We start from the raw sequence: 288,358 nt of genomic DNA, 5'->3' as shown, positions 1-288,358 counted from the left end.
CATTCTTTTGATTTCCGCTAGTATATTGGTTCCCTTAGTTACTCTTGGAGTCAGAGTTGCTCATTTGCTTTTGTTACTTTGTATGTATGATTTTAGCTACTTTATGTTCTTTGTTGTGTATTTCTGTTTTCCATGTCTGGTCTTTGTCCCTGGATTACCGCTATAACATTGGTTCCCTTGGTTACTCTTTCAACGTTTAATTTTGCAAAATATGGGTGGTGTTTTAAAGGAAATATTGTATGGAAAAACTTGACTGAAAAATGGTTAATTAAATGAAGCATGCACTATTCGTTTCTATCATAACATATACGGAGTTGGATAAAAATAAAGAAACAATTGTTATGGAAGATTTTTTATGAATGTAAGTTGAAAGGTATGCTTTTTTGTAAGTTTAAACATGAAGGTGTGCTTTTACGCAAGTTTGACTTATCTCTCAGTCTACAGAAGACATTGTAAATAATAGGACGGATACACATTAATTTGACCTACTGAAAGAAGTGTCATCATTTGACTTGTCATCTTTGTCTTCATTTTCCTTATTTCCGATAATATTTATATTTATACCATCACCACAAGTTTCTTCTGTACAGTCAAGTTTAATTTGTCGGGCTTGGAAATCTACAACAAAATTTACACTTACTTGTAAACAGAAAGGAGATTTAAAGCGTAATGATAATGTTCAAATGTGATTATGGCTTCATGTCTACTACATGTATCTACATTGTTCGAAAAAAGGAGTACCAGTGTGCCCCCTATTGTTGTTCAATGTGTAGATGTGTAGATTAATGGCTGTCGAAAAAGTCGTGCGCCACGATTTAGCATAACATCTAATGTTGATGCTTTTTGGTGTTTGTCAAATCTATGTTTAATTATCTGTAGTTTACATTGTGAAATGCGTATAAACAACCTGAGCCAAAGCACATATACTTAACGTGGTTATTGTTGACATCAAATGAGTTATTCATCGGGAGGGGGGATTTAGATTTCATCCTCTCATTTTATTGCTGGTTTAAAATTGTTTGTTTGTTTGTTTGTTGGGGTTTAACGTCCGAGCAGCAATATTTCAGCTATATTCAGACGATGAACATGAAATAGATGATAAAATGAACATGAAATGATGATTGAATGAAAAAGGGATGGGACACAAGGACAATGGGGTCGACAAATTTTGATTGCCACTGGAAATAGGGAGAGTAGGGTAGGGTCGGGCAATTTAGCCTCCTGTGGCGGAGCCTATGGTTCCTTCTCCGGGAGAATACCACAGTAGGGTTCTTTAACATGCGAGGATTGTGGCATCTTTCCCAACACGGTGCACCACTATGGATTGCGGTCAGGTTTTCCGTACTATAGCCTGACAACCCCAGCATGTAACACGCCAGGGGTACCCCATTCAACCACCTGGGACACACATCCCAGTTGCTTTGTGGGCAAAGCGCCCTAGCCACCGGCTAGGGTTCTGAGCACTATTTAGTCGCCTTTTACGACAAGCTTAGCGCTGCTGCAGACCTATTCTTTTAACACCCGGACCTGCACGGGGCCTGGTTTAAAATAAGTTCAATTATATTTGTTTCGCCTTTGCGTTGTACATAATGTTAAATTCATAGGCTAACGCAGCGATAGCAATGTTGTCTTTTATTCTTCAATTCGCCAAAAAAGTGTATTTATGAAAAATGTTATGATTTATACATATATAAATACACGCGCTAGCAAAATACTTTTACCTGAAGAAGTCTGGACACCGCTTTTAATCTTAGAATTGCGTCAAATAAAAATCGTTATTTTTGACAAGCCTACCACTTGCTGGGGGGTTCTGTGAAGATCCTCTCAAGTAACTAATATCAGTAGAGATTAAATTTCCCTTAAATATTCAATTAAGCCTCTTAATAATCAACGTCATGGGAATCTTAACAAAAATGAAATAATTTCGAAGGAAAACCTATAGATAAAACATTACTTCCATAAAGGTGAAAATAATGTTAAAAAAAGTATTTATAATCAATGTAAAGCTTTTATAGTGAAAGTAAGTATGCACTTACATGACCTTTAACTATTTATTTCAACTTACGGTAAATCACATCTTGAGAATATTCAGGTGGTGGCTTTTCCACTACAAGCTGTATACTTTCTTCGTGCATGTCTTTTCTTAATGACCCCGTTATGTTGGTGAACATTCTGACCAAAAGGTGGAATTCAAACCCATCAGGGCATATTGACAAACCTTCGGTTATCATATTTTGCCTGCATGTAGACTTGTATGTCATATAAGGCTAAATAGCGAAAGAGATGCCTCGTTATTATACAGTAACATATTCATTTCAATGAATTTAATCATGTATCACTTAAAAACTGGGGGACCCCAATCTGTTGATCAAAATCAGATTCTTCCGATCAAGTTACCGATCTGACCAGACGACGGTAATGTTGTTTACATAAATAAAATTCGGACTTTCTACTTTCCACTCCTGTATATTATGTCTTTTTCATGTCTTTATTTGATTATTACACCAGGGAATTTGAATCAGATGTCAACTACCCGCCATTATTGTTGGCGAACCATACGTCCTGCACAGAGATTAAACAAGTATGAAGAACCATATCGGATACAATACTATTCCATTAAATAAATAGATAAATGCTAGTATTTTATCAATTGATGAAAATATAGTTTAAGACAAAAATGATTTTAAAGAATCTATTTTAGTCTAAAAGATAAGTGCTTATATGTAGGCATTTTAAACATTTTGTTTATTTAAAGGCAAGTTATTTCAAAATGATGTTTATCTTATTTCAATTCCTATTCAAGTAATCATTTGATTGAAATTGATTAAAAACTGAAATCATTTAGAATTTTTAGATCACTTTAAATTGATATGCTATAGGGCAATATCCATCATTAGATTATTGAAACTTGCTAACTTTTTTTTATTGATAATTATTCAATTATTCTTATAAAAGTATTTTTTTTTGTGCAACTTATTTTTCTATTGAATTAATTCTAACATAGAAAATTAAATCGTTTATGTATTTGAACAACTTTAATAAAATAAAATTTGAACAACTTTAATAAAATAAAAAACAAAAACTTAAACAAAAATATCCATTCTGTACTCCATTCAAGGTAGATTTCAAAGCATCGGGGTGATACTGTTTTTTCTTCAGTTTTTTGTCTGTAAATAATAAAATATCCTGAACTAGGTCTTGTTCATTGTAAACTTTTTCTGAAGTTAAATACTGCATATCTATTCATTTTCATTGATTTTTTCTTTGTAAAATGTTTTTAAGATGAGGAAAAATATGTTTGATATTTTAATTTGTAACATCTTCAGAAAATGTTCATTTGTTTTGTTAATCTGGCTTCCTATAGTTTTTTTCTTGTGACACATGACGTATTTAGGTCATGTGATTGTTGTTTGATGGTAGACGATAAATCAATACCGATTGATTGGTTTCATGTGTATTTTCTACATTTCTAAAAGGGATTAAATAATATGGCATACGAGGTTGTGGAAAAGTTGGAAATATTCTATGTTGAGCCTTAAACTTGAAAATTACCTGTTTTCATGAAACAGGCCGGTTTCAGTGTCGACAACCTCTGACCCGAGCACGTGCAATCAGTTCCGTACAAAAAGAGATATTTATAATACACCGGAACAGTATAGTTATAAATCGGAAATATGTTACGTCAGTATACTCCGGCGTCAATTATTTATTTCTGATAATCTTAAGCAGAGGTTTCGAAATACAGTGATTCTTACATGTAGACAAACCAGTGACGCATGCCCGAACTCAGTTATAACTATGATTTTGTTGTCGGCATATTGTATGTGGAAAGTTGGTCAAATGTTGTAATTGCTTCCACGGCTAACGTTGGTAGAACGATGGTTTCCTAGAGGGTTTTAACAGAGGTGTATTATTGTTTGTTATAATGCTGCTATTAATACTCATCAGAGATCAGTCTGTTTTTATTGCAGTATAAATTCCTATAATTTTGAATGTATTAATGATAAACCTATGAAAGTAAGAGTAATCAAGGGAACCATAGTTATAATGGTAATCAAAAGAATGTAATCCAGGGGCAAAGACCCGACATGAAAAACAGACATACACAACAAAGAACATAAAGTAACTAAAACCATACATACAAAGTAAGTTAATGTATACTAAAGAAATATGGAAATCATATTCTAAAATCTTTTATGTAAGTGACATAAAATCAAATAGCCTTTTGGAAAACAGACATACACAACAAAGAACATAAAGTAACTAAAATCATACATACAAACTGAGTATACTAAATTTGTATTTCAAATTTGTTTTGTTGAATTTGGGTATCAAAAAAGTTTAAGGAGAACCAGATAACCTTGTCATTTTTTTTGGTGATGGTATAAACAATTAATTGTCAAACTTAACATTAACAAATATAACTTCTGAAAAGAGGAAACATATGTCTTTTTTATTTTAATAATCAAACTGGTTATTGTATGAAGCAATTAACATGCATAAGGAAATTCCTGTGATTTATATTTGTGAAAAATGTGCATTGTAATACAATTGTTATAAAGTACCAAGATAAACATTCAACTATACAATCCAACGCACCACATATGAGAATCATATGGTTTGCAACATATCACTGTAATTTCGAGGATTCATATTTTAATTAAGTAGCACTTCAGCTAAGGATCATGCAAAATGTGATTTATGGGTAAAAAGCCTACATATTTTTCTTTTTGATATTTTGTTTGAAATGTCATAGTGAAAAGAAATGAACATGTGGTTTTTCATATAACCCGTGCTCTTAGGAGATAAAAATTATATAGAATGCACTGTAGATTTAAAAATTAAGGGAGATAACACTCTGAAAATGGCACGAAAATACAATAGAATCTACTGGATTTCAATGTGGATTATCTCCTAAGAGCAGGCAGATTAGAATGAATAATTACACATTTCATTGTATAGACCCATAAAACAACTTAATTACAAAAATAAAAATATGTAGCCTTTTTTTGGGGTGTATCGCATTTTTCAGATTTTGCATGATTCTTACAAAGACAGCTACTTAAATGTTTTCAAGCCTTAATCATCTTATGATAATCATATGCCAATCGTATGACACAATCGGTTTTGTACTCTCAATGATGTAGCGGTGAAATGTAAGTTAATAATAAACATGAAATCCACATAATTATCATGGTATCAACCTATTTTAAATTCCGGAAATATATTTGAGTTGCTTTGTCACATACAAAAAATTGGAATGATAATTTTACATTTAAAAATATATTAAAAGCATTGCATTGCTATAATTTCTTGGGCCAACGTTTGCCAACTGTAGTCTTTCTAACGCAAACGAAATGTCAAATAGTCGAAAATGAGTCACCGTTGCCCAAACAACGACAGATTAAGGAATATAAGACAATTCGCTACCAACAAACAGTCAGGTAAGATATAAGCAATACCATTTCAATAGACTAATAAAGTAAGGGGACCTAAGACGGAACACTGGGGATCACTCTATGGCTCCTTCCACGACATATTAAGACTGATAACGGTACAGAAATAAGCTAACTTTGTGACCCCCCCCCCATTGTTTACACCCTAGAAACAACGGGAAACAAATTACGAGTTTCTCAATGGCATCATGTGATGAATAATGTGAGAAATTTCATTGAATACAAGTAAGCGGATTTAGAGGAGTTCTATACTAGAAGTTGCCCCATGTGGATAAATAACAAATTTCTTCCGTTGCATCAGAAAACTCCATAAGTCAATTATCATGTCATAAAAAATGTTTGAAAGTATGATAAAATTCCATTCACTAGCTTGAGAGGAGTTGAGGTAAAGAACTGGGTATGGACGAACGGATAGCATGCTCACTATATACATCCCACTTTTTAAGCGAGGGAATAACGAACACTTTTTGTTTGAATTGATTTAAAATTTCCTTGTAACCTAATGTTTGACATCTTTATTTAAAGAAAACCCAACGGAGATTTATTACGACTAAGGTGCGTATTATATAAGAACATAACTATATATAATGAACAAGACCTACCATTGTAGCGTTTCTATATACACCAGTGGCGTTAATGGCTACAGGCCAAACTTCTACCTCGATATAGCTGTTACCACATGGTATGTGTATATGTTTAACACGAAAACATACATCCTTGTAGGTTTCATTTATGAATTCACCTCCCAATAATCCAATTGAACACGGTGGATCAACTACATGCCCTCTTGTTGTCACATTAAGGATTGTGTTAATTTCCACAAGGTAGTAAATGTCACATGAACTAGGGGTTGAGAGATTTCGACCGACAAGTACTACAATAGATACGCACGTTACTACAAAAATACACATAAGAATAAGAAAATTTAAAATTTTAGGAAAAAAGATCGACAAGTTAATTACAATCTACTGGTGATTAAATTGTATCACAAAACCTCTGCTCTCTTATATTCGAATTTTGTTAAAGAGTAATCAAGGGAACCAAGGTTATATCGGTAATTAAAACAATATAATCCAGAGACAAAGATCAGACATGGAAAACAGACATACGCAACAAAGAACATAAAGTAACTAAAATCATACATACAAGGTAACAAAAGCAAATGAGCAACTCGGACTCCACTGGGAGCATGGACCAGTTGCACCGGTAGGGTAAGCGTCCTCTGCTTTTCTAGACACACCCGCCGAGTTGCTCATAAAAGGTCAAGTCCGGCATAGACAAACGAGGAAAGGAAAAATATGAACCGTTGAAAAAAATCAGTTTTCATGGTGTAGATAGATACACCATAACGAACCACGAGTTCATGATGACGACCATAAAACTCTGTAGTGATGACTTCAATCTTGTAGCAACATAACCTTGTTCCAGAAGCGTACTTGTTAAGACTTCTAGCGATATATAAAAAATCTGCGTAGTTTCGGCAGGCTCTGGCATAACGTATGAGTTGTGATATGAACGCTCCATACGCAGGTGCTGAAGGGATGTTGCCACGGATGAAAGGAAAGTTGACAATTATGAATGGAAAGTCATCATGTTTGTCGTAAAGTTTGGTCAATAGTTTTCCTTTACCATCGATTTCTATGTGTAGGTCGAGATATGAGGCTGACTTCACTGTGTCTGTAGTATCCTTTATCTCAAATTCTTTGGGGGTAGATGCGATGTATCAAATCCCCGAAATTAGGATTGTTTAAAGATAAAACGTCATCTACATAGCGGAAACTGAGATTAAAGGATCCAACCAAACGATATTCTTTCCTTCCAATCCGATCAGCTATAAAGTCAGCATCATAAAAGTGAAGGAATAGGTCAGCAAGTAAAGGAGCACAATTTGGTCCCATTGGAATGCCGACCTTTGTTGAAAAACACGTCCACCACACTGGACAAATATGTTGTCGATTAAAAATTTCAGCATTTTGTAAACATCTTCCTCAATATATTTGGAAGATGATTTGGAATTATTTCTTATAAAGTATGAAAAATCTCTACCAAGAACTATATATTTTATATAGGTGTACCATCTTAATGTTTTTAAGTCTGGATTTGAACTGAGTATGGGGAATAGAAGTATACAGTGTTGAAAAATCATAGGTTTTAATGGTTTTATATTCAGATAATAGTCTTCAACCTATTGTCTCCAAAAGATCTTTCGAATTTTTCAGGATCCACATTGAATTAATACCACTACGGGAGTAACAAGTGTTGTGGTAGGACTGCAGACTCTCTTTGGCAGTTGTGAGTATAGAAGTTAAAGGTTTTGAAAGAGGTTTGGTGGTACATTTTGCAGATCCAACTATGAAACGTTGTTTGTATGGATTCTTGTGGAGTTTAGGGATCCAGTACATAGACGGTAAATCACAATCATCGTCCTTGGTAGAGAGACCAAAAGAGAATAGCACAGATTTATGGTTGTCCACAATCTCTTCTTTGGAGAGTGTAGTAGAAGTATAGGTCTTATCACTGCTAATATTTTCTACGTCTACCTCTGATAATAAACATTGGATGTAAAACGTTTTGCCGACAAAATCAATGTTGATTTGGGCTTTGTCTGCTGGTACGACAACATATTTGTCATGTATAATAGACAATGTCTTTGCTATATCGGGGTCTTCGAAAATCGATGTAGCCTTGGCACTCATTGACCTACTTGAAACTTTCATTCGTTTCAAAATTAAAGACCTCACGGCCTTCAACCACTCTGACAGAGAATCAATGTCTTCTTGTTCTCGTTTTATCCATTTTCTTGCATAGTCCTCGACGGCATCCATAAGAACTTTAAAGTTATAATTCCAATTTACGGAGCGTGGTTAACGGTAATTGGGACCTTTAGAAAGGATGTTACTCAGAGATTCGTTTTCGATGATGGTTAAATCTCCCGTATGGACGTGACCAGAAGGACCATATTTGAATGGAGAGTTTTTGCAAGAACAGTCAGATGGTTTAGCCTTGAAATCCTCAATCTCAAGGTGTTGCAATAGCCTTTTATAATTGAAAATTTTGGATGCGATGGTTGAAGTATAGGAATATGAAATAATTGGTATGTATTTGTCTTTGAAATATGGGGGAATTTTGTTGGTAACGTTTTTGTGATGGAGGATGTTAGGCAGATTAATTGCATCTATACCTTTGTTTACAAACGGTAGTGGAAGAAATGATTCTTCATCTTGACTTTTCACACAAAGAGTCTTTGGAAACCAATATCCAAAATGATGGCAACAAGTCTGTATAATGATGAGGTGGGGTTAGAAACAGGAGTGTCAAGACTTGTTTTGTAAAGGGAGTGTAGTAGAGTGAAAGGTATAGAATAAAGTTTGGTTCTAATGTGATGAAGTCCAAGAGGTTTTTGTATGAAAGGAAGGAGACCAGCTATGGAGACATCATGTAACTTAGGTCACGTATAGTGGCGATGGCCACATTTATGCTATTGTTATATTGGCTTGAAAGGTTTCCTATACTTTTGATGTTGTCATAGCGTCCGTAAGGTACCTAGTCTGCGTATCCAGTACGATAGTTTTTTTACTTAGAACGGGACTGTTCGTAGGATGGTATTTTTTTTCTAAAATTCGAACTTTCTTAGAACGGATTAAATGATCTTGTTGATTAAAGTGTTGATAAACTGTCGGGAATTTGGTGGTGTTAATTCCTGAACGATGACTACACATTCTTTTGTTGTAATTTAGCATTCCATTTTATACATTTAATTATTCAAGACTATTGAACCAAAGCGATATTCAGTTATTAGTAATGTGATTAAAACCTACTTAGCCGCCTAAGATCGAGAGGTACAGATTATTGTTAATTTTTGAATTCGCAGAAAATTACCTATTTGCCATCAGATAGCTGTCTTAAGGCGTGACAAATTCCATTAACTTAAGTTACTGAATTGTAAGTACCGACGTTAGTGTATCTGAGCAAATAACAAAAAAGTCAACCTTGACTTGAGATTAGTTGAAAATATCAATTCAAACATTAGACTGTAATGAAGTTGAGTATAGAAGAAACAAAACCATTTAATAAAAAGTAAATACAGGAAAATGAACAGCCGACTAAAACACCGCGAAAACTCAGGTGCTTGAAGAAGTAAGGCATGTTCTGATCATTGAAGGTCAAGGTTACAAACGAAAAAAAAAACTCACAGTATTAAACAATTATGTTTATAAAGAGAAAAGAAGTTCGTCGTATATATTAAAGCAATTGAAATGAAGCTATATGACAAATTTTACGTACCGACAAATTTGACAATGAAATAATAGACATTTATCACATTCATTGTGTCATTAAATGGTTATTGTTTGAAGTTTATTTGATGAAATGGAAATTTGACTTTTTAAAATCAACGAGATAACGTTACATTTTATTTTATGAAGAGCGACATATGTATCTGATAGTATATTAGGTATTTAATGTAGATATAAGTGTCAGTCTCTGTAAGAATCAGGCATTGAGTGAAACATGAAATGAATAAAACCCAACCATTTTGAAAGTTTAATTCGACTATCTGCAAACATTTCAAGGGCAGATTACTTTGTCAAAAACCTCAATCTTCTAATATTCCATTGAAAAAGATTAACGCAAATTGAGTGATGCAGAGATAAAATAAAAGTCTTTTTCAAAAAAAGAAAGCATCATTGAGTGATATATTCACATCGGTGGGTTTTTGGCATGCATGTTTCTGATTTTTCCCATGATGCCCGATTCTTACAAAAACTTACACTTAATTATTCATGTAAACTTATACTTATATTAGTCACCCTATACTAAAATGTACGATATATAAAAAGTTCACCATACCCTCGTACTCATGATTAGTCACGTTGTGTGTCACACACATTGTTACTAGAAGACAGGTTACCTGAAATAAAAAAATAACAAAAAGAACGGTTATCGCTTTTCTTCTAATTTAACAAACGTCTCCGTTTCTGGTCTACAAGCCTCTTACAAATACAGGCTGTTATTTTCGAAAATGCTTTATTTTTGTATATAAGTTTATAGGATGGTTAATATTTTGACTACAAGTACTCACAGAACTTTTTTGTATGGATCATCTTATTTCGGAAACTGACAGAAAACCGATTTATTTTCGCAAGTTAGATATAAGATTCCACCCCATTTTGTGTCTACGACTCTGTCAAATAAGTATTCTGTCGTGAAAAGACTTATTTGCATCGATTTATTTTCGCAATATCGTTTTGTTTATCGCCCACAAAATCATGTTGTTAACAGTATTCAAGACTTCCAATTAATTATAATTTTTTATTTTTTTTACTCGTTCGTAGGTATTTCAGGTAAGAAGCTTGAGTTTTTTTAATGACTTGAGAAACTCCAAGAACTTATGTGACTGTCGCCAAAGAAACAAACGTCACAGGATAAAGTAACTTTAACATTGTTTTTAAAACGACAAAAGGAAAATAAACTGTTTTAAGTTAATTTCAAATATAATTACACACGGAACATTCAGTTGATATCTTTGTGATGATTCCTCATTTTACGATTTAGCCCCTTTTTTCGCCAAAAATAATAGTTTTTTCCTCTACGTATTATAAACATCTTATTGCAACGTATATAATGTAGTTGCAATGAGCAAACAGAATTTCGAATTAAAAAAAATGTTCATGTACATGTATGTGTCTATGTGACATATACATGTAGTTAAATATTCTTTCCTTAACCAGTCGCATTCGATTATCATTTTTTTTCTATAAGATTTAGAAATATAACAGAAAAATTATACTTACCAACAAATCGTAAGACATTGTCCTCCACGACACAGTTGAGAAAGTATCATTTTAACCAGATTATAAAAATAAAACGGAACTTGATACTTTACCTTAACAACCAATTTTTTCATTTAGATGTAACTTTAGTACCTTGACAGTGATACACTTCTCATAACAAAACACTTCAGTTAAGATCAGGTAATAATTCATGTACACACCAGAGACTGTACAGAAAAAATTGAAACAACGACTTGTAAACATTCAATATCACCAAAAAAAAGAATTAGATTTCATTGGTGTAATTTAAATAGATATCACACATTTTGCTCAATTTGAGTTCTTCATGTATAGAATAAATCAAGTATAATTTCAGTTTACAAGATAACGTGTCTTTGTTTTATATAAATGTTTTTAGGGTCAGTACATTTTTCAAATATGAGTAGAACATTCATAAGTCCACCATTTCACTTAAAAGACTGCTTCTTTGTCAAAAGCATTTCTTAAATGAAATTTTAGTTTAATAAGTATTATGATAAGAACAACAGACCTCTTATAAGTTCAATTTTCTTAAGACTATTATTGCAAGAAAAACGGTTACTCGTAAAATCGAAATGCTCCTCCAAAAAATACAACTCCATAAGATCGAAGACAGTTCCTAGGGAAAATTACATACTACAAATGGTTACGTAAAAGTATATATATATATAAATAGAAGGGTCTGAAAAATTCCCAACGATGTTAGAACTGCCAAGTTTGCGATGCAAATTTTTGGTCGTTCCCTCCGCGGGACTCGAACTCGTACCGCTTTGACATCTATGGCAACACGCCTGCACAAAGTCCAGCGCCCTAGACCACTCGGCCAGCTTGGCAAATTTGACAGTTCTAACATCATTGGGAATTTTTCAGATGAAAATTCGGGGTTTGGGAATGCTCCATTTTCAATTACTCTTCCTTATGGGCAACTTTACTAGTAGATTGTGATTTGCTAAGAATTCACATTTATAAGGTCTTTGTTTTTACATTAGTCCTGGTTAAAAAGTTCCCTAAGAAATGAGAATAAAATTGCATAATGGAAACAATTTCCCACTTAGAGCCATGTACTTAGCAGATAACATTCGATTTCTTATGAAACAAAATTACAATACCGGTATATGAAGGACTTTAAAGTGAGCAAAAAGTCCAAACAGGAATACCTCTCCTACAATCTGGTGAGGAAGTAAAAAAAATAACCGAGGGCTAGGGGTTCGAAATTTCCCAATCCAAATTACTGGATTGGGAAATTTTTTTTTGGTCACTTGAGACTTTGATCTGGAGGATTTTGGAATAAGCGCGGGAAGCGAGGCGTAGCCGAGCGAGGCGCGCGTTGGAAGAATCCTCCCTATGGCGCATGCGTAGTAAGGTCTTCACTAAAAGTGGTGGTGGTGGAAGGTTTTCGCAGCTGCTGCATTTCGTCGTAGTAGAAGCCAAGACATTTCACAATCCCTGCAAATTCAGATTCATCGATATCATCATCATCCTCCAGCGCTTTGCTCACTGCATCTTCGATCTTGGATTGGTAGGATCTGGCGATACGCACGGTATCTTCATGCTTTTTACGCGTTTTGCGGATACGCTTGACTATCACCGTCAACACCATCATCGCGATGGAATTCACGACGGCTAGTGAGCTCAACGGAATGCATGCCACGGCGCCTATCCCTGTGGCGGCGGTGCTGAGTGTGCCGGTAGTGCAAATGACGTTGAGTACGGCGCACGCACCTAGAGGAAAAGATACCGCTTTATCCACTCGACAGTCGGGCATATTTATGCTTTTCGGATTCAAGCTCCCTCTCAGTCGACTCGATCCTAGGTTTTTGGAAGGATTGCCTCTCAAAGTCTGCGTTGTCCATTTATCTATATCTAGAGGAGCATGCCCAGCAGGGGAATGCTTTTGAAGGGGCTATTAGGACCAAGGATCAATCCGCTACCGTCGTACACCTGACGCCCGCTCTTCAAGTACAACCCATAGACGTAGGTATTGGGCAAATTGCCCGGGTTGAGTTAAAAGCCACGACCCTGAGGTTTCACGCAACACACTTTTCCACCCTTCTTCAGGTACAATCCAGATCCCACGGCCTTTTGGATGGCTGCACTACCCAAACCGCTCAATGCACCCACCCCCAATGCAGGCAGCACGGTTTTGGCCAGCACTGGTAGCGCAGCAGAGGCAAGACCTGCGAGCATTGGGAGGAATCCACCTTCTTTCTGCACGTTATGCCTCACCTGCTTCGGACTCATCTCCAAGACCATACCACCCTTCCCACTCTGCAAAAGCTTGGTGATGCGCTGGATCTGGCGCACTTTATGCTCACCCGATAGGTTTGCGTGCAGCAATCGGACGCTCACGGGGCAACCCTTCTTTGCTGCACACTGGATCTTCTCTGCCTGACCCTTTGTCAAGTTGAGACTGTACTCTTGATAATCCATTTATTTATACCTCACGCAGATGGAAGCGGATGGTGAGATGCTCTCCTGGCAGATCGATGGGGCGACCGTCTTGATCGGTCAGATACGTCTGCAAGCGGTCAATGGTTCTCAGGGTCACGGGTAAGTAGACTAGATTCTTGGGGGTCTGGATGATCTTCATGCCAGGATCGACCGCGAGAAAGAAGCTATATATGGTGGACTGCTGGGTGCCGTTGACGTAGTTTCCGTGGATGATATCAATATTCACCAGGATGCTATTGACGATATTCTCACCCTCTGCATAACCATTAGTGCTACGGTCGTAGGCATACGTCCGGCGCTCGAATCCAAGCACCGTATTTAGGCTATTAGACACGTCGAAATCCACTTGATAATTTCTGGCGAGAGTGAAGGTTGCTCTCAGAGTCGCGCGGTTGGCATTGAGAAGGACCTTAGCCTTGTGCTTATGGAGCCGCAGTTGCGGTTGGATCTCATCGTTGATATCGTCGATGCCGTAGGAGCCGGTATTCAGCTCGACGGGAAACCAGTTAGCTCCATCATCGGGAGAGTAGCGGAAGAAATTATTACCTGCATGAATATTGGAGACGGAGTAGTAGGTCTCCAGATTCACGAGGGCCATCTCGTAAGATTTCTCCTCGCGCAGTTGGAGGGGTGGGTTGAAGCGAGTCAAGATCTGACAATCGTTCCCAGAGACGATGAAGGAGAACCCATGCTTGGGTTCGGTATTGGTAGCGATTTTCCGCAAAAGTGAAGCGTCCATTTATCTAACCCTCCTCAGAAGACGACGCTCATCTTCTGGCCATCGGATTCGAATTGGAGGATTCGATCGGAGATGACCAGGGCGAAGGCTTGGGTATTGGCAGGGACGTTGCGCTCTAAGTCGGCTCGGATCTGGATATCCACCTTCGACTCTTTCATCCCCTCGGACTGATGGCTCACGTCGATGACGAATAGGGGATAGAGATCGATGAAGTCGGAGGGATTGATGCCGCCATTGCTCAGCAGACTTTCCATGCTATAGAATTTCTTGCGGAATTCGGCAGCTTCCTTGTAGAACCTAGCGACCCTGCATTGGGTGAAGCCGGCATTGAAGTCAACGGCGGGATAGCGCTCCACACTGAGGGTCACGTGGATATTTCGCAATCGGTAGTGGTCGAAGACAGCGGCATTATGCAGCTGATAATTATCCCTTTCGGTCTGAAAGGAGACGATGATCCATCGCGGTTTTTCTCGCCCGCTTTTAGCGGCTAGACGCCAGTGAAATTGCGAAGTCTGGGGCACGGCGATTGAGTCGCACTGCCTCATGCAAAATCCGCAGTCGATCTTGGTCTTGATCTGGATAGTCTTGTAGAGACGCAGCTTCTTTTCGTCGGAGGAGATGACTTGGGGGACGTACCAGGAAACCTTGCGTAATACTACTTTGGCCACGTCGTTGACGGCGGCGGCTCGGATGATGGCATTTGCATCCGAATCACGAACCAGGGAGAGCTCGTGCTTGAATCCGTAGACGATCTTATCGTAGTCCTCGGCAAAGCAAAGACGTGCTTGAGCGGGATGGAGAAGGAAAAGGATCCCTTATTGGTTGGCTTGGTGATCATATACCTGTGACGTGCTGCGAATCCAACGTTTACTGCCTCGGCATTGGTCGTGGAGTCTTGGAACCATAGTTGGTTGAAGCCTTGCGATTTGGAGAAATCGTCGGGGTACGTCAGAATTCCTAGCATGGTGGTGGCGATGCTGGGGTCGTTGAGGTGCTCGATCTGCTGGCCGGAGAGTCGGTAGCTGGTGCTACGAAAGAGATACATAGCACCGTTATGGACGAGCGATACCAGATCGCCGTCGCCATACGCAGAGCCATCATTCTTCTGAAGTCGGCCTTCAATCAAGAGATAGCTTTCGGGGGAGGGGTGGAGGAAGAGATTTCGATATTGATGCGTATCTGCGCCGGCATTATTCAGTTGCGCCCCGGCTTGAGGTTTGTATTCGTGAACCTGATACTCCTGGAGACTTTCATCGAAAGTCAGTCCTTCGGTGATAGTGAGCATATCGGCCATTATATATTTGATTTATAGCGCCGGACAAAGTCGTGGATGTTGGCGATGCAGGGATGATTTTATTGAGACGGGCCTGCTGCTGCGAGGTGCTCTTGGTCTTGTGGGGAGGATTTTTCTTGCGAGCCACTCGATGGACGACGTGGTCCACGGCCTTGGCCGCACCTTTTTCCACGCCTTTCATGGCTGCATTGGAAGCAGCGTTCACGGCCTTACTATCCAACGTCTTGGCGGCGGAAGAGGTAAGCACGCGTCCTGCTAGATTGGTGATGGCATCGAATAGTCCTCGCCCATCGACAGCATACCTTCGGCGATAACCGTTATTCACTACTAAAGGCATCGTTAATTTATCTAGAGGAGCCTTCGATGCAGCTTCTCGTACTCCTCCCTCCTGATATGACCGGACTTCCTTATGGCGTCGAGGATGTCCACGATTTTGTTGCCCACCCCATTATTTCCAGCCTGGTATGCGGCAGCGCAAAGATCGAGACGATCCAGCAGCTGGTCGAAGCACGTGGGGAGGGAGACGGTCGGCACCCCGCTGCCATACTTATCTTGCTTATAAAGGTAGGATACAATCTTTCGGCGCCGCATCCACTGCAGCTATATCCTCGGATTTCGCCATGAATAAGCACACGCTCCCACTGGTGCTTGCATTCAGGGGGTGGTCGTGGGGGCTTGGAGACATTCTCCCGAACCAAGTCCCGCTGATTCTCAAGGAAAAATTCCTTGAAGTGATCCATTCTTTATCTTAGACTCCATAGAACTCATCTATATTGCATCGGTATTTCTCTGCCGTCTTGGGGCTCGTGAGATCGATGGTCAGGAATCCGTGAAGCTTGGACCAGCAGTGGTCGCATAGGGCATTGAATTGAGCCGGGGTGAGATCGCCGCAATAGTCCCGGGGGATATGATCGCAATTCTTGGCATCCTGCTCGAAGAGGCAGATGAAGTTGGCATTCTCCTGGATCGATTGCGGGAACTTGAAGTAGTTTCGGCAGAGGTAGAAGCAGTCCACGTTATTATGGCGGCCGCGCACGTAGTAGTCTTCGCACTTGCTCTGCTTGCTCAGCATCAAGTCGTCGAAGACCATGAGATTTTTGCGGGTGGGATTGAGCTCTCGAGGATCGGGTACGTCGCTCGCCTGCTCAAAGAAAAAAGGTTCGATACAGCTAGGCTTGGACGGTGGCTTCATCATCTCCACTACGTCGACCAAGGAGTGGGGATAGCGATCCTTGATGAAGAGAAGATCGCAGATATCGTCTTTCGAAAACCCCTTCCCCAACACCCGTCGCAGTAGCTGGTAGATGGGCTGGTGCAGCGATTTTCCGAAGACGTAGAGTCGATCGTAATCGAGCCATCCATCGCGCAGGAGGAGGTTATTCAGCAGCGTCGTCTTGTCGCAGTCCGATTTCCCGATGATCAGACCTTGGATGGATCGCTGCGGGAGGAGAAAGTGGTTATGCCGACGACTCGCGGTGGACTCATCGTAGGTAAGGTCTTCAACGTCCATTTATCTATATAAAATGGCAATGTACTGCTTGAAATGCAAGAGGAAGACGGAGACGAATAGTCGCGCCGTGATCACGAGCAATAACGGACGACGGCGGAAGGTGGGGACCTCATCTAGAAGGAGGAGGGCGCCGGACTCATGAATAAGCTGATCAATCGGATGCCCGTGGAAATGCATCTGCCTGGGCATAATTTCACCGGTCCAGGGACCAGACTCAGCCAGCGACTCGATGCCGACGGCACCCCAAACCTTGGCCGAGGCCCATCAATCGAGTCGATGAGGCCGCCTATCGCCACGGTCTTTGCTATGCCAAGCACAAGGATACGGCCGGACGCAATTCGATCTGCGATCAGACGATGCTAGCCTCCTTCCATGCCATCCCCAATCCCATCGCACGCAAGCGCTTCGAGCGTGGCATCGTCAAACCCATCATCGGCACTAAAGCGCGATTTGGGCTGGGTTTTGGGAAAAAGTATGGTCGGATGAGCTAGCTGAAGAGCTGCATAAGCCAGTCCAACGTAAATTTCATGAGCGTCGCGTGGTGGTAGGTGGGGTGGACGAGATCTGGGCTGCCGATCTCATAGATATGAGCCCCTTCTCCCGCGATAACCGAGGCTTCAAGTATCTCTTGAGCATCATCGACGTCTTCTCCAAGCACGGCTGGCTGGTGCCGCTCAAGGATAAGAGAGGCGCCACGGTGCGAGATGCCTTCCGGACCGTCTTTAAGGATCGCACGCCAGAGAAGCTATGGACCGATAAGGGGACGGAATTTAATAATCGCGAGATGAAGGATCTGCTCCAGAAGCACGGCGTCGAGATCTACTCCACCGAGAACGAAGAGAAATGAAGCGTTGTGGAGCGCTGGAATCGTACCATGAAAGAGAAGATGTTCAAATACTTCTCGGCCAATTCCACGCGTACCTACCTTCCCGTCTTGGACCATCTCGTCCACCAGTATAATACCACCAAGCATCAATCCATCAAGATGTCTCCCACCGCCGCCAGCCAGAAAGAGCACGAGACCAAGGTCTTCTGGAATCTTTACGGAGACCTCCAACCCATGCAGCGGCGGCGATTCGACGTGGACGAAGGTTCGAATCACCAAGAAGAAGGGCACCTCCGAGAAGGGATATACTCCACGGAGGAGGATACAGTGCACGTATTTATCTAGGTATGAGCATATTCGCCAAGTGTGGAATGGGCATCCGCACCCGTCAGAGCCTGCTAAGTGGAAAGGGGTGGTGGGGGACCTCAGTTGCGAGCGATTCGATAGTGTCCGTGGGCGAGGGTGCTGATGCCGTCCGGGAGGATGTGGCGCTTTTCATCTTTGGCGGAAATAGCGATCGTATTGATCTCCGTGATGGAGATGGCTCCGGATGATATTCATCTGCTGCAGGGTGTCGAGGCATCGCTTGTAGTCCTCGAAGGCGATGCTGCGCTTGATGACGCTCTTGGTGACTCCCTTCGCCTTCTTGGTGATCTCCTCATCCCCTACCTTGAAGGCGTATAGCTTCGCCTGTAGCCCCACTAATTCGGTCATGGTCTTGCCGCCGCACTCGTCCGTGAACATCCCGATAATCTTCTTATTCACGGCGGTGGGGAAGCCAGAGGGATGCTCGCTGGGGTAGTTGGACGTATCAAATTTTTCCTGGACGTGTGGCGCGATGTCTTTGTAGAAGTCGGCGGTCTGGATTTCGTAGGCCAAGCCGTCTGTGTCGGTAAAGAGCAGCCAGGCCTTATCGCCGTAGGTCTTCCTCACGAATACGTAGTGGAAGTCGTACATCAGGAGCTTCGAGATATCCAAGATGGACGCTCCTAGACGGGCTTATCGAACTTGGTCTTTTTCATATGGATGACTGCCAAATTCTCGGTGAAGACGACGCGGCGATCGAAGTTGGATTTGGCCACGAGCTTCAGGGCCTGCTTCGCGGTGGTGACTAGTCTGACGTCGACACGCTTCCTGATGATTTGCCGAAGACCGAGTTATTCATGAGCTTGAAAAATTCCTTCTCGGAGTCGGTCTTGGCTGCGGCTCGAAGCTTCGTATTCAGCTCGATATACGACTTGAGCCAGGGGAATTGCCTGAACCCTAAAATGCGATGGACTTTGACGAGCTTCATGTCCATCGATAAGTAGAGCTTGAGATTTCGATAGTGGAGAGCATATTTTTCGCGCTTGCCTAGATGAGGCACGAGCTTGCGCATCTTGTCAATTTCCACGTTTTCCGGCGCGAGAGGGTAATCGTTGTGGGCGTCGTGAAGATCTTGTGGATATTCCAAATCGCATTCCACCATGGCTCCGTACTCGTGATCGTCGGGATACTCGAAGACCTTCTCGATCTCCTCCAGCTCCATCCACTCGAAGTCTCCCGTGGGAAAGGGCTGTGCCATCGCCCAACCGTAGAGGTTATTGGCGTCGAGGTATGTGAGATATTTGGTGGGTTGGGAGTGATCGTAGTCGACCATGTAGGGATTGTTGGCCTTGGCGTGGCGGTGGGAGATCATGGCGACGCCCCTTCTGGTTGCCCTCTCGATCATCAGCAGCATGTCCGGATCGGAGAGCAGCTCCAATCTGATCCCAGTGGTTTTGAGGGCTGCCTCATAGGCTAGCCCGGGGGACGTGAAGTAGTGGGCAGGATCGAGCCCATAATTTCCCATACAGATGTCCCTGAAGTCTTCAGTACGGCTACGTCGGATTGTGATAGTCCCGCAGCGTCTTGCAGTCGAAGGCCCCCAGACTCCCTGAGTGTGTGCATAGTCCTCGTCGCTGATGTGCTCACCGGTGAGCGTGCTGAAGAAGGCCTCTTTGGGTGGGAGCTGAATCTCCTCCAGCTTGGCAGGCCGATCGGTGTAATCGTAGGGATAGACCCCTTCCTAATCATTAGCTCGTACTTATCGCCAAAGCATCTCCAAACCGCCTTGAATTTATCGGGCGTGAGATTCTTCGCCAGATTTTCGAGGGAGCTGAGTTTTGAATCTGCACGAATCGATGAATCTCCTCTCCAGGCCATCGTCTAGCTGCTTCGTGAAGCTGATATATTTCTCATCCGTATTCGGGATGCAGGTGATCTCCCCCCCCCCGTCGAATTCCTTCACGAAAACATGGGCATCGTACCCACTCAGGTTGTGGAGTATGATGGGCACATGCTTCGGAAACTGAAAATCTAGGTTGCACTGGTTGTGTGCCGCGCCCCGATGCTTACCGGTGAGGTGGTCGTGGTCCCGGACCTTATCCCCATTCAATGCGCCGCCGCAGATGTCGCATTGCGTGCTTGCTTCAAATCCCTCCTTATCCTCTTCGCTCTTCTCCATCGGCTTCTTCTCCTTGCATATCTTGCTGATCGCCTGTACTTCCTCTTCGATGCACTGCACAAATTTCTTGGCCGCATCCTCCCTGCAGTAGACGACCGATTCCTTGTAGTCGCCGTGGGCATACTTCACGCGATAGCAGAAACCTGACGGCCGGTGCTGCTGACACTGCTTCGTGTACGACTTGGTCGGGTCGGGCCGGCAGATATCGATCTCCGTGAAGCATTCAAAGTCCGCATAGATCACGAATGGGACTCTCATCAGCTTCTTGTGATTGTGGAATGCTATGGTAGATCCTTCTTCCGGCATCTCGATCCTGATCGCATCCTTCTGGCTGCAATATTCCATATGGTCGTCGAGAGGGTCTTGTCTGGAGAAGTGGGAAAGGCATCTGCGGCAGAAGAAGAGCTCATGACCATGCTCTGAGATTTGTGAACTCAAAAGGCGTGATAAGCTCCTGATCCAGCAGTAATGCTGCTTGCCTTCGCGGGTCAGGAAAAGGAGATCTACGTGGGTGGGGCCCGTATTCTTTGATATCCTGAGGGGGTAAACCTGGAGATCCTCTTCCTCATCTTCACCCTTCTTTACGCCATCGAAGCCAAAAACGTTGACGTTGATGTTGGGGTTCTGCCTTTCGAATTTATCGATCGCCTTGAGGGAAACCGGAAAGTCGATGCCTTCGAATTTTAGCTCATCCTCCCATCTCTTGTACTGAGCTATGCGGTTTGCTGACTTCTGGTCAACCTCATCGTAGTGTAGGGCTGCCAGCATCGCCCACTGGAAGCAGCGATCATCCTCATTTTTCACATTGACGATTGCCTTCTTTTTCGCGAGTGCCGATGGGATTGGTATGAAGGAATCCCCCTTGTGTGGCTTGAATTGGTTGAGATGGATTTCTAGCTTATCGATGCTGCTGAATGTCCACCCGCTCCCTTCCCATATGTATCTTGCCATACTTTCCTTGACCTTCTCCATCATGAAGACGATCTCCAATTCGAGGTCGTCAGATTCCGTGATCATTGTCGTGCGTGATCGGAAGTAGGGGGTGATGTAGGTATTCTTCCCAATCGCGGGGTTGGTTTTCACCATCTCTGCAAAGAGCACTAAGTGAACTTTCAATCCCTTCTTTTGAGCGAGCGCGTTCGAGATGGCGGTGGTGATGGTGATCCGACTTACTTTGAGATATGTGGTCACGTCGTGCGGCTTCGCGGGTTCAATGACGACCGTACCAAATACACCATTCAGAGCTTCCCGCCTATCAGTGACCTTGATCTCATCCCCGACTGGGGCGCTTTTGATGTCCTCTTCCACCAAATGGAGTAGATCGTCTCTCTTGAGCTGGGAGTATTTGGTGAGGCCACGATTCTTTGCTAGCGCTTTGAACTGCTTCTTGCTGAAGACTTCCTGGCGAGCAAATTTACGGGTGGTTTTCTCCTCGATGAGCTTCACCAAGGCCTCCTTGTTCTTCCTACTGACCCCCTTCAAACTCCCATCCTTAGCTATTTGACGGAGGGTCTTCATGGTCTCTTTTACCATCATCTTACCCTCGACTGGGATGACCTCCTCCTCCTCCTCCTCCTGGCTTGGTTGCCTGCTATGCCTCCCGGGCGTACTCTTGCAGAACTACCCCTTCTTTCTTTTGAGTTGGACGCCGCAAGTGGTCTTCTGCTCCCCTGGTTGATGCTCAAATCGCGGCTTGGTTGGATGTGCACCACAGTTTTGACACATCTGGGTATGCTCATCCGTCTGCGTCACGTTGGGGTTATCACAGCACTGCCGCTGCCTTTAGGGGTTTGGGGTTGGAGTGGTATCCTCCAAATCTTCTTCATTCTCCAGAAAGAAATACTGGTAGCGATTCATATTATCACTATTGGATGTCATCCCTTTATTCATTCCAATCTGTGACACACCTTTCTTTAAGGTGTCCTTATCCATATCCCCACTATCCTCGGCTGGGGCAATCTGACTTATGCTCTGTACGAAAGATTTAATTTATGTATTTACGCTATACTCAATAGGGATGCCGTCCGTTTGCATTTGGCCGTCGGGTTGGAGTTTTATGCAGGATTTTCTGCATATGCGGTAGAATCGGCCTTTTGACACTACTCTTTAAGGCTAAATCCATCGATACTGGTTTACATTTAACACTTCAAAATCAATATTTCAAATAATCAACTTCTAAATAATTACATACATTTGTAGCCTGAAAAATGTTTCCTTGGACAAAAACTGTACACTATAGTACTTGTTATGCAGCTGTATAAAATATATCAAAAGGCACTGTCAGTATCGTTTGGTTTCAGAACCAACGTAACGTGTATGTACATTCAGTATTTCAAAACACTGTCATTGACTTTTCTTTAGAATCTCTATTTCATTACATCCTGTAAATCTTCACAATTAGATTAAACTTAGTTACTTTTTACGTGTGTAGTATAAATGTCTTGATACTAAACAAAACCCTCATCCTTTTAACAGAAAAGCAATTCATCCATATTTGTCTATTGTAAATATAAGATAAAGAGTTGACATTCAATTTTAATACTTTATAAAAATAATAAAAACATGTTGTTTTTTTAACATACATGTCATTGCATATCAATGCCTGCATTTGTTGATTGAGTATATGGTGTTACTCTACACCTATAATACTATACAGCAAATCTAACTGTAATTCAAAATAAATGTCAATTGAATATTCTAAAGAAAAGATCATCTGACATCACTATGGCTGTAAAACATTTTTTAAAGAACACTCCATGTGCAATGTATTTTATCTTGCATGCACATATGTGAACAATATCATAATAAAATGAGCTTAAAAAGGAGATTATCATTACAACCTCATTTCAATCCCCTAAACTATGTCTCCACTTATTATGCTAAAGTTCAAATGTTGAAAACCAAATTTTACCATTCTCAATGGAGAAATAATACTGAGGGAGAATCTTGATTGACCAAATGCAGACTTGACGGACCCGTCGTACTTGTGTGGTTCATAATTTATTTACACACAATAACATGTAAATAAAGTCATAATGTAACGGTTTTCTATAAATCGAAAATTTAACAAAAAATTATCAAGTTAACTTTGAGTATTAAAAGATTTTATGTGGTAAACATCTTTAAATAAGAGTAATATTTACACGTACACTGTTTAGTATGATGTACAAACTTTACTTTATTTGCACGAAGTCATAAAAAAAAAAAATGGATAATTAAAATCATATTAAGATTTGTCAGTACATGCATTCTGACATATACATATACAGCAAAACTAAAAATCATTTGAGCTAGCGCCTCAGGTATGTACTTACATGTACACAGTACTTGTCTTTCAGAAAAAGAAGAAAATAAAGCCAAAATGTTTTTATTTCTATCCTAAATGGAGAAACAAAGAGTTAAAAATACTGGTTATTTATATTTATGATCGATTGTAAATACACATGACATGAATGTGCTCTTGGTCGTGGATAATCCCTTCAGGAATTCGGCACTTGAGATATTTCTTGTTTTGACCACCGCCATCAAACCAAAAACTATCTCAAGCACCGAATCCCAAAAGAGATTTGGCTATGGACTATGTCTTTGCATAATTGGTTTTCATTGAATTCTGAGTTTGGTGTAACTATAATGACTTATTTCATTTCAAAAGTTTTAAATAAAAATAAATCCGTACCTACTGACTATACAAAATTTCAGAATGGTCATCGGAAACATAACTTTATTTTTTTCGGTCTTGATTTCTCATCAATTGACTGGCACCGTTAAGTTGACTTACTTATCTGTCTTGCATGCCCTTGAAAGTGTTGATTTTATCCCGATAAGTATTCTGTTGGCTCAAAGATTCAGCAAATGCTGTATGCTGTACAATATAAGCGTGCAGATCACAAATTGGATCACTAGGTCACGGATCGTGATTTAATAACCTGGTAATGCATTTAATGAATGAATGAATGAACGTAGTCACATGACGACTATAACGTCCCCGAATACACCATGACCCATATTCACAGATATGACTATACCCTTGGATTGTGTAAACGCTTCTATGCTTTACACCGTCCGTGCGAGACCCCAAATGATAGCCAAGGGTGTTAAGAAACCCATCAGCCCGTCATGAATTAAAAATACCACATATGAGTGCAAACTGGGTCTAACAGTATTGAGTATATATGTTAGCATGATTGATTGATTGTTGGGGTTTAACGCCCGAGTAGCAAAAATTCAGCTATATTCAGGCGATGAGCATGAAGTGGATGATAAAATGATTGTTTGTTTGTTTGTTTGTTGGGGTTTAACGTCCGAGCAGCAATAGTTCAGTTATATTCAGACGATGAACATGAAATTGATGATAAAATGAACATGAAATGATGATAAAATGAAAAATGGGATGGGACACAAGGATAATGGGGTCGACAAATTTTGATTGCCTCTGGAAATAGGGAGAGGTGGGTAGGGTCGTGCAATTTAGCCTACTGTGGCGCAGCCCTATGGTTCCTACTCCGGGAGAATACCACAGCAGGGTTCTTTAACGTGCCAGGAACGTGGCATCTTTCCCAACACGGTGAACCACTAATATTTCAGCTATATTCAGGCGATGAAAGGGATGATGAAATGAACATGAATGATATGTTCATTTCATCATCCCTTTCATGTTCATCGCTTGAATATAGCTGAAATATTGCTGCTCGGTCGTTAAACCCTAACAATCAATCAATCAATCTTTCCCAACTTGCCAAATTAATAAAACTCGGAAGTGGGCTCCAATTAAGGCAAAGAAATACTTCGCGATTTTTTTTCTTCAAAAATTGGTGGCAGCATCTTAAAGGTCTTGTGCAAAGTGTGAATGTCGGACTAACGCCAGTATTCCGTAGAATGTCCCGTCTTGAAAAAAACAAAAAGTGTATTTCAGTTTTATTTAGTTGTACAAAACTGAAGCATCAGGCAAAGACTATTAAACCTTACTCAAGTGTTTTGTGTTATTTTGAACATTTGGCCATTCAATTCTCCTGGTTGATGTCGTATTTATTGAATTTTTGACATTTGTTCCTTTGAAATAGTCCATGGAGGTCGAACTAGCCTCTCGTGTTGATGTCGGAAATCCTCCGGCAACAAATACTCGGACCTATCAAATACAGAAGTGATTATTGTAAAGATACGTTCCGATCATCTAGGTTGCAACACACAATTCGTAACTGCATTGTACATGTTATGCATGTAGCGAGAACGAAATTCACACTTTAAGATAAAATAGTTTTTTCACATTAATATTCTCATTTTCAAAGAAAAAAAACTATCACCGAGTTCAATTCATTCTGATATAGACTTCATTGATTTTTTTTTTCAATAACACAAGTTTCATTTAATGACACGGTACTGCTTATTATACTAATCGCATTCAAAATCTTCTTTTTGCAACTTGCAGTTACCTTTGCCTGGGACACAGCGGAGCAACAGCAGCTAACCGAAGATGACGCTATAGCAATTCCTATCTCCATTAAGGCAAAGAAAGATGTCAACAGAGGGACCATCCAGTTATAGTTCTCATTAAACAACTTCTCGCGCTAAAATATAGAGCATTAAAATTAAAAAGAGTCTGAAACAAATGGATAAATTCTGGTTTATGTTTTGTTTAGTCGTATTTACTCGGTGACCTATTCTTCAACTCTATGAGGCTAACTTAAAAGTTGATCTAATCAAAAAGAAGGAATATCGTATAGCCAGATCCTTTGATCTCAGTTTCCATTATCGATGCAGACCTCCTTATGCTTCGCCCGTGCAGGTCTGTGTGTCAAAAGAGTAGGTTTGCTGCAGCGCTAAGCTTGCCGTAAAAGGCGACTCAATAGTGCTCAGACCTCTAGTCGGGGGCTAGGACGCTCTGCCCAGATAGTAACTGGGTAGTGTGCCCCAGGTGGTGGAATGGGGTACCCCTGGCGTGTTACATGCTTGGATTGTCCGGCAATAATGTGGAAAACCTGACCACAAACCATAGTGGTGCACCGTGTTGGGAAAGATGCCACATTCCTCTGCTGTGGTATTCGATAGTAGGAACCTTTGCGCTCCGCCACAGGAGGTTAAATTGCCCGACCCTACCCATCCTTTCCTTTTTCTAGTGGTAATCAAAATTTGTCGACCCTGTTATCCTTGTGTCCCATCCCAGTTTTCATTTCAACATTTCATGTTCATCTCCTGAATATAGCTGAAAAACTGCGGCTCGGGCGTTAAACCCCAATAATCAATCAATCTGTATACTACTTTAAGACAAACCGCACTTTAAGTCGTGCTTTGAGCCGTTATTTTTTTTTAACTGTGTGTCATTTTAAGAAACTACGCTGAAAACAATCCAAGTTACGGGCGCTACGTATATCGTATCTACCACATAGAACTTTTAGGACACTAAGAAACTGTGAAGTCAGCCTCATATCTTTACCTACACGTAAGAGATTGATGGAAAGGGACAAGCGCGATGACTTCTCATTCCATATTGTCATATTTCCTTTTATTTATGGCAACATTTCTTCAGCACCTGCTGTTGGATTTTCGTAATGCCAGTACATGCCAAAATTACGCCGAATTTTTGTATCGTGTAATACTTTATAGCCCTATAACTGGGCTTCTGCATCAGGATTATGTCGCTACATGATTAAAGTCTTTCTATTCGTTATCATGTATCTATCAATACTATGCAACCAATTTATTCACAGTGTCATAGATTGTCTTTCCTCTTTCGTCTACCACGGAAGTGGACATTTTTATGAGCAACTCGGTGAGTGCCTCTAAAACAGCGAAGTACGCTTACTAGTCCGAAATTGCTCTGACGTTGAACGGTTCATTTTCCAGACAAGCTGGCGCCGTGGAGACTAGACCCTTACAAGCTGCATCTGGCCCATTCTTCCCTTTTAAGTAGAGTCCGGGTTACTCATTTACTTTTGTTTCTCTGTAGGTGTTCTTATGTTTATTTCATGTTGTTTGTTTCCCTCCCTAGCCGGTATCCCTGGAATATGTCATTTTGTTTTCTGCGCAATCTTGGTTCAATTGATTACTCTTTCACCTGTCTTAAAATATTTATGTTATCGCTCTTGCTGTTTTAACTTTCTTCAGAGCTTTTTGGTGAATGTTCGGTTATTCGCAAGAGTCATAATTTAAAAAAAGATGTAAGATACTCATTGTAACATACATGAATATGTTACTAAACTCCTCAAGTTATTATTTTTCAACTAGGGGCCTTTTTTAAATCATTATCCATCAAATGATAATTTTGAAATTCGTTATTTCATTTATATCCATTATTAATATTTAAATTATCTACGCTGATAGTCAAATTTTATTAACATACTTACGATCAATGCAGCGTACGTGTTAATTCCAAGGCAAATAGGTCCGAACAATGAGGCACAAAGAATACTCAGAATCATGAAGCTGATTTTCTGTAAATATGATTCTTTTCCTCAGATGATTAGGAATGATTTAAAGTAACAGTAATATTTTCATTTTAATTGTAATTTTTAGTTTTATTCGATGCCGTTTGTTTAAATCTCCAAATTATGTCAGTATAACTATATTTTTGGGTAATTGTTTCATTTTTTGCAGCCTTACACCGAAGCATGGCGACTTGTTACTTGATACAATATTAACGATTACGTACATACATGTATAAACACATTCAGTGTTTGAATTTTATCAAATTTAATTGAAATATTAGCCTTCCATGTACCGGTAATTTTAAGGTTGTTCAAGAGAACTTATTAAAACTTTTCGCCTTTAGAATTTGCAACCGCCACATGGTAAACCATTTTTAGAATATAAATAATCACTTACGTAACAAAATATATTCGGTTTCTTTTTTTCCGTTATATTAATTGCCATCACTCCGCACAAGATAAACTGAAAACGAGAAGTATGTACAATATGTGCATGCGAAAAACAGAGTTGAAGGAGTGACTTCATAATATAAGGTCGCTATAATCATTTACAAGTTAATTTTATTCTAATGCTGCTGATGGTAGGACACTCCTTGAAACACGTGAATAGCATATCGAAATATGCAATATATATGGTTGGTATTTTTTAAAATTTTATATCCACTGGGTCGATGTCACTGCAGGTGAACCAAAGGCCCTGAGGATTTTCATCAACCCAGTAGTCAACACTTGTCTGACTCCGAATTATATCAGATAACTAAAATCCAGCAAAAACAAAAAAAACAAACAAACAAAAAACAACCAAAAAACAACCATCCCCCCCCAAAAAAAAACCAAACAAACAAAAAACAACAAAAAAAAGCCTTCTGATATCATACCCATAGTCCGCACCATAATCCAGTAGAAGATATTGCTAATTGTTTAGCAGTCTTCTGTAAAGCTTGTAGTTTAGCAGTTTCATCATCGTCTCCACCTGTTAATACTTTAGATTCGCCAATCATAACGTGCATAACAATATCAACAGCTCCTAAAAACATACAAGCTACCCCCATTCCAATATGTGCTCCTCCTAAAACTCTTATCCCAGAGAAAGGAAATCGTTCTAATTTCTTCACATCGACTCCTTCCACTTCTCGCATTCCATTCATCTTCTTTAAAAAATTAGTCTTCTAAAAAAAAGACGTCTGATTATCGTACGATTTTACAACGAATTAGTTTGAATAGATAGTTCAGGAATTTAGAAACTTATTTAGTAGATTTCCATATCAAGCAAATGAGATATCAGAAAAATGCTTCGAGACCAAAATAACACGGACGAATACAATTTTCTGCATTATTTGGCATGCAAATTGATATTTTTAGCACTAACAAGAAGAACTGAATGCTCTTATTTACTAATGGAAGAAGTCCATCTTGACATATCATTTCGTAATGAACGCAAAAAAAGAGTAGCCGTACCAACATATTCGATATTTCGTTTATTTTTTTTTTTTTAAAGCGGATACACAAACTAGAACTGGTAGTGACAACATTTGGCGAGTTATTTTTTTGTTTCTTTTGTTTTTATATTTAACAATCTAAGACTCGAAAATGTATGAAATTCGAAAGGGAGCTTGCAATTACATTGCTAAGGAATTGTAGACAAGCTTATTTTTATTACTACATTTATAATAATTATGTTTCACCTATCTTGCTTTTTCACTTTCGGGAATTTAGACATATTTCAATTTTGATTTGTTCTCAATATAAGTCTATGTTGTTCTAGGCTTCATTTGATTTTGCATTTTAATAACCCATTTCGAATTCTAACCACTCAATTGACAGCAATTAAGATATTTTGACTTTTATTTCATTATGTGAAATTAACAACATTCCACATTCAGTGCCATTTGATTGAAGCCTTCTTTCCACTTAGTAGGGAAACTAATGCAATCGTTTTTGGTCGTAGTACGAGAGACAGCGTTACATCATAACATATACCGTCTGAAATGACGGTTATAAAAAAGGAATCTTAAACTAAGAAATAAATTTCATATCTATCCGATGAACTGTGTTACGACAACTGATGCATAAAAAATAAAAAAAATTTCTGACAAGCTAGAGATAAAAAAAGAAAAAATGGAGATAGATGGGAGACTTTCAAAACATAAAACAAATGATGCATTTCCATTTTGAATCATTCCCTTGTTGGACACTTTCTGCTTTTTTTTATTTAATTACTATAATTAGGTTTTAATTGTTTACTTCTTTTCTTCTTATTTCCTTTCTATTTTTATGAATTCCCCCCTTTTTTTATTTTCCATAAATTTTCATGAAACTTTCGGTAGTTGGTCATGACTACTGAGGTAAGTTTCCTTTCAATTTAAAGATAAACACGTGTTCTAGTTATTGTTCTGGATTTAAAAAGGTGGGGTTCCCATTTCTGCACAAAAGCAAAAACAACATTTCACCAATTTAAACGAAACTTTAGGAAATTAAAACTGCTACTGATAAAAGATCCCTATTAAATTTACACGAATTTCTGATTTTTATATATATTGTCGAGGAATTTTTATCACACACAAAGCGGAAGTTACTGCTGTTGAATAATAGGCCTACCTTAGAATTCAAAATCTCTTCTCATAGCGATGCAAACAAGTTTATGTACAGACTTCAATATAAAATCATTCTATATAGATAGGAATGTTATTTATTTATTCCTTGAGCCTTCTTCCGTAAGATAAACATGACTTTGATCCATGGAGTTAGGTACCATCTCTTTGTACAGCGACGCCCCATGATCTTTCATTGATTTATTGGAATCATTAGATAGGTCATGAATTGTACTGATCTTCTCTGTTTGGATATGGATTAAATATTTTAAGATAAAGAAAATGAAAACCGATGGACATAGCTTTAACCGGTGTAAATTAAATCTCGGTAAGCAATTTATTATTTATCCTGATTTATAATTTAATATCATAACTCCGTCGTATCAAAGATAGATGCGAAAGTACTATTAGTGTTTTGGGAAACAACTTTAAAAAAAAGTTAAAATAATGTAAACTTTCACCGTTAGTCTAAATTGTCATTATTGATTAATTAGATAACTTGTTTTACAAATGATGAAAAAGTTGTATAGTTTCATATTTCGAAAAAGATAGTGTGGAAAGAAGATTGTCTAAAGATATTTAGGAGTCAAATTGCCAGTGTTAATAACTACAGTGTAGAAACATTTTTACTGTTTTATTTAAGCTTCGGATTTCTATTTCTTTTGATATGGTACAAAATATAACAGACGTGAAAGTAGATCGCAGTAGTTTCACTATCGATCCAAGCGATTTTAGATACATGGAGTTTGAATGTTCAAATCATTGTGTTGTTTTAATTAGAAGTATTTAATGGTGATACCTGTATTTATTCATTATATTCATCAGTTGTCAAATGATTGCTGAGCAGTAAATAGTGATATATTCGATTCTATTGTAAAAAAAAATTGACTGAGTTGAAGCGTTTGGGATCACCATTGAATAGGTTAAATACTATTGGGACTGCATATTTGATAGTGAGAGCAAGCCCCTGTGGCCCCTGTTGTATAGTCGAATCTGATGGTGCTACTCCTACAACGTAAGATGGAATTCCGTTCCTCCATACCCCAACCTCTAATTTCCGAGTGCCCTATTGCACACGCCCCGTGCAGGTCCGGGTGTTAAAAGAATAGGCCTGCAGCAGCGCTAAGCTTGTCGTAAAAGGCGACTAAATAGTGCTCAGAACCGTAGCCGGGGGCTAGGGCGCTCTGCCCACAGAGCAACTGGGATGTGTGCTCCAGGTGGTGGTGTTACATGCTGGGGTTGTCAGGCTATAATACGGAAAACCTGACCGCAAATCATAGTGGTGCACCGTGTTGAGAAAGATGCCACGTTCCTCGCACGTTAAAGAAACCTACTGTGGTATTCTCCTGGAGTAGGAACCATAGGGCTCCGCCACAGTAGGCTTAATTGCCCAACCCTACCCACCTCTCCCTATTTCCAGTGGCAATCAAAATTTGTCGACCCCATTGTCCTTGTGTCCCATCCCTTTTTCATTTCATCATCATTTCATGTTCATTTTATCATCAATTTCATGTTCATCGTCTGAATATAGCTGAAATACGGCTGCTCGGACGTTAAACCCAAACAAACAAACAAAACAAACACTTTTGCATAAAGCACAAACGACATATTATGGGCAGCGGATTTTTGTAAATAGTCAATAGTATCATTAAATATATCAAGACATAAACATTTTATTTTAGGTTTGCAGATACAGAAATAACAATAGATATAATAAATGTTACAATAAAATAACTGTTATTTTCTGTAATATAACATAGTGTGTTACATAATAAAATAAAATAATTACTGTTAGAAAAATAGGTTTTTTTACATCATGACAAAGCTTTGATGCATTAAGTCTAGATTGATTGATTGGTTGTTGGAGTTTAACGTCCGAGCAGCAATATTTCAGCTATATTCAAACAATGAACATGAAATGATAGTGGTGCAACGTGTTGAGAAAGATGCCACGTTCCTCGCACGTGAAAGAACCCTTCTGTAGTATTCTTCCGAAGTAGGAACTATTGCGCTCCGCCACAGGGGGCTAAATTGCCGGATCTTACCCGCCTCTCCCAATTTCCAGTGGCAATCAAAATTTATCGATCCCATTCTCCATGTGTCCCATCCCATTTTCATTTCATGTTCATTGCCTGAATAGAAATGAAATATTGCAGCTCTAGTTTACAACGTGGGATCCCTGGATTCTTCCCTGTGTTATACGATCAAAATTGTTTCCGTGGTATATTATTGTGTGAACAATAAAGCAAGTGACTGCTTTCGTGAGCATCCATACCTATACACCAAACATAGCACTTTTCGAAGGTATGCAATAAAGCATGAATGTCGGTCTGCGAATGCCGATTAAACTTTCGTCGATAGAAAGATGTTGGTCTGGTGTATAATGGTGTTTTAATTGTCGATTGAATAAAAATAACAAAGCATTGAAATTTAGCCGTAGGGTTGTATTGTGGGTGGTTGCGGTCATGAATCTCTGCATTATTAACTACATGGAAGAACATCATAAATGATTGAAACCTTTTTTCCAATTGAATATCTTTTTAAACCTTGTTCTAATTCTGAAACATGCTGTTCCAATATTCTGCAATTAAGGCTTTGTAATCAATCCGCTAATCAGCATCATGGCAATAAAACTTTTTATTTCCTTTGTTGTTTCTCGAACAGCAACTAAGAAAAACACCGAATCCTCTCATAACTAACAATGAATTCTCTAGCATATATATACCTGGAACAAAATGCACATGTCCTTACTGGTTAGCAGCTAACTTCTGAACCGATCATATTTACAACTTTTCATGGCGAGCATTAATCCGAGATTGCTCTGAAAGCATATGCAAGATATTGTAAGTTTTAAGAGCCAAAAAGTAGAAAATTTCAGTCTCGAAGCGCACACAGAAGTTGGTGCGCAATTTCCCCCCCTTTTTTTTGGGGGGGGGGGAGGGGGGTATATATAAGTATATGGGACGACCGCTGACATCCCCAGCTTGTTTGGCAAATCAGGACTCAATCTAAGACTAGACCAGCATTATCATATATGTCTCTATATATAAACAGTGATTGGGATAAAATTCTGAGAATGGGCAATTTTAATTGATCTTCAGAAATCCAATGGGCCATTCTTTTACATTTCCTGTGAAAATTTCTGTTTGAAATGGATTTGTGATAAAAAGCACATACCCCCTCTAATCCCAATTACCGTATATATATATATTATTTTTTAAGCACTTGCGTTCCGTGTACAACTATTAGGCGCCTCAAAAATTTCAACCAATGCATGTGGTTTCACTCTATAGATAGGCCACGGCAGATAATTATATGACATTTTATGGAAATAAAGCTGTATTGAGACAAATCCAATATCTTTTTCCCGTTAAGAGTATATAAAGTTCGTGCATAATTTCGCATTTAAAAAAAAACAGTCAACTAGTACAGAGGCGATGACTTGCTGCGTCAAATACCTTGATATTTCTGGATAGCTTAAAACATGAATTTTGCCCTTCTTTACCGTCACAAATATTTCATCTATTGATGTATGAATGCTCTACTACTCATATTCAATATTTCCACTAAATGCCGGGTCAATTCGAGTACGAAACAGTGCATATCAATCGCATCTGTAAAGTGATTGATTAATTGATTGCTGGTGTTAAACGCCCATGCAGCAATATGTCAGCCATATCCGGGCGATAAACATGAAATAATGAAATGAAATTAAGATGGAACACAAGGATAATAGGCTCGACACATTTTGAGGGGGTATGGTGGGGCAAAAGAGTAATCAAGGGAACCAAGGTTATAGCGGTAGTCAAAAGAATGTAATCCAGGGACAAAGACCAGACATGGAAAACAGACATACATAACAAAGAACATAAAGTAACTAAAATCATACATACAAAGTAACAAAAGCAAATGAGCAACTCGGACTCCACTAAAAACTGGGAGCATGGACCAGGTGCACCGGTAGGGTAAGCTTACTCTGCATTTCTAGAAACACCCGCCGAGTTGCTCATAAAAAGTCAAGTCCGGGGTAGACAAACGAGTGAAGGAAAACTATGACCCGTTGAATAAATCAGTTTTCATGGTGCTGATGGATACACCATAACGATCCACGAGTTCATGATGACGACCATAAAATTTCTGTAGTGATGACTTCAATCTTGTAGCAACATAACCCTGTTCCAGAAGCCTATTTGTTAGAGTTCTAGCGCGATACAAAAAGTCTGCGTAGTTTCGGCAAGCTCTGGCATAACGTATGAGTTGTGATATGAACACTCCATACGCAGGAGCCGAAGGGATGTTGCCACAGATGAAAGGAAAGTTGACAATTCTGAATGAAAAGTCATCACGCTTGTCGTAAAGTTTGGTCAATAATTTTCCTTTACCATCGATTTCTAAGTGTAGGTCAAGATATGAGACCGACTTCACAGTGTCCGTCGTATCCTTTATCTTAAGTTCTTTTGGGTAGATGCGATATATCAAATCCACGAAATTAGCATTGTTTAAAGATAATACGTCATCTATATAGCGGAAACTGAGATTGAAGGATCTAGCCAAACGATATTCTTTCTTTCTGATCAGATCAGCTATAAAGTAAGCCTCATAAGAGTAAAGGAATAGGTCAGCAAGTAAAGGAGCACAATTTGTTCCCATTGGAATGCCGACCGTTTGTTGAAAAACACGTCCACCACACTGGACAAATATGTTGTCGATTAAAAATTCCAGCATTTTGTAAACATCTTCCTCTGTATATTTGGCAGATGATTTGCCTCATATGGCGGAGGGCAGATTCCCACTCATATCAAATACCACAGCAGGGTTCTTTAACGTGCGAGGAACGTTGCAACTTACCCAAACACGTTGCACCACTATGGTTTCCGGTCAGGTATTCCGTATTATGTCCCGACGACCCCATTCCACCACCTGGGGCACACATCCAAGTTGCTCTGAGGAAGGAGCGCCCTAGCCTCCGGCCAGGGTTATTAGCACTATAAAGTCACCTTTCATAAGCTTAGCGCTGCTGCGGGCTTATTGTTTTGACACCCGGGCCCGCACGGGGCTTTTTTTTATTGAAAGTAATCAAAAATTGGCATTGAATGACAAACTAAGATAAGTGACTCTGTTACTTCAGTTAGTACTGACCAACCATTCAATCAACTTCTTAACCCGAATATTGAACTTTTGTCTGTAATAGTCGAATCTATGGGATTGCGGAAATGTGTTCCATATCCGTCAATGATTAATGATGATTGTTGGGGTTTAACGCCCGAGCAGCAATATTTCAGCTATATTCAGTCGATGACCATGCAAGTGATGATAAATGAACAAATTTTGATTCCCACAAGAAAAAGGGAGGGGTGGGCAGGGCCGGGCAAACCAACCCTGTGGTGGAGCGCAAAGGTTCCTTCTCCTATCGAATACCACAGCAGGGTTTTTTAACGTGCGAGGAACGTGGCATCTTTCCCAACACGGTGCACCAATATGGTTTGCAGTCAGGTTTTCCGTATTATAGCCTGACAACCCCAGCATGTAACATACCAGGGGTACCCCATTCCACCACCGGGGGCACACAACCCAGTTGCTCTGCGGGCAGAGGGCCTAGCCCCCAGCTAAGGTTTTGAGCACTATTTAGTCGCCTTTTACGACAAGCTTAGCGCTGCTGCAGGCCTATTCTTTTGACCTCCGGACCTGCACGGGGCGCTATAATACGGAAAACCTGACCGCAAACCATAGTGGTGCACCGTGTTGGGAAACATGCCACGTTCCTCGCACGTTTAAAAACCCTACTGTGGTATTCTCCTGGAGTAGAAACCATAGGGCTTCGCCACAGGAGGCTAAATTGCCTGACCCTTCGCACCTCTCCCTATTTCCAGTGGCAATCAAAATTTCTCGACCCTAATGTCCTTGTGTCCCATCCCTTTTTCATTTCATCATCATTTTATGTTCATTTTATCATCAATTTCATGTTCATCGTCTGAATATAGCTGAAATATTGCTGCTCGGACGTTAAACCCCAACAAACAAACAAACAAATCTTATTATGAAGAGTTACAGATTAAGTTCTAGTTTGGTTACGGTTGAATGATTTTACGGAAGGTATGGTTGGAAATTCGAAAACTAAAATGAATTTACAGTTTTTCCCACTCATTTGTGTAATGCTTTTATATTTTGTATATAGTCTAACTATGAACAATTGCAGATTAACTTCGACTTTGGTTAGGTTGAATGATTTTTACAGAAGTTATGGCCCTTGGACTTATCCGCACTCATTTTTTGTAATGCTTTTACCAATTATTTTTTTTCGCAGGGGACATTGATACGCTGTTCTTTTGTTATGTCTTAATTTAACCTTATTACGTACCTTTTGATGTATAAACCCCCGTGCCGGTCCGGGTGTTAAAAAATAGGAAATAGGAATATAATTAGGAAAACCTGACCGCAAACCATAGTGGTGCACCGTGTTAGGAAAGATGTCACGTTCCTCGCACGTTAAAGAACACTGCTGTGGTATTCGAAAGAAGTAGGAACCTTTACGTTCCGCCACAGGAGGCTAAATTGCACGACCTTACCCATCCCTTCCTCTAGTAGCAATCAAAGTTTGTCGACCCTATTATCCTTGTGTCCCATCCTTTTTTTTTTCATTTGTTCATTTTTTCATCCATTTCATGTTCATCGTCTGAATATAGCTGAAATATTGCTGTTCGGACGTTAAACCCCAACAATCAATGAATTGATATGTAAATAACATTTTGTTTTAATTTCATTATTTCATGAATAGACTTTGATCTTGTTTTTAATGTTTTCAGATTGTTAATTGCTCTTGTCGTGATATAGCCCTTGTCGCCGAAACTGCATTAAAAAAACAACAACTAATCAATCAATCAATTCGAGCGTTGAACGCAATCAAAAGAAGTTTCTGAACTTAACTAATGTTTTCTTTCACTCCAAATGCGTCTTGCTAAATTTAGTTCTATATTGCGATAAAGTTCCATCAATTGTCGAAAAGTTGAAATCGTTTTTATGTTTAGCAGGATATTATCGTCGCTAGATTAAAAAATTAGTAAGATTGCTGCAGCTTTAAATCAGTTAACTCAAAAGTTTACACCGCATCCACGAAAATTGTAAGGTAATAGCTGGAATAGTGATTGTCAAAATGCGTTCCTTACTTTGAATCGCCCTGATACTGATTTGTGCTAACTTAAACAAACCGTTTGTATTAGAATCTGATGCTAGTACGCAAACATTAGGTGCTGTGTTGTCACAGTATGTTGGTGGCCATTTTCGTGTTGTTAGTATTGCAAATCGTGCTCTTCATCCTAACGAGCGAAACACGAACAATTGTAGTTCGAGGAAGTTGGTAACAATAACTTGAGCAATTACCGAAAAGTTTAGAGGCTATTTGCGCGGAATCAAAATTTACAGCCCCGTGCAGGTCCGGGTGTCAAAAGAATAGGCATGCAGCAGCGCTAAGCTTGTCGTGAAATGCTACTAAATAGTGCTTAGAAACCTAGGCAGGTGCCGGGCGCTCTGCCTACAGAGCAGCTGGGTTGTGTGCCCTAGGTGGTGAAATGGGGTACCCCTGGCATGTTACATGCTGGGGTTGTCAGGCTATAATACAGAAAACCTGACCGCAAACCATAATGGTGCACCGTGTTGGGAAAGATATCACGTTCCTCGCACGTTAAAAAACCCTACTGTGGTATTCTCCCGGAGTAGGAACCGTAGGGCTCCGCCACAGGAGGCTAAATTGCCCAACCCTACCCATCCCATTTTTCATCTCATAATTTCATGTTCATTTTATCATCCACTTCATGTTCATCGCCTGATTATAGCTGAAATATTGCTGCTCGGGCGTTAAACCCCAACAAACAAACAAACAAACCGGTTGGGGGTGGGGGGGGGGGCTCATCACATCTGACCGTTGAACACAGAAAAAATATGTATCCCCCTCTGAAGCTGATTAAGAACAAAAAAACAAAATAAGACCCCAAATCTTTACATGAAATATACTCTTCTTGATGAAGTAAAAAAATCGTTGCAACACGTATTAAGTTAACGTTTGCTTCCCACTACGTGTTGTCACAACAATGTCACTTGCCGAGTTTTTTTCTCCTGACATGTTTGGACAAGATCACATTTTAAGCTGAATATTCATGTAAGATGGGAGATATTTCCGCAAATACAGATCAATCTCCTACTTTGACATGGACATGAATTCGTGTGGTTGTTGAAATTTTAATGAAATACTGGGAGTTTGCCAAAAACTAGAGACTTAACACCTTTGCATCAATAGTAAATATCCTGATCTGCTAGAAATATACTAGAAACACCCGCCGAGTTGCTCATAAAAAATCAAGTCCGGGGTAGACAAACGAGGGAAGGAAAACTATGACCCGTTGAATAAATCAGTTTTCATAGTGCTGATGGATACACCATAACGATCCACGGGTTCATGATAACGACCATAAAACTTCTGTAGTGATGACTTCAATCTTGTAGCAACATAACCCTGTTCCAGAATGTAAATTTCTTCATGACAAATGATCTCCTTTTTATGCATTTTCTATATGAAAAATTATCACCCTTAATAGCTTCATGAATTGAGTGATTCCCTCACACCTGAACTGTTTTAAAATCAGGCTTCATGTTTTATGGTGTCACTCTCTTCAGTATTAAAATAAATAGTTTAGCCAATCAATCAATCAACCAAGTTTTGAAGGACAATATTGACGTTTCCCTTTCTGATCTGCTACAGGGGACAAAATATGAGTAATATTAAAAGGCAGTTACAACTGAGTTACAAGCCTCAAAAGAATTGAAAAATGGGATTTAGAGAATGGGTTCAAGTTTTTTTACATCTAAAACTGTTGGTATGCACTTTTATCGAAAGCGAAAGCTGCATTCAGACCCAGGTCTCTTTCTGTATGGTGCTAAAATCAAAATTGTAGAAAAAACGAAATTTCTTGGTTTACTCTTTGACAGTAAACTTTCTTTTCTTCTCCATATCAAATTACTTGAATTTAGGTGTCTGACGGCACTAGATATTTTTAAAATGGTGTCCAGTACCTATTGGGGTACTGATACCTCAATTTTGTTAAACTTGTATAGATCTTTAGTGAGGTCTAAACTTGAATATGGATCTATTGTGTTTGGTTCCGCCAAAAAATATTACCTTAAAATTTTAGACGCTGTTCACCACCAGGATTTGCGACTTTGCCTTGGTGCCTTCAGAACATAACCTATTGAGAGCCCTTATGCCGAGGCAAATGAACCATCCCTTGGAGACAGACGTTTAAAATTAGGTATTCAATATGTTAGTAACCTTATGGCCTACCCTGATAGCTCTGTCTATGACTGTCATTAATCCTATTTATGACATTTATCGAAAACATGAAAGCAAACTCCACCTTTCGGAATTCAAATAAAAACTCACTTGGAAGGAATTCATCTTGAGACCAATCCTATTGTTACTTCGAAATGTCCTTCATAGGAGCTTCCACACCCTTCTTTCATTTTTTATCTGCCTGAATATAAGAAGTCTGAAACACCAATACATTATTTTTACGACAAAAATTTTCTGAAATTAAAGCTAATTATCCTCATTTTTCGACGGTGTATACTGATGGCTCAAAAGATGGCGACAGCGTTGCTTGTGTTGCTGTCCATGGTGACAGAACTGCAACTGAACGATTGCCATCAAACGCTTCCATATTCACAGCTGAAGCTCGAGCCATTTTGTTAGCACTTAAATTGATTACTCAGTCTAATCTTTCACAGTTTATTTTTTTGTTCTGACTCTTTAAGCTGTCTTTTGGCAATTCAAAGTCACAAACTAAAAAAACACTCTTATCTTACAAATTCTATATTTTATTCATCGACTTAAGGAATTTGATAAAGAAATTGGCTTCCTCTGGGTACCCAGTCATGTTGGTTTTCAGAGGAATTCAGTTGTAGACAGGGTTGCCAAAAAGGCATTTAATGAAATAATAAAGGACGTTAGTTTATCATACACTGATTTTAAACATTTCATAAGGAAGTATATTTTGAAGATTTGGCAGCACCGATGGGATGGTCTTGAACACAACAAGCTCCATTCCATAAAACCATCGCAAAGAGCAAGTGGTCATGACTAGATGTCATTGGACATTCTAGATCTACGTATGGCCAATTGCTTGTTGGTGATCTTCGACTTAAGTGTATCCCATGCTATTGCACTTTCTCTAGCAAACATGTTTGTTCTAGATTGTGTGGATTTTGCCAACACCAGGCAAAATTATTTTGACTGCGACAGTATGTTTAATTTGTTCAAGACCGTTTCATAAAAAAAACCTCAAAAAAACATTATCGATTTCTTATGGAACATCGGTTTATATAATAAAATCTAATTTTTGGTACTTTTTAAAAAATTTTCATTATTTCAATGTTTTATCGAAGTAATGTTTCTATATGTATTTTATGTCTTAAATTTACCTTGCACGTACCTTTTTATATGTAATTAGCTTTTTGTTCTAATTTTATTTTTTTTATGAAGAGACTTTGATCTTGCTTTTAATATTTTCATTTTGTTGAATGTTATTGCCATGATATGGGCCTGATCGCCGAAATGGCATTAAAACACAACAATCAGTCAATCATGTTTTATGGACTTAGCCGAGATGGCGTTTACTGAATCATTCAATCAATGCAATGTACCGGACTCCAAATGGTACTGAACATACATAAATATATACAAATCTCTTTAAAATCAGATATCTCACTTCGCATAGCGTACCTGATTATAATGAGATTTAAATCTGTACTATCCTCTTTTGGTCTCTCTACCAAAGACGATGATTGTGATATACCGTCTAAGTATTGGATTCCTAAACTCCACAAAGATCCGTACAAACAAGGCTACATGGCTGGATCTGCAAAATGTAACACCAAACCTCTTTCAAAACTGTTAATTTCTATACTCACAACCAAAGGCCATGTGAGCTATTGTCATCACTTGACGTCCGTCGTCGTCGTCGTGGTCGTTAACAATTATACAAAACTTTTCTCCTCTGAAACTGCTTCACTAATAAGAACCAAACTTGATATGAATGTTCCTTGGGGTTTCCTGCATATAACGTATGTAAGGATTTTTGATTCGTTGAAAAACATGGCCGCTATTACCAAAAATAGAACATAGGGGCCAGACAGTAGTTTTAAGCATATATCTAGTAAACCGTTAAGGTTAAGCTAAATTCTGACAGACTAAAAATTTTCAGCATGACGAGATCTATCACTGGTGAAATATTCGTTTTAATCGGTTTAGCCACATTGGAGTTCTTGCACTTTGTTGGTGTACTTTGCTATTTTTAATGTTATTTCTTTCAAAAATCTTCTCCTCTGACAATATTTAATTAATTGGAACCAAACTTGGTAAGAATGTTCCTTAGTGTATCCTGCATAGAACTGATGTGGGGATTTTTGATCAGTCAAAAACATGGCTGCTGTTACTTAAAATAGAACATAGGGATCAGACATTAGTTTTTCGCATATATCTCCAAAATCGTTAGGTTAAGCTAAATTCTTTCAACAGCTGAAATGATCCTTGTTAGTATGACTACAATAGTCTTCAGGGTTAAAATTTGCAAACCATAGTGGTGCACCGTGTTTGGAAAGATGCCACGTTCCTCTGACGTTAAAGAACCCCGCTGTGGTATTCGATAGGAGTAGGAACCTTTGCGGTCCCCCACAGGAGGCTAAATTGCCCGATCCTACCCATCCTTCCCTTTTTCTAGTGGCAATCAAAATTATTCATCATTTCATGTTCATTTTATCATCCATTTCATGTTCATCGCCCGAATATACTGAAATATTGCTGTTCGGGGGTTACACCCCGGTAATCAATCAATAAATTTATAACTGATCTTATCCAAAAAGAAGGAATATCGGTTAGCTAAATCCTTTAATCACAATTTCGGCTACATAGACGTCGTATTATCGTTAAGCAATCCTAGTTTCGGGGTTCGGGGATTTTATACATTGTATGTACATCGCATTTCCCCCAAAGAACTTGAGAAAAAGGAAACTACAGACACTGTGAAGTCAGCCTCACGTTTTTACCTACACTTAGAGATCGATGGTAAAGGAAAACTATTGACCAAACTATGCGACAAACGCGATGACTTCATTCCTTAAGGTCAACTTTCCTTTCATCTGCGGAAACATCCCATCAGCAACTGCGTGTGGAGTTTGCATATCAAAACTCATACGTTATGCCAAAGTTTGCTGTAACTACGCAGATTTTTTTGGTATCGCGCTAGACTTCTTACAATTAGGCTTCTGGAACAGGGATATGTTGCTACAAGATTGAAGTCATCACTACAGAAGTTTTATGTTCGTCATCATGAACTCGTGGATCGTTGCGGTGTATCCTTCCGCACCATGGAAACTGATTTGTTCAACGTGTCATAGTTTTCCTTTCCTCTTTTGTCTACTCTGGGCTTGACTTTTTTATGAGCAACTCGGCGGGTGTTTCTAGAAAAGCAGAGGGCGCTTTGCACCTGGTCCATGATCCCAGTTTTTTGTTGAGTCGACCGAGTTGCTCATTTACTTTTGTTACTTTGTATGTATTATTTTGATTATTTTATGTTCTTTGTTGTGTGAGTATGTTTCCATGTCTGGTCTTTGTCCCTGGGTTACATTCTTTTGATTTTAGCGAGAACCTTGGTTTCTATACGCCCATCATAGACGGGACGTATTATGGTATACCGTTGTCCGTCCGTCCGTCCGTCGTCAACACTTCGGACAATAACTCAAAAACACTTTCACCAACTTTCATGAAACTTTGGTGAATTGTTCATATCTATTCACGTAAGCTCCCTTTCGATTTTTACAAATTTCAGATTTTTCGTTTCCGTGTTATGATTTTTTTTAACTTATTTATTTAGTTAAAAAAGGGGGTTTCAAGTTTTCATACAATAACTCGAAAACACTTTCATCATATCTATTGACGTAATTTCCCCTTTCGATTTTTATAAATTTAAGATTTATCGTTTCTTTGTTATGAATTTTTAGACTTAAAATGAGGCGAAATTTTACGGCCAAGGACATTTATTCGTCGAATCGTTGAAAACGGACCATTTGTTATAATGATCGACTAATAAATACTAAAGGTACTTAGTAACTTTGTCAGAAAAGTGTGTTTTGAACACTATAGAAGTGTATGGGTGAAAAATCAAGACAACAAACTTAGTTAAACTTGATGCAGCCTTGATAGTGCCAAGTTTTTTGCATTTTTATTAACTTTTTTGGGGGATTATTTGACATGTACAAATGTAGTAGACGTGAAGAGATGAACACTTCATGGCAGTTTCTATTTACTTTATTTATAAATTATCTCCCCTGGGTTGAACCTTAGAACAACCAACTCTTTGGAAGGCTATTGCATGTGTTTTGTTGCTATGATTCTGTGTGGTCAGTTTAAAAACACACATTTAATCGAAGTGTCAATGTCCTTAATATTCTATTATTCAACTGGGAACATTCTTTAAATTTAGAATCACGGTGAACGAGATCTGAAGTGATGAACAGGTTTAAAAGTGCATGCATGTTTAGTGTCTTCTTTTAACGTAGATTTATGATAAACGTAGAAATACGAATTTTGGAATGAGCAACCAGTGCAAGCATGTATAATTTCCATCAATCAGTCATTGATTTTTAGAAATCGAAATAATGTCATTGTACATACATATTCTGTCAGCTGTTGTAAGTTTATTTGACAGTATGGGGAAACATTAAATACCCTATCAAGAAATTTGTACTGAATTTAGGCAACAAGGAGATAAATGTTTAAAGATTGATTGAATATACCATATTAGGAAAAAAGAACTGAAAAGTAATCTGACAAACTTCTAAAGGCAACATAGTCTAGATTTCCCCTTCAGGAAATGATATCATATGGAATAGAATATATTTTGTTCCAATGGAAAGGTCCTTTACATAGCATAAATGACACTTACTCTGTACATTACAATGATAATAAACATATTTAAACAGAGAGAAAAAGGTGTATATTCAATATACAAATGTATGTACATGTACATGTAAGACTCGAAAGTGTTAATTGGACACTGACATGTGATGGGTATGGTCTAAAATGTGTAACCCGTACCCATACCAACTTTTCCCCATACCCAAATACTATTTTGTCAATTATTTCATTATTACATAATATTTCCAACTGAAAGTTGGTACATAATTACAAAATGATATGTTTGTTAGGCTAGATTTTGTTATTTTTAAAATTTTTGTAAAAAAAAAAGATTTTTTTTCAATTTCCCTTTTCAAGAGGTCAAAAATGTGAAACCCAAAGTGCGCTATTTTTATTATATATACAATTTCGATATTGTCAAAATTTTCATTGATGATCAATTAAAATGGCATTAGACACTGTTCATGAGACTTTATTTTTCATTCTGGATAAGATCGTATCCATTCTTCACTGGTATGGGGATTGATTGATTGATTGATTTTCAGGGTTTAATGTCCGAGCAGCAATATTTCAGCTATATTCAGACGATGAACATGAAATACGGGGATTGACGCTAGATATGCTACGGAATTCATACTGAATCACTTCTTTTTTAAAACAATACCAAATCTTTCAAAACTTTATCCAAAGTCTTAAAGTAAAGTTTAAACCCCTTAATGATTTTAGGAAACCATAAAATTTGGATAGGAAAGTGAGAAATAGTCAATAATTAGTTTGGTACGGTAACTTCCGGTTACACATTTTAGACCTATTGACTTCAGAAAACCGATCAAACAAGAAATATTAGAAAAATATACATCATTTTCTTGATTAGAAATGAATTGAAATGGATTTTTCCACATCTCATGCAATTTTCAGTCCTTAACATACCGTAAGAATGAATATTTTAGCAAAATATTATTTGGGTATGGGGAAAAGTTGGTACGGATACGGGTTACACATTTTAGACCCTACCGATGTGATGGTCAACATTGAAGTATATTGGATGTGTAAAGCTAATGCATAGAAGTATGTTGGTCTACAAAGTAGTGCATTGATTGATATTTAGCAAAGATGCAGAAGTGCTTTGATATTTGTTCAACATTGCCGTGAAAAAATTTAATTTTACTTGCATAAGCAGGAACTGATGTTACTTGGATCAACTTTTCTTCTGCATCACAAGTATTTCTCCTTACATTACAGTCAGTATATTGTTGCCTTTATAAACAAATGGAACATATAAATTAACCAGTTTTGATTGTTAAGTACTCATATTAATGAAGTATCATATCTAAAATAGTTACTTAATGGTACTCATTTTAATCTGATACCATTAATTGCTGTTATGGGTAACTAAAGATACATGTACATTGTACATGTACTTACTACTATTTGATATAGGGTTTTCAGGCTTAGATACATGTATAGCTAACTTCTTAAATTCTTTGGAAAAAAACCCATTATACCATGATAATACAATGTATTTCTATACAGTGTTCTAGGATTCCTATTTCCCATTACCTGGGGCAAGTGAAATTTGGGTCAGGGAAAGTTAGGTACTTACATGTAGTTACACTTTCCAGTGGCAAGTTGAAAACTTCATATGCTGTAAGGATTTGTTTTGTTAGGAAAGCAGTCATTGACTGAGGGAAAGTTGATTTTATATGGATTTTTCCCTAGGAAACCTCAATTTCTGAAAAATCCTAGAACACTGCTATAATTTGTATCAACATTTACTTCTTGGAAGTATATTTGAATATTTCAATTTTATTAGAATTACATCAAATACTTACATGAAGAGTAACCAGAAATCATAGTATATGTATTTTACATGCTTATACAAAAAAATCTATACACAGCCAATCTGTAGAGTTACATACATTTTAGCTAGCTAGTGTAGTCAAGAGCTATTTCCATGTAAAAGGGTCTACTCATCCTTCTAATAGTGACTGACAGTTTCAAACAGTTTGCCACTACACTTGTATGTATAGAAACAAATGGAAGTAAAATTATTTTTTTGGTTTTGTATAATTTCCTAAATAATTTTAAGTATGAAAGGAATGAAAATGAATTTCTTTCTGATTGCATGCAGGCTAGTATCATACCTGTGGAATCATATTGTTAAATTAAAGAATTTCAAGATTTTTGTTAACAGAAAGAGTCTACATGAAAATCCAAACATTTCAGCAAAGTGCAAAAAATGGAACACTAGTACTTTGCTTTTGGCAGTCAGTCATTTTTTACCAATGCACTTTAGCTTATGACCATCGTACTTCCACGTGACCCATCAAACCTCTGCATCCCAACACGGTTCCGAGTATTATATATATATAATCTAATTTGATTTTTAGCAAGCGTTCTGATTAGTTGGTTCTCTTTGAGCAAACCAGATTATTTTATGTTATCTGACCTTTTACTATGACATCATGCATTAGCCTTGATTGCTCCACACACTGTGATGCAAATCAGGTTTTGACATGTGTTAAATATGCAGGGGCCCACTTGTCAATGGTCCCTAAAATTTATACTGTGATTGCTATTGTTCTGGCATGCAATTCTGGAATAATTTCTTCTTTCTACATTCCTGGTCATTTTTTTAGTTTATTAAAATGGATAGTACATGTAGTTCTGCTTTGTTGAAAAAATGATGGTCAAATCAATAATGGACTAGAAATGATGTCAAGTGTGGTCATCAAAACATTTGTTTTCAGTTTTGTCTATATCAGACTTGTATTATGTTTATTAAAATTTTGAAGTTGAAATTCAACTACTGTCCTCATATACAATGTTGCACAGTTTTAACTTAGAAGTATTCATACAATACATTTTGACCAATCAGAATCCTCATGAACGAGCAGTCTCAGAATGCCATACAATTTCTGTGTCAATGCATTTGTACAATTTATTTTTTATTTGAGAGAAATCTTTAAAGATTTCAACATCTACATGTAAATGCAGTAGATGTGGAACTTTCATATGGAAGGATCTTTTTGACCCAGTTTAAAGGAGAAAAGAGGTTGTTGTAGGTGGATTAATACAAATATACATTGTTCAAATGTACATTGTGTATGATAGTGGTTGGTATAATTTTGAAATTATTCAATATAATGTTTCAGAAAAATAAACCAGAAGTCTGAACCATTTAACTGTGGACCATTGGAACACTTATAGTTATGAGCATCTTCTACATTAGACCATGGTAGATAAATACGATGAGGATCTTTATGAAAATCCATTTTTCATAGCTTTACAAACAAATTTTAAGTCTTTGAATGAAACTGCAACTCTTAATTGCTGGACAGTAAGTATGTATGATAAAATGAGGTAGGTGTAACCTGTAAGGAGGACAAGGTTGAATTTATTGATACATGTATTTTTAAAAATGATAAGGAAAAAAATGAAAGTATGGTGTACAGTATTTTTCTTTGTAATTTAACAATGAGACGTGAGCTATATATTAACAGATAAAAATTTTGTTAAAGATACGAAACTAGTAAAGATCCTTATTCTGTTTTGCAAGTTGACTTCCTCATGTTCCTGTCAGACTGAAATCAGGCTCTCAGCGCACCTAAGGTCAAAGGCTAAATTTGTTGTTTCGATTACTGTAGGATTTTGTCCCCTATAATTTACATTTGCTGATAAAGGAAGTCATTCCAAAGCCTTTGGACCTAAGGTCAGATACCACAAGTAGAAATATTCTGGCCTAAAAAAAAAAAACAAACAAAAAACAAAAAAAACCAAAAAAAAAAAACAGCATGCTAAACCAGTAGTTTTGTTGTTAGTCTTTTTTTCTTTCTTGATTTGTGTCTAGCACATTCTGGCACTTTAGAATTAATGTTCTTGCAATTGTATCATTTTTATACACTAAACATTTTGGTTTATTTAATATGAAATTTACTGGTAGTTTGAATGTATTAATTCGTACTTAACTTACAATGTACACTGTACATGACATAAATAATGTACTTGAACATCAGACACTAAAATTCTTTTAAAGTGTTTTTTTTAAGACACACTTTTTTAACACCTTAAACGAAATAGAGATATGTGGATGAAAAATGGTTTGATACAGTTATAATAAAATAATAATGATAATGACAGGAAATGGGAAAATGGAATTGGTCTCAGTAAGAATCAGGCAGTATGAAAATTATATGAAACTATTCGCTATTTGTCATTGTAACTTGGACTTTTTATACCATCAGTATGAATAAAATTGTAAAATGGATTATAATTTCATTGAAATGCACTGCAAATGAACATTGCAAAGCAAAAGGCAGATAGCTCTATCAAGAACCTCAATTTATTAATACCATAATGAAAGTATTCAAAACATATCCAGTGATGATGAGGTCAAATGGTTGATATTTCTAGTAGAAAACTTATTTTGTAAGATTGGTGGTTTTTTATGCATGTTTTTGATTTTTATTACATGTATTTTGCCTAATTCTTACAAAGAAATGTACTTGAAAAAATATTTACCTTGACACAATTACATGACTATATCAGAATTAAAAACTGAACAATATTTTTCTTATTTTTCCCATTTGAGATCATCAGTTATTTCTCTTTTTAAGTTTAGTACTACTTAGCTGTAGATTTCACAGATGTACATTTTATCTTTGTTAAATTATCTTAAGCTGAATCAACTTCTCAAGATTACATGTAGACTTTTGTTATTTGTAGTTGTGTATTCCATGCTATTCTACCATAGAAGGAGGAAACTTCACCGAGTCTGATGTCAAAGATCACGTTATTCTCCCTCCTAAATCTGACAGTGAACTTTATACCACATGGACAGGAAAGGTAATGCATAAATCTTTTGTCCAATATAAATCTTTTGTCCAATATAAATCTTTTGTCCAATATCTTTTATTTACTAAAAAAAGATTAAAGAATTTTTCATACAAAAATTTGAATTTAGTTCAGTGATAACAATTAATTTCATGAATTTTTAAAAATGCTAAAATTGTATGGTAATTGTATATACATGTACATGTATGTGGATAATTTATTGCATTCTATTAGTATTCTAGGCTTCATGTAAATGTTCAGTGTCCATGGGAAAATGTATACTACTAATACATTTTTTCCTCAACAGATTAGTTTGTAACATGTAATTAACTTTTGAGTTAAAATGAATCACTTCTTATAAAGAGACATTTAGGGCTATTCCAGTAAAATTTCCCTGGAGGAAGTGGAAGGCCACTTAAATATTTAAACCTTGGTTGGGAGTATTTTTGATATTTTACACAATTTAATGCATTTAATTGCCCTTATTACTATGGTTTTATTATACCGTAGTCCTTGTAATATTTTTATTTGCTCTGGGTGACAGGGAAAAAAGGAGTCCTCGTATATTGTCAATGGTAAATAATGATTTTTTTTTTCAGAAAGTTTTGATCAGTGATGGGAAGATACAGATCAAGGTAGAGAATTCTGATAATGTTGTAAGTCTCACATTTGTATCTTTATAAGTATTTATGGGGGAAAGATATTTCTGTCATCAGGTTTTTTGCTTGGTCCAACCTTAAAGTTAAAGAAAATTCATGTACCAGAAATAAAATTCATGTGCCAGAAATAGGAAACCCTGCCATCCTGCAGATTTTTTTGGGACCCATAGTATATCAGACCCTTAATTTTCATTTTAACATTTTTGGACTCATTTCAAGTGCATATTACTGTATTGGTCCCTACCTATTCTGGTCAGTGACCAATCATTTGATTTTGAGGTAAGCCAATTGTGACCAATCCTGTGCTACCTACAGGCATATTATTCTCAATTACTAGGTGCCCATATTGTTTGAGGAGACATTTTACAACAATAATGAGGAAAGTTACAAGGTGTTGTGTGTGGAATGGCCACTCAATAAGATTCTCAAGGGTAATGTATCAGAAAATCATTTGAATACTTTTCAATTATTTTTGTGTGTGAAGGTTACTAAACAGTATTATTGACTTTTGGAAAACAGGATATTTACTGAGTGCTCATGTAAAGCTAGGTGAATATTCTCTTTTCAAAATTCACTGATTTCCAAAGCAATCAACAATAATTGTTTTATTTTAATAACCTAATTGAAAGTCAAAGACATCATTAATGTCTCAAGTCAATAACAAAATTAAGTCAATAGCCTCTGAAATTGCAGATCTGTAGCTTCATTTGTGTTTTTTTTCATAGGTACATGTATAGATGTGTATTGTTCATTAGAAATGTTTATCTATTTGAAAAAAGTAGTTTTATTTCCAAGATTTCTCTGTTTGTTTGTTTTTTTTTGTTAAGGCAACTTGTCTTTAAAAGCTTTAATGTGACATGCCTTCTACTTGTATATTACCAATAAAACTATATCCAAACTTTTGTAGTTATGGCAAACTTATACATTGTATTTAATTTTTGTGGATTCCACCTGTATTGATAATATGTTTTGGGTACTGTGATAGTACTTTTATTCATGACTACTAATTTTTGTGGTTCAGTCAGATCTTAGATTCTTTATTTGGTTGATTTGACAATATTAATTCTATCATACAAATAAATGGCACATTTCTTTTTCAAAAGGAAACGACCGTGCGGGTCCGGGTGTCATAAGGATAGGCCTGCAGCAGCGCTAAGCTTGTCGTAAAAGGCAACTAAATAGTGCTCAGAACCCTGCCCGTGAGCTAGGGCGCTCTGCCCACAGAGCATTTGGGTTGTGTGCCCCAGGTGGTGGAATGGGGTACCCCTGGTGTGTTACATGCTGGGGTTGTCAGTTTATAATACGGAAAACCTGACCGCAAACCATAGTGGTGCACCGTGTTGGGAAAGATGCCATGTTCCACACACGTTAAAAAACCCTACTGTGGTATTCTCCCGTAGTAGGAACCATAGGGCTCCGCCACAGTAGGCTAAATTGCCCGACCCCACCCACCTCTCCTTCGATTTCCAGTGGCAATCAAAATTTGTCGACCCCATTATCCTTGTGTCCCATCCCATTTTTCATTTTATCATCCCTTTCATGTTCATCGCCTGAATATAGCTGAAATATTGCTGCTCGGGCGTTAAAATCCCAACAAACAAACAAACATCAGAAGAAAACATATTTCATGATTTGATTAATCCACAAAAATGATGAAAATTGGTACTCCAGAAATATGAGAACTTTTACAATATTTCTTATAAACCAGTGTTCTATCTATTTTTTTTTCAGAAAATGTTAAGAATGAACCTTTGAAAAATGTTGCAAGACCAGCAAGTTACGATGAGTGTTGTAAACTTCTGTTTGGTCACCATGGTAAAGTATATTATCCTCATTTGCACAGTGAAACTGTTTAAACAAAATGAATAAACTTGAAACTTGTCTGAACTGAACAGTTTCATAAGTCCCTTAATTTTGAACATCAATTGAACAAAATGGTCTTTGAAATTTTTAGTAAAAACAGATTTCACAGTACATTGTCATGAATTTGTATTTTGTTTTTTAATTAGGATCTTTGGTCTCTGGTGTCTTAGATCGGTTGATTTCTTGAAACTGAAATCTAATTATGACCTAGTAATTTTTTCCATAAGATCTTATATGAGTGACCATCAAAGGGAAAAACTACAATATAGATAATTTTTATTAAATTGTCTACAGTGTCTAAAACTGGTAAATCACTTCTTCAACCAAACATACTGGTACATATAAATGTAACAGAAAATGAAAATTGAATACCAGTACTTTGTAATTCTTATATCACAAAATTGTCATGTTTTTTTTAAGGTGGAAAAAGAAGTCAAGATGTTCTGGATAAGTTACTGGACTCATTTGCAAAGTCTTACCAGATTTCCGGGGAAAAGTTTATTGATATTGTGGTAAGAAATGTATTCAACTTATATTGAATGACATGGAGAAAAAGGGAATGTTTTGAAAATAAAATGTTTACCATATTCTGTTGAAAAAGTATCAACTAATCAGCAAGAAAGAAAAGGCTTCTACGAATTTCAAGTTTCTCATAACAAAATGCATAAGATTTGAAATCGTTATGCAAATGTAATACACCTTAATTTTATTTTTTATTTTGTACATTTGAATATGTCTTTGTACATGTTGTAAATGCTAATATATAGGGTATGAATTGAAATTTTATGTAGGACATTGCCTCTACCCAGTATACTAGAGTCATGCAGTCTATTTTGAAAGACTCAGTGGTGGTAAGTTTTATGCGTGTAGATATTACACTCCTCCTTATTGCATCTCCCGATTTATTATATAGATAGCAGTGTTTTATTGAATGTTCCCAGTGAAATAAATTTTGATAATTCACACTGTGAAATAAATTCGGTAATTTCACTTTCGGACTTCCTCCTGCCAAAATGTCACAACTTTGAAATCAATCTGCTGTTCACAAAATTTGAAATTTTTGTTGGAAATAGCAACAAATAATCAAGGAAATCTATATAATAGATAGGATATTCAATTGGTTATCATGAATAACCAAAATATGATCACTCATGCCAAGAACGCAGTAAGATTTAACTCGTGCACGGAATAAGTTCTGCACATTCGTTAAATCTATGCGTTCTTCGGCACTCATGATCATATTTTGGTTATTCACTCTTTCCAATGAATTATCCTATTATTCTTCATTTAATGTGAGGGATACTTTTCCACTTATTCTAACATTCTTGCCATTTGTTCAAAATGAATGGTTAATATTTACATTGTCCTGGTTCAAAAAATTTCTTAAAACTTCTTAAAATTTTTTTTTTTATATTTGCATAAATATATTCTTCAATAGTACTGCAAAAATTATTTTCTTGTAAAACAAGAAATTCAATAGTATAACCAATGTGTTATTAGAGAAGTGATTTCGAAAAAAAAAAGTTGCTTAACAATTTTATACATTGTATTTACACCATGAAAGATCAGATTCCTTCTCAACTGTGCCTGTGTATTAAATTATTACATGTAGGTCAAAAGGAAGATATATGTTAATCATGGTGTCTGTTCCTCTGTCCATAACTTTGTTGTTATAGTTTTCTCCGTAACTACTTATCACAGCCACCTGTTATTTTGTCATAAGCTTTACATAGGTGTGCCATATTATTGGATTCAATTTCAGACTGAAGCAAAAGCACCTTCCTATTTGACGATTTTTGTTAACATTTTACCATATAGTTACTGGAGAGTGGGGGTATTCTTTAGTGATCTTTTATATTTTGACCATATGGATGCTGGGATAGGGATTCCAGGATATGCTTAAGTGACCCTTGCTCAGAATTTCTAGTTACTGTGTAAAATACTATTGTTTGCGAGGTACCAATTTCCTTGGTTTTCATGGGTGAGCCAGACTCGAAATTTGGTTCCCAGGGAAAAGCAGATTCCCATTGATGTGTATACTGAAAACCTCAAAACCACAAATTCAAGAATCCACAAACTTGTGTATTTTCCCTTATCCATGAAAATGCGTATCCATGAATAAAGTACTTTCACAGTATCTTTTATATACATGTACAAAATGTATTACAGAGAAGACAGGCTCAGGCAAGCCAAGGAAACATGGACAACTTAAAGTTTGCTGTTGAGGTAGGTCAAATTTTCCAACGTTCATGGTACCAGATCCATATTTTGTTCATTCACAAATATTATTTAACAATTATTTATAAATATTAATATAAAAATGAATATCAATTTCAAGAAAATATCAGAAATTTAAAACTAGGTATAAATTTCTTATACTGATAATGATGTAGTAAAAGTCATGTACTTCACTATAGGAAAGTTGTGTCATTCTGGTCACATAAAGAGTAATCTGAAAATCCAAAAGTATTGTTTCACTTGGTAAGTATTCTAATGGGGATGGAGCATCAAATATGTCCTACATATGTAGATTCTCTGCCAAAACATGAATGGTTTAAAATCTATCTGTCAGAAATGATTTCAGCCATTAGGAAGTCATTGTCTGAAATTTAAATGCAGACATGCAGCATTCGTTATGGGAGGTCCCACAGATTTCTGTTGGCCGAGACATCAGTGATATTATAACATAGTGGTGAATTATCAATGAAGTCAAATGGTAATTAAGTAGTTAAACTGTTGACAAATATATAGCTCCATCCCTCAAAGGAACACCTAACTTCATATTACTGGTAAAATTACACTTGAAAAATGAAAAAAAAACATTAATCTACATGTATATAATAACAATGAATTGTGATGTCTATTTTTTAGGCTTATATGATGCAGTTAATCCATAAAGAATTGTTCCAGGTCATTGTTACCAATGTTTCTAGTCAGGACACTGAAATCAATAAGATGAGAAGAAACCTAATGGATATCACTCATAATAATTTAGGTGTCAACTCAGAATTTGTCCAGAATATAGTTCCTGCCAGGAAAGAATTAGTCCGGTTAAATACTTACTCCACCCCATTTGGAAGGATGAGATGTCTCAAAAAAGTTGTTTCAGCATTATGTAAACCTCCCAAACAACAAAATTTAGGTAGGTTTGTGTGGGGTTAGGAGTAGTATGTTAGTTTTCTAGTCCCATCTTTCAGTAACTTCGATTTTTTTTGCAGTAACTTGAGGATAATGAACAATATGTTCAATTTCATGTCTCTACATATACTGTGAAAGTATTATTGTTTGTGGGGTTCCAATTTTCTTTGCTTTTGTGGGTAGGCCAAACCACGAAATTTGGTTCTATACAAAAAGGAGATTTCCATTGAAGTGTATACTGAAAACCTCAAAACCACGAATTCAAGAATCCACGAACTTGCTTTTCTTCCCTATTCCATGAAAATTGGTATCCATGAATTAAAGTACTTTCACAGTAGGTTAATACTGTAAAAAAATGGTTTTTTTTTAATTTATCATTTTTCTTCTAGTGGTGAAACTGGTTGGTTTATGTTGATATAAAGCAGTGGATGCCATTTGACTGCATTTTCAATCATTTTGGAAGGTGTAAATGTTCTCAACTTATGGAAAATTTGAACATTTACAAATGTAGTTTGACTCATGCATTAAGATTAAAATACATTGTACATGTACTTCCCCATTGTTAACTTTTTCATCAATCTATCAACTAACTGCTAATTCTAGTAGAGACAAAATTAGATTTTCCTGAGGTTTTAAGTTACAAGGTTATCCATTTAAGAATTTTTAGGATATGTTATTAAGAAATTTAAAAAAAATCATAACATGTTCACCATTTTTCATTGTAATTTCTGTGGTCTGTGTGGAATACTTTTCCAAAATAACATGCTAATATGTATATGCAGGAAAACTTACCCAAAGCTTTGTGAGCCAATGCAAAATTCTACTTATCTTTGCTGAAATTTAATCTTTAACTACATGTATCTTTATACTTGTTTAAGTATAATTCCTACTTGTTAAACTGGGCTCAGATCACACATAAAATTAATTTCAACTACATCTAAATGATCACCTTGTGCATATATTTTTTTTATAGAAGAGTCTGTAGTTATGACAACAGATGACTTTCTGCCAATGTTGATATTCCTTATTATCAAATCTGACATCCCTAACTGGTGAGTTGCTTGAAGGTGTTATCAAATGTATAATGCATATTGTGTAATGTCCCGGCTCTGTCTATTACACCTTTATATAAGGAGTTTTCTGTACAACTTTCTATCACAGCCATTTCAAATTTTAATACAAGATGATATAGGTCTGTCATATTGTGGGATTTGATTTCAGGTTTTGGTGAAACCAATTTTCTTTGTTATGACTTGATTTATATTTTGACCATATATTTAAGTTTGGGTGTGGGTGTATTACTAACTATATAGTGGATCCTGGGTTACAGACATTCTTGTTTCTAATGCAGCAGTTTATGCAGGGTTTCTGTTCGGCCCTAAGTAGACTAGATATATATTGATACTTCAGGAAATCTCATGTCACGGTCTGGATACCAAAAAATGACCAATCAAAGCATAAATCATAAAGGTTCATTTTTTTATTGTAGGATGGCAAACTTAATGTACATGAAGCACTTTCATTTCTCAAAAACAACTGATGATGATGAATACTTGTAAGTATTTACATGTTGTTAATGATAAATGAAAGCATTTTCACATTGACACATCTGGTGTATAGAATCGTTACAGGTTTTTTGAAAAATAAAATGTAAGTTCATCTAGCCACATGTAGCCATTTCAACTTGATTTTAAGGATTGAATATTTCTTTTTTTCACGTTTCATTGGCGTGTAAAAGCGCTGACCATAGCATATTTTAAATGAATGGTGCTAATACTTCATGTTCAAAATGTACAACTGTTTAATGCTTTTACATGCCCATGTAACATTCAATTATTATAATGACTTTTCATATGTTTCTTATTTTATTTCCTTGATATTTTAGATTTCCTTAGAAAATATGCAATACACAGTGATCAATAAAAGTAGTGGGCATGACCTATATAAATAGTTACAAAATGTGTTTCATTGACTCATGAAACATTTCGTGATAAGCCAATTATCCAATGAGATTAGCATATTTTAATGATATAAACAATAAATGTAATTATTCTAAAATAAAATTGTCTGCAATTCCCCCTTCAGCACTAGCTGGATTTTCATGATTTCCACTTTAAATCAATGTAAGTATTTTAAAATACATTTAGTTAAAAAACCTTGCTAGTTGCTTTTTGTTTGTACTTTCAAGACATTGAATCACAATTTTACTACGACTTTTCTTCACCAAGAATTTTTTCATTTGACCAGATATTATCTTACAACAGTAGAGGCTGGGTTGGAGCACATAAAGAGTGGGCAACTGTTAGAGGAGACAAATAAATCTAATATTGTGGTATGATAATATAAGATAGGAAAGTCATGGAATGAATATTCTATAGACTGCAATAGACATTGCAATAGCCATCCTTGTTGCAATTTTTTTGGGGTTACACTGCCATCAATAAAAAAGAGTTGGAATTTATAATAATATTCATGTTCTTCATTGTCTGTCACACTGTTTATTAATTGTTCTGGTAGTACAGTAGTACATATGAACTATTTATCCAATTTTTAATCTAATTTGGATCATTAAATATGTCTAGTTTCATAACCCTGTATTTAGCATTTATAACTCTAGCATTATGACCTTTATTCTGGTAGAAAATCGGGTGTCTCCTGTTATTAATTTTTTTTTACAAAATTTGGACTTCAAGGATAACTGTGTTTATCAGATCATCCTCTATTGTACCACACTATATTTCAATCTTGTCCATCAGTCTGTCTGTTGGAATTTTCTGTAACAGATTTCTAAACGTCAGTTGGAGGGAATGCCAAGATATTTGGTATTTGTTTTTGCACGATGAATTGTACCGTGTCTCCCCTTTCCAGGTTTTACAAAAATGGTTGAGTACCTCATATTGTTCAACATCTTGCTAGCTATACTAATAGCCAGTCAGTATATTAGAAACAAGAATGAAAGATATTATCACACTTCAGTAAATTGAAAACTGAAACTTCTTCCATTCTGGTTTAATTTGTTCAGTTCTTTAAGACCTTTGATTAATTCAGTTTCAGAATGCATTGAAACTGAAATGGCAGTTATATTTTACTATATGAGTTCAGAGGGCCTTTAATTTATTATGTCATTGAAGGGTTTCCTACCAATGTCAACATGCTTAATATCTTGGAAGTTTAACTGCTGATAATGCTTAGGTATATAGTTGTTTTAAATGAAGGGTGGACATAAAGTAATATATTGTGACAAGAATAAAATGTATATTGTATAGCTATTAAAGCAAAAACATTGAAGTCTTTGTTAGAATCATACACATTTTATATGTGATACACCTCTAAAAAGGCTACACATTTTAATTTTTGTTATTAATTTGCTTAAAAGGTCAATATGATGAAATATATAATTATTCTTTCCAATCTGTGTGCTCTTTGGAGATAATCCACATTAAAAACCCAACAGTTTCTTTTGTATTTTAGTGTCATTTACAGAGTTATCTCTCTTAATTTTGAATTCTACGGAACATTCTACGTAAGAAAAACCACATATTAATTCCTGTATAATATAACATTTTAAACAAAATATCAAAAATAAAAATGTGTAGGCTTTCCAACCATTTATCACATTTTGCATGATTCTTATCTGGAGTGCTACTTAATTTAATTGGGAATGCAGCCACCTTCAAAAATATGTTATCAGTGAAAGGAGGACTATGTACAGATATATTTATATGTACATAGAAAATTTAACGTCCCTTTCCAAAGACAAACAGAAATGTACTTTTTGATAATCCTGTATATAATTAATTTTCTACATTTGTTTAAAAAAAATTGTAGGTATTTCACAAACCAGACAAGAATGAAGTCAGTAGACAGAATTCTAGCAACGTTGTGGAAAGATTTTTTCAGGTGAGATAAATTTTTTAATCTCTCAGCGTTTTATTAATATTAATTTCAGTGTACTAATATTATAGCTAGTATAGTGATCAATGATTGTGTAATTTTTGAAACATAATGATGACATATTTCTTTTGCTTTAGTATGTACAATGTGGTGATGAATCAGCTGTGATAACTTTACTCAGGAAATCCAAGTCAGGACATGAAGACATTAGTCCCTTGATGTGTCACCCTTTGTGTGAATGTGACAAGTGTGCCCGTCTTCAGTCACAAGTCAAAACAGATGAGAATTTAGTCACTGCCTATACCAGAGATGATAAAGGATATACTGGTTAGTATGGAGTGTTTTGTATAGGCTTGTTGCATTATTCTTACATGTACATAGCTTCTTACTTTGTTATATAAATGGATTATCAGATATCTCCAATCCTGATAGTTTTGACATTAGCTTAAATTTACAAATTGGAAAAAATTGAAATATCTGTGAGTTAACTTGTAAGGTGTTTTTTTCTCTAGTTTCTTTATTCAACTATACTTATAATTAAAGTTTTGAAGTTCAACTTCACACCTTTGGTTGAGGAATGGTTTAATTCTTAGGGTTTTAGAGGAGAGAACTTCCACCTTTCTTTATTCTACGCTGTAAATGGTTGGTTAGACCATTTGTGATCACTATACTGTATGTACTTTCGTTTTTTTGGTAAGATTTCCTTTAGACTTCAAATGTTTGCTGATAAATCACTTCTCAATTCATAAGACATAAACTGCCCTGAAAAACTTTCACACCTTCTTTATCATGTGGTACCATTGTGTACCTCTTATTTTGTTTTTCCATCTGAATAACTTTTGGTGTTTCCATTATATTTTCTTGGGAGTAGAGCAAGGGTATCACCCAATGAATGTAGCTCACAGTTTTTTAGTTTGTTTAACTATTGTGTTATATATATATTATATTCTGTTATTTTCCAGCTTTGCACATAGCTGCCTTAAATGGGCAGGCTCATCTAATAGATGTGATAATACAACATGGAGCCATTGTCAATGCCAGTGACTACCTAGGTCTCACTTCTCTTCATCTAGCCTGTCAAAAAGGCTACCAAAATATCATTGTAAGTGCAGCTTTTTTTGTTAAAATGATCTGTAGTGCCAAATTTATCCCATCACAAATCATACTTTTGTACACACCTTCATTCTTCATGCTAGGAAAACATGAGTCAGATCTCCTGTGAAACCCTTGAATTTGATTAGTTAAATCAGTATCACACCAATAATTTTGAATTGATGAATTCAAAATATTACAGTACAGTCTGAGTGCAATGCTCCTTTTCATGTTATTTTCTCATAATGCAGCTGAATAAAATGTATAAAAAAACTGTTTTGTGAACTACCATATTTTCCGTACTATAAGTCGATATTTTTTTTCAGCAAAGTGTCAGCCTTGACTTATCGTCCGCTTCGACTTATTTAAGGATTTTTCAAGAAAAATGTTCATTAACAATTCACTTCATTAGATTTGTTTAGTTCACTTTTGATTGTTTTAATTCAAAATTTTTTGCCTACTGCAATCAACAAAAGCCGTCACTCAAACAGTCAAACCGGCAATTGAATTCGAATATTATTGATCATTGCTGCTATCCTTTATGAATACGATGATGTTAATAACAACTCTGAAACTTTGAAACCGTTGAAATATATAAATAAACTCTAGAAGTTACGTTAACAAAACTCTTTTTTTAACTTGGAAAACATTATCAAGTATTTTGGAGTTATCGGTCCTGTAATATGCAAATTTATACCCATTTATGGTATGTCGTAACACATTCGCACATGATTCAAATTATAAGTAGTTAAGTTGTTATCCAAATGGCTAATTGCAACCAAATTTGCAGGTAACAATTATTTTTTATTGTATTTCGTAATACCAGGTAATATTGTTTACTAATTACTGCTCATAATTATGACCAATTCATCAAACGACTTTCCTGCTTATTTCACACATGGCTGCCCATATTTGACATGTTTATGATTTCGTACTGCTGATGATCTATGGCTTCAGAGAGCCATTGACATGCCATTCAATAAAATGATTGAACTTGCGTACAAAGTACACTTTAACAAAAACACAGATATAATTTAATTCAGAAATCTTATATTTAGTAACATGGCTGGTATAATATGCTGTTAAAAATAAACCGCTCAACTCGGATCTCCACTGACATGTATGATAAAAATGCACACGTCTGACCCTCGACTTGTCTGCTGAATTCGACTTGTCTTTGTTTTTTTCGGTAAACACACCAGTGTACAGTGTATGCCTTGGTAATACTAACTGAGGGACTTGTATTTGATTAGTAAGGGTATGCCAAAATTCGATATGCTCATGTCTATCCAAACTATTATGTGGAAAATATGCCAATTCAATGTTTCTGACCTCACACTGCTGATCAGAGCATATATAAAATCATTACTACAATATTTACCGATATTTTTATATGTATAGTTTTCTAATTTTTCCATGGTAATGATATTAAACACCACTTGTAGCACTTTATGTAATAAAGATAATAGAAAAGATTTTTTGAATAAGTCAGCATACATGATGTATTTTCTTTTTTCTTTATAGTTGTTATTACTACATTTTAAAGCTGATGTGATGTTAACTGATGGAATGGGGAGTACACCTCTTCATTTATGTGTAGATAATGGTCATGAAGATGTGAGTAGGTTTAGTGGTGATTTCAACAATTTTACATTCATTTCTTTTTGATTCATCGTTATTTTTTTTTTTTTTTATCAGCTGACTGTACACTTCAACAAACCTTATCATTGATTTCTGGTGGTACTTTTATGACATACACACCCAAATGTGCCACACACAATTATCATATTCTGTTCAATTTGTATGATTATTAACATATTGTAATCATATAATTATTTACCACTCCTATATATAAATATACATGTATGGATAATCATGCTTAAATGTAAACTGAAACATATTCCAATACATTGATATTATTTCTTGTGGTACTTTTTGCTTTTAACTGTGAACGACACATTATATGACCCAAAAAATCAGATCCGCATCAGTATTGTAGGTCTTGCCAGAAAGTATATCCAGTGTTCCAATTTGCTGATTGGCATTTTTTGTGGTACAGTCGAACCTCGTTAAGTTGAAGTCGAAGGGACCATGCAAAAATGTTCGAGTTATCCGAGGTTCGAGTAATCCGAGGTTAAGGATAAACCGGATATACTAGTAGTTTGGTCCATGATTGTTTCTGTAGTTACATCATTTGTTGTGCTTGTACATGTACATGTACTTCACTTTACACGGTACTTCGTAATGTCAAGCGTTTCATATCGGAAGATATTTTTTTGTATGTTGTATATCATGTTTGAAATACTGAATGGCACTGAGTGTTTTAGTGAAATTTCCTTTTTATTTTTTCTATATCAAAAACGTCATAGTTCATAACATGCTGCTTTGTTTGATTCACAATCAGGAGTATCGTCAAACCATGTGCTTTACAATATTACAATAAAATTTCAAATTCACTAGGGAAACGAATGTAGTCGTTGAAATACCCTAACTATCGTCTGTTAGATAGTCAGATACCATTACAATTCATCTATATTTTATATTAAATTTGTCAAAATATCAAAATATCCGATATCACTGTTAGTGTAAATTCCCAAGTGTTATTAATAAAATTCGTTTCTTTTAACAACACGAACAATTTCTGTTGCAGAATCTATTAATCTCTATTTTATTTATTCATCAAAATAACATATAGATACAAATGGTGTAGTTATAATTGAATATTTATTTGTTTTCAGTGTGTGAAAGGATTGATATTTTCAGATGCCTGTAGAGGGACCTTAGACATAAATGCTAAAAATGAGAGAGGTGATACTCCACTACATTTAGCAGCTAAATGGGGATATGGTAAGTTAATGTTATAATATTGAGAAATATTGAACACATGAAAAGGGGTAGATTTTATCCTCTCATCAGTGAAGTTATGATTGGAACTTTACTGTGTATCCTTTTGTAACAATTTATTCAGTGCTCTTTAACTAAAGCTTGCACATGATTTGTCCTTAAAATGAAAATCTAGAAGCTTAGTATATTTTCTTAGATAAAAGTAAAAAATCAAGTTCATATTGATGAAAATTGCCTTGTGTATTCTTTGGAACCAAGATCCATCAAAAATTTGAAGTTAAGACCAATCTTTTTACATGAATGTCAAGGAAATGTCACACAGTGTTACCTTTGTTGATTTTCTATTAGCACCATGTTGAAAATATGGTACTAATCATAGTGCACTTTGCAGTGTAGCATTCTGTCAATTCCTCACAAGTTCAAACAACTGTAAAGTAGAATATTTTGGATCTACCTAAGATTAACATGATTGTTGGAATTGCGAATTTTAAAAGACTTACTACTTATAGTAGCACTCTTTTTCATCCCTTTTAGAGGGTTGTTATCAACATAATTGTACATGTTCTTGTAAATTTTCAGTGTGACGTATAATTTCATTTGGCTGATGTATGATTAGTCGTTGTTTTTATGCCAACGAAAATTACATGTACATACTTGTGTTTTTCAAGAGGTTTTGTAGTGTTGACGCAATACATGAATGTCATATTTTAAATTTAATGTTTGTTTACAGAATCAATAGTTAATATATTACTGGAAAACGGGTCAGATCCTTCCATTAGAAACAGGAAGAAGCAGACAGCACTGAGTCTTGCTCAAAATAAAAATGTAGTGCAAATCTTCCATGACTACGAAACCCTTCCCAGAATGGACATGACTAGGTCTCATTCTCAGGTAGGAGGTAGTATAAAAATTTTTGGTGTATTAAGATTATAAGCATTTTTATAAAAGGTATGTGTGATTTATATAAATTTCTGCCCTGAAAATAAACTTTGTCAAAGTAATATGAATATTGCATAATGTTTTGTAAAATGAGTGCAGACTTGGCTCATCTTAAAATGATAACTAATTACTACAAAGAATTAGGATCTTTGCTTGTCATGTTCAGCCATTTTTGTCAGATTTTCAGACTTCTCTGGTTTTATCCATTTTATACAGTCCCTGAACCAATCCGTGCAGCCACTTGACAGACCTATGACCGACTGTATGATCACTGACAGATTGATGACCAATTACTGATGTGATCACAGTTTTGTTATGTTAAATGAAGGATGATTGGTTCACATAAACTTAAAAATTTCCATTTAAATGAATCAAATTAAATACCATATTAAATTTATCATGAATTCTAGAGATTAAATTCACATATCGTATTTTGTTACAAATTAAACAACTGTAGAATAAAAGTAATTGATTGATATTTAAATTCATGGCATTTAGTAAATATGTGTAAAAATGGACCAACAAAATTATGGATTCTGTGAAAGTATATACCGCTCATTGGTCACGTGATACAATCATCGATTTGATGCACGGTGACTGATAGGAAACAGATCATGATCGATGACTGATTACAATTATAGTTGCTCAGATGGGTTCAGGCACTGTAGCATTAATATTTTTTTGCCAAGTACTTCTCTTTTCATAATTTCACTAAACACACCTTGAAATGTTTTTTTTTTGAAGTTTTTATGAAATCCTTGATATTCAGTGTTTTTAATGGAAAAAAGTCTACTAATACAAAACCTTTGGAAAATCTAGTGAAATCTCTTACCTGCCAAAATTTCAAATGCTTATATCTCAAAAATGAGCACACTTACCCATCTGACTTTATATTGGTATAGCATGAATGATTTTAAAATATTTTACACCCATTGAAATTCTTGTAATATTCTTAAATACAGCATCAAACATCTATAAGTGGACCAATATGAGGCAAAAATACTAACTAAAACAAACCAGTATAGAACACTACTGTGTCAAGATATTTTTTCTTGAAGTTTATTGCAATTACCTTTTCTGACTGTCTGCCTGTTACACTTTTTTGTAACAGATTTCTCGATGTCTTTCGGAAGGAATGATTGAATGGGGGTATTCTTTGCAACATTTTGTTTTGATTGAAACTGCTGCATCATAGTTCGCTACCCCTTGTTATATTTCAGCCAGACATGGATTACAGTTTTGTGAAGATCGTAAAACCAAACTTACGAACTAAATCTCGGACAGAATCAATGTCAGCTCCTACTACCCCTGTAGTGGAATCCCTGGACAATATGGAAGAGAAACAGATTAGTAAATTATACAAAGCAATAGAAGACTCTGATGTACCACTGGTATGCAAAATTAAGCTGAAAATTTTGCAAATCATTCCTTATTTAGCCTCTTCTACATATTTATAGAAGTATATATGTGGTATATTGTTAGTACCCTCAATCTGTTATCAACATTACATTTATTGTTTATTTTTGGTCTGATATAGAATTTTTTTATTACTAACAGTAGAGCATTTTTTATGTACTAAGATGTCTATGAGTGGCTTTTTGCTTTGTTAAAACAAAAACTTCATCCAGAATTGATTTCATTAGAGTTGATTGTTTTCATTCATAATACTGGTGTAAACTGCAGTCACTTGTCTTAGGAAAACAAGAGCCATCAACTTATCTGACATATTTGACTTATCTATGTGTTTTTTGTCAATATTAGTAAAAATTTGATGATTTGACATATACTCCACATCGACTTATAGGTAGAAAAATACGATGTTTGATATTTTGGTACACTTTTTTCATAAAAAAAATAAAGTTCTTGTAAGCTTTTTCTGTGTGCCCTAATTTATTGTTTCAAAGTAATGGAACATTAAACATTGGAAAAAAGGAGATGATAAATGTATCATGTGAATCTGTTTATTTTTAGGTTCAGTATTACATGGGATGGACAAGTCTAGACACAGAAGAGTCTGAGCCTGTATCTTCAACTTCCCTTGATATGTGTCATCCATTATGTCAATGTGAGAAATGTGTCAAAGTTCAAAAGGTCAGTTTGGATAAACTATGACATCTACATAGTAGGAGTACTTTTATGAGAAAAATTGTACCATATTTTCAGTTATATGAAAAAAAAAAATCAAATACTGAAACACAAATTTGTATATGTTTCTTTAAATCAAGATATAGCAGCAATTATTTTTGATGTTTTAATCAAAAATGGAATGGTTGGTTGAGCAATGCAAAAATAAAAACAAAATCAAGGATATCACACTGTTAGATTTTGTAAAACAAAACCTGTTTTTCTAATACAGTTATACATCTTTATTCAAACTTCAATCTCAACTTTGTTAAACCATAAAGCATGGAGTGTTTTGGTAAAAAAATACATGTATTAATGGACAATTCTGTTTTCTAGATCTCAGGTACTGGAAAGAACGGTCTTCATGTTAGAATTAAAGATAAGAAAGGGTATACTCCTCTTCATAAAGCTGTTCTCTCCAGTAGTCTTTCTCTAGTCCACTTGTTTGTAACCAAAGGTGCTAAAGTCAATGATACAACAGAAAAAGCCATTACTCCATTACACTTAGCCTGTTATCTGGGACATAGTGATGTAAGTTGTTTAAAGGAATGATTGCAATGTATTATCGGTGTAAGAAATAACCTCAGTCATGTGGATATACTAAATAACTTGTGAAGCAAATCTTTTCCTGTGTGGACCACATGCATTGAGGTTATTTCAGTAAGGTAAAAAAAGTATGAACAATCATTCAATATAAGCATATTTTTAATTCAAAATTTAACAATTCAGCACACCACATCATACAACTTGACAATCACAGGCGCATAGCTGAGGCCAAATTGAAGTGTAGGCAAAATTACGGCAGGGGGTCCAGGGGGGCAAAGCCCCCCCCCCCACGAAGCTCTGCGGAGATAGCATTTTAGAGCATCATTTATGCCTCTCCTGGATGTATTTAAAAAAAAAAAAAAAATTGGCAAAATTAAGTGCAGGCAAAAGCTTTTTTGCCTAACGGCAGCTACGTGTCTGAATCACATAGTAAAATAACGTCTAGGAAGTGATAAATGAAAAAAAAAACATTAATTGGCTATCAGAAGAGACGTTAAATTAAAACTAAATGTATATACTATCAAAGGGGCACAATGTAAAGTGATTAGTATGTTTAGTCTGTCTGTATGTCTGTTGTTAGTTTGTTTTGTTAGAACATAACCTTGTATGAATTACTCCTGAAAAAGTTTTCAATGAAATGTAGTGGGAATATTTAATGTTAAAAGAATCACATGAAATGTACTTGATGTTGGGGATGTATGTTGGAGTATTCATTTGGTTACTTTGCATTTTATTGTGAGTGAGTGAGGGGGGTTTTTAACGACCTTGACTACCCTGTCCGGTCTCACAGGGACAGATATAATTTTCTTGTATTTTTGTTTCATTTTTTATCTTGGATATAGTATTAATAGTTGTTTTAATATATTAATTCAGTTTGTGAATGGTATTGTTCTTTACATTTATTGGTAATTTGAGCAAAATTCCTTTGATGTGTACTTGCTATAAATGCTTGGTTTGGTAAACTGACTTGAAATAAGAAATTATTTATATGCATGCCCCAATCACCTGCATAGATATTCAAATTTTAGGGAGGCCAATGAATTCATGTTTTATTATGATGTTGAATGACTGGCAAATTTGTACTTGCAACTGTTACTGTAAACAAAACTGTAAATAAATATGAAAGAAATACGATACATGAACAACAATATCACAAATCTTTTTAACATTTATCCTGAAATGGTATAATACATCAATATGCTATAGTTTTTTTCTAATTTGCTGCATTCTTATTTGTACATTTAAATCATCTGCTCTCAGCTGAATGAAGATAATTTGGAAAAAACCATGATGCTCTTACCAGTGATGTAGCTGATGTCTATCTTATCTTGTAAACTAGTTACTATAGTTACTGTAAAGTACTTATTTTTAAAATGAAATATATCACATGGTAACTAGATTCAAGGGCGCGACCTTATTTTCAGGAGAACTGACAAAATTGTAACTCACTATTGATAAATTTATGTAATCCTTAAAATAATCCTGATAATAATGCACAACAGATATTAACAAATAAATTTTGTGGTATGCCAACCTTCTCCTGTTACATCACTTCGCCAATTTACTCACATGCTAAATTTTGACTGGATCATATCACAAATCATGACGATCAATGGTCATCCGATAAAATAGTCCCTATTTAAGTAATGCTTATGATTAATATCCATAACATATTACAGATAATGAGCATTATTTTCTTTCATAAATGGCAAATTACCGATATAAGGAATTAATGGGATTTTTTATTTAGATAGTGACTTTATCATGGTTGATATCAGAGCTCACCCTAGCAGGCTCACCTGATATGAAACATGATAAAGTCACTATCAAAAACAAAATGCCATTTACTCCCTTAGTATTGTTTTTTTTTTTAAACAACTTTGAACTTCTTTAATCAGCATTTAATCCTTAAATTGGGTTTCATATTGAAATTCTAAATTTCTTTTTAGATTGCCAATTATTTGGTAGGAAATGGTGCTACGGTCAATGTTAGAGATAGTATGTTAGACACTCCTCTACATTTATGCTCTTATAAAGGTTATGTAAACATACTGGATATGTTAATACAGGTAATACAGTTATCTAAGGATATATGGTGATTTTAAGATCTGAGTCCATCTTTCAATCCCTCATCTATGATACACTTTACTTTAATTCTCAATCATAATTTACAGTGTTCATTTTGCCTCAGTTTTTGTCTGAAAAGAATTTTTGCAACATTTTTATAATTTTTTCAACAAAGGAATAAGTTCAGAAAATATCAAAGTTAGCACATAAAACTAAAGTGATTAAATTAATTGCATAATTCACCAGTTGAGTATGTTCCTTTGTTAAAAACAAAGTTTAATTGCTGTTAAAAATGCATGTGTTGCACTAAAATTGTAGATAAGAATAAAGCAAAATTAGAAAATTTAGCTGAATTGTTAAAATAACTTATTTCATGAGACATTTTTATGTAGAAAATATAGAGTGCATTTGTCGAACTCTTTCACAATTTTACAAAAATAGCTTTTTGTACCATCACAACTCCTGACAAAAGATTTTGTTGTTTATAGCATGCGCTTAATATTTTTGGATAAAAAAATAGCCTTTATCCTCTCATTTTTATGAAAATTCTTTGAAAACTCTGTAGAAGCAGAGTTTTCGTGCCCTTGTGTCCTTGTAACTCATTTGTGAAACAACAGCTTATATTTTATTTATACAATGTATTGGTATTCAGAAAGTATTTTCGGTTTGAAATAGGCAAATAGAAAATTTCAAATAGTAAATTGAAACTTCATCAAAATTGTAAGCCTGAAACTAGTGTTAGTGAGTTTACCCCTTTTTGCACAAATCTGTGCTTTATTCTATAGAAAATGGAAGAATTATAGCCTGGCAAAAAAAAAAGAAGCTTAAATCGATTGCAATTTTGACTACTTACATATACATTACATTTTGGTGTATTCTGTCGAGTAAATGTTATATATAAAAGATATATTAATAGATATGACCACCGTAGCCCACATTTAAGGTGAAAAATATACAGTGTATGCTGGTGTTAATTATTGAAAGATAAATACGGTACTGGTACATGTATGCCTAACTTAAATTCAAGTAGTTGAGGTCCTTTTGATAGACCACTATATGGGTCAGTTTATTATCATGCTACTATTCTCAATTAATTATGATTTTACTCTTACAGAATCATGCCATGGTAAACCCATTTAATAAACAAGATGATACACCATTACATATTGCTGTAAAAAGTCAGATTTTACAAGCTGTGAGGAAACTATTGAAAGCAGGTGCTAACCCGTCCCTCCGCAATAAAGAGTGTGATTTACCTATTTTCTATGCAAAAGTAAGTTAGTGTTTGTTGTATTGTTTATTATGTTGTATATAATGCATGAAAAATATACTTGTAAGATTTGTATTTGTTTGCTTCTTTAGATATATGTGCAGGTCCATATAATGCTATGGATAGCTAGGAAATTATTTGGATCCCCTCGCTTTCAAATCAAGAATGTGACATCATAAATTAAAACAAATATGCATGTTTTTTTTTCTTTTCATCTAGACGAATACTCCATTGTAAACTACATTTGTAAAATTTAAAATAGCAAATAGTTCATGACACTTCGGGTAATGGGTCCAGAAACAATCAAAAATGCCGGTCATTGACCAACATATTTTGCAATTGTCTGACAACCATTTTCCAATATCGGACATAAAAAATTGTCAACCCTTATAAATTTCAGTCAGTGTGGTTTTATTAGTGTATAAACATCCTGTCTACCTGTCTCCTAATTGTTTAATGGAAATTAATTGACAGGTGCGTGTCAATTTTAGCCGATGTGCAGCCACTTGTGACCCTGATTTACCTGTAACTGATTAGTTGATTGCATAATTGAATTAACGGTACACATGCAGCCCCATTGCATAAATGAATTAATTGAAGTGGCTTGGACAATTTTCATACATTTATTAGTTGATTTATTAAGAAAAGGATTGAGTTGTCAATCGATCATTTCCCCACCGAAGGTAACGAAAGCACATGTGGCATAATCGGCAAAGTAATAATTGCAAACTACGACTGATTTGTAATTAGTAATTATTATTTTACCGATTGAATCTTTTTAACGCAGTAGTCAACAGCCCATTTAAATCAATATACAGAATGCATTTGAGATTTTCTTTTGTAATTTTCATCACTCGGAAGTTTTCGGCTGTTTGCGGATGTGATGAAAAAAGCCTGAGAGATATATACGATGTTTTGTTTACATGTTGGAACATCCACAATGTGGTTGAGACTGAACTCGTTCACTTGTTTAGATATTTTATAAAAGACAGAGTATGTGATGTAATAACACAAATTCCTATAGTTGTCTTAAAATAACTACATGTACATGAACAAGTTTTTTAGCTCACCTGGCCAAAGGCCATGTTAGCTATTGCCATCACTTGGCATCCGTCGTCATTGTAATCTGTCATCATCGTTAACAATTATACAAAACTCTTCTCCCCTGAAACTACTTGATTGATTAGAACCAAACTTGGTATAAATGTTCCTTGGGGTATTCTGCAGAGAACAGATGTGGGGATTTTTGATTCGTCGAAAAACATGGCAGCTGTTACTAAAAATAGAACATAGGGATCAGACAGTAGTTTTTCACATATATCTCCAAATCCGTTAGGTTTAACTATATTCTGTCATGGGTAAAAGTATTCAGCATTATAAGATCTATCTCTGGTCAAATTTTGTTTTTAATCTGTTAAGCCATGTTGGAGTTATTGCCCTTTTTCAACGATTTTTTTCTATTTTTAATGTTATTTCTTTGAAAAATCTTCTCCTCTGACACTACTTGACCAATTGAAACCAAACTTAGTATGAATGTTCCTTGGGGTGTCCTGTGTAGAAGTGGTTTGGGGATTGTTGATTCGTCAAAAACATGGCCGCTGTTACTGAAAATAGAACATAGGTGTCAGACAGTAGTTTTCACATATATCTCCAAAGTTGTTAGGTTTAACTAAATTCTGACTGGGTAAAAGTGTTCAGCATGATAAGATCTATCTCTGGTCAAATTTTGGTTTTAATCCATTAAGCCTTGTGTAGTTATTGCCCTTTTTCAACGATTTTTCTCTTTTTTTAATGTTATTTCTTTCGAAAAACTTCTCTGGCATTATTTGATCAATTGGAAGCAAACTTGGTATGAATGTTCCTTGGTGTATCCTGCATAGAATTGATGTAGGGATTATTGATCCGTCAAAAAACATGGCAGCCGTTACTAAAAATAGAACATACAGTGTATGGGTCAGACAGTAGTTTTTCGCATATAACTCCAAAACCGTTAGGTTTAGCCAAATTCTTTCAATAGCTGAAATGATCCTTATTATTAGGACTACAAAAGTCTTTAGGGATAAAAGTTGTCAGATGAGGTCTCACTAACCACTTCTAAAGTTTCCATTACTTTACATGTTAAACAAGTAATTTTCAATGTTTCACTGTGAATTCCCAGGACAAATGACACCTAGAAGTTGCGTACCATTGCGAAGCTTGGTAAATAAGGTTTTCAAAATCATTATTCTAATGGTACGATGACCGTAGAAATTCTTCACAAAATTTACTCGAATAGAAAATACTGAAAATCAACATTTTTACCTTTTCTGCTAAATGACAGCATGGAGGCATATTACTCACACATGTAAACAATATTCAAACACTTTTGTAGTAAATTACAAATATGGTTTTAAAGTACACATTCTCAGCTTTATTTTAACTACTTTTGATCAGAATACACACAAATAATGTACTTACAATGCATATTTCTAGGTTCAGTGTGTTTTTGGTACTACATAGAGGGTGGCCATCTGACCTGGAAGTGGTTAGTGAAACCTGACTCCTTGTAAGAGTTATTGGTCTTGAAGGGAAAAATGACTTTTTTTTTTTTTTTTTTTGAAGTTTTCAGTCAATATCTTGAAAACAGTGATAGATTAAAAGAAGCCCTACCAAAGACTTCTTGAGTCAAAATTGTTGGACAACTTCTTTGAAAGGCAAAATTCAACCTGGTGGGCGATTCAGGCTCCTGGGAGCTTCTTGTTTTTCGATCTGAGCAAGACTCACACTAACGTCTGCTGAAGTTTGATAAAATGACCGGCATGGGCTGTCAAAATTTCCGGACCCTTGCTTTGGGTCAAGTTGCGATATCTAGAACAGATGGTTGCCCCAAAAAATTTCATGGACCTCAGCTTTGGACCAGATATGCTTTTGGGGTGAACACAGCTGGTCCATATATTACCATTTCACCCTTATCATCACAGAGGTTGATCCAGAGACTCTTAAAAGAGGTCCCCCCCCTGGCTGGCCTAAGAGATGGCCTGGCTTTGCCATGACTCAGTAATTCCTTTATAATCAAATAAATATGTCAGACCTAAGCCCCCACCCACACCAACTAGATTAGCCTGTGAACCATTTGCTTTAAAGTATGTTTTTTTATGATCAGTATGTCTGCTTATTGAACCCATTTGTGTCCACAACTCCTTGGAAGCTTCTCTCAGCAATTTTAGAGGATAATTTGTGGTATATGTATTGCTATTGTGTAATTTTTAAATGTAAATACATGTACTATTAATAGGAAGAATTTTAGGTCTTTTATTCAAATGTCAGGGTTAAATTGAATTATTTGAAAATAAATGTGAATGAAAGTTTGCAGAGGAAATCTTATTCTTAGCTATGCTCATAGTTTTCTTGGTTTAGTATGAAGAACACTTAGTACAGAAGCTGTGATCGATTTTAGCAATCAAAAAATCTTTCAGGAGAAACACAAGAGATACCTGTATGTTTTGTACATGCCATAATGTTTATGCAATAATGATTTCCTTGTTATGTTTAGCTTCATAGCTGACTTTAAATTTATGGGTACTTTTCAAATACTGTAAATGCATTTATTTTTTATAGATTCTGTCGAGGGAACATATTTAATGGTATCAATTTTCAAGGTTTTAAAAAGTGATAAGCATTATATAGTGTTAATAATTTATTTTGTGACTACTATATTTTACACTTTTCTGTACACTGCGAAAATAGCAAAAATATGTACACTGTGAAAATTAATATATTTATTATAAGCTCAGAAAGCATTGAGATGCACTGAGCGTTAGTGACATCCTGAGTCAAAGGCATATTCTAAAATCATATTATATTCAATAAGGTTTGCCAATATTTGTGTGAATGTCAAAACACAAGTGCAAATAGTTTCTCTCTTTTTAGCACTGATATGCTATTGATTCTTTTAAAAGTTAAACAGAGGTCATTTTAGTGCTTTGGTTGTGTCTCTTGATTTTTAATTTCCTTCTTCAATACTTCATGCCTAATAAGGCTTAACTTTGGAACTGTTTTGTTCCCATTACTGCCTTTTAAGGAAAACCCCAAGTGAATAGAAATCTTTTAAAAAGTCTGTTAAAAGATTTATTCAAGATGATCAACTATAATTGTTTTTGTAAAACCTGAACACTTAAGTACCTATCCTTATAATATACAAGTACTCAGAATAGGTCATTATTACTGGTCCATGGTGGGCAGTGTTTTAGTACTGCCACTTTTTCTTTTTTTAACTTTTTTTTAGTTTAAACAAGCATGTGCATGCCATCTGACTTGTAAAAACAATTTTCCTGACATGTACATTCTGTTCCTTGTGTAAAGGGGTCATTTCAAGGCTTTGCTTGTCATGTGCCTACTTCCACCATAGGTAGTGGAAAAAACAAATTCCATCTAGACTGTGGTGTATTTTTGAAAGAATTAGGGATGCACATGCAAATTCATTTGAAATTCTTATGATTTTTATGTGACAATTATTTCACATGAAAGGACAATTCTTATACTGTAATTTTCTTGTAATTAGACTTCACAATATATGTTTCACTGTTTACTCCATTTGGTAAAAGTCATATGAACATATTTTTCTGTGTACTGGTAAATTATTCCCCCCATACTTTGATGGGGGGAGGGACATGTTATTTTTCCTCTGTTTGTCTCCATCTTTTTGTCAATCTAACTGTCCATCACTCTTTTGTAAGGGCAACTTCTCAGAAACTATTGCACTAAATTTTTTGAAACTTTGTAGTCAGATAATACATCTGTTTGTGCATTTTAGGTCGGAGAAAAAGACTTGTCTGCTTAAGCTTGCCTTACCTACCCGAGCACGGTTTATGACATGCTGCTAAAGTGTCATTTTTTAAGCACTATTAAGTCATTAATAAATAAATGTTTACATAAGTATACATATAAAATAGTTTTTAGAAAATAAAATAAAATTTCTACCTACCTACCTACCTACCTACCTACCTACCTACCTATTTTTTATCCAATATTAACTTAAATATATATATATTTTTCTTGGCCGTACCACAAATTGATGATTCACTGAATATTTTGAGAGTTCTACTCCTTTAAACTTGGGATGATTTGGAGAGATTTATATTTTTGTAACTAGTTGATGGTAGGGTCACCAGTCAATAATCTTTATGTCATCTGTTTTTGAATTTAATAATTTTGATTTTAGAGTATGACTTTACAAATAATATCAGTTAAAACTAAATAAATTTACAATTTTTTAGAACTTTGAAGTTGATTGATTTAGAAATCTTGTTTGAGCTGTCCTGTCACGTTTTGTTTAGACATTAATGATATTCCTCATCTGACAAACTAGATTTTTGGGCTGTGTTGGGGTTATTTTTATTGGAGTGAATCTGACAGGTTGTGACTAAATTCTGAAATGAAGAAACTAGAACAAATAAGATCAAATAAGATGTACTTAGAAAGATTGACAAGTGTAAAAACTAAGATAGACAGTGTAGAAGGTTGAGTATTGAAACTTAAAGGAAAACAGATAATTTTTTATACTCCCATTGCTGATTATATAATTTCATAGGATAACTTGTAAATTCAGTGATAGTATCATTTTTTTTTTTAATTTACATATATTTTTTGTGATTGTAGTTTAAATTGCTTGCTTATTTATATTTCTTTTGGAAGGGTTTATTAGGTCCCCACCATGAAAAGAATTTTTTAACAATAGAAGAAATTGTATTTTTATTATACCTTGTACCCAACGAGTGGTTGGTATATTGGAACCACTTTATCCGTCCATCTGCCATTCCCTTTAGGTTACAGACCACCAATTCAACCAATGAGCATTTGGAACGTACGCAAAAATAGTCCTACGCAGAAATTACCCCTGTTCCTCATAGTGCTGTGAAAAAATTTCTCATCTCATTTAAAAAATTTAAACAGTTTCTGAAAGAAAAAACATTTCTGTACATTTTATAGGTGCATTTCGCTTCTTGTGATGTGAAGCTTAATCTCCATAATGATTTCTAAATATACCCCTATCTTGTGAAAACACTGGGATTTCCCATGCTATTTATAGACACTTCAATTCCGGTGACCAGTACTGCACTGCAAGTCTGCCAACCCCACATGCCATTCTGAGGATTGTGAGCTGACATATGTAGAATCATGCTGATATATAGTCCTCTGCAGGTTAAAGTTAAGGTAAAGTCCAGAGAAGCCATTGAATATTGTGAAATTAGCATAGAAGCCTATGGGAAGTGGAATTACTGGTTTTTAGCCTTAAGCTTAGGCCATGGCAAAATGAAAAGTTTCTTGGAATAGCTTTAAACTACTTGAAGATCTTGTAAACTTTGCTATGAGAGGAATACACTACAAAAATCCTTCAAAATATGCATTTTTTTAAGTTATAGGTCCAAATCATGGAAAATTGGTCTTTTTGGCTGAATTTTATGTCCTATCTTGTGAAAAGTGTAGAAAATTTAGTAAAAATATCAAATATTTAACTTTGAGGGCTATATTTACCTTAATATGGTGGTAATCAGCACTTGAAATCAAGTTTTGTGTAAATTTGAGCAAAAATTTGATAAGAAATGAGGAAAAACTCACTTTCATTACTTCGGTTAAAGACATATAAGCATTTCCCTATGACAACATGGAAAATCCATTTTTGAGTACTTTTTTTGCTTTAGGTGCCCTTTACTTGTCATGTTTTATTGTGAAAACACTGTATTTACAAATTTAAAGCCAAAGATATCACCTTTTGCGAAAATTTAAAGATTTAGGGTTTTTGACATGTGATCAAGAAAAAGGGGGAGGCATGTCTGACATAAATTTTTAAAAATAGACCAATTTTTCAGAAATGACTACTTTTAAAGGCTATCTCTTTATTAATATTGTTAAAAAACAAGTTGTGATTGATTTTTTTTATTTGAAAAGTCAGAAAAAGTTCTTTGCAAATATTTAATGCATTTAAGTATGGTAGAATATTGTCACTTTTTTGCTCGCGCAACTTGGTTACCCTATATTTAAAAATCAAATATTTAAAAAAGTGCTTGTCACATTTCACTGAAACTTTGCAAATGCATTCAGTATGTGTATAGGAAGATATTTGTATAGTTATTAATTTTTTCTAAGACAGAAAGTGACCCTTTAGGTTACAGACCACCAATTCAACCAATGAGCATATGGAACGTACGCAAAAAATAGTCCTACCCAGAAATTACCCCTGTTCCTCATAGTGCTGTGAAAAAATTTCTCATCTCATTTAAAAAATTTAAACAGTTTCTGAAAGGAAAAACATTTCTGTACATTTTATAGGTGCATTTTGCTTCTTGTGATGTGAAGCCTAATCTCCATAATGATTTCTAAATATACCCCTATCTTGTGAAAACACTGGGATTTCCCATGCTATTTATAGACACTTCACTTCCGGTGACCAGTACTGCACTGCAAGTCTGCTAACCCCACATGCCATTCTGAGGATTGTGAGCTGACATATGTAGAATCATGCTGATATATAGTCCTCTGCAGGTTAAAGTTAAGGTAAAGTCCAGAGAAGCCATTGAATATTGTGAAATAAGCATAGAAGCCTATGGGAAGTGGAATTAGTGGTTTTTAGCCTTAATCTGAATTTTTGTCACAATTATCTATACTCCCAGTGGAAGGATTGATTTCAGATTTGGTGTGTGTGTGGCTTAATATAGATGGGGCATATACTATAAGCAATTTTGGTTGCTGTCCAAGATCATCTTCCTGTTTTGTGGTACTTTGCCATTTTTCACTATATGGAATGATAGAGAAACTTTTCCACACAAAAATCTTGGCTCCAAATTGATTAATTGATTTCAAATTAGGTGTGTGACTTTACATAGGTGGGCATATGTTGTAAGCAATTTTTTCTCTCTCCAATATCAACTTTCTGTAAGAGTTGGGGTATGCATAGCACGACAACATGTGCAAATTCCTGTTTGTGACATAAGTTCATATTGATACAAAATTCTACTACATACATGTACATATATTTGTTAACTGAAACTACACATCTGTACTTGATGAATGCAAACTTGAGAGTATTTATATAATTTAAAATGTGTCCTTACTAGAAATGATCCAATTCACAAAATAATATCTCTAAAACTCTCTGATAATAGATTACATGGCAGTCAATACTTTAATTTTGTTTTATTTGTTCTAACCCATAATGGACCACCATACTTTCAGCAATGTTAGAAAATTAAATTACATTAAAGAATATTAAATGTGTTGCTATAAAGAGTATCAGATGGAATATATCAATCTTGAAAGGCAAGTTTTTAAGGACTATATTAATGCCCTGTTTTTGTCACAATTATTATGTAATATGCATTCTTCTGACAGTTTGATTTTCCTAGACAGAATTGGATGTGACGAGCTTCACTGAATTGTCATATAGATAGCTGTAAAAGGGAGATAACTCGGAAAATATTATCTGTATCTCATGCTTAGATACACCATAAATGTAGAATATGTTATATTTTTGATCAGGTTTCTAATACCTTATGACACATGCAGCTTTTATGATAGGAAAATCCTTTTTACAAACTCATGAAAAGTAGAAAAAACTTAAAGTGATACTTTTGAACAACAACTTGTCAATACTTTAAATTTTAATGCTGTTAGTTGAAGAACCTTAATTTCATTATTGAGAAATGTAATGACTGGAGCAGAAGAAGCAAACACTTGTTCTAATGTAAGGGAATAATAAAATTTTGCCTTGATAGTTTTTTTTTTTTGCTTGGCTTGAAAATAACAGTAATCAAAATAGATTACAATGTGTTGATAAAGCCTCTGGCATAGATACTCAGATTGAAGGTCATTGACCTCAAGCAGCAACTTTATTAGGAAGAATTCGTTTTTTTCTTCTATCCTATCTCCTTTAGTAGGCTATATTAATAACTTCTCTGTCTAAAAATGCTTGGACATAACTGGGACCATATGCCCCTTTAAAAAGTAGAATGAAAAATATAAGGTTTGACAAAAGTATTTCAGTAACATAATCCTTGTACTTAGGTGATACTAAGGTATTGCTTTTTTGGCATCAGTGTCAGCATTCGTATTAAGTTTTCTGATTAGGTTAGTTTAACATGCATCACTACGCCTGAGTTTCATATCTTTTTCATGCATATGCCCCCACTGTCACAGTCTATTGATATTTTTTTTTAAGGTTTTAATGTTAAATTTTCTAATTAGGTCAGTTTAACATGAACAGCTCTATTGCCAAATTTTGAGTAACAGCAACCGTGTGTGACAGGCAACATATCTCATTGATAACAGTGTTAGTTTATACTTGATTGACACATGTACATGATATATGTTCAAACATATTTTACACTTTTATTCATTGATTGGTTGATTCTTGTTTTACTTCCCATGGCAGATATTCCGTGCATTTCTGAATGAGAACATTTGATGTATGATACACAGCCTGCTTTATACTAGTCTAACACACTGAACCAGATATTTTTGTTTTCATACTTTACAGAAGCGAAAGTTCACATCTATGCAATGTTTCTTATCTATAGAGACCTTTGTTCTTGGTGGATGGTTTGTATGGCATAAAGTTTGGGAGAATTTGAACTTCAATTTTGTATTTCTTTGTTTTAAGAAATCAGAGAAAGTGGGTCTTATATTAAAACTCATGGATTATCAGATGCTTTTTTTATCTCTTAGTTAAATGATGATATATAAAGCACTGACTTAAGCTCGTGCTAGAAAAAAGAGCTGTGATTGAACCAACTTGATTGAAGAAATCTGATATTCTTTTTATAATAATGCACGAAGCTATGTTATATAGATGTTATGTATTCCTAGCTAAAGGGATTATAATTGATATTGCCTTGGTTATTGTTATTAATATCAAGGGTATTATTTCTGAAAGCATATTTTTAGGTTTTTTTTCTGGAAGCTTTCTGAACTTAGATATTGACCAATCAGAATTGTAGGAATTGTGGATTTGATATAGAAAAAGTATCTGAGTAGGTAATTTTATGAATCCTAATTTGAAATATTTTACTGGTATTTAATGGTCTGTTCTTTGATTTAAGGTTCATACAGTTTTGTTACTAAGTTTGGGGTATAAAGGCTTTATCCAGTCTTTTGTTCTGTCTGACCTTTTCTTAAATGCTTAATGAATTTTGAAGAAACTTTGTACCTGTAGTAAGGTTGTTTATCATATAAATAGGTATGTGTGCTTGGGGGAAGGTAATTATTGTTTTATTATTTTACAGAGATTAATTCCATAAAAAAGCTTTTTAGCTCACCTGGCCATAGGCCATGTGGGCTATTGCTACACTTGACATCTGTCGTTGTCATTAACAGTTCTTCAAACATCTACTCTGATCAGTGAGAAAACATGACACAGACAGCCATTACTAAAAATAGAACACAGAGGTCAAACTGCAGTTTTAGCTTAAAGGCTATACAATTAACTCCATTCTTATTCCCTTTGAGAGCTTATTTACAGTATTTCTAGTTATATGTTCAGAGTTAAATTAGAGTGGAGGTATCTTTTCTGTGAGCTTATTACTCACAGTATTTCTCAATCTCCTCTACAGACCTATGTCTGCTTCCTGATTCACTGCATATCATTCCACACTAACTTATAGACCCTGTATACAGGATGTGAAAAAAATCACAGGGCATGAGCACTACTCATTACAAATCAGCTAAGTTGTTTCTGTTGTATTGTAATAGTTTGCATATAGAGGCAGGGTTAAGCACTAGGTATTGCAGAGGTGTAACGCTTTGAAGTAGCAAATATACCCTCCTCTTAGTAGGATAGTGAGTATTTCTAAACACCTTGGTGGTATCAGGATAACATGCTTACCTCAGTGCAAGAGAACATAGGTTAAAGTCCAGGTGGAGTCATACCTTAGACTTGAATGCTCACTTCAGTGCAAGAGAACATAGGTTAAAGTCCTGATGGAATCATACCTTAGACTTTAATGCTTACCTCAGTGCAAGAGAACATATGTAAAAGTCCTGGTGGAGTTATACCTTAGACTTCAAAATTGGTTATCACTGCTTCTCCACCATGCACAAGGCATATAGTCAATAGAGCTTGGAGTCAATATAATATGTCAGAGTGACAAGCAGACCTGTTTACTAATTGGGCTATTGTTTAGAAAGTGTGCATAGTTGTTGCTAGAAATGTAAGTCCAGTAAATATGTCACTGTGTTACTTAGCTGGCATAAAAATGGCTAAATTGCCACTCAAAATTGTTATGAAAATGCAAATGATAATCACTTTTGTGGTAAATTGTTTCATTCAATCTCACCAATGGCTGGTTTGCATGAAACACTAGCAGTCTACTTAATTAATTTTCTCTGCAAAAGTCTACATGAGTAGATGGACAGTTAAATTTCTTAGAAGTAAATTTAGATTTAATTGAGTAGTAACACGTTAGTCCAGATGAGCTCCTTGGAACCTCCTTATTCCTTTGACATAAGTTGCCCTTTAACCAATCTGGTTTGATCTATGTATAGGAACTTTTTTAGTGGAAGACCTATGGAATGGACTACTTGTAAATTATCGTCATCACCTTAAATGGTTTGTAGGCGATACCTCTTATATAAAGCAATATATTGCCTAGTTTGAAACTAATGAAGGACAATTTCTATTAGCTTTTGACAATATAATAGTATTTCCTTGACGAGAATTTATTAGCATAGGACTGATTCCTATATGTTTAAGGTGAAATGTCAGTGATTTCCTTGTTATATGATCTGTAAAATTGGAAAAACCTCATATCTCTGTGTTTTACTTTGATATTTGTAGCTATTTTGATTTCATGGGATTTCAAAATGTCATAGATTTTTTTAACTGATTTTAATTCTACATTTTTCAAGCTGCATAGATTTAAAACCAGTTAGAATTGAATGTCAATTTTTATTTTCATTGTGGTAAAAGGAATTGCATCTAGCTGTTGAATCTTTGGATCATGGGTGCCTCTAACTATTCACAATTTTTCAACTTGTCTCTATGGTTTACATGTAAATCTGAATGCTCTTTTTGAAATGTCTTTTATTTTTCTTTTATATTGAACATTGGAAGTCTTACTGGTATACTGAAATACTGCAATATAATATCACATGCTTTAAATTAGGCTTTTTTATCATTCTTAATGCTTTTTATGTTATTTGATTTTTTTCTAAAAAAAAATAGTTGTAGAGAAAATTATTTTTACAATGTATTATTATTAAAAGTGAAGCAACTTTTGATAACTAGAATATTATTATATACCATTCCTAGAAAAATACAGCTTTTATCATCTTGAGTGTCACAATAAATATGCCATTTTTCAGCATTTACCAGGTATAATCACATATCTGGTCAGGTGATCACTTTAACCCAAAATAATGTATGCAGCCAAGCTAATGGCATGCCAATGGTGATATACTTTTACAGAATTAAGAGAATTAAGTAGCTTGTCTAGATTTCAGTTCAAATTAGCTATCATCCAGACCACAAGGAAGTGCTAATTGTGTTATATATTTAAACACAGATGTTTGCCACAGGAAATAGTCTCAATTTCAATCAAAAATCAATTGCTAGGCCTGTACAATTTTGTTGACTTAATCACTTACAGAGTTAGGGCTATTTGGAATTCATTACCAAAACCTGAGAAATTTTCACTAGTTTCTGTGTAAGACTTTGACTTGAAAAAAGCTGTTATTTTTTTTTTTTTCAAAGAAAATTTCATTTACATGTATAATGCAACAATTGATTGCAAATTTATAAAGACTGTGTGAAAGTAGGATGAATATCTTTGATTAAAGACAGCATGAAAGGTTCTCAGCTTACAGGATTTTAGACATATGATTTTCTCAAAATGAAAATTTTAGGTACATGTACATAAACATTATTTTATGTCTCAAAATCCTTTCTTAAATAAATTTGTTTTAATTATTTTAACAATGCTGGTATTTTTAAGTTGTTGCATATTTGGGTTTTTATGCAATCTAAGATATAGTTCTCTACATTTGGGTGCCCTTACCATAGCTTTGAAGAAGTTAGATTTGATGTAATAGCCCCCGGAACAATTGGGTTAGATTTGGTAACACATGGCTCGTCACATTTCTGTCCAAATTCTGTTACAATTATCTCTATCACCGATGTTTGGATTTTGTCCAAATTTGACATGAGAGTTTCAGATGGGGCATAAGTTGTAAGCAAGTTTTGTTGCTGTCATCAACCTTCTGTTATATGGGACTTGTACAACTGGAAGTATACCTTGTATGACAACGCATGCATTATCATCTTTTATTTGAATGAATTTGGAATTTCTATTATTAGAATGTAAACTCTGTATCCTGTGATGCGGAAAGAAATTTTACTCCAGTTTCGCTTTTTGTACAATTACAAACAATAAACTGAAAATATTTGTACCATTGTTTTTCTGACGCAGTTTGTATAGTTTCGCTTTTTACCCTTTGACCTTTAGGATGCTCTTCTATGGAAATGCAAGTCACCTGATTGCAATCCTGTTTCCAGATTTGCCAAATACTGATAACTGAGTGTCATTTGAAAAAACTGTATTGAAACCATGTGCTAATTTTCTTGAATGAAATTGGGAAATTTATAAGTAAAAGAACAAAATACTACTGTGTCGGCTATCTTTTTTTTAAAAGATAGTACTCGTTTTTTATTCTCCTAGTTATTTTATTTACCAGCTTTTAACCTTGTTACCTTTCTACTGCACTTGTCAAAATACTTCTTTCATTACATCTAAAAGACTAATTTATTGCTTCATCAAGTGTCCTTCTCTGAGCAGAGACAAATCATCCGAGAATAAAACTAATTATATTTATTGTTGATAATTGCGCTTGTTATTGGGCAAAACAAAATTAGACAATGGATAATATGAACCTTGTACAAGGAAACAGCTTCTTGCGGAAGATACTAACAATAATGAAGACCGGTCAATGAAGATCTAGAAACAAACTATTGGCATATTGCTATTTACAAAGTTCATATCAAGGTCGATGGTGGATACTCTCGAATTATAAAAACAAAATCGTAAATTGACCAATTTTATATGAAATCGAAAGCTTTTATATACACTGATAAGGTAAGGTTGACGACTGACTTCTACAAAATCGACAAAGATTCGAACCAAAGGAGGTAAATTGAATGCTTTTGTCATATGATAAAGTAATTTTTGTCCCCTACATAATCCAATAGGATTTTATTATTTGTTTTATTTGCTATATTGTGTTATATATAGCCTGCCTAGCCACGGAAGTATCACTGTCCTTCTGATTTAGTAGGAAAAATAAGAATGCTTTGTTCAATGATTCCGGGGTTTGAATAAGGTCAGTTGTAATTGTCCAGTAAATAAACTGATATCTTGTTGTCTTGTATATCTTAAATGATATTGTCAATGGTATAAACAATATTATACTGTAGTGGTCAATTCAGTGTGTAGGCATATTAATTTGAATTGATTTTTACTGCTAAAAGTAAATTTTAAAATGTTGGCAATGTTTACTTAATCCTTGAAGATGATAATTTTAAAATTTGATTAATTATTGTGCTTTTAGCCCAGTCATGTATTTTTGCAGAATGGAGCATTGCAATAAATTCAGTATTTACAATATTTGTTTTGTCAATCACGATTTTTGCATGGGTTTAATCACATTTTTGGTTTCTTAATTTCAGGTTCAGCATTATTTATTCAGTTAAGAGGAAGATCTAGGTTTTATGAGGATTATTTCATTGACCAATAGGAAATCTTTTTTTCTGAACTTTTTTTCAGTTTAAGGAGGCAGGCCTAGGGTAAGGGGCACAACTCTTTAAAATCATTGGAACGTTTGTATTCAGCATTTTACATCAATGTCATGTAAGCATCAAAGTAACTTAGATTGATTTCATTCTGTGTCAAATGAAAGCTGGATAGGCTTTGGTGAAATTGAATATGATGCAAACCTATCACTGACTTCATGAGTTATGTCCCTTATCCTAGGTCTACCTCCTTAAGATACGTTTTAGGTTTCCATTAATTAGCAAAGAATCAAGGGAACCAAAATTCTAGTGGAAATCAAAGGAATGTTATCCAGGGACAATGACCAAACATGGAAAACATTTAATAACCAAAATGATACCACATAGTAGCAGCAAGATTGCTTTTGGAAATCAATTTCTGAGGGAGACACCTGTAGAATGAGTAATCAAGGGAACCAAGGTTATAGCGGTAATCAAAAGAATATAATCCAGGGACAAAGACCAGACATGGAAGATTAATCAAGGGAACCAAGGTTATAGTGGTAATCAAAAGAATGTAATCCAGGGACAAAGACGAGACATGGAAAACAGACATACACAACAAAGAACATAAAGTAACCAAAATCATTCATACAAAGTAACAAAAGTAAATGAGCAACTCGGAAAACAGACACACACAACAAAGAACATAAAGTAACTAAAATCATATATACAAAATAACAAAAGTAAATGAGCAACTCGGACTCCACTAAAAACTGGGAGCATGGACCAGGTGCACCGGTAGAGTAAGCGTCCTCTGCTTTTCTAGAAACACCAGCCGAGTTGCTCATAAAAAGTCAAGTCTGGGGTAGACAAATGAGGAAAGGTAAACTATGACCCATTGAATAAATCAGTTTTCATGAATGAGATCCGATTTGCTTAAATATTTGTAAAAGTAGGTCTTCTGTCAGTTTGTTTCAGTCTATTTGTCATCAATACGGTTTATGTACTGTAATAAAAATTCTGGTCAGCGACTCCAGTAGTGTTGATCTGATATCATTCGAACTTTTCATATTTCTGTTTTAATATAACATTTAAAAATAGGTTTTTAGTTATATGTGGCAAAGCAAACTTTTGATTTGGATATTATTTTTTTTTACAACTACAGTTAAAATCTTGACAAGGTAAAATTTGAGGTCACTACTTTTATTCTTAGGAATGTTACAAATGCTATTTCAACAATGAAAACAAAGTAAATTTTTCTGTATGATTCCTTCTAAAAGTCATGAAAAAGATGATACTTCATTTGATATACAACTGAAAATAAGATCTGTATCACTTTTACACATATATATGTGGCACATTTGGCTGTGTATATGATTGATCTTTATAAATACATTTAAATTGGAATGCTGTTTTGTTAGTGATTTTTTTTTCTGCTAACGCAGTCAATAATTTTTTCTGGCCTTTCATAGTAGACTACAGTTTAGGCATAAATGTTGCCTATTGAAAGGGAATTCTAATGTGAGCATTGGATTTGGGCCAAAATAGTCATGTAGAGAGTTTCTGTTTTCTTTGTATCTGCATAATTTTTAGTTGGAGTAGTACTTTAATGGAATGCAGTTCCAATATATTTCTACTTGTTCTTTTCCACATGTTTAACCCTTCTGCCTATTGTCAGGTAAGTTGAATGTTCTTAAAATTTATCTTGTTATTCCAACAATGATTTTGCAGTTTATTCCAAGAGTTTAAATGTTAAACCATTTAAAAATAGTTACTTCAAATTAAATGTGCCTGGCAGCTAGTGTTCTTTAGTATAAAATTTTTGTGATCACTAATTTATATTTTCTTCATGCAGGGTCACAGAAGCATATTTTTAAGTCCTTTCAATTCTTTATATTATTTGTCATTGTTTACAGCAACACATTGATTCTAGTGCTAATTTTTCTTATAGAATGGTGCTGTGTTGGGTTTAAAGTTAAGCTACCATTACAAGAAAACAATTTTGATTTGTGAATTGTATACTTTTCCACCTAACAACACTAAGCTACCTCTTGCAGTGAAGCACTAGATATATATCAATCAGTAAATAGGAAAGATATCGGTGCTTAGATTAGAAAAATAATATCAAGCGGAGAAATCAGTATTTGTATAATTGTTTGCTTAGCTTGATAAGCGTAGCTGTCATTTTACGTCTAGGTCGTGTGGTCCATTCTAATGTGATCATTGCACATTTATTTAATCTCTACGGAAGCAAGGTGCATGCTTGGTTTGATCTGTTTACCAGGTCTTGTTTTAATATTTTCCAAATGTTATGCAAAAGAGATCAGATCATTTGGTGTAAATTATTTGTTGGAATTGTCTAAGTTTTCCAATACTACAAGAACTCAATGTTCAGTCTAAGATCACTGTAATCCAATATTACAGCTAGTTAATGTTGGAAGCTTATGTATGTACCTAAGTCAGTACAAAGACTTTTATACAATCTACTTGTTTTCCTGACCATCCATTAAATGAGTCATTCTCATTCAGTAACAAAGGTCACAGACAGACAGTTGGGATATTTGGTATCAAGTTTAGCGCAGGGGATGTATTACCATAGTCATTGAGTACTACAGAAAAGACTTGTTATGATATCTTCTATTAACTTACAGCTGAGTGAAACTTGATTAGAAGTATGTCACATTCAGCACAGGGATGTATTACCATGGTCACTGAGTACATCAGCTCTAACAATCTTTTTATACAATCGAGATGTTGTTTGAGCTAAAGTTGAGTAGACCTTAGTTGAAGTGTGCCGTGTTGCTCTGGGGAGCATTGCCATAGTCACTGAGTTCTTCAGGTGGAGCAAACTTTGACATGGTGGTGATGTCCTCTGAGCTACATCTGAGTGAAACTCAGTTTAAATGTGTCCTGTAGCTCAGAGTTGCACTGCCTTAGACAGAACTAACTCTGATACACTTGTGATGACTTTCTTTTATTAGCTTACAACTGAATGAAATTTTAAAGGAAGTGTGTCATGTTATGCATAGGGATGTTAACCATAATGACATATTACTTTAGTCAGAATGAACTAAGAAAATCAACTATGCAATGAAACAAAAAGTCTCTTCTGATTGGCTATCATGAAATGAAGGAGGTAGACCTAGGGTAAGGGACATAACTCATGAAGTCATTGATATGTTTGTATCATATTCAATTTCACTAAAGGCTATCAAGCTTTCATTTAACACAGAATGAAATTAATCTAAGTTACTTTGATGCTTACATGACATTGATTTAAAATGCTGAATACAAACGTTTTAGTGATTTTTAAGAGTTGTGTCCTTTACCCTAGGTCTACCTCCGTAAGTTCTGTTTTCTGTAAGAATCAGGGAGTATGTGAATCATGGTAGAAAAAAAACACAAGTTTTTCCATGAAATCCTTTTCAGAATATTTTCTCTATCTTTCTATTGTAACTTTAAACTCACTTTTCTGCATCCTCTGGCATTTCTGTTCACCAGAAAGCCATATAATCTGAAAACCTACAACATTTGGTCAAAGAAATAATTGACAACCTACTCTTAATTGGTCATTGGGTTAAACTGACAGTTCTGCACCAAAGAGTCTTGCAATTAACTTGACAATTTACAATAATTGACAGTGTTATGATGGTCTTGCATTGGAAAGTTCAGGGACCATTTTCAAAGATTTTCCTCGAAGTCTTCCTCAACTCAAATTCCAACTAATCAAATCGCTTTAAATTGTAGATTTGAGAAAAATCTCAGTTTAAGATTTTTAAGAGACCTATATATGCCAAGTGTTCTAAAGAAATTTGCTTCGTCTGTCTGTCCATCTGTCAACAAGTTTGTGAGTAAAATATCTCCAAAACTTTATCAAGTGCTGAACTGAATTTTTTTAATTGAATTTATTTATTACTTGATAAAGTTGTGCATAAAAAGTTTGTGAACACACAATGTCAACTACCATTCAAAGTCATGATCAGAAATTTTGTTCATTATAAATTAACATAGAAATGTTTTTGCAAAAACTATCATGTTTTTTTTAATTTCAGACTGAGCTTTCATTTGAAAAAAACCACATAATTTCATCACAGGTTGTACAGATAATAAAACATACATTTTACTTCTTTAATCAACTTGTTGGGGACATATTATGGTATACTGTTGTCCATTCGTCCATCCATCCATTGTCCACACTTCTGACAATAACTCAAGAACACTTTCACCATCTTTTATGAAACTTTGAATCGTTCATATCTACTGACGTAAGCTCCCTTTCAAATTTATAAATTTTAAGATTTTTCGTTTCTGTGTAATCAATTTTTATACTTAAAAAGAGAGGATTTTCAAGTTTTCAGACAATAATTCAAAAACACTTTCACTAACTTTTATTAAATTTTGGTGAATTGTTCATATCTATTGAGGTAAGCTCCCTTTCAATTTTTATAAATTGTACTTGAACTGACAATTTCACATGAATTCTTGCATTTAAACTGACAATCTATGATGAGTGACCATTGTTTCAACTAACAACATACCCTGTACTTCTTTAACTGAAATTTCAAAAGTTGGCAACTGACTATCTTCAATAATTAAGGTCTTTCCCATTTCAATCATGATTTCACGACTTACAGTTCGGTTGGTCACTTAACTTTTAAACTGTAAGTCGTACAGACTTGGGACCTTCACTGTTGATCTTAGATGATATGTTGTGTATTTAAAAATGTCAAGGTCAAAGGTCACTTTAAAATTTGACCTTGGCCTCGTTATGGAGTGGACTTGAAAATGGTATCAGATAGAAGAAAATGATGGACACATGTGTATCTAAATAAGATCTTTATTTGTTATATAGAACACTAAGCATTTTAATGTAGCGTTTTGATGTTATTCCCTACTTGTGGAGCTCGGGATGAAGCCATATTTTATCCTCTTTTTGCAGAGTTACCTCCTGTATGAGCAGGTATAATTTCAAAGTCTCTCTAATCAATGTTCGGATTCGGGTGCAGAAAAAAGAGGTAACTCGAATGAAAATGGAATCCTCAGCAGACAAACACAATGGTGTTTCTAAAATTTACAGGGTGATTCATTTTGTTGGTAGGTTACATAAGGATGATTTTCATTTGTATCCCCTGTAAAGAAACTTTATGGCAGGGTCAGTAGAACGAGAAATTCCCTTTTGACTTTCGATATTTTCTAAAGTATCGCCGATATCGGATGGAAAACCTTACATGTTCTGAATAGATACCTGCTCCAAATGGAGATAAATGTTGATAAAATGTTGGTCTGCAAGTCGGGAATAGCCCAAAAATGGGTATTTTTAGTGATTTTTACAGTTTTTTGCTTATAAGTCACAAACCGTTGCAGATAGAGGTGTACTGTAAATGACAAATATGTTCAGAATAACAAGCTCTACAAGAAAAGTATAGATATTTATTCAGCATTTTCAAAATTGTAAGAGTTATGGCCAAAAAATTGATTTTTACTTGGAAGTCACTTCAGTGGCTTCGAGTATTGTAAGTATAAGAATGACAAAAGGGCTTTTGGCAGATAACTTATAGGACGGAAATGCTTTCTTCAAATTAATGCGTAATTCTCTTTTAAACTTTAAATATTTCACTGATATACAAATGAATGATATTTTAAACATTTTAAGTGTTAATTTTCAGCTAAATATTGTCAAACTGGTAAATCGAGACGCCAAACTATTTTTTGCACTTGGCCGCGTAGTAATTTCAAAGAAGATAGTTAAAAGGCAATATAATTTAATTTTAGTTAACTCTCTTTGGGTGGTGTTGGATTTTAACTATGTCCCGTGAATGGTATTATAATCAAAATCAAGAAGCGTCACAATCAACATCATCAGCTGCCTTTTTTCAAGTTTAAGGTCTCAAGAATGTAAACAAATGCAATAACCATTTTCACAATATTTGTGTACATCTTTGTTTTGTTTTGCTGCAGGTTGCAAGGGAAATATGGGTTCAATACCAAAACATTCTCAAACCATAGTCCATGTCATGACCGGCACTCTAGCACATTGCTTAAAAAATAAACATTGGGAACTTGTCTTGCCAAGCGACTTCATACTTTCAGCACCTTCTGTGCTTTGATTTAATGCTATTTTGATAGGATCAGTCATTTGTTTTCATTTATTTCAAATAAAAATACCAATGAACCATGTATATTCTAGATCAGGAGCATACATGCTACCTAAAAATACAAAGGTCAAAGGTCATCTGTTTTAATGGTCAATAACTGCATCCAGAAATGGTTTTTTGTCATTTTTGCCAATATGGTTCAAGAAAGACAGCTCAAACTACTCCCAATCAGTTTAGAAGACCCTCTTGCATTTCTTCTGATTATTCTTTCTGCCGCCCAATTTCCCCGCTTCTGATAAAATTTTATCGCGACAAGATTTTGACCATCTTTTGCAATCTGAGATAAGACTTTAGAATTCACCCTATGAGACGTAATCATTTGTCGTTCCAGAGTTATCTGCCCCGTAGCGGAAAAAATAATTTTGTGAAAATCACTTAAACCGTTTTAGATACACACAAACCAAAAGCTCCATACTGTTCAGAAACAGAAGGCAGTACTATTGAACAATGTTTCATAAAAATTTGAGGTTTCCCTTGTTATGCAATTTCACGACTTACAATTCAGTTTGTCACTTTAAAAACTTTAAAACCATAAGTTATACTTTTACAGTACTTGAACCGATCCATGCAACAAAAATTGTAATCGGTCATCGATCACCGATCAGTTTCCGGTCAGTCATTGATCCATCAAACCTATCCATTATACCGGTGATCGCATCACGTGACCACAGAGCGGTCAGGGTATTTTACGTTTGTTGTTGTTGTTTTTTTTTGTCAATTTTACACATATTTACATAATTTAATAGATTTAAAAATCAATTTATACTTTTATTTTACATTTCTTTTATTTCAAACAGATCTTACATCATTTTACATAACAAAACTGCAATCAGATTGCTCACCGGTCATCGATTTGTCAAATCATTGCGCGGATTGGTTCAAGGACTGTATACTGAAAAGCCACATTGTTCCAATATGGTTGTGTCAACTGACATGAAAGAGGCAAATTACTCACACATGTTAACACTGTTCATAAACTTTAATTAATTACAAATATGATTTAAATGTGCACATCCTGTGATTTATTTTGACTTCTTTTGAACGTCACATACACAGATTATCCATTTCCAATGTATAGGTCTACTTTCAGGGTGTTTTTTTAGTACTACATGGAAGGATGGCCATTTGACCTGGATGTGATAATTGAGACCTTTTCTTTGGATACTTTATAATTACCTCCCATTCATTTCTTCGATTTTAATGAAAATAGTCATTTGATATTATTAATGAAAGCTTTCGTTAAATAAACAGAGAAAAAAAATAACATTTCTAATGTTACTACTAAATTACTGTTTCTTATTAGTTTGAAAATTATTTTGTATATTTAATAATTGTCATAAACCTTACCATTTATAATATATGCATGAAATAAGTCATCTCATCTCATATATTTCCTCTCGTCTCATCCTTTTATAGTTACCTATTGGCAACTAATCAACAATTGGCCATGTGATTAAATTGACCATCTTCAACAATTGGCCATGTGATTAAATTGACCATCTTCAACAGTTGACCAAGTAATTTAATTGACCATCTTCAACAGTTGACCAAGTAATTTAATTGACCATCTTCAACAATTGGCCAAGTCATTAAATTGACCATCTTCAACAATTGGCCATGTGATTAAATTGACCATCTTCAACAGTTGACCAAGTAATTTAATTGACCATCTTCAACAGTTGACCAAGTAATTTAATTGACCATCTTCAACAATTGGCCAAGTCATTAAATTGACCATCTTCAACAATTGGCCATGTGATTAAATTGACCATCTTCAACAGTTGACCAAGTAATTTAATTGACCATCTTCAACAATTGGCCAAGTAATTTAATTGACCATCGTCAACAATTGGCCAAGTAATTTAATTGACCATCTTCAACAATTGGCCAAGTCATTAAATTGACCATCTTCAACAATTGGCCATGTGATTAAATTGACCATCTTCAACAGTTGACCAAGTAATTAAATTGACTATCTTCAACAATTGGCCAAGTAATTTAATTGACCATCTTCAACAGTTGGCCAAGTAATTTAATTGACCATCTTCAACAATTGGCCAAGTAATTTAATTGATCATCTTCAACAATTGGCCAAATAATTAAATTGACCATCTTCAACAATTGACCATGTGATTAAATTGACCATCTTCAACAATTGGCCAAGTAATTTAATTGACCATCTTCAACAATTGGCCAAGTAATTAAATTGACCATCTTCAACAATTGGCCATGTGATTAAATTGACCATCTTCAACAATTGGCCATGTGATTAAATTGACCATCTTCAATAGTTGACAAAGTAATTAAATTGACCATCTTCAACAGTTGACCATGTAGTTAAACTGACCACCTTCAACAATAGGCCTGCATAGAGGTGTTATTATCATATAGTCTTTTGAGACAGGTTATTGCTGAATACATGTGGTCGTATACACAGGTTTAACTGTATAACAGGTGACCATGCACTTAAACTGACAAGACTGCAACTTACCATGGACTTACTCTGGCAGACAATTTAGGCTGACTTGCAGGCATAGCAAAAATTAAGTTAAGAAATATATAGTTTGATAATATACTTCTTCCTTGTTTCATGATGGATGTTTTCTTATTGATCATATGCCAGCAACCGAAATAACAAACTTTTTTTGATAAATACTTTTTTATATTCACTGCAAATTATGTAGAAATATTTATTGTTAAATGGGGTATGAAATTATTTCCTTTTGAATAGTCTGGGATGTATCTAGGATAAATTGTGAATCATTATGAATCATGACAGTTTCATGCTTGTTTGAGTTTCATTATATAACTAAATGTGAAAGGAAGGGAATATCATTTTATTAAACCTAACTCTAGTAAGGCTACATACTTATATTTTGTTCAATCTTGATCTTTTCAGTTAAAACATTTTCTGATTAGAAATTATTGGTTCTCATGTGGAGTTTGCTTCCATATTTGTTTTCTTCTTAGATGTCTATATGTAATTGGAAAATGGATGAACAAGTGTTACCAGTTGCACATCGAAATAGACTTTTAAGAAATTGTGGACCGTAAATATGCATTTTCCTGATGTCTATTCCCAAACATGATTGTTAGGGATTGAAAATCTTTGAAATTGTATTACAAGGTGCTAACTACCAAAAGGAAGACTGGGATTGATTTTGGGGAGTCAAAAGGGACCTAAAAAAGCATTTGGTTCTATTTTATGGAGGATAACTCGATTGAAAGGAAATGGATGTCATATAAGTTTTACTACCAGGTATCATACCACAAAAAGAAAACTTGGATTGATTTTAGTGGTTGTGATTTGAGCCATGTAAGAATAAGGGACAAGAAATGTTTTTTTTTTTTAATTCTGATTTCTGGACGATAACTTGAGTGAGAGGGAAGGGATCACTTTGAAATTATATCACAAAGTGTCATAACCCCACAGGATGTTTGGTAATGATTTTGCAGGTTTTTTACCATTCAGTAAACAGGAGCAAAAGAAAGACCACTTCGGTTCTTGTCAATATTTATTATGTGTCAAATATCTAATTGTAATCAAAATTCCAAGCTCTGTAAAGTTTGAATGCAGTCTAATTAAAATTAGACCTTGCGTTTTTTTTTATTTTTGATGTACGCTCCGGCAAAACAAATGAAAATCGGAGGGGCTAATTTTAATTAGACTGGTTTGAATGGTTTGTCCTTACTGGCTCTTACTATTCAGGGTTCGACCTTTGCGGCTGTATCAAGGTGTGACCTGCAAAGCATTTTATTCTCTTCTTGTATCAGTTAACTCTTTATACTAGAGATGAATTTTTATCTGGAATAATCATCTATTACATATACTTGTATTTATGGAATAAATTTACCAACTTCATGAAAACTCTTGTATTCTATAGGGGTGATTGTTCTCATAATCTGATTCCATTCTTTATGATTACTTCTTAAATGCTTTTTTTGTTTAAAATAGAATGCTATAAGTCTTATCACAGAGCCGTAGACTGATTAAAGATTGTTCATTTTTCTTTGGTTGTATTTTGCTGTCTTGATATTTCTTCCTTATCTGGAGGGTAAAGACCAACTAAGTCGTGAAAATGAAGAATTTATTACATCAAGATTGAAGAAAAATATTGTTTTGCCTTTAGTATCAAACATCACATGACTTTTGATGTATGAGATAATTCTAACTAACATATGTGAGACATGGTGAAAACAATACATGTACAATGTTGTAAACTTTAATTTGATTGAATAAAGTGTTTACCAAAGTTCTGATTTTTTTGACAAAAGAGCACTATAGTTTGTGTGTTAATAATGTGGAGGAAAGTATATATAAATATCTAGTTGAACTGGAGGGATTTGTGAATCCCAAATGCCTGCGTAAAGATATCATTTGTTCAGTGCCAGATAGATCTGAGGTATGGATTGAATATTTACCCTTTGGAGTGAATTTTGTTACCTTTCTACCAGTGATACATGCATTTTTAGTTTTTGTTTCTTGTACACCCATCTTTTGATTGACATTCTTAGGTTTTTTTTATGCAAAGTTTCATATTGGTATACTTAATCGTAGAATCTGTTTTCTTGTATGACATCTCGGTTTGCCGAAAATGAATTTCTAATTTTTCTTTTACAGTGTAATATACAAAATTTTCTTCACATTTTTCTCGGCTACTGTAAATAACTTGTTCATGATATAATGCACTAAGCTTCCAATAAAAATGCTGTATCGTCAGATGCGCTCTCATACTTATATGACATCAACTTCCTGTTTGCTGAAAAAGTTTTTCCTTATGTCATGATGGAAAGCAAGGGTATCTCTATTGTGTTTATTTTTTCGTGGATGAAGTCTCCCTTTATATTTTTTTGGATTCTTCATTTCTGAGAAATGGCATTTCATATCTTTAGTACTTCTGTTTACACTCATTTCCCAATATTTTGATATCTTCAGGCTGTCACTAATTCATTATAATTGTGTATGTACCTTTCTATTTCAGTCTGTCCCCTTCAGTTATTCATGAATCCTTGTTTTTCTAGACATGATGCATTTGTTTTATCTCCTTTTTTTTCCAGAATCCTGACATAGTCGATCTCCTTAAAGCATATACACCTAATCCTATTCATCAAGAAAACGACCAAATTACTCTGCCAGCGTCAGAAAAAACAAATGGTAATAGTTTTTATATAGTATTTGTATCAACATAATGTGTATTTCATAGACTGAACTTGAGTAATGTAGGTAATTCTAATCCATCAAGCACCAGCTAATAAAATAAACAATAACTATCCAATGTTATTCACACAATCTATGTCTAAGTTACGAGAGGTTTGAATGAATCATATCCACAATTTGTTAACATTATCTTGTTAATGTTAGTGATGTATCGAATACTGTAAACTGATATATTGACGTCTTATAATATTTTTAACATTTCATGTCATATGTCAGTATTCCATGTGCATGTTAGCATTTGGTTCATTAATTCGGGTCTTACAAAGACACTGATTTATGTAATTTTTTCATGTTCATATATTGATGAAAATCCCAAGCTAGGAAATGTCCAGTTTATCTTGATACTTGCTAGGGTCAAACCCACAGAGATCATGAGAGGTGTCAGCTAGACTCTTTGATTTTGAGGCCAGTGCTTTCCTCATTCAGTCATTGCTTCCCCTACAAGTCATTACCATTATACCCCTACTGAAGGAGTGGGTGATATATTGGAATCGCTTTGTTCATCTTTTTGTCTGAATTAAGGAGCAGATCTTAGGTTAACTCTTGCAAATCACTGGAACATTTGTATTCAGCATTTTATATCAATCTCACGTAAGCATCAAAGTAACTTTGATTGGTTTCATTCTGTTTCAAGTGAAAGCTAGATAGGCTTTGGTAAACTTGAATATGATACAAATATATCACTGATTTCAAGAGTTATATCCGTTACCCTAGGTCTACCTTCTGAAGTCACAATTAGTTGGACTCCCAATGGATATAGATTAAAAAAAAAGGTAGTATGTAGCTTTATATAGACAATTGAAAGATTATTGAAAAGTACGCTATATGAGTGAGGGTTACTACTAGCATGGAAATGTTTGAAACTTCATATTACTTTATCTTATTAGAAGAATTCTTTCTGTAATCAAACCAACGTTTGAATTATGCTTTTAAAGCTAGGTACATTATTGCTCTGGCAAAGTTTGTTTTTAAGTATATCCATTGATTTTTTGCTCAAATGGCCAATGGGCTGAGTGAGCTATTGCCATTACTTGGGGCCAATTTTTTGCCTTAATTTGCTGTCATTAACAATTTTTAAAAAATCGTCACCTCTGAAACCCCTGGACCAAATGAAATCAAACTTGGCATTTATGTTTCTTATGGTAACCTGCCCAGAATTGATGTGAAGATTTTTTAATTTTGGATTAACATGACTGTTGTTACTAAAATAGACTGAAGAGGTCAAACAGCAGTTATATATACTATCTTTAAAAGTCTCTCTTTACACCATTTTCAAAAAAAAAGGTTGTTTGTATGATTTTTTCAAATTCACAACTTTGGATGTGTATATGATGGTGGAGGTTTATATACCCATAAGGAATTACTTAAAAAAGATTGTGCTAAAAAAATCAGTTGTCTTTAGTAAGCATTTTTTTGTGACTGTGATTGTATGAAGATATGAAGTTTTGCCTATAGAGAGAAAATGTGCTACTTTTTATTGTACACATATGACAACTCCCTCATTTGTCTACCCCGGACTTGACTTTGTATGAGCAACTCGGCGGGTGTTTCTAGAAAAGCAGAGGACGCTTACCCTACCGGTGCACCTGGTCCATGCTCCCAGTTTTTAGTGGAGTCCGAGTTGCTCATTTACTTTTGTTACTTTGTATGTATGATTTTAGTTACTTTATGTTCTTTGTTGTGTATGTCTGTTTTCCATGTCTGGTCTTTGTCCCTGGATTATATTCTTTTGATTACCGCTATAACCTTGGTTTCCTTGATTACTCTTTCAAAATGTGGATATTGATTGAAAATAATGTAATTTTGCTTTAAACTTGCTATTACAAAAAACTTAGATATGCCATAAAAACTAAAAATCAGTAACTTTTACTTTGGCATGAAGCATTTAGTTTTAACATGATTTTTTTTTCCTTTTTTTCTTAGAAATTCAACAGGGAAAAGTTCATCACATAGTCAAAGCTACAGAAGAAAGAGATTTGCAAGCATTGCATGAACTTTGCAAATCAATAAGAACATTTAACCGTAATTCTAGTCTACGGCATACTTCTACCAAGGACAATAGTTCAGCACAATTAATGGCTTTACAGAGACAGTTTTCAATCACTTCTTTTGATCTTTCCTCCTTAAGACACGTAAAATCAGTTGACAAAAGTGAACCTTTACATATATATAAGCTTGTACAGAAAGAACGAGAAAACCAGGACAGTTTCTTCGATAGTGATGAAAATGGAGGAAGAAGTGATCCCGGTGAAGAAGATGATGTCTTCAGCAATGAAAGGGGTGACTTTAAAGAGATTGAAGAGAAACAATCAGTGATGTCTGGTGCAGATTCTTCCAAAAAAGAATTGCAATGATTAAAGTGGCATCACTCAGTGTGTTATGTATATTTATTGTAAGCATGATATTGAAAATTCAGAGCTTATTCTGAAGTTTTTACTGTTGCAAAGTGCAACTGACTGAAGTTTACATAAATTAAAAAACTCACATGGAATTTCAATATGATAACTTGGGCAGTGTTGTTCCCAAAATCATTGACAAAATTTGAATAATTTTTGAAGCGAACTACTTAATTTACAGTATCATGGTTTTCTGTTTTAGCTATAGGCCATAGAAAGAAATCTGTTGAAATGTGTAAAAATATGATTTTGTTGCAGTAAAAATAACATATTCTTTTTGAAAAAAGGATATTTAGTACCGATGTATTATTCATTTAACAGAATGGATAATTTACAGTGCTATGAAAATGGAAAATAATGTGTACAATTGCCACTACAAATATTTGACTTTTGTGAAATTTTTTCTTATTGATGATCTCAAATCTTCGTGAGTTAGGATCACTAATAAAATTATTAGTGTATTATTTTCTCATGATAGTGTTTTATTGGTTTACATTGTTACACTACTCTCTAAATCTGGGTGATAATAGCCTTTATTTTAGATTTGATGGTGTTGATCATCGAAAAATTTTATCGAAATCAAACTGAAAACACTGTGTTATGATGTATACGTCAAAGAGTAACCAAAATATTTTGTCAGTGCTAGGTTTAAACATGTTTCATTGAAAACAATGGGAACATATTAAAGATTAACTACAAGAAATTTAGTCCTGACTTCCTGTCGTGGGTAATCCAGTTTGGTAATATTTTTAAAAATAATTTTGCTTGAATATTTGTAAAATTGTTGCACACACGCACGTAGACTATAGAAATATTCATTTTTTCATACCAAATCCTGAATTCACTCCTGATTAATTTGAAATCAGGAATAAATTGATTAATCCTTACTTTTATTATTTGACCTTAAGGTACAAAGTATTCAGAGTAATATATTAAAGGTTGAGGTGATTAAAGTATTTACGTGATCTGTTAATTAATGTGTTGAGCTATCCTTTGTATGTATGTGAGAATTGTGTAACGTAATTGTTTATAATTGATATAAATTGATTGAATATTTGTTTTCTATGTTTACTATGTTATTTTAAAATTGAGTCAAGTGAATTACAATGTTAACCTATATTTTAAAGTAAATTATTTCTTATCAGAATTTTTTCATTGTACTAGCAAGTAGCCAGTTGATTTTTGTTATTCTGTCATTTTTTACTAGTCATGATATTGCCTGGTATGATGTGATATTGCCCATTTGTGATCTGGTGTGAATTTGACTTCTTGTTGCTATCATGCTGCACAAAGAGATGACTCATTCATGGTAAGAAAAAAATTTTTCTTTATACCCCTGGCAAACAAAGATTGGAAGGGTATATAGGAATCACAGTGGCCTGTGTTTTTGTGTTCTGTGTCCATTCCTCAGTCAAAAAAGCACAACTCACGAGTAACTTTGTTGAAGTTTTAAAGAGTAATCGAGGGAACTAAGGTTATAGTGGTAATCAAAAGAATGTAATCCAGGGACAAAGACCAGACATGGAAAACAGACACACACAACAAAGAACACAAAGTAACTAAAATCATACATACTAAGTAACAAAAGCAAATGAGCAACTCGGACTCCACTAAAAACTGGGAGCATGGACCAGGTGCACAGGTAGGGTAAGTGTCCTCTGCTTTTCTAGAAAAATTCGCCGTTGCTCATAAAAAGTCAAGTCTGGGGTAGACAAACGAGAAAAAGAAAACTATGACTCATTGAATAAATCAGTTTTCATGGTGTAGATGGCTACACCATAACCATCCACGAGTTTATGATGACGACCATAAAATTTCTGTAGTGATGACTTCAATCTTGTAGCAACATAACCCCGTTCTAGAAGCCTATTTGTTAGAGTTCTAGTGCAATACAAAAAGTCTGTGTAGTTTCGGCAAACTCTGGCATAACGTGTGAGTTGTGATATGAACGCTCCATACGCAGGTGCTGAAGGGATGTTGCCACGGATGAAAGGAAAGTTGACAATTTTGAATGAAAAGTCATCATGTTAGTCGTAAAGTTTGGTCAGTAGTTTTCCTTTACCATCGATTTCTAAATGTAGGTCAAGATATGAGGCTGTTTTTACAGTGTCTGTAGTATCCTTTATCTCAAGTTCTTTGGGGTAGATGCGATGTATCAAATCCCCGAAATTAGGATTGTTTACAGATAAAATGTTATCTATATATCTCGGAAACTGAGATTAAAGAATCTAGCCAAACGATATTCTTTCTATTCGATCAGATCAGCTATAAAGTCGGCCTCATAAGAGTGAAGGAATATGTCAGCAAGTAAAGGAGCACAATTTGTTCCCATTGGAATGCCGACCGTTTGTTGAAAAACACGTCCACAACACTGGGCAAATATGTTGTCGATCAAAAATTCCAGCATTTTGTAAACATGTTCTATATATTTGGAAGATGATTTGGAAGTATTTCTTACAAAGTATGAGTAATCTCTACCAAGAACTATATATTTGTATCTAGGTGTACCATCTTTTTTGGAAAAACAACGATGTATATATTCCACTATCGTTTGTCCTCCATCACAAAAACGTTACCAACAAAATCCCCCATATTTCAAAGATAAATCCATACCAATTATTTCATATTCCTATACTTCACCAATTGCATACAAAATTTTCACCAAAATAAACCACCTGAATGTTCTTGCAAAAGCTCTCCATTCAAATATGGTCCTTCTGGTCACGTCGTTACGGGAGATTTAACCATCATCGAAAACGAATCTCTGCGTAACATCCTTTCTAAAGGTCCCAAGAACCGCGAACTTCGCTCGTAAAATTGGAATTATAACTTTAACGTTCTTATGGATGCCGTCGAGAACTATGCTAGAAAATGGATAAATCGAGAACAAGAAGACATTGATTCTCTGTCAGTGTGGTTAAAGGTCGCGAGGTCTTTAAACTTGAAACGAATGAAAGTTTTAAGTAGGTCAATGAGTGCCAAGGCTACATCAGTTTTCAAAGACCCCGATGTAGCAAAAACATTGTCTACTATACATGAAAAGTATGTTGTACCAGCAAACAAAGCCCAAAACAACATTTTTTTGTCTGTAAAACGTTTTACATCCAATGTTTATTATGAGAGGTAGACGTAGAAAGTAATAGCAGTGATAATACCTATACTGCTGCCACTCTCTCCATAGAAGAGATTGTGTAAAACCATAAATCTGCGCTATTCTCTTTTGGTCTCTCTACCAAGGACGATGATTGTGTTTTACCGTCTATGTACTGGATTCGTAACTCCACAAGAATCCATACAAACAACGTTTCATAGCTGGATCTGCAAAATGTACTACCAAACCTCTTTCAAAACTTTTAACTTTTATACTCATAACTGTCAAAGAGGGCCTGCAGTCCTACCACAAGACTTGTTACTCCCGTAGTGGTATTAATTCAATATGGATCTCGAAAAATTCGAGACTATTATAACTGTATACTTCTATTCCCCATACTCAATTAAAATCCCGACTTAAAAACATTATACATCGTTGTTTTTCCAAAAAAGATGGTACACCTAGATACAAATACATAGTTCGTGGTAGAGATTCCTCATACTTTGTAAGAAATAATTACAAATCATCCAAATATACAGAGGAAGATGTTTACAAAATGCTGAATTTTTGATCGACAACATATTTGTCCAGTGTGGTGGACATGTTTTTCAACAAACGGTTGGCATTCCAATGGGAACAAATTGTGCTCCTTTACTTGCTGACATATTCCTTCACTCTTATGAGGCTGACTTTATAGCTGATCTGATCGAAAAGAAAGAATATCGTTTGGCTAGATCCTTTGATCTCAGTTTCCGCTATATAGATAACGTATTATCTGTAAACAATCCTAATTTCGGGGATTTGATACATCGCTTCTACCCCACATAATTTGAGATAAAGGATACTACAGACACTGTAAAGTCAGCCTCATATCTTGACCTACACTTAGAAATCGATGGTAAAGGAAAACTACTGACCAAACTTTACGACAAACATGATGACTTTTCATTCAGAATTGTCAACTTTTCTTTCATCTGTGGCAACATCCCTTCAGCACCTGCGTATGGAGCGTTCATATCACAACTCATACGTTATGCCAGAGCTTGCCGAAACTACACAGACTTTTTGTATCGCGCTAGAACTCTAACAAATAGGCTTCTGGAACAGGGTTATGTTGCTTCAAGATTGAAGTCATCACTACAGAAGTTTTATGGTCGTCATCATGAATTCGTGGATGGTTATGGTGTAGCCATCTGCACCATGAAAACTGATTTATTCAACGGGTCATAGATTTCCTTTCCTCGTTTGTCTACCACGGACTTGACTTTTTATGAGCAACTCTGCGGGTGTTTCTATGAAAACAGAGGACGCTTTCCCTACCTGTGCACCTGGTCCATGCTCCCAGTTTTAGTGGAGTCCGAGTTGCTCATTTGCTTCTGTTACTTTGTATGTATGATTTTAGTTACTTTATGTTCTTTGTTGTGTGTGTCTGTTTTCCATGTCTGGTCTTTGTCCCTGGATTACATTCGTTTGATTACCGCTATAATCTTGGTTCCCTCGATTACTCTTACATATATGTTGGTTCTTAAATGACTTCTGTAATAAGTAGATTAGGGTAAATTCTCTGTTCCCCTTAAATATATTCTTGTTTTTTAGGTTAATGTCTAAAGACTTTTAGAGAACACTTATAGCAGGGGAAAATAAGGAAGTCTTAATGACAAGCTAAAGCAATAATTCCTAATAGATCTCATAATGTACAGTAAAATTTACAAGCATACACCAAATGGACTTCGGACTTTATGATTTGTTCGATTTAGATGGGTGTTCAATTCACAGAGATCCAAAAGATATTTTCAATTATATTATAAAGGGGCATTAAAAAGTATTAGGCTTAGACAGGTTATTGGATTATTCAGGGTTTGGTTTAAATGGATTTCACTGTTCTACTTTACTTTTGTTTGAGTATGAGTTTTAGATATGGAAAAAACAATCATGATATTTATTTTACTTCTGAGAATGAACAATGATGGGAAGTAGTTATTTTTTACTATTGATTTTATATTTTGTTGGACCAAATATTGCATGATGAGGTCCATTTGAATATAATTCCGTCTAAAATGTATGCATGATTCATTAATTATCTAATATTCAAGCTTATGTAGCATGGGAGTAGATTTAATGACAATTTCAATGATCATTGCAGTGTGTGTATCTTTAGGAATGCAGTATATATGAGATAATTTTTGACTGGTATTTCTGTAAAATGGTGCTAAAAGTTTTCCTATACTTTTTCTGAAATTTAGCTTTCAAACACAGTAACATTGACAATTTCATTTTTTGAGTTTTTTTATTTATCAAAATACCTTATTTTATCAGGTCATGCCTGGAACTTCCCTACTGTTTCTGCATACTACACAAAAATATAGTCCAGATGTAATTCCTTTTATTTCATTCTGCACATTTTTTATAACATTTAAATATGTTTGTTACAATTATTCAGCTCAATAATATTCTGTTATTTCTGCAAATGAATTTAAGACCTAATCTTCAAATGAACTGAAGATTTGAGGGACTCCTTTTTGGATGTTTAGTAATAAATTAGCATTACGGGAATATAGTTCTTGCAGTAATGTGTCAAGAAGCATTAAATGTGCTAAGCAGACATATAAAACAGATAATCACAACAAAGGGCATAAAATAAACAAAATATTACATACAATATATTAAAAGTAAATGGACAACTCTGACTCCACTAAAAACTGGGAGCATGGACCAGGTGCACCGGTAGAGTAAGCACATTGTCTGTAGTATATTTTATCTCAAATTCTTTGGGGTATATGCGATGTATCAAATCCCCAAAACTAGGATTGTTTAACGATAATACGCCATCTAAACAGAAATTGAGATTAATGGATCTAGATAAACGATGCTCCTTCTTTTTGGATCAGATCAGCAATAAAGTAAGCCTCGTATGAGTGAAGAAATAAAGGAGCACAATTTGTTCCAATTGGAAAGCTGTATAAAGAGTTGAAACAATCATAGGTTTAAATGCTATTGTATTCTGATAATAATCTTGAATTGAAGGTTTCCAGTAGATCTTTTGAATTTTTCAGGATCCACATTGAATTAATACCACTATGTCGTGGTAGGACTGGAAATCCTTATTGACAGCTTTGGATATAGAAATTTAAAGTTTTGAAAGAGGTTTGGTGTATTCAATTCACACGAACATTTTCACATATGATTTCTTATGTAAGAAAAGACTTATTGTCTTTAAACATAGTTTAAACCTAATATTCACCCACATTTTTCTATGCATAATTGACCTGGGTAACTTTAACTTAGCTAAGACAGAAAAAAAAGCGTTACAAGTATGCAATAAAGGAGTGTTTAAAATGTGCATGTAAAGGTTAAAATAACGACAGTTAGTACTTACATTGTATAACGTTAAGGATATTGAGTTATTGTTATTCTGGTTCTATTTTAATTATGCCGTTGTTATATGAAAGTTGATGGTATTGAAATAAGTATTTTGTTTATGTAAACACTTTTTGCTTCCACCAACAGCAGTTTTTATCAACAAGAAAAAAAACACAAGACGTGAGTGAATTGATCATATCCATTGATGGAAGTAAGCTCCCTTTTGGTTTTTGTAACTTTCCATTTTGGCCATGGAAACGTTTTCGAATTATAGGATTGAAATTCATAAAAGACTGATTTTTCAAACAGGTAGGCGCAATAACAGCCACTATCGGCTCAAAATGTCCATAAAATTCTTTATTTGTGTTTTATCAAAAATTGTGGATTATTATAAAGAATAAGTGGTGTTACAACACTTTTGCAAAATTAATTTTTTTTAAACCTGACGCTATGATGTAATTATGACGTCATTATAAGGGGTGTTTTGTAGGAAATGATGACGAATCTTCGAAAGTCCCTACATTTACATTGGTTTTTAGACAAAAATAGTAACTTTCTTCCACCAACAAGTCGTTTTCACATAATAAATATATATCAAAAGGTCTTGTTCGTGGATGGGTGTGGAGTCATAAAATTTTAACAATAAAAGATAAAAAAAAACCAAAAAAAAACGTTTTTTTTTTTAATAAAGTGATTCAAAATACCAATATTCATGTTCCCGTTTCACAATTTTATTTTTGTAATATCAATATCAACAAGGATTGGCTATTAGAAGTACAAAAGCACACGAATTCAGGACTGTCTCAGAAGAGAGTGTAGAGAGTAATTTTATTTTTGGACTATTTTGAGCATTTACAGCCCTAACCTCTTCTGAGAGAAAACAAATAAGAAATGCTTTCCCCAGCAATTTCCATGAAAAAAATCATTAAGAAATAGTTTTGTTGGCGTACGTTCCCTTTCGAATTTTTCTATATCGCCGAATTCACTTGTCAAAATTTGATACTTAATTCTGAAATAAAAGTGGACGATTTTTTGGGCAACTACTCTAGGTAATTTTCTAGCAATATTCATTAAACCTTAGTGTATTCTTTCTTTTCTTTTAAAGTGAGCATTTTCCGATTTGTGTAGTTTCAGGTCATATGAGAAAGTTGTAAGGGCATATCATGCGCCGATAGTGCAGCTTTATATTAACACATCCCCATCATACCGGCATGTAATAACGCGAAATCCTTGACCGTACTGAGCTCGGAGCTACTTGTCAATATTCTTTGAATTACAAGAATTTGAAATTAATAAATGAATTCAAATTATAAAGTCAAGTAAACAATCTTATTTATATGACCAAAAGTGATTGACGACCGTCTCAACACCAATCCTTATGTGAGGATGCGCTGAGGTAGTGAACTCATGTTTCGACATTATTTACTTAGATAGTTTGAAAGCAGTGAAAGAAAATAGGCAGTAATTTTTCTAATGTTTGATTGATGAGTTTATATTTCTTAACACGACTTTTTCTCTTCGGAATCAAGAAAATGTAGACATTTAGGACAACTAATACGAGAAAGGCCATAGAGGATTCCGAACGGCATTTGACCGGAAATGAAATATTTGTCCACTGCGGTGACCTTTTCCTTGATTAAATTTCTCATATTGTTTAAGTACGAATTTTGATCTTCACTTTACATGTTTGAATTGAAGATTATAAGGAAAGAAACATGACTGCTTGTCATGTTGTTAAAGAGATAAACTTGTACCTTGACATGTTTGGTCAATAAAGCAATTAATTTGTAAGATGTCTTAATAGCCATCCTACATCTCATAGATTCTGCACCAGGAATAGATGATAAAAATCAAATGGTTTCTTCATAAGAACGAGTCTTGATTTTTTGTCATAATCAACATGTAAATAACGATGTCGAAGGAATCAAATAGCTAGCAATTAGACAATCGAATACATTAAAAAGAAATAAACATTCTTGAGACCGTAAAGCACGAATGACAGAGTTCTCGTTACTTATAAATAAAATAGTTATTTAACGTAAAATTTTAGTTACTAAGACATTTTGAAATAACTAATTATACCAATCATATTACATATAAAGAAAAAATATTGTCACTAACAAGTCTGTAATAGTCTTTAGTTATTTCTTTAAATAGCTGGCGATTAATCGTTAGTGGGTAGTCTAAACCAAACTTTTACACCCAGGCTTTTTTACTTGTGTTATTTTTTTGTGCTTAATTAAAACATAATTCACCACAAGAAAACTACATATTTTTTACTTGAATGAGCTGTATGCCACCCTCAGTTACCTTCAATGTTTCCTTGATAATATTCCTGGGACTGAATTATGTGAAGAAAATCTGAGTCTGGGCTCCGATAAAGAGCGGACTCTGACCAAAGTCATCCATAAATTCCTTTCAATTTCGAGTCAGATTTTGTGCACTCACTACATAGAAGAACACCAATCCAATCCAGTTATGGGAACTATAAAATACAAAAAAAAAGTATATAAATAAAATAATTAAAACACCAACAACTGCATGGAAACTATCAAAACAAAAGGGTAAAATGTGCAAAAATGACGACTCTGAAATTCGCTATTTACCTTTTTTTGTGAAAATATGCGTTAGATACTGTAACCACCATAACCTTTTTAGATACTTTAAACCATCATCTTTACTCTAATTCACCCATTTGGGAAGGATACTGTCCTTTCACTTTCAATTTAACTGATTTTCTTGGCGCATTTTTAATGTGTCGTAATTTTAGGTTATAGATATGATATTTTATGCTTTAATTGTAATTCTTTTCTTACTTTAATAGCATATTTTGTCACGTGTTAGATATTGTGTCATCCACAATACTGGTATATAGTGCTGAGCATTATTTTAATTTTTGATTTCTTATTCTTTTTTTTTTACTTAAAAAGGCGTTTTTCAACAGTACTCAATCATATACTTTTTACAGCCGTTTACTATATATCAGTATTCTTATTTCTATGAATTTCTGAATAGTCCAGCGCGATCGAGCAACATTGTCCATTTCGTATAACTTAAATTGAAAGTCTAGCTACAACCCCCTGACTATGGAACTACTTCGATGGTATCACCATACATTAAAAACGTGCATGTACATGTGAATTACAAATGGCTCTATTGATTGATCACGTTAACAGTTTTGATCTGCTTTAAAAAATCTTGTTTTGTTTTTGTTGTCTAGTGTTTTTGGGTTAAAATATAAGATTATTGAATATAAACGACTTTGGACCGGTTTATTCATCGTGAACCGACCCAAAGTCTTTCATATCCTATAATTTAACCGACAATTGAAAACAAACACAGGGATGCATATCATAAAGCCAGAGTTATTATGGGAATCAAGATTCAAGTGGAAATCAAAAGAATGTAATCCAGAGACAAAGACTACACACGGAAAACAGACGCACAAGAAAGTAACATCAAATCACCAAAATATTACATACCAAATAATGAAAGTAAATGAGAAACTTGGACTCCGCTAAGAACTTGATGCATTGACCAAGTGCACCTGTAGGTTAAGCGTCCTCATCTTTTCTAGAAGTCCAAGGTAGACGAAAGAGGAAGGGAAATTATGTCACGTTGAACAAATAGGTTTTTTTCATGATAAAGATGAATACACCGTAACGATGCACGAGTTCATGATGATGACAATAAGAGTGAAAGAATAAGCCAGTGTGTATAGAGGCGCACAATATGTTCTCATTCGAATGCCCACCATTTGTTAAAAAACGCGTCCACTACAGTGAACAAAAATGTTGTAGATAAAAAAAAAATGCCAGCATTCTGAAAACGTCTTTTTCGTTATAATTGGATGATAATTTGAAATCGTTTTTCACGAAGTATGAGGAGTCTCTGCCAAATACTACGTATCGGTATATGTGTGTATACCGTCTTTTCTTGAGTAACAACATTGTGTAATGTTTTTGATTCTGGATTTTTACTGAGTATACGGATTTAATGCTATTGTATTCTGATAGACAATGTTTTGGCTACACCTGGGTCTTTGAAAATTGATGTAGCATTGACCCTCATTGACCTATTAAAAATTTCATACGTTTCAAAATTAAAGACCTCACAGCTTCTTGTCCTGATTTCATCCATCTTTTGCATAGAAATCCACAGAATACATAAGCAACTTTCAAGTTATAATTTCAATTTATGGAGCGTGATTCACGGTGCTTGCTACCTTTAGAAAGGACCTTACGGAGAGATTCATTTTCTATGTTTAAATCTCCCGTAATGTCATAACTGGAAGAATCATATTTGAATGGGAAGTTTTTGTAATAACAATCAGGCAGTATAACCTTGACCCCCCCATTATCAAGGTCTTGTAATAGCTTTTCTTTATAATTGAAAAAAAATTGGATGCAAAAGGTGAAGTAGAGGAATATGAAAAAATCGGTATTGATTTGTTTTTAAACTACACGGCGGTATATCGTTCGTTACGTTTTTGTGATGTAGGATATTAACCAAATTAATTGCATCTATACCTTTGTTGACGAATGGTATTGGAGGACGTGTTTGTTTTTCTCCATCTTGTCCTTTAAAGAAATGATTGCCACAGACATGTCTGTGTAATGATGAGATAGGTTTAGAAACTGGAGTTTCAAGACTTGTTTTATAAAGGGAGTGTAGTAAAGTGAGAGGTATAGAATAGAGTTAAGCTCGAATGTAATGAAAACCGATGTTTTTTTTTATGAAAGGGAGAAGACCATCTATGGAGACAGTATTCATCTTAGGTGATGTGTAGTGGTGGTGGCCATGAAGGCTTATCTATCTTGGATTCTTGTAATAAAAAAATCTTAACAATACCGTTATTGTTATATAGTCTTCAAAGGTTACCTACACTTTTGATGTTGTCATTGCACCCGTAAGATATTGCAGTATCTATTCTGCGTGTCCAGTATTCCTCTCTTTCCCTACGATCGCTTTCACAGGCCTGTTCGTATACTTTCAAAAATAGAGGATTTAATGATCCTGTTGATTCAAATGTTTATAAACGTCGGGACTTTGTTGATTGACTGCACATTCGTTTGTTTAATCGTTCTTGTGTTTAACCGACATATACTAGACGGCATAAGTCACATTAGAACCCGTAGATTAAGTTGGTCGATTAGCAACTTATGTCATCATGATTTCTTGTGTGAAAGGTTTCATTCGTAAGGATTCTAGTGAAGAAAGAGAATTGGAATTAGAATGTTGCAAATTTTGCAATTTTTAATTCCACATTTGATGTAGTACAGTGTTGTTCGTCATCGTTGTAGTCAAATATAGTCATTTAAAGTGATAGAAGAATAGAGGAACGTGGTTTGATTAGCATGAAATAGAATATTAAATAGAATATTTGTACTGGAATGGTCATGCATAGCTAAAACATGATAGTCATTATGCGTTAGCACGAACATATACTTTGAAACAAAGCATACAAAAAAAAAAAAAACAAAACAAAAAAAACAAAACAAAAAAAACAAAACAAAACAAAGAAACGACTAGCCATTACTCTTAATTTTGCATGTAGTACTAAAAATTATCTGCCGCATCAGCTGTTTATATTGCCTATAAACGAAAGATGGCAGCTTTTAACTGATTAATTATAATAAATTACGCTATGATTATCTCCCTTAAAAATTCCCAATATCTCGATACCTTTGATTTCTCGACTTCTTGTTGAGCTTTAAGCCAAAATATCTTAAATAAAGGAAGTCATTTGTAGAGTACAAATATCAATACTAAAAGATTCTGTAGCAGTGAAAATATAAAAGTAAGTTAGAACAATTACTAAACTTGCGATGTCCTCATGCTGGGTTAGGTGTAATTCTAGGTGATAGCAATGGAGAAAACATTTTTAAGAAGCTCAACTACCTCGATGTTACGCCAGATGCTTCGATCTCAAGCTCTTGAACCTGGAGCGGAGTCATTTGCAAAACTTGTGTTCATCTAGCAATTAACAATTAAAAAAAAACATATATATTTCTGATTAAACTGCACATAAAATTCTGACCACTTCAGTGAATAGTGCTTCTGTACATTTAGTTTTTAACCCAAAATTATTTGTTGAAATCAAGCAACCCTTACGGTATTAATATCTATATAAATGAGGCGTAAAACGAAAACAATTGAATTAAAACTCGATACATCCCATAAACGTAACTTTTATTTAAAACAAAAATCACGCAGTCCTTATTTCGACTCGTTTTTTTTTAATCTTTAGTCCGTTCTATATATAACTTCGTCTCGGTTTTGTCACAACCTTAGACCGGCTGGATAACCGTAACCAGAGTGACGTATATTGCCATACACAATAGCACAAAATAAGGTATTAGGATAGATATGTTCTAATGTGTGTGCATCGACTCCGCTGAAATTCACCACTGCAATTTTGTATTGCTGACCTTTCAGTGCTATTTTGTTCTCGGCAATTGTATTTAACGGCTTCTTGTTTAACAAAAGACCATCGAAATAGGCTTCCTGAATAGCAACTGCTATGTAGTGACGGCTATCATACTGTGTTGAGAAGGCAGGAATTGAAATTATGTAGTTATTTGAATACTGAGTGACAGCCGGAACAACTACCATATACGGATTTATAGAGTAATTATATTTATCTGTTATAACCGTTGCCAAAATTGGACGTTCTGCGGTCACCACGTAAGGTTGAACGCTTAAATATAAGGACGATGGAAATGATGTTACCGTTGTCGAATAGCCATTCTTCCCTGCAATATTGACACTATTGACTGTAGTTGAAGACAGAATCTTTAACGTCAGTTTATAACCTTGTATCAAAGGAATTATGACATTTCTCCCCCATCTTTCAATTGGAGGCATGTTCGCCACAATTGCATCCTGGTCATGAGGAGACTTCAACTTCATTGTTCCAGAGAAAGCAGCTACATTTCTGTCAGCAGATATCCTCACACCTGACAGATCAAGCGATGATCCTACATAAAAGTAGTACTGTAACTTGTCTAAAGTGAAGTTTACATTTCTTGATGGAGAGACCGTCTGTCCCATTAAATTGAATGAGGCTGAATCAGACGAAACCGTTACGAATGTTTTATCATGAGTGGCAAGAACCGAAAATGAAGAGTCGTGACCTATGTTAGTTGTAGCTATCGAGTACTCTCGACTCATAAATTTTACAGGAATAACATTTAACCCATTTGCTACACAACAGATAAAAAGGGTGACTACAGCTACTGATATTGGTCTATCAGATGAGATGTAAATTCCTCTGCAGTATTTGCCAGATGAGCTTATATTGTCAATAGCTGGTGGTAGTCTAACATGTCCTACACTATTAGTGACTAGAACAGTTCTGTTAACCCCTGGATATGGACTTTCAATCTTGACGTTTGATGTGTCCTCTGTGGTGATGATCAGTTCTACGCTATCTGCTCCAGAATAGTCCTTGAATGTCATGAGATAAAACTCATTTCCCATATGATCTGGAACCAAAATTTAAGCATTATTATGAAACAAATAAAGATATGTTCCTTTATAACATCCAATACGATTTAACCCTTGGAAAAGCTGATTGTATTGTGCCATAAAGGTGATGCATTGTATTTTTCAAGAATTACAAAAGGATATAAAATAAATGTTAAATTTGATACATATATGATTTGTTCTACAATAGATAATGAACATAACTCACTCTAAATGTTATAATATATGTATAAGTCGTAAGTTATGACGTCTTCAAGAAAATAAGTGTAGTAACGTCATAACAACTTTGTTTGATTTTTAGTATACACGTTTGATATTTTAAAAATTACGGAAACACCATTTACCACGGACTGGACTTTGCTCGGGGAAAACAATGCGACATTAATGGCGGGTCCGTGGTAAAACAATGATTAAATGAAGTTTCCGTGATTTATTTCGATTCTAATATGACTAGTTTTTTTTCATTTTGTTGGTCATGTAATTGCTATCCTCTTTTGGTCTCTCCACCAAAGACGATCATTGTGATTGACCGTCAATGAACTGGTTTCCTAAACTCCACAAGAATCCATACAAACAAAGTTACATATCTGGATCTGCAAAATGTATCACCAAGCCTCTTTCAAAACCTAACTTCTATACTCACAGATATAAAAGAAGGTATGCAGTCCTACCACAACACTTGTTACTCTTAAAGTGGTATTAAATCAATGTGGATTTTGAAAAACTCGAAAGATCTTCTGGAGACAAACCCTTTAGCACCTGCGTATGAAGTGTTCATATTACAACTTATACATTATGCCAGAGCTTGTCGAAACTACGCAGACTATTTGTATCTTTGTATTTGTAACTTCTGAAACAGGGTTATGTTGCTAAAAGATTTAAGTCATCACTGCAGAAGTTTTATGGTCGTCATCCTGAACTCGTGGATGGTTACGGTGTATCCATCTGCACCATGAAAACTGACTTGTTCAACGTGTCATAGTTTTCCTTTCTCTTTCGTCTACCCCGGACTTGAATTTTTATGAGCAGCTCGGCGGGTGTTTCTAGAAAAGCAGAGGACGCTTACCGTACTGGTGCACCAGGATCATGCTCCCAGTTTTTAGTGGAGTGCGAGTTGCACATTTGCTTTTGTTACTTTATATGTATTATTTTAGTTACTTTATGTTTTTGTTGTACATGTCTGTTTTCCATGTCTGGTCTTTGTCCCTGTCCTGGAGTACATTCTTGTGATTACCGCTAGAACTTTGGTTCCCTTGATTACTCTTTTATACGTTTTAACTTTGACTGTGGTTTAAAGAGCTTTGAATAATAATAAAACATGTTTTAACTAACCTGAAACACAATTTTAGACTTCCGATTTTTTTATGAAATTGACAACAGTTGATTACATAATGACTACATTTGTTTGATGTATATAGCAACGTACTATGCATTTCTATTCAAAGCATTTCATTACAGTGTTAACGATTGTTCATAGCTTTTTGGACAGGTCCATTCTAAAAATAAGTCATGATTCATCATCAAAGGTGAACCAAAACTGCTGAAAATGTACGAATGGCAGCCTCAATGTTTAACTATCTGTTTGAACTAAAGATATTTTGCCGTTTTAATTTTGAACTGATCATTTAGAAAATATAGTGTTAATTAAACGTCATTTACATGATTACTCAAAAATAGAAACGATGGGTTGATAAATCGTTGAAAAAATGTGTGTGCGTGTTTTTGATTTTTTACATAATACACATTGTACATGTAAGTCCTCGATCAGTAATAATCGCCTTTGAAGACTTCAATAGTCCTAAGCGTGTTTCGGAGTATAAAGATCTTTCTTCCACCATTATTACTTACTTTAGCCATATAAATGTTCAGTCATGGAAAATACCTATTTTAAATAACTTGTTTTACTAATTGTTGTAAGATATGCGTAAATATGTCAAAGGGTTTTATTCAGAAAAATCTCGTTCAAGCTATATGAGTATTGTGCACAGGACCACGAGCGAGAGATCAGTTAGGTTCTTTTTGTTATTTAAGTCAACATTTTTGTAAACGTTTGTATTGAACACTGTCAGTATGGTTTAAAAAAGACCAAGAAAGAGCCTCTTTTTAAATTATTATATGAAATGAATTAAAACATGATATTTGTTCTTGAATTTCTCATGTTTTTGTTATAAAAGGTATTGATCTGGTTATATGCCTGTGTTAACTTCATTTTAATTTAATAAACAATACATATCAACGGGTCAAGCTAACCAATCAAACTGCAGGATCACCTGGCACATTTCACTTAAAATATAAAAAAAATACACTACATGTTCAAGAGTACTTTAGTCTTATTCCCTGCTGTTGTATGATAGGTCATGGATAATCCACGTGCGTTTTGACCAGATTTTGCCAGAAACGCCACGAGAAATTCAGTTATGATATATGCAAGCGAAATAATGATAATAATGTAACCCCATTGGGAATTGGTGTTGTCATTAATACAGTTGTTGTTTGCGCACTCGTTGTTGTTGCAGTAGCTGTTGATCTTATTTGTCTTGTAGTAGTACTATCAGTAGTCGGACCTAGAGTAGTTAGTACGTATAGATAGAAAGGTGGACCGGTAAATATTCAATTAATAGAGAAATGAACAAATCCTACTTATAACCCAACCGTAGATGGCATACGCTCAAACAATAATTCACATTGTCAAGAGCATGCGGTTGATAGAAACACTTTATTTTCATGCAGCTATTTTGCTCCAAATATAAATATAAAAAATAAAATAAAAATAGATAAATTCATGTAATATGATAGGACAAAATAACTTTTTGATTAAATACGGTTAATCAATTTCTTTATAGACAGAATAACAGAAGTTATTTCACCTTTCATGTTATACTTTAGGAAGGTGTCAGGTTGTATATGTGTATTTTATCGATATAAACAGTTCATACATTTGTCCATTTGGATCCGCTCTTTAATTTGTTCACCGCACTTTGGTGTCAATACCACCAACGCTCATGAACCCAACTTCCACATTATCTGCACACGATATACTGTAGGTCATGTTCGAATAGGGGGTGCATTGAAGTTAATGCCTACTACCGTAACATAACACATTTGTCAAGTTTATTTCTTTATTGTTGAAGTTTTTGCTTAGGAAAATCTCAAGAACAACAATAATTCTTGTTATACCCAATGAAAAATTATAATTATCCATCAAATACAAAATAAATATTCCACATTGTAAGTTTTAATGTTTTAATGATACCTAACACCTTAAATTGACCACAGATAATATATTAAAATAACATAACATAATTTGAAAAAAAACCGGCAAATTGGTATTTATGTGCTGATGTAAATAGATAAATACTTAAACGTAACTTACATTCACTGTTGCATAGGTTACCATCGCAACATGCAGCACACGTGACTTGACTTGATCTTTCGACGGCAGACCGTCTGCCAAATATATCCGTCGGCGATAAGAAGTGCCGGCATTGCTAATAAATATTTATGAGGAATTCAAAATGAACAAGGTATAAATGTTGACACTGCTAAATGCAACTATCTGACTCTTGTGAAAATTAAATGCTGATACAACGCTGGCAGACGTTAACGTTGAAAATTATGACAAATCTGCTTCATTTGTCGATATTGTTTTATTGTTTTCTTCCTAACTATTCCTTAAACAAATTCTGATTTTCGAATTATTACGTAAATTGAAACTAAGAAAATGTCGGTAAATTCAAAATAATTAAGTTAATGACACAACAATACCGCATTAGGATATACAAAATATAAAGAAACTTACATGTTCAGACATGCAAGCAATGCTGTAAAAATGCAGTCCAAACTGGTTTTTCTCTTCAATATGACATTTCTTGCAAAGATAACAATTTTTAGATAAGTATATAATATCACTATGTTAAGTGACTTGTTGGATGAATACACGACCTTCGTATTAAGTGGCAGTCCGCCTAAAAATCATGCAATTTTCACTGAAAGAGATTTATTGATGTCAGATAGCATATCTTTGTTTTTTGCTCATTTGGACCTTAAATCATCCCCATAAAGACTTTTCTTCTTCTTAACGCTTTTCATACAAACTTTGTCCAAACCATAACTTTTTTGTCTTTTGACCTAGACTTCTAATACTTGGTATGTTGGTATATCCTCTCGGGGAAGAGTGTCACGCACCAGAGTGGGTGACCTTTGACCTTGACCTTTAACCTCAAGGTCAAATAACATATAAATTTTGGCAAAATATGACACACAACTTTGTCTGTGCCATTACTTTTTGTTTTTTTACTTAGATATCTGATCTGTTTGACATTTAATTAAATCACATCAAGTTAGAGTGTAATGTTCTAGATTTGGTGACTTTTGACCTTGGTCATTGACACCAAGGTCAAATGACATACACAATTTTGGCCGAATATCATACAAAATTTTGTCCGGGCTATAATTTTCTTTTGTCTTTTTACTTAGACATCTGATATTTGTATGGGGTTATGTTTTCTCAAGGCGAGGCGCCTCGTACTAGCTTGGTTGACATTTGAACTTGACCTTTGACTTCATGGTCAAATAACATATCAACTTTTGACTTGATGATTGTTAATGAGGACAGATGTCATATGACTGATACTAAATTGTTTTTATTAATTTCTGTATTTTGAGAGAATTCAATCAGACCCAAGAATAATAGTTCTTGATTTTGTTGATCAACTCTTGACATTATATCCTATTTCCATTTTTAACTCCTGTTTTACTGACATGCACATCTTCTTATCAAAATGTACTAGGATTACATTCTTTCGATTTCCGCTAGAATCTTAGTTCCCATGATTTTCTTGTAAGCATGAACATGTAGGTTCTTGTTTTCAGAATATTTCAAAATGTTTTATAATTTTGTTGTTTTAACATAATGTCACAATACTGTGACATACTCACCATGGAATTTTGTGCCAGAAATTTAGATAAGAACAAATGGAAAATCAACATAAAATTTTGTAATATATTATAGAAACATTATAAATGGTTAACTAGAGGCTAAGAGAGCCTGAATCGTTCACCTGGTTTACCATCTGCTTATTAGAAAACAATTGCAATGAGACAGGCTAAGTTAAAATTAACTGAATAGTCAAATGCAGGGAATGCTTTAAATAGCATTTTTATGACCTGAACCAGAATTTTGATGAAGGCAACAGTTTTTGAATTATTTGTAAAGAAACTCTTCTGACCCCTATGTTCCATTTTTAGTATAGGCAGCCATATACATTTTTAATGGATTAAAAAACACAAGTCATTTCGGGCACAATACAATAAAAAATTAATATGCTTTATTCCCGTTAACTGATCTTAAATGGTTTAAGAGAAGATTTTCAAAATTGCACATGTACATGTGGAACAATTAAGAATTGTTTCAGGAGCCATAACTCCTACATTAGTAGACGAATCGTTTCGAAAATGTCGGTATTGGTCAATCTTACGATGCTGAACTATATAACCCTCCAAAAAAGGGCAACAACCTTTGAGTTGTTTGCAAAAAATTGCCTTCTGACCCCTATGTTCTATTTTTAGTAACAGGGGTTATGTTTTTGTTATGGATCAAGAATCCCAACATTTATTTTGTGTGAATAACCATACAGAACAATTGTTTTTGAGGAGAATATTTTCAAAGTTGCACATACGAGGACTGGCAAAAGAACTTTTATAGGGGTCATAACTCCTACATCAGTTGTAAATATCGTTTGCAGAATTTCGGCATATGTCTCCTCTTAATCCTGTACAATATTATCTCCTGCCAGAATTACGCTAAAGGCAACGGTTTTTAGAGTTATTTCTAAAAGAATGCCTTTAGACACCTATGTTCTATTTCTAGTAACGGCGACTATGTTTTACTCACGGATCATAAATCCCAACAGTCATTTTGAACAAAATTATCTAGATGAGGAGAATTTCAAAATTTGTCGATGAGGAGGGACGCCAAGTGATGGCATAAGCTTACTTGGCCTTTGGCAAGGAAAGCTAAAAATAACAAATGTTTGTTTACTGGCCTGTTACCCTACATCTATTACCTGTAGCTGTCTAGAAACTATGTGAGAACTAAACATGGGTAACCTAAAATTATACATTTCACCTTGTCGTGGCATTTAAGAATAAATTGCATAATTGTAAAATGCAAACTACTTTAATTCATAGTCAACAAGCTTACATGACTTTTCTACTTATTATTGTCCATACATGAGATCAGAAGTAAACTTTAATACAGTCAATGAAATGTAAAATATAGGTTGCAGACTTCGTTTGAATGCTGATTCAATATCCTAATGTATCCGTATATGACTTCAGTTATATAATTCTGCCTTTTATATTTCATGAGGTATGATACCAAAAGTATTAAATCATGATGTTTTTACAAAAACAAATAAGTGTTTTGTCTTCTTTAGCATATTCCTTTATATGTTTTTTCCCTATATTCAACTATGCTGGAACACAGACATAAACATGTAGGTCGATTTATAAGAGAAATACATTTAGAAGGACCTAGATAAAAAAGGAATTAGAGCGTAAAATCAGGTAAAGAAAAGATTGCAACAAAAATGAAATTTAAAAAAGATTTTTGAAAATAATTTTTATAGGCATTAGAAAAGATTGCAACAAAATAAAAATTTTAAAACAGATTTTTGAAAAAGTCAACTATGACAACAGACAACTACAACGAACACAAAGTGATGTCAATAGCTCACACTGACCTTCGTCCCAGATGAGCTTAAATATATGACGAGAAAACCAACCTCTTTTAACTAAATTCTGTTACTCAGAATGTTAGTTTAAAACGTCAATCTAAATTAAATATCATCTATTGGAACAAAATGTAAACTTGACCTGTAACATATTATTGTGAACTTATCATGTCATTATCTGCAAGCATTTAGGAAGTCCTTAAAACGATAATTTCTGTAAATTTTGCAAAGTTCAAGGCCCGTAATTTCGGTAAACTCATCGGAGTGAAACCAAACACGAACTTGTATTGTAACTTATCACGGTTAATTTATAATAAAAATCATGTCAATATCTGCAAATATTCAGAAAAAAATGTCAGGAAAACGGTTATTTCTGTAAATTTTGATAATTAAAAAGCCTGTAAATTCGGTAAAACTATCGAAAAGTAATCTTGACCTTTAACTTATCATGGTGAACTTATTAACCAAAAAAATATGTCAATACCTGCAAGTGTTTAATAAAAGTCCGGAAAACTTAAGATGGACTGACGGTCAGACGGACGGGAAAAACACATTATACCCTGCGCAGCTGCATTGCGTGGGGTATAATTATTTAAGCTCAGAGTTCTTCTCCTTTGAAACTAAGAGAACACATACTCCATAACAGATGTAAAAGATTAGTACTGCTACTGGAGTTACGCACAATCAGGTGATAAAGGGCAAGTGATTCTTTACCACATACTGTGAGGTGAAAGAGTAATCAAGGAACCAAGGTTAAAGCGATAATCAAAAGTATGTAATCCAGGGACAAAGACCAGACATGGAAAACAGACATACACAACAAACAACATAAAGTAACTAAAAAAATACATACAAAGTAACAAAAGTAAATGAGCACCTGTAGGGTGCTTTTTAGAAACATCCGCCGAGTTTCTCATAAAAAGTCAAGTCCGGGGTAGACAAACGAGGGAAGGAAAACTATGACCCGTTGAATAAATCAGTTTCCATGGTGCTGATGGATACATCATAACGATCCACGAGTTCATGATAACGACCATAAAACTGTAGTGATGACTTCAATCTTGTAGCAACATAACCCTGTTCCAGAAGCCTATTTGTTAGAGTTCTAGCGCGATACAAAAAGTCTGCGTAGTTTCGGCAAGCTCTGGCATAACGTATGAGTTGTGATATGAACACTCAATACGCAGGAGCCGAAGGGATGTTGCCACAGATGAAAGGAAAGTTGTCAATTCTGAATGAAAAGTCATCATGTTTGTCGTAAAATGTGGTCAATAGTTTTCCTTTATCATCGATTTCTAAGGGTAGGTCAAGATATGAGGCTGACTTCACAGTGTCTGTAGTATCCTTTATCTCAAGTTCTTTTGGGTAGATGCGATGTATCAAATCCCCGAAATTAGGATTGTTTAAAGATAATACGTCATCTATATAGCGGAAACTGAGATTGAAGGATCTAGCCAAACGTTATTCTTTTTTTCTGATCAGATCAGCTATAAAGTCAGCCTCATAAGAGTGACGGAATAGGTCAGCAAGTAAAGGAGCACAATTTGTTCCCACCACACTGGACAAGTATGTTGTCAATTAAAATTTCCTGCATTTTGTAAACATCTTCCTCTGTATATTCGGAAGATGATTTGGAATTGTTTCTTACTAAGTATGAGGAATCTCTACCAAGAACTATATATTTGTATCTAGGTGTACCATCTTTTTTGGAAAAACAACGATGTATAATGTTTTTAAGTCGGGATTTTAACTGAGTGTTGGGAATAAAAGTATACAGTGTTGGAAAATCATAGGTTTTAATGCTATCATATTCAGATGACAGTCTTGAACTGATTGTCTCCAAAAGATCTTTCGAATTTTTCAGGATCCATATTGAATTAATACCACTACGGGAGTAACAAGTGTTGTGGTAGGACTGTTGACCCTCTTTGACAGTTGTGAGTATAGAAGTTAAAAGTTTTGAAAGAGGTTTGGTGGTACATTTTGCAGATCCAGCTATGAAACGTTGTTTGTATGCATTCTTGTGAAGTTTAGGAATGCTGTACATAGACGGTAAATCACAATCATCGTCCTTGGTAGAGAGACCAAAAGAGGATTGCACAGATTTAAGGTTTTCCACAATCTCTTCTTTGGAGAGAGTGGTAGCAGTGTATGTCTTATCACTGCTATTTTTTTCTACGTCTACCTCTGATTATAAACATTGGATATAAAACGTTTTGCAGACAAAAAACAATGTTGTTTTGGGCTTTGCCTGCTTGTACGACAACATATTTGTCATGTTTAGTAGACAATGTGTTTGCTACATCGGGGTCTTTGAAAACTGATGTAGCCTTGGCACTCATTGACCTACTTAAAACGTCCATTCGTTTCAATATTAAAGACCTCACTATTGCATGAAATCAGTCATTAACTTAAGCAAAAAATGTGTATGTCATTTGACCGTAAGATCAAAGGTCACGTTCAAAAGTCACACCCCTTGGTACATGACAAACAACCATGCCGTGAAATACCCACATACCAAATTTCGGATATCTTAGTTAAAAGGCAAAAAAGTTATGGCACAGGCAAAACTTCGGGTGGTATTTTGCCAAAATGTGTACCTTATTTGACCATGAGGTTGACAGGTTAAATTCAGATACAATTTCATCTATTCTGGTACACAACACTCCACCTTGAGAGGATATACCAACATATACCAACTAAATATTAGAAGTCTAGGTCAAAAGACGAAAAGCATTATGGTATGGATAAATTTTGTATGAATGGCGTTAAACTTTGGTATGTTATTTGATCATGAGGTCTAAAGTCAATTTCAAATGTCAACCACCCAAGTATGTGATGCCTGCCCTTCAGGTTTTATAATCCCATACCAAATATCAGATGTCTAAGTGCAAAGACAAAACAACTTTAGCCCAGACAAAATTTTGTATCGTATTTTGCCAAATTTTATATGTTATTTGACCTTTAGGTTAAAGGTCAAGATCAAAAAGTCTCCCACTTTGGTATGTAACAATTTACCCTGAGAGGATATACCAACATACCAAATATTAGAAGTCTAGGTCTTAAGACAAAAAAGTTATGGTCTGGACAAAGTTTGTATGAAAAATGTTTAGAAGAAGAAAAGTCCTTACAAGGAGGTGATTTTGGGTCCAGATGAGCAAAAAACAAAGATATGCTACATATTTTTATTTTTGATATGTTTCATAGGAGAGCACCTACTACACATCCATGCATACATTTAATTAATATCTTCTTGCTCTTGTTAGCAAAACGGGTCTGAACATAACCAATTTCGTACATTTCAAATTGTCAAAAAATAAGAATTTTGGTTGCTATGGTAACCAGATCTAAACCAGTCAGATTGCTTTGTACTTTATTGTAAATTGTTTTTCCTAAGACATACTTCATTAATATAATTATGTAGTTTGACAAATTTCCACCATTAGATATAAAAATACATTCAAATTGTGATGTTTTTTTTGTGTTTTTTAGGCCCAAAAGTGGTGGTGGCTAAGGAATGATCGTTGCTATGGTTACGATGAAAACATTTTTCATTTTTTATATTAATTCGTGTTTTTCCATTAAATCCTACATATTGCAAGTCAATTTGGTTCAAATGTCTGACATCGATAAGTCACCCACTGCATGATTCTTAGGTGGACTGCTACTTAAAAGTGTGTACTACTTAGTGTAATTCTCATAAGAAATGTTTCTTATTTTAACCAGATTATTTTGTAAACTATTAATCATAAATCAATACATTATGACCTTATGCCAAATTATGAATTGTTTTTTTTTTATTCAGAACGTTTTTTTTTTTAAATTTGGAATAATTTGAATCCTAGACGGCGGACGAGGTAACTTCAAAAGTGTAAAGAACCAAACCATTCACTTCTATTATTTATATATCACATCCAATTAGAAATTGTTAAAATAAGAACCAACCAATGAGAAAGCTTATTACAAATCAAACTGTTTCTTAAAGTTATTCGTTACTTTATCAAAAGTAAATATACGTTATTCCTTTTTCTATATACGGAGAGGCGTTACTATGCAAATCACGGATTGCATTTAAGTCTTGTTTAAATGCTTTATTCTAGAAGAAAGTATCTTTGAGTCGGCATCAGGAATTCCTTACGTCTTTTGATTAAGTAAATACAGCAAACCTATGACAAATTATTTATTTTGCACTGCCCTTGAATGATATATTGAACATTGAAATCATCAAAATGTATATGCTATACCTCTCCTTGATCACAAATTTGAATCGTATCACATTTAGTTGGGTCTCTTATTTGGTTACAACTCAAACACACAGGCCCTTGGCCATTGGCTCGTCCTGAAACATCAACAATAACTGCATTTCAGGGTGTTTGCAAAAAAAGATTAACAACTCGAACAGTGTATTGGGATTTAAAGTAAATATAAGCTGTGTTCTCAATATAGGCTGAATCAAGACTTACTAGAGACAGAAAAGAGATTTGGGTTGTATAATTGAACTTACACCTTTCGATGTTTTTTTAAGCAATTATAACTATGTTAAACTTAAAATAAAAATTACCGAAAAAGGAGAAGATAATTGTCATTTAAGTATTGGTAGGAATTCTTACCTGTTTCACCACAACCTCTATAGTTACACAAGTCTGAAGAACAACAACCTGTACAAATGTCTACACCTCCTTGATTGTTGCATTTCTGTTGAAAATAAATATTTCTAAATTCTTCAATTTTGTTTACATAAATAAGGGAAAGCGTTTTGTCTACTTTCTAAACTAAAAAAAACTAAAAAATCAAAATTACTCTGTGCTTCCAGAGCAGATATGTAGATCAGAGGCAAAGATAGAGAAAACCCTGAAAAAGAGCCTTAAATTGTTACAGATAAGAGAAAGGTATGACTGAGTTATTATATCTGTCGTAACTGCTTCATTCACAAAGAACTACATATATCATTACTTATATTGCCGTCATATGTTCATAGATTCATAGGTAATATGGCGAATTTCAACATAAATACCATGAAGATACCTTGATTAGTTTATACCTAACATAGGATTTTGTTTTATATATTTTACTTTCAAACCGTGCATACAGTCAGTTAATTTTAAAACAAATAACTCACCGAATTCAATCTACAACCAAGATTAAACACAACTTCTTCATCGTTTCCTTTGAATTTATCTATAAAACACGCCTAAAATATAGAAATAAATACAAGGAAAAGATCGACGTACTTATGATGCAGTTTATTATGCTTATATTTTTTTTAAAGTTTCGAATTGCATATGTGTATACTGATGAAAAAACAATCAAAGTATGCACTTTTTACTTTTGAAATAATAGATAGAATTTTCAACATATTTTTTATATTAAGAACTGCTGTCAATCATTTATTTATTGCAGTTGATAGTAGATGTAACTTGTGATTTAAGTACTGACAATTGTACGACATCTTGATAAAGGGGCACTTTTATAATGTAAGACGATTGTACAGTTATTTGGTAAAGTTCTTCCGATTTTTTTTATTGTTACACAAATTGGTGAGTACGCGGAAAAAAATCCTTAATATTCATGCTATAATATAAATGAATGCTTACACCTTTGAGCTTATAATGCCGTTTATCGATGACGTCATGAATTTGACGCTTTATTTCATGAGTGCAATATAGGATTTCACGCTATTCTTATTAACAAAATGATTTTGTTTTTATCGAAAGGGATATAACCGATCCACTATACAAATAACGAAGACTACTGTATAATTACATACTTCATTGATGTCACATGTCACTTTACCAGAACATAGTAGTGGCGATATCACATTTTCACACTTTAGACATTGCAAGCTCTCTGCCAAGCCTAAAGTAAGTAATGGTATATGTAAATATAGGGTATATACAATAGCCCCTCCCCCAAAAAATAAATAAATAAGTAAATAATTAAATAGACAAAGCCGTGGAAGAGACTTTGTCAAATTCATATAATAATATAACATTTCTGATTAAATTATACCAGATGTAGTATTGTACAAAATACGATATTTGAAGTTTGTTAAGATCTTCGAAAACATGGTATTCATGAATTAGTAATATATATATTTTGATTCTTCAGAAATATATGAAATGTATGATGTTTGTGACGTACAATGAAGACAATCCCCAATAAGTCCGGTATAATTAAAAAAAACATACAAACCATGTATAAGCAAAAATTGTCAAACGTCAATTGGTCCTCCCGTAATTGTCTAAATACACATGTATCTTTTTCACTAAAACAGAACTCAAGTGGGATAAAATATTAGTCAACAGTTTGTCTTTGAAAACTATATGGAACTGAAACACGATGAAAATATGGGTTAAAACATTGATGTAATTATTGAAGCAATCAAGTTTCTTTTCAATGAAAACTGAAACTTAGACAAAAATTATCATACCTATAGTCATCACACATATTGCGACTGATATCCATTCCATGACCCGAGTCATAAGCACTCCGTGAAGGTTCTAGAATTAAAATATAAGCGATTTGTAAATACTTGAATGAAAATTGATCCTAGTAATACAATGTTAAAATATACCTGAACGATGTGTCTATGAACTGTATTCACAATGGTGTGCAAATAAATCAAAAGTAATTTTTTTAAACTTATACACATTGCCAACTAATATCCTTACATTTCGTAATCCCTTGAACTCTAGAACTTTATCTTTCGTAATGCGTACAAGTATCAGGTCTGTGATAAAGGAATATATGTGTATGCCTACGAACGTTTAAAGTTAAAAAAGCCGGTAAAATACTTTTCATGTATGTTTTGTATTTGCGGAATTGAACTTTGAAATCGACTAAATTGAAATAAGCTGGATCGGAACACTAGATTTATCGATACAAACAAAGTTACTTTAAACTGCAAATCTGTAAATAACCTTATAAGATATCAAAGTAATAGAAGTCCGTTTACCATTTTATTTTTCAACATTACTATATCAAATTGTTTATTTGATTATATCAGACACATTGATTGGCAATGTAATCAAACGAACCAATATTCTAGCGGAAATCAAAAGAATGTTACCTAGAGACAAAGACCAAACATGGAAAACAGACAAACACAACAAAGAACATAAAGTAGCTAAAATAATACATACAAAGTTATAGAAGTAAATGAGCAATTCGGACTCTACAAAAAACTGGGAGCATGGACCAGGTGCATCGGTAGGTTTAAGTGGCTTAAGCCAATAGTATAACTGAAAAACATGTATCATTACTGTTAGCAGTAGGTTAAAGAAAAAAGCCAAAAAGCCAAACAAAAAAAACCCCAAAAAAACCAAAAAAAAACACCACAATTTTCAGTAGTTTTTAGTCATATCATATATCATTGCAGTTGTAAATGTAAGAATAATCAAGCAAACCAAGGTTATAGCGGTATTTTCAGATATGGAAAACAGACATACACAAAGAACATTAAGTAACTAAAATCATACAAAGTAACAAAAGCAAATGAGCAACTCGGACTCCACTAAAAACTTGGAGCATGGACCAGGTTTTAGAAATTCATAATACAATAATTTCAAGCCTTGATGATTGCACGGATGTTCGTTTTATTTTATTATATTTCTGCAGGGGTACCCCAAAGACCTGTCTTGGGGCCTTTTAGTTTCTGATTTACATTAATAGTAATGTAAATGATATAAGTAACAGTATTCGCCTTTTTGCTAATGATACATCATTATTTGCTGTGATAGATACTTATGTTGAAAATGTTTCTAAATCTTTGACAAATGACCTAGGTTATATTGATATATGGGCTAAAAATTGGGCTGGAATTTTAACCAATCTAAAACTGAGGGTATGACATTCACCAGAAAGAATATATAATTTCCTGTTTTTTATTTTGGAGAAGAAAGGTGAAGAAATTAAGCAAGTGGAGAATTACTGCCATTTAGGCTTAAATTTTCAAAACAATGCATCCTGTAACTTTCATATTGATAAAATATATGAAAACGCTTGCTCCATATTCAGTTTACTTGGTTCTATCCTATTATCTTGGTTTTTTCCCTTTCGCCTAAGATCTTGTTAATGCATTTTTGTTATGCTTCCACTGTCCTCCTCCAAGTGATCTTCGGTCTTCCCTGCTTTCTATTTTGCCTTTCCTGTTTTTTCTGTTTTCTGATGAGTAAAACATCAATTGTTTCTCTTTATGACATATTATTGATTATTGATTTTTAGTAACGTCCGCCATGTTTCTTCACACAAAAATCCCAACAGTCATTTTGTGAAGGAAACTCAAACGAACAATCATGCAAACTTCCGGTTAACTTCATTCGGTAGTTTCAAAGAAGATTACTTTTAAAGTATAGCATAGAAGATAGCAAAAAGAAAACAAATAAATTTAAAAAAAGGAAAAAAAGACAATAACTAGGGTTCTCAATAACAATTCAAATACTTCTTAGATTTAAAACAAATTAAATAGGTTAAACGAGTAGGATTATATTTTAAAGAAAGGATTTTTTGTTTGACCAAATTATTGTAATATAGATATATTTATCAAGTTCTTGCACTGGCATGACATATAATTATACGAAATCGGTCAGAACCGGTAAAAAAGCGCGACATAGTCTCGCATTTTCCCACGGTTCTAAGCCTTATTTTTACCGGTTCCGGCCGATTTCGTATAACTTGCTGTCATGTCAGTGCACTCTTATTGTCTTTACAGTGTAACATAATTTTTAAATAAAAGGTGAATATACGGTCAACGCATTTTGATAGTCCAAATGTCCAAGTAGAACGGTTGCAGTATTAATATATATATATATACGTATTTTGAAGAGATAAAATAATGGCATTTCTATAATGTTCAAAAAGTGAGATCGCAGCATACTTTCTAAGTTAGTCAATTTTTTTACTAGAACAAACCCGCGAAATCGCAGGCATTTATGGCGTGGTCGAACGTATGTAAACGTATGTAAACCGTTGTAGAACGATTTTTGGTAAAAGATTTTATGATTGGACAACTCAGGAAAGGTATCAAAAGTATCTTCAACATGAGCTGAATAACAGATGTCAATATACCGTTTTGAATTTTAACCTATAGCCCTAGGTTTTTGTTATGAACTTCATCACGTTAAAAGTGCAGGGCTATCTGGGGAATTAACAATATGTTTTATTAAAAAATAATGTGATAATGGAAATAGTAGGAAATCTGCGGAAATTATTCGTTGATCGATGAAGACGACAGTCCTATAGCCGAAAATTGTGACTACATTTACAATGAAATCCATGTTTGTTTTTTGCGGAATGTGTTAACGAAGCAAACCTTTACGGAACTGTGTACGAAGTGAATTTATTTTGCGGAAAACGAAGTCATTTAATAGGCATTACAAACGATATTTCAATCTTCATCATTTTCAGTCATGTATGAAAGAGGTAAAATTGCTTCATTCTGTGTAGAACAGCATCGTAAAACATTGTGGTCATTATACTACAAAAAAGAATATAACAAATCAATTTTAGTCATACCAGTGTTGTCATTACAATAAAATTTGACAGAAATGGTAAATTCATATTATTAAGTAACACTCTAGTAGTGTAATACCCCTATATTACAGAAATGAGCATACCATGATATTTGGAAAAATAAAACTTCCACGTACCACATCCGGTTTTAGGGACCGGTAGAAATTGTATGCTTTCAATATCTGTATCAATTTGAAAAAAATAAGTGGTAGTACGGACACCATCATTAATCCATGAATGTCTGGTTAAAGGTCATTTTCAAAGACAGGTGTGCAGACCTGCAGACATGTTAACAGAACAAAAACTTCCTACGTTACACAATGTACCGCTTCAAGAGGTAAAAAATGAACGTTACTGTATTTTTTAGGGGGAATCTGCATTCACCTTGCGGAAGTTCTTATTGTGCATGGTAAAAGAAAATAAGAAAACGCTTATTGTATTTTTTTGTATTTATTCTGACTTGGTATTCGGACTTGGTTTTTAAAATTAGTAACATGCAAAGCAAGTATTATTTTCTTTGGTAAATGTATGACTTCCTGGAGTGAAAGAAAATGGTATGTACCAGTTATTGGTACCAGTAGAAATAGTATGCTACCAATTCCTGTTTCAATGTTGACAAATCAGGTTGTATGGTAGCAATTTTGAAGGTTATTTCTATAACTTGTATTTTGGTTTTTTCTTGTACATGTAGGCAAGTTAAAATGACATCATACAAATAAAGAGTCAAAAACGTTATGCTTTAAGATGAGCATTTAGCCAAAACTTATTAAGATCACTACAGATGTTGTAGGTATGGTACGATATGTGGACGATCAAATATCGACAAAAAACCCAAAGCGTCAGGGATGATTCAAAAAGGTCAATATAAAAAAGCATGGCCTAAACATGAACACATGAAACAGAGACATCTACATACACAATGTAGTGAAACGAACAAAAAAAAGATAACGCATAAAAACAGAAGATTAGTGAAACAAGATGTCACACTAAATAACTAAAGCACTAGCACTATGAACGTCCACAAGAAAACGGAAGTGACATCAGATGCTCTGGAAGGGTATGCATATCCTGCTCCGCCAGAGGGACCCGCTATATTGCAAGTGAATATAATCCAGTAATAATCTAGAAAAAATAAAACAGTTCCTCGATACGTGTCAAACACAACACTACTGTCATAAGGGAATAATCATTCATTTTTAACTTATTATCATGTTATAAACTTTGTAATAGATAACTTGGAAATAGTGGATAAACATCCGAAATGGACAACATAAGACAATGGTAACGAATAGTCACTACAATAAATACATCATTAAATTAAAAATGAAGGGCAGTGCTTAGCTATAGTACTTCCGCATGAGCCGGATGTATAATAATATTGAGTATGGCTCATGCATGCCTCGGGAAGCGGTTTTTCTAGTGCTGTCTAATCAACATTAATGATGATTATGGTGGCCTGAAACGCCTTTATTGTTTCAAAGTGGACGATGTAAAGAGGGTTTGAACGTTCCAACAGTTTTTGTAGATATTTTATAAGCTATGTAGGTAATGAATAGTCAAAGATCTAAAGTTGTCAATTAATTTGATTTCATCGGATTAAACTCTTTGAACGAGCAACTGTATAATTATATTCGTTCTCAAGTACTTCATACTACAACGTTTTCGGAGAAATATGGCATGCCTTATATATACGTCTTGACAAACCATAAACTGTAAAGCCTATGCTGCCCTAGTATACCGGAAGTTGCACTATATGTATATATACCTACGGTAAGGTTATAATAGGTAAGAGATCACAATTATTTGCCTTTAGCTTTTCGTTGTATATGAATATAGTTCTTATTTTTCTTATTTTAATAAAGTATTTTTTTTAAATATTAAGACAACCTTATCTGTAGAATTTATTTTTTTTGATTCAATTGAAAGAAGAATAATTGAAATAATTTAATAGATGTGTTGAATTAAAAAAAAATTCATATAAGTTGTGATTTGGTGAGGTCAGAAAAGGTCAACATTTTGGCTTTTGGAAGACGTTTTGGGTCAAATTTGAGGGGGGGTTCTGTGTTGAGGTAGCTAAAATTGAAAAATGATGGTGAAAATTTCTATTTTTTTCATGGAAGTTTGAGGTAAGATGGTTTATTCAGCTCCCAAAATTTCATTTGATTTGATGCGGTAGATTTTTTTAAAATTTGAACAAATGCTATAATAAACTGTGTGTGAAAATCAATTGTGTTCTCGTACCAGTAGCAATAGTCGATCGCATGAGTGTAAATCCCGCGTGATCGATTGTTCTTGCCATCTCTTGTTCTCATACATCGACAGGTTATAAATATATGCAAAGGGCTTGCAAAAATTACCTTTCCGTAAACAATAATCATAAGCATGGCAAGATCAGCTTAATTAAAATGAATTTCTTACTGATTCATTAGCTGATCAAGACTTTTTTAATTAATAAAAATAAAAATATCGTTTGGCTAGAGAAAAATGATTTGATTATTTGAATAAATCCATAACTACGTTACAAAATTTTGAGTAATGTTAAATATATACACCAATGACACCAAATGCAATATTTCATTTTAATCAAATATAGACTGGCATTTCAATTTCGTCTAAAACAAATTTAAGGGTTTCAGATGGTTCAAACAAAATAATACACCATTAGACAATTTAGTTTCTCTAATGATCAGAGCAAAATGATATACAATTTGGTTATACATTTGTAAGTACACTAATTTACATAAATAACAATTGTCAAGTTTTGATTGGCTAAATGTCTATGAATTTAGTTTCATCGGCGAATGGAGATGAATTTGAATCAATAGAGCAAGATTGGAGAAAATCCAGTATATACTAACTAGCTGGTCTTAAAACACGTTCAAAATTGCATTCATATTATATCGTCAATATTTGGATTAACCGGAATAAGGAATTATTTTTTTTTATGGAATTGATTGGTAAGTACAAAACGATTATGTATTTTGATTTGAAATGATTAGTTTACACATTTTGAATAGTAATGGACACTGACCACTATTGGTCGGATGCTAGTACGCTTTATTGCAATATATGCTCTAAGTTTTCATACAACTGATCGATTGGTTAAATTTAGGGGTAAAATTATACTAAAACGTTTTTCAGTAGTGTATTTTTATTATCGTTAAAACATAGTTGCTTTGATACATATGAGTTGTCTGAAAGTGTTTTTTTACTTATAAAATAACAAAATCGCATTGGTCGATATTTCAATCATTTTACTTGAAGATCCTTTGATATGGGTGTCACACAGTAAATTTGATCCCATCATATTTTTCAAACTCATTATGATGTTAAAAGAACAGGAATTTTTTCTGTGTCGCAAGTGGATGACCAAGAATATATGTTCGAAGTTCCCGATAAATCAACTAACTATAGGAGAGATGAAATGAGTTATTACCATTTATTTTAAAGTTTCCTGTACTTTCTTTATAAATTATTTCCATCGTCCCAATTCAGTTATTTCTTAGAAAACATGAGTTCGTGATCTGTATATTTTATATATAAGATATCCTTTTATATTATAATACACGATTGTGTAATATATATTCACCAACTCCATATACTGCATCATTGATTTCTCAATCGGTTACAAAATGCAATTGTCAATTACTTTGAATTCTACCCGACAAGCTGCATAGAATGCCACATTCTATCACATTGGTACATGACCATGGGGTTGACAATAGTAAAATTCCGATTATTAAGGTTAATTTGTCATCGAGAAACAAATTCTAATTTACATAAAATTTGATCATTCATGCTGGAGGAATATGTTGTCCCTATATTTTTATTGATTTGATAAGATCATATTAGAACCATCGATTCATTTCATTCCATCTCTGTTATTTCCGAAAGATTTTATCAAAAGGATTAATTCATCATACAATTAAGTACACGAAAGTCAAAACTGGCAAATATTTTCTTTACGGTAAAGAAATTTTATTCATTGGTATTAATTCACTATATATATATATATAGAAAGAACCATAAAACCAATATAGTAGATACCTCGAAAAGAAAAAGTGGTACCCAAAACCTAAGAAAAACTGAAAACAGTGAAATATAACAAGACAAAATCAGAATAAGAATTGCCAAGGGAACCAATTTTCGAGCGGAAATCAAACAAATGCAATCCAGGGATAAAAATTAGATAATAAAAATAACAGATTTAGAAAAGTACTTATTCATGAATACCAATTTTTGGAACTCAATGATATTTTTTTTCATAAATGTATGTAATTTTAGTAAACAGTTACTTAGATGGGATAAAATACTATTTTACATCATATTTCTTTAACGTGTTGCTTGCCTTAAAATGTAAACAGGAAATCTTTCTTTAGTTTGTAAGTAAAATGTATTATGACATTTCATTAACAGAAACATTGCTTGTGTTAAAGGTGGTTTACTGATTTTGCTTACTTGAATGATCGTTACTTTTATTTAAGCCATGACTTATTGATACATGTGTATGTCTCATAGAAGTTATCATTTATTTGTTTCTTTAAACGGAAATTTGTAGTCATATCCGAGAACTAATAACGAGAAAGGATATGGTGAATATGTCAAAGAGACAACAAGTCCCATCCGGATAAAAAAAAATCATCACCAGGCCACCCAATGGTCGTCAATGATCGACGGGAAAACCTTCATACCACAGGGCAGGCTGCAGCTGTCCCCAAATCAACATTATACACAGGTACAGCGAAATACTTGCTCATATATACTTTAACAACACAAAAGTAAACTAAAAGTAAAAACGAAACAAGACATAAATGTACAGTGATCATAAATTCCGCGCATTAGGACCGGCGCAAAAATGCGGCAGAGTTAAAGTATTTTGGCTTGATCACAACCTTCCTATTTTAAATCTAGCCACTGAAAAAAATATTACACAATTAAACATGGTTTCTCACGAAAAGTTAAGCAACAAAGTTTTTCCAGTGTTCAATAAAATGCAATACATATTACTTTATTTATTTAAAGTTTCTTTAACCTTGTTGAACTCAATATGAAATATAACAGAGATCATTAAATAAGATGACCTATCATATCCAAACAGAGATTTCAATTACAAAGTGTATATAGATTACCCAATCTGGCCATTAAAATGTTAATTCAAAATTCAATTTCGATTACAATACTTTTTGTTGTCGAGGCCGTAATGTTAAATCTCATTATACGTCAGGGGAATATCTTTCTTATCCTATTCGCGCCTGGAGGGGCATTAAACTGAAATCATTCAGGGATCTCTAAGCGTCCCCGTCTTTGGCGATTTTCTCAATTTAAACCCTCGTCTTTCCCATACTACTTTATTCGTTTGTCATTGGTTCAAATATAAAAATATATTTCTGACATATCATAAACAAGTATCATGTCATATTGATATAACCTAATAAAAAAACTTATCCTGAACACAATGCTGTCAACATTTGGCTCATGATTCACCGACTGCTAAATCAATTTGCCCAATTAACATTTACTGTTGTTAATAAAAATAAGTATAAAACAATTTATACTGATAGAAGTTACCACAATCAATTAGCCTGTAATTTTTAGTGATGATCTATGTTCGGATGAACAACGTTCCATGGATGGATACATCTATTTCTGAGATTTTTTCAGGGATCAAGAAATAACGGATTCAAATAAGTATATCATTCTGAATGAAACTAATCGCTATCTCCCTCCGAGTTTTCATTTCCCTTTAATTTAGACGATATTTCAAAACCTGTTAATCTATTTACGATGGTCTTCTCTTTGATACAGATGTTTTTATCAAGCATTTTCATAGTTAAATTTTCAGTACTGTACTGTTACAATATAAGGCAGACTTCGCCCAGGGTTTTAATTGTTAGGTTCTTTCAATCACAATGCAGATTTGTTTACTAGCGTCCTTTTAATTATTAAACGACTTTCCCTCTGGAATTCAAACAACCAAACGAATATTCATGGTTATATTTCATACGTTATAAAATTTGACAGTATTTGTGTCATTCCGGGTTCAATCACGAGATTTTATTTGTAGTAATTGCATAACATACGATAATTTGATAACCCTGTTCTATGGAGACAAAGCACATATACATATGAAAAGCTATAAGTTCATTGCTGAACGGGATAAAGTATTGTAGCATAAAAAGCAATAAACAAGTCGGCAACCACTTGCAAGTGTGCAAAACCAAAATGATCACCACCTATTTATCAAGTTTATAACTCTTCGCATGACGTTTTTAGTCTAGGCAAGCGAACTACACCGAGAAACATTGTACAAATAGCTTATAATAGATCACTAAGACTTTGTCACTTAAGTACACTGAATTATTTACGATATATCTGTTTAATTTGTATGTGATAAAATATAACAGCATAAATGGCATAACAACCATGAATCGCTTCATTTATTTATAATTATTTATAATGTAAAGTTTGCGTTATGATATTGTAGATTTCAAGGCCCATTCTAAAAAAATATTTAGTCATGTTTTCCTACATATTAGTACTTTTCTTTTTTGTAAAACAGATACATAATTTATTTATGCACTCAAACAGGCACAGCTATACATGTTTTTTTGATTTTTTTAAATAATGGTGATCAATGCATAATTGTAAATAAGACGTTTAGGTAGTGGTAGATAATAATCTGTTTTTAAGTCTTGATAATGAATGCATTGGAAGTGGTCACCGAATTTCACACTTCGTAGATTTATCTCTTACAATACTTAGAAGACACAGATATGGAAATGTTCCAAGTACTTTTATACAAGATATGTAGCCATCGTATGATAAGCACTCCTTAAATCTTCTCGCATAAAAATACAGAGTATTATGCCGTTGTACCTAGTCGAGCTAAAAAGGCTAAAATGCTTTTTCTGGGTTAAAGGGGAAATGAATCCTGATGCAATATGTCCATGAGCTGTAACGCAGTTAGAGTGACAGACAGACTACACAATACACCGTTTATTTTGTTTTGATTTAATGAGAATTTTAAACATAATTTTTCGATATTAGTTCTATTCGCTATGAAACAGTATTTTGACTGTAAATATAGAAGTACAGTATCTGAAAAGGTTACATGTTTTTGTAATCCGAACATCACCCTTTTGATAATTACAGACCGGTACTTTACAGCGTTGAGCCTGCAGAAACTACATTCTGTGTTCCATCTATATATCCCTTTATATCCTAGTGATCAATATTCAATTAAATATTGTCCTCTTTATCCCGAACAATTTAGATTCCTGCTTTAGATAGACATACTTTTAGAAATTGTAAATCTCTCAGCATGAACCTTATACTGTGTTCATTCAGCTGATAATATGCTGGGCTCTTTTATGAACTCACTGTAAAGATTTTTAATTGATATTGGAGAACCCAGCCGATGAAACCAAGTAATCTTGTCTTTTTTGCTAATATGGTGTGTAATAATTAGTTTCACATAATGAAACTCAATCCGACTATATTTGAAAATTTAGCAAGGAAATAAGAACAAAACTCAAATATAAAAAAGGGAAAAGAAAAGTTGACCAGGGTTCGATTTCCCTTAGTACATGAATTATCTCAGTAATACTTTCAGAGGTGGTGCACTCTGACCTACCCTCAACTAACTTCAAATTTTTTAATTTAAATTCATCATTACTTTTCACGATATTCTCACAATGCAAGAAAAAGGGCTACCAAAGTCGGTTAATTGACAATTTCACATGTACAAATCGGGATCATCATCGGGCTTACTTTTGCATTACTTTGTTGAAAGGAGTTCGCCTTTTTGTCATTGCTTAAATTTTGGCGATTGCCATGGAGGTCTGATACGTATTTATTTCAGTGTCAATCTGTTTTTTCAAATATATTATGAGTTCTTATTGACACACATGACTACACCTATGCATGTTTTCTCAACGTGCATTGTACCTCGTTACAAAAATGTGGGCTCCACAATGAAAACAGATAATTATCAACTAGGCTGCAGTCGTTTATCTAATGAAGTTTTTGGTAAGTTTTTTTTAATAGGTCGAAACAACGAATTTGAAATTGCAATGAATAGAAAGCACATTTTCAATTTGAGACTTAGTTTTATTAATGTGACAAGGAAGTTTGCCTTAAGACGACAAGATGCTATATTGCAAAGAATATCTAATAAATCAAGAATGAATACTTCACCGTAGGTGAATAGCAACTACAGTATCAGTGTGCATATTCACAAATTTGCATTTCATTTGAATGGCTCTCTCGTGTCAATGACAATCAAGAATTAATGTACTTTGATGATGCAATCACGATTCTCTGAAGGGCTTTTTAAGGCTTACGATGTAATTATTTAGTAATCTTTCTATCTAGTTGATTCGAACCTTATTACTCTTGCATAAGAGTTGTTTCTTTTATAATGTAGATTCATTCATGTTTGCTTCTACTAGCTAGTAGAACTGTTTTAACCTTCTAAGGTTGATAAGTAGGATAACCACATTTCAAACAAGCATTCAGAAATGTTAAATTTCACAACAAAATAATACTCTTTTAAAGGTTGTAGTGTCCCATCCGTTTATCTCATATTTATATACTGCTTTAACGTTTAATTGACCAATAAATCTATAGTTGAAAGGTGGTTTTGTACAACTGTGCCTAAACTTTAAAAGCGGTAGATTTGAGATAACCGAAAAGTGAAAGTCAAATATGATTCTGCGATTTTTTTTTCTATTTTCTGGTCGGAAATTAATCACTCCTTTTCTGCTTCTGATTTGCCTGGTGCTTCATTTAAAGGCAAATCACTGATAAAACTCGAATCTTTCGTTCAACTGGAACGAATTGCATAATCGAAATGAATTGTTGGACGATGTACACATGCCATCTATTATTATTGCATTTTGTATATGACTTCTTGGGTGGTTGGATTTCTCATGAACATTTCTAATATTTGTTTCACAATATATGTTTTGTTGTTAATTACTTCAATACTGCAGGTTTTTTTCCGTTTGCTAAACATTAGTAGATACTGTAAAGTTCATACATCTCCACCATGTCAATGGTGTTGCTATAGTCGGATGCAATTTTTCTCGTCTTCTGGCAAAAATGAACATTTGTTCAAAAGTTTTTCATTCAAACATTAAACTAATTGTATAATGCGGGAATTCTAGCCAAACCATTGTAGAGGACATTGTCATCATACCGATTTTACTTAAGACTTTATAACTGCTTAAGTTAAAATTTCAGCCTGACAGGAAGTAATACACCGAGCAAATATCAATAGGGTCTTCTCAGCATTCCGAGAGTAGTTCCGATTGTGCAAATTCGTAAGTTAAAAAAATATAGGATAATTTGACCAACAAAGAAGTCGTCCTTGTCTATTATTAAATGTACATAGGGATGCACTAAACCAACTTAGGACAATTTACATATCGATAAGGCCTCTTTTGTTTATAATCTCGTCATCATACAAGTAATATCTGCCTTATATTACTGTACACGGCATTTGTGTTCATTTTTTTCAATTAGTCGCATAGAGAATGATAAAAAGAAAATAGATATAGAAGGGATAAAAGGAATTAGTTACATTACTCTTAAGTCTTCAACGGGGTTCATCTACTATACATCAGAAAATTGTTCAATCTGTCACAATTATAGCTAAGACAAAACTGCTTTTACGGAAATGAAACTTAATTAATATCATTATTGTTTAGATCAAAAACAATGTAGATGTCAACATGGAATAGTTATATAATGGATAAAATGTTCCCGTAATAAGATTTCATGACAATTAGTAGTGATGACCAGCCACCGGAGGTGGAAAAGTTGAGGTCCACATATATATTAAAACAATGATATCATTAATATCAGGAGCAAGCTTGTCAATTTAAACGGCAAAATTGACAGTTTCAATGACGCATTTAGTAACTAATGTTGCATCAATACGTCATATACCATCTAACCGTTGAAATGCAGTTTCTTTAAACCGCTAATGTTGATTTATATTGTGTTTTTAATTTGTCGATAGTTTTGTTTAATAGTTAAATAATTGCAGTTTTTAAAGATTTTTTTAAAGAATAACATGATTTTTTCTAAAAGTCTTTTCTTAAAGGTTAACATTACCTAATCTTGCAGCATTCATAGTATGAAGCTATCGTTTTGCAATCATGTTTGCTAATGCAGACCTATTTTTTCACCAGGATGTGTGGGTATGGAAAAACCAAAATCCAATAAACGAAAATTGATTAAACTCAGTAGGTGTAAGATCCCGGGAAACAAAGGACCATGCTGTGCTCGAGTCAATAGTTGTGTTTTATTGGTATTAAAACTCCCCGACTAAGTGTCCGAACCATTGGATCATCTTTACCTCATAAAATAAAATAACATTTTTTTTCAATCTTGATTTTACTCGTGAAAAAAAAAAGAATTGCTTTTGAAATATTCTACGGCGATTTAAAGTAAATACTGTTGATATCATCAAATTGAAGAATTTAAAGACACCACCAAAGCAATGAAGGAATATCCCCTTTAGCTTTAAGACGACACATTAATTTACCATAGGGTACATTTTGTTCCAATATGAATGCTATTTGCTATTGAAAAAGATGTCCACCACATTGGGCAAATATGTTGCTAATTTAAATATCAAGCATAGTATAACTTCGTTTATTTAAAACAAATTGCACCAGGAATAAAGTAAGAAAACTATGGTTTTGTTTACAATTATATATGTTTAGCTCTTCAGTAGTAAGTCTTTTGCTATTCATTACTTAGGGTCAGTGACCTTCTGTACCCATTCCGATTGTAGTCTGGATATTAGTTTTACATCTTCCATGCTAAAAATAGCACCAAAAGAGTCAGACAATTCATTACTTACTGCTTCCATTCAGAATATAATTTCAATAAGTGTAAGAATATGTGACTATTATACAAATTGATACCGCACAAACCTCTTCTTTACTCTAGATGGCCTATTAGATAGTTTATTAGTAGTCAATACCGTTCAAATATTAGTTTGTTCTAGCAAAGAGGGCTGCAATGTAGTGATATCGTCGTAGTAACTCCACCATCGTTTTATTGATGAGGAAAGGAATCTTTTGATGGCCGACACGGACGTAAACCGATTACATCTAGCATGATAAATGAAAAGCCGGGATTAGAATGTGTACCGGCTTGAAAGCGATATATTTCATCTGGATACTTTCATTCGGAATATGGTCTGTTTGTACAACATTATACGAACAACCTATTGCCAGAAAGCCTAGAAAAAATGTTTTGAGGAAAATCGAAGATTCAGAAACATTTTAATGGACCAAGGATCAAAAATTGATGTAGCCTATACATTCGTTGAGTATCATTGGGTACTTTATTGGCACTCTTTTTCCACCTGTATCTAATGCATTATTACTGCCTGGAAATCTGAGTTATAAACAGTGACGCTTTAGATACTTTAATACTTTTATGCGACTTATTTCATAAGAAGACGGTCAAACCCTGTAGCTAAAAAATCTATACCAATTGTCTGGACGATGCATCTGCTGCCTTTTTAGGACGCATGCGTTACTTTAAAAAAGTTCTTTTGAAAAGTTGAGAACGACATTACTTGAAAAAGATCATGTCCAAATTTTGAACACTGAAGTTACAGTGGCTATTTTGTTCCATTCCAAAATTGAATACAAGCTGTTTTCCTTCCATAGATTCAAACACGTATTCTTCTCAAGGAGAGAAACTTACAATATTTGCACAAATCTACAAAATACATCTACGTCAGTTGCAATGATTTGAATTTCATTCTGACCTTCAGATTTTGCATGTTTCTATTCATTCGATACCAATGTAATAAAATAGTAAATAATACTAAGGATTTGGAGTTTTAATGTAGTAATAACTTCTTGGATTTAAACAATTGCGTAATTTCCTTGCATACACGTACAGATTTGTTGTAGTTTTCATCACGATCCTTGGTCTCCAATTATTAAACTTTCGTTCCGACCTTCAGATATTGCGTGTTTCAATTCATTCGATACTAATACAATAAAAAAGTAAATAATAATAAGATTTGGAATTTTATTTTAGTAATTAATTTTTGGATTTAAACATTTGCGTGATTCCTTTAGTGCATTGCAAGAATCTATCAAATCAGGAAATTATTGCTATCAGGTCTTCAATCCAGAGCTAAATCTGAATAGGTCCTTCATTAACGGCCTTCGAACATACCATAATTCTTTTTAAGGTTATTCCAGCAATATCCGTCTACATGCAATGGCAAAGAGTACATGAAATCTATTAGATTTGATTGTCACCTTTTCTGACTCTAGAGTAATTGAAAAAAAAGATCAATACTTGTCAAAGAAATATATTCTACAGTTTGTGCAATACGATAACATGTTTTATTAGAACAATTCATACCATCTGATTGTTTATGTACATTTTACGATCTAGCATAGTTTGGAAGCTTGGACATGCAGAAGAAAATACACCGAGTTATGATGGTTTGTGCTCTAAATATATTTTTATCCATCTGTATATAGTGGTTGAATCTGAAGGTTTACCAGTGACAAATTTGAAGAGCTTCCATTATCGGTAGCCTACGAAATTTGGTTTGTTTGTACCCCAAAATTTACATGACCCCTAACCATGGTAATAGGACAGCGTGTAATTTACAGTGCCAACGGTAGAGGTGATTCATCGTGCAGAAAAAAGCCACCATGGTCTTCATATGCTATATTTTCACATAACGATAGTTCTTCCTGTAATGATATCTGTATTTTTGAGAAAAGCCTTCATTTATCTCCCAATAAAATGATCAAATGAAACGAAATCCGGAATATTAACATATTTCGTGCACAATTTATATAACGTTTATCTCGTAAGTGTATCTACCAACTGACACATTCAGACTGATTATGTGGTCTGCAACTGTTTCTGAATTAGAAATATAAGTGAATTGGTGCTATGCATAAATCGAGTCCTGTCTGATTTTTAAAGAGTACTACTTTCTTAATGTTTAATGTTTGTCAAAACGATAAGTCAACTATGGTAGGGTGTTTGTGGAAATAATACTAATTCCTGATCAAAGTTATCAACTCAGTTTTGTCATACATTTCAATAATGCGACATCTGCTATTAGACCATCATTTTGTCTGCACAAACTTTTAAAAACTAAACTTGCATAAGCCATTTATGAAGAAAAGTCCCTGTATACAAACTGATAGACAGTCCGAGAACGGTCCAGTGTCGAATGATTTTCATCGTTAATGAAATATAAGATTGCTAAAGATATCTGACGAAAAGGGGTTAGGGATTTTACCAGTTTCCAAGGTTATTAAGAGTATCCAAGGGAGCCACGATTCTATCGAAAATCAAAAGAATGTAATCTAAGGACATAGATCAGACAGGGGAAAAAACACACACAACAAATAACATAAAAAAACAAAATAATACGTACAAATAAACTAAAGTAAATAAGCAACTCATACGCCACTAAAATCAGAGACCATGGACCATGTGCACTGGTAGAGTAAGCGTCCTTAACTTTTTTGGAACGACCATCGAGTTGCTCATAAAAAGTATATTTCGGAGTATCAGCCCTAAATATTTCAATCGTCTTGCGATAAAAATTATGCGTTTTAGTACTTAGGTTGATTTGAATTTGGTTGTTAATTATTGGTGCATGTGTAAAGAAAATAAAGTAATGAACAAGGCAAGATGTTTTAACAATTGAATCGTTGGGAAAATGTATTCAATAATAGGAATAATTCAATGATAAAGTGAATCGTGTTAAAGAGAAAAGAAATAACTGATAGGATAACCAGTAACTACCATGTATACATTATCTATTTAAGTCATAATAAAGTACTTTAATATGAAATTCATCATGTACGTATTTGAAATTGTACGTGTACTACAATACATTGATAACTCAAATATCTCAATGACTTAATTTTCACATTTTTATTACTATTTTATTAAAGGGCAATAAATTCTTAGAACATTGAAAAAAATTTAGCCCACGACTGCAGAGTATTGTTGACAGCTGTTGTTGATTTAAGATATCAGAGTTTGACTGATTGGATCTTTATCCAACGATGCAATTTTCGATATATATACAAACACCCTGGGAATGAGTATTTGATCAAGCAGATTTTGATCAAAGAAGGAAATCAACTCATCATTCATGTAAAGATACTGCTGGAAGATAATTAATCTGGGCTATTTAGACATAATTGGAATCCATTATGGCATTTGAATGCCGTATATTAAAAGATAAATATGCATTGTTACCGTAATAAATAGCACTAAAATGCCACCGGAGGTTAATAAAAACATCTATTGCAAATAGTGGGCCCGTCGTCGCTCGATTATTGCCGATACTAATTGTCTAGACAACGAACAAGCTCTCCAAACCTTTGACCATGCATTTATTCACTTTTATAATGCTACTCGTTACGGCAAATAAGTCCTATAAAGCTCAAGATTTCGCTCTTATAAGACTGAAGTCATCATTTATGGAAAATTTCAATTACTTTTTACTACGTATTGCGTTGTCTGTTTGGTTCGTAGTTGTATCAAAACATAGTGAAACAAGCATGAAATTGAAATTTTGTCAACCTCTGTAATATAATATGAGGCTAAAAAGCTCTAGTGTATCATAGAAATTCCCAGATGGAGATTCTGGGTGATTTTAAAAGTGAATAACCCATTTCATTCTCTTTATCTGTAATCTAAGTCAGATTGTTTTCTTAGCAATTTTTGACTTAAGTTCTTAAGCATTGTTTTAGTTACTTCCTTGTTCAATACTTTGCTTTAGTAATTTGAGCTATTTTTTTCAGGTTTTATGTACAAATGACGTCAAAGATAACTTTACTCGACAGGCGACTCTTAAAAAAAACCATTAAAAACTTGTTTACATCAAAAACTAACAATTTCAATGCATTTAGCATTTAAATGACAAGGAAAGGAGTTTCAGGAAATTCGCTTTATCGAATTGTATGTTGACGCTTACGATATAAAATAATTTTCAAATATTAATTTTAAATAATCTAAACTTATCGGTTTATGTACGTTTAAAGAAATTTTGATGTTTGACCAGGGCTTAAATAATGGATGCATTGTCCGATTTAACTATAAATGCAAATTAACTGAGAAGGATTTATTTGTTTCCCTTTCCTTTAATTGAGCTGAATTGGACGTTTCTTTGTAGGTGGCCATAACGATGTAAGTTGTTTACTTTTGGGTACAATATACATTGAACAGATTTTTTGTCACTTCTCACTATTTGACAGGTTTGTTGTCTGTGCGTTAATTCCCTATTTCCATTTCTTTTTCGCCGTATTTTAGTTCTTTGCCATTAACTTATTATTATGACAAAAATGGATGAGGTAAATATGTCAAAAGGAACAATATCACCGAGATGACAAATTTCAAAACTTTTAACCAAGGCATTGTTAATTAAAAAAAGAGAAAAATGCTTTTTTAAGAGAAATCAATGGAACAAAGATTCTAGCATAGACCAGACATGACAAACAGACATACACAACAAAGAACATAAAGTAACTAAAATCATACATACAAAGTAACAAAAGTAAATGAGCAACTCGGATTCCACTAAAAACTGGGAGCATGGACCATGTGCACCGGTAGGGTAAGCATCCTCTGCTTTTATAGAAACACCGCCGAAGTTACACATAAAAAGTCAAATCCACTGTAAAGGAAAGAGGAAAGGAAAACTATGACACGTTGAACTAATCAGTTTTCATGGTGCAGATGGATACACCGTAAATTCCACGAGTTCATGATGACGACCATGAAAAGTATGGCATTACGTTTGTATTATATGAAAATTCCATACGCAGGTGCTGAAGGGATGTTACCACAGATGAAAAGAGGGTGGACAACACGAAATGAAAAGTCATCGCGTTTGCCGTATAGTTTGGTCAATAGTTTTCCTCTAACATCGATCTCTAAGTGTAGGTCAAGATATGAGGCTGATTTCACAGTGTCTGCGGTATCCTTTATCTTAAGTTCTTTTTGGGTAGATGGGATGTACCAAAATCGCAAAAAACTAGGATTGTTTAACGATAATACATCATCTATATAGCGGAAACTGAGATTAATGGATCTAGCTAAATAATGTTCCTTCTTTTGGATCGGATGAGCTATAAAGTCAGCCTCATAAAATGAGGGAAAAGATCAGCAAGTCGAGGAGCACAATACGTACCCAATGGAATACCAAACATTTGTTGAAAAATTATAGCCTTTTGAAAACTTCTTCTTTGGTATACTTGAAAGGGGACGTAATATTATGTTTTTGTTTACAAAATATAAGGAATCTCTACCAAGAACTACATAATTGTATCTAGATGTACCGTTTTTTCATATTTTTAGTAACAACGATGGGTTATGTTTTTGAGTGGGAAATTTAATTGTGTATGGGGAATAGAAGTATAAAGAGTAAAAATTTAAAGGTTTAAATGCTATAATGAATTCTTATAATAATCTTGAATTGATTACATTAAAAGATCAAGTTTTAACAATATGCAATTGTGACTCATTTATATTGATAATGACAGTGAACAAATATGGACACAATTAAAGGTCATATGTGTTCCTCTTTTTTACACAATTCATATATCTGATAGTTTGTATGGTCCTATCTAACTTAATAAAATCAACCAATAATTAGCAAATGTTTTCAAAACGCCCGATTTTGTCGGAATATTAACCAATTTTTCGTTCCAATATTGCAAGAAAGAACAAAAAAGACATTGACCGAGTCTGTCTAAAATATCACATCAAAACAGCATCAATCAGGTTTAACAAGAGTATTGACTGAATTCAGAAAACTGTCGTCGGCTGAATAAATACATGATTTAACAATTTACTGCTTCCCTCTATAGAATGCAGATATACTGAGAAAAACTAATTTGAAGGCTTTAACTGGATATTTTGTAACACGAACATGCCTATCTTATAAGGTAAGAGTGTGATATTTTATTGTAACACTTTATACTTAAACATACCATGCATTATGAAGAAAGATTGAGTTAGAAAATGTATGTTATGATTGTGCACTTTGGTGGAGAATGACGGTTATTCAGTTGCTTCATTCCCAGAGACGATCTATTAACTTACTTATTAAATGCTTCGTCGATAGGCTTGGTTAATTCATTGAAATGCAGTAACCGTTTCACTACAAGTTATCAAACAACGAAACTTTAATTAATATTCTAGATTGAAATCTGGTAAGTTTAACACTGGAATTGATGAATTGGAGAAAAACTCTTGTATGCTGAAATCAAGAGTTTATCAAGGAGCTTAATAATGAGTATAGGAAAACTGTTACAAACAATGTGGTTTGCTCGTGGGCTTTAATTCAATTAAACATTTCAAGTTACTCAGTTAAATTAGCAAATGTGGTTAGAAATTTCTCCTTCTTGTTAAACTTTCAAAAGGAACACTGAGCAATTTGGAAATAACCAACTTTCTTGTAAAAAATAAAAATAAATAAAAGTCTTTGTGAAGTATTCTGATTCTCATTACAATTCACTGTAGGTAAATAGTTTATTATATAATTGGATCAGTCAATATTTACACAAGAACAATTTTACAAGATATCAGTACACGTGCACTTATATAAAAAGGATGGAATTGTTTTAAAAAATATACATGCACTATTACAATTTTAAAGTATGTTATATATTGTGCATCAAAATGTTTATCATGATAGGTACAATACATAATCAAAAGTGATTTGTTTTCATTTGTGGAAGCGCAGTAAAATTCTTCGTTGCATGTATTTACCCCTTCCATTTCATGGTTTCATCATGCAGACTTTTATACGTACAATATAGGTTTTTTTTTACCTCCTTGCGTGATTTCTTTCTTGTAAAGTAAAGTTTTTCAAACTGATATTCTGCTTAGGTATGAATAAAACCATGTTCCGTGAGTACCAAGTCCAAAAGGTTTATAAGTACACCTTACTCAATTAGGAACCTCACAATTATCATTAGTAATAGAATGCACTAGATGTACTTTCCCCGAGGTATGTAATATTGAAGTATTAAGAGAAACATGTTCAGTGTATCGACAAACATGTCCTAGTTTTGGATCAGTTTTGGCTGCTCATTGACTTCATAAACTGACTGCTTATTTCTTTAAGAATCTGGAATAAATTTCACAAAAGGTCGTAAGTAATGACGTCATAACAGCAAATATCATTGTTACGTCATAAATTACGATCAATTTTACACTTACGACTTTTTGTGAAACTGACGCCTGCTATTTTGTTTCTTTTTCTTATCATTTCTAATGTCCAAAACAAGACGATCAGTGTCGAACTTAAGATTAAAATACCCATTATTTGTTTGATTTGGTAACTTATTGAAGCCATCCAAGTTTGTACAAAGTGTTGTAAACCTGTGTTCAGAGTTTTACTCACTTTCAAGTAATCAATACATTTCAAACATAAAAAAAGCGTTATAGTTTAGCAGATGGTGCGGCACTGACGCTCTAGACATTTTGATGCCCCGAGAAATAAATGGCTGAAAGTCGTTTATTTCTTTTGAAAGCGACGTGTTTCGGAAATGACATACGCAGCTAGGAAGTGACTGTTTGAACGCAGTGTATATGTAATAGCAAGTTTCGAATGTCCCTGTTGCTTGATACATCAGCGATAAAACCAGATAGCAGTTCATTATCATTATTAAATGATATTTGAGTAAAATAAGTTCATCATCGGCAAAGACTCAGTTCATATTATCATATTATATTTTATCGACACTACGCGAAATTGTGATTGTGAATTATAATGAACGAAATATCTTTGTGCTTTGGTATAAAATGCATAACAATTCTTGAATTTTGATAATGTTATCAAAGAATCAGTTTTCAAACGAAATTAATTTTAAGCAAATGCGTGAAAAAATGCCTTTTTTCTCTGAAATATGTGTTAATTTTGACTGATTCAAAAGTTGTGACAGTTATTATCAACAGTCGTTTCTTGCTTTCTTCCTTGTCATACTTACATCATGCAAATTAAAAAATCTTATATTCCTAAGTTAAGTATAAAGCATTTTCTAATTGCAAATGATTAAATAAAATCAGGCATTTTGGCTTTGGGTTAAATTGACATTTAGGATAAAGTAATTGAATTGTCTCCGCCATTCATTTCAGTTTCTTCCCAATTAAAAAAGTTTCGTTCGGAAAATGGGAAATCTAAGTTCTTTTCACGATTGTAATTTTCTTCTAGTAAAGCTGTTACGTAAATTCAGAAAATCAAATTCTACAAATTTTGACATTAGAAAATTTGCATGCATCAAACAGCAATAAAACCACCGCAAATGGATGATGAGATTAAACGCCATCAGGAAATAACACGAACAATTTTCTCTTGTCATAAGTTGAATTATTTTGACATTCTAAAGATAAAACGATATTCAGACTAAATTCTTACTATGTGTTGCTGACTATTTGCATGGCTTACTTTATATTTTTGTGCTTAAAGCTTTATCAAAGTTGTATAAAGTGATAACAAACATGTCAGGAACAGACATAGAATCGGTCATGCCTTTGCTGTTTTTACATTCAAGTCAAAACTTCTTTACAGAAGTGTTTGATGGTCATTTTTGAACCAGAGAGACACATTTGTACTTGAAGAAATATTATATCTAATAGGTGAAACTAGTTCAGTTTGTTTATTTCGTCTCCTAACAAGAAATATTAGACAAGAAATTGATAAAAAAAAACTTCCTATATAAATACCCTTTTTAAAAGACACACTTCTGAAATACTAAAATTATGATAATTCTAATCTTGTCGGTTCAAATTGGTACTTCTGTCTTTTATCAAGATGTGCAGCTATACAATAAATTCGATATATCAAACATAATTTCTTTCTTTCAGTAAGACCGGTTGTCTGAAATCAGATTGTTTTGTTAACTAAATTTGCAATTCAAATTAGCAATAGAAGTATTCAGAACTGTTTAGAAGTTGCCATATGAGTGCACAATCACAATGAAGAGATACAAAACATTCAATCAATTTGATTGATGATCCGTATTTTTCTGTGAAGTTAAACTCGCAGCGCTGTCGAGTAGGGCTCGTGTTAAGTCGCTATGCGATAAACCTTTGTAAGGTTATTGACTTTTTATTAGATCAATTATCAGTTTTTGAAATTTATGTAGAAAAATAGTTGGATTCAATTCAGGAAAAGGGGAGAGTCTGATGTAGCTATTGACAAACGTACTGTCATGTAATTATTATTAATTTGTTATAATTGTAACGTTTCATGGAATCTGTTCTAAGAGTGTATCTAAACAGCAAACATTTGTTAAAATACCTTTTAGATATTGATAGAAGTATCTCTCCATTTAAACATTTTTTCATTTTCTTTGCTTATAAAATATCAAAATATAAACAAAATTAAATAACAATCAAATAATTTGATAAGTTAATGTCTTCGTCCCTTTACGTCTTAATAAAATGCATAAAAACATAGGCCTAGAAACGATATATTAATAGACAGATATATATATATATATATAAAAAAACAATAACACAAAGATACAAACACATTACCACCACCACCACCATCGCAGCCATAACAACAAACACAACAGTAAAACAAAATTGAAATAAGGGACAATTAATGATTCTGACAACTTCATACAGAATAGTTTTGTATATTACCATCAATACCGTTTTCGAAACCTGATCGCTCGACGAACGGTTTTTTGCATAATGATGTTAAATCGATAAAGGACATCGTTTGACTTATTTTGAGACGTTTTCATTATTGTAACAATTACAGAATGTCTTTACGAGCTCTTTATGAAAATATTAACAGCAATTTCTCGTTCCAATAGTATGAATTAAAGATTCATCTTACGTCTGTTTGTTTGTTCTCTACCATACCAGGTGGTTATTTCATGAAAAAATCTAATGCATATTGTACAACTATGCCGACATGTCGATCTTTTTATGAACCATTCTCCAGCTAGACCAATGACCCTGATGCGTATTTATTATATATTATGTGATTAATGACTTCCATGTAGATTAACATCAAACCAAATAAATATTAATACATTTTTGTTAAAATCTGATTATCTTCTCCTTAATAAGTTTGTTTGTTAAACAATGTGTTTATATCACTTGTAAATGTATGGATTTGATGCATTTGATACCGGTTGACTTGATGTCATTGGAATACAGATAAACTATTATATATTATGAATAATACGGAATATAAAGCATCGATATCTCGTGAGTAAGTCCAAGCTATTGAGGCACATTCTCTCTCTTTTTTATGGTGACTTATTGGATATGCTTTTTTGCTTATTGTTTTTTTTTACACTCATAGCAATTAGGATATGTTCAATACTTACTCCAAAAAGGACGTATTTGGCACAGTCATTTAATACTAAATAATTCTATATATCTGATCGTACCCAAAATATTAAATAGTTCATACACCCTGAAGTCTGCGATTTATCTTAATTTTCATCCTAAAACTAACAAAAAGAAAACATTTATGCGCTCTGTACCTTTTTACAAATGCTTTTCCTGGTATTGTTATGTGGTGGAATTATGCATTTATAGATAGTTTGTTTTTATTAACGTTGTCATTAACCGTGTTCTACATTTGTTGTATTTCATGAAAACAAAAACAAACTAAAGAGGGAGAATAAAGTTTAAGAAATATACTTAAATGCATCTGAATATTTCGAACACTTTTTTTTTTAATCGACTTACCTATTTAGATGTTTTGCAATGTCAAGTCTGTTTCTCTTGATTTTCTTGATTTGACTTGCTTTTGTTTGACTTCTTAAATCTGATGTGTTGATTGTCTCGTAATTCAATTTCGACATAAAATAATACACAGGGACATTACACCTCTTGAAAATCTCTTGGAATTGACATTAGTTTATGTTAAGCTATATGTTTGAGAGTTAACGATTGATTATCAAAAAATATGTATTCACATCGATCTAACTCCAAAAGGCATGAATCTCATCAAATCATTCAGACAAACTTTCAAAAAAAACCAAAAATGATAATAATGATCTTTAGCTAGATGGTTGATTTACATGTCGTTTTGTATCATCCCAATATTGTTAAAGGAAAGAGTTATCTAGTTTTATAAGTTAAAATCTAGGGAATATACCCGATAGGAAACAGAATAGACCATATTTGTTATTAAACAAAAGAATAAAATATTGATCTTAATTGTCGAGATTAAAGTATTTTCGGACACCATTTACGAAAATGGAAATGTCATATGAGAATATACTATCTCCTTCAAAACTGATCTGTCAGAATTTTAGATAATAAAGTAGTGACAGAGTTCTACTGTTGACAATTAGAAAAGTCCTTTTTGGACTTGTTATTCTGTTTAGCCCTTAGAAATAAAAAAAAATATGATATTTTGAAAAATTGTAGTTGTTCACCCGTATTTAAATGACAATTCAATACCGATTATTTTAGACTCCTATGCTTCACCCATTGCATCTTACATTTTAGTTATAAACGTTATTGAAGACACCAAGGCTAAACCAACTGACTGTTCTTCCAAAGAGTAATCAAAGGAACCAAGAATCTAGTGGTAATAATAAAAATGTAATCCAGGAACAAAGTCTAGACATGGAAAACAGACACACAACAATGAACATAGAAGAACCAAAATAATGCATACAAAGAAACATAAGTAAATGAGCAACTCGGACTACCCCTAAAAAATGGGAGCATGGCTCAGGTTCACTGTAGGGTAAGCGTCTTCTGCTTTTTTTGCAACACCCGCCATATTGCATATAAAACGTCATGTACAGGGTAGAAAAGACAGGAAAGCAAAACGATGACAAGTTGAACAGATCAGTTTTCATGGTGCAGATGGGTACGCTGAAACGATCCACGAGTTCATGATGACAACCGTTTAACTTTTTGTGGTGATGACTTCAATCTTGTGGCAATATAACCCTGCAAAAACTCTCTGTTAAATATTGGCTGTTCAGGTAAGGTCATTACGGGAGATCCAATATGTATTGTCAAAGGTTGACTTTGAAAATAATAGAAGTAATAAGACCTATACTTCTACTAAAGTCTCCAAAGAAGAGATAGTGGAAAAAACATAAATCTGTGGTGTCCTCTTTTGGTCTCTCTACATGTACAAAAGACGATAATTGTGATCTACCTTCTATGTACTGGATTCCACACAAGAATCCATACAAACATAGTTGGATCTGCAAAACATACCATCATACTTCTTTCAAAACTTTTTACTTCTATACTCACAGCTTTCAAAGAGGGTCTACAGTCCTACCAAGACACTTGTTACTCCCGTAGTAGTATCAAGTATCAGTCCATATTTTATTCAGACACTAACAATATTAAAGTGAATCATGGTGAAGAAAAAAACCACCGAACAAACAATGCTTTTTCAATCTACATATGCTATATTTTTATGTAACAGTTGTCTTTTCCATATTCAAATCTGTAATTTTGAGAAAATCATACATTTACCTTCCACCTATAACCGACCAAATCAAATAAAACCAACGATAACTCTTGTAAAGTGTTAATTTCATGTACAATCTATATTAATTTTATCTCAAAAGCGCAACACCCAACACTAAATATCGTTTTCACTCGTTAAAAAAAAAAACAAAACAAAAAACACCTAGATACAAATATATAGTTCTTGGTATAGATTCTTCATACTTTGTTAAAACTATTCCAAATCATCTTCCAAATAAACTGAAAGGAGATGTTTTCGAAATGCTGGAATTTTTTTATCGACAGCATATTTGTTCTCTGTGGAAGATGCGTTTTTCTCCCAGTTTTTACTGGGTCCGAGTTGCTTATTCGCTTTTCTTACATTGTATGTATGATTTTAGTTACTTTATGTTCTTTATTGTGTATGTCTTGTTTTCCATGTCTGGTCTTTGTCCCTGGATTCCATTCTATTGATTACCGCTATAACTTTGGTTCCCTTGATTACTCTTTCAACAAACGGTCGGCATTCCAATGGATTCGAATTGTACTCCTCTAATTGCTGACCTATTCCTTCATTCGTATGAGGCTGACTTTATACCTGATCTGATATAAAGAAGGAACATCGTTTAGCTAGATCCTTTAATCTCAATTTCCGATATATAGATGACGTATTATCGTTAAACAATCATAGTTATTGGTATTTGATACATCGCATCCTACCCAAAAGACTTGAGATAACGGATAATACAGACACTGTGAAGTCAGCCTAGTATCTTCATCTACACTTTGAGATCGATGATAAATGAAAACTATCGAAGAAACAATACGACAAACGCGATGACTTTTCACTCAACTTTCTTTTCATCTCTTGCAACATCCCTTCAAGACCTGCGTATGGAGTTTTCATATCACAGCTCCTACATTATGCCAGGATTTGTTGAAACTACGCAGACTTTTTATGTCCCGCTAGACTTCTTACAATTAGGCTTCCGGAATAAGGTTATGTTGCTTCAAGATTGATGTCAGCAATACAGAAGTTTTAAGTTTTTTTGTATTTTATGTTCTTTGTTGTGTGTGTCTGTTTTCCATGTCTAATTATTGTCCCTGGATTACATTCTTTTGATTTCCGTTAGAAACTTTGTTCCCTTAATTACACTGTGTTTCTTTTAACAATATTTATTTTCCAAAATGCATTGCTTGCGATGAGTACAAATGCACAACTGTCGCCTTGACTGTAGACTTATAATATATTCTGATATGACGTGCTTCAAAGTGGTTTAGACCACAACCATGGCAAAAAAGTGACAAACACATGACAAACATTTTGTGCAACTATAAGGCTGTATCTATTAAAAATATGAAAAAATATATTTACCAATTAGAATCAAAATTAATCACGGAAACTCCATTTGTCATTGTTTTACAAGGGGCTGGCCATTTATGTTATTATTTAACCCCTTGCTATCGCTCGGGGTAAAGCAATTTGATATAAATGGCTACCATCTGATAAAACAATGATAAAATGGAGTTTCCGTGATTTATGTCTTGAATATACCACTATTGGATGACCATTGGTCATTATATCCATAACGACAATGTGTAATTGTAATACATATAATTGTACTAACACCTGCAAAATCATTTGTTACTCAGAATACAACATGGTACCCTGAATGCGAATGCAGAACACAACTCGTTTAGATTCTTTTTCAGTTTTATATATTAGATAACGTCCGCTTACGATAATCATTTTCCAACAACAGAGACACTGAAATAACTTCACATCAAATTATAGATAGTTATAAATGATATTCTAATGCAACTTTTCTTGTTTTACGTCTGCCAAGCATCACATGGAATATGAGTTTTAAGCGTTTGATCGGTGAATATTAAAAGCAATTAAAGTGATTATTTGCAAAATGAGACGAAAATTGAGTTGGAATGACTGATAAACGATAAAGCATTTTAAATGTAATCCGGTGACATTAGAATTAGTTGCAATAAATTGATAATAACAATTGTTTTTGAGATATAATCAACCTATAAAATTACCAATCGACTATTTTGAAAAAAAATGCGTATAGGTACCCCCAATCAGCGAAACAGAGGTTGGTAGCTCCTTCGTTCCTGTACTGTGTTTGTTTGACGTAGGAGATACAAGGACCTCTGTTTCGGAGATTGAGGTACCTCTGGCTTTATTGTCATTCATCATGGACGTAGTTGCTATGTTTTATCCAATAAGTACTAATTATTACATCAATGTTTCCGTACTGCTAATTAGTGACGTGAACATAATGGCTTTTTTTGTCGTCCCATTGTCACATCTAATCTAGCCTAATGAGAAATTAATAGAGAAACCAAATCGCAAACCTTATTTTTGTTCATAATACGATTGTAACTTAACATAACAAGTGATGTTGAAGGTCAAAAGAGAAATGCATCCAATGTCATCAATCAATTTGAAACTAGAATCAGATGACATATGATATTGACGCACAGTTCTTTTTAACTAGCCTAAAGTTCTGAAATTCCCTTTTTATATTACAAATAACATCTTTTAGAAAAGCATAGATTGAAGCTAGTTAGTACTTTTAGAGTGGCATCTTTTTAAATGCAGAAAAAATGTCACGGAAGATAATACAAAGGTTATGATGATAATTGTAAAAGATGAACACATTGTTATTCAACAACAGGAGGTCTAATTGATAAGCATTTTTAAAAATTGTTCATTTTTTGACGTATAAACCAAATTATATTTAATATTATCACAGAAACACAATTGATTGAGAGATGAAGAAATCAAACTCGCTCTTCCGCCCAAATCTTCGTCATATTTACAGAGTTCCTACGACGAGACAAGTTATAAAATTGTGAAAAAAATCTTGTATGGTTGTTCAGCATTACATATCCTTGATCATAACTCAATGCTTTTTTTAGACCATTTTTTTGCATGATTTGTTGGACAGATGTGTTGGGGGACATCTGGCTTTATGTAAATTCTAATGTATACATACATTTTTAACATTACAATTCGAGTACTGGCTTTCTCTTAAACGTGATGACTTTTCATTCAGAATTGTCATCTTTCCTTTTATCTGTGGCAACATCCCTTCAGCACCTGCGTATGGAGTGTTCATATCACAGCTCATACGTTATGCCAGAGCTTGCCGAAACTACGCAGACTTTTTGTATCGCGCTAGAATTCTAACAAATTGGCTTCTGAAACAGGGTTATGTTGCTACAAATTTGAAGTCATCACTACAGAAGTTTTATGGTTGTCATCATGAACTCGTGGATCGTTACAATGTATCCATCTGCACAATGAAAACTGATTTGTTCAGCGTGTCATAGTTTTTCTTTTCTCTTACGTCTACCACGGACTTGACTTTTTATGGGCAACTCGGTGGGTGTTTCTAGAAAAGCAGAGGACGCTTACCCTACCGGTGTACCTGGTTCATGCTCCCAGTTTCTAGTGGAGTTCGAGTTGCTCATTTGCTTTTGTTGCTTTGTATCTATGTTTTAAGTTACTTTATGTTCTTTGTTGTGTATGTATGTTTTCCATGCCTGGTCTTTGTCCCTGGATTACATTCTTTTGATTATTGCCATAACCTTGGTTCCCTTGATTACTCTGAATATGCATTCCGTACCCCCCCCCCTAAAAAAAATTGTAGCTGTAGAGTCTGTTACAATTTACGGGTTCTTCGCTTTTCTAGCATTTCATGTTGTTCATAGAGACATCATCAATGACAACAGGAGCGTAAAAAAACGTTCTATACTAAATAATAAAAAAATATACATTTAAAAAAGAGCATTACAAATCCCACAAACAATTGAAATCTACACAGGAAAAGTTGTGACGTATGAATCATATGTTTCAAAACATATGGAAATATAAGTTAAGGACTAGGGACATATAAATCTTTTTTTGCAAAAATCTAAGTGACAATATTTCCGTTTATTTGTTGAAAACATCTGGAAAACATTTTTTCCTATTATGTTTAAATGAAAGAATAACATATATCTATATTTTTGTTGAAAGCATGTGTTTTTCATTTGTTTTTCGTACTGGTTTCAAACATGCGAAAAACACATGGTAACATATGTTGCATCAAGACATCAGCCGTGATAAGTTTCCCTTTGGTTTATATTCATAATAAATGAATGAACTATACATATTTAAACAAATCAATGTGTGATCAGTTCAAATGTGTATATAAATCATCGGTTTAATCGGTTATAGGGCAGTCGTTCACGTAGGCAATTGTGTCATTTTGGCATTCAAGTCAAGGCAAATAGAAAATAAAATAGGTAAATCATTCATGTCGATTTAGCATAATCATGTAATATTTCATTCCTAACGACTAAAATAGTTTTATAGTGTAACAGTAGTTTGATCATGCTAAGTACCCACCGTGTTCTTCGTTCAAATACAAACCTAATGATATTGTTAGTACAGATTAATCTTGTTGAAAAATATCTAATACCCTTTTCAACTTCTTTCGTGTACACTGAACCGTACATTGTCGATGTGCTTTACATCCCATATTGTATCATTAATGCTGAAGTTAAGGAACAATACAATTGTGCAAATTGTGACATGATTATTTATTGCAAATAGCATTAGAAGTCAAAACGTAATATAGATTACGACAACCGTAGTAATAAGACTCTTCAAAATTGAAAATCGTGCTGAAGTATAAGCATTTGTAAGAATCAGGCAAAATGGGAAATATCAGAAACATGCCATACCATGTTGCACTTACTACCTAATTCTTACAGGGACTGACACTTCAGTATCATTTAAACATAAATATTTATTATTTCATGAAATTCACTGAAGATGTACGGATATATCAATATAAAGTGTATAAGTAATGAAACCATAAAATGGTCACGTATCTAATGTTTTTCGTGTTTGAATGAGGCATTGACCCTGCTATTAATTTACCAAATACTAATAAATTGTCTATAGGTGATGAAACCATAAACATATTTAAGTGCTCATGTTTTCCGTGTTTGAATGGGGCATTGATTATATTCCACAGATCTTTATTTAATGAATTCATTAAGTAATATAATTTTATATTTTAAAAATCTCACACCGATTTTTATGTCCAGTCACGTATTCGTGGTAATTTTTTTGCCATTAATTGTTGCAGTTTAAAATTCTTTTATAATAACTGTTTAACATTTATCGCAAAATAAATAACAACCGGTATAAAGCTTGTAAGTCTCCTTACATGACCCTCTGAATTTACGAGATTGGATTCCCTACTTCCATTCAATATAAAGGATGTTGTTATTTAGATAAGAGAAACTCCTTTCTTCTTATTTGTTAAAATATGACTGTGATCTATTTCTCCACTGTGATAAGTATTTTTAGTAACACAAAAAGGACATTCTGATACTCGATGTTTCTTAAAGTAGTAGTAAACTAAATACAAATCAGTTTTCGGTTTTAAATGCTTCTACCAGTATAAATTTCGGATAAAAATTAATCGAAAATGAAACTTTCACAAATCCTGTGAAGCTTTATAGGGATTCATTTGAAATGTAAACTGTAGAATTACTATTTTATTTTTTCCATAATAGCTTACACTTGTATGATTTTATATGTTTTGGCGTATAATGCGTTCTTAAATTTTATTTCAAAATCTTATCTCCTGCTGTTTCAACACTAGACCCCTATATTGCCCCTAGGACCATTGCCCGACCGGATATATATGTTAAGGTTCCATACGGCATGCTTATACAGATTTTCACATGTTATGTTCATTAGATCATATATTTCAACTATATCTCATATTTTTCCGGAGAGATATAGGCTATGTGACGTAACCTTAGGGTGTGATAAAGGGGATGCAGTATAGACTAAGGGGTTAGATAAAAGGTATAAGATATAGGGTATGCGATGTAACCTTAGAGTGTGATAAAGGGGATGCAGTATAGACTAAGGGGTTAGATAAAAGGTATGTGATATAGGCTATGTGACGTAACCTTAGGGTGTGATAAAGGGAATGCAGTATAGACTAAGGGGTTAGATAAAAGGTATGTGATATAGGGTATGCGATGTAACCTTAGGGTGTGATAAAGGGGATGCAGTATAGACTAAGGGGTTAGATAAAAGGTATGTGATATAGGGTATGCGATGTAACCTTAGGGTGTGATAAAGGGGATGCAGTATAGACTAAGGGGTTAGATAAAAGGTATGTGATATAGGGTATGCGATGTAACCTTAGGGTGTGATAAAGGGGATGCAGTATAGACTAAGGGGTTAGATAAAAGGTATGTGATATAGGGTATGCGATATAACCTTAGGGTGTGATAAAGGGGATGCAATATAGACTAAGAGGTTAGATAAAAGGTATGTGATATAGGGTATGCGATGTAACCTTAGGGTGTGATTAGGGGATGCAGTATAGACTAAGGGGTTAGATAAAAGGTATGTGATATAGGGTATCGGACGTAACCTTAGGGTGTGATAAAGGGGATGCAGTATAAACTAAAGGGTTAGATAAAATGTATGTGATTCAGGGTATGCGATGTAACCTTAGGGTGTGATAAAGGGGATGCAGTATAGACTAAGGGGTTAGATAAAAGGTATGTGATATAGGGTATGCGATGTTACCTTAGGGTGTGATAAAGGGGATGCAGTATAGACTAAGGGGTTAGTTAAAAGGTATGTGATATAGGCATAATATGTGATATAGCGTATGCGATATAAGCTTAGGTTGTGATATAGGGTATACGGTATAGACTTAGGGGTGAGATAAAGTGTATGTGATATAGTCATAGGGTGTGATATAGTGTATGCGATATAAACGTAGAGTGTGATATAGTCATAGGGTGTGACATAGTGTATGTGATATAGGCATAGGGTGTGATATAGAGTATGCGATATAACTAACGCTGTGAAATAGTGTATGCGATATGGGCTAAGGGTTGTGTTACAGGATATGCGATATAGGCCTAGGCGAGTGAACAATCACTCATAATACATATACATAAAACATTTTTTTTGGTTACATGTATCTAAATAAACTATTCAAATGGATACAGTTGTGTGAATATGTAATAGCTTCCAATTAGCAGAAATACTTCTACTTAACAGTAGTTTGATAATTACCATATTAAGACATTTGTGTACAGCACTTACTTAAAGTTTTTCGATTTAGGATTTTTTTTTAATGCATGCATTTTTTAATATAGAACATTGTTGCCTGAAAAAAAAATACTAAAACCGCGAAAGTTTACCCTTACATATTACCTTATTTTTCAAAGAAGTTTGTAATGCTCGTGGCAATATTTAATTCGAATTACATGTAAAAGAGTAATCAAGGGAACCAAGGTTATAGCGGTAATCAAAAGAATGTAATCCAGGGACAAAATCCAGACATAGAAAACAGACATACACAACAAAGAACATAAAGTAACTAAAATCATACATACAAAGTAACAAAAGTAAATGAGCAACTCGGACTCCACTAAAAACTGGGAGCATGACCAGGTGCACATGTACAATTAATTATTAGCGCTGATCTCGTGAACACGTATTTGTCTTCTCGTCTGTGTTTCGCTCATATTATGGTTCCTTAGATTACTTTTTTCACGAACTCGTGTTGTTTTGCTTTTTAGTTTATTTGAAACATTGCGTGGTCAAATCCTTGTTTCAAAAACCATATCAAACAACCATCACTGAAAATGTTTGGTTATTTCACTGCTGAATATTTTACACGTTAGCAGTTATAGGCAATGCCTAGAAATATATATACTTATGAAAGTATTTACACTTTTGCTGTACACCATGTTAGTTTCACTCAAATGCTTGTAATAAAACGTATATTGGTTCAAAAGAGAACTGTGATATTTGACCTGTATGCACATGCTTTCTGAAAATTTCACATGCAGAATACTTTTTGTCATATTAGAAGAGAAATATACGGTATATCTTGAACATTTGGTTTTGTGAAGGAGATGAAGCTATAAAAGCAAGCACAGTCCTTATGACATTTATGAAACACGAATTAATTCTTGAATTGGATAATCACATCCTCATCAGATGAAACTTCAGAACAATTTCGTCAATTAAAAACCAATTACTTGACAAAAAATTCAAGCAATTTACAAATATTAGATTTTGACATTTCATGGTACAATTGTTTAATTGAAAAATCGTGTTTATATAAACTGACTATGAAGTGCATTGTTATGCTGTTAGCGATTCTATGGTACTAATGTCGGAAACGGCAATAAGCTTGACAATTTGTAATGAGCAAAACTACTTTTAAAACCAGATATTTCTACGAAAAGCGTGAATTTAATAAATAGTAATAGAGGAAAGAACCATTTTCTGTTATTGACTTGGAATGAGTTGATAAGTGTTGTTTTAAAATGCTCGATATTAAATAGTACAGTAAAAAAAAAACACAAAGAAATAGGTGTCTTAAGTATTACCAAAAAGACGAAATGTGTTTTCAGCTCGCATCTGACTTAATGATTTATTTTTAAAAATATATACATGTATATATATATATATATATACTTTCCCTTTCTATTCTGCAATGGACCAACAGGCATTAATATGTACCCCATGTAAACAGAATTGATAAAAGTAGCACATTTGGAATCCTTAATTTTGTATATAGAAACAATTAATGACAAGTGCTTAATTTAGGAGAAAAAAATGAAAAAAATGAATGATGTTTTATATAATGAGACATGTGTACCATATAATCGCACGGTAAACATATATCACGGAATTTAAGATGGATATGCCAACAGTGAGTCTCATTCTTAATTTCCTAAATAGAATCTGTACAAAATTACTTTTATCTAAAGCAATAACGAAGCCATTTTACAAGCAATTTTAAAGAAGATGTCCTTTATAAAAGCGAAATGTTAAGAGAATAAACTATTATTAGGGATTAACAGTTTTGTATTGCCAAATTCCCAATTATCGATGATTTAACAGATACACCTGACACGTGTAACATTCCCATTTTAGCGTGCTTCGCGTGCTTCGCGTGCTTCGTGTGCATCTTGTGCGTGATTCATGGGATCGTGTATCGTGCAGCGTGGTCTCCGTGTGCGTGTGCCTTTCGTGTGCGCGCTTCGTTCTTCATGTATCGTGCAACGTTCTTCGTGCAACGGTTCTGTATTCTGAGTGGATGATAAAAATAGCTCCTATGGTAGATCAATTTTACGGAATATGGTTGTAATTTCGTTTTCTATGCCAAAATCAATATTCCTTTTACATTGAATGACAATATTTTGTCAGGAATCAATACTTGTAGAAATTAATTGGCTTCAAACATTCGAACATTATTTGTACATATACTAAAATACTGGAAATATTTGAATGGCCTTCCGGAATGATCGGCGAAAAATTTCCCGAACTATAACTGTTTGTGATTTCATGGCGATCATTCCCTAGTGGTAATAGTTTTTTGAGAATACAAATTGAGTATATATTACCCCAGTTTTATGAAATTTCAATATTTTTATACTTCCAGACCAGTAAAAATGTTTTTGCAATGTACCATGTATAATAAAATGGACATATTTCATATCAACAATGTAATGTTTTTTTTAGATGGACAAGATGGTATTGCATTAGTTAAAATAGCTTAATTAGTAAAAAAAGAGTACCTTTTATCAATATTTTATGAAATGTTGGTATTTTTTTTTGTTCTCCTGGAACAAGGAAAATATGTTCCGAATGATCCATATACAACAAATATGGACCTTTTTACATAAAAATTACTTGCTTTTCATATTCAGAACAATCAGATAAGCAAAAAATACTCTTTTATCTTAAAATTTAGTATATCTTACCCCAATTTAATGAAATTCCACTTTTTTCATACTCCCAGTCCAGTCAAAATGTTTTCACAATGTACCATGTATAATGAAAATGGACATTTTTCAAATCAGCAATGCAGTATTTTCTTTTTCAAACCAATAAGATGGTATCCCATTAGCTAAAATAACTAATTTTTTTTCATAATAAAGTGCTTTTTACCAATTCTTTATGAAAATTAAGTACTTTTATTGTCCTGGAACAGGGAAAATGTGTTCACAATGATCTAAAAACGAAACCTGATTAATTACCCCCTTACGGTTAAGCCAAACCGACAGTTGAATAAATGTATGTTTTATCAACCATTCTTGAAAAAAAACCTAGACAATTAATGTTTCTAACATCATATTTAAAATAAAAATACTCCTTCTTTTTGCCAGTAAAGGCAAATATTGTAATCTTAGATAAAGCCATTTGCCAATAAAACTATCTCATTGCGTTGTTAATCAAAGTATTGTTGTAAGAATAGTTTAGATGAATCGCTTGAAAAAAGATTACTTCAATTAAAACACAATTCCCCAAAAACTCTTTCCGAGGACCATACACCCACGATCCGATGTTAAAAGTCTTCCCTAAATACTTCAAGGAAAATGAACAAATAAATGATGTTAAGTTAGCATTTCTAATAGCCTTGGACAACAAAATTTGTCTAGTCTAGCGTTTAGTCTCTGTAATGCACTACCAATCACAGAACTGAAGCATGTGCTGTATGATTGACTACTTAATCAGAACAACAAGAGACAATAACGGTTGACGAGGATTAATTGGGATAGGTTTTTATGTGACAAGGCCTGATCAATGTTTCGAGTATTCAATGGAATTCTCGTCAATTTTCTGAAATGGTCACACGACAGGCTGCCAGAAAGCATAGTAAAGCTTATCAAAAAAGGTCGTCGATTCTAGACAATCTTACTTGCAATAGAAAAAAAAATACCCATTTTGTTTATTCCAATGAGTTTACAACAGAAAGATTAAATTTTAAGAATTACAAATACCATTAAAAACTTAAACTGAGGTAGAACAAAAATAACATTTCACCTGTAGTAACTGAACCCCATTTGATAAGATTAAACTTTAATCTTTAAACTTATGAATGTAGACCTTACAAATTATTGGAACGTTTGCATTCATCATTTTACATCAATTTCATGTAAGTATCAAAGTAACTTTGATTGATTTCATTCTGTTTCTAATGAAAGCTTAATAGACTTTGGTGACATTGAATAAAATACAAACATATCACTGATTTCAAGGGTTTTTTTTCAATCAGAATTGTCAACTTTCCTTTCATTTGTGGCAACATTCTTTCAGCACCTGCGTATGGAGTGTTCATATCGCAACTTATACGTTATGCCAGAGCTTGCCGAAACTACGTAGACTTTTTGTATCGCGCTGGAACTCGTAACAAACAGGCTTCTGGAACATGCTTATGTTGCTACATGATTGAAGTCATCACTACATAGAATTTATGGTCGTCATCATGAACTCGTTGATCGTTATGGTGTATCCATCTGCACCATGAAAACTGATCTATTCAACGGATCATAGTTTTCCTTTCCTCGTTTGTCTACCACGGGCTTGAATTTTTATGGGCAACTCGGCGTGTGTTTCTAGAAAAACATAGGACGCGTACCCTACCGGTGCACCTAATCCATGCTCCCAGTTTTTAGTGGAGTTCGAGTTGCTCATTTACTTTTGTTACTTTGTATGTATGATTTTAGTTACTTTATGTTCTTTGTTGCGTACGTCTGTTTTCCATGCCTGGTCTTTGTCCCTGGATTACATTCTTTTGATTACCGCTATACCCTTGGTTCCCTTGATTACTCTTATGCCCCTTTCCCTATGTCTACCTTCTTTAGAAAGCCAATTTACATTGAGTATCACATGCCGTCTGCTTAAAATGTAAAGGTAACACGAATTCGTTATAAAGTAAAATCTTGACTACTAAAAACATCTTCGTACAGTAGTTGTTTGCACTGGCGGAGGAAAGCTGGAAGCGATGCTTTCTTCGTCATGTTGCATCACTTCTAGTGTAAAAAAGAAATAAAAAAATGTAATAAATTTTGAACCGATAGAATTTTCTCCCGGAACAATAATTAAATACAAAGTAAACCCATTTGTTCACGTAAGTAGCACATAGCACATTGTTAACTGTTATCAATCCTTTTGTGGTTAATACAAGTTTTTCTACCAAGAGAGTTTTAACGGATAGATTACGTTTGTTACGCTAGGATCGCAGGTTGACAATAATCTCTATCATCGTCAAAACTGCAGAGTATAGAAACACTTCGCTATTCATTCTGTCGTGATATCATAATGGGTTAGGAATGCCATTAGAGACGACATTTTCATAACATTTTGTCATAAGGAACTACAATAAAAGACCAATTACAAAATAAATTAGACCTAAGCGCTGTCGAAATAAAGAGACTATTGACCTATATACTTGTGAAAATTTGACATTCAAAACCATTTTGTTTTCTCTATGGATATTACTTCGATATTTTGATTACGTTTTATGTTGACAGGTTTAAGAAAAAAATAAACTTATTGCATTTTTAATAATGAAATCATCTTTTTTTAAATTACATATAGAAACCATAACAGAAATACGGTAACGGTCATTGCTTGGGTTCAAAGGAACGTTACAAACCGCACTAAATCAATCTAAATCCAACCGTTGCAACCTGTGCATGCCCCAGACTTTTGAACAGTACATGTTCCTAATTTATTCTTGTTTTAATATGCGTCTTACTTATAATTTTATGATCGTTGTTTTGTTTGTCTATTGCCTTTGTCTGGGTATTGTCCTTGAATTTCATTCTTTATGATTACGTCGTTCTTAACTGGTTACATTGGTTTTTCCTTTGATTTCATCAGGCATCCCTCTTTCCAATTTGGAAATTGAAATTCTATGCCTCATTTAATGAATATTGTACTTTAGGGTAGTAATATATATATTTTGGTATTCGGTAAAGTATTTTCAACCAGTCATGCAAATAGTGTAAGCTTAAAAAGATATCAGTTATATATATAATTGCTAGCTATGATCTATTTTCACTAGTAAATCTTGCGTTTCCAGAAAATATTAACTTTTCTGACTCCGAATACCAAAGAATAAAGAATTTAAAAAGAAACACAAATACCTTAAGTAGGACTCCAGCTACGGATCATGCAAAATGTGAATCATGGGTAAAAAGCCTACATACTTTTATTTTTGATATTTTTTTTTGAAATGTCATAGTAAACTGAAATTAACGTGGTTTTTCATATAACCCGTGCTCTTGTGAGATGAAAATTATATAGAATGCACTGTAGATTTCAAAATTAAGGGAGATAACTTTGTAAATGGCTCTCAAATACAAATACAGTAGAATCTACTGGATTTTCAATGTGGATTATCTCCTGAGAGCAGTCCGATTTGAATAAATAATTACACATTTCATAGTATAGACCTATAAGACAACCTAATTACAAAAATAAAAATATGTAGCCTTTTTTTAGGGTGTATCACATTTTTTTCAAATTTTGCATGATTCTTACAAAGACAGCTACTTAAAAATTGTCTTCATAGTTGACATATTTCTAATTAAGTTCACATTCATTTAGTTAGCGGATACTCAATATATTTATTTAAATTGGTCTATTGGATATTAGCTCAGATTCATCATACAATTTGTTATTTTGGAATATGGAACTAAGTAAGCAATTACAACTTGGATATATACGCAGCTAGTGATATCATCTGACCTATTTATTTTCATATGTGCGTTAGGGTCTACCTGATAAACTCGTAAGATCGATATTACTTAACTACATTTTGCAACTCATTAAAGTAGAATGCTATTTATATCGATAGGCGATAAAATTCTAGTTTAACGATATGTTACAAAACGTATAACAATACTAAATATCATAAATGAAACTTATATAAATTTATTTAAAAAAATGGTACTTCTTCTTTAGATTTTTTCACTAACACTTTGTTAGGTACTTCGGTAAAAATACTTAAGTAGCTGTCTTTGTAAGAATAATGCAAAATCTGAAAACTGTGATACACTCCAAAAAAGGCTACATATTTTTATTTTTGTAATTAAGTTGTTTCATGGGAGTATATTATGTAATGTGTAATTATTCATTCAAATCTGCCTGCTCTTAGGAGATAATCAACATTGAAAATCTAGTAGATTCTATCGTATTTGTGCGTCATTTACAGAGTTATCTCCCTTAATTTGGAAATCTACAGTGCATTATATATACATTTTATCTCCTAAGAACACGGGTTATACGAAAAACTGAAAGTTAATTTAAGTTTACTAAGGCAATTCAAACAACATATCAAAAATAAAAATATGTGGGTTTTTTACTCATGAATCACATTTTGCATGATTCTTAGCTGGAGTGCTACTTGAAAAACAACATAAACCGTCATACAAGTGTGGTTTCATTGACATTATAATATTTGGTGACCAGGTGTCAGTTTCACAAAAAGTCGTAAATGTAAAATTGATCGTAAGTAATGACTTCATAAACTAAAATAGCATTGTGACGTCATGATTTACGATCAATTTCACACTTACGACTTTTTGTGAAACCGACATCAGGATCGTGAATTTATATTTAATGTTATAATGTTTTACTAGTAAATGTGTATGTATCTATGCTTTTTGCTATCACGTTTTGGCTATGTACAAGGACTTTGATATTGTTTTATGATTTGGTATGTTTTGTGCCGATATTTACAACTGTTCAAGTTATTATTCACTATATAAAAAGCAATTATGTGAATTAACGTTAAATCCTCACTGTAATTATTTGACATTTTCTTATAGCAAATCATATAATCCTAAGGTTAACTATTTAGGTATAAACAGTATATCAAGTAATGACTTATCAAAATGATGATTACACATTTTTAAATGTACATTGTATATTTCAAGTACATTTCATACACAATATCGGTTAGGTAATTTAATAAAGTTTCGTTAGGAGAAATGATGTGTTACCATCATGGCTCGGACTTTGGAAACACCATATTTATTAAATAGATCTAACGCCAAAACAAGACATCTAGATTTATAACGAAATAATATGCTCAGCCGACCATTATTAAGTGCTTGTGTATTGATTCCAATTTGGTCTGTCCGAGCTAGAAACACCACTTCAAACCTTAAATCAGACAAATCTGACAAGAGCTGAAGATTAAGTTTTGCGGTCATTGGACGACACGTCATTTAATGGTATTTTTTGTTATAGTCGTATTGGTCATTAGTCGTTTTGATAAAGCATTCTTCTGACATTTGTAAGAACAATACTGTTAATTAATATATCTTATAAAAATAAAGTGACTTCATATAGAAATCAAAACCTCATGATACTCAATCAGAAAATAAGTAGTCAAAATAATTGAAATATGATAAGGGAAAGTACATATGGTGCTTATCAGGATAACTGTCGTAATATCAGTTAGGCAGAGCCTACAACCGAGCATCGTACTAACTTTATATTTTTATAATGTTTATTAGGACATTGAAAAATGGACGATGACTGAAAGGGGCGAGATAGGGTAGGTTAACGGTTGTCCATTTTTTGTAAATAATTCAGCATGCCGGATTTAGGTACTGTAAATATATATATTGTTTTAAATTTCACAATGTTCTTGATTGCATGTTTTAATTTTAAGTCAATTGAAAGAATACTTTCACTTTAAATGCACTTTCCTGACCCATTTCTGCGGGTCTGTTTGATAACTATTCCGGTTTGATTTCACGTCTTTTGTTGGCCTCGCATGCGATGCTCAATATAATCAGTTCAAAGAAATCTGGCCTTATTATGCAAGATTCATTGGTTATTTACTTGTAAGCACAACGAAACCTGTGTATATCAATCCCTGATTAATTAAGGAATCTTTCCTAACCAGACACTTTTTAAATTTATTTCAATCAATTTTTATCTGTCTTGAATCTTTGTACATGTGTCAATTGAACACCTGCCTAAACCAAAACCAAATTTAAAATCTTAATGGGGTTCGGTTTAGACAATATTAGTTTTGTCATTACCAACATTTACCTATTTTTTTATACTCATATTGGAAACGTATGTAAACTACACAACATGATTACTTCAAAAGTATGAAATTAAGAACTGTATAGCCTTTCTTGTTGGATTTTATAATATTTCAGTGTAAATTGGCTTTATGTATACCTGACTGATTATTCTTTGACAGAAAGACAGATTCATTTGATGTTGTCTTTTTTAGCGAAGACATTTTTGTTCAGCTTTTTTTCGCATAATGTTTGAAACATATTCGTGCATCTTTATCTAGTGATTTGTACTTTTACATATAATTGTTTTATGAAATTTGTCCTTTTTGCGTTTTTGTTCAGATTGCTTTGACGATATGAATGTGACTACATTATTCTATAGTCTTTGTTTAAGATTATTGATTCTGCAAATAACCTGAATATTTATTGTAATTATAAAGAATCGTCATCTGAATCATTCAATATAATACAGGTGCATGTATCAGATACGTAAATAAGAAGTCGCCCACTCAGCATAAACCATACAACAACTTATGCTAAAAGTCACTCTTATTGATTGTAATATTGAATTAACAAGTCAGAGGAAAGGGTTCGTTGAGTACATTTAAAAGACTTTAGAATGAATCAGATTTTAAAAGTGTGTAGGACAAAAAACGGAAGTTCTGCAGGGTTTCGCAGTTTCATGATAGGCTGCAAAACTTAAGAAATTAAAGATGTTTTCTTTTGTTTAAAAGTGCATAGATCTCAAATTGTTCTTACAGTATTTATGTATTGTACACTTATACATTTACACCATTTCAAGTTCCATTTCATATTGGTGTCTTCCTTAGACGTGAAACCATTAACTCAACTAGATGTAGAATTCAAATTTGCTTCTACTTGAAAGAAGACGATTATAAATGGTTGTGATAAAGAAGTATGAAAAGGGGTATACGATACTGATAAGTCTATTGTTTTTCACATAATATACATAACTATGTCATATATTTACATACAAAATGCCTCTTTTATATGCATTATAAGTGTTTGTTTAAACCCTAAATCGAATACCCTATATCAAACTTCTAGACCTATATCGCTTACCCTATATTCCCCTATACCCCTAATTAAAGTATAGTTATAATATATGATATAATGAACATGACATGTCAAAATCTGTATCACATGCCGTATAAATCCGAGACTTGTATATCACCCCAAGGGCCACCGACCCGTAGGGTGATAGGTCGGGAGACACAGAATTTTACATGTAATATTAAGTATGTAATGACTGAACCAACAAAGATTGTTGATCAATCACATCGAAACGCCCTTTTTTAAATGTGGTTGGAATTTTAGCCAAAAAGTTAACGCATCTTTTTTATTTGCAAAATATATACATATCAGACCTCCTCTTTATAAAATATTATTGCTTTTTGATTTGATTTACTTATTTCAAAACACAAAAAAATGACAGTCTACAGTATAAAAAATTGTGAAATTCAAAAATACCTTTATACATTTCTGCATGCGATAAATACTACCATGAGCCAATTAATTTTCACTCAAACTTATTACTGTGTTTTAGATGATAATTTCGTGGTCATCTATTACGACTAACCTTCCCTAAAATGTGTTTCTATTAAATATATATATATATATATAAGACATAACTTCTGCAGTTTTGATGTCCAGACAGAACATATCGTAGTTATTCCGATAGGATGAATTGTCATGTTTTGTTGAGACGTTCAACCCAAACGTTATTTTCTTTATTGGCGACCTCACAATATTTTTACGAAACGTTGCCATTGGAAATTGCCTATTCTTTTAGTATCACAGCAGTAGATATGAGACAGTAAGTACAATGGAAAATCAATTAATATTGCCGATAAAAGGACTTATTCGGGACGATTGATTTTCGCAGTTCAACTTTCTTCGGAAATAAATGAAAATGGCTTGTTTAAATAAGTTGTTACACTGTAACTTTTTTTCATCAAATGACTCTTGATTGACATACATGATATTTTGAATGTCATATAAAAATGACCGAAATGACAGTGAATGTTTCATATTGCACATTTTTCGTCCAGTAAACAAAATAAAATGGAGGAACACGACCTTGCCTTTCTTCTGATCAAAAGAGAATTAGTTGAATCCTTAGAAAAAGAAAAAACCGAAGTCATTTAGATAGTAAACTATTAATACGACATGCAAATCATTGCAAATATTTTGCAAATACGTGCATTTGAAGCCTTTACAGCTTTGATACAATATTTTTATCGATATTGTAGCTAGATATATTTGTATTTTGTTGTTTGGTTGTTAAAACCTTTGTATATAAAAAAAAAAATAAAATAAAAAAAAATAACTTGTTTTTCATAATATCGAAATGTAAATGCATTTTATTGGAGAGTAATCAAGGGAACCAAGATTATAGCAGAAACCAGAAGAATGTAATCATGGGACAAAGACCAGACATGGAAAACATACAATCACAACAAAGAACATAACGTAAATAAAATAATACATACAAAGTAACAAAAGCAAATGGGCAAATCGGACTCCACTTTAAACTGGGAGCATATTAGAGCGCATTTTTCCCCCAACACAATAAGTTAAGAAAAGCAGAGGGTGCTATTCCTCAATGGGCGCCACCGATACTACTTAAGTTTGAGGTATCCGATTACAAGTGAATTTAATTAATTGTTATAATTTCAAATTTTATTAAACAAATGCATCATTTATTATATATCCATAATAGTCTCTTTTTCAAAGCTAGGTGTTTGTTTCTTCCTCTTTGAACACCAAACTGATTTATTTTAACTTGTTCGTCATAAAAAGTCGTCTGGATATAGTGGTTTATTACAAAAAGAAAAAAAAAGGAAATGATGGACAATTTTCTTCCAGTTTAATGAAATTATCAAAGTCTCATAGTATGTCGTTTGTTCCTGGCAGACTAGATCATTAAATGGGATCTCTTCCTGAGTTTTTTTCAAAGAATAAGAACGTACATAAAACTGAGTTTTTGATAATCTTTTACCCGACCATCAAAACTATACTGTTCATTTTTTACATCAGACGGAAGACTAGAAACAGCAAACATAATATACCAAATCTGTATCTTATCTTTTAATACTTTAAAACTTTTAAAATGAGTACTCACTAATGTTTTTTAGTACCAGTATTAGTACAATTCATTAGATAGATTTTTAATTTCAACTACCTCCTCATATCTGTATGTACCTTATCAATAGAAAGTACTATTTATTCCTATTATTTTTCCCACAAACAATCTTTAAATAAACAGTAAGACACTTTTTTGCTGGAACCAGAGTCTAAAAATTCATACACTTTTTAAACAGAGCAAATAAATGGGTCTATTATCTTTTTCAAAAAGTTACGCTCTCCAGAAAACCATAGACCGCCTTATTTAACGGCAGTTAACTCAAAGATTGACAAACAAGGTATAGATATATAAGCAGATACATGCAATTTAAGTAGTTTGCTATTCAAATAACGTGTTATTGACCTTGATACATGCAATAATTCATATCTTAATTACATTTTATTACTAATACATTGTAGTAAACTCGCAAATTACTCTATTTCTTATTAATTTTCTTTTAATTACGCAGTTTACAGCATTCCATCAATAATGTGGATTTAATTAATATTTTTCATGCCGCATTAAAGCATAACTTAATTTTATTTTCGCACAAAGCTACTTCTAACTGATTTATCAGTGCTTTTGGCAATGTTTACGGTCAATTCCTGAGAAGCCGTTTTTTCCACAGGTTTTATTCAATCCATATTTCCTTCTTTTTCAACACCAATTTAGTTTATGTAGAAATATTAATTGTTTATTAATATAATCGAATATTGGCCGCAATTTTAATTAAACTTTTCCTTCCTAGAGGCTTCTACAAGCAGATTTACGCTTTCAAAGGGGAGAGCTAAGCTCTGAAGTAGGATCAAATATTTCTTTTTTCCCAATGAATGAAAAATATTTGTAATCTGCCTATCAATCGAGTATGAAATTAGATATATTTCTTCGACAACTTATTTTCTACTTGGTTAAATCTTTCTGTGAAGACAGAAAAAACGTGTGTATTAGGAAATGGACAGATGCTATGATACAGAATTCGAAAAAAATGGAGACAAATGCTTATGATATTCGGAAGTGATCTATGATCAAAATCATCAACCTCTTAATTTTTCGCTAAACGTGATTGAGGCACTTCAACTACATGTGAACACCCTCTTGAGAAACACTAATCGTCCAGTTCTTTATTTTGTCTCGAGTTCAAGTAATTTGGGTTAGTCTTTATAATCGTGGTAAAAAAGATTGTACAGGTAGATTGAAATATTCGGTATCAATTGAATATAACGATTGTTTTTCTTAGATATACAAGATATCACAAACAAACCTTGATGAGGCATTTTAGTAATTGATCTATCACAATTTAAGCTGTTATAAAATTTAGGTTATGTTACCGAAGTTGTTTACTCTAGTTATGTTAAAGGAGTACTAAACTATCTTCTACAGCTTACAAAAAGACCATCCATGTAAGGTTCATGAAAAAGGCCAGGAATGTTCGCCCGTTTTAAGGAAGTAGACATAGGGTAAAGGGAGTAACTCTTTAAATCATTGAAAAGTTTGCAATGCAATTAATTTCACCAAAGCCTATCACGCATTCAATAGAAACAGGATGAAATCAATCCAAGTTACTTTGATACCTACATGAAATTGATGTAAATTGCTGAATACAAACGTTCCAATGATTTGTAAGAGTTGTGTCCCTTACCCTAGGTCTACCACTTAAATCATCATATACATTTCTATCGTTAAATTCATATGTTTATTGTTTGCTTTGATATAATCTGACGTAAATTGCCTATAAGGAAAGAAGAAACAAAGTCCGTATTAGATAACCAATTTCAATATGCAGCTGTGACTATTTTACGACAGACTTTGTTTACAAGATAAGCTCTATCAGTTACTTCCATGTCACTATGAATATATAGCTTGTCAAATAATGCAGAGCGTTTATCATACATTGTGAGCAATTTATTTATCTTGTTAAAACAGAGAAAACAAGTTCTAATCGGTGATTGATTAAGTTATTTGACGATTAGAAAAGTAATCGGATGTAACCTTGGAATTATAGTAAAGCAATACATCCAACTGTGGTGCTTTGCCATTTTTAATCAAAAGCTGTTTATGGGTCTGATTAAATATTGAACATCAAGATGAAATATGGTGATTGGGTTGTAGGTAATGGCAATGATTCCCAGAAGCAAACATAATGCGCGAAGAGGTGGTATGTGTAATCACCACGATTCTAACGAGACGTGTCTGTTTGTGTTATCAGTTACAGCAAGTATATTAAACGCATCAGATATGAAACGTTCCTTAGAGAGCCTCGCAGCATGGTACTTTAAGATATAAATTATCAAAGAAATAAACCACACAAACAGATTGGCTTCCGGTTATTCATTGAAATAAATTTAAATTTTTACCCGATTTCGACAACAAATGTAACTTTGTCCGACCTTTAATAAATATCCAATGGATGGTACTTACGGAATGAAAACAATAATTAACTTTGCTATAGTAGGTAACGATATTTAAAATCGTTTAATATGGATATTGAATGTGATCTTTGTGTCATAAAAATAATAATTTTGCAACAGGATGATCAAATTCTTGCTAAAGGGAGATAAAACCGGAAATAATTTGTAATAAAACCATTCTTCAATATTACATTTCAATTTTTGAAAGCCTTCCAGGAAATAAATCCTAGTTCAAAAACATTTACAAACTGTCATATAAGTACAATTTATTTTGTGTTTGAACCTTGCGTAAATATTGTAGCTATGATAGCTATGAATGCGAAAGTAACATTTCGTTATTGGAATTTATGATACTAGATGGAAATTCAAGTCCATGTAATTGCAGCATTGAAATGTTGAAGCAGAAATAAAAAATATGCTAAATTGCATGTAGATATAGTATGAAACTGATTATAATTTTTTTTAAATTTCGATTTACTAAAACGACATAGCTATTGTGGGTTTTATTGTAATTTATTCCCGTGAAACAAATGTTGAAACCACACTTTAACGATGGCGTTCTGCCAACGATATTCATCAACTGCCAGTGTTTTAGACTGGTATTGAAATAAAAGTAAGTTTTTTCATTTCAAATAGTACGGCGACTAAAGTACTTTTGGAAATTAGCTGTCAATACCTGCAATGGGATGGCTTACTCAATAGCTGAACTTATGGAGAAGTCAATTTAGAAAATATATTTAAACAAGTAATTTTCTCAATTAAAGAATGTTTAAAAGAATACCCATTTATTATTTAAGTCCCAACAAATTCAAAATTTCAGATTATCTATGTTGGATTATTTCAAAGAGTGAGTCAAAAGTTTTAAAAGTATTCTATTTTCAAAGGAAAGTGAATGAACAAATTTAGCACAATTTGGAATAGTAGGCCACTTTTAATAGAAGTCATGCAGTTGCAGAGATAAGAGCTTGTTTATAGTTGACCGAGTTTGTAATGTGCCAAGTATATACTGTGCAGATTTTGCATGGCTTGTATATTATCTGCCGTTTTGTCCTGCTTTGATATAATCTACTTCATCTTAATAAGTATTTATTAATAGTAATATTAAATATCGACTAGAACATTTGGTTTGAAAGTGTTTTATTTATGAGTTGTCGTCTTCATTTGGGCCAGTAAGTAATATACCACCCCGAATAACAGCTGCACAATGTATCATGTACTATTGAGCCAACAAACGACAAACCAGAACCCGAAAGCTCTTAAGAAAACCTCATTTCACCAGTTATTGAACATGAAATAATTGGTTAAATATTGATTTAACATTCCCCATTAAGGATATGAAATCCTAATTTACTTACCCACCTGGTCCATGCTCTCAGTTTTTAGTGGAGTCCTAGTTGCTCATTGGCTTTTTTTACTTTGTATGTGTGATTTTAGTTACGTCATGTTCTTTGTTGTGTATGTCTGTTTCCCATGTCTGGTCTTTGTCCATGGATTACATTCTTTTGATTACTGCTAGAACCTTGATTCCCTTGATTACTCTTACAGGTTTATATTGTCACTTTATCACGACAACTTACCTTACAAAACAAAGAAAATGTCATCAAGTGCAAAACGGAAGCGTTATATTATATCAAGTCAAAGTGTGTACAGATTTATCAAGAAAGCTAAAGGTTATTTGCATAATGATGCTGAACACGAAGTGAGAATATTTCAAAAGCCAGAAAATTGAATTTCATTTAATCTCATGTCGATAGAAAGGAAAATTGCATTTCAAGATTAAAATTACTGACCATTGCTACACAAATATAAGGTCAGGAAATACTCTCTCATTAAATCGATGAAAATGAGAGATCTTGATTAAGTTATCTTAGAGCTGTGTATATTTATTTACCTTTACAATATAACTTCGTGAACTCCTGAGAATAATTTAAACTTTACTGACCGAAACTGTACGAACAACAACCAACTGGGAAAAGTATTGATTATCCAATATTGGTACGTAAACACAAGTTCCTCATTTTCTATACCGCTTTTTACACCACTTATAACAATTGAAAGAAAAAATAAGAAAGAAAGAAAAAAAACAAAAACAAAAATAAAAAAACAAAAACAAAAGCAAAAGCAAAAAAAAAAAAACAGAAAGAAAGAAAAAAAAACAGAGAAAAATATTGTAAAAACAACCTATAATATAACGATCAAATAAGGAAAGAATCGAAGGAATCTACAAGTTAAACCTCTCGTTTTGTATTTTCTTACTTAACGACTTTTTGAACTCAATCGTTTGTTTTATTTATCAAAGATTAATTATAGAATAGTTATAAATATAGGAAAAGCTCCAGTTAAAACGTTTCATTATTGCATTCGAATTACTTCAATGAATTTATTGAGGTAAGAAACGTTCATCGATGGTATGGTATTGGTAAAAACTGACCATATAACAGTTTTTATACATTTTTTTTATCATTTTATGTAACGTATCAAAATGCTGCCGTACTTTATATTCGCCCATATTTGTAATAGTGACACAACTATCTTTACGAAAACTTGATTATGCATCATGCGAACCTGCATGTTGACATATGCGCCTCTAATTACCACAACTGTACCAGTATAATTAGTTAACACTTGAAATTCCAAGAAATTACCGGCGGAATGTTTGATAAAATTAGATAACTACAGTCATTTGTCCAAATAATTAGTTTTAATATTATACAAAATTACCTGCATGGGTTGTCTAACAATTCATTATGCTAGCTGCAAATTGAATAGCAGATTATTCTTTGATTAAAACGACAATTTTATCTCATAATTTACGAAACATAACATAGCTTGATTGATTTTTCGAAACGCAAAGAAATGGTTACTATATTACATTTTATCCAGCGATCTATCTTTATCATTAAATGTGATAATGGTTTAAACATAAGAGAAAAGCGTTCAAACATCAATAGTGCTTACGATTTGTCATATGTCAATTATATTAAGATAAGGGGTAATTTTGGCAGGAATAGTTGCGACAACAATCCATCAAAATATTTCCATGTAAGTGATTTCAATGGCCTTTTGTAAAGATTATCCATTCTTTACACATCGTTACATTTAGTGACCGGCGGTCTCTTTTTCAGTCCGCGTTGTTCATTTACTTCTGTTTGTACATTCATGTTATTTTGGCTTTTTCATGTTCTTTGTTAAATTTGTCTGGTGTCTTGGTCTAGTCGTTATACTGTATTATACCTGTTTAAATTACAGTTCGAATATTGGTGCCATTGCTTTCTTCCATGCTAAAAAATGTTGTTTTCTATTTGAAATACAAATGATGGATAATTGTTCTGGCATGGAACCTTCAATTTATAACTCAGATGACCCTTACTCTACCGGTGCACCTGGTCCATGCTCTCAGGTTTTAGTAGAGTCCGAGTTGCTCATTTACTTTTGTTACTTTGTATGTACTGTTTTGTATTTTATGTTCTGTGTTTTGTTTGTCTGTTTTCCATGTCTGGTCTTTGTCCCTTGATATTTTGTTGAAAATTGTCTGTAAGAAATATCGTTGTTTTAGAATAGCTTTTATTTTCTACATAAAGCAACACAAATATACTTGCTAACTACTCATATATAGTTCACATCAGTGTTTTTCCTATGTTTATGTATTTGATTCATAGCAGCCGATATGCAGAAATATGTTTGGCATTTTATGAATAATTCATAGTCATTTGAAAAATATTGTATTGTTATTTTAATCTGTGAGGGATTTAAAGTGAGGATACCGTATAAAAGACAAATTAAGAAAGAAATCGAAGTTCAAAAGTGATTATGAAACTTTTAACATTTATCAATGTCTCTGTCACGAATATCGAGTTTTGTTGAACAAACAATTCGTTATTACGTACCATGAAGGGAATGTTTAAATTTAAGTGTACCTCTGAGTTGATTCATGAAGATAAGGAAGTAAAAGGATGAAATACACGCGCTGAACATAGCAATTGCCAAATCAAAGCAAGCTCGTTTGAAGATTCATGCGATTTTATGCTTAAAAGTATGTGTGGACAATCGCTACGTTTAGCTAATTACAGCATCTTATCATATCTTGAACACGTCATTCAAACCTGAGAAAGACATACGTAAGATAATTGATTATCTTCGGATAAACCATTCTTAGCGGGTTTAGGCCATATAATATAATTTGGCTAAGAAATCACATTCAAAAAATGAAATAAATGAAATCTGTTTTTGCAATGCAGGAATCGATTCCTACGTGAAATAGGCATTCTGTTAAGCTATAAATCAGAAGATTTAGCACTATCAATAGTTTCTAGTTCAGGAAGATGAGCCGGTTAGTCGGTTGGGATATTTTATAAGATTTTTATGGAGAATTTATTTATTGGCTGTAATTGATCATCGTATTTCTTTTATTTTATTTTCAGATGTCTGAAAGGGATTCGGTTTTAGACTCTGCAAACTTTCCTGAAAGATATATTGGCATGACGAGAATTTGCAATACCATAAGGACTTGTTAGCAAAGGAAAACAAAACTAATTTTAATGAAATTACTATGATATAAAAATAATCAGGACGATGTGCAACAAATACGCCTTTGTAATAATTCCATCTTTAACATCATATGTCTTTAGTTTGATTTCAAACTATACGATAGATAACGAATCGCTTATAAACGTGGTGAATATAACGTCGATGTCGGATCACTCCGTTACCGACTCAGAACATCTTGACCATCCCGACGTCGTGTCAAAATTCCTTGAACTTGTCGAACAATATGAACAAAATAGATATAACTGTACTACCGGGACTAACTTTACCCTTGGTGATGGTGTAATTAAACAATATGGCAAAAGACGTTTTAAAAGTCAGGCGCTTGAAGCTGTTAACAGAGCCAATTTAATGACAAGGGTTTGGAAAGATGCCGATGAAACAACCCTCAATTCAGAAAGGTTCCATTTTTCAGCTGTACGGTCTGTGGTCGAAGGGGACTCAGAAATATTTGCATATGGAAATTGTTACGATTTTGAGGAGTTTAAAGACTACAGACTCTTTTGTCCATATTCACACAGAACTCAAGATGGAAAAATCAATGTTAAAGATTTATCAGTGGAATACGATTATTTGGGAAATGACTCTGAATGGTTTTACTCTGCAAGAGTAAAGGCTAGCCATCTCGAAAATTTTAACTACACAATTGGTAAGTGTTTAACATGTTCCTAGTCGATTGTCAAAATAATGAGTCATATTACCAAGGTGTATGACTGTTTCTGCCCAAATTGTCCAACAAAAAGTTAACTTTATCTCCGTGAAATACTTTGCAAACTCTGCACATACACTAATGTTAAAAACCATCATGTCAATTTCAACAAATATAAATATTGTGTCAGTCACTTCTTCTAAATACAAAACAATGTAATAGTCAACGTTACTCTGGTTTGACAAAATGTGTGTGTTTTAAACATTTCTCAGGAAATCGTATTTTTACACCCAACATGAAAAGTGTAAGCACAGACATTTTGGATTAGTTTGTCATTAAATGAATGAAAAAGAAACACGTCCTTTTTCTTTATTTGTCTGTTACAATGATCTTTATAAAACATACCTGGAACAATTATTTAACTTTATTTTTGAAAAATATTGTTTACCCCACGACAAAAGGATCGATATCTAAACTTATATATATATATGTTTGTTATTCCCCATTTGATGAAATTACTAGTAGTAAAATGACAAGAGACAAGATTCACATGTATATCTTAGTTGAGGTTAACTTTTTGGTTTTTAAAGTATTCAAATGTACAAATTGTCATAGAAGTGAAGTGGCACAAATAAAATCAAAAGTAGTTCCAGTTTCGCGAATTGTGGAATATTCTCCTTCCTTCGACAATAACTTTTTGAAAATATAAATTTTACTTTTAATATTTTATTCAAAGAAATTATGAACATTGCAATATTTCTTTTTTTACAGTTCTACATCAGGGCAAAAATCTGTAACTGGTTTATTGCTTTGACTGATCGGAGTTGAAAGCACAATATGATCCATTGCTTTGTCTTGTATAACTTTCATACCTTTTATCTCCCTTCTTCAGTTTTTTGTGGTTTTCATTGTTTAAAAATCCACTTATTGTTAATCACAAACCGAATGTCGCAAACGTTATATGAATTCAGAAGTTTTTGGACTAATTTTTCAAGCGATTGAAAATGTGAGCGATTTTTTTATGTTAGGTTATATTGAGGTATTATGCTTTCAAGCTTATGCAGAATATACATATTGTGTTAATTAAATATACACTTCTAAATATTTGCATACTGTTCAACAAATCATAAGATTCAGCTTAAATTAAAAACAAAAACGAATTGGTTGATTTTCAACAAATGACAGAAGCAAATGAATATTCTTTCAAGAGTATTTTTCTCTTTTCTATGATAAAAACAACAATAGTACCGTCATAATAGCTAGGCATGTTATTTAATGGGCTAGGATTACTGACCGAACTGGCTTTGATATATGCCGTCGGTTTTTCATATCAGTCCTTTTTATTGGCAGTTTTTACCCAAAAATATTCTAGGTACTTACCTATTCAAGCTTTGTATCCAGAAAGTGCACTCCAGAAAGTGCACGTTCAGGCAAGAACGTGCTTGTATTGTTTTAAGTTCGTATTAAGTAGGGTACACATCTTTTGAACTGTTTCAGCTAGTTCATAGACCGCGAATTGAGCAACGATAATGACGTAACCATGTACAGTCGGAAATAAATTTTGTTAATGAAATAATCCATCAGAAATCTATGCAATTCATTTGAAATATAAGCAAAACTTTGATTATATTTAGATGGACATTACATGAAACAACCCAGTAATAAAAACTTACTAGTGTATAACTTTAAAGTTTTGGAACTTTGATAAGTATCAGAACGATTTTAAGTGAATATTTCAATTATAACTTTAAAGCTTTCATCGTGGTCAAGACAAAAGAGGGTGTAACATATATCTAATTATAGATGTACCACGAATTTGTGTTTGTAGTCTTTATTTGGGTCTCTTAAGCTTCTCCTCGAAACATATGACTGCAATAAAAGTTAAATAAAGGAGGTAGACCTAGGGTAAGGGACACAACTCTTAAAAATCATTGGGACGTTTGTATTGACCATTTTACACCAGTCTCATGTACACATCAAAGTAACTTGGACTGATTTCATTCTGTTTCAAAGGAAAGCTTGGAAAACTTTGGTGATATTGAATATGATACAAATATATCACTGATTTCAAGAGTTATGTCTGCCTCTTTAAAGGAATGAATTGTTAATTGTTAATTGTAAACTCTGTTACTTCAATATTTTCCTTGATCAGCTATCTACAACTAAGGTTGGGTGTTGATTACTAATGCTCTGATTGTTCATATTTTCTCTGTATGTTCCATTAGCTCTAGAAATGATCAGAGAGCGTAAATTTCAAAGACATTATGATAAAATAAAGCAATGGTTTCTGTAAACATAATAATTGTCTGGGATAGCTTATCACAACATAGCGATAGAACGAAATCGATATCTTAAACTTAAGTAAAATAACGTTCATTGTCGTATAATTTAGCTCTGTACACTACTTTGATCAGAGGGAGGTTTTGAGGGATCATTAAAATACTTCAGTGATGTTTCTTTTCCGTAACCCTTACAAAGGAGCGAGCTAATTACCTTTTTCACACTTTTCTACAGGTAATGTGAAAAATGTTCATTGGGTACAATGTAATTAAAAGTTGGATAAAAGATGTAATTTACTCATACCATTTAGCCGTTAAGTTGCTGACATTCATTTATTCATTTATTAAAAATTCAATGTATGATCGTCTAAATAATCTCCCAAATACGTATAACATAACCACCACTCTACTAAAATAAAAATCATAAAAGCATTCTTACTACGAAATTATTGGTAGATTATTTTTTTGTCGACAAAAGTGAAACAATATAGTTTACATTCTCATCGGAAAAAGCTTAAAAAACTTAATAATGAAGTATTAAGTGTAAGCGTTTGCAAGAATCAGGCAGTGAATGATAAATGGAATGAAAACACCCGTAATTTTGATAGTGTAATTTGAATTTTTCCAACATCAGAATCTAGGAAAACAGACAAGATTTTCCATATCATGCTTAACCACTGAATTACAATTCATTGAAATGCACTGAAAATGAACATTTCAAGGACAGTTAACTTTGCCAAAAATCTCATTTTTCTAACATTCTATAGAACCATTTGTTAGCAAAAGCAGTGATGCATAGATTAAATAATGGTCTTTTCAAATAGAGAAAGTATCCTTGAGTGATATTACATTATCAGATCGGTGGGGTTTTGACATGCATGGTTCTGATTTTTCCTATTTTGTCTGATTCTTACAAATACTTATACTTAATTCCCTCTGACTGTAGTCATATAGAATCATTTTAAACACACCAATTAAAAATTTTGCATTGTACTTTGTTGCATATGATATCGTTATAAATTAACAATATTCATCATATTCAATCATATTTTGATTTATGTTGATATGGCATACGATGCAGATTTTTGATATGTATTTTTCTGGACATAACAATTGGTACACGAATTAACAAACAACGATAAAATCAATATTAAAATCTTCGTTGTAAAAAGAAAGAAACAACCTCTGAACAAAGAGAGCAGAATTAAAAGCAGAGTAAAAAAGGAAAAAGAACACTATTTTGGCATTTATGGTATATAAGAAATTTCAATATTTTGTACCTTAATGACCATCTTTTCAGTTCTTTTCGTATAATCCTAAAAAAATGGTAAATTTATGGTCAGCTTACATAAGTCCTTTAACTTTTGAGATGTTTGTAACCTTGTTTCATCTGGAATCTAACTTCGTAGATACATATGTAATTGTCTGAAAAGAACTTTATTTCACGCAGGGAATTAACAAATATCAATATAATTTTATTATTTAGAATTTAGATTTAACAGAAAGGCAAATGACACCGATGTTGGTGTTAAGAATTTATTAGAAACATACTTCTGTGTTATTTACCACTGTTTTTTTTTCAAAATTTAATTTTAACAGTAGTAAAAACTTGTTTAAAATGTAATGTTTTCAATATGTATATTTATAGCGTTAATCATACATATGACAATCATAAATAAGTTTGTATTGTATCCTTGTTAGAGCTTGTTAAAGATTTATATAAAGAATCTTTTTTCATCGTAGCGATAATTTTATTTCTTTGTGGTCACGTAGTGTATATACTAATGGAGAAATTTGCTCCGCTTGATCAAATCGTATTGATTCGTTAAATTATACTTGTCCTCTGTTTAACACGAGAAGGGAAATAACGGTACATTTATGGAATGTGATGAAATAAAGTTATGTTCCGTTGCTGGTTGTCAGACATATTAAAGTAAATAAACATTCTACTGAAATGGACGAGTTTCCTATTGACCTTTATTCGCTAATGTGATAATAAGAAATAGTCAATTATCACTCTTAATATAAAATGATATTAAGTAGCATACGTTCACGTCAAGTTTACATTCAATCTGTGGAACCATTTTTGATATCTTTTTCTGACAAGTGCTTGAGATACTTGCAGATAAACAAAAAATAAACAAGTTACAATTAAAGTCATCACTACAGAAGTTTTATGGTCGTCATTGTGAACTCATGGATCGTTACGGTGTATTCATCTACTCCATGGAAACTGATTTGTTCAATGTATTATAGTTTTCTTTTTCTCTTTCGTCTGTCCCGGACTTGACCTTTTTACGAGCAACTCGGCGGATGTTTCTGGAAAAGCAAAGGACATTTACCCTACCGGTGCACCTAATTCATGCTCCCAGTGTTTAGTGGAGTCCGAGTTGCTCATTTACTTTCGTTGTTTTGTATGTATTATTTAAGTTACTTTGTGTTCTTTGTATTGTTTGTCTGTTTTCCATGTCGGGTCTTTGTCCCTGGATTACGTTCTTTTGATTTCCACTAGAATCTTGGTTCCCTTGATTATTCTTACATTAATTAACACATGGATGTCTTCAACTAATATCAGTAAAATTTATTTTGCAACTCGTATTTTGATTTCAATTCACTATCTGATATGTTTGTATAAAGAGGTAGCATATTTATAGAACTCAGTAGTTAAATAACTCATCTTTTTTCTAAAAAGTTATATTAAGGATGGTTTCCGTCATACAAGGGATGACATCTGGGTACCGGAAGCAGCTTTTTCCAAAAATATATACTGACACACAGAATGGCCATTAACGAAAACTCTACAGATCAAATGTCAAAGCGATCATCTAAGTTACTCTAGTCCTTTTTTGTTTAACTTGGACGAATTGTTCCTTATTGACGTATTAATAACGTACTAGATTAAACTCCTATGCTGTTTTTTTTAACTGAAAGTTCATTTAAACCATACTGATAAACCAAGATTGGCACTGAATGCGACAACAATGCTGGAACGAATTTATTTTCCTGGCATTGATCTTTATACAATCGAATTATTTACAGGGGCTGAATAAATCCATTAAGTACTTTTGTGTCGTATTGTTAAATAATTTTGGTCATCAATAATTCGTTTGTCAATCAGAATTGTACACTTACGTCACGTTATATCAAGTGATGAAAGATGCAATAAACTTTCTAAATGTCTCGCCTCATTCCGTGTATAATATATCACGAGGAATAAAACTGTCACAAATAGGCTCTGCTATGTCTTTAGACAGATACTGCAAATAACTGCAGCACTTTAAATCGTAAGTTTGCACTGTGACATTATTTATGGGACAGTGACATGTAACTTCATGCATGTTTAATGACATTTTTAACCCTATTTAAATAAAATAGATAGCATTGCTTGAATCATAATCAGTAATTTGCATTAAGGATTTTCTTGAGCCAAATTAAATCAATTTCACAATATTACAAGAAGCATATACGAAAGGTTCAAATGAATGAAATTGTGTTATTACTTAATGATTTTTTTCGATTGAAAGTTATCAATACTTAAATAATATTTCAAATGACGATTACCATTTTTCAGGACCTTTGCTTGCAATGTTTTATACTATTAAAATAAGCGATGCCTAATGTCCCAATTCTCAATATTCTATCCATCATCTCAATATCCTATTTTCGATACATTTTACTCAATGTAGAAAATGTTAGGTTCAGCCTTACTTATCAATTATGATGAACAGTTGCAAATATAAATATCATAAACAAAGATTTAGTTACTATTTCATATGATTCCCATAAGTGTGAAGCCTAGTTCTAATGTTTCATTCCCCAAACTATCATAATTTGCGTATAAAAAACGTCTGTTGAAGTAAGTTGTACACCAATGTTCTACCATGAATGTTTCTTAGTTGCATGTTATCGATATAACATCGAGATTTTCTATGGTAATATCACTGAATTTATGAATATTATTTGCAAGTTTGTTACATTTTCCCATGATCATAGACGTTAATAACATCGACATTACGTAAAGTCTGTCAACTAGTCGAGTATTAATGTGTTTTTGTTGAGAATGGTTGTCACATTTTTATGAAATTGCATTAAAACCAGGAAACTTGAATTAATTCTAATGACAAGTTTTAGTATAACATGTACGGAAGGAATTTCATAGTTTGTTAGGATACGATTCTAATCTTACACAGTTTGAGTTTCTATACAAATACAAAGTTAAAATCATATTGGCACGTATGATATTTGCTAGGGATACGTTCAAACTCCCATACTGAAGGAACTATAGATAGGAGTACAAACCGTATGAAAATAAAAGTAATTTTATTCACCAACGCACTGCATTCGCTCATAGAAATAAATTCCCCAAGCCTACGATCTTATATTTAGATATGAGAAAAGAGGAGCGGAGCCACCATGCAAGCAAACAATATATCTGCAAAAAAGTTGTCAATCATGTTGTCGTCTAAAAGGTAGAACTAGGGTAAGGGACTCTTGAAATCAGCGATAGGTTTGCATCATATTCAATTTCTCAAAAGACTTTTAAGGCTTCATTTGAAAAAGAAAGAAATCAATCCTAGTAACTTTGATGCTTAGATGAGATTGATGTGAAATGCTTTACACAAACTTTCCAATGATTTGTAAGAGTTGTGTCCCTTATCCTAGGTCTATCTCCTTAAATTTATACGGAGAGTTTTCAATTCTTGACGTGTAATGATTGAGATTAAACACATCGTCCTACACATTTTATTTACAAACATTACTCATACCTTTCTGTTTGTGCATAGTAATAACCGGAAGTGAAGTTTTATTTGTGGTTTCATTGCAGTCAGTCAAGTGCACGGTCTGCTTATTAAGCTGTTAAACTTAAGTGCTGATGATTGAAAAAAAAATATTGGTTACTCATGCAGAAAAACATTTCTCAAAAATCCATTCTACTGCCAATTGAATTAATAAGTATCTTGCATTTTGAGTCAATGCAAGGTGATATTACAGTTTTCTTTTATTACGTCATGTTATAACTTTGTTGTTTACGAGAGATTTGTGCATATACTGAAGGTTTAGCAAGATTAGAAAGGAGCGTATTGTGAAAATTCATTACTCACTCGTAAGAAAGTAAACAAAAATAAATTGACATAAAACAATTAGAGGTTACAATGTGTGCAGTGTATTAAGATAAGTCGATGTTTAAAAGTAATGCAAGTTTCAAGATGAAAAGAAAATAAAAATCATGTAAAAGAAATTTATAATACAATTTATCATTATATACGTTGTATTGTCATAATATGATTGAAAGGTTAAGTCTAAGATATCTTGACGTACATATTACATGTTTTCAGGTTTACAGTCCACGCTTTCCGATTTTTCACTTACAAAGTGACGCGTACAACTGGTGGCGTAAGATATGCTTACCTTTTTAGAGCATTTGATTTCACACCCGGTTTTTGTAGGTATGCATACTGCAAGTGCTTAAGATTTTTGCGTGGTGTATTGTTTTCCTTATTTTCAATTTTTATATGTATTTGTTTTTGCTTCTGATGTCTACATTACAAAATGAATTGTTTTGTTTCCTGTATGCTAGAAGCTTGGTTCCTTTGATACTCTTTCATGTTTGGCCACAGATTCTGATGTTTCGGAATTATCCTTACAGTTCGATGCTACTGGTTTTTTTTACCAATATGGTTTGCATTTCTAATGTATGAAATAACTTATTTTGGTTTTTTTCGTAATTTAGGAACACATCAGAAGCATGCAGTAGTAAGGATCTTTCACGACAGTAGCTACTATTATGCATAATCAAGAAATATAACTTTTCATTTTTCTTTATATTGAATTTTGTCTACTACTTATTAACAGCTTTAACTCAGACCAAATTAAAGCTTTTAAGGTTTAAGGAAATTTAGATAAAAGTTTTTGTTCTTGTTTTGTCTTTTTTTTTTGCACGTTTGCACTAATTTTGGTAAACCTCAACACATACAAAAAATAAATTAATTAAATATACTTGTCACGTTAGATATTATTATACAACCACCCTGTCACTTTTCCCGATCTCTTTTTGTTGCCATATTACATCGTACAATGACACGACTAACGATGATGAATTGAACGTTTAAATTCTATGCTCTGTAAACTTTATATCAACTAATTTGCCTTGATTGATCTCCCCAGGACAGTTCCGGTTTTTGTTTCAAGCAAATATTTCTAGCACATTAAGTCTCTGTATTTGACTTGATCTGATGTCTGTTATTAAACTTTCGTAGAAATATCTCTAAATATAGCAAAGAATATAATTGAAGGAAGACACTAACATAGGTACTACCCAGGGTTACCATTTTGTCTTGACATTTGGGAAACAAAGATAATTGGAATACAAAATGTTAACAATTACAGGTAACCCCACAGCCAAAGGAATTGTTGGCTTGAATCGATGTCAGGACAAGAAAAATCGTTTCATCGGTTCCAAATATATCATAAAAGCCTATAGTCCGAAAGCTTTCCTTTCATCAAAAATGTTTATTTTAAAGAACGACTGACGATGCCAACTGACGCATGTTGGTTACTTAGGTCAAGATCTCAATGTCAGTTAATATATTATAAGGTCATGAACCATTCCTGTGACGTAAATCTATCGTTAAAACAGTAGCTTCTTTCTTTATGGTGTGAAAACAATAGAAATTACTTAAAAAACAAAAACTCTTAGTGAATAGTTTTTTTGAAAGTTTAGACTGTTGTTCCGTATATCAAAACTCCACTTATAACTACAAGTCTAAAAAGAAACGAAAAGTCGTTTTTTTAACGTTAATTTATAATGCATATCCGCAAATTCATGTTGTTTTTCAACTCGTCTCTACCTGTTTATAAATATAGATTTATTTCAACTCAATGCTCAACAACCAGACTTCCTATTATATTTACTAGTGCGCTCGATGACATAAAAAAATCTAATTTTAAATTTCTGCAACGGCTTAATAAAGAAGTGAAATTAACTATTTCGAAGTGTTAAAAACTCGTTGAAAATGCATAGAATACAGTGCATGTTAGATCTTCTGAATATGATCAATCAAAGTTTTGATTTTCTATCTTTTACACAACACCCGCATAATCTCATAAAACAAGAAATCGCATCCCTTTTCAAATCGTCCGTTGATAAATCGAGGATTTGTTTTGTTTGTTTGTTGGGGTTTAACGTCCGAGCAGCAATATTTCAGCTAAATTCAGACGATGAACATGAAATTGATGATAAAATGAACATGATATGATGATGAAATGAAAAAGGGATGGGACACAAGGAAAATGGGGTCGACAAATTTTGATTGCCACTGGAAATAGGGAGAGGTGGGTAGGGTCGGGTAATTTAGCCTCCTGTGGCGGAGCCCTATGGTTCCTACTCCGGGAGAATACCAAAGTAGGATTCTCCAACGTGCGAGGAACGTGGTATCTTTCCAATCATGGTGCACCACTATGGTTTGCGGTCAGGTTTTCCGTATTATAGCCTGACAACCCCAGCATGTAACACGCCAAGGGTACCCGATTCCGCCACCTGGGACACACATCCCAGTTGCTCTGTGGGCAGAGCGTCCTGGCCCCCCGCTAGGGTTCTGAGCACTATTTAGTCTTTTACGACAAGCTTAGCGCTACACTAGGCCTATTCTTTTAACCTCCGGACCTGCACGGGGCGATAAATCGAGGAAGTGAATATATTTTTAAGAGTTCTATTAGATAACTTTTAGTAACAAAAACATAAAAACTACGTTATTTGGACTTCTTTTGATACGCATACAGCACTCAAATTTCTGTTAGAGAACATTTTCGTTCGCTATGGAGATACCGTTTATCGTCCAATTATTGGAATTCCCATGGGGACTAATTGTGCACCACTAATTGTTGACCTCTACCTTTATTGGAAACGAATAACAATTCATGGTTTGAATTAATGAATACCCTTCCAAAAATCATTTTGAAAGAATTTGATACCGCATTCAGATATTTAAACGGTATTTTGGCTTTTAACAACGACGATTTAAATATTTATACTAACGATTTTTATCCTGCAGAACTTTCTCTGAATAAAGCAAATATTGATAATAAAGAATGTTCATTTCTTGATCTTAGTATTCATGTCAACAATGGTAAACTTAATACTAAAATTAACGACAAAAGGAATGATTTTTCATTTCCTATCTTTCACTATTCATTTAAGATAGCAAGGTCTGCTTGTCGCTATTATATTTTTTTGTACATATCATAATTGGTTGTTTTGCTCGTTTTTGTAACAATGTTTCGGATTTTTAGGAAAAAAATATTTAGAAAACCGAGAAATTACTACATTGAGATTTTCGATATTACTAGCTCGTAAAAACGTTCAACATTTTTTGTTTCAAACGATACAAGGAATTCATTCTCAAATACAGATGTACTAGTAAACGGTTAATACGTTCGGGTATCTCCAACCCTATATTTTCCAACAATGTTCCGTAAAACGCGGAAAGCTAAATACTCACCAAATAAGTTGACGTTAACGTTAAATAGGCTTATTTGTAAGGGATATAGCTATGAATGTTTTGTTATATCGTTAAATATACATAATATTTAAAAAAACACACTATATTAAAATACAGTTTTCGGCATGACATGGGTTGTACCGTTATTGTATGACTTATGATGTTGTATATTGGTTCTCAACCCCGCATGGTTAGAATTGGGATTTATTTTACATACGATGAGGGCATAACTTTTTATAGGTTTAAACAGGTCTGGAGCTGGCATGTCAGTTAACTGATAGTACTCCTTTGCATTTGTGTTACGTATTAAGCAGTTTCTTTATTTTTGTTTTAACAAGGGATTTATATCTTTTTCAACTGATTTTTTTTTTGTAATTTTAATAGTGTAATTTTTTCACAGTGGCCAGTTAAAAAGGGAGGATAGTGTTCGTTAAAACAATTTAACCCCGCCACATTTTTCGCGCCAGTCCCAAGTCAGAAATTTCCGGCCTCGGTATGTCTTGTTTCCTTTTCACTTTTAGTTACCTTATGTTGCTGGGATATATAGAACAATTTCGTTTTACCTATGTAAAATGTTATTTTTTGGGCTAACTGCAGCATGTCCAGTGGCGTGAGGGTTTCCTCGTCGTTGATTGAAGATCCATGAGTGGCCTTGAGCTGATATTTTCATGTCGGCGGGGTTGTTATCTCTGATATTTTCATCATACCCATTCTCCATAAAAGTCCTATTGTTAAGACAAACATCAGACTACCAAATACAATATCCACAAAACCGAATCATTGTTGGCGGACGAAGCTTGCCACACTTTTATATAATGATAAATATATTTTATATAATGGCACAATTACTCACGTGCAAATAAATTCGTTACGAAAATTATATTTGAAAGTGTGCAAACAATGAAGTACAAGTCTCTGCGAAAGTCAGTTCAAGTGAAAAATATATATGAAACATTCATTAGAAACTTAACGACAGAAACGTAAGTTTTTTTTGAAAACACAGTCAAAGTCAAATTGATTGTCTGACTGCAGTATCAGTTTATATCATCGAAACTCTGCTTCATCAACTGTTCATATATTACCGTTATGATATACATCAAAACTGCTGTAGGTCATGGTGCCACTCGAAACGTCTTAAGACGTTTCGCCAAAGAAATGAAATAATGTCGAAAACACCCAACATTTCCCCGAAGCGAATTTTACCCACTTAAGTTACTAAAAAAGATTAAAATCAGATTAAAATCAAGGACGTCAAAACAAGAGTTTCAGAAACAGAAACAATGAAATGCTGTTGATGCGTAAAATGTGAAAAAATACTTACCCTTCCGGTTACTTTTTTTTCTTTTTCAGGAATCAACGGCGTTTCATTGAACCTCTATTACAGATATCATCAATAGTTCAATGCTTAGATTTCTGCTTAATCATGAAAAAAGTTTCATTTGTAAATTTCATGGTACTTGATTCTTTATATAATTTTAACTTGTGGATATCAGGTTTCTGTTGTCTGCTTTTGTGTTTTTTAACCATCTTCCTTATTGGAGTCTGTAAAATAATTATTTCCATTCCCATGATTTGTATAAAATAATAAGTATTACAAATTCCTGATGTATTTTTTTCAGGATATATTCAACCAAGATATAACGCAACAGAACATGATGAGCGTATCATAGACCGGGTCATAACAGTCACATATGAACATGGGCATTGGAGTAAGCCTTATTTCGATTGTGGAGGAGGCAATATTTGGATGATGACATACACAGTCCCTTTCTTTGGTTATAGAAATGGAACGTTTAAATTCAAGTAAGGAATGATTTCTTAACAACAAAATCATGTACAACGAAACTTGTCTAAAGCGAACCCCTTTTGTACTGCAGTATTTGTTTTTGTAGGTGTTCGATTTTTACAGTTTTTAGTGGAGTCCGAGTTACGCATTTACTTTTGTTACTTTGTATGTATTATTTTAGTTATTTTAGGTTATGTGCGTCTGGACTTTGTCCCTGGATTACATTCTTTTGATTTTCGCTAGAATATTGGTTCCCTTGATTACTCTTATGGGTTCAAACTGCATTGAAATTGAATTCAGTGGGAATCTGGTTAAGAGAAGTGTTCGATATATTGAGAGTTCGGTTTGGACACATTTTACTGTACATTTAAAAGTGTAAATATTATGGTACATGCATCTGAAGTCATTGATAAAAGAAGGCAACTGTTTTTTACGATAAATAAAATAAATAAATAAATAAATAAATAAAATAAATAAAATAAAATCATGCAAACAAAATTATAACAGACAGAGAAGAAGCTGTGCTTACTTTAAAATTTCAGTTATTGCGCAGAGACAAACGTATAGCGCAGACTGACTATTTTCAAAGAGTATGAATGCCCATCAATGTCAAGTTTGTCGGACAAATGCAACCAATTTTTGTTCATACATCTCAGAGTTGAAATTGACACAATTTCCCGGAAGTCGAATATGCGTACATCGTACTTGACGACTCGTGAACTTTGTTAATGAAAAGTACAAATAGGATCAAATCAATATCGGTTTACTGAAACCCAAAGGAAAACAAATGATGTGCAATCGCGTCATACGTTTGCAGATAAAGCAAATGCAATGCGGCTAATTTAACACTCTTCGATAAAAGCTTTAGATAGAAAACTACCATAAGCTCATTTCTGTGAGCAAATAAAATAAAATGATATATAGCAGGGCTTATATGTCGAAATAATCTCAGTTCGTCTTACAAACACAATTTTTATTCATTGATTTTGCCATGAGTCGTACACAAGATAAAGGAACTTTAAAAACTCTTATTAGATTTATATTGTCGTGCCGTGGTTCTTTATTAGATTTCTCTTTCAAAATTCTCAACCGTCTGGAAATTATTGGCTGAATTTAATTTCTACCTGACCTTATATTGACAAATACCTAAATATATACCAAATATAAAATCTTTGTACGATTAAACCGAATTTTCAGCGATGGTTTCAATTGCTTTCAAAACCCCATAAGCAGTTAAAATAGCAAATTGAAAGATTATACGATACTTCCATGAAATCTCAACAGAAGTGTAAATTTTGTACGACTTCAATTAATATTGAAAAAAAAAATAAATAAAAGTCCGTTAATTTCAAAATCCAAAGAATGTCTAAATGTAAAGTAGGCTACATAGAAACGTGTCATTGTAGATGTTAATTGTGGCGTATTTGATTATATAAAATGACTTCCAATTATTGCGTACAGCAATATTTCTTAGTTTCGAATCCTAAACGAACATTGAATTAAAGGTCTGTTACTCAGACTAAGTTTACTATCCGTCGAAGGTTTATTCTAAGAAGCAACTTATTTTTGGCATTGAATGTTATATACGAAATCTCAAGCAGTCTTGTATAATGCGTCTGAAGTATTTGAAAGTAGTCACACTCAATTAATATCAAAGTTGTTTTGATTATGTTTAACCTTGCATCTGCTTGCATTTGTGATTCCAGAATTGACAAAGCCATATAACGAAGTCATTCATAGAGTCAAACAGGAAGTTATTTCATCACAGGCTCTAAAATTACACATATGATATTTTTTTTTCAATGATTGATCTTCACAATGCATGATTCATCATTAAAAAGAATCAAATCAGGAATTAAATGAACTGGCCCTGAAATATGGAATTTTCGTATATCCTGCAACGTAGCATATTTTGTCATTTTGTAGTTAATTGTATCACCGCCGGTGTAAGTAGAATATAATAAAAAAAAAGACAAAGAAAAACTTTATGAATCCTTACAAAATTGATAACGGCACAATGAAAATGTTGTTGTAATGATACATAATTTTACTTTAGTGCAGGGTGACTTTAGCTCTCAATGTTGTTTTATTAGAATACTAATAAATACAAATATTCATCACGGTAAAAACAGAAAAAAGGAAGCAATGGACAGATACTTAATTAGAATAGATGTCTGCCATTCAAGTTACACGCTATTAAACGGAGATATATAGAATCTTTAGGTCTAGGGTGATAGACATACATTCAGGCTCTTTTCCAATTGGATAGGGTATAGAGTTTTAGTTAATAATTCGTTTTTTATTTCTGATGTCTGAATTAAGTATTTTACGTAGATATTAATTATTAATACCGTCTTTGAAACGAAAAAAAAAGAAACAGAAATGCCAAGGGAATATAAGCAAAAAAATCTCCAATCGTTGAAATATAGGTCAAATAATTATTATACGTAAGAAAAGGAAATGTAAAAGTTAATTGAACTCTTAATTAAAGGTGATTGACATTTAAACTTTTTCACCCTGTTTGTAAAAAGGATAAAACTGACATATTGATCCCAAGTAATACCCAACTGCCAATCTATTTGAATAGATTAGAACTTATCGAACTCAAATATATTTTTCAATTGCTTTGACTTTTAGAATAAGTGTCCCAATAACGCATAAGATTGTCTCTAACACAAAATCCATGATTTTCAATGAATTGACATAGATGTGTTATTGCCTTTTTTTTGCGGAACAACTTCACAGAAAAAAAGAGTTGTTAAATAATGTACATGTACCAAAAAACCAAGATTTTTTTTAAAACTCTGAACTGCCAGTGACAACCTTACTTAATACTGACTGTTACTTTGTCTATAAAAACAAATGCTATTCTAATTATTCTTTTTTTTGTGTTCATGTATGATATTCAATTTTCTGTCTATATGTCCGTCTCAATTGCATTATGTTGCATTTGGAATGCCTATATGATTCTTTTGTTTATCAAATTTGATTGATTGATTGTTGGGGTTTAACGCCCGAGCAGCTATATTTCAGCTATATCCAGGCCATGACCATAAAATGAGTGATGAAATAAACATAAAACGATGATGAAATGAAAAATGGGGTGAGACACAAAGACAATGGGTCTACAAATTTTGATTGCCACTGGAAATAAGCAGAGGTGGGTAGGATCGGGCAAATTAGCCACCTGTAGCGGAGCCCAATGGTTCCTCTTCCGATAGACTACCAGAGAAGGGTAGACGTAACAACGTGCAAAGAACGCGGCATTTGTCCCAACACGTTGCACCACTATGGTTTGCGGTCAGGTTTTCCGTATTATAGCCTGACGACCCCTGCATGTAACATGCCAGGGGTACCGTATATCAAATTTGGAACATTTAACTTTTTTGTTACTTGAAATAAGTTTTTCGATTGTATAGACTGTCCATTTTAGCATATTCATATTACACTTATGTTGATGTTCAGTAACTGTCCCTTTAAACTTAACTAAACAAAGGGTGAAATGTGTAACCATGGGTGGACAGGTTTTGTATTGTCGCTTGTTCAAACAACAAAAGCAGTATGAGTAACAGTTGAAGTAATTAGTAACCCATAAGATTAACTCATTTTAGGTAAAACATATGGATATATCTGTGCTTAATTGTTATTTTGTCACGTTCAATTAACGGCTTCTAAAATGTTGTCAATTATAGACAGTGAAAGTGTGTTTAAGTGTCAATCCCAGTAAAAATTAGGCAGTAGGGAAACATGGTATGAAAAACCCATAATTTTGATAGTGTAATTTGACTATTTGCAATATAAGAATCAAGGAAAACAGACACAATTTTAATTATCATGCTGGACCATTTGATTACAATTTCATTGAAATGCATATTTCAAGGGCAGATAACTCTATCAAAAACCTCATTATTCTAAGATTCTATTGAAAAATTTCTGAGCAAATCCAATGATGCAGAGATCAAATAATGGTATTTTCAAATAGAGAAAGCATCCTTGAGTGATATTTAATGGTCAGATCAGTGGGGTTTTGACATGCATGTTTCTGATTTTTGCCATTTTGCATGATTCTTACAGAGACTTACACTTAATAAAAGAAAACAAATAAGATGCTGTAGATAGCAGAATATAATAAAATACAGAGTGGTACTCATATATAATCTATTTCATATATCTTGCTGATTTTAATATTTTATGTTTCAACCAAGCTATTATTTTTCATAATGAACAAATGATTTATCCCTCTGATATATTAGTGAATATGGCATGTAAAGTTAGTCCAAAATAAAGGATATATAAATTATTCCTAATAGTGTTTAATTAGCATTCTTCATTTGCACCACACCAGCCGATCTTTTTGATAAGGCACTTATCGTTAAAATATAGCAAATTATTATTTTGTTCTCTAGTGAGAGTTATAGGACGCCTACTGGTAACCCAATATATCAAAATAAATGCTGTTCAAACACTCTTCTCTACGGTGATATTGTTATCTATCTATCAAAAACATTGATGAACAGCAATTATTCGTTATCAAAAAATCATTTCTAATTCAAACACCAAATTAAACAGCTAAACAAAAACAATCCACAATATATAAACAATACAAATGCTCTGACATGTTTTTTTATGGTAAAAGTATCAATGCAGTTCGAAATTGTTAGAAAAAAATCACTGCAATATATGAAGGTTGTTCATAGATACTAATAGAACACGCATCTTCATTACTGAGAGTCAGTCATTTTAAGTTTCTTTAATAGGATAAACAACTCAAATTTAGTGCTTTTAGTATAAAAATGATGGTCATTGTGGCGTTATTAACATAAATTTCAGGAATGGGGCTGTAAAATATTTACCTGTTTATTTGAAGGAAACCTTTGAATACTAATTTATAAAATATGGTTTCTTTCTGATAGCCAATAAAAATATTGTGAAAGGACGGAACAAGCTGTAAGGTAAATCAGAACTAAAACAATTTGAGAAAATTTGGCAAATCGCGTCAGATGAATCCATTTTTGAGGTTCCTCTGTACTCTATGTCAAGAAATGTATTTCCATGCAAAAAGTAAGCAATGACATCAGCAATTGATGCTGATTTATCTTTTTAGAGGGACAAGCGGGATAGACATAGACCTGCAGAAGGTTGACATTGATCAATGCCCAAATCCACCTGGAAGCACGGAGCGTAATGTATTTGCAGGATCTGCTCGTTGTAAGGAAGAAACAACAAAGGTACTGTCATTTGTAGTTTAATAATATAACCTGTTTCTCTTTTTGTGACCATTGTAGTAAATGACTTTTTGTTCAAATATTTTTTTGAACATTTGTCATTAGCAATATGGTAGATAGTTTCAAAAAGCAAGGGAATGTTCCCCTGACCGGTCCATACTTTCAGATATAGTTGTTTTAGTGGTATCTGTGTTTTCTTTCGGTGCCTATATTATGTTTTGTTTAACCTTGTCTTCATCTCCCCTACCTTTGAATTATTAAAGTGATTACCATTAACATTCCCCTTTATAACTTATTGTCCCTGCCTAACCGCATTGAAATTTAGATTTATACACGTATTTAATCACAACGATATGGTGGTATCGTTCCAACAAAGTGCCCCGATAGAGCTATTCATAATTCATAATAGATGCCGTCGATGACTATGCAAAAAAATGGACAAAACGACAACAAGAAGACATTGATTCTCTGAGTGGTTAAACGCTGCGAGGTCTTTAATATTGAAACGAATGAAAGTTTTAAGTAGGTCAATGAGTGCCAAAGCTACACCGATTTTCAAAGACCCCGATGTAGCAAAAACATTGTCTACTATACATGACAAGTATGTTGTCGTACCATCAGACAAAGACCAAAACAACATTGTTTTTGTCTGCAAAACGTTTTACATCCAAAGTTTATTATTAGAGGTAGACGTAGAAAATAATAGCAGTGATAAGACCTATACCTATACTGCTACCACACTCTCCAAAGAAGAGTTTGTAGAAAACCATAAATCTGTGCTATCCTCATTTGGTCTCCCTACTAAGAACGATGATTGTGATTTACCGTCTATGTACTGGATTCCTAAACTCCACAAGAATCCATACAAACAACGTTATATAGCTGGATCTGCAAAATGTACTACCAAACCTCTTTCAAAACTTTTAACTTTTATACTCATAACTGTCAAAGAGGGTCTGCAGTCCTACCACAAAACTGATTACTGCGGTAGTGGTATTTATGCGATGTGGATCCTGAAACCTTTGAAAGATCTTTTGGAGACAATCAGTTCAAAACTATTATCTGAATATGATATCATTAAAACCTATGATTTTTCCAATACTGTATACTTCTATTCCCCATACTCAGTTTAAATCCCGACTAAAAAACATACATAATTGTTTTTCCAAAAAAGATGGTACACCTAGATACAAAGATATAGTTCTTGGTAGAGATTCCTCATACTTTGTAAGTAAGAAATAATTCCAAATCATCTTCCAAATATACAGAGGAACATGTTTACAAAATGCTGGAATTCTTAATCGACAACATATTTGTCCAGTATGGTGGACGTGTTTTTCAACAAACGGTCGTCATTCCAAATTGTGCTCATTTACTTGCCGACCTATTCCTTCACTCTTATGGGGCTGACTTTACTGCTGATCTGATCCGAAAGAAAGACTATCGTTTGGCTAGATCCTTTTATCTCAGTTTCCGCTATATAGATGACGTATTATCTTTAAAAAATCCTAATTTCGGAGAGTTGATACATCTTATCCACCCCCTAAGAACTTGAGATAAAGGATACTACAGACACTGTGAAGTCAGCCTCATATCTTGACCTACACTTAGAAATCGATGGTAAAGCAAAACTATTGACCAAACGTTACGACAAACGTGATGACTTTTCATTCAAAATTGTCAACTATCCTTTCTTCTGTGGCAACATCTTTTCAGCACTTGCGTATGGAGTATTTATATCACAACTCATACGTCATGCCAGAGCTTGCCCAAACTACGCAGACGTTTTGTATCGCGCTAGAGCTCTAACAAATAGGCTTCTGGAATAGGGTTATGTTGCTACAAGATTGAAGTCATCACTACAGAAGTTTTATGGTCGTCATCATGAACTCGTGGATCGTTGTGGTGTATGCATCTGCACCATGAAAACTGATTTATTCGACGGGTCATTGTTTTCTTTTCCTCGTATGTCTACCACAGACTTGCCTTTTTATGGGCAACTCGGCGGGTGTTTCTAGAAAAGCAGAGGACACTTACCCTACCGATGCACCTGGTCCATGCTCCCAGTTTTTTGTAGAGTCCGAATTGCTCATTTACTTCTATAACTTTGTATGTATCATTGTAGTTACTTTATGTTCTTTGGTGTGTTTGTCTGTTTTCCATGTCTGGTCTTTGTCCTTCGATTACATTCTTTTGATTACCGCTATAACCTTGGTTTCCTTGATTACTCTTATAAATAACTGTTATTACTCCAATTAAGTATTACATTTGTTGTCACAGAGGAATTTAATTATAACATTGTAAAACCATTGCATAACGTCAACGTTCTGAACCAAAAATCAAAGAAAAAAATCAGTTTAAGTGAAAGACAAATATAGAACAAAAATTCTACATCTCCCTATTGGTTTTGTTTGAGTGTGGTTGGCAGATAAGTTGAAATCCTACACGTATATGTTTTCTAATTGAATTTAAACACAATCCATGAACTTAGATTTTGATACCATTCAAATATAATGGAAGTTAAGAAAACAAATCGAATTAATTGTTAAAGATACATAGTTAGATAAAACTAAATAGTGCGTTCAAAACAAATATTCGGTGAAGCAGTCTTTTTTTAATCTGCTGGGAAATATATACACGCAGTTAACATCATTGCATTTGATATGGATTAACAGTTTTGATACAAATCTGGTCGTTATTCAATAGTTTGATCGTACGGAATCGTATTAATAAAAAAAAAATCTTTTACTGGCAAATTGTTTGTCCACTACATATATTTAAGGTACATAACATTTACTTGCATGCATTTTTGAAAATCGTTTCCCCCGACGGAGTCGCTATCAATTAACTTTACTTTCAATGCGCTTTTCAATGGAAACGCAAGTCACCTGATTGTAATTATGTGTCCCGTTTAGCCAAATACTGTAAACATAGTGGGTTTTGAAAAATAATTCGGAAAATTCTAATTTTTTTTTTACAAATATTAAAATGTAGAAAATTAAAAGTAAAACAAAAATAACATAGCTTTACCTCATTCACTATCTGTTTAAAAATAGAGTACGTATTTTTTAATTTTTGTTTTTGTTTTTGGTTTTTTTTTTTTGTGTATGTGTGTTTTTGGTTCTCGTAGACAAGGTCTCTTGAGGCAACTACCTATGAACGTCTATATGTATGTTCAACATCACCGAATGATGGTAAAATTTACATTGAATATTTCGGATAACCAATATCCTTCTTCGGCAGAAAACTAAAAAAGTTCAAGATCAAAACATTGATTCTGAAGCTGAATCACACTGTGGATGATTGTACCTTTATCAAATGCACACATATGCAAATTATAAGGAATCTGAATGAACACGACAACGGGGATGTGTCCGGCAGATCTATTATGGCGAGTAAGAGGGAAGTCTGGATTACATTAGTAGTCATTGTGATGACCATTCATGCGCCTATTGAAAGGTTGTGCTGTTTCGCAAACGTCCTGAATATCACATCGGCACTGGGGAAGGTATATGATGTTTTCGGTTTTGCAAGTCACGTTGCAAACAAAAATGGCGTATTCCTTTCCAGGGCAGTAGTTTTAAACGTTTGGATGAGCAGTATTTGGGTACAGGTCTGACAGCTTTTGTCTCCGTATGGTGTATATATGTGTGTGTGTGTGTGTGTGTGTGTGTGTGTGTTAATTGAATGTAAATTCAATTCAATTAAATGTTTACCATGTATCTATTAATATTCGACAGTTTATCTATATTATGTAATCTTATTTACAGTAAGATAAGACGGATAAGTATAAAATGGTGCTACAATCTAGTGCTACAACCGGGGACCTTTTTTATCTTTATTCACGACAGTAATAATCAGTAGTAATGACTTGCCGAATAGAATTTACCAATACAAATTCAGAAAACCACTTTTTGCTTCGAAACTCAACCTGTCATTTCCAAATATCATTTTCATTTTCATCCATACAAATTAGCAAATTTTTATTCTGCATTATCTTTACCGCAACTTTATTATGTAAGGAATGTTAGGTACTGTAGTACAGATGTCATTTCCATTGTCTTTGTTTCATTTTGTATATGCGTAATGAAAATGAATTACGTTTGAATTAACTTTTTGCAGATTTAATGTCTTTTGTAATAATTAGATACGTGACAATTAAACAATTTACAGGTACAGTAACGATTTTACGGAAAGGTTCCTATTGTTGATTTTATTTGTTTTGCATTTTAAATGATTTGATGCACTTCGGGACAGATTTCTCCATTGATCGTTTAATTTCAAATACAAGCCAAGCTTTTCAGCAAATATACACGGTCTAGTGCTTAAAAAAATTAATTTAATGAAGTAATTCATTAAAAATAAATTGAGAGTACATTCGTTCTTTGTTACTGGAATGGATGAACATTTATTCGTCGGGTAACAAGAATCCCATTCGAGCAAATTCGTCAGTTTTTGACATTATTTAAAGCGACGCTCTATTGTTAGCGACTTTTCGCAATTTCAGTACTTTATATTTGCATATGATTTGCATAGTTATATACTATTACACCACACTATGCTGCTGATTGGTGCTGTAACACTCAATTCTAGCTTCATTCGAGATCAAAATGCACCTCTTGAATATCCTATACATGTCTATGTGTGGTTTTTGCTTCTATGAGAACATGAAGTTTAAATTAAAAGATGAACTGATTGTTTAGCATTGAAGTGAATGTAATATCACTCTGTCTCTGATTCAGGGCTTAAAAATTGCCATGACATCAAGCATTTGAATGATCTAAAATTTTTCAATTAAACTCTTGACAATTAAAAAATCATTTCTACGGCAGAAGAACACATGAAGTACTTATTTCAAGTAGGAAAATTCCACCGTGTCTATTGTCACCGTAACGCTGGCTCATACCTGGTTCTGACTGTTTTCTTTAGGTATAAAATGTATTTCATTCCTTTTGCTTTGCTCATTTTCAAAGCCTTAACCATATTAATCTTAGCCAGCGTTTTAAATTCCGTGTTTTAATTGTAATGCTCTTTGGTAATAAAAATGGTTTTAATCCACAAATTATTGTTATTGTTTTTTTTTAATTCCGCAAAATATGGTGTTTCCCTACAAACGTTCTTTTGCGGTTTTTATATTCAAATAAGGCAACAAGTATTTTCTATTTGGAAACGCAAAATAGGTTTTTTAGTCATATCTGGACTAAATCGTAACTTTTTTTTCTGCCTTTGTTGGAAAACCGCGTATTACTGAAAAATAATTATAACTTATTTCAGAAAAATGCTTTTACTTGTTTTTATAAACAAATTCTACAACTCTTGCTCTCATATTGAAATAAAATAACTAATATTTGCTAGATTGACTTCCGTAAAATCATACAGAATACAGGTTACAACACTATTATTTTATTCTATTTATAAGATTTGAAATGTCGAAATTTTTTTTCTTCCAGTGTGTACCTATTGAGGGCCTTGGGTTTAGAAGAGGCTCGTACAAATGTATTTGTAAGGATGGATACTACTTTCCTGATATTTCTGCTAACGTAAGATACTACAATGGGTCCGAAATAGAAACAGAGTTTGCAAAAAAGCAAAAGGTAAACTAGTTTTTCTGTTCCATTAACAAAAGACTTGTTCAAAGTTACTTATTTTTGTATTGCTCGTGTCATAAATGTGCCTTGCATAAAATAAAATAATTGAATACACCCATATTACTTTCATATGCGTCAATTTTCGTCAATGTTAAATAAATGCTCTAATAAAACATATACCCACACTATTAAGCATTTGGATCAACTTCGAAATGGCCGATACAAATCTTTGTCTAATTGGGTTTGAAAGTATCGTCATGTGACCATGTGAATTCACGAGAATGGGTCCCTAACTCTTATTTAAAAGCAAAGGAATGGGTTTTTCAAAGGTTACAGCTTACAATGTTAACCTCTTATGTACAAATATGGTGAAAATATGATTTACTATTTCTACACTATGTTATGTTTGATAAGAGTAATCAAGGGAACCAAGGTTATAGCGGTAATCAAAAGAATGTAATCCAGGGACAAAGACCAGACATGGAAAACATACATACACAACAAAGAACATAGAGTAATTATTTTGGTAAAAAACAGACAATTCTGACAACTTGGTTTTATGCCAATGTACCCCAAAGTAGCAAATAAGTCTCCGGTTTTGATTGCTTTTCATGCTAAAAAAATAGGATAAAAACATAATCGAGAACAAGATTGACAAGCAACATTCGTTGATAAAATACTTACTTTATATTATTTACCAACCAAATTTGTCTGTTTAGTTATGTTCATGTTCATTTCTTAGTTCAGTTTTGTCCTTGACTAATTTGTCATAAAATGAAATTATAAACAGACTAGATCTTTATCCCCCTTTCGTTTTCCCCCACGGTATTTTTTTTTTCTAAAATTTCAATGATTGAATAGACATATATTGACAACATGTTAATTCATTCACTTTGAACTTTAATTAATTAGTCAGTCCTTAAGAGATATATTTTACATATTTACAGGATGAACCTAATAGGTATGATAGCTTTATATGTGAACCATGTGCTATAGGATGCGATACTTGTGAAGACGGCAGTCCATGCATATTATCACTGGATTGGTTGACGAGATCACTTCTACTCGGAATCTCTTGTATAATTATGTGTTGCATTCCATTACTGGTTTGGTTTACACTACAGTACAGAGATGTTAAGGTAGTTAACTCTATTGAAGTTCTGATGTAGGAGTATGTTACTCTGATGCGATTTTAATATTACTGCATACGTTGTGTGCATTTCAAATATTCAAGTATAAAAATCCAGCATAAATTAATCGTCAGTTTATACAAGGAAGCATATTCCTTGCATCATAACAGTTCATTTTGCATAACGAAACCAAGAATTAAATGCAGCCTTTATTACAATAAGACAGAGGAGATTCAAGCATGTCAATATCCATCGTATACACTTTCATTATACCCTCAGTCACAAAGTTGTAAAGGGGGTATATAGTAATAAGGGTGTTCGTCCGTCCTTTTTTCTGTCCGTATTTCGCACCTCTATACGGAATTCGATGACTTTCAAAAGATCAATACATGCATACATAAATTTCGATTCAACTTGATATGGAGTAAATGGTCCATGTAATTGAATGAAGAGTGGGGTATCAATTAAGTGAGCATTGCTCGCAGTTTTACTAGTTTGATCGTTCGGTTGTTGCACTTTTAAGATACAAAAATAGATTCAGAATGCAAATGATTTTATTATTTAAAGTAGGAGATGAATGTATAGTTTTCTCAAAATACATTTCTGAATACAAATAGGACTATTATAGCGCGAAAACATATCATGTGACCGAAAAAGCCTTGTTGATTGTGTTTTTTTTCTATATTTTATAGCTAATTTTAGTTGGATTAGTACTTAAAGGCAGTAATTAAATAACACTATTGCAAACCCTTGTGTTAAGGGACAAACCTAATAAAAACCAAAGATAGCAGCAACACAACTTGCAACTGAAAGAAAACACAGTACAAAAAACTATGAGAAGAGACATAATGATGCATAGGATAGTTTGTTTCGATAAAAAGTTTTCGATAATTAATCTGAACAATATGAAATATTTAGATTTTGATAGTTTTTTTTCCTTATTATTTGTTTTTTGTTTTGATTAATAAATTAAAGACTTTTGTTTGCTAAAATCCAGTATACAGCATCAACATATATCCCTTGTACTGTTAAATTTATAGGAATTCTGGTTTTAAAGTTTTCATGTAATGAAAATATATTCAAAAGACGGATAAAATGTCAGAAAAAAGAAAGAAAGAGGGAGAAAAAAATTACTTTTATGAAATAGAATTAAAGTCGTGGGGTTCTTTTACATACTATGGTAATTTTTTTACGACTTTGCCTCGGTATAGCGATTCCCATCTTTCTGTCTATAAAAATATGTAATTAAAATCAACTGACAACATTCTTAGCTATCAAACGTTAAAAAAGTCACCTTTTACATGTCTTAACGAAGCGGTTTTTCCTAAATGTCTATTGAGAAGTGTAATATTAGTACGATTCATGCCAATTTACTCTGATAGAAGCATTTTATTTCGACAGGAATATTGGAAAATGATGTCAATCTTGATCCCTTCTTATATATATGCCATTTTGGTTTTTACGGAAATAAAACGGCTTCTTTTATTCGCAAATCTCCAGCAGGAAATTTCCACCAAATATCCTCTTATATTTTGACAGGAGCAAATATTGGGAATCCTAATCGCATCAAGTCCGTATAATCTTCTTTGATCATTTTTCCCTATATCTTGACACTTTCTTCACATATAGCGAACATTAAGGGACTTGTTGCGTAATAGAAAATCCTGTCATTCTATCTTATTAAACTCTTCATTTAAGATGTCAAAATAAACATTCAATCTGTCAATAAATCTTTATAATTACTAGAAGAAGGAATCAAATAACCAGTAACTAAATGTGAAAATTGAATTCTGCTTTTAAATGCATGTACTGTTATTGTACATCAATTCTGTAAAGTTTCATTCTTTAATATAGACATTTAGCACCGAAGTTTAAGGCAATATAAAATGGGGACAATCAGTCGTTTTAAGAATTAATTTCCTAAAATTTATTCACATACATTTCCAACTTAAACCGACTCAAACTTTACCCGTTACTGCTTATTAGCTAAAGCGGTCTGTTTTGTTGATTAATTGAGCATTAAATCTCAAAATTTAGAGGACGTGCACATTTAAAATTATATCACCTAAACCGTTTTTTCTAAACAAAAAGAAAAAAGAAAAAACACATTCAACATTCGAAATTTTCAAAACATTTACATTAATGACCAGATAGGTATTTCGACGTGGCTCAAAAGACTACTAGTACATAAAATAGTTCTATGTAATATAAAATATGCGGAAATCATATATAATATTTTAAAGCTACATTTCATGTACTTCACATAAAGAAAACTAAAAAATGAATTATTATTACAGGTTATGAAAGCGGCTAGCCCTGTATTGCTACGATTGATTTTGCTTGGTGCTTTTTTCTTATACTGTCCAGTAAGTATTTATATCTATTTATAAGGTAACCAATGGAGTCAAGATTCTGGCGAAAAACAAAAGAATACGTTCCAGGAATAAAGCCTCCTGGACCGAGAAAAAGACACACACAACAAAGAGCATGAAATAATCACAATAACACGCATAAGGAAACACAGTAAACACAAAAAATACCAATTATATATGTATTATATTACGATATGCTGTTTACTTGTTTCGAAGAGTAGATGACTCCACTAAAAACTGGGAGTATGGACCGATTGCACCAGTGGGAAAAGCGTCCTTTACTTTTCTTGAAATACCCACCAAGTTGCTCATAAAAAGTCATTTCCAAGGTAGACGAAAGAAGTAAAGAACATTATGACACGGTGAATATAATCGGTTGTCATGGTGCAGAGGAATACACAATCAACTTGATCTCAAGTAATTCACCTTTGGTGTTGAATTATCAAAATAAAGAAACCAGAGCTATTTTTTGCTGTACGTATTGTTATTGTTTAAATAAAAATCATTCTTAAAGTTTATTTAACCAATTATTTTCATAACTTTGTTGTTGCCTCGTAATCATAATATTAAATTAAGTTTTTTTCATAAAAGATTGCGAGCAATAGGGAATACCTTCCATGAGGTTTGTTTTGAAAGTTATGTCAAAATTCATGTTAGCATTCATAGAATGTAAGAGTTGTTTATCAATATATATACGTTTTTTAAGTAATAATTTTGAAGTGTGTTTATTAGTCCAATTTTATATTATTCTGTTTAATTTCAGCTTATTACAGGATACTTCGAAGCAAGTGTATTAACGTGCATACTTCGGTGCTGGTTTCGAGAAATTGGTTTTTCTATTTCATACGGTGCTCTTTTGTTGAAGACTTGGAGGTAAGTTAAAGACGACAAAATCAATCCTGAATTTTTTACATTAACTTTGTTTAGCATAGATTAGAATCCTTCAATTGGTTAAAATTCTATGAAAGCAGGAAAAGTTTATCATTCCAGTGCTTCTGTGCCATACTCCCTTCCTTGAGTTCATTTGTGTTTTTCATGGTGTTTTGTCTGTTTTTGTGACCTAGTTTCTTTCCTTATTATGAGTATCCGGTTACTCGTCCCAATAATATTTTCCTTCATATTGTGTGGTGTGTTCGTTGTTGGAAATGGCGATGATATTGCAGATTCTATATAGGGGTCTGAGTTTTTTTTATATGGTATTGATCATATTTGTCGAAATGATTAAAACAATAATTTATTTCAAATGCATAATGTTGGTTTTTTTTTTAAATTTTCTTCAGATGTGCCGCTGGAAATCTGAAACCTCACCTTTTTTATCATTTGTAAGCTGGTAATGGTACCTATGCCAGTGGCATAAGAAGTTTATTTAGAAAACCTCTGCATTGTTTATGGCTTTCAATTAAATTAAAACAGCTTATTAATGACGGGTGTATGCTAAAAATAACAGCTTTTTGTTAAAAAAGTACAATTTCACATGGGGTTCTTCATTTTATTTCAGTGTCTCTAAACAATTGGTGTTCAACGATCTTCTAAATTACGATATTTAAGTGGCTTTGCAATCCAATACAAATTAAGATTGATGAAGATGCAAGAGAAACGGTGGCAAAACTCAAGAGAGAAATTTCATTTCCCAAACTCATTTTACTGATGCTTATGATAAACTAAGGTCTAGATGATATTGTCTTAGACACATTTGTTGTGATTACTTTCGCAAAAAGTGCTTAGACAGACACATAAATGGGCCAGTTTAGGTTAAAGATCGGTAATATTTGTTTTCCAATTATGTAAGGAATTCCATAGTGAGATTTATTGCAAATGCCAATCGTGATATTGAAATCAAATGTCAATTCTACTTAATGGTCGTCTTATTATCCGTCAACTTCTTAATGAACAATTGATTCGTCTTATATCGGAGAAAATTGATTCACATTGAAGTGTTTTCATTCTTCTGAACTTTACTGAATGTGGTACCATTGGTATTACCAATAATCAACAATTATATTTCAAGTTGTTGATCATGATTTTGTTTCTTTTTCAATAAATTGAAATCTGTCTAAACGGAAACTCTTTTGGACATTGAACATTCGTTTGCTTTTGTTCATATTACTGAGTTTCAAAATAAGTTTAAGCTTTTGTAAAAAGACTTTAAGTACCAGTCCATATAACATTCAGACATTCCCTATGGTAAGGTGATTCATGGTATAGAAAAAAACCCATGGATTAGACTATGCTTTTTTGGTTTACATGTGCTATATTGTTATGTGACAATAGTCCTTTATGTCATTAGATCTATACTTTTTAGAAACCTACACTTTAACCTTCACACGGAAATCAACCAAATCAAACCAAATCAAGAACGATAACTCAAAAGCGCAACCCCTAAATGAAAAACTAAGACTGGTTATGTGACCTATAACGGTTTCTGTACAAGAAATAAAATTGAAATCGGTGGTTTTGTTTTACATGAATGAATCACCTCATGTCTGGTTTTTATAAACATGCTACTTAGTGTAAGTGTTTGCAAAAATCAGGCAAAATGGAAAACTCAGAAACATGCATGTCAAAACCCCACCGATCTGACAATGAAATGTCACCCAAGGATACTTTCTCTATTTGGAAAAGAGCATTATTTGATCTCGGAAACATTGGCTCTGCGTAGAAATTTGTCAATAGAATCTTAGAAAATGAGGTTTTTTAGTTATCTGCCCTTGAAATAAATGTTCATTTTCAGTGCATTTTAATAAAATTGTAACTCAATGGTCCAGTATGATATGGAAAATTTTGTCTTCCTTGATTCTGATGGTGCAAATATAAAATTACACTATCAAAATGATGTCTTTCTCATACCATGTTTCACCGACTGTCTGATTCTTACAGGGACTGACACTTAATAACTAACTTGTTAAGACAAAATTTGATTTTAAATTTATAGGAGTTCGGTTAATGCAGGTTTTACTGTTTATAAGTTGTCGTGAGGTAATCGATTGAAGACGTTAGACAACGTTTGTAAAACCAAGTTTCAGCTTATTTAAAGCCGCTCAAAATGCATAGAAATATTCATCAAAATTGAAAACTTATGGAACAAGGTTATGTTACAAATTATAAAACGAGACATTTCTACTGATAATTTGTTACGATTTAAGGACAGAAACATAATGACTAAAGCAATTAACTGGATTATGTACTTTATTTCATTAAAGCCAGAAAATATTTGGCCTTCGGGAACCTGTTTACCACTTTATTCTCTCAAATTGAAATAAATATTTTTGAAACCTTTAAAGGCTTTTTCTTTGGAGAATGGGTTGAAGTAACGAATTTAAGGCTATACAACATTTAATTCTCCCTCCGACGACACATATTTTGCAGTGGATTTTATTGACTTTTCATGTCATAAGACAGTTTTGCTAAAAATAGCAAGGTTATTAGGTCTTAAAAATATGGTTAAAATTGTCAAATTCATATGAAACAGATTGATTATTCCCATAAAACAATGCTTATTTTGAATATTCCTTTTAACTATTGTAGTTATCAGTTCGATAATTTTGTTATTACCCTTCATTAGAAACGATTAGATACTTCATACCAAATAATTGTATAGTAAATTATTTGCTTGTTGATTTCAGTGGAAAAGCCCAAAGAAACGATCGTGTGATATATTCTTATACTTTTGCGGAAGGTATCTAATAATGTTCGGAAAAGTACCAACGTGTTTCAAAATTAAAGCGGATGTCGACTATACATGTAGGAAGTTCAAAACGCGTTTGTTCGTTGTTGAAATTCTCAGACAGGAATCATGTAGATAAAATAAATGTAGTAATATAGCAATTTGAAAATTAAATGGCGGAGTTAAAAAAATGTAATTTAGATGTACATAGCACTATTTAGTAGTTAAAATATTAAATTGTGGTCGATATAAAAACTAGATGTAAATCAAATAAATATGTTAAAAAATATTTGGTGTATATTAAAGCACAAAAGTGTGTATCAAAAATTCATTACTACTTTATAGTTCCAATCTGATTAGGCTATGCCTTTAAATTCATTATTATTGGTTGTTCATCTATTACAACCTCGGCGATGGCTGTTTTTTTTTTACAACAGTGCAAATTCATGTCGAACACAAGCATGGAAATAATATAGAGCCGATTAAAGGTGTGAAACGGTATAACCTACTTTATTGCATTCATTGTCGGCAAAATATATATTCAAACATCATTTTTGAAAGAATATGGTTATCAGTAGCCCTTTTTTACTGTCACTTTGTCGGTTAAATGTCGATATTTGCGATGTCCATTTCACTGAATGAGATGCCCAAAATTAAAAGATAAATAAATTGCAAACAGATTGGAATTATAAGGATTAAAACTTTCTCCAAGAATTTATGGATGTGTAAAATCTTGAGATGTGAGTGAATGGTCCGATTTTACGCATTGATAAATTCTAGGAACACAGTGTTTTATCCTACATTTTGTATAATAAACACGGGGAGTCACAGCATTGGTATTCGTTCATTTTCTCCGTGGTACATATTGCACTTGCAAGCTCATGCGATTCATATCTTCGCAGGAAAATAAATGCATGCAATAAATTTATTCTATTACCCTTTACAAGTCCAAGTCTTTGTAATATGGTCCATACTTTAAAAGTATTTATAACGTATATATGACGTATTGCCATTCTTATCCTTCTTTTGTATTTGTGATTAATTTGAACTAAACTACACAAATGGAAACAAAATTTTGTAGTTTTTTTTTTGTCTTGAATGTTACATAACATTATTTTGTAAGCGATCTACTGTTGTTGGTTCCATTTTTATTACAAAATTCTATGCTTATCTTTCAGAATATCTGTAGTGTTCAGAGTACGTTCAGCCCAGAGGGTGAAAATATCAGACACAGACTTAATCAAAAGACTTTTACTCATTATATTTGTGTTTGCTGCTTTCCTTACCGCACGTACGATAGCAGGTCCTCCTCGGGTCGTGGAAGGTAAAATACATTCAACATATGTTGTTTAACTACAAATATTATATGGTTCTATAACAAAAGTAAGTAAGGCATCAGTTTTATTCAAATTAAAACATATTCTATAACTGACTTTTTGTGCTACATTTTGATCGTGACAAACATGCGACAATCTGGAAGAATTATTTTGATGGGGTTCCAATATTTCGAAGTTCAATTGAAGCAGAAATTTAGATTCCATGCGATAAGAGTGTTTGCTCTAAATACTAAGCAGTGCTGCATAAATCCCCGAACATAAAACTACATGAACTAACAAAATGTGTACAACCACAACAAAAAAAAAACGGAAACAAAACAAAACAAAAACAAAGAAAATAAAAAACAAAAAACAAAAAAGCTTCCCTTAAAACTGTAATCGCACTAATTATCATTATGCTCCGGGAACTGTTTTTCTGACTGTAGTAGTTTCTGACTTAATATGTGTCACATTGATAGAGAAATTCGCAAAGGAACTTTTGTTAATTATTACTCTTGTAAAATAAGACTGCTGTTCGATACACTTTAAATACTTATGAAAAAAGCCAAGTCATAATTTCCCACGGTCTGTATATTAATAAAAAAACTACGATTGAATATATCGGCATTCATGGTGGAAAACATTTCTGAATAATTTTATTTCTTATATAAGCTACTGATATATATGAAGAAACAGTGATGGCAGTGTCGGCACAAAAAAGTCATGTTTCATGGTCATGTTAAGTTTTAATATAAATAAGACAAAAATTGCATCTGAAGTGATAAAATTTTACATGATCCATTGTACTTGAGAAATTGCACATATAATGGGTTTGATATATTGTTCTAATGCTTATCTTGAAAAGAAGGTTTAAAAGCAATTAAACCCAATTAAGGCTTAAAATTGAGAACTTAACGAGTGTTAAAAGGCTAATATACACCTATAACGTGATAGTTTGGCCTTTTTATAATTACTTAAGATAAATATTTCAAAGAAATAACGTTTTAAAAATTAAAAGTATTTATATAACACTTGTATTGCTTGTCAATAATGAAATATAATACAGAAAAAGAGAATGCAAGTCGGCGGAAACATTCATTCATTCATTCATTCATTCATTCTTTAATTTGTTATAAATGTTATGTGATATTCTTTTTATCATATGCTTCACAATAGGAGTGCAAAATAAGGCTATTAAATCATACATTTTGAGATATTTCAGTAGTGAATGGCACAGACTCACTTTTTTTTAATTTCCAAGGCCCTTTAACTTCAACTCTTTCAGTTTTGATGATAGAAACTACCTTGAGTGATGAAATCCTGGATCCCCTTGAATCAACCCCTTTTTAACTTATACAAAGTTTTCTTTGTTATATTTTGAAAACCTTTTAAACGAAAAGAGAATGATCAACTTTGTTTAAAAGAATACTGCAGACCCCTTAACTTCTGATTTTATTATAATTTAATTTACTGTTCAATGCCCTGAAGACCTTATTCATTTAGAGGTCTTATGTTTTCCATATTTCTCTCATTAATGCCGACGAAAATAGTATGGTTAAAACAACTTTGTTGTTTGAAGATCCTATCATGAAAGGTCGTTTTTTTATATGTCGAAAAAATGTCTTGAAAAATTAGTCATGATTGTTCTTGTTGTTTGTAAGTCTCCTCGTCGTGAATGCAAAGAACACGACTATAGAAATAAGGTTTTATGAAAGCTATTTTTTCCTCTCCTAACAATGAATTTAAGATTGTTTTACTTCATCATGTTATTCACATATTCATTTTTCTAAGTTAATTTCCATAAATTTCAAAAATCCATTTACAAGCTATATATCAATATAGAATTCTAATAATTCCATTTATTTAGGAAAATATAAACAAGGTCAATGATATGATCCATGCACTTAATATTCCACATCTTTTATATAACATTGAAGTAATTGGATAAAAAATTTATTGATGAATTCTACAGAAAACATAAAACATTGTTTACCCTCATTTAATCAATCTTTATATTATATTTTATATGATCAGAGTTTACAGTTGGTAACACCGTTTTAAAGCTGCAATATTCTATAGCCAGACCTTTCGAAATCTAGAGATTAATTGTGATGTTATTAGAATTTGTATGTTTTATCATGTACAGTTGTCCCTGTAGTGGTTTAAACTACGAGGTAATGATAGTATTATTTGTATGACAGGGTTACACTACAACGATCTAAAAGCCTTCCAGTGTTCTGCCGACTGGTGGGACCACTCCGCAGCAATAGGTTAGTTGCTTTTAATAATTCGATTTTGAATTTAACATCTTTGCTAATTTTTTTATGAAAATCTTCCTATTAATTTTTATTCTAATGATGCTGGTGAGAGGTTACTTCTTGAAACACGTGTACATCATATCGAAATTTGCAATATATATGATTGATATTTTGTATTTGCTACGTGATTGACATTTATTCGTCATCTTAGAAATGGAATTTTACAATATAATTGTGATATCAAATAACGTTGTTCACAGATTTACGCATTTTCATTTAAAACAGAGTTATAAGGAATAACAGTATATATTTTTATCTACTCGATATAATATTAACCAACTTTTTTACTCATTAAGTCTGCGTTGTGTGGTCAGTTCATGTCTTCATAGACCAAAATTTTATTTTATGAAATACACTGCATGCATTTCGGACTAAAAGAACTAAACAGAATGTTGAGTATTGCATTTTAGAACTTCCAGAAAATTCTAAATTACTCCATCAACTTATGATCAATTACAGATTGCAAATTTTCTCTTTTCATATCATTTGATATAAGTAAAACGTAACTTTCTTATAAGAAGGTTACTTAAATCAGATAACTACAATATAAAAATTTATTTTTGTGGCACGTCATATCTTGCATTTGAGGCAATACAAAATAATATTGAAGTTATTGTCTTTTCACATATGTCCACACACGCCCGAACTTCATAAATACAAAAACGTCGTAGTGAGATATCGCACATTTTATACTTTAAGTTGATCTCATTGATTGATTTTTGATGCTCAGGTTCTTCCAACTCGATAAAAATATGAACCAAATAGACAGCAAGAGTAACCATTTTGTTGATTTTACCGAAAATCGAGAGAAGAAAATTATTGTAACTGATGACTCAAGAAAGCTATTTGCCACTTTGACGTAATAACTAATAACTAATTTTATCTTACTGTGGCAAGTCAACAGAATTTTATTCTTTCCTTACGAATTTCTTATTACATTTTAGCCGTGATTGCTTTCGAATTTACTACTGAGAAAAAATTATATAACTCGTTGATATTTTTGTTTTCAGCTGAACTTCTGTTTTTGATATGGGGAATAAGGTTATGCATCGTAGTGAGGAAAGCACCGTCAGAATTCAACGAAAGTAGATTTATAAGTTGGGCAATTTATAATGAGACGCTTTTATCATTATTTCTAAACGTTTCTATGTAAGTATTTTCAATTTGAAACGATTACCTAAGTCTTTCGTTTCTATCTTAAATAAGATTTTTGTTCATATTGATACGATCACAGATCATAGCAGTTTAATTTAATCAGTTTATTGTGCATCAGACAGTGATTGCATTAAATTTGAATTTCATACGTACTTTAAGTAGCTGTCTTTGTAAGAATCATGCAAAATCTGAAAAATGTGATACACCCCCAAAAATGCTGCATATTTTTATTTTGTAATTAAGTTGTTTTATGGTTCTATACTATGAAATGTGTAATTATTCATTCAAATCAGCCTGCTCTTAGGAGATAATCCACATTGAAAATTCAGTGGATTCTATTGTATTTGTGCGCCATTTACAGAGTTATCTCCCTTATTTTTGAAAGCTACATTGCATTCTATATATTTTTTATCTCCTGAGAGCACGGGTTATATGAAAAATCACATGTTAATTTCTGTTTACTATGACATTTCAAACAAAATATCAAAAATAAAAATATGTAGGCTTTTTACCCATGAATCACATTTTGCATGATTCTTAGCTTGAGTGCTACTTAACTTTTCATATTTTGTATCTTTTTAGCTTATTATTGTGATTAAAAACGAATACGAAAAATAACTTGTCTAGATTTGTAAGTTTTAACTCTTTAATGCAAAACATGTCATTTGATAATCAACATTTGTATTTTCTTGTGAAATCTCCCAATTTCTTTTCAAATTCTCAATTCTGTAATGAAAAATCCCCAAAACATCTTTGGAAAAAATCAACTTATCATGTAAATTATGCTAACTGTCTCATTCGTCATTCTATTTCAATACAAGAAAGTTCTCTTTTTGACAAAGCAAAATTGACAGAATGAATGACAGGTTGTGAAATGCTGTAATGTCTCGTAGTTAAAAAGTTAGTTGTCATTATTAGCTTTCTTTTTGTAAGGTCACATGTGTATTCTCAATAAAATAACAATTTTGTCTGGATTTGGACAAAATCAATTAAATAGACTGCCTTCAAAAAGGAAGTTTATGACTTTAAAGATAATTGGTCAGAAAGACTGACCGAAATAATCCCATTATAAACGAACATTCTTAAAGTAGAACAAAGACACTCAATACTTTGCTATCAATCAAAGCTTGTAATGCGATTTGAAGAAATTCAGTGTCTTTGCGTTTAATTAGCATGTAATTCAGTAAGTAGATGAAGTATAAACCAGTATATATAAGGAACTACACAATCACAAACCATGCCTAGCCAAAGAAAGAAGTGTAAAATTTGTTGAGGTCAATGTCGGCAAAAGCACCGAAGCGTCAATAATGACATAATTCAGATACATCAAAATTCAAGTACATTGCCTGAACGTGAGAAGTTCAAAACATGATACAAAGATTATATACATACAAAGTGTACAAACAGAATAAAAAAGAACACAGATAAAAACAGAAAATAAGGAAATCTAGACATTACAGAAAGCGTAAAGCACTAGCAATATTAACTCCCGTAAAATTTAAGGGTGACATCATGTGCTCAGAACGGATAAGTAAGACATCTTCCGCCAGCGGCGTCATCCCTCACATTGCAATACGATTAAAGTCTAGCAAAAATTATTCAGCTGCTCGACACGAACCTCAAAAGGGCCCTGAAATAAAACGGGGCTTTTACGCTTGAGCGCAAAAACAAATTAAATTATTGTGATGTAAATAAAATAAACAATGTAGGAATGGTGGAACACGTTTCGAAATACATATATTAAATTAAGATAATAAAGGATTGTTTTCAATTACTGGTTAGATAATGTGATATAAACAACTGTAGGTTGGTTGACGCTGCATAAAACGCAAAAGGGTCAATGTTGCAGCGTAAACAGACCAAAAATCGTTTATATCCCATTATCAAACCAGCAATTGAGAACAATCATAAAATAAAACAAACATAACAAAATAGCAAAACAAAAAAACAAATTACAGTATATAGTTTTATTAACATGAAATCAACATGTTTTACGCGAATCTGTCGACACGCACCATATTTTATTCACTCGCATGTTTTAGTGTATTGGGATACCAACATTAAGTAGTTTCGTAGTTAGGGTCGTGGTAAATACCAAGTAAGGTTTTACGAAATGGACAAAGTTGCTCGATAACGCGGAACTATTCAGAACTTCACACACACAAAAATAGATATTCCAAAATGATAATACCACTATATATGTGTAAACGCTTGCTCATTTGATCTTAAACTTAAATTTGATATAACATGTCAATAAATCATGCAAAAAAACAGAAAAAAAACAAAAAACAAAACAAAAACACCTGACGCTGTGTCAGTAATTTACTATTAAGATTTCAAAGGAAATAAAATTCATCTTTGTTTTCTTATTCAGGATATTTTTACAACATCCTTTTCCATCCAATCCAGATCTAGTTTATTTAGTTATATTCATTCACACGCAGCTTACAACGACTGTAACGTTAGCCTTTTTGTTTGGTAGTAAGGTAGGTAGAATTTGAAGTTCTGGTCTTTACAAAAATAATAGTGTACTGTATGATGCAATATTTAATTTACATATAGGATGCATTTTGTTCGGTACTTACGTTAATACATTAAGAGAAAAAAATGTTTACTTATAAGGTAGAATGAAAGAAAATATTCAAAACAGTTAGAGTACATGAAAGGCGCAAACTTTCCAATTTATGAGATATGGGGTAGGGGGTAACTCTCACACTTACTTCCTTACCGGAAATGTGTATCCATTATTTCGAGGTCAACTGAGGTCAACAGGCGTAAGATCGGATGACATGGCAATGGGAGCCAAAGGAACAGACATTTGATTCGATTACTACTAAGAATCTTTAAATGATACATATATTATAGAAGTATTTCAGATATTGTAATGCTTGGATACATATTTTAATATCTTTCCAATGTTTCTCCAGTATGAAAACCAGTTTCCACCATGGCAAATGTGAAAGTCGTCGATGGGATAGGGATAGGGGCTTTAGTATGAAACAATTTAATTCAATTAATAACCATAGTCTAATCAATGAAAATGTAGTGGTCTGTAAAGAAAGGGCAGGGGAAATTCTATGTGGAATGGGGATATCTTTGTGAGAAATTTCGACGAGAATGGTATTGGTAAATATAGGAAATTTATACCATTAAAGAGCTGTTACGATGTTACAAAACATTCCATCTGTACAAAAAACGCATAACCGTAGGTCCTGCTTAACATTGTAACATTATATCATACGTAATGTATACCTTTGCAGCAGCAAATTGCTGCTCAATATTTTGCTGTATCATACTGAAATTTCCGATGATGCAACAGATACGTGCAACTATTTTATCTTTTTAGAAAAGTTTCATGTCTAATGTATTGTTTTAAAAATAACTTGATTATGTAAAATTCGGTTGCGTGATCTAGGCAACATAATGGCATGTCCTCTGTTGCACTGTCATTATAATTTCATACTTGAAATATAAATAAGAATTTATTTACCTTTGTCTTAGTTTAAAATAGAATGATTACACGATTTTACATCATTACATCAATGATGTAGTCATAAAAATGTCTGCAATATACTTTAGCAATATTTTTTTTTTCTGATTTAATGAAATTTACGACTTCTTTTATTACTTGACTAAACTTGTGGGGAGGTAATTTGTACGACATAATAGGTCCTATTTTCGTGAATTTAATCTTGAATGGGCAATTACTCGATGACAGTAGACTTTGAGACTGACGAATGAAGCTCATATAGCTTCTACCATGGGCACTGACCTGCGCACTAAGATGACTAATGATATATTACAGTTTTACTGATGCCGATTCCCGCTGTCTTATATTGGTGGTTGTTGACTGACAAGACATTTTATGAAATTAAGTGACACTTTAAACCTAATTATTGTATCTCCCGCCTGCAGTCCCTAAAGGATAGCTTGAGGGTGTACACTCCAAGACAAATTGTCGCAAATTATACAATTACAAAAACACAACGTCGTAACTAGTAATATGATTTGGTGACAAATTCAGACACTTACTTTTTCCTTTCTTGAGCAATTGAGCTAATTGGCGGAAACATATATAGCGCTACACCATGAACCATTTGATTTCATTTGTATTTCAGCATCACGTATTAATTTTTTTCTGAAATAAGCCCGAAGATTAACAATGTGTGCATCAGAAATTAAACAAATTATATAAACATCGCAAAAAACTTGTATATAAGTAGATGCATAGTTGTAAAATAAGTTATCATATTTTTACTAGTGTTGACTTTTGTTTTATTTCTTTATACTTTTTTATTGAATATTGGTAATTTGTATGTCTAATGATTTTCTAATATATTTATTGTGCACATTTTCATTGTTTGCATCCTCGGGCGTTAGGAACTACAGGTAACCTTTGTGTTGGAGAAGGAATTCCGATAGTATTTTTGAAATACTAGTATAAACCATTGACAAGCATAATGAAAATAGTTTGATATCGACTCTTTCGCTGAAGTAATTTTCTAAAATATATTTCCTCATATTGGGAAGACACAAGAACGTGGTGTGCACCAAAACAACATTCATCAAAAGAGAAGAATAGTCAGTCGTTAGATATGGATTTAAGATCATATATTGAAAATGCGAGGTTTAAAAATATGAGTTATAACATTTGGTAAACAATGTTAGTAGTTTTGGTTTTCTGTAAACACCATTTTTCACTGTTTGATTCAGTATGATTCATTACGTGACTCAAGAAATGGCATTTTGCAGATTAGATTTTAATATTGCATTGGAACATGTAACTCCAACAAACTTCCTATGTATCCGTCCATTGACATTGTAAGACGCTACTCATAAATTATTATCCAAGGTTAACACCCACCAGCATTAGTTTTGGAAACATGGAAAACAATTGTGTAGTTCAAAATGAAACGGATGAAAATGCAAATGAATCATAAATAGATAGGCGTTTATTCTTTATATTTCAAGTCATTGTAGTCTGAATTTATAGTGTCTTCTTAAGTACTTTTGCACTATACCAGTACATGATCAAAGAAATAAGATGAACGTATTACAATGATTGATCGTAAATATCCTGAATGCTTTCTACCAAAGAAATATATAACGATGAAAGTTGGACTCCTTTGCAATTCTTAGATTTGAAATTAAAAAAATCTTATCGAGATAAGAAATATACTTTTTAAGTATTTGATAACGGCTAATAACACAATTGTCGAGGCAAAAACTCTGCAATAGTCGAAACAAAGTAAAGTCCACATAACACGTGTTAATATCAATGCAAAAACCGGAAACTTTGAAACAACCGCAAATACTCATGACCTGACTCGGTAAAGCAAGCTCCACACAGCGACAGTCATTCGTTTATTTATTAACCGCTGCAGACAGGCCTTTCGAGAATCCTTGACATTTTTCAAAACAAACGTCGTTTGACAATCGGATAACGTCGCGTTAAATAATTAACTTTTTCCCGACCTTTCAATATTTTTAAAATTTCTGATGGGCCTGGCCGCATCGTCTAGTGTGAATATTGAACGTCAGACGCTGTTTCGTAGCTTGTTGGTAAAGGCATTTCCGACGCAATAGAAATGCTGGAATAAACCATGTTTATTTATATAGAGCACTAAGCACTTCACTTCTATTTTGGTTCACAAAAACGGTCTTACACAAACTAAATAGATAAAGTTTTTGCACGTATAATTGGTCGTTACAAGATTATTTGAGTAGTCAATTAGTCAACTTATTTTGGAGATAGTAGAGCTCATACACATATTCAACCATTCCTAAAGTAAAATCATTTTATATTTTACACTCCATTTATAACGTTAAAGCTTAATATAATGCGAATATGTTATTAATATTTTGCACATAATTCTTTGAATCTTGAACTTCCTAAGTATTTAGCTCTATTGCTGCCGAGGAGAGGTTGTTCCCAACATACCGAAACGAGCAATTTTCATGTGATTGTTATTTTCTTTACGTAGAAAGATTTCTATAGATATAGCATGCGCTTTCGGTTATCGTGTTCGTTTACTTTACTGATGCATTTGCGTTTGCAGTATGTATCAAACTAAAACGTGTAATCATTATTCATCATACATAACATTGACGTAACAATTTTGTACATCAATTTGGCAACACTATAATAATTATACTCAGAATATGTAATGGCGGATATTCTATCACACGTCATTCTATAAGACGTCACCTTCGATTGCTCTCGACAAATCGAATTTTATAGATACCGCGACACAATCATACAACAACCAATCACAGAAGAGAATTTTGTATTTCGTTTTTTCGTATCGCGTCCACCATGTTGTGATATTAAGCCGTTCAAGAAGTACATAAAACGAGCAAATACTGAGGAATACATGTTATTGAATTTTGCGACACATAAGTAGCTAGTTTCATGACTATAAATCATCATAATGTCCATAATGATTTGTCATACATGATACAATAAAAAAATTATTTGTCATGTTTTTGTATTTATTTTTTTTTCACGTTTTTTTTACTCCATTACAGGCGTATCATATATACAGACGTGGGAAGAACGGAGACAATTCACACACAACCATGATTAGTAAAGGTGGATCTAAAAAGGGGAAATCTCCTAATAATACATACAACACCTATCTTCAAAACAATAGTAATAATATCAGCTACTCAGATAAAGTGGACGATGCAGAATGTGAAAGTTTGTTGGAAAAAGATATTCAGGTATAACAAACATCTGGTCGGATATAAATATAATAAGTTTCACTTTGTTTTGTTGGATTCAAAATATTTTCATTTAATCACTTCATGACATGTATTATCTAAAACCATAATCAGCAACTAGCAACATAATGTTTCTATGGAATATTTCCGGTCATAAATAATTGTTTTTTTTTCTTTCAGATTGCAACAAAACTATATGTATCGATGTATTTGTAATTTCAGGAAGAATTTAGGAGGTTGTATACTCAGTTAGAATATTTAAAACAAAGGAACATGAAGATAGGAAATAGACATTTACAACATAAACTGTCAGCTATGACGGAAGCTGCTCAAAAAGATACACCGAATTCTGTTCCAGCGTCGCCAGCGATAAATGGGAAACGAGTAATCATTAACCTGGACATATTTGCTGAATCAACAGATTTGTAGTTTGACGAGAAGTGTGCTGACTTATAAGCGCAGAAATCTGAAAATGCCCGAAAGTTTAGCTACGCTAAAATCTCATTGACGTAGTAAATTTACCCACACGTGTTCATTTTGTATTGTCCTACGTATGTAAATATTGTAGCAATTAAATAATAAGTATCATTTTCTTGCTGCTAATAGAATAGTTTTCTAATCTATTGATAAAAACTCTGCTGAACTTTGCTAAATCAGTACACAAATGTCTTCTCTAAACGTTGGCGGGGATGTTAATTTTGGTAATTTAATGTGGGTAGGGATCAGGACAAGGCATTACTTTTAAGAATTTGAATTTAAAAAAGTGTGTTCGCTTAATTTATCATGGGTCTTTAACAAAAGGTGTGTTCGTTTAATTTATCATGGGTCTTTTTGTGGTTACACGAAATCATTTGCTTATGTGTTTGATTTTCTTTTGCCTTTAAAACAAGTGCTATGTATACAACCTATACAACCTCGGTATACAAATTTCGTTTTGTCAATGTTTGTAGAACTTAGTTTTTGTTTAATTTAGTAAAGAAGAGTTAGTGCTTCCAAACATATGTTAAACATGTGAAAAATGGACAATTAAAGAACCATAAAAACAAGCAGTTGTTTTGTAATGTTGTAAACCGGTGTTTGTAAACATGCACGTATGACGCATAGGGTATTTTGCACCTGGCTCAGGCGCCACAAAACTTAAAAAAATTAGTAAGGTTTGATGAAATTCGTTAATGTTTTTGACGTCATAAAAGTTAAAGAATTTGATTGTAGTTACCATGGAAGTGAGAATATTTCCACACTTAAGTATTTTTTTAACTTTTGTGGCGTACAGATATAATTAGTTCCCTTGGTTTTCTTTTGAATAATTTTGATATGTTATGAAATGTACCAATGACCAATGGAATCGACGTTGCACTAGTATCTTTTGAAAATGTATTACACTGTTTTTTTTTCAATAGAACATTAAAGTATATATAAAAGTATTTATTTATATAATAAACGGTTATAAAGAAGACTAAGTTCACCCTGGATGCTAGCATTTAGCATTTCAAAAATATCTATCACTTTTTTGTACTGTTCCTTAAAACGTCAAACTATTGCATAAATATATTTTTATACAGTTTAAAAAAAAATAAATACATGAACATGTTTCATTAAACCCTTCTGTTCATTAATTATTACTAATTGTGTTTATTTCAATCATTGTAGATAAACCACATATGTATACCTTCTTGTATTTTCTCAATGCATGCACTAAGTGTAAGTATTTGTAATAATCAGGGAAAATAATGAAAATCAGAAACATGCATGTAAAAAACCCACTGATCTGACAATATAATATCACTCAAGGATGCTTTCTCTATTTGAAAAGACCATTATTTGATCCCTGCATCACTGACTTTGCTCAGAAAATTTTCAATAGAATCTTAGAAAAAAATGTTTGTTTTTACAGAGTTATCTGCCCTTGAAATGTTCATTTTCAGTGCATGTCAATGAAATTATAACTTAATGGTGAAGCATGATATGAAGAATCTTGTCCGTTTCCCTTGATTCTGATGATGCAAATAGTCAAATTACACTATCAAAATTATGGGTTTTTTATACTATGTTTCAACTACTGCCTGATTTTTACAGGGACTGACACTTACAAATTACTGTAAATGTGACGAAATATCGTAAATGTTTCATGTAAGCATTATTGTCTATACATACTGCTACCAAATTAATCAAAATGGATATGCATTTGTTACATGTAAAATTTAATTTTCTTGTTAATAAAGTATTTTTGATTCATTGTTTATTGATAACTCACCAGCATTAAAGTTTATTGTTAGTTAACAAATGCATGATAAGTATCAAGATTTATATTTCAAGCATTCACATTTCATAATTGCAGAAACTGATAACTTGATATTGATCCTCTAAAAGCAATGGCAAACTTGCATTCTTGTATTACATATATTATTCGTTACTTAAAACATCTAAAAATGTTCAACAACACTCAATTTAAACGTGGTTATAAACATGCTACAGATACATACATATTTGAAAAGTGATATGCAGATAACTGAGATCTTAGTAAACAACATTTTACAAGGGACACAATAAAACATATACATTTTTTTGTCTTTTTGTCTTCTTGTTTTTTGTTCTTGTTTTTTTTAAATCTCCTTAAAACAAGATAAAAATTATACAACAGATTCCTTTCATCAATATTTAGAAAGTGACATGCAGGTGACTGCGTTCTTGGTAAACGATATTTTACAAGGGTCACAAACAATAAAAAATAGAAAAAGAACTGTCTCAAAAATACAATTAAATTCATTTAAAATCAAAGAAAAAAAATAAGAAATTTAAGCCCTACTCCCAAATTTAATATATTAATAGATTACATAAATATTTACAGTAAAACTGCAGTTTTACTAAACACTAAATTGAGAATACTCTGAATATATTTTAAAATGACTAACATATGAGTCAAAGATATACGCCATCTAAACAATCCAGTGCCCCGCCCGCCTGTACATTGCAATTCTGACATTGTTTGTCTTAGTTCACGAAGGTTTTGCATTGAGTTATACATACCGCTTACGTTTATTTTTTAAAATTTCATATTGTTGTAAAACAATTATATTTTGCAAAGATTCTCTGAGTGTTTTTTGCAACTCAGACTGGCAAACAGAAATCCAAACTTCCTTCGTTAAGTACCTGATATAAACAAATGCATTTGGCAATCTATTAATTGAATACTTGTGTAATTTGAGGAAACCAGAAATACATATTGACAGTATTTTAACAGTCGCTTTTTCGAACCTCTTATGAACTGTCAGAGTTGCACAAAGAGTGCACAAATACAAAAAAAAACCATAAAAAAACAAAAACAAATAAAACAAAATAAAGACAAAATAATAGTCTTGTAAATGATCTTATAATAGCGAATTCTTATCTCATAACTACTTGAGAGATTTTTAAAATTATATTTTGTTTGCAGAATTGCACAGAGTAATAGAGTGGTCAGAATTCTTTCGTCAAGGAAGTAGATAACTATGGTCTGACAATGTGATAAAACTGCAGTTCTTGGGTAATAATATATATATTATGATTTTTATTTGCTGTCTGGGATTATCAGTTGGTAGATGTATTTCATTTCAAACTGTCTAATCTAGCAGCTTTTTAGCCTCTCTAGTGCCAGTCTAACTTTATCTGATTGTAAATTGTTGCACCCAGGGGTGTGTCACCGTCATTGTCTTTATCACTTTCACACATTTGGAAAGTCAATTGAGTCTTGTAGGCCATGCAGTGAATACAGCATCTATCAAACAAACTTATCAGCTAAACTAGCTATTCTCGGAAGGCCAATTACCAATTGAGTTATTGAGTTACATTGTACAGAATGAATGCCACCGGAGACAAGGAATCTTTATTTTTAATTTGTTTGAAATAAACTTATTCTCAACACTTCTTAATTGCATTGCATATATAAACGTATAATGCCTTTATATATGTTATATAGATTACACTAATATAGAAACGGATGGATGATGCAGAACCAGTGATATTGACATTGATTGATATCTGTAAGTTTAAGGATGATACACTGTATATGGTGTATGCATTGTCATTTCTTGCCAATCACAATAATATGAGTACAAGGTGCGATCGAGTGATAACATTTTAGATATCTTCTTGAATAAACAAGTACAAATTGTACCTGTATTTGTCGAAACATGTACGAAATAGATAACAGAATATCAGTGATTCAACAATATAAGCTAACGTTACAAATTATATACGAGCAGAAAAAATCTCTAAATAATTATAACCTTAAGTTAACTTGTTTTGTTTGAATTGTACTTTCAGATTATATTTGTTCAATTAAGCGATTTATTGTGTTCAAGAAGGACTACACGCGTATTGTCTCGAGAGTAAACTGATCGTGCAAACTAATGTGAAGCTCTTATTTCTTCCACATTTAATTAATACTAACGACTGTTTAACTTGTGAATTAAAGGACAGATTGTCTAAATACTTGCAAGGTACAACTCCTTCGTCCTCACCATATGTATTAAGTATACTCATATGATCCCGATCAAAATAACCGTATGGTCTGGAAAACTATTTGTATATTGACAAACGAATCAGATCGTCTAACTAACTTCAAATTATGGATGTGTGACATTTTGAATTATTCATGACAAGGCCTGTTGGTTTGAATGCAAAATCATTTTCTTTCACGCAAAAAAACAAATTATCTGGAGACAAACAATTACTATCTTTCCTTTAAAACATTCTTTTGCAATTTTAACTGTCAATATTTTAACCTGCTTGTGTGAAAATGTGTTGTTTACTATTTGTTTACTTTGGGTCAAAAAGTATATTGCGTGTATTTTCAAAAACACAAAATGACTTATGTACTTCCATCTACAGCTCGAACCATTTCGAAGCTACAAAGACGTGCCATAAGTATTCAGTCACTCCCATTACTTTCCAAAATAAAAAAATCAATAAAATACTGCATGAAATGATTTTGAAGAAATTTTACCATGAAAGAGAAAAAATTCAAAACATTAAAAACTTTTATAGTTAAAGTTCTCCACTGTCATTTTCAGAAGTGTCAGAGAGTTTCGTACATAAACTCAGTGTCATGAATTCATTTGAAAATAGTGTAAAAGTGTTACTTCATCAATTGTCTTGGTAAATACAGTACCAGTATTCCTTTATTCTAAGTCAGAACATTATTTTTTTTTTAAAAATGGCAAAATTTCACATAAGCCGAAAACATAAACATTAGTTTAAAAATGACTTTCATATACAAAACATGTATCTAAAAAAATAGATATGATTTTGCATAACAACAAAGGAAAAACTTACAAGTGACCGAATACTTTGGGCACATGTCTGTAAATGTTTAGGGATATTTGTTTTTGTGGTGATGATTTCCGCTTTTGGCAGTCACACAATATCTTCAAAAGTGGTGCAAAAGTATGTGCTTCTTTTTTAAGACCACAAGACGTCTGACCGTAAAATGATACTTGACCCAGCAAATCGCGAGCATGACACATAGCTAAAATTTTCGCTTCCTGATAGTGGTCAAATCCAGCATTTTTCTAGAAGATGAAAATAATTACGCTAAAGAACCACTAGTTTGAATTGTTATTGCATATTTATACTTTTGTGTACAAGTTTATTACTTTAAAGTAAAGTATTAACAAGAAAGTTTGAAAGTAAATTGATTTCATTTACTTCTAATCATTTGTTCCCTATTGTCTGGTATATACACACAAAATGTCCATGTTGGGTAATGCAACATACATTTTTTCCAGTGTGGTGGACGCGTTTTTCAACAAACGGTCGGTATTACAATTGGAACAAAGTGTGTTCCTCAACTTACTGAAAGAGTAATCAAGGGAACCAAGATTATAGCGGTAATCAAAAGAATGCAATCCAGGGACAAAGACCAGACATGGAAAACAGACATACACAACAAAGAACATAAAGTAACTAAAATACAAAGTACAAAAGTAACAAAAACTGACCTATTCCTTCACTCTTTTGAGGCTGACTCGATACTGTAAGTAGTTAGCAAGGAATTGGACATGGGAAAGAAAGACGTTGAATCAATATTGTTAAGGCATACACTGATGATAAATATTGTTTTACTTTTATGAATAGTTCGTGTTTATTACCTATTAGGAGGTAATGAATATAAATGGACAAAAAGGGATGAGAAATGAGACAGAGGGAATGGGGCAATTAAGTATGGGGAATGGGGAGAAAGTGAAGTTTAACCCGACCCACAGATGAGCTGTAGTCCTTAAAATTGTACGAGAATTAAATTCTTAATCAATATCTTGTAAATAAGCATACAAATGAATTTGATGGTATTAGAGATGGAAATGTTATCTAAGTTTGTATATGGTTTCACATGCTAATACGAGGCTAATTTACACTATTTACAACTGTAAAAGTTCCTACTGACCCCTCCAAATCTTCATATAAAAACAGTTATCTTAAAAGTACATTTTTATTTAATCTAGATTAAATAATGTTATTAATCACAGCGTTCAGCACCTAGGCTCATTTCAATATTGACTTCAATACGCATAAACTTGTCAAAAGATAAAATTAAAGTGACATTTATATCTTTTTGCTCCCATGGGAATAATAAATAGCTTGAAGAAAAAAGTTTCATGAAAATTTATTTCTCAGGAATTGAGACATTCAAATTGCAGTATAACTCTTCATAATTGAAGCTCAGAATAGCCCAGGAGATATGTCGGGTAATTTGGCATTGTAATTTTTACTGTTATTAGCATAGTGTACAAATGGAGCTAGAACAATGTATTCAAGTATTAAAGTTCATGAACTTTATACAAACTTAATTACCGTTTAAGAACGTGATTATGTTTCAAATATTAACCAATATATTGAACATTTAAAACAAAGGTTACATATTAGTTTTCATGATCTCTTAAATGATTGTATTGCGCTTTAAACGAAATTACATGAATAACAAACGGGATTTGCAAGTTTCTAAATTTCAAAGTGCATCTAAACCTAATGGAAAATCATTATATTACTATCACAACAGATTCAAAGTTAAAAAAAACACCAAACAAACGAACAAACTGACACTAACACTTAAACTAATTATTTTCTTTTGTTTTATGAAACAGTATTTTACTGATGATAAGTTCATTTAATACGCTTTATTGACTAATACACTGTTCCATTACATGTGCTATGAAGAGATTTGATGAAAACACTTCTGCATACAAATATGAAGTCGTGATTCCAAGGGAAAGGATACACTGCTGCTAAGTGAATAACTTAATAATTAACTTTTATTCTAAATTTGGTCAGTATGATATTACATAAGCATTAGAAATCACTGAAAATTCATGTAAAATTTGCAATGAGCTGAGAAAGAGAATTTCATGCAAATAAGTACTAGTATGTATTCGAGACATTTTGAAATCACAAAACGGCATGATTTATACGAGTATCCAAGTAATAGGACCCTTTGTCAATATCTTCCTACAAATGAGCCGCAATAAAATTTACATTGAGGGTGTGGCTGGCAGAACAAAAGTCACGTAACAAAAAAAAATAATAACAAAATATGCATTCGTAAGCTTTGTGGGAAAGATTTGTCATAGAAACTTGAAGTGAAAATGATACTGTGACTATAAGCGCCGAAGAAACAATTTTTTTTTTTACAAATTCAATCTTTTAAGAGTTCGTGATTATTCATGACTGCATTTTGATAAGTATATTTATTTCATACCCCCTTATATTGACAATTTCTTCTTACGAATCCGTATGAATATCTGAAATTGACAAGATTCGTAAAACTGACACGAATCCTTGAAAATAAGACTCTTACACAAGTAGACTAATTCAACAATCAGTTTACGATTTAAAATGAATAATTCCGATGCAATTACGATAAAAGTTTATGATTCTTAAAGGACAAATATTAGCATTTTACGAAGGCATACGAGTATTTCTAGAATAATTGTGAGTGCAATATACGAGTTGTTACAATTTCACCCAAGCTTTAACGAATATGATTTTACGAATAAATAATACCCCCTTCACACTCACAAATCTTAATTACAAATCGTTATAAATCTCCAAAATGTACAAGATTAGTAAAACTAACACGAATCATTAGAATAAGTCCTTTTCACGAGTGATTTACGATTGGTTACGAGTATGAACAATCACTTTAAGCTTTAATAAGAATGAATGCGATGCGTTTAAGACAACAGTTCACGATTCTTTGTGGTAAAATTCGAGCGATTTACAAATTCATACGATATTGTTTAGAATAGTTGGTAGTACAATGCGAATTGTTACGATTTGATCAAAGATTTTACGAATAATTAACGAATTGTTTACGATAGTTTAACGAAATTTTACGAATATTTGCCTTTTAGTCATTAGTGTTTTATGATTTTTAATGGGTTGCATTTTCTCATATAAATTTAAGCCGTACAGTCTCGTGAATCATTAAATTTAACATTTGACATGTTAATCAATTTTATACCATTTTTTTCGACTCTTCGCCCACTAGCACGACAACAGTACCCTCTTATATAAAATTATTCATATATATTTGCAATGTGCTAACTTAAATTCGTCTTTATCCGTTCATCCATCGAAAAACTATCGTAAACTATTCGCAAATGATCGTAAATGAATCGTTAAACAGTCGTATAAAATAGCAAATCAAACAGTACTTGTAATCGGTTATCGATGCCACACAAATAGTTAATAATGGTTTCCTAGCTCTATACGAATGAAATAATCAAAAATTCGTGTAAGAAATTTTGACATATAAAAAAATCCATCTTCTTTTGCGAATCGAAACACGAATGCCGATGAGCTCAATGCTTGCGAATGACTGAGAATTAGCCGTAAGGGTTCGTAAGAAATATCGTGTATGTAAAAGGGGTATTACGAACAGCTAACGATAATCCAACGAGTTTTTACGAATATTTACGGTTTAGTTACGAGCGTTTCGTGAGCGATGATGATTTTTTAATGGAGTTGCATTTACTAACATATTTTGTAGACCACTAAACCTCATTCACTCTTCAATTAAACATTTAAACGAGACATGTTTTACGAGAGAAAAAAGATAATATTATATCAAAACTTTGTTCGACATCTTCTCCCGGTGGCTAAAAGGGAAGAACAAGAAATCAGCAGAAATATAAACCTCTTTGTTCTTGGTGGAGAAAACGGTTGCACAGTGGTCTTGTGAAAGGGGTTTAAGGGAACCAAGATTCGAATGGAATAAAAAAGAAGATAATCAATGGATAAAGACTAGATAAAGAAAATAAATATTCACAAAGAACCAAAATAACACGTTAACAAAAACTGGGAACATGAACCAGATGTATGATTTGGTAAAAGTCGTCTGCTTTTCGAAAAAAGAAAAAAACATCCGTAGTCTTCATTTTGTAGCATCATAAATTGTAAGAAGTCTAGCAGATTAAGGAACGTTCGTGTAATTTTGGCAAGCTCTGGAATAACGTATGAGTTGTGATATGAAAAATCCATACATAGTTGCTGAAGGGATGTTGCCACAGATGAAAGGAAAGTTGACTATACGGCAGAAAAAGTTTTCACGCTTGTCGTATGGTTTGGTCATGGGTAAGCTTTCCGTAAATTTATGTTGATCTGTAAATCCATCGTAAACCTATCGCAAAACACTGGCATTCACTCGTAAAAACGACCCCTACAATAAAAAGCTAACCAAACTGTATACAACATCTTGCGAATGCGTTGGTACGCACGGTTCACGAGGCCTGAAGAATTGTTTTCTAGATCTTTACGAGTAAAATATAGATTTGTGGATAGTCATGTAAAAAAAAATTCATCCTCCTCTCACGAATCGATACAAATGTCTCTAAATGTCCACGAGTTGTTGTGAGTCATTTTCAAATGCCGACGTGTTATATATATGAATGCTTGCGAATGACTATGAATTGATTATTCGTAAGGATGCGTGTATGTGATAGGGTATCAATATAACATTTTATGGCGAATGAATACCTCATGCCAAGGGAAAAGACAATAAAATACCCCTGAAAACATGCAGGATTCTAAAAGGGAGACATCTTTTAATGATTGTCTGTCTTAAAGAATAATCAAGGGAACCAAGGTTCTAGTGGTAATCAAAAGAATGTAAAGAGAGGATAAAACGCAAGTGAAACAAATATGACAACATTGTTATAAAAGCCACCTTTATTCAACACTTGAAATTCTACATTTGGGATATGTTATATCCATATCCTATAAAACAGTTTGAGACCATAAAGGTAAACCAATTTAATGTCTGAATAATAGTATGAAAGATAATTCATAATAAATTTCTTGTTTTCAGGTCTTACCTTATCGATATCTCTAACCATTTTTTCTCAGGAAAAGACTATAAAATACACACATTATCACTTATAGGGATTATAGATATAAAAAAAAATGCCCCCACTCTCATCACTAAAAAAATAACTTTAATAGCGTTAGTGAAAATATCACACATGAGTGTCTACATAATCAAAGATGTATAAATATCGGATGTCCAGATGCCGTCTAAAAAAGAGTCTCCAACCATTCCTTGGTGGTAAAGTCCATAAAACGGGGAATTTCAATTTTGAATTAAAAAAATCAAATTAATAAATTGCTTTCCATTACAGCATTTCGTAATTTGCAATATATATGATTGGTATTTTCGTATTGCCTAATATATTACAAATTCTATTCAGTCATTGCGAAATTGTATTTTACCAAGCAGTTACAAACTGATTATACTCAAGATTTTTTTTTAAATGCAATCCTACATTTATTCAAGAAAACATCATACATTTAATCCTAAAAAAAAATCTCCTATATGCACCAAGTGATTAAATTTGCATGTGACTTTTCAACAACTGCACAGTAATTTAATTTAAAAGAGAGAAGTTTTCTGGCATACAATATGTTTCCAATGTTCTTTGATTTGTCATGGGAAAAACATATTTTTTCAGTGTAGTAATTAATTATTATCAATTATTTCTCACAAAATTGTGTATAATTGAACCGAAGTTTTTACTTCGTCAAGTTGACAGATAATTAAGATTATTCTACTCAGAGAATCTATATCCATAATACAAATGACGTTTATCTGACCCTTTTTCTAATTGAAATGGTAAATTTTACGTAATAAATAAGTTAAAAGGGTTAAGGTCTCTATATAAACCAAAGCGTCCTACCTATGAGCTTTCTTGAACCAGTCTCTAAGAGAATCAGACTGTGATTAAGACTTGGTAATGGAACACACCATTTTGACAATGTTTTCTATACATGTTAAATCGGAATTAAGGAAAACTTTTAGTACCTTCTCAGGTAAAATGGATTATACACAGTGTCATACTTTTTTTTGACAGAAAAGAAATAAAGGAGACATCATACATATATTAATAATTTCATATCTACAAAATATACGTCAATGTATTATTCAGTTGTACAAAAAAATTCAAAATATCTGACATTGATTGCAAGTATATCTTATATCACAAAACAATACAATTCTGTATCATTTTTCACTTACATGTTTTTAAATTGGAAAAAAGTACAACTAACCTCATAATACTACGTATAGATGCAATCATAAAATCTCTGTTTATTATGGAATGAAAACTTGTAATGAGGTAGAGCACTCACACATTATGTGGTAGGACAGTTGTTAGACATTCTTGATTAAAATTATTAGTCTTTGAGAAAGGGAGGAATGTGCTAGGACATTATGTGACTTCAGAGTTTATTATAACTCATTTTTAGTAATAATACCTTCTCCATTAAATATGAACGTGTACAATTCCCATTTTTCTCATGTTCCCAGCTCATCTTAGTGGTTGCCATTTATTTGTTTATGTAAACAGTACCACATTATACACATGTAATACATAGTTGATCATATATATACAAGTATGCAGTTTTAATTTGCTATAATATCTGTTTTCGCCACTAGTATTTTATATGTGTTATTATGTTTCTCTTTTAAACTGTTTTACACCTTGTACACAGGCAAATATTTTTCACGTGAAATTCATGTTAATCGAGCTTCACATGAAATTAACATGATTTTCATGAGAAATTCACTAAACACGAATTCCATGTGAACATTTCGTGTGAATTTCACGTGAAGGCTCCTTTCACCCGAATTTCACGTGAACTCTATCACTTAGTTTATTTGCTCAATTCAGGTGAAAATCATGTGAAATTCGTGTGAAAATCACGTGAAATAATTTTGCCTGTGTATACATGAAAAAGGGTCCAATAGTTTGTGTGATTAAATTTCAGTAAAGTCACAAAATGTTCTTACACATACCTCACTTTATCAAAGCATATACTAATTTTAATTAAAAGAGTCTAATAACTGTCCTATCACAGTTATAAATACAGCTTGCCCTTTCATGCACTGCACCATGAATAAACATATGAATATAAAGATATGTATGAAGTTAACTAACTAGATCTCTCAACCAAATTCATTAGTAACAACAGCAACAAAAACCTTCAAACACTTTAACACAAATGTAAAGCATAAAAATAAAGCATATTTAAACTACGATAATGATAGATGTCATAATAAAATGGCTAATTTATATGAGTCATCTTCTGCAACGGCAGAGCAAGGGAAATGAAACAATATGCAGTGAAAATGTTCAATTTTCATTTAAGTTACACTCTTTATTAAAAGCAGACAGGAAGTGATTTATGCAAAAACATCATTTTACACAATGAATCACCTTACCATAGGCAGTGGCTGAATTTTATATTGACTTGTACTTAAATACTTCAAAATGAGGTGTTGAAAGATTTTAAAATGCAGTTAAGCAGAAAAGAGCAATTCACCACCTGGAAAAAATATTTTTTTATAATATCTGTGGCCTTGACCTCTTGGCATCATTTTTAATGTCACTTTTAACCTTAGATCTTTGCCAGTTTCATCAAAATTTCAACAAGGGAAACTAATCACTTACAGTAGAAGCCAATCAGGATAAATGGGAATAACATTAAAATCATACAGCCTTAATTGTTAAAATTAGTGTAGATATACATTGCTCCTTCACTGTATGCCTTCCCCACCAAACAAAAGCAGGTACATGGGACAATTATGATGAAGACAAGGATGACAGAAGCTGTTTAGATCAAACAGTATTACTCAACACAATAAAAACATTATTGGTAAATACAGAAGAACTTTTATGTTTAAGATAATTTTTTATAAAATTCAAACAGAAAATTGAATAATGAAATTTTGAATAAAATTTAGGATTAATGTCAGACTGAAGAGATTCGAAATGATCTGAGCAACATATATTATGACGAACTCAAAAAAAAATATTCATGACGATTCTGTGATGGTTTATCTGACAATACTTTCTTTTTTTCAATCCAAACATTACCTGATAATAACAGAATGATAACATACATACTTGAAATCATTCTCATTACAAATCCTATTTTAACAATATTTTCAAAATGATCAATAGTGATGACAACCATGAATATAGAGATTTTGATATGCATTCAACTACCCAATAACATTATAATTTCAGAACAAACAAAACTGTAAACCAAACCCTGAATAAGCTGAAAACCTGCCTACAGCAGACATCTGAAGTCTTTATGTATCAGTTCCAAAGCCTTCTATATCTACCGAAATCATACAAAGTCTTTAGCAAAGACATACATATGTATTTTAGATGTAGGTTATGGTGTGTAGACAAAATGATGCTGATGGGAACAAAGGCACAATATTTTTGAAATACAATTTGTGAAAAATCACGATTTTACATATACATTTAGGAAGTAAAGCCAGGCCAGCTCATTACAAAGGACTTGACTCACACAGTTTACTATAGTACAGTGAAACTGGACTAAAACCAGACACTATTTGAAGTCCCTTTATACAGAGTTTTAGCAATTTAATAAACATATTTTGAACCTTGGTAAACCAAACACCTGTCTAAATGGAACACCTGTATAAACCAAACCAATATTAAAGTCCAAAAGGGGGTCACTTTAGACAGGTTTAACTGTACTTTGTGACCTTACATGTAGATTTAAGATAAATAAATAAATAAACAGTTAAAACTATATGAAACAAAAGCAACTATAGAATATCTAAACAAAACCAAAAATATAAAATCTCTACTATACATTGAAGTTCATCATTATTACAACATTTACAGCTAGTAATATAATTCACTTCAGTGAATTGACCTGGTCTTCCCTCAAGTCAATGAAAATCACCAAGTGAGCATCCTCGGAACTTGACAATTGACAAATAGTTTTAAGCTATCTATCGAACTTTTATTAAAATATTTATAAAATGATAGAAAGTTCAAATCTCCTTGTCAATTGTCCCCTTTATAAAAGTCATTTTATAGGGTATCATTCAACCGTTTCCCCTGAAGTAAGCAATATTTATTTCTACAGTAACATTATTGCTTTACAAATGTTTGATTTGATTTTTTTCATACAAATGGCTTTCTCTTAAATACAAATAGACTTTAAACAAACACAACATAAGTACAAAAAAATACCCAATGATATCAATGTAATATAAACTTCTGATTAGTTCAGGTAGAAATTCCATTCATCTCCAAAGATGGAAGTAAGATATTATAAAAATGCCAACAAAATGAAAATCAAGGAAGCTTACTTTTTCTGCAAATGGGCAATTGTTGTATTTGCATGAAGCTGAATGATCTTTTGTCCCCTTTTATCACACCGAATTGGATATTCTAAAAAGTGACTCAGATTTTCTTACCACTGGTTTATATACTTCATTAATTTTATTTGTCTTTTTTAAAATACATTTCATTGGATAATAAAAACAACTTTTATGTGACTAAATTACAGGTAAATTATCCAGGTATAAAAATGAATAATTTGTATGATGTAAAAAGCACAATTAATGGAAAAAATGACGATATAATGAGAGCAACGCATATTCCTTTTTCAAAAAAAAAAAAAACTCACCAAAAACTTTTGAAAATTAATATAAACAAAACCAAAACAAAACAAAAGGGAAAAATAATAAAGATAAACATTTCTTTTCCTTGTCTGCACTTACATTAAACCTTTATGTCCTTTGTGCACTGAAATACAATATTATGTCATGTATTTCTAATATGAAGCTATGCATGCAAAGTTTCCAGATGATGAATATTAAACTTTATTTTGTTCAAAATATTTAGAAAAGAATTAAAGGGAACCAAGCCCTTTACAGACATTACAGTACTAAGAAGACTATACAAAGCAAAATGAGCCAATCAAAAGGCTTGTAACAAATCAGTTTAAAAAATCAAAATTATATATTCTAATAACTGCCAAGTGACCCAGATCTTAAGAAAAGTAGCATTGTGACACCATTACTTGCTTACTTGACACAGTTTTATACTTAAAACTCGTAAAATCTACCAATGGCTTCTATTAACAGTTCATGAAATTATGTTCACAATAATCCTATTTTTTTTTTGTCTATCAAAATGATATCAGGAATCAGCTTATTTTACTACATTTATTTATTAACAAAATATCTTTTTCAAAGTTTCAATGAATTGGTCCCATTGCCAAATAACAATAATAAGACTCTTTCATGTAATGTTTTATGAATAATCAATGCACAAATATTACTATATTATCTGTTTAAAATGTTTCTAATGTTAAGTGTTATCAAACACAGTGATAAGATCCATTGTTAGTAAACATTGGTGTGGAGAAAGGAGAAAACCATCTCCAGCTGAATGGGTGTCCAAACACAGATTTCAAACTCAGCCAATATGACTTTTTCTCCCAGCTTCCATGATCTTTCTTTAAATTTTCGATTCCCTAAATAAATGAAAAAAGTATGCATAGAATGTGTGGTAAATATCTTAATAAAGAAAAAAAACTATAAATGTGCGAAAATTTTGGCAGGAGCAAAAAAGCAAATGGAGTAACCAGTTACTCTGTCTAATGAGAAAAAAGTTCACATAAAAAATAAATAAAAATCAAAACAGCAAAATTTTAAAAAGTGGCACTTCTCAACAGATTTGAATACTATTGATACAATAGACCCGTTTGTGCTAACTATGGGATACTTGATGAGCATGTATGGATTATGCTCAATAAACCCCCTTGCGAGGAAAATTCTTTTGTTTTAATCCAGTCCTACCTCGTGGAAGTGTATATTGAGCATACTCATTACCTTAACACAAAAGGGTCTATTCCACACCCGTCATAAAAAGTCTCCAGCTTTTTGTGAAAGGGGGGAACAAAATATTTTCCTCAACATCTCTTTCCTATTTTTATCATCACAATTGCTGAAAAAATTACGGACTGAAGCTTGATTTTTTTTTCAAAATAAAAATCTGGCAATATGTGGCATTTGATCAAATATGGCATTAAAATCTCTGGATTTTCTGAAGTTCTTCATCAAGGTATTAAAATTCCTTTTACTGATCCTGATGTCAGACACGAGAATCAATCAAGCATGATAAAGCTATGATTCTAGGATGGCATGATGTTTTAATTCATTTTTTCCAATTACACCACAAAATTTGACAAGTCCATGTCAAAATCTAACTGTTCATTTCAGCATTAAGTAAATTGTTTATTCTAGTGGATGGAAATCAATAATCTCATAAAAAGGCAGAGAAAAAAGTATAATACAGACAAATTAAATTTTGAGAGATACTCTGATATTGACACAGACTACATTTAATATATTTTTTCTGAAATAATAGTCTGAACTTTCAAAATACATTAATCTTGTTAGAGTCAAATATGACCTAAGAATATGCATACATTCCTTGGGCAAAGTCTTGGATATGTCTCCCAAGATTTTGATAATGTCAAATTTTGAAAGCTAGACAAAATTAATTACTGATATATGAATCATTTCTAATGTAAACAGCACACTGACATTTGTCACATTAAACAGAAATTTCCTAAATATTACTGTTAACCACGAAACTTCTACTGCAAACTTTTGCACCCTTTTTTGAATCAATTAACTTTTTTTGCAGTCTTAAATATGTGATTGTCAAAATCTGTCTCCGACACATTTACAGCATACTAGAATTTGCAAATGGAGTATGGAGTCTGTGTACGGAGTATTCATATAACAACTCATACGTTATGCCAGAGCTGGCCTTTACTACAAATTCTTTTTGTATCACGCTAGACTTCTTACAATTAGGCTTCTGGAACAAGATTATGTTGCTACGAGATTGAAGTCATCACTACAGAAGTTTTATGGTTGTCATTATGAAGTCATGGATTGTTACGGTGTATCCATCTACACCATGAAAACAGATTTGTTGAACATGTCATAGTTTTCCTCTCCTCTTTCGTCTAGCCCGAACTTGACTTTTTAAGAGCAACTTGGCCGGTTTTTCTAGAAAAGCGGAGAAAGCTTACCCTACCAGTGTACCTGGTCCATGCTCCACGTTTTTAGTGGAGTCCAAGTTGCTAATTAAATTTTGTTACTTGGTACGTATTATTTTGGTTATTTTATATTCTTTGTTGTGTTTGTCAGCTTCCCATGTCTGGTCTTTGTCCCTGAATTACATTCTTTTGATTTCCACAAGAAGCTTGGTTCCCTTAATTATTCTTGCAATAATGCAATTAGTGGAATTTTTTTTACTTAGTACCCTTCGATTAAGATTTATTTTTACATTTAGAGGTTTACATGAAAAAAAAGCAAAATTAAAACTTCTATGAGCATTTCATGGCTTATGTAGAGATAATTGTGATCTATGTAGGTAAAAACAATAGATTGAGAGAATTTCAGTTCCTACTTATCAACAGATGAAAGATTCAGAATGAAAACTTTAAGTCTTTTTATGCTATCATTGTAGGCCATTTCTTAACTTTTAGAAGTGTTAAATCAAAAAAAAATCTTGGAGAAGTATCAACATGGTAATCAAGTTCTCTGGGGTAATAACTTTCTTAAAATCAGAGATGATTTTACAAGGAAATACATAGAAAGGGGAATCAACACAATCAGAAGGATACTGTTAAATAAAGAGTGTAATCTGGGTTTGAAAAGCACAAACCCACTTACAAAATCAACATCACTTTAATAAGAATAATACATTTAACAATCATTGCATTTATTTCATATTTTAGTTACCAGAGTGACCTTTCAAAACATAGCTTCATTTTTCATGTTTCTACATGGAAATTATTGCTATTAGGGAACCAACATTGTGGAGGCAAATTCATTTATAATAATTTTGCATCAATTAACATGTTATGGAAAGGTGTTGTGAAATATCCCTAATAAAAGAATCTAACTCAGCCTAAATAATATGATCTTTTTTTCTTATCTCAGCCTTCCCTCAAACCTTTTAAGGATACTTCATTATCCATTTGTATTCTTATGGAATAAAAACAAAAAAAACAACAAAAAAAACAACCACCTTCCTCTTCATTTTTCATTCTATGAACCATGTAAAAATAACCTTCATCACTTTTAAGGGGAAATAATATGATGAAAAGAAATGTAACTGCAATTGTTTTTCAATTATGATGATTTTTCTCATTTTTATCACTGGTAAAAGAATCACTACCTGTTTTATGCTGACTTTATTATAACATTAAATATGTTGTATTTTTCATTACTGATAAAAGGTGTCTGCTAACTTGTTAAAATACGTAAGGAAAAATTTTGCTCTTTGCATTTTCTGAATAGAGAATGACACATTACTACATACACTTTGCAAATATAAATAATTTTGACAGACAACATTGATTTGTCTGTAAAAATTGCAGTATGATAGGGGTACCCCGGGATGCTATTGCCTGACAGTGTGATAGGGGTATCCCTGGATGCTATTGCCTGACAGTATGATAGGGGTACCCCGGGATGCTATTGCTTGACAGTGTGATAGGGGTATCCCTGGATGCTATTGCCTGACAGTGTGATAAGGGGTATCCCTGGATGCTATTGCCTGATAGTATGATAGGGGTACCCCGGGATGCTATTGCCCGACAGTATGATAAGGTTTCTCAGGAGGCTACTACCTGACAGTATGATAAGGGGTATCCCTGGATGCTATTGCCTGACAGTATGATAAGGGGTATCCCTGGATGCTATTGCCTGACAATATGATAGGGGTACCCCGGGATGCTATTGCCTGACAGTATGATAGGGGTACCCCGGGATGCTATTGCCTGACAGTATGATAAGGTTTCCCAGGAGGCTACTACCTGACAGTATGATAAGGGGTATCCCTGGATGCTATTGCCTGACAGTATGATAAGGGGTATCCCTCGATGCTATTGCCTGACAATATGATAGGGGTACCCCGGGATGCTATTGCCTGACAGTATGATAGGGGTACCCCGGGATGCTATTGCCTGACAGTATGATAGGGATACCCCAGGATGCTACTGCCTAACAGAGTGATAGGGGTACCCCGGGATGCTATTGCCAGACAGTATGATAGGGGTACCCCGGGATGCTTATCAAAAGATGGGTAGGACAACTTAGTCACAACAGTTGAAAACAGTGTTATATTACTATTATAACAAAGATACATACTGTTTCATCAGTACAAATCGCTGAAACCTGTGTACCACACATGATAGCAGTAAATATACCAAACAATAGACCCTCAAATATAAGGAAGATGAGAAAAACTGTTGTAGCTGGTGGAGAGAATCCTGAACAAACTGAAAATAAAAACATAAACATGTAGTTATAACACTTAGTTCAAATTCTATCAGTCACAGAAATATACAAACGGAGCGTTTACGGTTGTATTATCAACTTGGTTCTGTATAGGTCTCACTAACCACTTCCGGGTCAAATGGCCATCCCCCCATGTAGTACCAAAAACACACTGAACCTAGACATATGCATTGTAAGTGCATTATTTGTGTGTATTATGATTAAAGGTAGTCAAAATAAAGCTGAGAATGTGTACTTTAAAATCATATATGTAATTAACTACAAAAGTGTATGAATATTGTTTATATGTGTGAGTAATTTGCCTCCATGCTGTCAGTTGGCAGAACAGGTAAGAATGTAGATTTTCAGTATTATTTATTCAAGTAAATTTTGTGCAGAATTTCAACTATCATCGTACCTTTTGCATAATGATTTTGGAAGCCTTATTTTCCAAGCTTCGCGACGGTATGCAGCTTTAAGATGTCATTTGTCCTGGGAATTCACAGTGAGACTTTGAAAATCACTTTTTTAACATGTAAAGTAATGGAAACGTTAGAAGTGGTTAGTGAGACCATAGTTATGGCAAGAAAAAGCATCAATATCCGGTTTGTACCTGCATTTTCAGGAGCTGAAAAACAGCATAATGGCAGCTTTATTTGCACATACTTGTATATGTGCGATTGAGAGCCAAACCGGTCTCGGAAAATATTTGCTAGTTTCGATAATTAAATACAAATCGAATCGTAGATTTTCCAAAATAGAATTGACCATATAGTCTGCAGTATGGCATCCAGATGTTTACGAAAATTACGTAATCAATATTACCCACAATTCTCAGGTCATAAAAATTGCAAAATGAAAATGAACCAAAACGAAACGAAAATTATCGATAAAAGAAAGAATCGAAACGAATCTATTCGATAAAATGAATCAAATCGTTATAAAAACATAATTTAACTATACAAAATGAACAGAATGCAGCGAAACTAAATGCAACAAAAGAAATCTTTGAAGATGTTTTGCAAATATAAGAACCATAATGTTAACCAGTTCCGGACAATTCGACCCAAAGACATTTCGGACCATTACAACCAATAATTCCTTATGAATGCCGGATATATCGCCCAATATACATATCAGACCATGACAATCAGTAAAATGCTTTAGGATAAATATATATCATTACAAAATTTGCCATACTTGAAGGTTATAAGTATAAAATATCAAATCAGAGCTGACAAAAATTATCAAAGTTGTTTTTAATTAATATTTCTTCGGGAGCGTTAAAAGGTTTAACCTTCATCATATTATAGAAATATATCATAGCTTGATGTCTTATTTTTTGCAACACATGTATACTGAATGAGGCTTACACCAGTGTTGAAAGTCAGTATAGAAACAACCACCTGTACTGCAGCAATCCCAACTGAACCAACTATGATGCAAATGATGGTATCACGGTGATGGTATCGCAGTCAATTTAATATTACATTGTCAAATTATCAACTGCCATTGACAGTCAAAATGCCTGATTATAAAAAAGTACCATTCAAATACAATCAGTTTCACTGTGTTATCCCTGAAACCACTGCGGTGTGACAGAATAAGACATACAGACATGCAAGAACCATAAGGCATGAGACACCTGATATGGCAAACACCAACAACAACCAAGAAAACACATAACACAGTAGATCACTTACAGAGTCATCAGATTTGTAAAGAAAGCAGAAATCTAAGTGTGACAGTGAACACAAAGACAAAGACTGATGAACAATATTAGTATTGGTTTGCTGCCTGTGGATTTACGAATATTTTTTATTCATATATACATGTAGTAAATTTAATTATGATTAGCTAGGAAAAGGTCCTTTTAACAGACCCTGCAATATACTAAAAATATATACATGTAACAAATACTAAACTATTATTATTTATCATATATTTAGATTAAAATATACCTTTTTTGTATATACATTATAAGTGTTTGTTTAAACCCTATTTAGTTTACTCTATATTGCATACCCTATCACACCTCTAGAACTATATCACACCTCTAGACCTATATTGCATACCCTATATCACCCTATACCTATATCACATACCTTATATCAAACCTCTAGACCTATATCACACCCCTACTCCTATATCCCATACACTATCACACCTCTAGACCTTTATCACATACCCTATACCACACCCCTAGACCTATATCACATATCATATATCACACCCTTAAACCTATATCACATACCTTATATCACACCTCTAGACCTATATCATACCCCTACTCCTATATTACATATCCTATATCTTCCTAAACCTATATCGCATACCCTATATCATACCCCTAGACCTATATCACATATCAAATATCACCATAGACCTATATAATACATATCCTATATCGCACCCCTAGACCTATATCACATACCAAATATCACCCTAGACCTATATAATACATACCCTATATCACACCCCTAGACCTATATCACATATCAAATATCACCCTAGACCTATATCCGATATCAAATATCACCCTAGACCTATATAATACATACCCTATATCGCATCTCTAGACCTATATCACACCCCTACATAGAGCACACTAGAAGTATAGTTAAGATATATGATAAAATGAACATGACATCTCAAAATCTGCATCACATGTAGTATCAACTCTCAACCTATATCACTGTGTGGGCCGGGTGGCCCTTGGGGTGATATAGGAGTCTCTAGTTGATATGGCATGGAATAAAGATTTTTACATGTAATATTGGGTATTTATCAGCTCTTAGTATATTTATCACTGGATCGTAAGTCATAAAATTGAACTAATAAAATCATACCCAAAAATATCTAAACCTATGGATTCACACAAGATAAGCTAGCAGGCAATATTTTTTTTTATAATTTGTTGTAGCAAATATTCTATTTTGAGATAAAATAAGATACATGAACACATGGTAAGAAACATAACTCAGTAACATTTGTAAATTGGATTAGAATTTTATAATAGATCATTTTCCAATGCATTTAGAATTTTAATTGTTCATTCTGTAAGATTCATTTGTAAATAATTTTGGTTTTTAACTGTAGGCTTTCTACTGAAAATGTGATAAATGGTACTTGGCACCCTCTAATCCCAAAATTACTGATCATTTCTTTAAGATCTTTAGAGAAATCTATTGAGAGAATGTTGCATAATTTCAATTTCCACGACAACATATTGATACTCCTTGCAAGTAATTGACAGTTATAACTTTATTTTAAAATTCAAACACGCACTGTAAGGATTGGGATACAAGAAGTGCATCTTTATGTCACAGGCACTTGTTTCAATGAAAATTCAGTAACATAGGTCAAGCGAACCAAGTTCCCTGGAGAAATAACTGCTTAAGTAAAGAAAGATGTCTTAGAAGACGTAATTGATTATAGCACCACTTATTTTGATGAAATCAACCCACTTCTGAGTAAATCTGCATTACATCTTGCAGCTGAAAGGCATAACTGTTAAAAGGCAATCATTTATGTTTGTCTTATTGAGCCTAATAATGGATTTTACCATACTTAAAACTAAAATAAAATCTACACAAGTAGACTTTAGGAAATTAAAAGCTTGCCTCCAATGAGAACTGTTTAACAGAAATTATCGTGCAAAACCGAACTGGCAAGAACTGGGTGACCATTCTAATGACGTATGACATTCAACAAAATAAATATAAGATTAGCGATGGACGATAAAATATAAACATTTATGGCACAATGTACTTTTGCTTTCTTCACCAAAAGACATCAGACACAGACTAAGTTTAATTATTGGTTTCACACCACTTTAAAAGTCAATTAAGTCAAAGAAATAGACTCTTCAGTTAAAATAGAAGTGATCTCTCCTCAGACATACCTATTAAATTTGCTTACAACAGACTGTAATGCATGAGGAAGTCAATTCTTATAGTTACATAACAAAAAGACATTACTGAGGTAAAGATCAACAAGAATTTTAACCTTATCAATCTTGACAAAACAAGAAGTTTAATGATACTGTCTACTCAATTTTAGTCATAGCAAAATGTTTGAAGGGGGTTTTAATAGAAATTTCTTCCAATTTTACAAAGATATTTAATTTGTCTAATTGTTTCTCCTTTAACAAGACCATCAATTTCAGTTTAAATTTACTGAGTGTTCAATGTAATTCAAAAGTTCCTAGAATCATCATACCTGTTATCCTCCCACACTAGTGAGGAGACTCCCACAAATTCAATGAGAAATTTAGTATCTCCCACATAGATGTAGGTTTGATTAAAATTAATATATTTTCTAAGAAAAATAGTAATTAATGTATTTTTAACCAAAAAATTGACTTTTATGTAAAAACCTCCTAAATGAGACAATAACAATGGAAAATCTCCCACAGGTTAACAGGTATGGATTAGTAGTAAATTAATATGCAAATGAATAGAAATTATTTTCCTCATAGCATATTGCTAGAGAAAGCTACTGTTATCTAAGTTATTTTTGTGTGACAGGATATCAATTTAATTTTACTGCTTTTTATTTTCATATCGTATACTCTGCCTAACAAACCCTTCAGTAAATTATTAAGTATCAGTAAGATGTGATACACAGCCCCCCTTAAAAAAAAGGCTACATATTTTTATTTTTGTTATGAAGTTGCTCTATAGGTCTATAAGTAATGAAAAGTAGAATTATTCATTCCAATATGTCTGCTTTTAAGAGAAAATTCACATTGAAAATCCAGAAGTTTCTATTGTATTTTGGTGCTATTTACAGAATTATCTCCCTTATTGTTGAATTTTACAGTACATTCTATATATTTTTTATCTCCCAAGATTAAGGGTTATATGACACATTACATGTTAATTTCTGTATACTATAATATTTTAAACAAAATATCAAAAAAAAAATATTTTGGCTTTCCGACCATGAATCACATTTTGCATGATTCTTAGCTTGAGTGCTACTTAAACATCCACCAAAAAATGGGCATACAAATGTACAAAACAGGAACTTACCCCTTTCACTTTAATAGAATATTGATTTACAGCTTAGAAAATGTAATTCATAAAATGTGTTATATAACATGCAATCCATGTGTACTTTCGGTCCAGTCAAACAAATTTTCTTTGAGTTGTTATTGAGGTGAAGCGGATTTACGCCTCTCATAAATGTTATTTTCAAGCATGAAACAGTTCTACTATTACAGCTCAGATAAAATACAGCTGTGTAAATATCAAAAGATATTGGATAAGAACTTTAGATGCTTACTGGTAAGACTAAGTTAAAATGAACTATTACATTTATAAGAAAAACATAAAGTTTTAGTGCAAGACAAAGGGGCATAACTCCAACAGATATAAAGCTTAGTTTCAAGTCAATTTTATCACCATGAATTTGCAAGGGTCTATGGTGATTCTGAAGATTATGGCAAGAATTAGCATTGTATTTCTAAAGAGCATATAGGATATCCACATCAACATATATTATTTTTTAAAATGTCTGAGGATAAATCTGATTGAAAATAACATTTGATGTGAACTGGAATTGTTTTAATTTTTTAATTTTTTTTTCATGTGATAAGGTCAAAAAATAAAAAAAAAGCAATTTATCTTCAAATATACATGTATAATCAATAAATGATATTTGACTGCACTTTTTGATAATAACGAACCACATACTGCATACAGTAGTGTCTCGAATATATGTGATAAAGAACATGACACAGGAATATGAGATGGTGTAGGGCATATTATTGTGCAACATCAGTTTTTAGGATTCATGAAAATTATTGTTTTCATGGGAAAACTCCAAACTGAAATTAACTTTTCTACAATTAAAGTCTGCTTTCCAAGCTTCACAAATCCTTTCAGAAATTAAAGTGCAAAATAATGAAGAATTTTTCCACACCAAATCGGCACTTGTCCCAGGTGATGGGAAAGTGGGATCCAGGAAACACTGAACAAACTCAGTTGACAAAAATTATTCTGAATGGTAATCATTTTCATTTTTAATAAAAAAAATTGATTCTGCAATAGTACTTTTTGTTGTCTTTGTGTCTGAAACATTAACACTTTTATTAATTCTCACAATTATTCTAAGGAAATCTAAACAGGATAATTTTAGTCAACAGCTAAGCTTAAGCACATACTAAACTGTCCATCCTCTTTTTTTTTCAATTCAAAGTCCCATAACTCCCAAGCAAAAATATGAAAAACAATGAAAATTGAAAAACTAGTGAACTTTCTTTTTATAAAGACAAACATTGAAGCAGAAAATACCAAAAGATTTTTTAGTTATGTTCTTATTTCAAACATTTCCCTGTAACTGAAGTCTACAATAAACAAAAAGTCAACACAAATATAATGTTTGAAACAGGAGTGAGCCTTAGTCTTAATGAAGGTATTGATCCTTGGTAGTGGAAACCTATAGGTACATGTATGCAGGTTGTAAGTATATAAAATTAATCATCACTAGTACTATAACAACACTATGTCAAAAAAGCTTCAGCAGAAATCTGCCGTCATCAAGTGATGAGTAGACAATTAACCATAGTACAATTAATCTGTCAACGAGTATTAGAGACTTAACAAAATTCAACAATCTGTCAACTTTTCAGAAGATATCACATAATACACTGTAAGGCAGAACTGTACTTTAAAACATGTATTTATATCCACAAAAAATTCAATTTTTTTATTGTGTAATATTCTTACATTTTAATGTATAATAATTATACACTTACTGTTTGAAAATATAAACATTTAATTGCATGGTAATTAATTCATCTAACTTCACATTGTTTGATTAAAAGAAAAAAAAGCAAATTGCAATACTGTACATCTAAGATTATACATTGCAATATAAGTTCATTTCTTTGCCACATGAATATGCAGTTAACCCACTTTTTAGTTAAACCTGTCATAAAACAACCTCTTTGGGAATAAATGTTTTGTGCAGTAACAATACAGACCAGCGGTAAGTTTCACATGGCACAAAAAATAGGTCATTATGATTAATGAATGGAACATTAAGTGATTCCCCCCTCCCCAACACACAAATAATGGTGAAAAAAAGGGAGATTGAAAAATGTCCAAATTGATGTAATAGGAAAATGTTGTTGAAAATTGAACTCCACCTGTATTTTACGGTACTTAACAACTGCGCAAAGTTTCATAAAAAATCAGTGATCCATTCTCAAGGTATCATCTGCAATACGTTAACTTTACAGAGGATAATCTGCAATATGTCAACTTTACATAGGATCATCTGCAATTCGTCAACTTTACAGAGGATATCACATAATACATCGCAGGGGGTATAAAAAATACATTATTCCATTCCACAAAGAGTCCTTAATGTAATTATGTAAGTGTAAAACTAATTGTCAGTAATGATGTCACAATGGTATTTTTTTTTTATCATGACATCATCACTCATGATCAATTTTATACTGACAATTTTTTGTGAAACTGACAACAGATATGCACAAATTATCATTTTATGTATCGATGGATCAAGACAGTTTTCATTTTTTTTAAATCTGATAAACACATCAGGCCAGACAGATGATAGAGTGAAAGCTGTTTTTACCCTGCCTAAACCAGACATCTTCTGTGGTCCTTTTATATCAACTTGAAACATTTTAAGGAGGTAGACCTAAGGTAAGGGACATAAGTCTTGAAATCAGTGATATGTTTGTATCATAATCAATTTCACCAAAACATATCAAGCTATCGTTTGAAAAAGAATGAAATCAGTCCAAGTTACTTTGATGCTTACATGAGACTGATGTAAAATGTTGAATACAAACATTCAAATGATTTGTAAGAGTTGTGTCCCTTACTCCAGGTCTACCTCCTTAAACCTGTAAAAACCAAACACCTTCCAAAACTAAACAAATTGTTCAGTTCTAAAGGCATTCAGTTTTAACAAGTTTCACAGTAATTAAATATAGTTAATTATTCATCATGTTTCTCAGCCAAGATAAGCACAGCATTAACATTTTAATAGGTCTCAAGAATTGGATTGTGTTCCAATAAAGCTTAGTTTTTCATTTAACTCCAATGCAACAATTGCAATACAAAAATCAAAATAAACTTACTTTTCCACTCTTTGCCAACACAGGTGATAAAATGATAAACAGCCATATATAATGCATGGAATGATATAATACATATGTACATCTGAAATAAGAAGAAAACAAACATATTTCCTCACGTCGTGACCAAACAAAAAAAAAACAAAAAAACAAACAAAAAACCAAAAAAACCCACTACTCTAAAAAATGCATATTTTTTGGCTTGGGTCAATACTCAGTTATTAAGACAAATATCATCTCTATCTGATATCAATTCATCTTAAATGCTTATTTTTTAAACTTTGAAAAGATTATTACAATATCAATATCATTGTATTAGAATTGACAAAACAGTTATCATCCTCTTTCATATAGTAGGTATCAGTCTAGCAAAAATGTATAATGTATAATGTTATATTTTCTTAAAAATTAATTATTATCTTATAGTGTTATGTTTGCTGTATTTTATAAGTCATTGTTCATTTTGACAAAACATTTTTTTATAAAAGAAAAAACAGAAAAGGCACTATATTTGTATACCCTCCATGTTTTGACACACACTCAGGGATATGTAATGCAAGACTGGTACCTGTTATTCACATTGTAGTTCAATACAAAGAGTTCAATATACTTACAGTAAATAAAACAAAAAATTTCTGATTATTTTCTCCAACACAATTATTCACCCATGGACAGTGGTGATCCATCTTTTTAATACATCTTTGACAAACACTGAAAATTAGGAAAAATATTATAGAATAAAACAAAAATTTTACACACTTAAATTTAAATCATAATGCACATATCTAGTCTAGTTGTTTTTTTGTTCTGTACAAAATATGTGCATTCTTATTTGACCATAAAAAGACCAGCATGCTACCATGAGCAGTCTTATGTGGTTTTAAATGTCCCCTTATAAACTCACAAAACATAAAATTTGAAAATGATGAACAAAAAGTAGAGCTCCACTTATTGCAGACACACTATGTCAAAAACTTAAAATAGCAATCCCTCCCTTAACGTTAGCTGTATGTGTGTATGAAAAGATAAGAAAAATTTGCTACCAAATTTAAGTCTGGAAAAGTCATAATTACATTGAACTTACCTGCAATGATGAGCTCTATCTGGTTTGATACTAACACACTTGGGACACTTAAACACCACTTGACCAGCACGTAGGCCCATCCGTAGTATGTGCTCTCTAGTAGCATTCCCTTTTGGAATAGAACCCTAGGATAGGAACAAAAAAATTCTTTTTTAAGAAACAATTTTATGTGCACTACTTTCCTAGCATACTATCAGATTGATCAACTAATTATAGTTTAAATGTCTTATTGCATTTCAGGATGGGAACACCTGACCAACTGAAAATATCCTGCCTTTAACTAGCTGGACACACTGAGTCAGATCTTTCCTTTAAAGCTAACTGAAAGAAACAACAGCCCAAAAGTAGGCACCCCAGAAACATTATTCTGACTCAGAGCTTACACAGTGGTCACTCTTTTCCCTTAATACATTTGAACTGTGTGCTTGGAAGAAAAAGAATGACTTCAATTCATTTTAAAGCCTTTGGTGGGACTTTTGGCAATTTGGCATACTAAATAAGTATCTGGGTTAGGCACAAAAACTACTTGAATGCTAGGGAGACAGGCAAAAACTATATTGGCAGCAGCTTCAAATTGACTAGAAATTATTTTAACCAATTAATTCTGAGATGGTGATTTGAGTGCATGATGGGTCCAATGTTAACATGAAGTTGCACATACTGTTGTGCTAGGTACACCCACACTAGTACAGAAAGTTGAAATCGAACAGCACCCAAAAATCACTTACAAGGTATGTCCCCTCTATATAAAGCAACAAATCACATTTGCAACCAATCCATCAAATGGGAGCCGAGAAATAAATCCATCCATTGGGAACCAAGATAATTGAGAGGAAATTCGGAAGGACAAACAGAAAAAAAGACGGACAGACAAGGTGATTCCAATATATATGTACCACCCACTTCTACCCACTTCTTAAGTGGGAATACAACTAGCCAAGTGGACTAGTGTCACTGTGTGTCAAAAAAGTTAATTTTGAAACTTATTCACAATCAATGTTCTTTTTACAATGTACAATGTACCAACAAAATTCAGAATATTAAATGCAAATTACTTTAACCTACATGTACATTCATTTGCAAAATGCCTATTTTTGAATCCACATTATTGAAATGCTCCTGACTTGTAGAAGGTAGTCAGAAATTTAAAATTGATTTTTTTCCCAATCAAAGGGAATGTAGTGACACATAATCTATTTATTATTACAGCAGAATAGCACTATAGATCGAAACTTACTGGATCTGACCACATGGTCCTCATATGTGAGCTAATAGCCATGGTGGCAAAAAACTGGAATATTATTCCATTAATGAGACTCCATGTCTGGTAGGGATTGTGGTATAACATGACATACAAAACAACGTATTCAGCATACAGTATCAACAGCCATGTAAACACACAGCAGATAATTCCACAGATGTCTTTTACACACCACAAATAATGACAAGTCATAAAAAAGGACAGGCCAGTCTTTTTGAAAAAGGGTCTGCAGTCAATGGTTGTGACTCCATCTTCAACGGGCCCTTTGTGACGGGACCTAAGAGTTTTTACAACAGGACCATCTGGAAAGTCCCTGCAAGATAATAGATGAATTTCAGATTAATACACATGACAAAATATAATTCAACACTAATTAAGCAGTTATTTTTCACTACCAGATTAAATCAGACATCGATTTTTCTTTTTCATTTCATAAAGTACAATGACCTACTGTGAAGGTACTTTTATTCATGGGTACCCATTCTCATGGTTTTGGGGAAAAATATCATTTCGTGGATTCTTGAATTCATGGGTTTGAATCTTTATCAAACAAACGTATGGGAAATTTCCTTTTCACTGGGGACCAAATTTTCTGGTTTACCAAACCCACAAAAATCCTGAAAAATGGTACCCCACAAACAATAATACTTTCATAGTATCAAAACTTAACCTTGGCCTAAAGGTATCAGTCTTGTATTAAATATTCCTGAGCGGGTGTACATCAAAACATGGAGGCTAAAAAATATACTGCACTTTCTTTTTGCCTTTTCAGGTTTTTGTTTCTTGGCAAATGATTATCATTTTTCATCAAAAGTACAGGGTTAATATCAAGCTATGACACAAAAAACTTGTTTTTGAGGAAAAACAGTATTTTATGAAAAATAATGCTTCAGAAAAGAGGTCTATTTTATGAACTCAAAAAAAAAAGTTTACACCTTTTTTTCTAAAATGGACCTAAAAATTATTTTTGACATTTCCTTAATGGAAAAAAACGGTCAAAAGTTAGATTGAAACTCCTTGTCTATTTTTTTTTTAAAATCATGAAAATTTAAGGCATACTATAGAAGCCTATGGGCAAAAGAATACAAGACTGAGACCTTTAATGTACATGAATTTGTCAAATTCAAAAGCATTGAATCTACAAATGTACAGTACCTGATCTATCAGTGCAACTATAATTGGGATCAGTCAACAATCAAATGGATCAGTTTGTGATCAGTCACTGAACTAACAATCCGTTAAATATTTGATTGCTTCCATAAAACAACTGACTGGCTAATATATTTTAAGGATTGGTTTGTTTCAGTTTTCCATTTTTACATACATATACATGTATATTTTCTAAATTTGATAAATGTAGACATTAATTTGATTACTTTCTTTACAAATTACAAATAAATTACAAATAATTATTCATTCAAACACTTTTATAATAAATACAATACAATGACCCAATACACAAATCCAAACATATATTTGCATCTTTTAAAAATAAAATATAAAATGAAAATTATATATTTTTAATTCAAAGTAAATTTAATATTGCATTTTATAGGATTGAGTGTTTTTTCATGTGCCACAATACCGGGCATGTTTTTATCATGAAACAAGGCAGTTTTTTTTTTTTAATCAGTAAAAAATCAGTTTTGACCTATCAAAGTGGTTTCATGTAAATGTTATATAGCAAAAACAATAAACATTTTGCAAATTTTTTAAGGTAAATAAAATAATAGTCATTTTTCCTGCTACAATACAGAAAAAAATAGGGCAGAGAGGCAGGAAAATAATTTTATTTGTTATACTTACTTTTTTTTTTTTTTTTTATTTGTCTACATACCCTCTACAGTTACCATTTGTGCAGTCAAGGGATGCCTTTCCAATAATCTAAAGACTGGTTTTTAATGTTCACATTGAGATTTCAGTAGAAAGTATCTTATCCATTTTAATCTGAACATAACCACTTTCGTCTTTAAAATGATTTAAATATAATAAGTTGGGAAGGTGTTCACAATGTAGTTATATACAAATGTACATGTAGCAGTAGTAATACAAATGTATATGAATATGTTCATGTTTTTCAATTTTCAATTGTTTTCTGAAAGTATTTAAACTTCAGAATTTCAATTATTTTTGAAGGAAACCATCACAAAAAAGGTGTCATACATTAATACAGTAAAACCAATCATTTATCCAGATACAGTGTACAGTATGTCGCCATATTGTCAATTCAGATGTTGTCCTGCATTAACACCCCCATGGAGATCATCAAAAATTGGCATGTATGCTGGTAGCAGGAAAGAATACTAATATTTTTTGGGGTGATATTATAGTTTTAGTATGAACAAATTTGTCACGCAAAATATCGTACATAAAAAAGATGAAATGTGAGAGATCTCCTGCTTACCCACTCACTAAGATTAACAGGTACACATACATGTATGTGTAAGTATTTCCTAATAGAGAAAAAAATTGTTCTTCAGACTGATACACTAATTGTCTCAATTTCATATTTTATTTTGACAATAATCTCATGAAGCCACAGGGATAGGGATTATGTCTGGACTTGTAAATTTTCAATTTGGATTGCCAAAGATGACTTTCACATTCACTTCCATACTGGAAAAGTTCTTCAATTACATGACATGTAATGACATGATGTATATTGAGGTCAACTGGGGTCAGCAGGTGTAAGATGTTATTGCAATGGCCACTGGGAGCCAAGGGAACAGAAATATGAACCGATTACTGTCAGGAATTTTTAAATGATACACACATTATAGAAGATCTGAAGCATTTCTGATATTTTAATGTTTGGAGATGCATTTCCACATAACTACTACTGTTCATGTAGCCTAGGAATCCAATATCCTTTCTTTGTCTAGTTTAAAACCGTAAACCAGTTTCCACCAGATTCGGTGAATATGAAAGTCGTCTATTGTTAGGTCTTCCAGTTACATTTTGTAGAATCCAGGTCATTTTGCCACAAAACCTGTTCACCTACAGAGCCGTTTAACCTGTTTGCCTTGGGTGGTTTCACCTATACACTATTTTGCCTTCATCTACATTTCCATTTTCATTTGCAATTCATCAATTTCAATTGGAATGATGTTTTTGTTTTAACAGATACATTCAATACAGAAAGTGAAAAAATAAGCAGGTAAATAATCATAATACGGTAAGTCAATATTATAATTACCTACATTTTTGTACATATATCAAATTATACTAAACAGACCTCCATCACATAAGTTGAACTTCCAGTACAGTACCTGAACCAATCCATCCAACTAAAATTGTGATCGGTCTGTGTGTGTTTATTTTATTATTATTTTTTCCCTTTATTATATATTTTATACTAATGATTGTCACCCCCATACACAGCTATCTTCAATGTTAAACAAATTTCATATTAAAGCCAAACAACTCACAGTTGGTGAAACAATTCTAGACAAAATGACCCTGAGGCATACAGGAATGTAGCCAAATTGACTCAGTACCAATTTTGTACCCGAGTCTTCACAAGAGGTTGTGGTCTTGAGAAGGTTCAAATCCCACTGGAGAACATTTTGTAAAATGTATCGTGTTCTACTGTTACAATACCAATGGACTAATGTGAATGATGGTAAAATTACCGGTGAAAAATTCTAACAACAGGAAAACTTTGAAAGATTTTGAGACAAAAACATGAACATGTTTAAACGAAATTTTCGGGATTTCTTTCTGTTCTTAAAAGTTTAGATACTCCTTACAGATCGTTTTCATCCATCCTCGATTGATTTTAGTAATGTCAACTTGTTTAGAATCACCAAGCACAGGGCGGTGACATTTTCTCACAATTGGTGACGTAATTCACATTCTTCACACTTCCGGTTTCAACTTGACCATGCTGAAAACTTTCCTTTGGAGAATTATATTAATTAATAGGTAGAATGGTGGATGCTTTGCTTAGTGATGCCGAAAAAGTCTTTATCATACATGGTGTTCAGGTGAATTTTCTAGTGCAATTGCCATTGCCTGACGGTCTTCCAATTTATCATCCTACACAAGACCTGTGTTGTATTGTATACTGCTCTTTAGCTTTTATATTTATAACATTTGTACCTGAGCCATGATAAATTGCTTTGAATTATGATTTAATAGTTATACAGAAAGTATTTTTTAGGCTTTTCATACACAGGACAGAATTACAGTACACTAAGAAGCCCCTGGGTCCCAAACCTCCAAAAACTCATTGGGGACACCTGAAAATCCAACAGGGGAGTCCAAGGAAATATTCAATTGCCAAAATCTACCCCAGTAATATGAGTCAATTTGTTCTGCTTAATTCCAAGCTGTTGACACATTTTTACAGTGATTCAGACGATTAGGATGTGGTATAAACAATTGACAAACATAACCTGAAACGATAATAAGAGATCATAAAATAGATATTTATCTTGATTAATACTTTATGACTTCCCATATTTAGTAATAATTAATTGAAGTCCATTTGGTGACCAGATACACATGAGAGAAATTTTTTGCATACAATGTGTTCATTTAAATTTCTGAAAATAGACAACTAATGTGTGAGGTTCGTGTTGGGATTGTTATATCACCAGTCAGTATCAATTAAAATTCAAAATTGTAATTTAAATAAAGACTGTCTCAGAGTTAACTAGAAGCATTTTGGTGGCTTTGGTGACTTAACCAGGTCACCGTCTTGTCCATGTGATCTTGTCTTCGTTTGGACAATGTATTATTACTGACAATGTCCTGATTAAGGGCTTCTTAGCAATTATCAAGAAGGTTTGCGACCTGTATTTCTGGAAAAGCTGTTCAATTATTAAAATTATCAGAAACAAAAAGGGTAACCAGACTGTTTTTTCAAGTCTGCCACTTGAGTACAACAATCAATACATTCAAGTTGTTTTATTTATAATTATTATACAATGTAGTAATTATCAATTTAAAAGTGCAGAATTCAAAATTCAAAAGATTGCTCTATTACTTGATAAAATATGAACTAATATTCCTACATAATATCTCCCTCTCCTTGAACGTAGCAGAAATGAAAAATAATACATTAATTTATGATAAACAAGTACAAAAATAAAATAAAAAAAATTTTAATTGCATGCATGACTGAACTTACATCCTAACTGGAGTGCTCCGAATTAACGGAGGATATATACCTGAGAAACAGAAACAGAATATACATCATATCTTTCAATGAAATCCCTGTTTAACCTCATTGAATTTTACAACTATTACAATATACAAACGGTCAGTGTTGGCTTGATGGAATCTGGATGTTAAACACCGACTATGTTGGTGTAACACTGAGTTTCACTCAGGTCAGACTTAAGTGTTCTTCTGATTGAAGTGTTTATACTCTCAAATAGCATCTTTACTTGGCTACATTTGTATGTTGCTACTAGTCCAAGATTGCTCTGACATGTAATGACTGATTTGCCAGACAAGCTGAGGCAGTTTGATGTCGGAGCTTGTCCTATACCAAAAACATGAGATAATGAACACCAATTCTGGTGCGCAGTTCTGGACTAATTTTTATTATTTTGTTCAAGCTCTTGAAAAATTTAAACTTGGTATGTTATAAAAGTTAGTACTATTAACAATATTATGTAACAAGAATAGGTATAGTGTACATTTGTATATGTCAAAAAGACAACAATCCCAATGTGATGAAAATGTCAGACCAAGGCAAACCATTAGTCTTCAATGAATAACTAGAAAACCTTTATACCACAGGATAGACTGCAGCTGGCCCAAAAACATCATTATATGCAGGTACAGCAAAAGAGTTGCCCATATATAATTGTACTCAAGTATCATAAAAATAAACTAAAGGTGAAAACGAAAAGGAACATACAGAGGCCAGAAATTCCTGACTTGGGACCATTGCAATTATGTGTTTGGGTTAGAGTACTTTGGCTAAAAACACCTAAAAATCAGTTCAAAAAGTCTGAGTCCCTTGTTACAATGGGAAAAAAAATTGGTGCTATGAGAATGGAAATTAAAAAAAAAATTAACAAATATTGTGAATTTTTTTAAGTGTGCATTTCATATATATGTACATGTTGAGTGAGAAACAAGTCAATAGTGTTGTCAGTCGTGCATGCAACAACAAATGATTGTCTCTCTTTGAAAATACCAAATTATGCTTTTTAAGCCTAATCCTGTGTTTTTAATATGGGAAAAGCTCTGACATCCATTGGCCCCAGCTTGTCTGGCAAATCAGCTGTTGGATGTCTGAGCTATCCCTGACTATATTGTTACATTTATCTCAACCAAGTTGTGTGTCTGCGTTTGAAGTTCAAATAACCACTCAGATCAAATCAAGTAAGCTGTATTAACAGTATTCACAAGTTAAGTAACAGTACAACATAAGTGCTTAATAACCAACATTTAAGTGAAACAAGTGTCATTTCGAAAAAACAACACTATTGACAGAACAATTTTATGCCATTCATGTTTCAGCCCATCTACGTATTTAGGACTTTGCTAATGCTCCATCCCTTCAAAGAATTCAAAAAGGCACTTACTTGTAACAATAACTGAAAAAAATAAATACATGTAACTACTACATGTACTAAAACAGGTATGTCAAGCTTTCAAGATGCCATTGCGTGAAATTCTATAAAAGGTTGAAAGATCAAAGAGAAAAAAAAACATAAGATCAAAGCAAAATGCTGCCAAATCAGCTTCAAAATGCATGAGTCTCTTGTAGAATGGGTAAGAATTGGCACTATTGCTGAAACAGGAGTGTGATAATTAATAATTAAACAATGCACTTTTTGGTTAATAATGATGCATTGTACTTGCGCAGATAGAAATTTTTCACTGATACACATTTACTGTTAGATTTCTAAGCTCAACTGTACAATTAAAATTACCTTTTAGTGACAATTTTGTGCAATATAACTTCCTTTTGTCATCTCCAATCAATACAAAAAAGTCTTTTTGTTCTCCATGCACTCCTTACTTTTAATTGTTATTATAGAATTCGTTGTGTTTAAATATTTGTTCAATTTTTATTAAATATTTTATTCTAGCATGCCATTTAGGTCTGCACTGGTTTTTGTACACTTAATAACAGGATTTTATGATTTCTGTCAACTATAGTGAACTTTTGAAAACTGGACCCAGTGGGTGTGAAACATACTTGTCTTCAGTTTTCGGATTTTTCAGTTGTATACTGTTGTAATACTAAAAAAATATTGGCAATATCTCAATGAAAACGTTAGGTTAAATGAGCTGTTAAGTGGCTGATAAACAGAATTATGTCAGTTTGAACATTTTGACTGAATATCACATCTCACCCCGTCTGGTTCACTGTGATATTTTCTGTCTGGACTTCAAAACGGACTTAGTTTGCAGCATGTATAAAGAATATATTGTACATGATATTTATTTGAACCACTATAAATACATTAAGTGCTTTATACAACGAAAAAAGGAAAGACAGGCATTTGCCTTATTGTAGCTGTTAATTATTTTTTAACTCCACTATAATATTTCTAGTGTACATGGACAGATAAAAAACTGCAATCAACTTTTTAAGCAAATTTCTCAATACTTAAAACATCAATTTGCATAGATATTGAGAAGAAAAACTTACTTTTCATTTCAGGACAATTGTAGAGAAGATGGCAGGGGCTGTGAGGATTACAGGCACTTGACTTTAGAGACTGGTGTTGTTTCTAACACCAGTGGATCATCTAGAGTGAGATTGGTGGGCTATTTTTGAATAATTTTAGTTAATTCAAATTGTAAAATTAATCTCTTTGTAGTTTAGAAAAAGACAAAACTATCAATACTAAAAATAACTTTGATGTATCAGTGTCCCAACTAGTCTGAAATATAGGGATGCAGTTTGGAGTTAAGTTATGGTTTTAATTCTCCTGGTATTGAAATGCTTATAGAACAAATAGTAGCAAATAACAGTAGCAAACCTGATCACAAAAATGATCATGTAAAAAAATGATCATGATCACAATAGACTGTTTTGACAATTTTTTTTATCATGTTCATGATCAAAAGCAGATCATAAACATGATCAGAATAAAAAAATGCACCCATAGTGATTATTCTAACAAAAATATGTTGACTGTGATTTACACATACATTTGTACATGTATAGTTTAGTACAATTATATGCTCTTGTGTAAGTGTTTGTGAGAATCAGGCAGAATGGGAAAAATCAGAAACATGCTTGTCAAAACCCCACTGATCAGACAATGAAATATCACTCAAGGTTACTTTTTTGTATTTGAAAAGACCATTACGAAATGTATTAGATCTCAGCATCACTGGAATTATGATTATGTTATGGTTTTGTCGTTTTAACAAGAAAGCTGGTTATTTATTGCAATTACAGAAAAATCCACATAACAAAACTTCATAATTGTTTCCTAATTTACTATATTAGTTAAAAAAAAAAGCATAACAATGACTTCCATTTCTTTTAGTGTGTAACATATGGGCCATGTTTGCTCTTTATGTCTCCATTTCTCTGTGGAAAGAGGATTTTCAATGTCCACTGTTATGTTTAACTTGAAGTGACCTTAAGTTTGTGCTACACAGTGTAAAAAATTCTAAACTTTTCAGTTGTTGTAATGACCACCATTTTATCTGTTAAACATTGGAGAAGTTTGTAAAAAGTTTCAATAAAATGCTAGAATACTGTGTTTTTTAAATTTTCTGACAAGGTTATTTTTTCATGCATTGTTCATTAAATTTGCTTTTCAGTGACATTGTATCTAATATTGCACAAAAAGATTTGGAAAATGTGGTCTTCAATGCTTTATCTTTCATTTTCGAAGTTGTTTTATTTTTGACTTATATTACTCATTGCCTTATTCTTAGAGAGGTGACTGGGTACTTACTTAAGTAGCACTTCAGCTTAGAATCATGCAAAATGTGATTCATGGGTGAAAAGCCTACATATTTTTTTAATGATATTTTGTTTGAATTGCCATAGTAAACAGAAAATTGCATTCAGTTTTTCATATAACCCGTGTTCTTAGGAGATAAAATTAATATAGAATGCATTGTAGATTTCGAAATTAAGGGAGATAACTCTGTAAATGACTCTCAAATACAATAGAATCTGTTGGATTTTCAATGTAGATTATCTTCTAAGAGCAGGCACATTTGATGAATAATTACACATTTCATAATAAAGACCCATAAAACAACTTAATTACAAAAATAAAAATATCTAGCCTTTTTTTTTTGGGGTGTATCACATTTTACAGATTTTGCATGATTCTTACAAAGACTGCTACATAAATGGTTGAGCCATGCTTTGCTTTTGTTGATTTTTATTTTCAATTTGTAGGCAAATACAGATATTTTAGTTGGTATAAAGGCAGAGTTAGGAACTCCTGATCAGCAGAACAATGGAAGATTGGAATTTTTTGTTGATTGGTAATTCTTTTTGTTGAAACCTTCAAAATCATAGGAACAACAAAAACGAAAACACACATAAAATATACCAATATGGTATAATTAGTATTGTGGTGCATTTTGTTTTAAAAAAATCAATTTCAAATACATGTAGTGAAGATTTTTTTTTTTTTTAATGTGTGATATTGATTTTTTTAATTCAAAACTTTCTCATTGAATACAAATGAGATCATGCAACAATATCACAAAAGAAAACAGAATCAGCACTGGGTAAATAACAATATATTAAAGTAATATGTATACATAACTATTTCAGCTTGAACATTAGAGTTTTAAACAAGAAAAAATGCAATTTTTCTAAAATTTCTTTCAGAAATTATTCATTGCTTGACCTAAACTTCTTCAGACAATATGAAACATTATACACCACAGTGGAACTCATCTATTGGATAGTATATTGGAATCACCTGTTTATCTATCATTCCATTTGTCCTTTAATCTGTCTGTTCGTTCATCATTTGTATGCCCATCTACTTTTTTTGCAATTATCTTGGCTCCCAATGAAGATGTATGTATATGTCCATTTGGTTTTGCCATCTGATCATGTCAGTGTACAAGGTTTGTGATAATTTAAAACTTTTATACCTAGTTCAGCCAATGCTACACCCGAGTTTGAAGGACGAGGAGGTGAAGAATTAGCATCAGAGATCACCAACATGTTAATCCGTGTCTATAACTCTCCTGGGTGTTTAGATTTACAGAACTTATGTATCATTCCTAAACAGCAGTGCTGGGTACTGTATATAGATATTTTGGTAAGTGCTGAAAGTATTCATTTAGAAATTTTTCAAAAAAAAAAAATTTTTGTAAGTATTGTTATGGTTTGTTTCAGGAAAGTATAGTAAACATTTTGGTAGAAGTTTTGGAAAAGAAATTAACACAGTTCAAATCAGAATATTTTTTGTCTGAGAGATTTAATTTCTGTATAAGCGTTTTTTTGTTGTTGTTTTTTTGTTTGTTAATATACTCCTATCATTTTTTTTTCGAATGAATATAGGAATCACCTTTAGTGTCTGTCAGTCACTTTAACTGTCCAAATCTCTTGTAAGCACAACTCTTCCTTAACCACTTAAGAAATTTTGGTCAAATTTTACAAGCAAGTTGGGCATCATATGTACATTTAAATGTTTATGAAGGAATAAAATTATGATTGAAGGAGGTAATTTTTACATGCAAAAAAACCTCTTAAGCGCAACTCCTTCTGAACACTTCAAGGGACTTTGTTGAAATTATATAGGAAGTATGGGGATCACTTGTAGATGTTTAAGAAGGGTTTTTATTACTGTTAGAGGGCTTCCAATGGAAGTAATCCAAGGGTATTTACATTTAATTTTACTCCATTTGAAGCAGGAGGTATTCTCTTTATGAGTTAAATTTGTATATAAAATGTTTTATGCCTCTGTAAATGACATATACTGTGAAAGTATTATTGTTTGTGGGGTACCAATTTTCATGGTTTTCGTGGCTTTGGTAAACCACAAAATTTGGTTCCCAACAAAAAGGAAATTTTCCATTTGGTTGCATAACAGAGTTGTCAAATCCACAAATTCTAGAACTGATAATTTTTCCCTAAACCACAAAAATTAGTACCCACAAATAAAAGTGCTTTTATAGTACATTGTACCTGTATATACAAATTAGGTTTACATTTTGTTTTATTTGTTCTGATCTGTTTGTAGTTACTTGAGTGTGGAGGAAATTTGTTTGATGCTGCCTCTGTTGCTGTTAAAGCAGCTTTGTTTGATCTGAAGTAGGTTCATCATTATCAATAATACATTTAATTATTTATTATATCTTACTTCTTTTTGAAAAGAGAAATTTGTTATTGTCCTCTCCTGTCTTTATGTCTATGGCACTTCATGAAAGTGTGATTTTTTTTTTATGTCATATCAGAATGTAACCTCACACTATTAATCAGAACCATAGCTATAAATGTGTCAAAAAGAAAGACACTAATGATTTTTAATGATAAATCAAATGTATAGTTGCATTTCCTACAGCAAAAGGGGATGGCATGTGTTTTTGAGTAGAAAATTTATGTTAAATGTTAATAGTTTGATAATAATACATATAACGAATGTTTGTTCTGTTTCCTTTTTGTTAAAGTATAAGATTAATATTTCATAAACGCTTCAAAATTACATAAAAATACACCCCAATTGCATTTTACCAGTAGTTTATTTATGCCAATATATATTATAAGTAATGTAAAGAGCAAACTGACATTAAATTAAAATATCTTGAACATGTTTAAGCACTTAAAAATACTTTCTTAAATACCAGCAGTATTTGAACTGGAACGAAATGTGTCTCCTGATTATCTGATTAGAGTTATTTCTCTTGTATTCAGAATTCCTAGAGTCACTGTCACTCAGGATGAAGGCCATGTAGATTTAGAAATCTCTGATGATCCATATGATGTTCAGACAGTAGATGTAAAATCAGCACCATGTATTGTCACCCTCAGTAAGGTACAGTCATTATTTTGTGAATGCTACAAGCAAGATGTCTACTTCGTACAGACTGCAGATGTTATACAATATTTTGATACCTGTGAAATATTGACTACAGGGTTAAAATATCTAATGTGATCTTATGATTATTTAACTCCTCCTGTATGATATTTTAGCATCCATTGGTATTTTATCCCAATACAGCAAGTTGAATAGAAAAGGGGGCTAATTTATCTTAAATGGTGAATCTGTTGCTTTTGATAATTGACAGAAATGATTTTAGTATAGTTTGTATGCTCAAAGGTTGTTTTTTCATCTTTAATTCCCCCATTTATTTGATAATTTAGACACACGACACTGTATAAGTTCTACATATCATTTTCCCTCCAAGTAAGAAAATAGTAGTGAAATAGCAACAAAATCAGTCAAAAATTTGGACAATAAGCTTTTTAAGCCTAATAAAAGATATGTGTACTTTAATTTCTAGCTCTTTATTTCAATTCTGTTTCAGATAGGACATTGTCATGTAGTTGATGCCAGTCAGAGAGAAGAGGCTTGTTGTTTGGCTAGGTAATTTTAAAATGGATTTTTCAGAGGGAAAAATCAAATTAATTTGGTGATGTACAGCAATAGGGGGGTCACTGCCGAATCTTGGCCATGCTCTAACTTAATATGTCTGCAATAATTTCTTTTTTTCAAAAAAAAAAGAAAGAAAAAAAAAGCGGGTGACAATTTCTTTTTCAATAAAAAAAGGTAGGTCTTAGGTCTTTGTGGAAAATCTGGTTTGCTGTCAATTTGACAATAATGATTTTAAGCCATCTTGAGTTATAAAATACTGTGGTTCTAAAGCAGATTTTGATTTCAGAAATTTTGTAAAGGTACAATAAAGTTTTAAGAATAAGTTCTTTCTAAACTAATAAGTGCCTGTTGTATTAGGAAATAAGGAAACAATTGGGACTGTGTTGTTATAATATATTTAAAAATTTTTGTTATACTAACATTTTTTTACAATAATGTCTTCTGAATTTGTGTGTCCATTAAAGTAGTAGCTGGACATAATAGCATTCTGAAGGTATCAACTGTTTAAATTGTGTCCCTAAAGAGTTTTTTTATGTAGCCTTGCTTGGAATTTATTTTAAATGGTTGTGGAAGCAAACTGTAATTATATCTATGTATTAACTAATTTATGGCAATAAACAATTATGGTTTGTATATTATGACAGCTCTATTATGTAGGCTACAATGATTTTCATGCAATGATTATAATTTAAGCGTACTGTGTTTTATTAAAATTTTTTACTACAAATATTTCTTTCCACAATTTTAAGGTCAGTATTCATTGGAGGTTGTGCCCCCAACATTGTGGGAACATTAGGTCAAAAAGTTGCCATTGAATTAAATTTAAAAAATAGACCTGATCTAATTTTACTGTTATTCTTTTAGATTGATCCTTGGAGTAACTGGAAATGGAACTGTGACCGGGATGAAGAAAGAGGGTTCTGGAAGTCTGGATCCATCTAGTATTGATGATATGTTAGATGTAAGAGTCTTTATACATAAAATGTGTTTTTTCCTTTTCTGAAAGAGTCATTATTTACATGATTTAGGAAGGAATAACCATGTCATTCTATCCATCCATCCATCTATTGTCCATCTGTGTACCATGAAAGGGCTTTTAAATTGTTGAATGGACTTTAATGAAACATGTTGATGTGCATGAAGAACGATAAAGAAAGGTGACTACAGTCTGACAGGTGCTAAATGCAAGGGGAGATAATCCAACATGTGGGTTTATATGTTTAGTAGAAGTAAAGTTTATTTATTTATGAGTCCTCTAAGTGTTCTATTTGTGGTTTTGCATTAATCTTATTTTGAAAATTTAGAACTTTTAGGATTTTTCAGCAACAAATATTTTTGGTGTTTTTTTTTACTTTATTCTCCACAATAGCATTAAACCAAAACTTCCAATGTGCATTCAGAGATGCAGAAATATTATATTGTAGTGCTAACAATGAACTTTGACCTTGTTCACAGTGAAAGTAAGAGGTTATTAATAATAGGATAATTAATTGGAAAGAGTGAATAACCAAAATATTCTCATGAGTGCCAAAGAACGCCTAGATTTAATGAGTGTGCGGAACTTAAAAGTTAAATCCTCAAGTGTTCTTGGCTACATATTGCAGTACTATATGAAAGGTGATAACTTCCTGAATTGCTTTTTTTTTCTTTGGAAACATATACCATAAAAAAAACAACTCTCACTATAAACATTTTTGACAATTCTATGAATTAAAATTTCCATTTCCAAAAATTATATTAGTTCGCTGTTATTTTCATATAACTTTAAATGTCTTGATATTATCATGATTAAATGACTCTTACCCCCCATTGAAATATAATTGTCTAATGTTATTCTCACAGCTTCTTTTTATATGTATGTTCACCACCATGTTGTATTTGCAGACCGGTAAAAGAGTTGGTATATCACTTAACAAATCTTTACTTGATGCACTTGAGGTAGAGAGTAGGCAGGGAAAAAAGAAAGGTGCAACTGGTTTCCTACGGTAATAGTTAGCATTGGAACAAGGTGAAGATCATTTAAAAGGAACTCACCCATTGAGTTGAGGAAAGAATTTTTTTAGGAGTGGAGTTTTAAAGAAATATGGAATGGATGTGAAAAGGCAAAACCCCAGAGAAACTGTTGTAGTCCATATATATTTTCAAATATGGAAGCAAACCAGTAAAATATAATGAATTGAATAAACTGTACAAACAATTCATGAATTGCAGAAATATTTTGTCTTTTTTTTTTACAGGTGGCAAACCTAGAAACCATAATTTTTGAAAAAAAACGCAGTTTTACGCTTTCATTCTCAGAAACTATATGTTCATCTCACATTGTAATCAATATTAACATTGTTGACAAATTTTGCAATTAATACCTGTACAAATATACTTGACGAAAATTATGTACAATGTATATACATAATTATGTCAGTCTGTTGTGCCTGTAATATTTCATTATACATACATGTATAATCAAATATGATTAAACTTTAAAAATGAAATGTTTGTATTTGCACTTTATGCATTTGTTTCTTTGACATATAATACCATTCAGATTTGACAATGATAATACTGGTAATCATTATTGTTAAACTTGATCTGTTGGTCAGTTAGGATGTGAAACAGCAAAAGAGTAATCAAGAGAACAGAGATTCTAGTGGAAATCGAAAGAAGGTAATCCACGGACAATGATCAAACATGAAAAACAGACACACACAACAAAGAACATAAAATAATCAAAATAATAATATGAAGCAACAAAAAGTCACTTTATTATAAGATTGTGGACAGAAAAATATATGATTTTAAGACCACAAAGTACCAGTTTCATTACAAAGTTGCTTCAAAGCTCACAAAAATACCAAAGAAACTGAAAAAAAACCAAAGAAACAGGATAAATTACGAAGTGCATTGGTAGGATTGTAATAGATAATTAAGATGTTTCAAGAGTGTGATGTGAAATAATTTATTGAGACTGGTTGAATTACATGTAGCAGTAATCTAAGGACTGTTCCAGAATTTATTGTGAGGTAGGGTCGGAAGGCAACTCTTTTAAAAATTGATTGGTGGTTGTTATTTTCGATATTTTAATAATGAAAGGAAATAATCAAGTATCATTTTATGGATGATGAGGTCATATAAAAAGCAGGTGAGGGAAATTAGTGAGGTCAGACTGCCACTACACAAACCTTTACCCTGTTTTTTTTTTAATTTGGACACTCAAAATATAATTGTAGCAGGTGTATTTCTCTTTTGGGCAATGTTGCAACTGTATACATTTGAGCACAATGCACGTATAATTTAAAAAGACTAAAATAAATGTAGATGTTCACCTCTTGTAATTGCTTTCCAAACAAGGGTGTCATCAACATTATGGCTTTTCGTTTGTTCCTTTAATTTGGGCTGTTGAAGTAATTTTGGTGGATGTCATGCAAGAATATCAGTTACGTATATTACTCAGTGAAATGTATTAGCGACGGAAAGCTTTTGGCTGCTTGACACAGAGGTGGATAAAATAAGATATATACCGATAGCAATTGAAGTGAACCACGTTTCAAGGATTATTTTGATGGAAGTATTAAAATATTTGACATCAGTCATGCAATATCACTTGTAAGCAAAGCGTCAATCGTGCAATATCACAAAGTATGAGTGACAGAAATACATTGTTTATTAATGGAACTATAAAATACGAAATATAATAAAGCTTCGTATCTCATGGCCATCCACTTTTTCAGAGTGTTTTTTACACAGATTACCATATCAATATCGGTTTCACTATTCGTTTCATACAGCTTAAGATTGCTCTATCAAGCCGAATACCAAGTCTAATAAAATAATTTAAGTATTTAGTTCTACTGATACAAAGTCCTATTGGCATATAAGATTATCGTCAACAAATTAAAATAAGAATGAAAATTCAATATCTGCAGAGGCTTAAATGACACTCACCACACATGCGGTCGGTTTTTTTTTTTTTTTTTTTTTTTTTTTTTCTTCAGTGATTTTATGATTGTTATCTACTCATCACATTTTCATCAAATTTGATTAATGTCGTTTTTGCAATATTCTGTTTGTTTTTGAAAAGTTAGCCATTTTTATATGATTGCTCCTGTCGTCCGCGGAAAACTGATTAAAAAAAGTCGAGTAGACAAAAGTATTAGAAAATGTGAGAGAAATCCTCCCATTGCATACACAAACTCGGACTGAGTCAAGATTTAAAAAAAAAGTCGACATACATGTGTGTTAGCAGAAGTTTGCTATATATGTAAAACAAAATGCACTAACCGCAATTCATTTGTATTCAAAATCAAATATAATTATGTGCTGTTCTAAGTATACAACAGGATTCTGTTACTGTAGAAAGCATTATGTTTTCTTTTAATGTTTAAACATCGTACCATGATTTAGTTTTGCTTTATTTTATTTTATTTTATTTTATTTTATTTATTTATTTTTTTTTGTTTATTAACTGAATGGGATAACTCGAGTCAATCAAGTTCTGATGTTAATTATAAAGCATTCTAAACCACCTTTAAGCACTATAAGTTCACTACCAGTTCAACCGATCGACCGACGATTGAAAGGTAATGAAAGGTCTTTTCCCCCAAGAGTACAAATTTAATAGCTGTTACAAACGCAGTATTGGCAATGTGCGTTACCTTGTTAAAATTGAAAAGGAGAAAATAAGAGATGAAATACATATTTTCGGTTTTGATTAATTATTTTCCACATAATATGATCTATAAATGTATAACACAATACAAAAGAATGCCAATTTTGTCAGTTTATATAAAATCAGTTACTCAAATGCAAAGCAACAATTATAGTTGTTCGCCTATTTAGATTATTAACAAGCAATTACATATATTATACAAAATCGTTTGTAATACCACACACTAAAGTGGATCAATTAAGTATTCATTCATATCAAATACTTACATACGATTATTTATATATTTGCTTTTTAACTCTTTTTTATTAATACATATGCTTGAAAATATAAAAAAAAATGGAAGGTTTTGGTACTGGAGACATATAATAAGGATGGATAAAAGAATTGTAAACAGGCAATGTTTACGTAAATTGCAGATTTAATAATTCGAATATTGAAAACATATTGATAGGGTTAATTAAAAACTAGCACAAACACAAAAGCAAGTTTCCATTTTAACTATTTCTTAATTAAGAAATGAGACTAACAGTCTCTCGTAGTTCCCCTGCAATTGCAAAACACGATAATAGGTATGGTGAATATGTCAAAGAGACAACAACCCTACCTTGAAGAAAAGGGCAGCATTTACCATTGTTTGGAAAAAACGACTTCGTTCTAGAAGGTACTATTTATACCTTTCTCTATTTCTCATCATATCCAGGTGTTAAGTAGTACTCCAGCAAGGATCATGCAAAATGTGATTCATGGGTAAAAAGCCTACATATTTTTATTTTTGATATTTTGTTTGAAATGTCATAGTAAACAGAAAATAACATGTGGTTTTTCATATAACCCGTGCTCTTAGGAGATAAAAATTATACAGAATGCGCATTAGATTTCAAAATTAAAGGAGACAACTCTGTAAATGACGTTCAAATACAATAGAATCTATTGGATTTTCAATGTTGATTATCTCCTAAGAGCAGGCAGCTTTGAATGAACAATTACTCATTGCATAGTATAGACCCATAAAACAACTTAATTACAAAAATAAAAATATGTAGCCTTTTTTTGGGGTGTATCACATTTTTCAGATTTGGCATGATTCTTACAAAGACAGCTACTTAAAGATTTGGATTAAAAAAAATCAAGTATTACGTTTTCTCTTGTATACTACTCCTTTCATAGACAAACAACCAGTTACATTCAAGTTCATCTGTGGTCATCCACTTTTTATATACTTTATTTTATTGCACTGACTAGTGTATTTACTGTTTTCAGATATTTAGAAAAAAAACTACGCGTCTATCATTTTAATAATAAATAGTGGAGACGTTTTTATTACCTAATATAATTTAAAAATAGCTCTAGGAATATTTTTAATGCCTTTAGTTCTCATTTGGTATGCTAGTACGGATCTGGTTAATACGACTCATTTCATGTTATTTATAACCTCAAAACATACGACAAACTCGTATTTGTGTTTTTGAATAAAGTTCGAACAAAAATAATTCATCTATTGTATGAAATCTTGCGGCAGTTTAATTTTTTGACATTTTCGCTATAAAACCTAGCTTTTAGAACGAAATAAAACAGCCATGAATAATTTCTTCGTAGAATACAATAGTTAGATTTAAATTTTGTGAAAGTATGTTTATCGCCGAAACCGCAAAAAAAAATCCACTCGAAAATTTCCAGGTTTTCAGTACAAAGAAAATATTTTCAAACCTGCAAAAAGAAGTTATCTTTGTGTAATTCATTAAACTATTTGATGTCAAGAGCCTTGCCATGTCATTAAAACCAAATTTTTCTTTTTTCTATCAAATAGTCAAGATATAATTTAAAGAAAATCAAGAGATCCCATCTCGTTTTGTCATCAGTGTCATCGTCTGTCGTCCGCCGTTAATTTTTCTTTAAAAATCTTCTCCTCTTATACCACTTAGTAAATTATTACTAAACTTGGTCACCAGCATCCTTAGGGTATCTAATTTAAAAACTTATCAATTAAAACATGACTGCCAATGCTGTTTTTAGACCACATGGGTTAAGTCACCAAATTCTACATATATCTAAAAATCTATCAGAGATGTTAGAAAATAAATGTGAACCTCTTTTTTCAGTTTGAAAAGCTCTACGAAAGTCAATATTTGGTCAAAGTTGTCGAGCGACTCCTCTTTAGAGTTATTGACCTTCACAGGCGAAGAATGAGTTTTTTTGCAGTTATCGGCCAGTATTTTGAAAACTATAGTAGATAGAAAAAAAACTTTGATTGGTGAAATGATCCTTATAATAAGGCCTACAAAAGTTTTTAAGAGTCAAAATTGTCAAGCGACTCCTTGTAAGAGTCATTGCCCTTAAAATATGACGTATTCTGTATAATTTTCTGCCAATATCTGAAAAAAATATAAGAGATCGCAAAAAAACTTTCAAATGATGAAATGATCCTCCTAAAAAGCCCCTCAAAAGTTTTTATTGAGTAAAAAGTGTCGGACGATTCCTTGTAACAATTATTGAGAAAAATGTCATTTTTTTCGCAATTTTCGGCCAATATATTGAGAACTTTATTTATATATGGGCCAGACCGTATATGTTTTTGAACCGTACACGTATACCCGCATGGTCCGACCGTATGAATACAACGAGACAGACCATAAAAATTATTTAGACCATACAAGTATGTATGTGTTTGTTTGCTATTTGAACATAACATGTATACATTGAAAATGCAGCAAATTGATTTATTATGAAATAAAATATATTATATAAACGAAATCAAACAATGAGAAAAATGTTTACGGAATACACATAATTTAATTGTTTACATCAATCATGATTTTCTCAGAAATGACCAGGTGACATTTTCTAATGCATGGGGCATTTGACTGTATGTCTACATTTACAGATTTTTTGCACATTTTACTTGCAAATGAAAAAAAAACTTGCCAGTTTAGCTGCGGCATGAATTTAAATGCTTTCGTTTTCCCGGTGTGACGTTCGGGGCGAAAGTTCCGAGTCACCTAAGTCATAACAAGAACTTGAACTTCCAAATTTGTACGATAACTTAAATAATGTCCCGTCCTTCCCACAAATATCGTCTTCAAAGAAGTCGCGATAGGTCACCTGATGCCCTTTCTTACAGTGACAAAGCTGTCCTTTTCAATTTTGTTTTCGAAATGTTCTTATTGTATTTTCCTATATTTTTTTCTACCGATTTGTTTTTAGTTTATTTTGTCATTGTTGACATGACTCCGTCGTCTCATGTTGTAACGGTGTCGCCGGAATTATGCTGTTCAGTATGAAATAGTTATCAATTAAACTAAATTTCATATTCATTTTCCGAGTCAGCTGTTCAATGCTATTACATTGATAGTCACAAAGTTTGGACATTCTAAAATATGGTAGCAAGTTTAAGAGTGTATAGTTTTAAAAATGCCAGACCAATCTTACGTGGTCCAGTAATTTAGGGTGCGTTATACAGTTACATTTGGGCGTACTGTTTCGTACACCAAGTTGATCAGGCGTAATTTTGTAAAACTTAAACTTAAAAGTTGAAATTTAGTGGATATGTTGTTTAAATGTAGTTATGCAGTTATACATAGATATATGTAATATATGAAATGGTAAACAAATGTAATTTAAATGAAAACAAAAAGTTATCCGGAACGTTTCGGTCCCCTGCTGTATTAGGTTCTCTCCTCAGCATCAGCTGGCTGCTTTTCAAAACACGAACTTTAGGAAATAGAATTGCGAGAAAAAGAATAAAAAAGGAGTGTAATTATTGTTACCTTTCTTCCACCAACTCCATGCATGCTCTTATCGTGTGCTAGTTACTTGGAGCCTGATATTTTATAAAACATAGTATTTGGTTGTTAGTTATGGAAAGGCTTCACCTATTTGTACTAAAACTCAGTAATATTTTTTTTTCAGTATGTTGCCATGGCTACTGGTCTTTATGACAATAATCACTAATTTACTTATAAAATACTTGAACCTCCACGCATCAAGGATTAGAAAAATATGTACTTTTTATGAAAAAAAAACTTTGTGTGGAATGCTCCAAAACAGCTTCATTACAACTAAATGAGACCAAAGTTTCAGAATAGAGCTAACCGTATATTGCTGCCTTAGGTTTTCTAGAAAATACCCATTCGGTCTGGACAGTACACGTACGGTCTTAACACGCATACGGTCTGGAATATATATATATATATATATATATATATATATATATATATATATATATATATATATATATATATATATATATATAAGATAAGAAAAAACTTTCAAGCGATGATAAGATCCTTCTGAACTCTGTGGTTTGAAGTTGCGGGACGTCTCCTTGTTAGAGTTATTGCTCTCGAAAAGTATACAATAATGTCTTAGGAGTTTTTAGCTCATCTGGCCTAAAACAACCATGTGGGCATTTCTATCACATGGGGTCCGTCGTCGGCTGTCGTCCGTCGCTAACAAATCTTATAAAATCTTCTCCTCAGAAACAAATAAACAGAATTTCAGAAAACTTACAATTATCCTAAGCGTGTCTACTCCCAAAATTGTATCATCATGGTACCTTGCCGGAAACAAAAATTGCCATCGTTACCAAAAATAAAACATAAGGGTCTCACAAAATACCTTGACTTATGTCTTTGAAACCGTAACAAATAGAAGAAATATGAGACTGTTTAGGCTTTTGTGATCACGACTACCTTGATCACTTCAAATTGATTGAATTGCCGATTTATAGTTATTGCCCCCTTTATACAATTTTTACAAATTTGTTGCAGTTTTATTTTAATTATCTTGCAAAGTAAAGCAAGTAGCTTGATAAAATCTAATGCATGGAAAATAAAAAGACAAGATCCATCAATGGTATAAATTTAGGAAAAATCTAGAGACTGTTCTTTGTGATAGGTAACCCCTGAAGGTATCAGTTTTTAATTGTATCAAATTTTTGCCTTAATTCACTTTTCCAGTTTTAGAAACGATAGCTGTTCAATGATTAATGTAAATCAAACAAATGTTTAGTATTGAAAGACCTTTTGTTGATGCAAATTTCAGAATAAGTGGTTGACCTTTTTTGACTTTTTTTTGGAGTAATGACCCCTGAAAGTGTAATTTTGAACACTTTTCCTGTTTTTACCTGTTGTATAAAACGATAACAGATTGATGACTAATGTTATACGAAAATTGTTAATTATAATCTATCTTTGGTGCAAGTTTCAGAAATGTCTGTTAACTTATCATAGAGTGGTATCTTATGAAAATGCACTTTAGACGATTTTTCTAGTTTTTTTTCTTATTATCCAGAAAAGGAAAGTTGCTAAATTTATATATTTTACTAATATTCTGATTATAAATAAAGAATGATATAAAGAGTTGAATATGGGATGGTCAACTAGGTGAGCGATTCATGCTCTTGTGAGCCTCTTGTTTATTCTACTAATTATTTTTTAAAGTATAATTGAAGTTAATTATTGTGAAGCAGTTGCATGTTTTAACATTTTTTATCTTGGACGTTGTTCTTTGATTCTTTAAATCTTTATTATTTTTACACGTTTCTGAATGTTCTTAAGTTTAAGCGAAAACACTGATTGTGGTACCACTGATTCATTGTGTAGAAAAAAACCCACAACAAAATTAACAATGCTATCTCGGTTTACATATATATGCCCTATATATGCAACGGAAATACACCAAGTTTGGGTACGACAACAATAATGGCGGATAGTTGACATTTGATTTTCATTCACTGGTGTAATAATTAAATAAAGACATGCACATGAAATAATTTACAGAAGTGGAAAGTAGAATGTCTGAATTTTATTTTTAAAAATAACATTAGCGTCGGTAACTCGATCGGACGAACATCATTTTAATCAACGGAAATGGGGTACCCCAGTATACTATATTTTTACATAACAATTGTAATAAAGATTTGTATTTGATCTGTATTTTTGTAAGAAACCATATTTTCATTTTCTACATAAATCAACCAAATCAAGAATGAGAACTTTTGCAATGGTAATCAAGGGAACCAACGTTATAGCAGTAATCAAAATAATGTAATCCAGGGACAAAGACCAGATATGGAAAACAGACATACACAACAAAGAACATAAAGTAACTAAAATCATACATACAAAGTAATAAGAGCAAATGAGCAACTCGGACTCCACTAAAAACTGGCAGCATGGACCAGGTGCACCGGTACAGTATGCGTCATCTGCTTTTCATATTTTGTACGTCATCCATATTTTTTCATCTACGAAGTGAAACAACTGAATGACAAACTAAGTCTGGTTATTTGGTCTGTAACTGTTTTTGAAATAAACATAAAAGTGAAAATGGTGTATTTTTTACATACAAGAATCACTTCCTGCCTGCTTTTTGGAAAGACTTCTACTTAAATGTTAGGAATGTTTCCTGTTATCACCGAACAAATGAAATATGATGTTTCTGCTTTTGTATATACATTGAATGTCGGAGAAAATTTGACTAGATTGGGGGTTATTTATTCTTTGCAAGAAGCTTAAATTGCACGATCTCGTCACGTGAAACTAATGGGAACTTGATGCAAAAAAAATTGCCTGTATAGTTTTACAAACAAATCATGACTGGTTAATTGATAATGAATAAATTACAGTCAGCCATGTTGTGGTATTTTTTTATAGCAAAAGTCGTGATTCTATCCTGTAACACATCTATAAATCTTGCCAGCAACATGTCTTTTCAAATGGAAAACGACTAGACTAATTTTTAGTTCATTAATTACATTGTTTATTTTTGTTATTTCAAAATGATGGTTGCTAATGAATTAAGTTACACTCATGTTGTGGTATTTCTTGTGTAGCATTAATTGTGATTCTCTCCTATAACATACCTCGACATCAATTAATCTTGTCAGCAACATTTCTATTTTACAATGAGTTGACCGTGTTAAAATGGAATATCCTAATATAAATATCAAGTTTGCTTAATGAACACATCCATTGATAATGAATTACTAACAAAGGAGCTGTGGACATTTTAGGTGTTTAAGGCGTTTTCGTTGGTGACCACTATAGCGCGATAGAACAAAAAAATAATATCAGTTAATTAAGTATTGAAATAAAAAAATGCTGATTTCCCATGTGTTATAAGTTCTCTAGAAGTGTAAATTACGTGTATTCATAATTTCATATAATAAAGCTGACACGAGACACTCTGGATAATGTGACAATTCTGTTCCAATTTACAATGTAGTAAAAGACGAGGTTATTGTTGTTTCATATCAGCAGATGCATGTATCAAAAATCGTTTTTGGATTTTATTTTTAAAATTTCAACATTTTCATGCGTCAGTCTAACCAGGATTGTATCAGTACATGCATTTGTTCTCAAGACAAAATCAGTATATTATGTTTTAGTAATTTAGTAAATTTGATAAGAAGTTAGTATCCAAATGTTTAACATTCTTGAAAGAGTAATCAAGGGAACCAAGGTTATAGCGGTAATCAAAAGAATGTAATCCAGGGACAAAGACCAGACACAGAAAACAGACATACAAAACAAAGAACATACAGTAACTAAAATCATACATACAAAGTAACAAAAAGTAAATGAGCAACTCGGACTCCACTAAAAACTGGGAGCATGGACCAGGTGCACCGGTAGGGTAAGCGAAACGATATACTAGTATTAAAAATACTGCAGCACATTTTAATTTTTATTATAAGTACAATAACATTTTAAAACGTTAATGTTAATACCATCATTTACATGTCTACGTCTACCATCAATCAGCTGGCGTATTCAAATACCAAGCGAATATATCCACAGTATTAAAAAAGTGTTTTGTGAATTTTTTTTTCACATTAATTCCATTAAAGATGGCATCGACAATAGCAGCTCTAGTTTGGTTTAATGTAAAGTCACTATTTTTTGTATTCTTTTTAAAATGTTAAAGCAATACTCGCAGTTATTCAGATAGTAAATCAAATGTAGTTTTGGGCTATTGCCTTGGAAGGGTTCAAACTTTTATAATGTTTCCAAACAAAATGAAATATCAAATCAAATGGTGTCGTATTTTGCACCTAGTAATATACTTGTAAAGTCAGACAATGTTTAATATAAATCAAACTCTTTCAAATATGACAATTTGAAAAAAAAAAAGACTTGACTATATCGATTTGACAAACATTTTGAAAAATTGACGAATGTATTTACTTTGGAAAAGTTTGCACAATTTTATATTCAAAATTGCAAGTGGAACATTCTATATTTAGTTATATTTTAGGGTCTTAGTTTTCAAAATAGTAAGTAGTAATTCTGACGTGTGGGAACTTTGATTCAATCTGGCATTAATTAGTCTTGCTGACTCAGACTGTCAAGATATAAGTTATTTTTATCTTTGGTTTATCGGGTAATTTCCACAATTTTTGACACTATTTTGTGGTAGGATATGTGGATAATCATTGTTGATTCTTTTCACTTTATACAAAAATATCAATAATACTTGTTCAAATATGGTCCTTCTGGTCACGTCCCTACGGGAGATTTAACCATCATCGAAAACGAATCTCTGCGTAATATCCTTTCTTAAGGTCCCAAGTACCGTGAACCACGCTCCATAAATTGGAATTATAACTTTAAAGTTCTTATGGATGCCGTCGAGGACTATGCAAGAAAATGGATAAAACGAGAACAAGAAGACATTGATTCTCTATCAGGGTGGTTAAAGACCGTGAGGTCTTTAATTTTGAAACGAATGAAAGTTTTAAGTGGGTCAATGAGTGCCAAGGCTACATCAGTTTTCAAAGACCCTGATGTAGCAAAAACATTGTCTACTATACATGACAAATATGTTGTCGTACCAGCAGACAAAGACCAAAACAACATTGTTTTTGTCTGCAAAACATTTTATATCCAATGTTTATTATCAGAGGTAGACGTAGAAAATAATAGCAGTGATAAGACCTACACTGCTACCACTCTCTCCAAAGAAGAGATTGTGGAAAACCATAAATCTGTGCTATCCTCTTTTGGTCTCTCTACCAAGGACGATGATTGTGATTTACCGTCTATGTACTTGATTCCTAAACTTCACAAGAATCCATACAAACAACGTTTCATAGCTGGATCTGCAAAATGTACCACCAAACCTCTTTCAAAACTTTTAACTTCTATACTCACAACTGTCAAAGAGGGTCTGCAGTCCTACCACAACACTTGTTACTCCCGTAGTGGTATTAATTCAATGTGGATACTGAAAAATTCGAAAGATCTTTTAGAGACAATCAGTTCAAGAATATTATCTGAATATAATAAAATTAAAACCTATGATTTTTCAACACTGTATACTTCTATTCTCCATACTCAGTTAAAATTCCGACTTAAAAACATTATACATCGTTGTTTTTCCAAAAAAGATGGTACACCTAGATACAAATATATAGTTCTTGGTAGAGATTCCTCATACTTTGTAAGAAATAATTCCAAATCATCTTCCAAATATACAGAGGAAGATGTTTAAAAATGCTGGAATTTTTAATCGACAACATATTTGTCCAGTGTGGTGGACGTGTTTTTCAACAAACGGTCGGCATTCTAATGGGAATAAATTGTGCTCCTTTACTTGCTGACCTATTCCTTCACTCTTTTGAGGCTGACTTTATAGCTGATCTGATCAGAAAGAAAGAATATCGTTTGGCTAGATCCTTCAATCTCAGTTTCCGCTATATAGATGACGTATTATCTTTAAACAATCCTAATTTCGGGGATTTGATACATCTTATCCACCCCAAAGAACTTGAGATAAAGGATACTACAGACACTGTGAAGTCAGCCTCATATCTTGACCTACACTTAGAAATCGATGGTGAAGGAAAACTATTGACCAAACTTTACGACAAACGTGATGACTTTTCATTCAGAATTCTCAACTTTCTTTTGTGGCAACATCCCTTCGGCTCCTGCGTACGGAGTGTTCATATCACAACTCATACGTTATGTCAGAGCTTGCCGAAATTACGCAGACTTTTTGTATTGCGCTAGAACTCTAACAAATAGGCTTCTGGAACAGGGTTATGTTGCTACAAGATTGAAGTCATCACTACAGAAGTTTTATGGTCGTCATCATGAACTCGTGGATCGTTATGGCGTATCCATCAGCACCATGAAAACTGATTTATTCAACGGGTCATAGTTTTCGTTCCTTGGTTTGTCTACCCCTGACTTGACTTTTTATGAGCAACTCGGCGGATGTTTCTAGAAAAGCTGAGGACGCTTACCCTACCGGTGCACCTGGTCCATGCTCCCAGTTTTTAGTGGAGTCCGAGTTGCTCATATGCTTTTGTTACTTTGTATGTATTATTTTTGTTGCTGTGTGTTCTTTGTTGTGTATGTCTGTTTTCCATGTCTGCTCTTTGTCCCTGGATTACATTCTTTTGATTACCGCTATAACCTTGGTTCCCTTGATTACTCTTCCAACAGCTATTATTCCATCAAATACGTGACGTTCGTACAGATTTCTCTCGTTTACAAATTACAGTCCAGGGTAGCGATTTTGTTGAAGTCAATGATGTTTATAAGGAAAGATAAAAAAAAAAACATTTCACGAGAAACTACGTCTTATTCCTGGTATAAAGAGAAAAAAACTATACAAATGTCTAGGTGTGGTACTTCATGTCATATACATGTCTTAAGATTGGTTTCCAGTGCTCTTACATTTTTTACAATGCTTGATACAGAGTTCATATCTGAAATATAAAACTCTCATTCAGAACGGATTTGCAGTCGGTAGTAAAAATCTTGACTAAATATATCTCGGTCATCGTTAGATATTAAAAATCAATTCTACTCCCATTTTCTCAGTTAGTGTAGTTCTAGGAGATAATCATATCCTCTGTCTAACCATGAATGTAAGTATGCTTACAAATATACTAGTATTTGAAAAAAAATGTTTTATCTTTTTTGTATTTTTAAGATTTAATCACGTTTTTTTTATCATTAATATAATCATCGTACAGGTGAAAAGATTATTGTTACCATTAATAACAAAGTTTTAATTTTTATTTTATTCGGAGTGTTGTGATCTACATCTATAGTGTTTTATTTTCTTTTTTTTTGTTTTTGTTTTTTGTTTTTTTGTTTTTGTTTTTTTTTTTTTACTATTTTTTGTTTGTTTTTGTTTTGTTTTTGTTTGTTTGTTTGTTTGTTTTGGTTAAACTGTTTTCAATATTGTTTAATAATACTGTATATATATTATTTCCACAACCAATGTTAGCGTTTGTATACCATTCATTCTTTGTTTGCACACACTGTTTTAGTGTACGTATTACATTAAAACATGCTTTAAATATATGTCTGATCAGGTTAATGATTAGCGTTTTATTGGTGGGTGTGAGACGGGTTTATTTATTTGTCTGGGTTTCACAAAGCAACACTTTTTTTCGTTTCCCCCACTATCGATTTTCAAAAGTTTAATTTTCACGTTATATACATTTAAAAGCTCAAAACATTTTCTAAGATTTAAAAAAAATCATGTAGTAAATGCCTATAAACGGTTATTGAACAGATCAAACACCATCAATTTCAGTACCTCCCTCGAAATTAGTTCACATTTTTAACTTATCAAATGAACTATTGTCTGAAATAAATGAAACCTATACATGTACTTATTGACGAGGTTAGAAGAATGAATTATTTATTCCGAGAAATTGACGTAAAGGAACTGCTTGATACAAACATTGTTTTTATATGTTGCTGTTACAGAAAAAAGATCATAATAGAAATGTGATACTTCAATAAAGTAAAAAAAAAAAAGCTTTACACCGTTAAACAATAGTCGTGATAAGATGTGAAATAAGTTAATTTACACTTCTTGGTAAACAAGTTTACTGGCTTTCGGCGTGAACATACCAAATATATCGTATTTGATCACTGCTTACTGAACGACTTATTTAAACTTACTCTGGTATGATCTGAGAGACGCTTATCAAGCCCATTTTATAACTTATAATAATAAATGGTACATGTATGATAATAATTAGACAATTGTTATCCAGCTGTTTGGACATGACTGATAAACCTTCTGAATTCTAACATAATTAACTTCGATGCATATTTACGAAAATATGTAGATTGACTTTACTGGCTTTGACTTATAGAGCGTATATTCTTTATAAAAGCCCATTATTGTAAGGTTTGTATTATTGTTTCAATTATCGAGTACTGTAGACGTATTAATTTTTCAGATATACTAATTTTTGCTATTTTCGCATTAAATAAAAACCATGAAAATAGTTCTTGATAAGTTCCGCTTAAATTAAAAATGATTTTAGCTAATAATGTTTGATATTCTAATTCAACAAAAAGAACAAAAGAAAACAAAATCTAATAACCTAATACTTCTCAAGAAAATTGCTTAATATTTGGTGATATTTTGTTGTTCATTGGAATAGCTGTTTGATGGTAAAAGGTTGTTGCTGATATCTATAATCGTTAGAAACATATAATTTCATAATTAAATTCTTGGGTGCCTTCGGTAATTTGTGTTCTATATGGAACTAAATTTCGAAATTCAAGAACTGCTCTTGACATGTCAATTGTGCTTACGTGGTTAAATTTATATAAATGAGTTCATATTTCATGAAATAATATTTCGATCAGGTAAATAAACAAACATGGACATGTTTCAAAATTAAAGCTATATGTATATTGCCTATTGGCTCTATTTATACCGTTGAGGGAAATGGGATTAGTCTTTTTTGTTTTCCTTAAATCGTGACGTCATTGACGAGCAATGTCACAGTAAGTAAGACATCAGTGTTGATGATATGACTGGCGTTCATTTGCCTTCACCTTGATTCTGGGTCTTTCCACCAGATGACGCTGAGCAGCATCATATACCAGCTGGTGAGCGAGGATGATTTCGATAAATTCTTTAGAACCGTGGTATATTACTATCTCCTTTTATCGATAGATCTTATAGAAGACTTTGTGAAGCAGACAAACAGGTTGGTTTGATCTCAAATTGTTTTGATTTTTAATATGCTTATACATTTTTAACATTTAAATTAAAATCCTATTTACATCAATTAAATAGTTCTTGTGTAACTTCAATTTAAAGAATACATTCATTTTGTTTATCCGTCAGTCGTTTATATTCGTTTTTACTTTTTTAAGACCACCCGTGTGTAATTAAAAAAAAACGCGAAATTAAAGTTGCATTTATCGTTTTCTTGTAGAGCGTACATCGTAAAAGATTAAAAGTATATTTTATTCAAATCATACAAATATAAGTATGTAAGAACGAAGACAAAAACTTTACATGTAAACATAAACATTCATAAGAGGGATGCGTTTTTTTCCTCCATGTTCGTTTAAACATTTCATTTAGTTTACCATTTCTTAAACTCATCTCTTAAACTCATATTTACGTAATGTTTTATTGTATTTCTGGTATACCAAGCAATTCATCATCGTTCCTTCCGGCCAGTCAGTTATCCTTCCGCCTTTAACTTCATCATTCTTTCTATATAAAATCACTTTATTATCCTTCATACCGCCTAGCAATTCATCATCCTTCCTACCAACCAGAACTTTCTCATCCTTCCTACCGGTCAGCCTGTCATCATCCTTCAAAGCGGTCAACCGATCATCATCCTTTGGAGCGGCAAGCCCGTCATCATTCATCTATCGGCCGGTCAGTCATCACCCTTCCTACCGGTCGGCCAGCACTTTATCATCCTTCCTTCCAGCCAGCGCTACTTCAACCTTTCTACCAATCTGATTAAAAGACACGAACTGACATGTGCTAAGTCAATTCAGGGTAACGTAATCAAATATCAATTTTTATATTGCCTTTTTACCGGCGAGTATGTAGATTTCAACCCCTCATCGACTTCGTCAACAGAAAATGTCTTGATCACTGTATTCTTTGTAGACAATTTTCAATAGAAGAAACACTCATTGGTTCTAAAGGAAAGACACGTATCTTTCAATTAATACCAAGCAAACGCTCTCTGTTTGGCATAAAATCATGTTGTTCGAAGGAGTAACTGGTGGCTACATGCTGCAAATGAAAGTGTATTAAGGCAAATAACACATTACAGTTCCCCAAGGATAGCTCCAAGGGACCAATTGTGTTATTTTTCTATTACGGGCGTCATCATTACTCAACAGTGGTTATAATTGTTTTGCAGACAGGTTTTTTTTTCTTTGTTGAATCTCGTAAAGACTTTAAAACATAGATTAACTTTTTATGGGTACGTTAAAAAATAACAAAAAAAATGCTAATCATCATTCAAAAAGCACGCTTAAGCGCTGGTGATTAAAAAAGTGCTAGACAATGTTCACCACTCATGTATGCTCGAAAGTAAAAAAAAAGAACAGAAACCGGTCGTATAGTTTCTTCATATCATATCACATGTCTGTCTTATGATTAATTGTCAAAGAATATAACATGCTTATGAGAGGATTGGATAAAGCCGATCAAATAGTTACAATATATAATGACCATAGTTGAAGATGCAGGGTTATGAAAAAAATATTATTCATATCTTCCATCGAATCCTATTAAACGCGTATTTGCTATACGAACGGAACACATCAGACAATACTCAGTTGTCTAGATAATTATTCATACAATCTGTTTTTGAAATTTTAGCTTTTGGTCATCTAGGACTGTATAATGTGCTCTGATAGGAAACGTGGACATCTTGGCCGAGCATGAACCGAATGTGCTTAAAGGACCTGCATACAAACTGTTGACTGAGACAAGAATGTTAAATACTTTTTTGGTAAAAACTTATCTACTTCCATCAAGTTTTATTATTTACATATACGTATTGTGAATAAAATATGTAAAACACATGTATGTTAACAAAAACTCGTACTCAAAAAACAAGTACTAAAACTGGTATCCCATAGGATTATAGGTTCTATAATAATAAAACTCATAGATATGTCTTTCACATATATTATAATTTGTGGTTGTGATATATAGACCTAGCTACAAAATGTATATTTACAATGATCGTCTGACTTGGGAACAATAAGTAAATTTACAAAGTAAAACAAACATTCTGTGAACGAAACCACTGTATTAGAAAGACGGCGATCACACATTGGGACGATGCGATACGAACACGTGATATAAAATTTTGCCGTTTCGATTAGTTGTTGTATGATTGTGTTGCATTGTCTATAAAATCAGTTGGTCGGAAGCGACGTTTTGACGTTTCTTAACGTGACGTCATGGACGGATGATCGAAAGGATTCCCGCAATGACAGCAAACATTTCCTATGGCATTACACATAAAAATGTTATCACTCGTGAAATTTTGATATTTTGAAATATTTGCTGAATACTGATAAGAAGCACAAATGCCGTAACCTCTTAAATTCCTTCTTTTTTGTATTTCTTAATTTGTAATATTGAAAATTCGAAACCAAGTCAAATTTTTGAGAAAACCTACATTCATTGTGCATAGAAATTGGAAGTTCAAATTAAAAAATGAACTTCATATCTTATTTTAAATCATTTATGGAGAACATCTTAAACAATGTCATTCGGGATCTTTATGGAAAATATATCATACAAACTATACAAGGATTGTGTACATGTATTTATTTATATTTAACCATGTTACAACTAATAATATTAATAACATTAAATGACTTACGTATCTGTGTTTAAAGAGGTAAGGGCACAAATCATTGGAACGTTTGTATTCAGCATTTTACATCGACCTCATTTAAGCATCAAAGTAACTTCGACTGTTTTCGCTCTGTTTCAAATGAAAGTTTGATAAGCTATGATGAAATTGAATATGATACAAACATACAACTGATTTCAAAAGTTTTGTCCCTTACCCTAGGTATACTTCCTTAAAGTCATGTAATGCTATTTCAAGGTTTTAAATTTACTTGTTATTCATACTGAGGTTTAACAAAATAATTCTGTAAAATACAATATATATCAGATACTTCAATTTTTTATACTAAATATGTAAGTGTCAATGTATACCGTTTTCATTACCTCTTTCTTTATCCCTGGAGAGAAAGGCTTTCATTATAAACAGGGACCCTTATACTTGTTCACTTGGGCCGTATAAGGATATTTGTTAATACCAAGTGAGTACGAATTAAACTATTTACAAAATTAAAAAAAAAATAAATTGTAAAATATCAATTTGCGTTGTTTAATTTCAACACCATACCAAACTCGCACGTACAGGCTTGTTTGTTCTGATGTTGAATTCAAATAATTTGGCGATATTCAACTTTCAGTCGTTATCAAATCTATATATATATATAATTCATTACATTGTTTTGAAATGACTTGATAACATTTTTTAAACAAAACCACTGTACGTATAAACTACTTATTTTGTACTTTGTAATTTATTCGTTAGCTTCGTACAACACTGAAACTAATTTATTGTTTATTTTACAAGAACCTTTTTATTGTCAATTGCATTATTGTATAAAGCATTCAATTATCTTTGATGTTTCTGGTGTATTGTGTCTTTACAATAATTTAAAATCATGAGTGCATAGAGTGGATTGTATGAGCTAGCGTGTGAGTGAGGTTGGGAGCCGTTAATTGATACAAAGAGTAGCTGACATTTTTTTCTTTCTTTTCCAGGTAACATCAGAACAAAATACCGAGGTCAACTACATTGTCAGCGTATTGTTATCGTCAATAACAATTGTTAGTTTTGTGGTAAATCTTGTATATATCATTGTATGTTACAAAACTCTTCGGTCAAATCTACACCATCTTCTGATTCTATCGCTCTGCTTCAGCGACTCCATTTTAACACTGTCTGCATTGTTATATAGTCTTGGACCTTTATTCGCGTTTCTACGTGAGAACATTCTCGCTTGTACATTTCAATTATTTTTGATATTCTACGGCTTATTGCTTGATTACTGCATGTTGTTTTTGCTTTGTATTCAGCGTTTTTACGCTTTACTTACAAACAATTTTGGAAACACACAGAAGAAGTTAGATCGTTACAGGTATCAATTGGTAAGTGGGACTATTGTTTGCTTGTTCCTGTTTGAGATCGCTGTCTGTTTGTTTATTCCAAAAACTGAATCGCTGAAAGCTTGTAGCGTACCATATATGTATGGGAAGTACGGTTCAGTATTCACGGGTCTAAATATTGTACCGTTAACAATATTTATGGTCATGTTATTTGTCATGTACCTGTCTGCCAGCAGAGTTATTTGGAGAAAATTTTTCAATAAAAAGGTTCAACCTCTAAACAATCAACGAATTGACCCAAATGCTGGTGGAACATCTCAAATGCTAACTGGACGAAAGGGTAAAGATGTCATAATAGGTTCTAAAAACCAAACGCAGAAAAATAACAATGGTAATCGTACGGAATGTGTAGTAAATTTTGACCTCAGTTGTAATGATGACTCCAGTCGATCAAGTTCAAAATCTTCCACGAAAGATGATATATCTGTCATCAAACTTGATCTAAACACTGACGAGACATGTTTTGGCGGTCAACATCAACCTTACAATATAATCAATAAAGATCCTAAGGTCAGCACTACCGATAGAGCAAAATCGTATCTAAACGGTGGGTCCCGCTATAACTTAACTCTTGGCAAAAGACAACCTAATACAACTGAAAATACGAATAAGGATGAATATGAACAAACCAAAAAGGCACAAAGGCAAGCATGGGAAATTCGAGCATTTTCAACATGCGTCCTGTTAGCCTGTCAAACAATATTATTGACCGGACCACTTATTGCTGGATTTTGGAATGATGTTATCTACGATAAACCCTTAAGTATTCAAATCAAACTTATTCTGTCTATTCCTTATGTTCTAAATAGTCTATCAAATCCTATAATATATACATGGAGAATTCCAGAAATTCGACAAGCCTTCAAAACAGTTTGCTCAAGGCAAACAAGCATTGATTGAATGGATTATAGACCTGATGTTTAGGATTTATGGTTTGTCATACCGCATCAACACTATTATTTAAAAATATTGGTTTCTAGTGAACATTTGCGACTTACTGCATGGTATGATTCCATGGTTTATTGCAAAAAGTTACGACATTCTGAACATATGTGATCCAAAGGCACATTGTTAAAGTGCATGTCAATATGTAAGATAGAGGTTCGATGGTCGCGCGGAAGTGCGATGGTAATATGCTGAAGTGCGTTTATTATTACGATGAACTGCGATGCTTAGAAACGATTGTTGGGCACTATGTGGAAGTGTATTTCTTCTGTACTTTACTGATATTTTATAACGCTCATGTACATTTATATATATACATATATATAGAAGGGTCAGAAAATTCCCAATGATGTTAGAACTGTCAAATTTGTGATGCAAAGTTTGGTCGTTCCCTCCGCGAGACTTGAACTCGTACCGCTGTGACATCTTTGACACTACTTGCTCAAAGTCCAGCGCCCTAGACCACTCGGCCAGTTAGGCTATATAAAGATAGGATTAATCTAGTACATGATGTATGGTTGTACGGGACATTTCATCTAGATTTGACAGTTCTAACGTCGTTGAGAATTTTTAGACCCTTCAATAAGTTTACATTATCTACCCTGTATGGATGGGATCCGATGAAGCAGTGTAGTGAATAGAGTGGTCACATTCTGAGACGTTTTTGCATGTATATATATATGTAATAGGATATCATTAATTTGATCCTCTATCCAACATAATAACACATAGATGAACTGTCCCATATTACCATACATCGTGTATTAAAGTATCAAATTACAGCCCTAGATTAATCCTACGAGGAGGAATGACCCGGCCAGCAAAAGTTATATTTTTATGTAAGTTTTTAAATTTGGAAATGTGTTTTGTGGTAGTTGCATACAATTTATTAACTTGGTACTTGGTACTGGAGGATAGTTTATATTTATTGGAGTTATTGTCTTTGACAATTTATAAAAAATGAGTTCACTACAATTTATTATCTGACCAAGCAAATGTGATATCACTTAGATGTGTAGCTTCTGTCTGATATTTGTGCACAGAAAGTTGTCAGGCCACAGTTAAATTAAAATATTCAAGCGGATCAACCATGATGGAAGAGTAATCAAGGGAACCAATGTTATAGCGGTAATCAAAAGAATGTAATCCAGGGACAAAGACCAGACATGGAAAACAGACATACACAACAAAGAACATAAAATAACTAAAATCTAATATGGAAGATCAAACTTAATCTTATGGGACAAAGTATGTATTGATAATTATCGTAATAAGATAAGTAAATTTTAACTCTTATGTTTTAATATGGACTATATTTGAAACTGTTTTATCCTAGTGTTGTAGTTTCTAAGGAGCAATTTTGATCAGTTTCCGATATTAATTCATAATTGAAAGTTTTATGTTGTTTGTGAAAAGAGAGAAGAATCTTGAAAAAGGGGACCACCATATATTGAATATTACATTTTAAAACTTTATTATATACTTTTACAACTTATAACTTGCTTATTATGTAACTTGATGGTTATACATATAAGATTGAGACTTTCATGTGTATATTTGTATGATGCGTATTCAACTGCCTAGATTGCCTTACGTGTTCTATTAGTCAGATCAAAGATTTAACAGATACGAAATCATTATAAGAAATTCAACTTTACATCAAATGATTTCCTTAATTTTGGGCTTAAAATTTAAGGCATTAAGGTTTATGTTTGAGTCATTAGAAATAAGTTTTGTTAAGGTTCTGCTAAAATCAATATCTAGGGCATTCCTTAATGAAGTGTTTTCATTCATAGTTTTAATGATACATTAAATTAAAAACTGAAACACTGCTAAATGCATCTTTATATGCATATAACACACAAGCACAAGTCAAACTTAGGGACACATGTTTTATAACTTCTATATTACATTAACAACAAAATGTAAACAGCATACTTTTGAATAAATCTACAGCTGGCAAAAACAAGATTTGAAGTCTGAAATTCAAATAGTTTTGTTCCTAAATGTATAATGCAGTGCAAGCTAGCATTAATTTTCTTGAAAAGAAAATGCAATTTCTTTAAATTTAGATGAATGGAGATATTTCATACCATGATACAGCTAAATACCAACACCAATAAACATAAAATATTAAAATTTTCGTTCAGATCTAGCAATTTGTGACAAATAATTTCTATTGGTATGAGTTATTCAGGGTTTATGTTACTTTTCTGTTGGAAAGGTTTGAAGGAGGACTTTGTGATCTTGTGATTTCTATAGGATTTATTTCAATTGGAGTTATTAACTCGCATGCATGCGAAATTTTTCATATGAAATTCATAGAGAAATCATAAGTTTTGATTTGAGTTATTCGTATGAGTTATTACATGTTTTTTTTTTTAATTTTGTTTGAGAATGAAACAAACA

General features: G+C 33.0%; 7 protein-coding genes across 15 annotated transcripts in view; 3 read left to right on the top strand and 4 right to left on the bottom strand.

The window, feature by feature from the left end:
* The window catches only part of LOC148616818 (uncharacterized), a 13,347-nt gene extending 2,039 nt beyond the window's left edge, over positions 1 to 11,308 (bottom strand). Inside the window, exons 1-5 of the mRNA XM_088583909.1 lie at positions 11,249 to 11,308; positions 10,305 to 10,365; positions 6,059 to 6,330; positions 2,066 to 2,267; positions 490 to 618 (exon numbers count right to left, since the gene is read on the bottom strand). Of these exons, the coding sequence (XP_088440035.1) occupies positions 490 to 618; positions 2,066 to 2,267; positions 6,059 to 6,330; positions 10,305 to 10,365; positions 11,249 to 11,266 (682 nt within the window). The 5' untranslated portion in view covers positions 11,267 to 11,308. The remainder of the gene's footprint in view (positions 1 to 489; positions 619 to 2,065; positions 2,268 to 6,058; positions 6,331 to 10,304; positions 10,366 to 11,248) is intronic.
* Positions 11,309 to 25,504: 14,196 nt separating this feature from the next.
* On the bottom strand, positions 25,505 to 30,699 carry LOC148616817 (uncharacterized). Of its 2 annotated transcripts, XM_088581607.1 has the most exons (6): positions 30,591 to 30,699; positions 28,871 to 29,161; positions 28,390 to 28,455; positions 27,912 to 27,998; positions 26,001 to 26,135; positions 25,505 to 25,696 (listed from the first exon to the last, which is right to left on the bottom strand). In XM_088581607.1, exons 2-6 carry the CDS (start codon positions 29,138 to 29,140, stop codon positions 25,526 to 25,528), a joined length of 729 nt encoding a protein of 242 aa, XP_088437733.1. In that variant the 5' UTR covers positions 29,141 to 29,161; positions 30,591 to 30,699; the 3' UTR covers positions 25,505 to 25,525. The 2 variants fall into 2 exon arrangements, with proteins under 2 accessions (XP_088437733.1, XP_088437734.1); XM_088581608.1 differs by lacking the exon at positions 27,912 to 27,998.
* A 13,245-nt stretch (positions 30,700 to 43,944) lies between these two features.
* LOC148616816 (ankyrin repeat domain-containing protein 27-like) lies at positions 43,945 to 99,462 on the top strand. 6 transcript variants are annotated; one of them, XR_015922303.1, is made up of 27 exons: positions 43,945 to 44,026; positions 47,699 to 47,883; positions 49,269 to 49,388; positions 49,976 to 50,032; positions 50,373 to 50,466; positions 51,767 to 51,850; positions 52,319 to 52,410; positions 52,690 to 52,749; positions 54,068 to 54,124; positions 54,770 to 55,040; positions 56,010 to 56,088; positions 56,526 to 56,591; positions 57,284 to 57,368; positions 58,865 to 58,936; positions 59,068 to 59,257; positions 59,893 to 60,032; positions 61,547 to 61,639; positions 62,761 to 62,869; positions 63,597 to 63,757; positions 65,026 to 65,196; positions 65,777 to 65,896; positions 66,266 to 66,460; positions 68,425 to 68,544; positions 69,657 to 69,815; positions 72,285 to 72,357; positions 95,760 to 95,856; positions 97,843 to 97,860. XR_015922303.1 is itself a non-coding variant. In XM_088583905.1 (26 exons), the coding sequence occupies exons 2-26, from the start codon at positions 47,779 to 47,781 to the stop codon at positions 98,271 to 98,273; spliced, it is 3,228 nt and encodes a 1,075-aa protein (XP_088440031.1). In that variant the 5' UTR covers positions 43,945 to 44,026; positions 47,699 to 47,778; the 3' UTR covers positions 98,274 to 99,462. The 6 variants fall into 6 exon arrangements, 4 of the variants coding, with proteins under 4 accessions (XP_088440031.1, XP_088440034.1, XP_088440033.1 ...); XR_015922304.1 differs by lacking the exons at positions 72,285 to 72,357; positions 95,760 to 95,856; positions 97,843 to 97,860 and adding exons at positions 88,294 to 88,393; positions 89,486 to 89,597; XM_088583905.1 differs by lacking the exon at positions 72,285 to 72,357 and having other exon boundaries at positions 97,843 to 99,462.
* Positions 99,463 to 110,941: 11,479 nt separating this feature from the next.
* On the bottom strand, positions 110,942 to 125,654 carry LOC148616815 (uncharacterized). Of its 3 annotated transcripts, none has more exons than XM_088583902.1 (10): positions 125,563 to 125,654; positions 125,419 to 125,488; positions 124,756 to 124,844; positions 124,108 to 124,179; positions 123,599 to 123,683; positions 123,233 to 123,327; positions 116,054 to 116,122; positions 115,613 to 115,742; positions 114,709 to 114,818; positions 110,942 to 112,254 (listed from the first exon to the last, which is right to left on the bottom strand). In XM_088583902.1, exons 1-10 carry the CDS (start codon positions 125,638 to 125,640, stop codon positions 111,049 to 111,051), a joined length of 2,004 nt encoding a protein of 667 aa, XP_088440028.1. In that variant the 5' UTR covers positions 125,641 to 125,654; the 3' UTR covers positions 110,942 to 111,048. The 3 variants fall into 3 exon arrangements, with proteins under 3 accessions (XP_088440028.1, XP_088440029.1, XP_088440030.1); XM_088583903.1 differs by having other exon boundaries at positions 115,628 to 115,742; XM_088583904.1 differs by lacking the exon at positions 114,709 to 114,818 and having other exon boundaries at positions 110,942 to 112,253; positions 115,628 to 115,742.
* Positions 125,655 to 131,344: 5,690 nt separating this feature from the next.
* LOC148616814 (metabotropic glycine receptor-like) lies at positions 131,345 to 222,916 on the top strand. The gene is made up of 14 exons (XM_088583900.1): positions 131,345 to 131,455; positions 177,866 to 178,638; positions 191,035 to 191,218; positions 196,306 to 196,429; positions 201,877 to 202,020; positions 202,962 to 203,153; positions 205,442 to 205,510; positions 206,280 to 206,389; positions 210,359 to 210,504; positions 212,698 to 212,766; positions 213,825 to 213,963; positions 216,344 to 216,455; positions 220,498 to 220,692; positions 220,915 to 222,916. Exons 2-14 carry the CDS (start codon positions 178,017 to 178,019, stop codon positions 221,119 to 221,121), a joined length of 2,313 nt encoding a protein of 770 aa, XP_088440026.1. The 5' UTR covers positions 131,345 to 131,455; positions 177,866 to 178,016; the 3' UTR covers positions 221,122 to 222,916.
* Positions 222,917 to 230,874: 7,958 nt separating this feature from the next.
* Positions 230,875 to 254,669, bottom strand: LOC148616813 (palmitoyltransferase ZDHHC3-like). The gene is made up of 7 exons (XM_088583898.1): positions 254,572 to 254,669; positions 250,799 to 251,135; positions 249,562 to 249,686; positions 249,092 to 249,188; positions 248,481 to 248,562; positions 240,230 to 240,360; positions 230,875 to 236,529 (listed from the first exon to the last, which is right to left on the bottom strand). Exons 1-7 carry the CDS (start codon positions 254,586 to 254,588, stop codon positions 236,374 to 236,376), a joined length of 945 nt encoding a protein of 314 aa, XP_088440024.1. The 5' UTR covers positions 254,589 to 254,669; the 3' UTR covers positions 230,875 to 236,373.
* LOC148616812 (exosome complex component RRP42-like) lies at positions 254,663 to 265,828 on the top strand. The gene is made up of 9 exons (XM_088583899.1): positions 254,663 to 254,808; positions 258,456 to 258,557; positions 260,166 to 260,254; positions 260,883 to 261,048; positions 261,973 to 262,043; positions 262,644 to 262,764; positions 263,258 to 263,316; positions 264,190 to 264,286; positions 265,210 to 265,828. Exons 1-9 carry the CDS (start codon positions 254,752 to 254,754, stop codon positions 265,312 to 265,314), a joined length of 867 nt encoding a protein of 288 aa, XP_088440025.1. The 5' UTR covers positions 254,663 to 254,751; the 3' UTR covers positions 265,315 to 265,828.
* The last annotated feature ends 22,530 nt before the right edge of the window (positions 265,829 to 288,358 follow it).

This window comes from Perna viridis, chromosome 5 (assembly GCF_037379345.1).
Source record: "Perna viridis isolate PV_CMFRI_1.1 ecotype Kerala chromosome 5, ASM3737934v1, whole genome shotgun sequence".
Taxonomy (NCBI): domain Eukaryota; kingdom Metazoa; phylum Mollusca; class Bivalvia; order Mytilida; family Mytilidae; genus Perna; species Perna viridis.
Note: the sequence above shows the minus strand (reverse complement) of the source record. Positions and strands in the feature narration are given on the sequence as shown.

Excerpts from the sequence above, each read along its gene's own strand:
- LOC148616817 (XM_088581607.1), bottom strand. The coding sequence starts at position 29,140 with ATGAATGGAATGCGAGAAGTGGAAGGAGTCGATGTGAAGAAATTAGAA. Across the intron at positions 28,456-28,870 it reads GATTATGGTGCGGACTATGG|TTTATCTTGTGCGGAGTGAT; the intron begins GTATGATATCAG and ends TCTCGTTTTCAG. Across the intron at positions 26,136-27,911 it reads ACACGTACGCTGCATTGATC|CGCGAGAAGTTGTTTAATGA; the intron begins GTAAGTATGTTA and ends TCTATATTTTAG.
- LOC148616816 (XM_088583905.1), top strand. The coding sequence starts at position 47,779 with ATGGTAGATAAATACGATGAGGATCTTTATGAAAATCCATTTTTCATA. Across the intron at positions 49,389-49,975 it reads ATACCACATGGACAGGAAAG|AAAGTTTTGATCAGTGATGG; the intron begins GTAATGCATAAA and ends TTTTTTTTTCAG. Across the intron at positions 52,750-54,067 it reads TTTTGAAAGACTCAGTGGTG|AGAAGACAGGCTCAGGCAAG; the intron begins GTAAGTTTTATG and ends AATGTATTACAG.
- LOC148616815 (XM_088583902.1), bottom strand. The coding sequence starts at position 125,640 with ATGTGTATAAGTTTAAAAAAATTACTTTTGATTTATTTGCACACCATT. Across the intron at positions 123,328-123,598 it reads TAGAGGTTGTGGTGAAACAG|GACGAGCCAATGGCCAAGGG; the intron begins GTAAGAATTCCT and ends TTGATGTTTCAG. Across the intron at positions 112,255-114,708 it reads CAACACCAATTCCCAATGGG|GATCATATGGGAAATGAGTT; the intron begins GTTACATTATTA and ends ATTTTGGTTCCA.
- LOC148616814 (XM_088583900.1), top strand. The coding sequence starts at position 178,017 with ATGTGCAACAAATACGCCTTTGTAATAATTCCATCTTTAACATCATAT. Across the intron at positions 202,021-202,961 it reads AGTTTGCAAAAAAGCAAAAG|GATGAACCTAATAGGTATGA; the intron begins GTAAACTAGTTT and ends ACATATTTACAG. Across the intron at positions 206,390-210,358 it reads CTTTTGTTGAAGACTTGGAG|AATATCTGTAGTGTTCAGAG; the intron begins GTAAGTTAAAGA and ends CTTATCTTTCAG.
- LOC148616813 (XM_088583898.1), bottom strand. Across the intron at positions 240,361-248,480 it reads TGTTGGCAAAGAGTGGAAAA|TTTGTTCAGGATTCTCTCCA; the intron begins GTAAGTTTATTT and ends TTTTATTTTCAG. Across the intron at positions 236,530-240,229 it reads CGATTTGTACTGATGAAACA|GGAATCGAAAATTTAAAGAA; the intron begins GTATGTATCTTT and ends TCATTTATTTAG.
- LOC148616812 (XM_088583899.1), top strand. The coding sequence starts at position 254,752 with ATGGTGGATGCTTTGCTTAGTGATGCCGAAAAAGTCTTTATCATACAT. Across the intron at positions 254,809-258,455 it reads TTATCATACATGGTGTTCAG|GACAATTGTAGAGAAGATGG; the intron begins GTGAATTTTCTA and ends TTTTCATTTCAG. Across the intron at positions 262,765-263,257 it reads GTATTGTCACCCTCAGTAAG|ATAGGACATTGTCATGTAGT; the intron begins GTACAGTCATTA and ends ATTCTGTTTCAG.